Genomic DNA, 272,199 nt, shown 5'->3' with positions numbered 1-272,199 from the left:
TAACCGAAGCTGACCGTCCATCCCGTCTCCACTCTGCAACATTGCTGCAGGGGATAAGTGACTAGAAAGAAGTTTAGCTTCCCCCCGCCCCCACCTGCGCCCCACACTCATACATACATCAAAGGTGACAAGTTCCCATCATAGCCACAGCCCAGAGGGTGACCAGATTTTGAAAATTAAACAGGGCCTGTTTTCTTAATCCAGTGCGGTCTGCAGGCTAGAGCAAGTGATGGACACTTATCACTGTGATTGGGAGGAGAGGGTAGCTACATTTCTATCTGCCCTGCAAGCACCCTGGCAAAACTGCCCCTTACTTAACTTCAAGGAAGCCATGGGGGTGGAGGGGCTAGGAAGAGAGCAGTGGAGATCAGCAATTTTATTGTACCCTGGCAAGACAAAGAATCTGAATTTGCAACTGGATGGTTTGGGGCGATGAGATCAAAGGTTCCAGGGGGGCCTGTAACAATTCCAAGTGGGCAGTGGCTGGATGTCCGAGAAGCTGCACACAGGCGCACCCTTTATGGAGTTCAGTCAGTGCTGCTCGATGCACCATTCTTGAGAAGGCTCCATCTCCTCCTCCTGCTGCTGCAGAACCTAGGGCCAGGCCCTATGCATCCCCTACCAGAGAAAGTACCCAATGTCGAGCACCGCACTGGCTCCCAGTATTCTGCCCTGGTGCTACCACGCCAGCCTCCCACCTCCTTGCCAATGCTGCTGCGACCATAGGGTTTGAACTGGAGTGCTGTCATACTACACACACAAACAGACCAGAAGGAGCGCTGGTAGGGACACGTGGAACTGGGCCTGGTAGTGGTGGCAGTTTGGAGTAGGATGGGGTGGGGTGTTTGAACTGGGACAGTTGGAACTAGGCAGGTGTGAACAGCTAGTCAGGAAGTAGCAGTTTAAACGGACCTGTGGATCTGCATTAGTTTGGAGTGACAGGTCACGGGAGAGTGAGGGCTTGTCTACGCTTGGAAGGCTACAGCTGTGCTGCTGTGGTCTACCTACACCAATGAGAGGGGTTCTCCCATCGGCATAGGTAATCCACCACCCCAAAAGGCGGTAGCTAGGTCTACAGAAGAATTCTTCCATCAGCCTAGCATGTCCACAGCAGGGGTTAGGTGGGTATAGATACATTGCTCAGGGCTGTGGATTTTTCACCCTCCTGAGTGACACAGCTGGGCCGACTTAACTTTTTCGTGCAGACCAGGCCTAAGAGTTTGAATTTGCCGTGTGGAGTGACCTGGAGAGAGGGAGCTGAGCCATGGGGAGTTGGGGCACCTGGGAGGGAGAATGAGAAATGGCTGGTAAGAAAGGATCTTTTGGAAGGGAATTTGAAAAGAGGACGATGGCTGGGAGCAACAGATGGGATTTTAGGGCTGATTTAGGGCAGCTGGGACCGTGACAGTTGGGGTTTGGTTGTGGGGAGCGATGGTCTGACTGGCAGTTGTTGCAGAGGACATTTGAATGGGAAGGTGACAGTTGGGATTGGGGATGTTTGAATGTGGGCAGTTGGGAAGGGCAGTTTGAATTGGGGACTGGGAGAGCTGGGACGGGGCGCAGCGTGTGTCTGTGCCATAGTTAACAGACTGCAGGGCAGAGTGGGTGTGAAGAAGGACAGAATCAGAGAGGCCTTGTCGTCATCCTCAGGGGACCGTGGGCAGGGGCCAGGGTAGCATTGCTGCCACTTGGGTTTGTGTCCTGCTGACCCCAGCAACGTAAATTCCTCTCTGGGAGACAGTAGGCTCTGGGCAGATTAAGGGGTCTGGGCAGCCCTCCTGGAGGAGGGAGGGGTGTCTGTGTGGCTGGTGGAGGCAAGGTCTGGGCTGGCCCCTGTAGGAGAGGGTGTCTGTGTCACGGGGGGACACTGGGTCAGGGCTGTTCCCTGCAGGGAGGGAGCATCTGTGTGGCAGGTGGGCATCAGATCACGGCAGTCCCCCTGGAGGAGGGGGGCGTCTGTATCATGGGTGGACACTGGGTCCGGGCTGCCCATCTAGAGGAGGGGGGCAATTGTGTTGTGGATGGACACTGGCTCAGGGTCATTCCCTGCGGGAAGGGGTGTCTGTGTCATGGGTGGGGGACATCAGTGTGGCGGATGGACAGAGGGTCTGGGCCGTTCCCCAGGTGGAGGGGGGCATTTGTGCCATGGGTGGACGCTGGGTGTAGGCTGCCCATTGGAGGAGGGGGTGTCTGGGTGGCAGGCGGATGGCGGGTGCAGGTTGCCCTGAGGGAGGGGGTGTCTGTGCCATGGCGGTGGACGCCGGGCATGGGCTGTGCCTCTGGAGGAGGGGGGTCTGGGTGGCAGGTGGACGGCGGGTTGCCCCTGAAGAAGGGGGTGTCTGTGCCATGGCGGTGGATGCCGGGCATGGGCTGTGCCCCTGGAGGAGGGGGTGTCTGGGTGGCAGGTGGATGGCGGGTGCAGGTTGCCCTGAGGGAGGGGGTGTCTGTGCCATGGCGGTGGATGCCGGGCGTGGGCTGTGCCCCTGGAGGAGGGGGAGTCTGGGTGACAGGTGGATGGTGGGTTGCCCCTGAAGAAGGGGGTGTCTGTGCCATGGGGGTGGACGCCGGGCATGAGCTGTGCCCCTGGAGGAGGGGGTGTCTGGGTGGTAGGTGGACGGCGGGTTGCCCCTGAAGAAGGGGGTGTCTGTGCCATGGGGGTGGACGCCGGGTGTGGGCTGTGCCCCTGGAGGAGGGGTTGTCTGGGTGGCAGGTGGATGGCGGGTGCAGGTTGCCCTGAGGGAGGGGGTGTCTGTGCCATGGGGGTGGACGCCGGGCGTGGGCTGTGCCCCTGGAGGAGGGGGGGGTCTGGGTGGCAGGTGGGTTGCCCCTGAGGGAGGGGGTGTCTGTGCCATGGGGGTGGACGCTGGGCGTGGGCTGTGCCCCTGGAGGAGGGGGGGTCTGGGTGGCAGGTGGACGGCGGGTTGCCCCTGAAGAAGGGGGTGTCTGTGCCATGGGTTGTCGCCGGGCGTGGGCCGCTCCCAGTAGCCCAGCAGCAGACTCCAACCCTCCCAGCCATGCCTGGGGTTGGTGGTGCCCCCTGCAGCTGGGGCCTTGGGGAGCCAAGCATCGGCCTAGCTCCTCCCGCGGGGCTCCAGCAGGGGGCGTAGCCGCGCTACGATCCCCCGGCTCCCGGCACGGTCCCTTCCCGGGCGCCCCCTGGCGGCCGCGCCCCGCCGATCGCTCGCGCCCTCCGGCGCCCCCTGGCGGCCGCGGCCGGGATGTCCGTCCCCGGCGCCCCCTGGCGGCCGCCGTCCCGCCCCTTCTCCGTGCTGCCGGCCGGGTCCGGCGCTCCCGCGGGCCGGTGCCGAGGGGGGCCTGCGCGGCTCTCCTCCCCCCGGTGCCCTCGGCCGCGGGGCCGCCCGCCCATGGATTTCACATAGCGGCCGCCGCCGCCGCCTCCGCCTGCGCCGCTCCATGGCGGCTCCGGCTCCGCCCGGCCTGTGCTGCTGCCGCAAGGGGCCCCCGCCCGGGCCCGAGGCGCCGCCGGCCCCGCCGCCGCCGCCCCCGCCCGAGCCCCCGCCGGACGTGGCCTCGGCCTCGAGCTCGCAGCTCTTCCGCCTCCGCCACCTGCACCTGGGGCTGGAGCTGCGGCCCGCGGCCCGCGCGCTGGCGGGCTGCCTGGTGCTGGAGCTCTGCGGCCTGCGGGCCCGGCCCCGGGCCCTGGTGCTGGACACGCACCCGGCCCTGCGCGTCCTCTCGGCCGGCTACCGCCGCGCCCCGGCCGGGGAGGGGCCCTGCGCCTTCGCCTTCCCCGCGGGCCCCCCGCCGCCCGACCCGCTCCCGCCCTGCGGCCCCGCCTGTGCCCTCACCCCGCTCCTGCCCGACCCCTCCACGGGCTCCTCGCCCTCCCTGTCCGCCCCTTCCACCGCCTCCACCCCCCTCTCCGCGCCTGCCACCCCCGGGCCGGCCGCTGGCCCCGGGGCCCGGGCCCAGCCCGCTGACCTCCCGCCCAGCCCCCTGCCGTGCCCCTCGCCTGACTTGCCCCCTGCCGCCGACCCGCCGCCCCCGCCCTTCCCCAGCTTCCCCGACCCCTCCGCCGCCCCCTGCCCTCTGGTCTTCAGGGTAGACCCCTTCACCGACTACGGCTCCTCCCTCACCATCTCCCTGCCCGCTGCCCTGCAGCCTCACCAGCCCTTCCAGATCATCATCCGCTACACCACCGCCGACGGCCCGGCCGTAAGTAGCCTTTCAGAGCTCTGCCCGCTTCGCTCGGCTGTTTGTTCCCCCGTCGAGGGGGTGTCTGGGTACCCGGACAGGCAGCAAAAATACCAGCGGCCGGGTGGGAGCCTGGCGGGAGGCCGAGTCTGTGCCCTCGGCTATCTTCCCAGACGTACAGAGACCTAGGCCGCGATTTCTCTCTCCTTTTGCCAGGGTAGAGCAGAAGGTGTGGCTTGAAATAGTCTTTACTGCCAGGCTGTGCTTTGGGGGTTTGTGGGCTTTCTCCTGGGCTTTTGTCTGGGCCCAGCCAAAAGGACCGTGCCCGTCATTTCAAAGCATTTGTTTCTGTGGATGGTAGCGGTAGGTGGTTTGATTACATGGGAGTGGCAGTGGATGTGGTTTCCCATATTGGCAATTCACCGTCTTGTTATCCATATAGCGTCCTCCGAGTGGGTAGCTCTTCAGACACCTACGAAGACACAGTGCCCGTCTGAGGCACTTACAGTCTAGGTTAGATGAGCCACAGCTTGACCCAGGGAGAGATGACAGCAGACAAAGTGGAGTTCTAGGAACGAGGGGGCAACTACTGTATGTAATATCATGAGGTTACTTATTTTCATATGATTTTTTCATTTTTGACCTATAATTCACTATCTGTTAAGTTGGTGTGTGCGTGTGGGCTGGCATTAGAGAAAATCAGAATTTCACTGCTACGTTATCCTGCCATTTTTTCTGATTACCAGATGGTCTGTGTGTAAACAGCAGCTTTCCCCTTCCTACTCAGCTTGCTCCTTCTGATTCAGTGTTTGACATCTCTCTTTGCTCAACAAGGGCATACCTCAGGATGTGACACTGAATAAACAAGAGCCTTCTTCTGAAGCACCAACCTGTGATGGGTGCCAAGGCTTTTTACAACACGTGCACTAACTGAGCCACTTGCTCTTTCTATGGCTCTCAAAAGTTGATACCCCTGTTCATTGCCACTATGGGCATAAGCAGCTGAGTTACGCCCTTAAATTGAACATAATTGTTGGCAAGTGGTGTACGCTCAGACAGGTCTACACTAGAAGTGCTTTGCCCGTACAGCTGTATTGGTATCTGTACTGCCAAAGCACTCCTTGCTTGTTGTGGGTATATCTTATTTTAAGCCCCAGCTGCAGTTTTGCAAGTATAACTGCATCTACACTAAGGGCTTTTGCTGGCACATGTGTTTGGTCACAAATCACACCTCATAGCACCCTTGTCTATGCCAGCTATGTCTGTAATGTGGACCCGGCCTCGGTTCCTTTCCTTTTCTGCCTCATTGAGAATGCTTCTGAGCAGGTCGAGTATCTGCTAGTAAGCCAGAATACAGTGGACTTTTGCCAAATGTTTGCAAAAATTAGGCTTTATATAGCCAGTTACATTTTGGTAAACGATCACAGGGAGCTGGAATTGTTATGCTTGCATTTAATACACAATTCAGGCATGAATAACAGTGTACCAGTATTTTGGGAAGACATTCTATTGGATGTGTATGGCTGTGGCAGTGTTTAATTGGATTATAACACAGTATGCTCAACAGGCCCGCCTAGTGGTGGCCCCTGGCTGGCTAATCTGCGTGGGACTTTTTCCTGCAGTAAAGAGAGATCTTTACAAATTTTGCTGCTCATTTTGATTCCCATAATTCTCTGTAACCACTTGGACCCTGAGCTTTCAGTCAATACCCAACTGATCTTGAAATTCCAAGGGATGATGGAAACAAACATATCTAAGCAACCACTGGACTTTATTAAATTAAGTTAAATTCTGCTCTCTGTAGCTGAAAAGTACAATATCCATTTTCTTTGTATTTGGCTGTAATACAAAGGTACTATGCTCACTTGGCCTGCCTGTGTTCCTTTGCAAAATGTAATAAGGTCTCAAGAGGCTTTTGGGAGACTTGCAAAACTTTTATAGTCTAATGCGATGGACACGCTCATTTTATCTGATGTGACTTACCCTTACCTATCTCAGCTTGTTTGTTTAGTATCATGTGCTGCATCTAGTGTAATTGTTTTAATTGCTGAACATGATTCAAACAGAAAACCTAAGGGGGAAAAAAATCAGAAAAAATCAGTTTGTGGCAAAATAATCTAGTAGACAACAAAGAGTAGGTGTCACACGCTTGTGAAAAGAACAGATTTCCAGGTAGAAGTGATTTACCAGATTTCTCTCTCTCTCTCTCTCTCTATTTTAGGTACTTCTCGGGTCCCCATTCATTACTATAGTACTTGTGCACCTCACAACCTGCACTGAGGTAGAGCAGTGCTATTATCCCTGTTGGACAGAAGGGGAATGGAGGCACAGAGAGACTAGGTGACTTGCTCAAGTTCACGCAGGAAGCCTATGTCAGAGCTGGGTATTGAACCTGGGTCTCAGATTAGCACCCTGACCACTGGACCTTCCTCTCTGTATTCCTCTTTCTATAGTGCTTCACATGCAGTCTCTGTAATCTTGACTTTAGAGTCTTTAGCTGGGATGCTCTACAAACTTTTCTCATTAAGTCCCCAGCTACCGGGTCAGGAATGATGATCATCCTGGAAATGTCCCATGAAGAGCCATCTCTCTGCCTGATTTAGAGCATGCCAGAAAATAAACAGCCATGTTGCCACTTGAGAAAGTGGTTAAAATTCAGAACACAAAGAAATTATTTTCTAGTGGCTGTGATCCCAGATTGTCTGGTAGGCTTGTATCAGATTGCCACTGCTCACCATGTAATGAAATTGGCAGTCCCTAAGATAAGGGTTCCCATGAGATTTGCCATGTTGATACGATCAGATCAGATCAGTTTCATTGTCCTGCCACTGATGTTGCTTGATGCCTGATGGTATGGAAGAAAAACCTCCAGAATGCACTTGGCCAATTGCACATTTGCTGCATGTGGTAGCAGGGGGTGAGAATGGGGGTTCTCTCATGACAATGACAGGCAATAGGGCATAAAATTACCCAATCGCAAAGCATTTCTAAAGCACTGTGAACACTGGTATCTAGGTCTTATTATAGATTATAAAACTGCAAAACCCCTCAGTGGTCTAAAATTATCCAGCCACTTAAAAATTTGACTCCGCCGTGGCAGTGAATTGCATATGCTATTTGCTACTTAAAGTGATGATTCCTTTTGGTCTAAATGTGCTGATAGTTCAGGTGCAGTTCTGTCCTGAGAAGTGGCAGTAAAAATTGGCCCCACAACTCCAGATCAAATTTGCTCAGCTTACAAGTAAGACAAGAGTATCTCTGGCTGTCACCCCATGAACTCTACAACAATGTATATATATTCTGTCTTGGTTGTTCTTGTAGAGCTCCTCACGGTAGCTTTGAAGTACTGAAAAGGTAAATTAGATCTACGTGCTGGTTCTGGGAGCTGATTCCACAGTCTAGTCATCTGGACTGAGAGTGTTTTATCTTGCTGCTGGATTTTGCCAGCTGCCTTATGCCACAGGCAGAATTGTCTTGGGTCATGGATGGAGAAGTGGTCTCAGACGTAGTTGCATCCTGAGCCAAGACTGTTGGCATTAGAAGTGCACTGAGACCTTGGGTGATGTTCTCTTATTGTCTCATCCTGCTTATGTGGTCTGCCTTGTTCTGCGTGAGCTTCTGCTTTTACACTTGGATACAATGTATTGCAATAATCTAGTCTGGACATGACAAATGCATAGATGCTGTGTCCAGACCCTCATCTGGATTCTCCAGTCCCATCATCACTGGTTTGGCCTTTCATGGACTGAGTCCTATTGAGATCCAGGAAGTACTGCTAAAGGACCTTCTCCCAGCCTAAGGGGAGGATCCACAGGTCCGGGATTCCAAATAATTGCGGGGGACAACTACGGAAATAACAGGAACGGGAGAGAAGTTAAAGGGTTAAACGAAGGGAACCTGACAGGCACACCGAGCAGAGAACCCCAGGGAGCGCTCACTGCTCCTCAAAGGTGTCAAGGGAGCCAGAGGATGCCGCCCAGAGGAACTCTGCCCGGATGTGTGAACGGGCTGAGGAACGGAAATAGGTCCCACAGTCGCAAGAAACCCCGTCGGCCAACCTCCTCTCCCTGGTTTTGTAGATGGCCATTTTGGCCAGGGCTAGGAGGAGGTTGACAAGGAGGTCCCATGACTTTGTGGGGCCAAGGATAAGGAGTGCGTAGATGAACAGGTGGGGGGAAAAGTGCAACCAAAACCGTAATAATATATCCAAGAGGAGCTGGAATAGGGACTGCAACCTGGTGCACTCCAGATATACATGCGCCAGGGTCTCCCTCGCGCCGCAAAAGGGGCAGGTGTCTGGGAGGGGAGTGAACTGTGCCAAGTACACGCCCGTGCTCACGGCTCCATGAAGGAGCTGCCAGCTGATGCCCCCAGCGGGCCTCGGGATCAGGGTGGAATATAGGCTGGCTCACGGGGGTTCCTCACCCTCCAGAGGTGGCAGGATGGGACGTGAGGGTGAGGACGTGAAGGGTGTGGAGCACGAGCATGTACAGATGTTTCCTTGGCGTGGTCTGGAACCGAACTGGCTGCAACTCGTGTAGCTGGCTCACGGTAAAGGGGCGGGGGCCCGATGAAAAGGTCCGGAGGGCCTGGGGTGGGTGGGGGGTGCCCTCTCACAGGACCTGGTCGAGGAAAACCCAAGCAGTGGGCAGCAAAGCGGCCCTCACCTCCTGAAGTATGCGCTGGGGAGAATGAGGCCTGGAGAGCCCCATGCACCGAGCGAGTGTCAGGGGATCCAGCCAGTCTCCCTGCTCATAGTCCAGGAGGTCTCTGACTCTGGTGTGTGAGGCAGCTAATCTTTCTCCTGGGGCTTTTCTCTTGCAGCCTTTTTGCTATCTTTCTGATTGCATTGACTGATTCTGTTGAAATAGAGTTACAAAGCCTGTTGTCCTAAGGATATTGTTGGCAGCAGGGAGTGGTCTCGCTTTTGCTTCACAATCTCAAAGCCACATTGTGTTTTCTGACTTGCACATCGTCATAAATACTCTGCAAGCCAAATTATGCCTTCAGTTAACATCTGCTCCTCAGCCCCATCATGTCTGAGCATATGCTGTCACTTATACTTTTTCAGTCTTATTGGCACCAGAGCGATTGAGTGGTGGGAATGTGGTGCCATTGTTTATTATGGTTTTTAGTGTAGCACTACACTATAAGTACAGGTGATGCTGTGTTCAGAGTGATTTGTTTTCACTCTTTATAATTGTCAATACATTAGTAAATTCCTCACAAACTGTCTTCTCTTTGCAGGCTAAATAACTGTAGATTTTGAGACTTCTCTCTCATAGAAGTCCTACCTAGACTTAAAACCATCTTCATTGCCCTTCCCTGGATCTTTTCAGTCTTTGCAAGATCTTTTTAAGATGATTTTTTGGGGGGCAGGGACTGTTTCATCTGAGGCCCCTAGTACATTTGTGGGTGGGGTTATTAAATAATAAATTAATGTTTCAATCCAGCATAGAGGTATCAGCAGTAAGGTAGCATGAGAGGCTAGAAATATCTGATTGAAACATGGAATTGTGTTGCATTTATTTATTTGGCTTTAGCTATCTGTGTTCAGCTGTCCATTATTCCTCATCCAGATCTGGCAGGAGCCAATATAGTTTTATGGTGGATGGCTCTTAGGGGACAGCTGGGAGATTAAATCTGCCTTTCACAGAGCATTCCAGTTCCTTTCTGGGGCTGTGTTCTGTTAGGGAACTATGATCTGTATACCACCTTCACGCTCCAGGAGCAAGCGTGTGTTAAGTTCAGCACCACTCTAGTGGTGTGTGGACTGCATACAGTAGTGAAGTGTGTTGAAGTGAGGGGAATTCAGCCCCAACCTTTCAGGACTAGAGATGTTCTGCAAAAAAAATGTTCTTTGTGCCTTTCCAGGGAAAGCAAATTCTACTTCAGATCTCCAGCTGTGACATGTCTCTGACTTGTCATTTACTATGTTGTCATCCGCTGTTGTTTTCTTTCCATGACGATGGGACAAGCCAGGGTTTGCATTTCAGGTTATAAAACTTGTTAGTATTTCCTCCTCCCTGTGATACAGCACACAAGTCAACCTGTGTTCAGACAGCTGACCTCTGTACCATTTCAGTTGGAGATGTCCTAGTTCTTCCTACCTCCCTGAGTGACACTTCGCTCCCTGGTCCCCAGGTGTGGCTCTCTTTTATCCAAGTCCTCTGTATTTCAGATGGGCAGTTCAGTTGCTTCCTATAGATCTGAGATTCGTGTTTCAGATGGAGCAGCCCGTTCCTCACCACAGGTCTGAATGCCGACCCTGCCGAGAAACTGGCACACTGGTGGTTTTTCGGTGGCTTGACCACTAATAAATACAGTATCAGCTGTAGGTTTCAAAGCTGCAGGAAGCTCAGCTATCTGCCTTTGGGGCGCACGGCCAATAAATATAAACCCTTATCTGGTTCAGTAAACTATGAAGCTTTGTGCTGCTTGCTTGAGATGCAGTGTCCGTGCCCCACTTCTCTTCCATCCATGTGGAGAGAGAGAGCCAGACTGTGGGAAACCCCCTTTCTTTCAGTGGAGGGTACGGTGACCAGGCCGCAAGTGTGAAAAATCGGGCTGGGGGTGAAGGGTAATAGGAGCCTATATAAGAAAAAGACCCCAAAATTGGGACTGTCCCTATAAAATTGGGACATCTGGTCACCCCAGTGAAGGGAATTGGGCAAAGCAGCCATCCCCCTGTTTCTCTAAGGTAGGGGAGGCTGGGTATGTCACACACCTGGAAATGTCTCTCGGGGAAGCCACGACTGGGTGGTAAGGGAAGGAGCATGTGTGAAGTGGCTATGGGGAAGAGTGAGGTTTTTTCCAATCTCAGGGGCAGGCGGCAACACAAGCCGGGACCTGGCTGTTTGTGGGGTTAGTTGAGCCACCCCTCAGTAACACCGTGCAGCATAGGGGGATGTGATGGTGGGGTAGATGGGATATTTTTCTGAACAGGATTGGAGTGGTTTGTTGTTGTAGGATGTGTGTTGATTGTAAGATGATGATGGTTTATGTAACCGTATGAGATATTGCAAGTTTATACTTTTTATTGTTAACTATGTTGCAGCTAATATGTTGTGCTGAGTAATGTTGTAGTGTGTTCATGTTACAGACTGTTGGAGATGGATCCTTGAAAAGGAGATAGGATTTTATAATTTATTTATTGGTTGGTTTTACCTTTGCATATATTTGTGGAAATCTAAAGTTGAGAGAGGGCTACAAGTTGGAAGGGGGTATTTAATGAATGATGAAGGGTTATGTGGCAGTGAAGAATGGACTAGATCCTTTCACAATTTTTATTTTTTTAAAGAAAATGTAATATGAATTCTTGGGCATTAAGTGGAGGCCACTGAAACACGCATCCAGCTGTAGTTCTTTTTTAAATGTATTTTTTATTTGGGACTTTCCTTGGTGGTGGTGTTTTTGTGTTTTTTTTTTGTTTTTTTTTACTGAGCTGTTAGTATAAATCATGTTGGTGTGTACGGCCTATAGGAGGGGAGCTCCGCTTCAACAGAGCTTATGAGGTGCACCAAAGTGGGGCATCTTTTTTGCAGACCTTAGAAGTCCGTCAGAGGCATGTGTGTTTCCCCTGGTTCGGGGATGTGGATAATGGAGACGGGGAGGATTTCATCTGCATTGTAAGTTCTTTCTTTTAGAACATTTAGAAAATGCTAAGAATTCAAACCAATTTAAAAAAATATATAAAAGGTCCTGCTTGCTCCCCCTAATTCCCTGTACTCCCCTCTATACCTTCCCCAGTCTGTGCCTCCCAGGCTACGTTAGCTCAGGTTCTATCCAGCACCTGTAACAGCATAGCCTGGACTTAGTAACTGGTCTGTTTACAGTATAAGTGGCCCAAAGAGACAGGACTGTCCCTTTATATTCTGGTTGGAACTAATTGAGTTCCCCGATGTGACTCAGTAGTAATAATCCTGAGGCTACTGTGGAGCAACAGAAGAGCTTCTCTCTTTCCATACGGTTCTTAGCCTGCCTGCATGCAATGGGGGTATTCCAGGCGAGACAGAAGAAACAGGTGCTGATTGCTTTGCTGTATACTAAAGATCCCATTGCCCATTCTGTTTAAAACAAAAAAAAGGGCATTGCGTCAGTGTCATTGGCCAAAATGTTCTACTCTTTGAATGTGATGTGTATGCTGTGTACCCCTCTGTTTGGCTGCTGCCCATGTTTCCCCGGAGATGGCTGCATTTCAACGGTGCTGGTTTTGCGGACCAGTGATCATAGAATCATAGAAATGTAGGATTGGAAGGGACCTTGAAAGAGTGTCTAGTCCATCCCTCTGTGCAGGACCAAGTATACCTAGACCATCGCTGACAAGTGTTTGTTCAAGCTGCTCTTAAAAACCTGTATTGACAGGGATTCCACAACCTCCCTTGGTAGCCTATTTCAGTGCTTAACTATCCTTCTAGTTAGAAAGTTTTTTCTAATATCTAGTCTAAATTTCTCTTGCTGCAGATTAAGCCCATTACTACTTGTCCTACATTCAGGGGATGTGAAGAAGAATTGACCACCTTTCTCTTTATGACAGCTCTTAACAGATTTGAAAACTATTAACGGGTCCTTTTCCATTGTCTTTTCTCAAGATTTAACCTTTCCTCTTAGGTCAGATTTTCTAAATCTTTTAAAATGTTGGTTGCTCTCCTCTGGTCTCTCTCCCATTTGTCCATATTTTTCTTTAAGTGCAGTGCCCAAAACTGGACACAGTATTCCAACTGAGGCTCACCAGTGCCGAGTAGAGTGGAGCAGTTGCTTCCCATGTCATATATGTGATATTCCTGTTAATACATCCCAGAATATTAGTTTTTTTGCAACTGCATCACATTGTTGACTTGTATTCAGTTTGTGATCCACTGTGAAGCCTTGTCTACACTAAAGGGAAAAGTTGATCAAAGCTACGCAATTTGAGTTACGTGAATAGCGTAACTCAAATCGACATAGCTTAGATCTACTTACTGTGGGGTCCACACCACGCAATGTCGATGGGAGACGCTTACCTGTCAACTCCCCTTACTCATCTCGATCAGGTGGAGTACAGGAGTCAATGGGAGAGTGATCGGCGGTCGATTTAGCAGGTCTAGACCTGCTAAATCGACTGCCGATGCATCAGTCACCGCAGCATTGATCCTCCGGTAAGTGTAGACAAACCCTAACCATCAGATCCTTTTCTGCAGTACTACTGCCTAGCCAGTTATTCTCCGTTTGTAGTTATGCATTTGCTTTTTCCTACCTAAGTGTAGTACTGCACTTGTCTTTGTTGAATTTCATCATGTTGATTTCAGATTTTCAATTCTTCAGTTTATGAAGGTCATTTTGAATTCTAATCCTGTCCTCCAAAGCACTTGCAATCCTTCCCAACTTGGTGTCATCCACAAATTTTATAAGCGTATCCGCCACACCATTATCCTAATCATTGATGAAAATATTCAGTAGTACCAGACTTAGGACAGACCCCTGCTGCATCACACTAGATATATCCCCCAATTTGACAGCAAACTATTGATAACTATTCTTTGAGTATGGTTTTTCAACCAGTTATGCGCAATTTGTTCTTGACAAATCCATATTGGCTATTCTTATCACCCTGTAATTATATTTACACTGTTTTAACCTGCTTTTGGAAGCTTGCACTACTGACCCCATATGTTCTTATTTTTTAACATCGGTACTACATTTTACTCAAGGAGAGAGTTTTTTGCAGGTTTGGCAGGTGATTACTCCACAAGAAAATCCATATTTCCGGTTATTGCAGGGCTTGAGCTGAGTGGGGTTATGGTTTGCTGTGCACTGCGCTACGTAGCCAGATAGTGAAAGAAAATTACTCTGTTTGGATAGCCATGGCAAATGTATGGCGGCTGAAATTATTGGAAGTGGAAATATGCATTACTCCAGGAGTATGAATGAAGAATCACTAGCATCCGATGAAGTGAGCTGTAGCTCACGAAAGCTCATGCTCAAATAAATTGGTTAGTCTCTAAGGTGCCACAAGTCCTCCTTTTCTTTTTGCGAATGCAGACTAACACGGCTGTTACTCTGAAATCTAACTCCCTTTGATTCTTTCAGCATACCTGTTAATTTCAGCTCCTCTGCCCTGTGTATCAATTTTGTTCCTTTTTCTCACCTCTGCTCCATCTGACATTCCAACAGATCTGGTGGCTGGACCCAGAGCTAACGTGTGGCAAAGCCAAGCCGTTTGTCTTCACCCAGGGTCATTCAGTGTGTAATCGGTCCTTCTTTCCCTGCTTTGACACACCAGCAGTGAAATGCACCTATTCAGCTACAGTCAAGGTAGGTAACTCCAGTGGCTATCTTGGGTAGGAACAACACAGTGCTCCAGTGACAGCTAATGAGAGAGAAGAAATGGTGATCTGGTAGCAGACATGAGACTTTGGGTCCTCCCTGAATGGAACCAGCATAGCCATTTTGAAGCAACTTCCAGGCCTTGCGTTCCAATAGCCAGGGTCTCTGGGACCATTTGTTCTGCAGTGCATATTATGAAAGAGGAATTAGATTGGGTGGTAACTTCCAGCATTGGTTTTTGAGGGGTAACCCTCCCCAGTGATGACTAGGCAGTGCACAGTTCTGAAAAAGCTGTACCAGGTAATGTGATCTCTTGTGTGGATGGAGCCCCTTGGTATGTGAGCGTTCCTGGAACACCAATAGCCACATGCACATTTTGTAATAGGGTTAGTCGTGGTCACTTCACAGACAGCTTATCCAGATTAAAAACAAAAACAAAGATCTGACCTTATTGTGTCTCTTTCTCTCTATATAAAATGTTTTCCCATCCATTAAATTACATCCTTCCAGGAAAAGTAAGACCTGCGAGTCTGGCCCCTTGGCCCCAATCATCTCAGCCTGTTGAGCCAGCTTAAGTAGATGTGTGTTGATGTTTCAGGCCCCTGCGGGTATCCAGGTGTTGATGAGTGCCACCCAAAGTACCTACTTGGAGCAGGAGGGCATATACCAGTTTTATATGGAATATCCAGTTCCTGCCTACCTCGTGGCTCTGGTGGCAGGGGACCTTGTATCTGCAGACATTGGCCGCAGGTGAGATTGGCAGCCAGCTGCTTCTACTTTATTCCTTGTGTCCATATAAAGCTGTGTTAGGGGGTAGGGCAATAGTGTGGGTAAGGGTTAATGCTGCATATCGTGCTACCGTCTGGGAGTGAGAGCTGTGACCCTTCAGAGAACAGGAGGTCTACTTGGGTATAAAAAACTCCACAGAATTGGACTGTGTGAGCTCTTCGGACGGTCTTTTTGTCCTGGGTTTGTACAGTGCCTACACACTGGGGTCCCGTCCAAGACTGGGGCTCCTAGGCACTGTGATCATATAATAACACATTATTGCTGTTATTTATTTGTATTAGGGCTGTCGATTAATCGCCGTTAACTCACGCGATTAACTCAAAACAATTAAATCCGAATTAAAAAAATTAATCACGATTAATCACAGTTTTAATCTCACTGTTAAGCAATAGAATACCAATTGAAATGTATTAAATATTTTGGATTTTTTATACATTTTCAAATGTATTGATTTCAGTTACAACACAGAATATACAAAGTGTACAGTGCTCACTTTATATTATTTTTATTACAAATATTTGCACTCTAAAAATGATAAAAGGAATAGCATTTTACAGTTCACCTCCTACAAGTACTGAAGTGCAATCTCTTTATTGTGAAAGTGCAAGTTACAAATGTAGATTTTTTTGTTACATTGTTTTTGAGTGCAATTATGTAACATTTTAGAGCCTTCAGGTCCACTCAGTCCTAGTTCTTGTTCAGCCAATTGCGAAGACAAAAAAGTTTGTTCACATTTATGGAACATAATGCTGCCCGCTTCTTATTTACGATGTCACCTGAAAGTGAGAACAGGCGTGCGCATGGCAATTTTTGTAGCTGGCATTGCAAGATATTTACATGCCAGATATGCTAAACATTCGTATGCACCTTCATGCTTTGGCTACCATTCCAGAGGACATGCTTCCATGCTGATGATGCTCATTTAAAAAAATAATGTGTTAATTAAATTTATGACTGAATTCCTTGGGGGAGAATTGTACGTCTCCTGCTCTGTTTTACCTGCATTCTGCCATATATTTCCTGTTACAGCAGTCTCGGGTGATGACCCAGCACATGTTGTTTGTTTTAAGAACACTTTCACTGCAGATTTGACAAAACGCAAAGAAAGTACCAATATGAGATTTCTAAAGATAGTTACAGCACTCGACCCAAGGTTTAAGAATCTGAAGTGCTTTCCAAAATCTGAGAGGGATGAGGTGTGGAGCTTGCATTCAGAAGTCTTAAAAGAGCAACACTCTGCTGTGGAAACTACAGAACCCAAACCACCAAAAAAGAAAATCAACCTTCTGCTGGTGGCATCTGACTCAGATGAAGAAAATGAGCATGCGTCGGTCCGCACTACTTTGGATCGTTATTGAGCAGAACCCATCATCAGCATGGATCCATGTCCTCTGGAATGGTGGTTGAAGCATGAAGGGACATATGAATCTTCAGGGCATTTGGCACGTAAATATCTTGTGATGCTGGCTACAACAGTGCCATGTGAACACCTGTTCTCACTTTCATGTGACATTGTAAACAAGAAGCGGGCAGCATTATCTCCAGCAAATGTGAACAAACTTGTTTGTCTTCGCGATTGGCTGAACTGGGGACTGAGTGGACTTGTAGGCTCTAAAGTTTTACATTGTTTTGTTTTTGAATGCGGGTTGTTTTTTTTAACATACTTCTACATTTGTAAATTCAACTTTCATGATAAAGAGATAGCACTCCAGTACTTGTAATGCGGGAACTGAAAAATACATTTTCTTTTGTTTTTTACAGTACAAATATTTGTAATCAAAAATAAATATAAAGTGAGCACTGTACACTTTGTATTCTGTGTTTGTAATTGAAATCAATATATTTGAAAATGTAGAAAACATCCAAAAATATTTAAATACATGGTATTCTATTACTGTTTAACAGCGTGATTAATTTTTTTAATTGTGTGACAGCCCTAATTTATATGTGTTTATTACTTGCCATCATCTAAGCTTCCCTGTTCCTTGTGATGGGTACATCTACTTGAGTCTTAATAAATTGTAAGATCTTTGGGGCAGCGACCATCTTTCCCTGTGTGTCCATGCAGTGCTTAGCACAGAAGGGCCCTGATCCTGACCTGAGACCTCTCTATTCACTACTGGAATACAGATATGAAATAAAAGTGTGATGGAAAGATAAGGTTTTATTCTTTTGGAGAGGGAATTAATTCTGTTTGAATTATTGGCTCCAATTTTCTGCTTTGTTGCAGGAGTAGGGTGTGGGCAGAACCTTGTCTGCTGCCAACAGCCATCAGCAAGCTGTCTGGCATGGTGGAGAGTTGGCTGAGTGCTGCAGAGAGCCTCTATGGCCCCTACATATGGGGAAGGTGAGTTCAATAGAATTCTTCTGGATACTCATGACAGGAATATAGTAAAGCAATGTAGAAAATGGACGTACATGATGGAGTTCTATCTGGCAGGCCTGATAAGCATCTCAGGAGTGTATGGTGTGGAGTTAATAATTGACTGCAGAGTCTCGGTTCAGCGGTGGACCTGCTTTTGACGGAGGTCAATGCAGAGGATCAAACACACAAACTTGTTTTTCAGTTTAGTTTTCCAAAAGAAAATTACAAGAAAATCTATAAACACAGCATACATATAAAATAAAGTCTTTAATAACACACGTTATCTATTCAGTACACTTATAGAGCACGTATTGAGCAGTATATAAGTTCTGCACAATAAAATACTACAAGACATTAAAATAAAAAGTGAAGCTCAGCTGGCTAGAATTGACCTTCAGCAAAAGCTTAAAGGATGTGGCACAAGAGCAAAGTTCAGTACCTTCCAGGAAGCTGCAGACAATCTGAGCGAACTGGGCTTAACCAGTTCTAGATGATATGCTGACCTCTCAGTGGTTTATTTTTTTTCTTTTGTGAGCAATCAATATAATTCTTTATACCATATTTCCCAGGAGACTTTGGAATTTTCAGCCGAGTTGAGAAATTATTTTTCTAATGTTTGCTAAGTCCCACTTGACTTCATGTGTGATCCTGCAGTATTTAAACCGTTTGTGTATTTTGCTACATTATCTTCCTCTGGATTTGTGTAGCCTGTGTAACAACGTGAAGGCAGATGATAAAAGTTCCTTCTGTATTTGCCGACATTCATTTTTGTTAAAGTGGAAAATGTCTGTACTTCAACTTTCACCGCATTCCACTTGTGAGGGGGAGTGGTTCATGCTATGGTTAGATCATCAATCTCTGAAATTCAGAATGTTGCAAAAAGGAAGAATATGGAGGAAGGAAACTTCATTTATTCAAAACAAGAACAGCAATCCCCCAATCTCCCTCTTTTATTTTTGCTTTGGAGAATCCATTTGTCTCTCATCGTTTGGTATTTGTACTCGTGATCATCGGGGTGGGCAGTGTTGAGGACCGGAGCTTTCTGGACACTGGGTCTTTCCTGTGGAGTGGTGAAGTCCTTCAGAGGTGCCATGGCACTTCGTGATGCAGCCTTCCTTCCTCTAGGGACTAAGCCAGAACTCTCTCCCTGTTTCCTTCATTTCAACCCTTTCTTTTTACTTTTGTTTTACGTCCTTGGGACAAGGTGGGCTTGAACCTCACCTAGCCAAGTGTAAGAGTCAATACTGTGCTTGGAGCCCAATCTTGCAAGGTGTGAAGAGCCTTCTGTGAGATACTAAATGCGCTCATCTCCTACTGAAGTGGGAGTTGATGGTGCTCAGCACTTTGCAGGGGTGGGCCCTATACCCCCTATAACTGATTGTTGGAGTTCAGTCTGACTTTGATTCGAAGCCTTGGTACTATCAGTCTGTCAGTTTTCAGGGAATTGCTTTTGTTCTTGGAGTAAGCTATGTGCACAGGGCTTTTGTATTTCTTTGTTAAGAATAGGCAGGAGGAAAGCTTTCCTACCCACCAAAGCTGATTGCAGTGCTCTCTGATCATGGGCCAGTGCTGATCACTTGGTGGGGGAGATTGGCGGGTTGCTGCAGTCTGACCTGGAGTGCATTGACTAGAGGGCTCAAGTAATGAGTTAGGAGGTGAAATGGGGAAAACCCATTAGTCCTCAAGTAAGCTTTCCTTCAACGAAACTTCCGTGTAAGCTTGGATAAATTAAAGTAATTTGGCTCCTCTGGCTTCTCTCTTTCTGTCTCCCTCCGTTCCAGGTATGATATTGTTTTTCTTCCTCCATCCTTCCCCATTGTTGCTATGGAGAACCCATGCCTGACCTTCATAATCTCTTCCATTCTGGAGAGTGATGATTTCCTCATCATCGACGTCATTCATGAGATTGCCCACAGCTGGTTTGGCAATGCAGTCACCAACGCCACGTGGGAGGAGATGTGGCTGAGCGAGGGGCTGGCCACATATGCACAGCGCCGGATCACCACCGAGACCTATGGTATAGATGTTGCGATTTTTTTTGTTTGACATGTGTGACTAATGCTGTACTTCTCCCAGCTCATGGGAAGAGGGTTAAGGAATATTTGAGCTTTAAGTAAAATAAGAGGAAGGAGGCATGCAAAGATTTGACTTTTAACCACTTGGAGCTGAGAACTGGGATTTTGAAGTCCTAATATAAAATATTAGTGTTGGGAGCTCCATAGTGTCATAAAACAACTAGAACATTGCTGTTAATGCTTCTGGTTCTTTTTCTTACTGTTTGTGAGCATACCCCACAGTGGATTTGATGAGCGCAGCACCCTGAATTCTGAATCTCCTTTGGTTTGATTTGCTTTGGGCCAGGGTGGATTTGATTTAAATCACTAGTCTGGAAGACTCAATTTAATCATGGTTTTCTACATAAAAGTGCATTCTTGTTGGTTGTTATAACCTTAATATATATTCTTCACAACTCCGAGATAGATGTGGGTATCATTTTTAGAAGGTACACACTATACACTTTTAAACAGTGATTTATTTTGAAAACTTTTCAGATTAGTTTTACAGATATATCAGAAAATGAATGATTGTTTGGTTATTTCATTTACAAAAGGTAATTGAAGCAGATAGTTCACCTCCCAATGACTTCATAACTATCTCCAGTTCAACAGGTTAATCATTAATATTTGGAGGATTTTCTTGTCATGCTGTATTAGGAGGAGAACATCACCAGACAGACATTTAAATTGTTTTATTTAACTAAAACAACAACGTTAAGTATTCTGGATTTTTTTCCTTCAACAGCAAACATATAACATTTTAACAAAACAAGCCTATGTCCCTCGCTTCTCACATTTATCTCCAGACTTCTTCTCCTTGTCCAGATCTATTCTGCCCCCAACAATCTTCTATTCATTGAACTTTTTGAAACTTTGCACTTTTAGAGAGAGGTAAGGGATTGACTTTGTGTACACAAATTTGCAGAGGGACAATAGAGTTGAGGTCTGTTATTTCTCACCTCTATATATTTATTTATTTATTTTTAAACATTTTTGCTGTTAACAAGCATGTTACCTCTGGAGACACAAATCCACAGTTTGAGAACTGCAAAACTAAGCATCTCTGATGGTATCTTCTAGACTGAGCACTGGGTCCCATTGGGTAGATAGAAAGATTAACCTAAATAATCTATACAGAAGCCTGTGGAACCCCCATAAGATTGGGTCCCTAATCCATGAACTATTGGAAGTCATTTACAAAACGTTTCTTAAACATTACGCCAATATATTGTCTCATACTATAGAACTGGAATTTATAATCTCCATTCCATGGTGAGATATCTTTGAGCTATAATGTATCTTAATTAAGACTATCTTGAGATTGGATTTTTGAGGGGGAAAAACCTATTTAAATAAAAAAAATCCAATTTTTTTTTTTTTAAATCATTGATTTTTTTTATCCACCCTGCTTTGGGCTGATGTCACACTGGATACCGTAAAACTGGTGTTCCTATTTGTGCTTCAGCCAAAGATCTCAAAGAGATTTACATGCAGTAGAAGGAATTGTTGTATCGGATCAGGCTAGCGGTCTCTCTGTTCAGTAAACTCTGCCTGACCGTGGCTAGTGACAGGTGCTTCAGAGGAAAGTTAAAAAAAACTTGTAATTACTTGTGGGATAACCTGCCCATGGTGAAGTTTCTTCCTAATTGTCCTCAGTCAGTGGCTGGCTAATGCCCTGAAGTATGAGGGTTTATATCCCGTAAGTTAGCCTATCAAATCTAACTCAGGTTGGTCTCACTGTCCAAAAAAAATCAAAATTTTTTTTTTATCCTGCTAAGCCCTTGGCCTCAGTGCTACCTTGTGACAGTGAATTTCACAGGTCAATTATGTGTTGTGTGTTTAAAAACAGTGTTTCATTTAATCATTTCTTAATTTGTCGTCTTTCAATAAGGGATGTAAACTGTTAACTGGTTAACCGGTAAGCATTAGTCTTACTGGTTAATCTGCCTTAACCGTTAACCCCAGCGCTGGCCGGCCCACCGGCCCTGTGCCACCCCAGCTGCACTGGCCGGCAGGATTGGCCCTAGCCACTTAATCAGTTAACCATTTAAATGAAATATTTTTAATTGTTTAAATGGTTGACTTTTAAAACGGTATTTACATCTCTATCTTCAATTTGACCGGCTTTCCCTTGCCCACCCTTTAGGAGAGAGGGTAAGCAGGAGTGCTCAATTTACCTTCTCTTCCGTTCATTATTCTGTGTACGAGTATCCTATCCCCTCGTATGTCTCCTCTCTAAACTAAACAGTCCCTTTTTATTCAGTCTTTCCTAGCAGCCTTGCCATGCCTATAATCAATTTTGATGTCCCTTCCTGGTCTCCTATATCTTGATTTTTTTTTTTTTTTTTTTTTTTTTTTTTTTTGAGGTAGGTCTACCAGAATAGAGCTCTAGGAGAAGGGATGCCAGCAGTTTACAAAAAGGCATTCATTATAATATTTGTCAGCGTCCTTTGGATTCCATTGTAACCTTTTGTTCCCTTGTTGGACTGCCATTGTGCATTGAACAGACCACAGTAATGCTCAGGTTCTTTCCTGAGTGGTCACAGTTACATTGGTGAAAGACAATCTGTCTGAATAGTTCAAATTATTCGTTTCCAATACCCATCTCTATCTCTGAGGGGTAGAGGAAGACCCTTGCTGGTTTCAGTCTCTTCTCCTCTCCTTCCTTTAGAACTTGCTGTTGCAAAAAGCAGTTGTTTAGGGCTTTCAGAGACTGCTCTCCTATATGTTGTCCTGATGTGACAATTGATCAGTTTATATGTGATTAATATATAAAGTCACCTGTTATTGCTGTTTCATTAGACTTAGTTGCCTCTTTGAACTCCCTCCTCACTGTTTCCCGAACATCCTTTTCCTGACCAGGAGGCCAGTAGGTATAAACCTATTTGTAGTCTTGTGGTTTAGGATTTGTATCTATAGTCTAGTGCAATGTTTTTCAAACTTTTTTTCTGGTGACCCAGTTGAAGAAAATTGTTGATGCCCGCGACCCAACGGAGCTGGAATGAGGGGCTTGGGGTGTGGGAGGGGCTCAGGGCTGGGGTAGAGGGTTGGGGTGCAGGAGTGAGGGCTGTGGGGTGCAGCCGGGAATGAGGGGTTCAGGGTGTGAGAGGTGGCTCAGGGCTGGGGCAAGGGGTTGGGGTGCTGGAGGGGGTCAGGGCTTTCGGCTGGGGGTGCAGGCTCTGGGGTGGGGCCAGGGATAAGGAGTTTGGGGTGCAGGAGGGGGTTCCAGGTTTGGGGGGGGCTCAGGGCTGGGGCGGGGGATTGGGGTGTGGGGTTGGGCACAGGCTTACCTCCGGCGGCTCCCGGACCATGCTGCACTCCGGAAGCGGCCAGTAGCAGGTCTGGCTCCTAGGTAGAGGCGCACAAGTGGCTCCATGTGGCTCTCGCCCACAGGCACATCCCCCCACAGCGGTGCTGACCAGAGCCACCGCGACGCAGTGCCTTACATTCTGTGACCCAGTACTGGGTCACGACCCGCAGTTTGAAAACCACTGCTCTAGTGTATGGTCCTCTCCACTCAAAAACTGAACCTCATTAGATTATGTGGAATCTTTTAGGTGTATAGTACAATGTCACCTGACTTCTGTGATCTAATCCATCTTTTCTGTATGGTTTATAGTCAGGTATTACATTATTCCCTGACTTTGTCATTTCACCATGGTCTCATGTCCAGATCTCTTCCACCACAGGCATTCTAGTTCATTTAACTTGATCTTCTAGCTTCTCCCATTGCTAGACTCTTACAGATCTTATTTTATTGCTGTATGGCTCTTTATTAAACTCCTCTGTCTGACACCCTATTTCTTTTCCAGACAGTACCTCTCATCTTAGCCCTCTTCCAGTTCAAATTATTCTTTCCAATACATGTTACCCTTCCCATCTCTATCTCTGTGGGGTAGAGGAAGATCCTTGCTGGTTTGTCTCGTTCCTCTCTCCTTTAGAACTAGCAGTTGCAGTTATTTATGTACTGTCTTTTTACTAGGTAGATACCTTTGTATTACTGACATCCCTAGGTCTTTGCCCAATTGGAGTGCTCCTCTACACCAATTGGGTCTTCCCCGGCTCCAAGTTGAAAAAATGGGCCCCAAATCTTATAAATTTTCTGTGCTAGCAGTTGGTTCCACTTTGATTAATGTGGAGCCCCCCCCATCCCTCCTGTACTGGTTCTTCCTCCCCTCCCGCCCCCCCAAGTTCCCCAGGACTGGATACATTTAATTCCTGTCCTCCTTCTTTACATAGCCCTTTCCAGACACTGAAAAACTGTGACATTGCCCCTGTGTAGCTGACTCTGCAAGTGAAATTGGAAACCTTTCAGAGAAAGCTCTGTAGAGGGCCTGGACTTAAGTCATTTTCTTAATCAAAAGTTAGCTTTTAGGTCCTCTCTCCAACACCTCCCTATGTCTGTGAAGGTATAGGTGAGATCACTTCACTCACCAAAAAATTTCAGCCAGCTGTAGGGTGAAAGCAGCAGTGCCTTAACAGCACACAGCAATTCTGCACAGAAATTAGGGACTGGAAATGTAGAATAATTTACCTAATTTCAGCTACGGGGGTGACAGAAGGAGATATAACTTGAATCAGAATTTGGCTAGGAGACTGTAGGTAAAGCCCTTACTGCTTCAAAAAGAGCCTAGCCACACTTTGTCAGAACGTCTCTCTAGATTTCCTCCGTGAGATGGCATATCCTTCAGCAGTGTCCCAAACAGGCTGAGGTACTGATGAAGTACTGAACCATAAGAAAAGAGCCCACTACTCTACTCCCAATATCACTTCCTGTATCACCTGGGTGTTCCTTGAAAGTTTCCCATTCAAAGATTGCCCAGGTACCACTCTGCTTAGCTTGTAAAATCTGTTCAGATAAGAGCCTGCAGTGGGAAATCTAGTGTAGTTTTCGTGTTGTTTAATTCCATAAGTTCCTTTTGTTTCAGACTGATATGTAGCCAGAATTCAGAAATACAAAGTTTCAAGTTCAGACTTCCATTGCAAATATTTTTCACTAATTGCAAGGGTTTTCTATGGTTGCTTTCCCTGTAAAGTACTTTCATGTGATTTTTCTTCTGTTGTGACATTTGTCTTTCACTTTCCAGTAGTCTGTATCTTTTACATGTATCAGTGAGGCAGTTATCTGCCTGCAACTGGATAGTGTGTATAATCTCTCTCTCTCTCTCGGGGCAGGTGCTGCCTTCACATGCCTGGAGACTGCATTCCGTCTTGATGCCCTCCACAGACAGATGAAGCTCCTTGGGGAGGACAACCCTGTTAGCAAGCTTCAGGTTAAGTTGGAGCCAGGTACGGCTGGTCCTGGAACTGCTGGGAGTTGGTGTTGTGAGAAACAGCCCAAATATTTAAATGCCTAAATACGTACTTAGGAGTCTAAGTGTAGACACCCAGTTTTTTAAAATCTTGGCCTATATTTTCAGTCTGTTTAATTTTGAAGAACAATTTAAATATAAATGAAGGAACTTGTCTTTGGTGAGCAGCCAGTGCCCTGACATTTTTCATTCCAGCCCTGTCCTAAAAATAACCCTTTCTAAAAAAATACTTTTAAAAAAATTATTTATTTTAACCTTTTCTAAACTCAGATGTTTGAATGGATTTTTTTTTCCAGTTTCCAAAATAAGTATCATTGGGCAAAGACCAAATGTAGAAAATTTCTGCCCTGAAAGCTGAATACTTTTGAAAATTTGAACATGTCAAAATAAGTGGTTAAAATGCAAACGATTTGTTTTGCAACCTCTGTGAAAGTCTGCTCTATTAGATGCCCTGGTGTGCACATGTATAATAATTTTATATTTGTATATAGTAATGTGCACACACAGGGATATATGCACACATTAAAATGCATGGTTTGCTTTCCTGTTGATGCAGCTCTGCAGTATTAGAGGCTGATCTGTTGTTACTCCCTCAGCTAAATTTATTTCTACACCCTGATATGTGCGGTTTTTTCTGGTGCTGGTTTTCTGTCTTTGTACTTCATTTGTTTATTTTTTGGCTGTGTAAAGGGGACACAGAGCACCAGACCGTGAAGTAGTCTTACAGTCTAGGTGCTACATAGAACAAAATAAAATGCACATAAGAATTTAGTGCAGGTTGAAAAATACTGAAGGTGCCAAGTGTTGGCATCTCAAGAGTAACTGACAAGGAAATTAGCAACACTGTGTGCATGCTGGGAGGTTCCGAAGGTTTGCATTGAAGAATATGGAACTGAGAAAAAGATCGGTCGCCAAAAAGAGGCCTTAGAGACTGGTCTGGAATTTGAAATGGCTGAAATCATAGGGATTTTATGCTTAGTTTTCGATGATGTCCCAGGCTATATAGTACCCTACAATGCTGTTGTTTATCTTTTCCTTTCAGGTGTGAATCCGAGTAATCTGATGAACCTGTTCACCTACGAGAAAGGCTACTGCTTTGTTTACTACCTGTCCCAGCTTTGCGGAGACTCCAAACACTTTGACTCCTTCCTCAGAGTTAGTGTGAATACATACCTCGTCCTGCGCACATTTCTACCTGTGTTTCTAACTGCTGTTGTGTCAGGTTTTGTCACTGCAGCTAAGGCCATGTCTGTACTAGCGAGCTGACAGTGGCAGAGCTGTACCGATGCAGCTGCGCCGCGGTACAATCGCTCGTGTAGCCGCTCTGTGCTGACGGGAGAGAGCTCTCCTGTCGACCTAATAAAACTACCTTCTCACCACCACTTGTGTGCTCTGCACGTTAATGTCACTCAGGGAGATGTGTTTTTCATATCCCTGGGCAACGTACCTTTTGCCAACATGAGTGGTAGTGTAGACATGGCCTACGTGAGGAGAGGCTAGGAGGCATTTAGGTCTGAGACAGCAGAAGAACAATAGTGCCATCACTCTAATTCTGACAAGACACCACAAGAGAGAAGTGTCTCCTGGGTTATCTCCTAACTGAACGTGGACAGGCTCCTGTCCCTCTCCAGCTGCAGGCTGAAAGGGTGTCCTGTGATTGCCAATGACTTAATTAATAGTGCTCTGACAATCAGTATATCTTTGTAACTTGTTGTTTAGGGCTTCAAATCAATGGAAAACACTGCATGGAATCGTTTAGGTATCACTGGGATTACCTTCAGTTTGCTGCTGAGAATCCCTAGTTTGTTGTGGTTTTCGCATGTGTGACTAGCAAACCCAATGATCAGGACTTCCTGGACAGAGCACTTTTTATTATAGATGGGGAAGCCTTGGTATCCTGTGGCACTGTGGCATATGCTGTATAAATTGAGGTCGTCTTCTGCATTGTGTTTAAAAACTGACAACAAAGCTCATTTGCTCTTTTCTTGACTTTTCTCTCCTTTACTTTCACATTGGTGTCACCTCACTATGCTCTCTTTCTCTCAGTATCTTCTGACTCATCTTCTCTCTCTCCTTAATACATCAAGCATGTACAGAGACATCTGTACGTCTCCTGTAATCCGTACCCGGTTGGTGAATACCTTGATGGTCAGTTGTGTTCTAATTTTCACAAGTGTGAATGTGTTGAAACCTTCCCCTCCTTCCACTGATACTTCAGTGTGGCAGGGCTCTTGCTTAGGGCAGTTTGTACTGACCTTGGAACCTTTCTGTGACTGCACCATTTTTCTGCATACAATGGTGCTTCCCTTACCTAGCTTCTCGTACAGATCTCCCCTCCTCTTTGCTTTCCTTTCATACCAGAACCCCTTTCCAATAGCTGTTCTCACTCTCCCATCTCTGTATTTTCACATGAGGCTCCATGATTCTTCCACCAACTCTCACTGTCTTCCTAACCATAATTCACTCTTTCACTCTGTTTCAGGCGTACATTGAGAAATACAAGTTCACCAGCGTTGTAGCCCAAGATCTTTTGGATTCCTTCCTGAATTTTTTTCCAGAACTGAAAGAGCAAAGTGTTGACAACAAAGCAGGTGGGAAAGAGAGAGTTTTTGTTTAAGCAAAGACTTTTGAAAGGAACAGCCTAGGCTGGGATTAGAGGGTGTATAGGGAAATGCTGGATCTGAAGAAAATGAAACTTCCTTACTGATTCATCTTTGGCATTCAAACCATTAGAAACATGATTCATGCCATTGTCACTCTGCTTGTAATGTCAGTCATCAAAGCTAGAGAAAGAGGATAGAAAAGAAATGTTTTCTATAATTAAAATAAAAGTGGAATTTAGATACACATTTCTCTCACTATGAAGCTGCAGCCTGTATACTTCCCTGAAGTTCATGTATAAATGCCTTTCTGTATCCTGCCATTGATTCTACAAATGGGTTTGCAGGGCTCTGTGCATTATAGGAGGTTATTTTCGTCTTTCCTTTGATAGTGGGAATAAATCTGAAATCACTTTCATTCCCACTAGTGGGGCAGTCACCTGTCCCCCTTTCTACAGAGCTGAAGCTCTCCCCCAGTTCTTACCTGCGTTTTAGTCTCTACTTGAGTCTTTGTCAGAACTGAGGTCTTAAAATTGCCGAGAAAGTGACGTGCATGAAGGGGAGTCTGAGAGAAAGTTGGATTCAGGTTGCCTCATCTTTCTTTCTGTCTATCTCAACATTATCATCTTGGGTATTTTGAGTTACCATCACCATAGTGACTAAGCACTAGATAGCATCAGGGTTAGTATTAGACAGAGATGTGTTACGGTTGGAAGGGAGCCAACAACAGCCTAACCCGATAAATGCTATATAGTGCAGAGAAAATAGCTAAGACTGGTAGGGTCACTATTAGGATCTTGCTCCCTGCTGTATTGCTACCATTAGAAGTTGATCCAATTGCTATTGTTAGAACTTTTTTTAAGTATGCTAGAAGCAGTCCTGGGCCTTGAGACAGTCAAGTCAGCTGCAGAGGCTCCTGCTTGACCCTTTCGGTGCTCCTCATTCCAGGACTGGAGTTTGAACGTTGGCTCAATGCTACAGGACCTCCATTAGCTGAGCCAGACTTATCTCAGGGATCCAGTCTGATCAGACCAGTGGAGACACTCTTCAAACTCTGGACCACTGAGCCTCTTGATGCCGTTGCTGCTGCTAGCAGTGTTGACATCACTAACTGGAGACCGTTCCAAACTGTGCTTTTTTTGGACAGATTGCTGGATGGGTCACCGTTGCCTCCTGGTGAGTACTGCAGCAAAGCAGTGGGCAAGTGTTTCTGGTACAAACCAGGGAAGGAAATAATGTTATCGCTTACTTTGCTCGCTTAACACATAGCCCCTCACCCCCGGTTAATGTTTTTCATCCGCTTTTTTCTAATTTCTTTCAAACTTGGAAAAATATCTCCTAGTAACAAACTCTCTCTTTATGTATATGTTCTCTTTAGAGGTGATAAAAAAGCTTTCAGAATGTTACTCCTCTCAGCTGGACGCCATGAATGCAGAGATCCGTATCCGCTGGTTGCAGATCGTAGTCCGAAATGACTATTACCCAGATTTTTACAAAGTCCGACTCTTCTTGGAATACCAGGTACTAACTGCTGGATTAAACAGCACTGCACCTCTCAGTGCATGAGACATGTGCATGAGACATGCGACGTGAAAGAGACCTTGGAACTTCTGCTTCCTGGCCAAGTATAGATCAGGTGTGTTGCGAAGGGGCTGAGCTTGGTTCACCTGCTAGTGGGTGGGGATGGCTGCAAGTGAGGGAACACAACATTGCCCTGGCCATAGTTCTGTTCAACGCCTTCCTTCTGTGATGAAGGATTGGCTAGGACATAATCTGACTTGCCTAAGCATAGTCTGTGTCTTCTAGTCTGGCTCCCCACCCCTAGCCTAGCTCTGCCCACCTCAGTCTTGTCCTTCTTTTCCAGGCCTGGGCTCTCTAGAGCAGAGACTGCAACCCATACCAATCTGTGTGATAGTTTTGTTGTCCAGTGGATAAATGTCCATAGACTAAGTTGAGGCCTGTCAGACTCCATTCATTCGTTACTTGATTGAGCAGAAGTGTAAAGCTGATGCGTTTCATCACTGTGTCTTTTCCCCTTGGCCTGCTGTTTGAGCTATTTGTTGTGCACGAGTAGTGGAATTAACGATTCTTAGACAGACATTCAAAGAAAAGCCTGTTGTCTTACTGATACCGATCTGGCTTCAGGTTGACCTGATTTAAAGTAATTTGCTAAAAGTCTTACCAAAGAGAGAGTTTGAAGAAATATAGTAACTGCCTCTGATCTTAGGTCATGGAGAACTGTCTGGTGTATTCTTTGCATAGTTGAGTCTCTTAACCTTTATATGTATTATGTGTTATCCAGTTTTATTTTTATTGTAGATGTCTCGAATGTACACAATTCCACTTTATGAGGACCTCTGTACTGGCACCTTGAAGTCCTTTGCCTTAGAAGTTTTCTACCAGACCCAGAACCAGCTGCACCCTAACTTGCGGAAAACCATTCAGCAGATTTTGACACAGGGCTTGAATCCTCTTCCCACCACAGACACTACAGCAGTTGCCACAGACACACCAGCTCTGGTGCTTGAGGACAAACCCTCAGAGGCCGCTAACAGTGCCATTTCACTCAGGGATGTTAACGTGTCTGCTTAGATCACCATCTCATGCCAGGCTCAATGCTTCAAGAGCGGGGACAGGAACAGAAGAAAAATAAAATGCATTGCCTCCTTTTCCTCAGCCCTGCAGCTGCCGTCTTCTGTAACTGGATGTTTTTAAAATCCCCAGACACAAAGCAAATGTGCCTTCAAGTGCCCAACACAGTGATGCTGCAAGTTTCAGGGATCTCTTTCCGATGCAAGCAGGAACTACTGTGGGATGGATATTTTGATTCATTGCATCATGGACAGGGACTTCATGGAGTTGTTTCCCCTCTGCAAGTGGATAGTTCTCTTTTTGGGGGCTCTTATGGATGGGTTTGTTGAGTAATCTGAGGTGACACACAGTACTTGCTGTGTGTGTCGGGGTGTGTGTGTGTCGCCAGGAGGATCAAGAAGCAGGATGATTGGGATTTGGGTCAGAGCTCTGTAAAGAATAGACTTTTTAGAATTTGAAGTGGTGGCGAATATGGTTTCTGCTTGTGCTTCTTCCTGAGACACAAACGTGGGATTTGGAAGGTGGAGAACTAATGCTTATATAATTGAGAATCTAGTTTAAAACAGCACCTGGGTTTCTTCCAGATGGATACATATGGAGAGCATAGAAATCTCATGGAGGATTTAAAATCCTCCCCATTAACTCAACCCTGCCTTCTGTGTTCCCTTTGCACTGATTAGAAATGACGAGCAAACAGATTGGGATTTTCAAAGGGGCCTAATGGAGTTCAGTGCACAAATGCCATTGAATTTCAATGGAAGTTGGAAACCTAAATCCCTTAAACTCCTTTGACAAGCCCAGCGTCAACCCTCGCTAATTTCCTGGCATGTAGAGCATCTGCATCCTTCAAATGGCATGTATTCTTCCTACTTACTTGCCTTTGGGAATAATAAATGGGACCTTTTATTTAATTTAAAAAAATCACCTGCGTGCACTGGACCTGCAAGACAACCATGGAGATGGTGACCATGCTAAAATTCTATTTTATATTTTCCCCCCCACTTGGTCTGAATAACAGTCTGTTAGAGGGATGAGGGAAGCAACCTTTCTCTGGATGCAAAACGCTGGAGCCTAAACCCCACTTTACTCAAGTCTGTTCCTTGACTCCTAATGGCCGTGCAATGCCAAGGCATATACCCAGAGTGCTTCCCCAGGATCACTGGCCAGGCACACTTGACTGTTACTAGCAAAAAAAAAAAAAAAGAGAGAGAGAATCTCCACTGTCCATTCCCTGTGGGCAAAGTGGTGGTGTTGTTGCTCATCAGAAATAAACACATGGGGCATCCTTTGGGAATCGCTAGTGCAGCCCTAATAAATGACACAACACAGGCAATACAGTGGGGATTCTAAAGAACTTTTTCTGTTCTAAAATGTGGGCAGTCTCTCAGTGCCTCTCTGTGGGTGCCCTGCGGCTCTCTTGGAACTGATGTAGCATTGTAGCAAGTAAACTAGCTTGAGTAAACAGTGAAAGCTTTGGAGTAGTCTCAGCTAAAGGAGAACTGAGCTGGAAGCTGCCTTTTTCGGACGAGAGGGTGTTTTTAAAATACGTCTGCCTATGTTTTCTAAGAGGGGCTGTTACTAAGTGCCTGTTAGACATGTCCGCCCTAGTGACTTCCCCAGTGTTTTCCATGTAACATCGTTTGTTCTGACAGACGTTTTAGCACTGCTGTGAAGATGTACATAGCACTGGCAAGAAAGGAAACTTGGGGGATATTACTCCAAATGAAATCAGTTTACACCCATGTACTGATGGGGATTTAGGTGCTGTTATTGACCTATTTTTCTGGCCTTAAATGAAGTTGGATTTCACATTCACCTTAGCCTGGGCCAAACTGGGATAAAGCAATAATGAACTCAGGCCTGCATAGTACTACAGTCCTTTCCAAAATGTACCATCAGCATCTGGGAGCTTGACATCTCCAGGCTGTGTTCTTTGCTCTTTTAATGGGATTAACCTTTTTTTGTTCAGTGGGGTTTTCCATACAATTCTCTTTCCTTTCGTTCATTGTTACCGTGTTACGCTGATTTATGCAAATTGACCTTTCCGCTTCCTTTATTGCCATTGTTGGCGCTGAGTATCCTGGACACCACTGCCGGCAGTGACAGCCTGGCTAAAACCAGTGACCACTAGCCTCATTTGCAGCACCAGGCCTCGGTTTTGCAGCATTTTTATTTTGCGGGAGAATGTATATGACCCTGGTGGAAATTTTTTAATTTACATTGATGCCTTATGATTAAATATCAAATTAAACTAAGCTTTGTGACGTGTCTTAACTTTTCTGCCTGTCTGCCTTACTGTGTTCCTGCCAGATATCGGCGAGCTTTGTACTGTTAACTTGAGAGGAAGCAAGACAAAGGATCATGGCTGGAAAGAGGAGTGGGGAATAGGGTGTGTGAGAGAAAGATGCACAATTGTGTGGGAAGTGCAGAAGTAATCTGTGGGAAATAGACTAAACAAGAATTTTTCGAATCTTAATGTAGGGTGACTATTTTTATCCTTTGCGCCCATCCGAATGCTGTGCATTTTTTAATGAAAATTGGTGGAATGTTATAAACAGATGGAAGAACAAGCAGGGTGTATTGTCTTTGTTTTGTTATTTGCTGAAAAGATGTACCACATGCCTGGATTTTAGAAGCTATGGCAGAGCAGTCTGGCAAAAACCTGGCATGAGCTTCAGAGAGAGGGAAACGTCCACAGTCTAAGGTAAATGTTATCTATTATATTACAGTACATTGAAATTGTTGCCTAATCTATTTATTGTATATTAATAATTTAATAATCCCCAATTGACAAATTAATACTCTGAGGTTTGACAGGTTTGAATTCCTAGGCCAGGCCCAGAATTAATTAGAATTACAGTTAAATTGGAAACCCCGAAATGCATGGTTGCAACAGTCACGCTTAAGCAAAAATGTTCTAAGCTTTCATTTGTTTTATTAACAGGGTTAGTAAACACACACAAGATCTGATCCAAACAAGAGTGTAACAGTAATGCAATATTAATTTTATGTCCAGCGTCATGTCCTAGGCATGCTCACACAATCCTTGTGTAGACCTAGGAGTAGGGAGACTAGTGGTGGTCTGTGAGGGTCCTGTCCTCTCTCTGGCATGCCAAACTATTCCAATGGTTAAGGTCTCGATGGTCTAGGCCATGGTTAGCCCTATTATAGGTTCTGGTGGCTGCCTTGAATATTCATAAAAATGTTTGGCCTCCTTTGCCCATAACTAACTTTCTCACACTAATAATCTTGCAGTGTCCTTGTTCTATAGGTTAGTATATTTATTAGCTCAAACTTATTAGCATATACGTCAGTTAGTTACTATTAGCAACATCTGCTGATGTTCCTATCCTGAAATACCCAAACTTGCATCATCTGACTTCTTGTGGTTACCTGTGAGCGTTTTATTTGGAATTTCAGCAGAATTGCGTATTGCAAAATTATATCCTATGTCATCTTGTGACTTTGGGTCACTGTTGGTCAACTTACTTATGCTAAAACCTAAATGCTTAAGTTAATGTCTTAGAGGTGTGGACCTTGCATAACTGCTTTATACCTATATCCTACGTAAAAGCTAACTTTAAACCTGTAGTTTAACCCATTGGCTACAAAATCCAGTCGATATAAATGCATAGATGGGAAGGAAACACTCCTCAAAACCAATAGATGTTTTTCCTGAAAAAAGAATGCAAGATTTGGGTTGGTGTTTCCACCCTGATCTCTGTGAAATCTTATGAAGAGATTATTTTCATGAGAATTGTCCTCTGTCTCAATTGTTCAAAAGCTCACGGTGAAATTTTTGGTAAAAATATTGTATATTCCATTATCCAGGGGCTCAGGATCCCTCTATGAACTAGGGGTGCATTTCTGTTTATTGCAAAGGGATAAAAAAAAATGAAAATACGTTTGTGGCAGGTCAACTTTCCTTTTGCTGATACAAAGTAAGAAAATCCTTCAGGCCGCCTCCTGCTCTGACATTTTAAATCCTTTATAAATCTAGTGATACTTGTTTTACATGTCTCTCTCCATGTATTTTAAGGCCAGAAGAAACCATTATGATCATCTAGTCTGACTTCCTGCATAACACAGGTCATAGAAGAAATCATGGGGTGAGGTTCATTAAGCCCATAACTTCTGTTTGAACTATAGTGCATCTTTTAAACGATGGAGTGAATGTCTTTCTAAAGTCTTTAAATCAGGAGAATCCATTATGTTCCTAGATAAGTTGTTCCAACTGTTAATTACCCTCATTGCTAAAAAAAGAAATTTTGCCTGATTTCTAGACTGAACTTGTCTAGCTTTAGCTTCCAGCCCCTTGATTCACACACTGCCTTTTTCTGCCAAATGAAAGAGCCATCTACTACCAGAAATCTCTTCCCCATGCAGGTATTTGTAGATTGTGATCAAGTCACCTCTTAACCTTCTCATGAATAAACTAAATAGATTGAGCATCTTAAGTTGCTCACTGTATGGCATGTTTTCCAGATCGCAAAACGTTCTTTTAGTTCTTTTGTGGACCCTTCCCCAGTTTTTCAACATCCTTTTAGAAGTGTGGGCACCAGAACTAGATGCAGTATTCCAGTAACAGTCTCAAGAGTGCTAGTTGATTGTATATTCTGAACCATCTCCAAAAGCTGTTTTATTAGTTCTTACTCAGATTAAATACATCCTGTTGTTTGAGTTGTCAGCACGGTAACTGGGCACCTGAATACCCTTTCCAACTTGCTAGAGTAAAGGCTGATACACCTGATAGGGTGCCTGTAGTTACTGCTTCATTCTTCCAATCTCGAGTCTCCTGCAGGACACTGCCGGCTCCCAGCAGGTCTCTCTCTTCCTAACCAAGCTTCTTGTTGGGCTTGGATCTGAGGCCCTGGTGATCTGATGGCTATCACCTATCCCTGGCCACAGACCCATCACGTGGGAGGGAGCGAATTAGTCAGAGGTGGGAGTTAAGATTGAACTCCCTTAAAGGGCTATCCCACCTGCCGGCTCCCAGCAGGTCTCTCTCTTCCTAACCAAGCTTCTTGTTGGGCTTGGATCTGAGGCCCTGGTGATCTGATGGCTATCACCTATCCCTGGCCACAGACCCATCACGTGGGAGGGAGCGAATTAGTCAGAGGTGGGAGTTAAGATTGAACTCCCTTAAAGGGCTATCCCACCTCACAGGCTCCACTCACGTTTCCGAGATGGTGTTGAACATACTTTGGTCCTGTCCACATTTGCAGTTAAATTGTTCCCAACACTGGTTCACGACACCTGTTACCTGCAATGGTAAGTTTCCTAGTGTAGATGTAGAACTATGGAAGAACGGGGCTATCTTGGCATAGTCGGTATTTCTGTAGAGTGATATTCCTACCCAGAAGCATCTTTCAGTTGTTAAATTGAGTGTTTTGTAAGGGGACAGTTAAAATGAGAGGTGTAGTTCTGAACTAGTCTTCTGGGAGAAGACCAGCAACACCACTCTGAGAAGTATGAGAATGGGTGAGGGCAGGAAACTGACCCCGGGAAAAACTAAGCGAGGGGTGTGGGTAGATGGCTGGCCTCCTCAGTGTGACAGTGGGGAAACTGTTGTAGAGTTAGAGATGCCCAGTGCAAAGGTGCTTTAGAGGAATTCAGGGGTTGATCGAATTCAGTACCAAAGAACCCTGTGTACACAAGGAGAAATGACTCTGGCTGTTTAACTGTTATTGCAATAAAATTCTTTTCAGCTTCTCCAGTGTCTCTTGCATTTGGGATCTTCTCCCACTCCCCCACCTACGCCTCCTAATGTTCCGATATCCCATCGTCCCCGTGTCGCCACTGCAAGAGAGGCCAGTGGAAACAAGATGGAGAAGGAAAATAAATGAGATGAGACATGCATTAACTGATAAAGTTACTGTAACATACCACTAGCATCATTTCCATTGGGTTCATGGATTTTAAGGCAGAAGGGACCTTTAGATCATTAGTCTGACCTCCAACTCAAAAAGAAAGTCAGTCACTTGGCTAAGTTAATGTCTGTAAAGCATTTTAAAGTAAAACAATATATGAGTGCTGGTTTTTAGTATCAATAAAGTAAAGAGCACACTAGAGGCGCCCAGAATGAGCCTCTTTACGCCATCCAGGGTGTTTTGTTTCTGGTGAGTTTATTAAATTGAGTTTATTGACTGGCTCCATATTTATCAAACTGGGAGAGATAGCTCAGTGGTTTGAGCATTGACCTGCTAAACCCAGGGTTGTGAGTTCAATCCTTGAGGGGGCCATTTGGGATCTGGGGCAAAAATTGGGGATTGGTCCTCCTTTGAGTAGGGGGTTGGACTAGATGACCTCCTGAGGTCCCTTCCAACCCTGATATTCTATGATCAGGTTAAACCTCTATGAATCAAACATTGGTATCCAAAATAATTTAACAGGTCTGCTGTGTTTTTGCCGGCGAATGTAGACTACTAATACTTTGAAAAAATCCACCTTTCGTTACTTTTCAATCTTTTTGGAGACAGCAAGTCCATGTGGGACAACTGGAGTAACTGCTTTCACCCTAAAGGTGTAAACCTGAACAAACAGGATTGTACTTAAAACACAAAGAAGGGGAGAGTGAGAAGGGAGAAGTCTTGCTGAGTCACTCGGCGTGTAAGATAGGAAAAGATACAGTGGGGTCTGTTTTCTAGACTAAATCCATTAACACAACAGAGTCCAATTTTGAAATTTATACAGAAAGCTGGTAGAACACTAATGACTGCATCTAACCACACATCATCTGCTACTCCTGGGGGAATTCTATGCCAAAAAATTAAAAATTCTGCAAAATTCTGCATATTTTATTTGTCAAAATAATGCAATATAATCACACCAGTTTCACTTATTTTGGTAATTTATTTAAACTACCATACAGAAAAAAAAAATCACAGTAACTGATCAGTATTTCCTAAACACATGAAAGTTAAGTTACAAATACTTGGTAACCTTGCATTTCAGTTATAATCCTGGATTTTCATTTAAATTACATTACAGAACACCAAAATAAAAGTAAAGTAGAATGTTGCTTTAAATTGCTCAGACTTTCACACATGAAAGTCATACAGTTTTGCTAATCATTGTCCTGCATTTTTTTTTTAAATGGGTAAGTAAAATAGATCCTGAATTATAATCTAACCCCAATGTGCCTCTCTGGCACAGGAAAAAAAACATGAAAGTGGCACATAGCTCAGCACTTTTTGAAACCTGTGCTCCTTTAAAGTGTCTCAGGTTGGGCCACCCAAAGACTGAAGCACCCAAAATTACTACTCTGTCCCTGTCCCTGAAATCTAATAATTGTGGCATGCCAAGTGAAGGTAGCAAAAAGCAGGGAGGGAAAAGGGCAAGGAAGGATGAAATTAGAACAAGAAGATCACCTAGATATTCAGTTTAGGACTGCGTATGTCTGGATGGTATGATTGAGCTGTGTGTTTTTGTTCTTTTTGTAATTATTAATACTGACTATTGCCTCACTGCTTGCCAGTAATGCATAAGAGGTGAGCCTAAAAAAGGATTTGAATGAAGAGAGAATATTCATTTAAGAGCCTGTAAGTCATGTCATCATAAAGAATGCAAGAGGATTAATAGGAGGGAACATGAAGGAGTGGAAGGGGGAAATAAATAAGAGAGACCTAGATAGGACCAAGGAGCCTTTGGGAAGAATGAGGATGCAGAAGAGTTCATGACACAGATATTTCAGTCTCCACAAGTGCAGTAGATTTTCAGAGAGACCCGAATAAAGAGAAGGACAAAAAGGCAAGGAGATGATGTGGATAAGTTTCATAGCTCTGGCTGCGTGTTTCCTGCTTGTGCCGTATCTGAAGCTGCGTTGGGCAGCTTAGACTGCTTCCCCCTGGTCCGACCCCCAGTCCTCATTGTAGGGAACACGTGGCAGCTGGGCTTCAGATTTCAGCATGAGACTCTTATTGAGGTATTTATTTGTATATAATCATTTAACAGAGCTCTTTTTCCAGTCAATTAATAGGATTTAATGACCAGCCTCACCTAGTCTCCTGACTTGCTTAGTTGTTGGGTCCTAGAGAAACCCACTTCTTGTATTTCCAAAAACCTGTAAGGGGCTTATCAAAAGAGTCTACTAAGTAACAGAATTAGAGTAGTAACCGTGTTAGTCTGTATCCGCAAAAAGAAAAGGAGTACGTAGCTCACAAAAGCTTATACTCAGATAAGTTTGTTAGTCTCGAAGGTGCCACAAGTCCTCCTTTTCTTTTTAAGTAACAGAAGTTTTGGTCCGGGGAGGAGAAGCACAGCACGAGGGTGGGAGACACTCTGGGCTGCGGTCAGTCCGTGGCTTCTCCAGCCGAGTGGCATGCACTGGGCTGTGGCCAGCTCGGGGCTCTTCCAGCCAAGGGCGGGGAGCGCTCAGGCTTTCAGCCAGCCCGGGGCTCCTGTGGTGGGGAGAGGGGGAACTTGTGGCTCTGGTTGTGGGGGCAGGGTGTCTTGGGGCTCTGGCCATGGGGAGGGTGTGGCAGAAGGGGTGGAGCCAGGGGCTAACCTCCCCAAAGGGGGGATCCTCCTGCTGCCCATGTAGGCTAAGATAGGTTTTCTGTTTTATACAGATGTGAACACCTAATTCTCTTGCCAATTTTCTCTCTCCAGCTGGCAAAGATTTATGGAAACATCTACACTTTGTGGCTGGGACAGACCCCCATGGTGATACTGAATGGATTCCAAGCTGTTAAAGATGGTCTTATCTCCCATTCAGAAGAGTTTTCTGGTCAGCCTGGGACCCCCAACTTAAAAAGTCTTACTGGTGAAAAGGGTTATTTCTTTCTTTGCACCAAAATGATATAAGAATGTTAAAGTGACACTTGAAGGTTCTTTCCCAGTATTTCTTCCCCATGTTGTGTCGTAGGCTTATATGTGGCAGGGCTCAGGGGCTTCCTGGAGAATTGGTTTATTTGTTTGTTTGTTCAATGTTTTTTTCCCACCACCTATTCCCACACCTGCTAGAGCCTTCTCCTCCCTCAAGCGCTTACAGAAATAACTGTTAGATTTTGCCAAGGAACTTTCTTGTCCCTCTCTAACCAGTCATCACAGTATCCTCCCATGTTTGGGAAAGATTATAGAGAAGGATGTGGGGAGATGTCGCGAGCGGTACTTTTGTCCTGAGGTCTTTAACCCCAGTTAGTTTGGTTTCAGACCGGTGTATAGTGTGCTGGGAATGTTGTTTGAGGGAGGATAATAGGCTATCCAATGTTAATTCTTTTAGAGCTAGCAGCTGCTTTTGATACCAGTGACTGTGAGGTGTTGAAATGCCTTGGGGGACACCTGTCTAATGCAGAATGCACTTCTACCCATGGCTGTACTGTTATATTCTATGACTATCAATGCACTTTTATCTATAGGTGCTGACATAATTTGTCATTTATTGTAATTATTTCCTTCCACCTGTAGACATCACCACCGTTTTTCAAGATGGGATTCTTGTACCAAGGCCACTAACCAATATTCAGACACCTACATAAATGGTCTGATTTTCAAAGGTGTTGAGTGCCTGTATGAAGTCACCGAAGCTACTGACGCTCTGTTGCTTCAACAATCAGGTGTCTCATTTATGTGCCTACTGTGGATTTATGGGCTGGGGTAAAATTTTCAAAATCACGTAAAGTCCCCTTTTCTAAAGCGACTTAGTGTCTGTCGATACTGAACCCCCCCCCCCCCCCAACAACCCAAACCCAAACAAAAACCAACCTGGCAGCAGCAAGTCAGAGCCTGGGTCAATTGATGCAGGCTCATGTTTCAGGACTAAAACGAGCAGTACCGATGTTTCTACTTATAATGGTGTTAAATATATTTAAAAGTGTTTTTAATTTATGGGGGGGGGGGGTGTCGCACTCAGAGTAGCTGGTCCCTGCAGTGGTTGGTGTTCTGGGCTCGCAAGCTGGCTCCCCTTTGAGCAATGGGGCCATCGCCTTCTTCGAGCGTTTGCAGTGCCGGCCGAGCCGCTCGACAGCAGCTTCATCAGCCGAACGAAGGGCCCGAAGGTAGGGTGACCCGATGTCCTGGTTTTATAGGGACAGTCCCGCTAGGTGGGGATTTTTCTCATAGTGGCACTGATTGCCCCCCACCCTACGCTGGTTTTTCACAGTTGCCGGCTGGCCACCCTCCCCGCAGGCCACCGTGAAGTCTGGGTAGCTGGCACTCCCCGGCAGCGCCCGCCCTGGACCCACGGAGGCTGCACTGACAAGCAGGTCGTCGGGCGGCCCCCGCACGTGGAGGTCGGCTGCCTGTATTGCTTGGCCAATCTGGAATCTGTCCCGCAGGGTCCAAAGGTGACCCCAACCTCCCCCAACCTCCCCAAGGCCCAGGCTGTAGGACCCTGCCCCCCGCCCCCCCGCATAAGGGCTCCCTGCAGGAGGAGCTGGACACGTTTCACACGAGGCAGCTGCAGAGGGCCTGGACCTCAGCCCCACCCCCCGTACCCCACGTGACGGAAGGGGGTGGAGCGAGCGAGCCCGCTGGCAATGCATGCTGGGGGCTGTAGTCTTTCTGCCCCGCAGCGTATGCTGGGATCGGTAGTCAGCCGGCCCCCTCTTGGGGTGCTAGGATCAGGAGTCGCCCGCCTGGAGGGTTATAATTGGTCGTACGCTGTCACGTGCTCCGATCCTGGCTCCTGGTTGGCTGGTGGTCCAGTCGGCTGTCTCCGGCCCGGGGAGAGCGGGCGGAATGTAGCCCAGGTAACGGGTCGGCAGCGGGTGGGTCCCGGGATGGCAGCTGAGAGCCCGGGGCGGGAACCCTGAAGGGAGGGGATGTGAATGGTTTGCGGGGGGAGGGGTCGCGGGGGCAGGTGTCCGGGAGCGGCTCGGGGGGGAGGGGTCGCGGGGGCCGGTGTCCGGGAGCGGCTGTGGGGTGGGGTGGGGTGGGGTGGGGGGGGGGGAGGGGTCGCGGGGGCCGGTGTCCGGGAGCGGCTGTGGGGGGGCCGGTGTCCGGGAGTGGCTGGGGGAGGGGTCGCGGGCCGGTGTCCGGGAGCGGCTGGGGGGGGTGGAGGGGTCGCGGGGGCCGGTGTCCGGGAGCGGCTGGGGGGGGTGGAGGGGTCGCGGGGGCCGGTGTCCGGGAGCGGCTGGGGGGGGTGGAGGGGTCGCGGGGGCCGGTGTCCGGGAGCGGCTGGGGGGGGGGAGGGGTCGCGGGGGCCGGTGTCCGGGAGCGGCTGTGGGGTCGCGGGGGCAGGTGTCCGGGAGTGGCTGTGTGCAAGAGGGAGGGATTTGGGGAGGGGTCTAGGCAAGTACTGGGGGGGTGAAGAATCTGGGTGGGAGGGACAGAGGGAGGGTTCTGAGAGGGGTGGGGGGGGGAGGATCTGAGAGGGCAGGGGTCTGGGAGGGCAGTTGTGAGGGAAGCTGGGTAAGAAAAAACTAGGCCGGCAGGTCTCTGGAGAATGTGTGTGGATGGACTGGTCTGAGGGGGGATTGTGAAGGTTGGGGCTGGGTTGGCATGTTTGTTGGGGAAGGGTCTTGGAAGTTTTAGGAGAAAAACTCTGGGGAGGCGTCTGGCCAGGGATGTGCAGAGAGGAGGATTAACAGGGCATGACTGAGAGGGGAGTGGGTATTGCTCCAAATACTTTGTGAGATAATATCCTGAGCAGTAGCAGGTGTCTACTCACATTGAGGTTTACCTCGATGTCATACTTCTCTCTGTCTGGCCTGTCATTTAATGGTGAGATTACTTATAAGAAACAAAGGTGTCAGGCTGCACTGGGATAACTTACTCCTGGGGGAATTTTACGCCGCTGTGCGTGCGCAGAATTCATGTCGTCTCCCCCCCAGATTTCTTTGCTTCCCTGCAGAAAAATGACTTTCTGATAGGGAAGCAAAGGGAAGCTCCAAGAGCACACCACTCCCCAGCTGCACAGGTACATGGTTTCAGGCACCCGGAGCAGCCAGTGGAGAGGTAAATCACCGCAGGGCTGGGGACACCCCAACCAGTGGCTCCTACCCTGAGTTGGGATCAGCTGCTAGTCCCAGCTGTGCTGGAGGAAGGAGAGGGTGGAATTTCCTCTTCCCCTGCAAGGAGTGGCTGGGGCTGTGTCAGACCCACCCCCAGAAAGCTCAGCATCCTCCCCTGCTTCCTGCCTCCATCGTTCCTCAGCTGCTGGAGGAGAGGTCACTGTATGGGGAGCTGCTCCCCCATCCTCCCAACCCCAGACACCCATACCCGGGACCTCCCATACTCAGACACCCCTGCCAAGCCTCACCCCGTACACCCAGAACCTCCATACCTGAACCACATCCCACTGAACCTCAACCCCTGCACTTGGATCCCCCTGCACTCAGATCCGCTGCCTCCGGCCCCCCACCACTCCACCCAGACCAACCCCACTGAGCTCCCTGCACTCAAACCCCCACCTTGATGAGCCCCCAGGCCACTGACTCCCAACTAGCTGCACCCAGACCAAGCCCCACTCCCCCAGCACTCAGATCCCCCTGCTGAGACCCCCATATCCAGACCCCTCCACTAAGGCCCAACCACTTTCACCTGGAAGCCCCTGCAGAGTCCCATTGCCCCTACACCCCAGCCTCTGTGCATCCAGATCCCCCCACACCTAGACTACCCACTGAGCCTCTCCACACTTGGATCGTGCCTGGTTGAGCCTGCCTGCCCCACACCTGGGCACCTGGCACAGAGGGGCAGGGCCCCAGGGTGTTTCTGGGGTAGGCCCAGGCCTTGTGCTCTGTCAGGGTCAGGTGCAGCCTCACCACTGAGTCCATGTCCTGAGGGTGGGGAGGCTGTAGGGTGATCTCCCACCTTTATACAGCCACTGGCCTGTGCTCCTCACTGCCATGCTGGAGCTTCTGCATTTATTTATTGACAAATACATTTTGCAGAATTTTAAAATACTGTGCACAGAATTTTTAATTTTTTGGCGCAGAATGTCCTCAGGAGTAATAACTACTCAGACAGTTTGATGTGTTCTTTTTTTGCAGTATTGGATTCTTCAGGGCCAACAACTGATTTTGAATAAAATTTCAGCTAATATGGTTCAAGCGATTAAGTGGAAACGGTTAGTGACTTTTCACTTATGAGTTTATCAGCCTCACTCACCCACTCCCAAAGTTATGATTCCTGGTTCATTTTAATTTATATTATAGATTTCAGTTAGAGACGTAAAGTCTTGGAGTGGCCGACAGAGCTTCAGTTGTGTTGAAAATGCTGGGAGACAGAGTGCAGTCAGCTACAAAAGAAAATCTTTACAAAGACCCCACATTTCCAGCAAGCGACAGCTCCCTCTTTTTTAACTGTTCCACCCCACTCTCACAATTCAGAGGGGAGATTTCCTGGCTGAGACCTCAGGTGAGTTTTGAGATGGGATAGCTTAATGGTTTAGCAAAATTTGACTTTCCATTAACAAGCGGATGACTTAGTGTTCAGTTACTGTTTCTGGTTCTGAAATACAAAAATGACAAAAGTAGTGTGCTATGGTTGCTGGGCTAACTGTATCTTTGGCCACTTTGATTGAGAGCCTTTAGTACTCTGTGTATCAAATGTGTTTACCCAGCAAGTCTGACTAAGTTTGACATCTGTGATTCTTCCCTTTAGGAATCTGTCACTAGTGGTGAATGTGATAATTTGATGGCCTTCTTAAAAAACAAAGTTTTGTTTAATTTCCCCTTTTTTCTTCCTCTACACTTTATCCCTAGATAATCTGATTTGCAAACACAAATTGAACTCCATCTCTATGCTAAAGACTCACAGGTATATCTCTCTACTCCAGATCAGTGCCCTTCTGTCCAGACTAAGATCTTGGCCTATCTCTCTGAAGTCTCCTTGTGGATGTCTAGCCATCAGTTCAAACTCAACATGGCTAAAACAGAGCTCTTAGTCTTCCCCCCCATCCCATCCTTTCTCAGTCAGTGTGGACATCACCACCATCCTGCCTGTCACTCGGGACCATAACTTGGGTATCATCTTCAGGTTAGGCCTCTCTGTAGGTCTTCACGTCAAGGCTATGTCTAAATCTTGCCCAATCTTTCTGTACAACATCTCAAACATACGGTCTTTCCTGTCCATCCACACAGCTGAACTCTCATGCAGGCATTCATCAGCTCACATCTTGATTACAGCAACATCCTTTTCTATGGCCTTGACAAATGCTATCTTGCCCTGCCCGTATCCATTCAGAACACTGCTGCAAAGATTATTCTTCTTGTTTGTCACTTTGACGATGTCATCCTTCTCTTTGAATCCCTCCACTAGCTTCCCCTTCTCTGTCTCATCAAACATAAGTTACTTGTCTTCAGTTTCGAAGGCCTTCATGCCCTATCACCACCCTATCCCCCCACAATAATCTCTCATTCAGTATTGAAAACTTGATGCCAATCTCCATAGCCCATTTGTTAAATTTTCAAACTAGCACCTTTATGCTTTCTCCTGTGCTTGCCTCCATGCTTGGAAGGAGCACACCATAAATACTGCAAAGCTATCTAATTACTTTTCTTTGCTGACAAAAACCTGACAAGCTGCTGGTGTGCTGAGATCACTACCTGTTGTGTCTCATGTCTTCTATATTCATCTGTTGTTTCTTGTATATTTAGAGTGTAAGCTCTTTGCAGCAGGGACTACCTTTTTGATCTTTGCTTGTACAGCATCTAGCACAATGGGATCCTGATCCATGACGGGGGCTCCTAGACCATATGGTAAAACAAATAACTAAAAAGCATATTTCCCGGAGTAAAGTGTGGGGCTCAGCTAGCCAAGGAGAAAAGTAGCAAAGCAGCAGCTCAGGGCTAATTCATTCAGTTTTCTGCCCGCTGTAAAGTTTACAAGAAAAAGTGTTTTGCGGTTTAGATCAATAGCTTGCTTAGCAATGGCAAACTGAGTTTTGCTTGGCCAGACAAGGGTGGGGTTTTTTTGTTCTGGGATGTTGAATTCTCTCATAGCTTGTATCTCATGCTGCCCTGCTAATGTACCTCAACCTTGCTTGTGAGTTGTGACCTGCACAACTACTAGGGAGTGGGTTATTTCTCTCTCTGTTCATTCACTTCTTGTCTCTTTGCTGAGATTATCAATAGTAATGTATTATTGATGATGGAATCTATCTACCAAGATCTGGACTGAGATCCACCAGTCTTATTTCACATAGGTCACCTACTGAATAGTCATACTGTAACAACTCTCAATTAGTGGTAACCTGTGCTGTATTCAAACAAGAAAGAAAGGTCCCTTATTGTGTTAATTGTCTTGTGAGCCATCCGATCCCACAAAACATAGCTTGTTTGGCTTAGACTGTCATACAGGATTTAACCTTAACGTTTGCTTTGTTTTAGGAAATTTGTTCTGCTCCTCAGTTGTTTTCAGACAATCCACAGGAGGTGCAAGTGAAGCAAGGGATTTTGGGAGATTGTTGGTTCCTGTGTGCCTGTGTTGCTTTGCAGAAGAGTAAATACCTGCTAAGTAAGGTATAGAACAGCTTCTTGTAATGTTTCATGTCCTAGCAGATTCTCCTGTATGCTCCATTAATATTTTTTTCCCCTAGTCTTTTCCAACTCAGTGAAACTTCTAAGATGTACTCTGATGCTCTGTCTTTACTCTTTGATGTTATGACATATTATTTCTATCTATGCTGTGATGTAGAATAGCTGGAATTGACCATGTTTTAAGTGGTGGTTTCTTCAAAAGAAAGTCCCTGTTTGTCTTGATTTTGCTAATATTGTCTTGTCTTCTTCCAGGTAATCCCTCCAGGTCAGCCCAGCTGGACAGATGAGACGTACACAGGCTGTTTCACTTGTCAAGTCTGGCAGTTTGGACATTGGGTGGAGGTAACCATTGATGATCGCCTGCCTTGCCTTGGGGGTAAACTCTGCTTCTCCCAGTGTCAGACAGAAGATGTGTTTTGGCTTCCCTTACTGGAAAAGGTCTATGCCAAGTAAGTGAACTTCATTGGAGGAGGAGATTTAAATTGCAGTAATGACTAGCACATATTCTACATAGTGCTTTGTTTGATTGAATTTCATGCCATGTGGGCTTCCAGAGCCCTCTCTAGGACTTGAGCTCTTTATATCTGAAACCTGTATATAGACTGATAGTTTCCAGAGTTTTTCCTATATTGGATTCTGTAGAGGTCCAGTGTTTATCCTGGATCACCCAGATACATTTCCGCCTTCATACAAGGTGAGATTTTCTTACTGAAAGGAATTGTGAAAAAAATAAGAGTTTTATAATGACACAGCAGCTGCTAGACTGCAGTGATGCTCAGCTAGCTACTAGCTGCAGATCACCTAGCTTAGTAAGACTGAAATAAAGTTTTCCCTGGTGCATTATTTGAGAAGATTTTAAGATAGACATCAATGGTCAGATCTTCAGCTATTGAAAATCTATGTTGCTCCACTGAAATAATGAAGCTACACCAATTTATGTTAGTTGAGGCTCAGGCCCTGAATATTTCTTTCCTGCATACTTCTGCCTAACCATCACTTGCCACTCATTTGCTGGGTTTTATCGGGAGTTATGGACCCTGGAATATTTTTGTTGTTGTTGTTTTGTTTTATATCTGGCAGTGGGGCCATTGTTTTATAAAACAAGCACCAAAATACGATCTCGGCCCAGTATACAGTGTAGACCACCAAAGCAGTTCAGAGACCAAATGCTCTGGATAAGAAGGACACCAAACAGTTACAAGATCTTAGAGAAGGGTTTGTTTAGCCCCCAGCAGAGGACAAACACCTTTTAAGGTGAAGTTACTCAGCTAGTAGTAGATATGCTGAAGTTAAGGTACATGTTTCTGTCAAGGCACCTTTTGGCACATTAACCTTTTCTTCTTACTGTGGGTTTGCCAGGCAAATGTTGTTTTGACCATTTCTTACAGAAATTTTATGAATCTGGCTTAGTATTCTTTCAGTGTGTTCATTCACTCTGCTTTGTAGTTACCGCAAATAATAACACAACGTCCCTGACCCCACAAAATGAAACAGCTGGGAGAAAAAACTAGTTTGACTGTGTTTAGCAAACAAAGAATATATTAAGGGGAGGTATGTTAGAAACGTTATTTTTTAAACATTACTAGCTATATTGTGCTTCATGAAGGGTGATGAAAATTCAAAGATGAGATGCAAATGACAAGCAGTGAGCAGTTTCTGTACAGGAAAGGATTGTATCAAGCTTTCCATAAGGCAGTGTGATATCTTATTTTTCGTTCCCTTTTCCCATCTAGTTGGAGTCAGGTAGCCTATCAGTGTTTCCAGGTTTGCTGGTCCAACGCTCACTCCATATCTACTTCATCCTCCTGTACACCGTCTATTGGCTGTTTTCTTGGCCATCCTCTTGTTCTCAGCCTGTGAACTCTAGTCCCAAATGTCTCCTGTTAGGGAGCTTATTCCTTCACCCACTTACTTCCCTGGGCCTTCTCACATGAACAGAGAGCAACAATACCTGTAGTCCAAAGTTGCAAACAATTTGATGTTTATTGGGGTGAACTTCCAGCAAGCATGATTCCAGTTTCCTTCCTTAGTGTCCCCCTTCCCAGCTCTGACACCACAGAGCCTTACACCTGTGTCCCTGTTCCCATTCCTGCCCTTAGCCAAACATGATTCCAATTTCCCTACCCCTGTTCCCATTTCCACCCCAAACACCCACTCACTTCCTGATTGACTGCAGACTATATAGTAAAACTTGAGTTCTGCTTAGCTATACCTTAACCGATCATTTTCCTGAAATTTAACTAACCAATCCTAACATATTGTAACATGATTATGTAACCAATTATATCCCACCACCTTAATTAGTTTACACCCAGCAAAATTAATTATACAGCAGACAGAAACAATCACAGAACCAGACAAACAATAGAAAAGTGGGAAATATAATGACAAAACAATACAGACGTGAGGATTTCACATCCCATCTATTGATAAGTGAGTTCTTGCCAGACAGGATGCTATCAAACTAAGTTTCCTTTTACATTTTCTAGGCACTTCCCTTTCTCTGGAGGTGATAGGCACTATCAGGAAAGGATTGTATTCCGAACAGCCCAATAGCATCTTATTTCAATGTGACTAGTTTGGACTCCCTTATCCATCCTTTAAACATGCCCATACCGTCTCAGCTTCCTCTCCTGCAGCTTCTGTCTGATACCACAGACCTTAGTCTCACTCCTGATGTCATCATTCCACGTGTGTTCCAGCAATGTCAGCTCTTTCACTGCCCTCAAACATCTCATTTCAATGGCTTCAGGTCTTCTCAAATGCTTCTCTTCGGTCACCCATTTCTCTGATCTGTAGAGAAGAGCTGATCTTACCAAAGTTTTGTATAGTTGTCTCTTAAGTAGTCATAAATCACACCACCTATCTTTGCCAGTTTTGTCTCGCGCGCAGTTCACTGTTGACTACTTTGTTTGCTGCTAACCAGCCACCAAAGTACTTGAATGCAGAAACCTGATTTAGTTGCTGGCCCTCAATGTTAATATTTATCTATTTTGGTCCCGGGTGAATTACCCACATGACTTCAGTCTTTTCTTTAGTCATTTTGGGGCCATAATTTGTTAGTTTCCTGTTCCAGGCATCAATTGCCTGGACCAAATCTTCTGCACTATCAGCCATGAGTGCAATATGGTCTCCATACATAAACTTTGGACCACCACCTATTTGGATTTTCTTACTTATGAAGTCCATCACAGTTATGAATACTAATAGTTTAAGCACTGATCCCTGGTGGAGCCCAACCTTCACCTCAAAACACTCTGTTACACCGAAGTGTGTCCACTTGTCATGAAACTGTCATACAAACCTGTCACCATCTGGACAAGGTCCTCTGGTACGTCACAGAATCATAGCAGAGGCACCAGCAGTCACCTAGATACTTTGCTGAATACATGAGGTGTCTGATGGCCTAAATATTCTATAGCTGCAGTGGCACCTTTTGTCATACTAACATCGGGCTCCCAATGGGGACATATGTGTGATTAAAGTAAAGCCAAAATGATGTTCATTTAAGTTTGAAATATGTGCCACTGTTTCTTTTTTGTTTTTATAGGGTGCATGGGTCTTATGAGCAGTTGTGGGCAGGGCAGGTGGCAGATGCTTTAGTTGACTTGACTGGAGGTCTAGCTGAGAGATGGATCCTAAAAGACCCTGGAAGAAGCATGGAAAGAGAGAGGACTGGTAAAGTTTTGGAGAAGATGGTATTTAGGAGACTGATGAACCTGAAGGAACAATGTGTGATAAGTTGCTCAGTCCTCAGCTCCAGGCAAGGTAATATGAGTATTCCAGAGATTCTTAAATATGGCAAGTGTGTCTTTCTCTTCCCATAAAAGGGAAAAAGTAAGGGAAAGTAGTGCTTCAGCACCACTGGTCTATGGATACTCAAAGCTAACTAGCATGTTTCTAGGGATTCTGGTGATCAGCATTTCTCTTCACTCTTCTAATCATAGATGTATAAACCAGGCAGTTATCTATCTCTGTGTACAGGGTGGGTTGCATGTTCATCCGTTGTGTTCACAGGCAGAGCAGTTGACTTGTAGCAACTTTCTTCAGTATAAAGTGAATCTTCTTCACAGGGGATAGAGAGTTTACTTCCTCTGGCCTTGAAAAAGAATGTTGGGTAGTTTTCTACCTCCTAACGATGGTTATCTTTCCTGTACAGGTGCCAGTGAACTGGGAGAATTTCATGCCTTTATTGTCTCAGATGTGCTTCATCTCTCCAGAGTCTCGGGCAACGAAATCATCTTGCTACGGATACGAAACCCTTGGGGGAGGCGGTGTTGGAAAGGACGCTGGAGAGAAGGGTAAGTGGCTTGTTTTCATTTAGAATTCTCTCTTTTTAAGGTACTACCATAAAGATGAAGATATTTATTGTGTGTGAGCACAAAATGTGTGTGTATATTACAGAGTAGTATTACTAATAGGCTACAACAGAGGAGAGTTGCACAGTACGGTAGCCTTATTTCTTAGAACCTTTTTATGAGTTCAGCATACAACATTATGGTTCTTGTGGTCTTGATTTTTTGGGGTTTTGGGTCTGGCAATCCAGATTTCCAAATACATGATACATTGATAGGAAATGTGTTTTTTGGGGGTGGGGATTTAATTGGGTTACAGATTGTTGTAATAAGCCATAAATGCAGTGTCAATTCAGTCTGTGATTTTTGGTATCTAGAAAATGTATGAATTTAAGCTCCAGGCTCATCTTTTGAAGGGATTGTGCAGGTTTCCTTTGAGGATGAGGACAGAGAGGTCAGATATAGAGTGATCGCTTTGTGAAAAGTGTTCACCCACAGGTGATATGGGGCTTGTCGTCTTTTATCATATTTCTGTATGAGTTCTTCTGAGAGCATAGTAGTGGTCTTATCTCACCTACGTCAGTGGTTTTCAATGTTTTTAAATTTGCGGAGCCCTACACGTATTTTGAGTGGAGTTGTGAACTCCTTTGGAAAGTCAACCTGTGGTCTGTGGACCCCTCCCATAGACCTCTTAGAAGACTGAAAACTGACTGAACAGAATTCAACCATACATGTTGCACATGCTCAGCACGGCATTTGACACAGCATGAGAAAGGGTGCTAGACAGTGGACTTATATGGTAATGACAACACTTCCAGGTTTTGATCTGTAGGTGGGGATATTTACATACTTTTGATTGATCAGAAAAACAAAATGCCTTTTCTGGATCTGAAATTTTATTTTCATAAAAAGAAAAGGAGTACTTGTGGCACCTTAGAGACTAACAAATTTATTTGAGCATAGCTCACGAAAGCTTATGCTCAAATAAATTTGTTAGTCTCTAAGGTGCCACAAGTCCTCCTTTTCTTTTTGCGAATACAGACTAACACGGCTGCTACTCTGAAACCTTTATTTTCGTAGTCACCTTTTGTAGACCCCTTAGACATAGTCCGCGGACCATAGGTTGAAAACCACTGACCTAAATAGTTGTTGCCTGTAATCCACTTAACTCCCTGCCCCCAGATTCTTTTTCTTCTTTTTGTGACAGGAAAGGTATGTTATCGGGCCACTGGTCCCTTGAAATATGTATTAACTATTTATGCTAAACAATCTGTTCCATCTTGTTCTACCTTGTATTTAAAGGTGGTAGTCTGAGTACATTTCCCAGACCTGAAGAAGAGCTCTATGTAAGCTCAAAAGTTTCTCTCCCACCAACAGAAGTTGGTCCAGTAGAAGATATTTCCTCACCCACCTTGTCTCTAATATCCTGGGACCAACACAGCTACAACACCACTGCACAGAGAAAAAGACAGGCTGATTTAAAAATTAGTGTTGTGCTGGACACCGCATAAAACATAAAGGAAGACACACTCTCCTGGCCTCAAAGAACTTAAAGCTGTAGTACCCTGTTCTGTGAAGTGCAGAATGTTTTTCAGTCTCAGTAAAATTAATGGGAGTTGAAGGTGCCCAGCAATTAGTAGGACCCTAAATAATTAGTTGTGGCTCACATCTTCAGCTTGTAGTAACTTTGAAGCCAACATGCTAAAAAGGTCTTGCCCTACTGCTCTATGGAAATGGTGTGTCGCTGATGTAAGGGGCTCAGTAAGTGGCACCAGAAAAACCTTCCAAAACAGCCATATTTAATTTTATTTGTTTAACCACTTTCTTGTGTTTTGGAGTTGTGTTTTTCACTTCCTCTTTCCATCATGCACAAATTCTAACACCTGCTTTTTTTTTTTTTAAACGATAAACAAAGGTACAAATACTTTGCACATTGTTCAGTATTCATTGCAAATAAACTATTTGTTTTACCTGGGAGTATGTTCCATAATCCCTTACTCTCTGGTGTAGCTGGTTTCTAGGTCTTCCTGCAAGGAGATTGCCTATCTATAATTTCTGTTTCCAGTCCCAATTGATTAATAACTAGAGGAAATGTTGTATGGATGAACACAACAGCAAAACGAAAAAATCTTTTTTTCCCTCACGAAACAATTTTTATAGAAGATTTTTGTAGAACTCTATTGGGAGTGTGAGCAAAGAGCCTAGACATTGACTTTTGTGCATTTATTTGCAGTGGTCAAGGGTGGAGCCAATTTGATCCAATAGTTGCTTCAGAATTGCTTTCCCAGATCCAGGAAGGAGAATTCTGGGTTGAGGAGGAGGAGTTTTTCAAGGAGTTTGATGAGATTACCATTGGGTTTCCAGTCACTGAAGAGGGACAGCTTCAGAGCCTCTATACAGGTACAATGTGGACGAAGGGACTATTGGTAACAAATCAGATTAGTTTAATGGGGAAGTCTGATTTGAATTAAAAAGGGCCAAAATTAGACTTGTTTAGCACTATATCAGGGGTGGGCAAACTTTTTGGCCCTAGGGCCACATCGGGTACAGAACTTGTATGGATAACAGGGTAGGGAAGGCTGGGGGAGGCTATGCCTCCCCAAACAGTGAGGCGTGGCCTGGCCTCTGCCCCCATTCAGGCCCCCGAGAACTCCCACCCTCATCCAACCCCCCCTGCTCCCAACCCCTGACTGCCCCCTGGGACTCCTGCCTCCTATCCAAACACCCCTGCTCTCTGCCCCCTGACCACCCTCCCCCCCCCAGATGCCCGTACCCTATCCAATCCCCCCTGCTCCCCACCGCCTGACCACCCCCAGGACCCCCGCCCCTATCCAACCCTCCCTGCTCTCCCTGCCCCACGTTACCTGTGGAGTGGGGGAAGGGGGGCTCGGTCCTTTTCCCTGTGTGTTTCCCCTGCTTGTTTGGCTGCTCTCCCTGGCAGTCGGGCAGGGCTCGCTCCCTGTCTGGGCTTGGCTGCTGGGGACAGGGGCCAAGCATGCTGGAGGTGGAGGGGGCCCCTGGCTAGCTCTGCCCCTGTCCCCAGCAGTGGGCCGAGGCCCCTTGATCCCTGCAACCCTCCCTGCTCCTTGCCTCCCCCCCTGAACTCCCCCTGACCGTGCTGCCCTGGAGCACCAGGTCTGGCGGTGCTATAGTCGGGCTGCCCGACTGGAGCTGCAGCCACGCTGCCCAGGTAACTGTGACTGCAAGGGAGGGAGGCAGGGGAGCAGAAGGAGAGGGGCCAAGGGCTAGCCTCCACCCCGCTCACCACGCCGCGGGGTAGTTAGGCTTGCAGAGGAGCCAGCCCGTCCTGACCCCACTCCCTGGCAGGAGCTCGGGGGCCACAGGGAAGGGTCCTGCGGGCCGGATGTGGCCCGCAGGCCGTAGTTTGCCCCCCTCTACACTAGACCTTTGTGGTTTCCAAAACGTTTTCCAAATTTTATTGAGTATGCCCTGAATGCATACTCTGGGAGAGGTTGGAGAACAGAACTGGTGTCTACTGGGTAATTAAATTAAACTTATTATTAACTTTTCTCTTTCTCTACATTTCTCTGATTTACTGGAAAAATCCTCTTCCTTATTTGCCAATAATTTTAAGAGTTGTAAGTGAAAATGCTTATGCAAAGCTCAGGGACTCACGTACTTTGAGGCTGTGGAGATTGCTGCAGAGCTGACCTGCCTGTTGTAGAATTATGCTCTGAAATCTCATCCATTTAAAAAAATGTTTCTAGCCCTTATGGTTACAGTGTATACTCCATGCACTATTCCATGCAGCCCAGACATCAGGAGGTTTGGGAGTGCTAGCTGGAGTCCAGCTTGCAGGCAGCGAAGGGGTAAAACAGAAGTGTAAGCTGTCAAGCTAGGTTGTCTGGAGAACAGTGCAGTAGCTGAGGCCTGGGGAGATAAGTTGCTCATGCCATCTACAAACTCTCACCTTCCCTGGCACACATGGGGAGAATCTGGTTCTGAATTGGGTCATCTGAACAGCACCAGAGGAACAGAAACCTGGGGAATGGAGCCAGATATCCTTAATCCTGCCTCAGTGTAGGAAGCTGGACTTGATGACTCCTCAAGGTCTCTTCTGCCCTTCATTTCTATGATTCTGTGCTTATTCCAGAGAAAGACCAGTAGGAGGCATTTTGGCCTTGATTTGGCAAAACACATAAACATATTTGTAAGTAAATTCCTATTCACCAAAGTATTAAATCGTGTTTAAATGTGAAGTAGGTGCTTTGTGGAATACAGATTGTTTGCTACATGAAGTAGTGTAGCAAGTTCTCCTCCTCCTGCTCCTCCACACCCCCAGAGGTGTAGGTGTCGCAGTTACTCCTTCATCCCATCTCAAGATGATCTATGGAGAATTGGAATTCTGACCTACGCTTGCTGTAAAGTTCTTATCAGCCCATGTTTGCAGATGAGATGATCTCTGTGTAGGTTATTTTATGGTCCTCGTTTGCTGCAGTATTAGACACAAAATATTTAAAACAGAAATACCAGTATTTTACTCTCTTCCTTCCCAACCTGTAGGCCCAGGATCGGCAACCTTTGGCACGCGGCCCATCAGGGAAAGCCGCTGGTGGGCCAGGACGGTTTGTTCACCTGCAGCGTTCACAGGTTCGGCCTGTCGCAGCTCCCACTGGCTGCGGTTCACCGTTCTAGGCCAAATGGGGGCTGTTGGAAGCGGTGTGGGCCAAGGGATGTGCTGGCCGCCACTTCCCGCAGCCCCCATTGGCCTAGAATGGCGAACCGCAGCCAGTGGGAGTTGCGATTGGCCAAACCTGCGGATGCTGCAAGTGAACAAACTGTCCCAGCCCACCAGTGGCTTTCCCTGATGGTCCACATGCCAGAGGTTGCCAATCCCTGCTGTAGGTCTTTCCTGTGTCTGTTGCTGCTGGGAGGAAAGAAGGAGATTTCACAGGAGTTTTTATGCCCCCCCCTTTTTTTTTCAGACTAAAGAATTGTTTGCTATGTTTGCCCCCTTGGTGTGGGAGTTAGTCGTTTCCTGAAGAAAGTTTTATTGGGGAGCCCTGTAATGTTCTCTTCCAACTGGGAGACAAATTTGAGGTTTCAGAGTTGTAGAAATAGTCTGCATATGATCTTTAAGGATAAAGTTCTTCAGCGTCCCACTCTGACTTGGATTTTATACCTCTTGGGATATCTTGGCCGTGAACATTAGCTCACAGAAAGTGGCACTGCCACAGGGCTGCTTTCAGTCTGGAGACTCTTGAGCCACAAAAATGAATTGTTTCCAATTGCTGATGTGTGGTACCTGTTTTTTTTCTTAGAGAAAGTGCTGAGTCATACTCAGAATCTCTGTGGATCCTGGGTGAAAGGCCAGTCTGCAGGTGGTTGCCGTAACAACAACAGCTTCCCTATGAACCCCAAGTTCTGGCTGAGGATATGTGAGCAGAGTGAGGTGTGCATTGCTCTTCTGCAGAAACCCAGGAAGTACTGTGCTGATTGGGCTGGAAGAACTCAGAATCTGACCCACTTAACAGAGAAAGGTCCATCTCTGACTGAAGGCATTCAAGGGCAGAATTACCAGGCTGTGGGACTGCATGTCTGGAAGGTAATTGGGGGTAACTTTTCAAACTTCTAGTTGGGCCAAGAAGAAAAGTTTCCAGAAAAACAGGAGCATCTGACATAGTCATTCATTTGTTACTGCAATGCCATGTGTCCATTGTTCATGGAAGTCAGGGGTATAAAAGACCTTTTAGATGAGCCTTCCCATCTCACAGGGTCATTGAAGGATCGTTGCCTATAGTACATATACCAGGGCTTTATTCAGTTTATTTTTAAACATTCTAAGCAATGAAGCTTCCACTACTTCTCTTTGGAGACTGTTCACACAGTCAGTTACATTGCAGTATTAGAAAGATTTGCCTGATAATTTTTCCCTTTCTTAATGTTAACTCCTTTCTTTTAGTTCAACCCCCTTGTACTATCCTAAGAAGTTCCTCTCTCGCTTTGGTGTCTACACCCTTCACATGTTTGTATACTGTTATGTCCCTCCCTTAATTATCACCTCTTATATATGTATTAATCTTTTAAAATCTCTGTTAAACTTTTCTCATAAGTCAGTCCTTTCACCACCCTACTTGTTTTTGTTGCTTTTCTCTGGGTTCTTTCTAGTTTGTTAAACTCTGTCTAATAATGTGTGTACCCAGAATACAACACAATGTGCATAGGAAAAAAACTAATTTCAGAAATGCCTAGTGCAACTGAAAATAATTCTACTCATTTGTAGATACAATTTTGTGCAACTCTATTTTTGCGTACTCAAGCTATCATCGAGGTGTTCAAAAACTTCAGAAATGTGTGTTTATGCTGGCAGTTGCACAGTGATCAGTGCCCCTGGGTTCATTAATATAATTTCACCTCCAAGTTTAATTTGCACTATGAAAATATCTTCTAACAACTTTTTTCTTCTTAATTACTTTTGTAAACAAGAACATAATTAGTAGTGGATGAAGGCTTATTTTACTGATGCTCAGGCCAAACGCTTTAACTCAAAATATGAACAGTATTTTTCTCCTAATCTCCTTTCATTCCCCACAGATCTCTGTTACACTTGTTGTACCTAAAATACTGTGAAAGAATTAACATGTTTGCCCTTCGCTGAAAACGTTTAATTTCAGCTGAAATGTGGCAGACAGGTTTTCAGTCTGGGCCTGGTTTGCTCCAGCCTGTTCCTTTTTTTTGTTTTGAAGAGAGCAAATTAAAACAAATTGTTTTCACTTTTTTTGATAACAGTTGCTCGCTTTTACAAAATGTGCTCAGAGTCTGGTAGGTGCTGAGCTTTAACCTGCCCTGAGACTACATGAGATTTCCAAAAAAGAATTTGTTTGAAAAAGTAGCTATTGTACATGAGCAAGGTTCAGCACCACTGAACTTTGTATGAAAAATGAGAGCTTCCCATGGTTTATGGTCTGACCATGTTGGCTTCTGGGTAAATCTAATCTGAATGAAAACACAACAGTGTATCAGAATTTTGTGTTTCCTTTGGGCAAAATTCTGCCCTGAGGCATGCTGGTTCGGTTCTGCATGGGGCTGGTTTGTAACTGATGCCCCCAAGAGCAATTCTAGCTGGGACAGAATTCTTCCTGGGAACACCCAGGATAAATATGCCAGAGGAATGTTCTGTGACCTTTTGAGATGGTATAATGTGCTATATGTGTGGTCTGCTCCATTGGCTGATGCATAGATGGTGGACCATTTCCCTATACTCATCTCACCCTTTCTTGCCCACTTACTGGCATTAACTCGCACAGGGAGGCTATGTGGGAGAAGGGACTACAGTCCCCAGTGAAATTCTGTCCAGCACTGCTCCAGGGCACAAGAAGGGGGAAGCAGCTTTCATTTTCCCACCCCGAATTGCTCACCCTCATGAGTGCGATCCTGAATCTGACCCTTCGAGACAGGTTTGGAAATAATACCTGCATGGTCTGCCAGATGGCAAAGCACACACTTGTGGTACTATGGATTTGGGGTTTGTTGACTGAATATTTGACCCCATTTAACTTTGCTATAATCTTATCAACTTTCCTACAATGCTATGCTACATTATGTGTCTATTTTAGGTGGAGAAGAGGCGCTTTAACCTACCAAAGACCCTCTCTGCTCCTCCGGTTGTAGGTACCATTTGTCATTCTTATGACAGAGAAGTACATCTGCGCTGTGACCTTGCCCCTGGTTATTACCTTATTGTCCCTAGCACCTTTCTGAAGAATGCAGAGAGCGACTTCCTGCTTCGTGTATTCTCAACAGGAAGAATCTGCCTCAGGTATGTTCAAAAAGGAAGAGAAGTAGCAAATCCCACAAAAACCCTGTTGACAGTTTATGTAAAGCCTTATGCCCTTTACGAGGGCTTGCTGTGACCTGAACTATGGTTAGGAGAGGTACATGTAAAGAAGGCGCTAAATCTTTTGAGTTCAGGTAATTAGTGTGGCTGTATAATGGGCACCTCTTCTGGCTCTTTGAATGGGGTCTCGGAGATGCTTGAAGTCCTTCCTATAGTACAGGGGTGGGTAACTTTCAGCCCACTGCTTCATTTCGTCTGGCCTGCGGCAAGTCTCCGTGCCATGGGCCGAAAGCCCTGAGCCTTGGCGCCCCCCGCCCCCACTGGGCTGAAGCCATGAGCGCCGGATCGCCGGCATGTCCTTGTGGCCCCTAGGTGGAGGGGCGATCAGGGCAGCTCTGCATGCTGCCCCTGCCCCCAATGCTGGCTCCGCAGCTCCCATTGGCCAGGAACTGTGGCCAATGGGCGCTGGTCGCGTGCACTGCACTGAGCCGCCTGGCCCCTCTGCCTAGGGGCTGGTCATGCCAGCTGCTTCCGGGAGCAGTGCAGAGCCCGGGTAGGCAGGGAGCCAGCTTTGGCCCTGCTGCGCCACCAACCAGGAGCCTCCTGAGGTAAGCGCTCCCCCAACTGGAGCCCACACCCCAAACCCGCTCCTACATGCCAACCTTCTGCCCCAGGTCAGGCCCTGCTCCCGCACCCTAACTCCCTCCCGGAGCCCACGCCCTAAATCCCTGCCGCAGCCCTGAGCCCGCTCCTGCACTTCAAACCCCTTTGCCCCTCCCGGAGCCCCCTCCTGCACCCCAAACCCTTCAGCCCTCCAGCCAGAGCCCTCACCCCCTCCCGCAACCCAACCCCCTCATTTCTGGCCCCATCCCAAAGCCTAGGGGAAGCCACGAGCCTCGTGCCACCCCCCACCCTGCACGGGGCTAGAGCCGCGACCACTTGCTTGAGCCTCTGCTCCCACCCCAGAGCTGTGTGTGGCCCCTGACTGATTTTTTCTGTGGGTCAGTGGTCCCTGATAGAAAAAAGATTCCCCACCCCTGCTATAGTACCTCAAGGGACCTGGGGGGTGGCCATCTAAATCCTTTTTTGATCCAAGAGAGCCCCAGTGTCTGGAAGAAGTGCACACTGTTCAGAGGTGAACTGGTGTAGTTCTTTGCGGTGTGTACATTGTGGAGAATATACTTCATACAAGGTATGGTGTGTTTTATACAAGAATGTTACTGCTGCACAATTACTGCAGGCATCAGTACATTTTGGATGTTGCACAGGTCTGTGATGTGCTCACTTCATCCAGGGTAGATGTTTCCTGGAGCTCTGTGGGCGGTGGGGAAGGCCTCAGAGAGCTACATTGTTTTCATATTCCTTTCTTTTCCTCCTTGCACTATTTGTGGGGGCGGGGGACCCTAGGGAATGCAAAATGCAAAAATGTAAATTCATGGAACAGTAAGGTTAAGAAACCAAATGCATCAATGTTAGGAAATTCAAAAGATAAATTTAATCAATAAACTAATGCAGCATATTGTATTTTCTATTGCTATGTCTTAAATACATATTTTAATGTGTTTATACTTTAAATTTACATTGTGCAATGTGGCCAGATTCAAGGTGCTGTAGAGATCTTAATTTTTACTTTATTTATTTTCTCTGTTCCACAAATGTTCAGGTTTTGCATTTAATTATACTTATATGTGGCAATGATTGGCATTGAATTAACAGTTAATGGGAATGCTTGACTGGTAAGAGTTTGCATTTCTTGACGCTTATTTCATTACTAGTATTTGTCCATATTTTGACAGCTGAGCACTAAGGATGGTGAATTGCAGTCATGGAAACCTTTCACCTTTTGTACACTACTTTCCCTTTCTTTCTTACATTTGATAGTGAGATAAAACCACCACCCACTGATGCTGCCCTCTGTGAAGAGCTCCCACCAGGTGAATGGGAGACAGTGCAGCTACAGGGATGCTGGAAAAACGGCCAAAGTGCTGGAGGTAGCAGGAACTTCCACTCCTTCCATACCAATCCCTGCTTTCCCCTCTCCGTCCCTGCAGGAACAGAAGAGCGCAGCATGAAAGTCACCCTCCGCCAGCACTGTCAAGATAGCAAGTGTCGTCCAATAGGGTTTCATATCTTCCAGGTATGATTTACCCCAGTCAGTCAGATTAGTTGATTTTTGTAAATGAAACAAATCCATCACTTATTCAGGTGCCTCTTACCTTGGAGAATGGAAATGCACCCTATAAATGATTATATTTGGGCCAATACAAGTAGACATTTGAGCTGTATTAGTTCACAGGTACAGTAGGTATAACAATGCATGAGTGGATAGCACAGCAACCAAATTTCTGGTTCCACTGAACCCTTGTCATATTCCGGTTTAGAAGTCATGCAGCAGCCAGTACTTATAGATTTTTCTGAATGTTTGAAGGGTTTTATTTAACACTAAGACTATAGCCAGGTAACTCTTTATTAAATGATACGCTTTTTTTTAAAATGAGTGGATTTTTTTTTTCATTTTAATACAGATGCAAATGGTTGGGCATGCTTGGTGACTAAGACCCAAGCTTGGTAATTGGGCTTGACTCTCTCCTGCCTTTCTCCCCTAACAATTTTTTTCCCCCCCTGATAACTGATAAGTGACCCTGAGCGAACCGTGATCACTCTATGAAATAGGGCGTGTATTTGGAGGGGTGGGTTATTTGTGGACCGCACTGATTTGTTTTAAAGGTGTGAGATCTGAAATTATTTTAATCTCTTCAGGTGCCTAACAGTTGGAAACCACAGAGTTGTTCTTTTCTGCACTTGGAGCCGCTGGTTAGCTGTGTACCTCATTGCTACTCACAGGAAGTGAGCCAACTGTGCAGACTCTCTGCAGGGAATTATGTAATTGTACCTTCAACGTACTTGCCTAATACTGAAGGCAATTTCACAGTGGTCATAACAACCAAAATAGACAGGTAAAAATATACAGGGATCTGTTTGGGTTTACACTGTTTCTAAATTCACATGTAACAGAGCATAGGACAACACTACACAATAATTTAGAATAGTAATGTTTCCATATTTATTATAACGTCTTTGTACCACTACCACAGGGTAACTGGGATGACTGGCCCTTTAAGGGAAGTAGGGCTGGCGCCATCTGTGCCATAATTACCAGCCCGCAATCTGGGGGGGTGATATTAATGGGATCAGATGTTAACCTGATGAACAATTGGGCCTCAGAAAGAGGAACTACAGGAAGTAGGTTAGGCCTGTGGGAGGCTCTGATCGAAGGTCTGCAGGAAGTAGGGAGGTTAGGTTTTGAGAGAGACAGGTAGAGTTCCCTGGGAGATGAGACAGTAGGAAACTATTTATGCTTTGCACTGAAGTAATTTTTTCTTTCCTTTTCAAATAGGAAACGCATTCAGAGCCAGGAGACCCTTGGACAAATATTGCAAGAAGTAGGTGGCATTTGAATTTCAGTGGCACTGAGATTGAGGTACACTGGAAGTCAGAGAGGCAAACACATAAGCATTAGCTAATGATTTGTACCAGGGACTGGGAGACAAGAATTTGAAAGTTCTAATTCCACTCCGTTGCTAACTGTTTGTTCTTGGGCACATCAGTGAACCTCTCTTCTCGTTTTTCCAGTCTGCAAAGTAGCAATTATACTATAACTCTTTGTCTTCTCTCATGCTGCCTCATATACAGGGAATCCCCTCTCTGAAATGATCTATAAAGCCATACTGACTCCTTCAAATCCATCCTCAATACCCACCTCTGCTGTAAAGCCTGTGAGAAGCTGGTGGACTAATAGCTGTGATGGGCTTATGGCAATAATTAACACTTATATTTGCATTTTAAACTATATTAATATTCATAGAATCATAGAATATCAGGGTTGGAAGGGACCTCAGGAGGTCATCTAGTCCAGCCCCCTGCTCAAAGCAGGACCAGTCCCCAACTAAATCATCCCAGCCAGGGCTTTGTCAAGCCTGACCTTAAAAATATCTAAGGAAGGAGATTCCACGACCTCCCTAGGTAACGCATTCCAGTGTTTCACCACCCTCCTAGTGAAAAAGTTTTTCCTAATATCCAACCTAAACCTCCCCCACTGCAACTTGAGACCATTACTCCTTGTGCTGTCATCTGGTGCCACTGAGAACAGTCTAGATCCATCCCCTTTGGAACCCCCTTTCAGGTAGTTGAAAGCAGCTATCAAATCCCCCCTCATTCTTCTCTTCTGCAGACTAATTTAATCTCAGTCCCCTCAGCCTCTCCTCATAAATCGTGTGCTCCAGACCCCTAATCATTTTTGGTGGCCTTCTCTGGACTCTTTCCAGTTTTTCCACATCCTTCTTGTAGTGTGGGGCACAAAACTGGACACTCCAGATGAGGTCTCACCAATGCTGAATAGAGGGGAACGATCACGTCCCTCAGTCTGCTGGCAATGCCCCTACGTATACATCCCAAAATGCCATTGGCCTTGGCAACAAGGGCACACTGTTGACTCCTATCCAGCTTCTCGTCCACTGTAACCCCTAGGTCCTTTTCTGCAGAACTGCTGACGAGCCATTCGGTCCCTAGTCTGTAGCGGTGCATGGGGTTCTTCCGTCCTAAATGCAGGACTCTGCACTTGTCCTTGTTGAACCTCATCAGATTTCTTTTAGCCCAATCCTCTAATTTGTCTAGGTCCCTCTGTATCCTATCCCTACCCTCCAGCATATCTACCTCTCCTCCCAGTTTAGTGTCATCTGCAAACTTGCTGAGGGTGCAATCCACATCATCCTCCAGATCATTTCTGAAGATATTGAACAAAACCGGCCCGAGGACCGACCCTTGGGGCACTCCACTTGATACCGGCTGCCAACTAGGCACGGAGCCGTTGATCACTACCCGTTGAGCCCAACAATCTAGCCAACTTTATGTCCACCTTATAGTCCATTCATCCAGCCCATACTTCTTTAACTTGCTGGCAAGAATACTGTGGGAGACCGTGTCAAAAGCTTTGCTAAAGTCAAGGAACAACACGTTCACCGCTTTCCCCTCATCCACAGAGCCAGTTATCTCATCATAGAAGGCAATTAAATTAGTCAAGCATGACTTGCCCTTGGTGAATCCATGCTGACTGTTCCTGATCAGTTTCCTCTCCTCTAAGTGCTTCAGAATTGATTCCTTGAGGACCTGCTCCATGATTTTTCCAGGGACTGAGGTGAGGCTGACTGGCCTGTAGTTCCCAGGATCCTCCTCCTTCCCTTTTTTAAAGATGGGCACTACATTAGCCTTTTTCCAGTCGTCCGGGACTTCCCCGGATCGCCATGAGTTTTCAAAGATAATGGCCAATGGCTCTGCAATCACATCCGCCAACTCCTTTAGCACTCTCGGATGCAACGCATCCGGCCCCATGGACTTGTGCTCGTCCAGCTTTTCTAAATAGTCCCGAACCACTTCTTTCTCCACAGAGGGCTGGTCACCTCCTCCCCATGCTGTGCTGCCCAGTGCAGCAGTCTGGGAGCAGACCTTGTTCGTGAAGACAGAGGCAAAAAAAGCATTGAGTACATTAGCTTTTTCCACATCCTCTGTCATTAGGTTGCCTCCCTCATTCAGTAAGGGGCCCACACTTTCCTTGACTTTCTTCTTGTTGCTAACATACCTGAAGAAACCCTTCTTGCTACTGTTAACATCTCTTGCTAGCTGCACCTGCAGGTGTGATCTGGCCTTCCTGATTTCACTCCTGCATCCACGAGCAATATTTTTATACTCTTCCCTGGTCATTTGGCCAATCTTCCACTTCTTGTAAGCTTCTTTTTTGTGTTCAAGATCAGCAAGGATTTCACTGTTAAGCCAAGCTGGTCGCCTGCCATATTTACTATTCTTTCTACACATCGGGATGGTTTGTCCCTGTAACGTCAATAAAGATTCTTTAAAATACAGCCAGCTCTCCTGGACTCCTTTCCCCCTCATGTTATTCTCCCAGGGGATCCTGCCCATCAGTTCCCTGAGGGAGTCAAAGTCTGCTTTTCTGAAGTCCAGGGTCCGTATTCTGCTGCTCTCCTTTCTTCCCTGTGTCAGGATCCTGAACTCAACCATCTCATGGTCACTGCCTCCCAGGTTCCCATCCACTTTAGCTTCCCCTACTAATTCTTCCCGGTTTGTGAGCAGCAGGTCAAGAAGAGCTCTGCCCCTAGTTGGTTCCTCCAGCACTTGCACCAGGAAATTGTCCCCTACCCTTTCCATTGTCTATTGGATTGTCTGTGCACCCCTGTATTGCTCTCTTTCCATTTTCCATTGGATTGTCTGTGCACCCCTGTATTGCTCTCCCAGCAGATATCAGGGTGATTGAAGTCTCCCATGAGAACCAGGGCAATGCAATCTAGTAACTTCTGTGAGTCGCCGGAAGAAAGCCTCATCCACTTCATCCCCCTGGTCCGGTGGTCTATAGTAGACTCCCACCACGACATCACCCTTGTTGCTCACACTTCTAAACTTAATCCAGAGACGCTCAGGTTTTTCTGCAGTTTCATACTTGAGCTCTGAGCAGTCATACTGCTCCCTTACATACAGTGCAACTCCCCCACCTTTTCTGCCCTGCCTGTCCTTCCTGAACAGTTTATATCCATCCATGACAGTACTCCAGTCATGTGAGTTATCCCACCAAGTCTCTGTTGTTCCAATCACATCATAATTCCTTGACTGTGCCAGGACTTCCAGTTCTCCCTGCTTGTTTCCCAGGCTTCTTGCATTTGTGTATAGGCACTTGAGATAACTTGCTGATCATCCCTCTTTCTCAGTATGAGGCAGGAGCACTGCCCTCTCACGCGCTCCTGCTTCCTCCCGGTATCCCACTTCCCCACTTACCTGAGGGCTTTGGTCTCCTTCCCCTGGTGAACCTAGTTTAAAGCCCTCCTCACTAGGGTAGCCAGCCTGCTTGCGAAGATGCTCTTCCCTCTCTTCGTTAGGTGGAGCCCGTCTCTGCCTAGCACTCCTCCTTTTTGGAACACCATCCCATGGTCAAAGAATCCAAAGCCTTCTCTCCGACACCACCTGCGTAGCCATTCGTTGACTTCCACGATTCGACGGTCTCTACCCAGGCCTTTTCCTTCCACGGGGAGGATGGACGAGAAGACCACTTGCGCCTCAAACTCCTTTATCCTTCTTCCCAGAGCCACGTAGTCCGCAGTGATCCGCTCAAGGTCATTCTTGGCAGTATCATTGGTGCCCACGTGGAGAAGCAGGAAGGGGTAGCGATCCGAGGGCTTGATGAGTCTCGGCAGTCTCTCCGTCACATCGTGAATCCTAGCTATATTAATAGTGTGTGTGTGTGTGTGTGTGTGTGTGTATTTTTTTAACTGTATTCTCCTTTTGTGTCTCCATCACTCTAATCATTTTATTTATATATTCAGTCCTTTTCCTCACGCAATGGGCTCTGATCTGTATTGGGGTCTTTAGGCACTACTGAAATATTTAGAAATTAATACTAATCATATGGGAAAAAAAGAGTGGGGAAAACCTGGAGATGATTGCCCTGTATGCCTTAGTAGGTCTACATTTGTGTTTGCTTGTACACACAATATGCTATAATGATAATTCACATTGGGCTGTGAGCTGTTTTGGTCAAGTTAATGCAACATGTTTAACGTTTCACTGATTATTTTTTTTCTCCACTACACATGCGCACAATGTTGTTGCAGGGTTGGGCATGAGTTCTGAGTTCCTGACACTTAAGATATTTTTATTTTAGGGGGGAAAAGATCCAAAAATATTATTTTTGCGACTGTGTTAAAATAAAATCTTACTTGCATTTTAAATCAGAGGGTGTTCTTCATAACACTGTTTACTTATTAGGCAAGACAAATACCAACCTGATAAAATCTCCCAGAGGGAAAGAGGCCTATTACACACAGAATAAACAAGCAAATAAAAAAACAACCACATCACCACGCCAGGTATCAGTTGGCTTACTAATTTTCCTGCTCTAGGTTATGTTGACCAGTGATTATACTTTGTCCTCAAAACCGCACAACAAACTAAGTCTGGACTTTTATTTCACAGAAATTGGAGATGGAAACATATACGTACATTTCTAATGGTGTCCTTGCTTGAGAATCTAGGAGCTGTAACACCTAATTAATAATAGCATTATTTCCATTCCTTGTTCATTATTCATTTCTTTCTTAGATGTGGTTCTTGCCTGTCTCTAGGGCAAACGTTGATAGGCCCCTCCTTCAGTAACAACAGCCTATCTAGTGAGATTATTTTTACACTATTCCCTAAGGGTAGTAAGACTTGGGCCTACCCTGCTGTCCAGTGGTAGGGTAAAGTGCCAGTGGCACTCCCCTGAGAATACCCTGCTTCAAACCTCCTGAGAATTTCAGTTTGGAGATGACAGCCACAATCTCCTCATTGATTGCAGCTAAGATACAGAAAGAGAGAATCTCTGAGTTTTTAAGAAATCCTAGCTGGGTGAAGGTTATAGAGACTGTAACCTAGAAGCAGTTCAGGTTTTTGAAGGGGAACCGGTGGAGAGCATGGACCACTTTGGTGATGTGGTTTTGTTAGTCTGCCTTACATAGAAGTGGGCTGCTGTGTATTAAAACAACTAAAGCTTCTGTGTGCCCGTCCTGGTCTATGCCAGGTGCAGTACACTGCAGTAGTTTAGCCTGAAGGAGATGGAAACATGGCTGACTGCGCTGGGTCTATATCTCAAAGAAAAAGGTGCAGTCTCCCTGTTAATCAAATATTGAAGCACTTTTGGTTACAGCTGCTGTTTGGTTGAGTAGGAGTGGTGACGAGTCCACTTAGAACCATGAGACTATGCAGTGCTTTCCCCTTTCCTACCAGCCCCGCTACTTGCTTTTCATTCAGGTAGTTGTGTGTCTCGGGCACTGGGACAAGTGGATAATGGCACTGAGAGAGAGATGTAGAGCGGGTGCGAGTGGTATACTGTATTGTATATTCCTAGGGTTCTGTCCAGTCTAGTTCCAGATTACTGAAGTTATGGGATTTGCATCACTTCCTTGAGACTATTTAAGTGTATCAATTAACAGGAAGAGAATGTGTAATAATACATGGCCTTAATTCCTGAATTTTCCTTTTCTCTGTCTAACTAAGGCATATCTGCCAATCTTTTTCACCCTGAGACTGTTAACATGTTACAAAACTACAGGTTTTAACCTATGAAATAGCTTCAATTCAGCCTCTTTTTTGCAGGTCTCCTTTACAGCTGTGATGAAAAGGTAATTTGGAATTCTCGCGTCAACATCGTAACAGTAGAGAGACTGGAAAAGCCTGACCTCTGGCTATTTTCAATTTGAAGTGAATTAACCAGAAAATACCCTGGTCCCAGTGGTTTTCCATTCAGACTGACTTCCAGCCTGGTGACGTCCTCTCTGAAAAGATACCTCCTTTATCATATGCATCCTGATGAGCATTCTTCCCCTCCATATGTTTTACTACCAGCAACATACAAATGAACTTCATGCTATACCTCAGTTCTTCAAAAATATGGACAAAGGATATGTGCACATGTTTTAACTCAAGCTGTAGTTTTAAAATTAAAACAGGAAAAAAAATGTGACCTATGTGTACATAATGAAAGAACGTTTGGTGAAGAGTACCCAAGTTTACAGAACAACCTCAGGAGACCGGGGAGAAAAGGAGGAGTGTAGGGGAAAGAAACTGGAGTCCCTTTTTCAGGAAGGAAAGACTAGGATCCAACAAAGTACACTGGGACAGGTATAGACCAGATCTATATCTACCACTGCCAGTCTTATTACTGAGCACTTTATCATGGGCCCTGCTACTATGAATATTTGTCATGAAACTGTAACTTTGGAAAAGATAAGTTTAGGGGAGTTTGTCTTGCACCATGTGAACACCTGGAAGGGAAGGAAAAATAACTTATGCAAAGCTGTTGGTTTGAAACTCCATATAAGACAGTATTTTTGTTACTAGTAACCAGAATGTTGTTTTCTTAATTCCTGTTAAAATATTTCTTACTCAAGTGTGGGTTTTTTAGATATTGTATTTTCTTTAATAAATGTAAGGTGATGTTAAAGAGTTTAAAAGGTCTTCTGTTAATATCATTGATAGTTTCAATCTCTTTGTGTTTCTTTAAGCTTTATTTGTTGTGTTGTGGCAAGCTTTGCAATTTTTTGCAGTCTCCAGGTTTCCGTTAAGTGGGAGTTGAAAAGCAGACCTAGAGGGCCCAGTTCTCCTCTGATGTTGACTTTACAGCAGCTTCACATGCGCAATGATACTTTCAGCGTCAAAATTCACTCCAGAATCTTTTACGCTTTTCCCTATTGAACTTCAGAAACTGAAGAAAACTAGGCTGCACGCAGCTGATTTGGAAACGGAACCTTTTCAGAAGTGGAATCAACAGAGCGCGATACGTTTGGTTGAGATTAGTGGGATGGTGATGCAATAAATGGTAGTACCAAGTGCACCAAGCCCTTAATTTTCATAGAATAGTGTTATATCTAGGGGTGATCCTAAGAAATGGTGGTAATTTGATCTAATTTCTTCAGTTCTCAACTGCTCAGTGCCCTCACTTTAAGTAACCAGTAGTAGAATGTTGTTCACTAACTTCTCAAAAGAGGATGGAGTTGTAAGGGGAAACGAGGGATTCTTAAGAAAAAAAAGAGTTGGTTCCTGGAGATGCCATGATTGATATAACAAAACAGATGCATAAGCAACTTGTCAAGAGACAGTAACATTTAATGAGGAAACCAGGAGAAGAAGGTGAACAAAAAGAATCTGTAACACTACAGTGACATATCACATTGCCAAATCCAAAGGGACGTTCAAAAGAATGGTGGTTGTGAGAGGAAATGAGGCTCTAAAACTGCAGACGTGCATGCTTAACTTTACTACTGTGAATAGTCCTCCCAGAGAGAGTAAAGGAAGGGGGACCCAAAGTACATTAATAGCCTTTGGATAAAAACATGTGAAATGAACTTTGAAGGAGAGAAGAGAGGTTTTGTGAACACAGAAGAGTGAATGGTACACACTGAAGTTCAGTTAAAATAATGCATCTTTATTATATCTGGACAATTGTGCAGCCGTGGTGGGACTACAGCTAGTTCATCAGTATCTCTACTGTGTAGAAATAGGTTAGATAATTCTTTCCAATAGGTGTTACCTTGCACTTTTGTACGCTGAAGATCGCTTGATCTTTGGCAAATGCATTTATTTTTTAAAAGTTAAAATTTAATAAGTCTGTGTTCCTAAAAAACACTATCTCCATCCACTGTCACAATACTGAATTATCAAATAAGACTAATAAGATAAAGTACAAGATGGATATTAAAATCCCTGACAGAATCACCTCCATTTATGGTTCATTTCAGACTAGCGTGGAACCACACGGAGCTTATATGGATGTGGCTGCAATATAGCCCCTAAAATATAGTTCAGATTGACTTCCTTCACTCCCTCTGGAAGCTGGAATGTGAACACCCGCAGCAGGTTGACAAAGAAGATGAAGAGCTCAGTTCTTGCCATCTGTTCCCCCAAACACACCCGATGCCCTACGGAAGGAACAAGAGAAGGGCATTACTCCTACAAATGATTGCACAGAGTGAGTCAGAGAAAAGTGAATTTCCAAACAAAATTCTGCTGAGTCTCTTGGACTCTAAGGTGAGAAGTTGCCTCAGGGGGACATAATCTGTATACTTTTCTTTACCTGAGAGATGCTAGATATATATCTGGCTTTGGGTATGTCTATGCTTCGAGCCGGGGATGTAATTCACAGGCAGGTCATGGAGACATGCCTATGCTAGATCACTAGAAATAAAGCATGGCTGCCACGGTGGGACCAGCGGGAAGGACTAGCTGCCCCATGTATGTAGCTAGCATCTCACATGCTTACGAACTTGGAGCAAGCAGATTTAGATGCCAATGAAATACCTGCTGAGAAAGGTATGAATGCTTCATTGTTTACAAAGTTGCCATCTGAATCGAGAAAGTGACTCGGGTTGAACTTCCATGGGGTCTCCCAGTGTTCAGAATCGTATACAGCAGAGTGTAAGTTTGGCAATACAATTGTGCCCTGAAAAAGAAGCAAAACTTAATTGTCTTCTATTTGTGAATTAGTCTTTGTTAGCTGAGCATTAAAAACAGGAGCAGGTTCTCAGCTTGTGTAAATCAGTGTGGCTTCATTGACATCAACAAGTCTATGCCCTTTTACAGCAGCTGTGTGGCTCAGACTGTCTAGCCTCATTTCTCTGCTTATCAGTGTGGTTCACCAGGGTCACATCTGACAGTACTGTACTCAAATGTTCTGTTACAAATTGCCCTCTTTTTCCTTTTATCACATTCTCTCCTTCTCCTCTGTTACTGACACAGAGGTTTCTCATCTGCCCTCCTTTAATCCATCTGTCCCAGCAACCCGATCCTACCCTACCTCCCTTCACCCCATTCACCCTCTTCCTTGCTCTCTCTTAACCACTCACTCCTCTCAATAAATGCATGCTTTTCTCTTCCCTATCATGAAAAAAATCTAACCTTGACCCCACTTACTTCCCTGTCCCTTTCCCCTCACCTCCACACATAGAATATGTCTTCTGTAACTACTGCTTTGAGTTCCTCTCCATCCAGTTCTACATCTGAGATAGCTTTTCTAACATTTCTTCATGGATGTCCAGCTGGAACCTTCAATTCAACATGGTCAAAACTGAGTTTTGGCCTTCTTCTTTCTCCATTTACTCCATCACTGTGGATAACACCACCACCCTCCCAGTTGTTGCAAGACCATAATTTGGATGTTCTCATCAACTTGGCCTTCTCTCCAAACTCACAAATCTAGACTGCAGCCAAATCTTGATGCTGCCACCAATATAATATTTCAAAGATTTGGCCTTGTCTGTGTCCAGACTGTCATCTAATCTCATCATTTTATGCCATGAGCCTTAAATTCTCTTCTTCTCTGGCCTTGATGCCAGCTACATTGTCCCTCTCAAGTGTATTCAAAATTCTGCTACTAGGATTGCATTCATGGCTTGTCACTCTAACCACATCAACCGTCTCTTTCCATTTCTTTGCTGGGTCCGTCTATCACACCACATCAGACACTAGCTCCTTGTCTTTGCATTTCTGGCCCTTCACCAGTGAGCCCCATGCTATCGGTAAGATCTACTGGCACATTGAACAGTTGGCTCCTGCCTTCGCTTGGTATTGACGGCAGCCCTAATCATCATCTCCCTCAAACGCCTCCAGGCTTTCTCCCGTGATCCTCTCATATGTGTGGGGAAAATGCCCAATCAAATTCATAAAGCACACCACCATCTCTCTTCCCCCACCCTTAAAACCTTCTTGATGCCATGATGCCTACAGGCCTAGACTACTTCTGCAAAGCTATGGTCATTTTTCAACTCCCAACCTACTTCCACCCTATTTGCCTGTTCTGTCCATCTGTTCTGTCCTGTCTCATGGATAGACGGAAAGTGTTTGGGGGCAGGGACTGTCGTCTTGGCTATTTTTTCTGAAGTTCTTACCACAGTGGGGCCCTGATCCTTGATTAGGATAGCGAGGCATGAGTGTAACATGAATACTTAGGCCTGGTCTATGCTACACAGTTAGGTGGATGGAAGGCACTTTACATTGACCTAATTATGTCAGTGTACACACCACAGCTTTGTCCCACTGATGTAAGTGCCTTGCTACACCGACATAATAACTCCACCTCCACGAGAGGCATAGGACTTACCTTGGTGTAGTTATGACAACACAGTGTCTGTGTAGCCACAGCAGCTGTTGCCTGTCTTGTCAATTTTACAGCTCCATGCTGGAGCAGTGAAATTGACAAGAAAGCTGGGTAGCTGGAGCCCGGCTGGGCTGTTGCATGGCGGCTTCCCGCTCAGGGAGCCGAGAAGCCCGGGCAGCTGCCCCCTGCACCCAGCTGTGAGCGGGGAGGCACAAACCCTGGGTGGCTCGCAGGTGGGAGTGGGGAACCAAGAGCCTGGGGGCGGCGGGGAGCAGCTGGGCTCCCAGTGGGGAGCTGCAGGGAGCTGAGAGCCCTGGCTCTTAGCCTCCCTACACTGCCCCTCTTCAGTCAATGGAAGTGTTTCTAGTGAGGACGCATGCCACCAGCAGAAGGAGGGTAGTGTGGACATCAGCCACCGCAGTAATTACAACTGTAAATCTGTAGTGTAGACTGTAGGCCAGGGGTGAGCAAACTTTTTGGCCCTAGGGCCACATCGGGTACAAAAATTGTATGGAGGGCCAGGTAGGGAAGGCTGCGGGAGGCTATGCATGGCCTGGCCCCTGCCCCCATTCCAGCCCCCTGGAACTCCCAACTCCCCCTGCTCCCAACCCCTGACTGCCACCTGGGACTCCTGCATCTTATCCAAACACCCCTGCTCTCTGCCCCCTGATCATCCCCCCCGGGACGCCCGTCCCCTGTCCAATCCTCCCTGCTCCCCACCCCCTGACCACCCCCGGGACCTCCGCCCCATCCAATCTCCCCTGCTCCCCACCCCGTGACTGACCCCCTGAAGCCCCCCTGCCCCCTATCCAACCCTCCCTGCTCTCCCTGCCCCACCTTATCTGTGGGGTGGGGGAAAGGGGGCTCAGTCCTTTCCCTGTGTGTTTCCCCTGCTTGTTTGGCTGCTCTCTCTGGCAGTCGGGCAGGGCTCGCTCCCTGTCTGGGCTTGGCTGCTGGGGACAGGGGCCAAGCATGCTGGAGGTGGAGGGGGGCCCTGGCTTGCTCTGCCCCTGTCCCTGGCAGCAGGGCCCAGGCCCCTTGACCACCCTCCTGCAACTCCTCCTGCTCCTCGCCCCCTCCCCCCCCGTAACTCCCCCTGGCCACGCTATAGCCATGCCGCCCGGCTGGAGCTGCAGCCACGCTGCCCAGGCACTGGGGGAACTGTAACTGTGAGGGAGGGAAGAGGGGAGGGACCAGGGGCTAGCCTCTCGCCCGCTCACCACGCTGCAGGGGAATTGGGCTGGCTCCTCTGCAAGCCTGTCCTGACCCCGTTCCCTGGCAGGAGCTCAGGGGCCAGAAGGAAGGGTCCTGAGGGCCGGATATGGCCTGCGGACCGTAGTTTGCCCCCCTCTGCTGTAGGCTGTAACAGTGTCTGTAAGTCGACCTAACATAGGTTGATGTATGTCTCTAGTGTAGACGTACCTTTAGTAATAATGATGCAAAAGAAGCAGGGGTTATTAACATGGGGAATACTGTTGTACCTTTTCAACGGGAAACCCCAGCACCGTTGTATCCTTCACGCACTGCCGAGGGGTCCCGACAGCAGTAATGTTGCTGCAGCGCAAGATCTCATGAATCACAGCGTTTGTGTATGGCAGTTTCTTCCGGTCCTCATAGTGGATTAGTTGGGAAGGTTCCAGAACCATGTCTAGTTCCTTCTGGACTCTCTCTGCAAAGAAATACTTGGTTTTACTTATAACCGGTGAATATTTTTCGTCCCTTTTTCTGGTTTTCTTTTTAATACGCCCATCTCTTTACAAAGCTGTGTTAACTTGCTGTGTGTCCCTTGACTGGACCTACACAATCCAGGGTTTTGTAAAATAAGAATACGTTGCCGTGAGATGCTTTGGAGTGTGGTTTGATCCCTGCATTGGTTTGAAGTTGATCTTTAGAGAGGGGGAGCGTTTCCCCAGAGCTCACGGTAATTTCTCAAATGGTACTTCTCTTTCAAATTAATCTTTATAGAAGTGCCTGCGGATTCCCGTCTAGATGAAATGAGGGACATTGACATATTCCCATTATATTCACCATATCTTTTGACAGGAAAGTTATAAATACGTGTCAGATTAGGTAAATTTTTAAGTGCTGTTCCCTGTTTCTACTTTGGCAATGAGAAAGTATTAGTGAGAGAAAATATGCTTGTTTTACTTGTGAAATTGCCCCTTTAGCCTGCTGTCTCCCCTCACTATTGTCTTAGTATGAAGGGGGAGACCAATAGCCTGCTGGTGTTGCATTTCAGGCAGCTGGTGGGGTGACGGCATATTTCTATTTCCTTTCATGATATTTCATAGATTAAATTCTCCTTTCTGAGCTGTTAGATATTAACAGCTAAGCACTGATGTTCATTGCTGGCAGGTCACTTTATCTTACAGCACCCTGTTAATCTGAGCTAATATTTGTTTAGTAATTATTGGCAAACTTTAATGTGTGTCCCTTTGATGCGCATTCACTCACCTTGGATATCTGGGTATTGCAGCATATAGAGGAGTGCCCAGCACAGGGTGATAGTTGTGGTTTCTGTCCCTCCCAGCAAAAGATCAGCCACAGTCTGAACCATGTTATCTTCATTAAAGGTGGAGGTGGGGTCATCTTTGGTCTGAAGGTGACATTCACAAGATTGGAAAGCAGAAGGTTCTACAGGAGTACGGTTGACTGTGTAGTAATTAACACATTTTTCATAGGTCGGCTGGCCCTTCTAAAGGGACCTATCTCTCAGCCCATCTGTGACACAGCTAATTATCCTCCCCTGGTGGAGAGAAGGAAGCAAGTCATGTGACAGGCAGGTGTGTGACTAAATTGAACCTCTGGGGAGGTAGAAAAACAGAGGCTGGTGGATGGCCAAATGGATGGGGGCGACAGAGTGAAGCTGCAGGGAGTGTGTTTGCCTCCTGTAGTGATTCCTGGGAAGGGATTTGGGGGCTGGGTAGAAAGACCCATCTGGACGATTTTGTTTTCCTTTTGGGGAGAGACCAAGAAGGGGACCAGGCCTGGCGTCTGCTCCAGTGGCTTAGAGAACAGAGGAAGAGACAGTACCTCAGCGAAAAGGGGCTCTGCCCAGCTTACGGCTGAGTGGGAAAGCTTTTGCGTTTGTTCTGGAACTTCATTAAAATCAGCCCAAAGAGGTGCTGCTGCTGCTGGACTTGGGAAAGCCTCTTTTGAGTGTGAGGAACCAAGAGCGGAAACTGAGGCTGGGTACTGCAGCACCACCCCTAGCCACAAGGGGGCGCAGGGGAGGCAGCTGACACGGTTACAGTGTTGCTTGATGAAAACGTCTCGTGAAATGCCCAACAAATGGCGGGGGGGGGGAAACAAAAACGCTTCTGAAGTCCCAAATTACAGGAAGATTTGAAATATTAATCTATAAAATTATTTAGCAATCCTTCAACTAAGTCTCTCTGCAGTGTACAGTGAGGCTAAGGAGAAGCTAGTGTTATACAGAGTACAGGCACTTACTTTTGCTATCTGAGCCAGGTAGAAGTCAATGAGATCCTGTGGATCATCTTCTTTCCATCTCTCCTTATGACTTTGGACTTCGTTCTTAACTAAATTATGCATAAAATCGGCGTACACAAACACTTCCTGGTGAGGTCCTGGGAGATGATGCATAAACCATGGGAAAGCATCATACATCTATGGGTAAAACATAGGGGAGATGATGTGAGTTCTTTGATATAAGCAAGTGAACCTGAGGAAGTTTAAAGTGTCATGGAAACTTAAATAAAATTATGAAGGGACTGGAGGGTTTACATTTCTAGTAGGAATATGAAACCTTTTAACCTCTGCTTTAAGTCAGTTCTGATCTGGACTAAACTGATCTTCTGTTCTACATACATTTTTGTACTGTGCTTATTCATGGTAGTATCTGAGTGCTCTCCAGTGTTCATTAAACAACGTGTCTGCACACCTATCATGGAGTTTGTTCGCTCATTCTCTCCCCAGATCATGTGCATTGGAGAGTCTTGTTTCAGAAGGGTATTTTTAATATAAATGTTGCTCTGTGTTTAGGTAAGAGAAGGCAAGGTTAAAGAAATGCACCTTGCATTAGGTGTGGAAAGTAGTTAGGTCTGTCATGGTCCTTAGTGCCTGGGGGAATTCAATCCACAGTCTTGGATCACCCCCAGATGTTGAGTGTTCCTTTGTGCCAGAGGGGCACAATTGCTGACCACGGTCTTTTTCCTGGAGCTTTGGACTGTTTTTAAGTTATGTCTACACTGCAATAAAACACCCTTGGCTCATCGCTATCAGCTAATTCGGGCTTGCGGGGCTCAGGCTGCCGGGCTGTAAAATTGCAGTGCAGCTATTGGGGCTCGAGCTGGAGCCTGGGCTCTGGGTCTCTCCCCCATTGCAGGGTCTGAGAGCCTGGGCTCCAGCCCAAACATCTAGACTGCAATATTATAGCCCCACAAGCCTGACTCGGCTGACGGGCTAGCTTCGGCTGTTTTATTGCAGTGTAGACAGACCCACAGACACCATGAGCCCAGGCCATGGAGCATGCTGACCAGAAGCTGCAGAGAGGTGACATCTGCTCAGTGACATGTGTGTAATGAGCTGGTGGTAGTACCCCAAGTCTAGTTACTAGGGAGCAGGTGCAGTGCCTATGCTATTGTCACCCTGTTTAACTTCCTCGCTAAAGAGACTGAAGGCTGAGTGGGTATCGAGGCTGAATTACTAGATGTGTTCCCTCCAAAACAGAGATGAGATGCACCGTTAAGAAGTCATTTGTGGGAAGCTTTCTTTTGCATTGCTTATGCTGTGCCTCTTCTGTGGATAGAGGATTTTGGTCTCTAGGGCTGTAAGCAGAGCAACTTCTGCAGAGTTCACTTACATTTATGTTTTAATTTCTGAAGCACCCCTACTTGAAGGCCTCAGGGTACCCAAAAATACTATCAGTGAATACTAGAATGCCAGAAAGGCAACATAGCCCAATAAACAGATAAACTTCAGATATGTTTAAAATAGGGCTGTCAAGTGATTAAAAAAATTAATCGTGATTAATTGTGTGATTAATCACAGTGTTAAACCATAATAGAATACCATTTATTTTAATATTTTGGATGTTTTCTACATTTTCAAAGATATTGATTTCAGTTACAACACAGAATACAAAGTGTACCGTGCTCACTTTATATTTATTTTTGATTACAAGTATTTGCACTGTAAAAAAAAAAAAATAGTATGTTTCAATTCACCTAATACAAGTACTGTAGGGAAATCTCTTTATCATGAAAGTTGAACTTGCAAATGTAGAATTATGTACAAAAAACTTGCATTCAAAACCAAAACAATGTAAAATTTTAGAGCCTGCAAATCCACTCAGTCCTACTTCTCATTCAGCCAATCGCTCAGACAAACAAGTTTGTTCACATTTGCTGGAGATAATGCTGCCCGCTTCTTGTTTATAATGTCACCAGAAAGTGAGAACAGGCATTCGCATGGCACTGTTGTAGCCAGCATCACAAGATATTTACGTGCCAGATGCACTAAAGATTCATATATCCCTTCATGCTTCAGCCACCATTCCAGGGGACATGTGTTCATGCTGATGACGGGTTCTGCTCTATACCAATCCAAGGCAGTGTGGACCAACACATGTTCATTTTCATTATCTGAGTTAGATGCCACTAGCAGAAGGTTGATTTTCTTTTTTGGTGGTTCAGGTTCTGTAGTTTCCACATCGGAGTGTTGCTGTTTTAAGACTTCTGAAAGCCTGCTCCAAACCTTTTGCCTCTCGGATTTTGGAAGGCACTTCAGATTCTTAAACCTTGAGTCGAGTGCTGTAGCGATCTTTAGAAATCTCACATTGGTACCTTCTTTGCGTTTTCTGAAATCTGCAGTGAAAGTGTTCTTAAAATGAGCAACATGTGCTGGGTCATCATCCGAGACTGCTATATCACGAAATATATGGCAGAATGCGGGTAAAACAGAGTAGAGGCCATACAATTCTCCCCCAAGGAGTTCAGTCACAAATTTAATTAACACGTTATTTTTTTAACGAGCGTCATCGGCATGGAAGCATGTCCTCTGGAATGGTGGTTGAAACATGAAGGGGAATATGAATGTTTAGCATATCTGGCATGTTAATACCTTGCAATGCCAGCTACAAAAGTGCCATGTGAACACCTGTTCTCACTTTCTAGTGACATTGTAAATAAGAAGCGGGCAGCATTATCTCCTGTAAGTGTAACAAACTTGTTTGTCTTTTGGCGATTGGCTGAACAAGAAATAGGACTGAGTGGACTTGTACGCTCTGAAGTTTTACGTTGTTTTGTTTTTGAGTGAAGTTATGTAACAAAAAAAAATCTACATTTGTAAGCTGCACTTTCATGATAAAGAGATTGCACTCCAGTACTTGTATTTTTCAATTCACTTCATACTATTTCTTTTGTTTATCATTTTTAGAGTGCAAATATTTGTAATAAAAAATAATATACACCTTGATTTCAATTACAACCCAGATACAATATATATGAAAATGTAAAAAAACATCCAAAATATTTAATAAATTTCAATTGGTATTCTATTGTTTAACAATGTGATTTAAAACTGGGATTAATTGCGATTAATTTTTTTAATCGCGATTAATTTTTTTGAGTTAATCGCGTGAGTTAACTGCGATTAATCGACAGCCCTAGTTTAAAAATATGCTTTAGTCATGATGAAATTCTGTGCCCTCTGTATCATACAAGAGGTCAGACAAGATGATTTGATGGCCCCTTCTGGCCTTAAAAGGAGAAGAAAAAGCACCGTCCATACAGAATATATGTGCAGATTAATTTAAACATAAATTCTGAGAGAGAATGCAGTATAGAACATACATTTAGGATTTGTAGATCAGATCTTGAGCGAGACTGATCAGAAATCTGCTCAAAATGACAGGGCTTCAAAGTTTTGGATTTTATTAACTGTACTTTTATGTCTCAGTTTCCAAGTACAAAATCAGCATTCCAAGAGTGTTAGGTTTAGTGCTAGCATTTAGAAATCTGGTTCAAGACACACACGTTTATGTAAACGTTTCTTGGTTTTGAAACACATTAAATGATTTGGAAATCTGCTGCCAAAAGAAGTAATGATTTGTACTAATAACTCAAGTCTTGGGCCACATGATTTACTGATGGTGTCCTGTAAATAAGACATGAGATCTATGAAGTGTGTATTTATTGCTTCATAAGCAAAAATCCTGCATAATACTTTTTGGAAATTACATCCTGTGGTAGATGTCCATCTCTCTGTACTATGTATATACAGTAACCATTCAGTAACCATTAACCCCTTTGGTTTTCCTGGTGAAGCATAGATAAACTTTACAGTGATAAGAACCGGAATAACTGTGTGCTCACCCTGCCCCAGACAGTGGCCTGGAAGAAGATCACAAAATAGATGGCTTTGATGAGCCGGTTGAAGGAATCATCCTCACTGGAGAAGCGATGGCCAAAAACCACAGTGCAAATCACATTTGCGACAGCATGGACGATGTGGGTATGGGGGTCGAAGGATGTCCCTGAAAATACGGCAGGTGTTACTTAGAACCACCGAATGGACTGCGGTGAGGGGTGTTAAGGAGGACCATGAAGGAATCTGCACAATCGTACTAGTAGTTGTACTATGTAAAGGAGATTGAATTACTTTTAGATAAGTGAGACATTTTACAAAGGAGTGAATTCTATTTAATGTAAACTAAACAGAGGAACTAGAACCTGGAGAGGACTTCCTTTTTCTAAAAGAACTGAAGATATTTGTGAAGAGATTCTTGGAATTTATTTGTTAGTCCTTGTCCTTTACAATGGAACGATGCTACTGAATATAATACGTTTGGAGGAAACAACCCTTGCATCTATGTTTCCCTGTTTGGTCTGTGGCCTGTTTTGTGTGGCATTACTGCATTTTTTTCTCCCCTCTGTGCTGTGCACTGAAATAAGAGCATAGGTCCTCAAGCTTCTAGGCAGGAGTTTTAATTTCTCCTTTCTACTGACAAAGTTTTAGTTTCTTCCAAACTTTGAAATGACATCAAGTTTGGAATGTCTTTTCTCCCGTGAAAAGTTCCAGGACTGTTTACAGGCACTAACTGTGCAACATCAGCATTACAAGGCCTTTTAACATAAAGTGTGTTTTCATGTATCACTCTTAACATGTTCAAGGGGTTTTTCAAAAGATTAGGCACCTTGTACATTTTTACAGTTCTTGATAACATATTAGTTAAAAAAATAACCATTAGCAATAACAACAAATCTATTGCAAGTGTCCATTTACAATTATTCTTGTCATGCCACACCTTTGGCTTAATACCATTGGGGTTTGGGCCTTTTAGGGTTACCCTGTGGCTTCCCTTTGCAAAATCAAGTTTTCTTTTTTCTTCCTGTCCTGAAGGATCAAACCCTGATTTTTCTTGCTTAACAGAATTCACTGGCTGGTTGGGTGTGATCTCTTTGCTAACAGCTATTAGCAAGTCTTTCTTCTCCCTGTCAGCAGGTAATTTGCATCAACACAGGCAGGAACCTGTTTACCAGTTTTCAGATCCTTGACTCTACCAATTTCAAGGCTGGACTCTGTCTTACAGAGGCCTGGTCTACACTACGAGTTGAGGTCGAATTTAGCAGCGTTATCTCGATTTCACCCTGCACCCGTCCACACGACGAAGCCATTTTTTTTTTTTTTTTTTACTTAAAGGACTCTTAAAATCTATTTCTTTACTCCACCCCCAACAAGGGGATTAGCGCTGAAATCATCCTTGCTGGGTCAAATTTGGGGTACTGTGGACGCAATTTGACAGTATTGGCCTCTAGGAGTTATCCCAGAGTGCTCAGTTGTGACCGCTCTGGACAGTGCTCTCAACTCAGATGCACTGGCCAGGTAGACAGGAAAAGGCCTGTGAACTTTTGAATCTCATTTCCTGTTTGGCCAGCGTGGCGAGCTCACCTGCACAGGTCACCATGCAGAGCTCATCATCACAGGAGACCATGCAGTCCCAGAATCACCAAAGAGCTCCAACATGGACCGAACGGAAGGTACGGGATCTGATCGCTGTATGGTGAGATGAATCCATGCTGGCAGAACTCCATTCGAAAAGACAAAATGCCAAAATATTTGAAAAAATCTCCAATGGCATGAAGGACAGAGGCTATCCCCTATAATGTCACGGCAAACCTGGTGGCTGAACTTTGTGACTTTGTCCTCACCCATAACTATTTCACATTTGGGGACAATGTTTACCTTCAAATCAGCGGCACTGCTATGGGTACCCGCATGGCCCCACAGTATGCCAACATTTTTATGGCTGACTTAGAACAACGCTTCCTCAGCTCTCGTCCCCTAATGCCCCTACTCTACTTGCGCTATATTGATGACATCTTCATCATCTGGACCCATGGAAAAGAAGCCCTTGAGGAATTCCACCATGTTTTCAACAATTTCCATCCCAACATCAACCGCAGCCTGGACCAATCCACACAAGAGATCCACTTCCTGGACACTACAGTGCTAATAAGCAATGGTCACATAAACACCACCCTATACCGGAAACCTACTGACCGCTATTCCTACCTACATGCCTCCAGCTTTCACCCAGACCACACCACACGATCCATTGTATACAGCCAAGCTCTACGATACAACCGCATCTGCTCCAACCCCTCAGACAGAGACAAACACCTACAAGATCTCTATCAAGCATTCTCACAACGACAGTACCCACCTGCTGAAGTGAAGAAACAGATTGACAGAGCCAGAAGAGTTCCCAGAAGTCACCTACTACAGGACAGGCCCAACAAAGATAATAACAGAACACCACTAGCCATCACCTTCAGCCCCCAACTAAAACCCCTCCAACGCATCATCAAGGATCTACAACCTATCCTGAAGGACGACCCATCGCTCTCACAAATCTTGGGAGACAGGCCAGTCCTTGCCTACAGACAGCCCCCCAACCTGAAGCAAATACTCACCAGCAACCACACACCACACAACAGAACCACTAACCCAGGAACCTATCCTTGCAACAAAGCCCGTTGCCAACTGTGTCCACATATCTATTCAGGGGACACCATCACAGGGCCTAATCACATCAGCCACACTATCAGAGGCTCGTTCACCTGCACATCTACCAATGTGATATATGCCATCATGTGCCAGCAATGCCCCTCTGCCATGTACATTGGTCAAACTGGACAGTCTCTACGTAAAAGAATAAATGGACACAAATCAGACGTCAAGAATTATAACATTCATAAACCAGTAGGAGAACACTTCAATCTCTCTGGTCACTCGATTTCAGACCTAAAGGTCGCAATATTAGAACAAAAAGACTTCAAAAACAGACTCCAATGAGAGACTGCTGAATTGGAATTAATTTGCAAACTGGATACAATTAACTTAGGCTTGAATAGAGACTGGGACTTTGTCATTACACAAAGTAAAACTATTTCCCTGTGTTTATTTCCCCCACCCCCCCACTGCTCCTCGGACGTTCCTGTTAACTGCTGGAAATGGCCCACCTTGATTATCACTACAAAAGGTTTTCTCCCCCCTGCTCTCCTGCTGGTAATAGCTCATCTTAAGTGATCACTCTCCTTACAGTGTGTATGATAACACCCATTTTTTCATGTTCTGTGTGTATATAAATCTCCTCACTGTATTTTCCACTGAATGCATCCGATGAAGTGAGCTGTAGCTCACGAAAGCTTATGCTCAAATAAAGTGGTTAGTCTCTAAGGTGCCACTAGTACTCCTTTTCTTTTTGCAAATACAGATTAACACGGCTGCTACTCTGAAACCTTTACAGACAAAGAAGAGGTGGAGAAACCTTCCGCTTTAACAGAGACACAGCTTGGGATCTCATTCCCCTTGTCCCAGCACACACAGCTGTTCACAGACAACTGCTTGGAGGCTGGGGTAGCTCCCTCCATAGGCAAGCCATTTCCCCTGACAGACACAGGCACATTTCCTTCACTGTCACAATTCTCCACACAGGTAAGGTACAGGGACACTCATCTTCCACTATCCTTGCCTTTCCAAACTGCTGACTGGATAAAGCTATCAGCTCACAAGTCTGTCTAGGCTCATCCAAACTTTTTTTGTCCTCCTCTCCCATCAAAAATCTACCCTTTTCTTCCTCAGCTAGGGCTTTAACCTGACTATCCACTTTAATCTGCTCCTGAGAAACATTTTCTTGACCAATGAGTTTTTTCTGTGCTTGATCTAATTCCAGATTCACTTCTGAGACCTTAGACAGACATTCAGAAACTGCATTCATGGACAAACAGCTTTTTTCCACGGACAAACAGCTATTTCCCACCAGGCTAGAATCCCCCTCTCCCTGGCCATAGCAAAACTGGTTAAACACAGAAAACTGCTCAGAGTAATATATAGTATACCAATATTGTTATAAACTGGACTTCCAAGAGGATACAATTTTAGCTGTTCTTCCATTGCTTTTTTGACTTGGAGCTGAGGTCTGGCCGTCTCCTGTTGCATCTGGCGAACCCTCTCGTTAGCAGCCAGCAGCTCAATACGCTCCCTACGAGCCCTTTCCTCTCTTATAGTAGCTTCTCTTTCCAATTCAGCATTCTTTTGCTTTTCCAGCCGTCGAATGTCTGCTAGTTTCTGTTCATGCTCAAGGTGCAGTTTACTTGCTGCCTTTTGCATTCTAATGGCTTCTGCAGCTTCTGTAGTATCAGGTAAGGGCTGTGCTCCTGCCTTCTGGTCACTGGCCATTAACAGCTCTCTCAGTTCTTGATTTGTAGCTCTCTTTTTAAAGCTTATCCCCTTTTCTGAACACAAAACTTCCAGGCTTTTTTGTCAAGGCCCTCATATGCTCTTTGCCCACCCATTGCAACTGCTCCTTAACCAACCAGACTCTCAGTACCGAAATTCAAATTTGGATAGCATGGGGTTTTGATCCAAAGCTTAATTGCCTTGGTTCACAACTATGCTACTGTAACGATGCTGCCTTTGGTGGGACACTTCTGAGAGTATCAATTCAGGCCAAACTGCTTAGAGCAGAGCAGGGCAGTTACAGCCCAAGGCTGGGGTTCCTTTGCACACCAAACCAGCCAAACAGAGAAGACTTCGGTTTTACCCCACTGGCTAACCATAAGTCACACAAGCAATTCCCTTAGACACTCCAGTTTCCCAGTATCGCCACCGGTGCCATTCATTATGGGGACGAATGATTATGAAAACGAATGCCCCAGTAAAAGAAAAAATGGTTCTCCCAATCCCAAAGGACCCAAGCCCCAGACCCAGATCAATATACAAATCAGATCTTATCCACAAATCACGCTGTTGCCAATCCTTCAGAATCTAAAATCTAAAGGTTTATTCATAAAAAGAAAGAAATATAGATGAGAGCTAGAATTGGTTAAATGGAATCAATGACATACAGTAATGGCAAAGTTCTTGGTTCAGGCCTGTAGCAGTGATAGAATAAACTGCAGGTTTAAATCAAATCTCTGGAGAACATCCACAGCTGGGATGGGTCATTCAGTCCTTTGTTCAGAGCTTCAGTTTGCAGGAAGGTTCCTCCAGAAGTAAGAAGCAGGATTGAAGACAAGATGCAGCAGCCTTTTATAGTCTCTTGCCATGTGGTCTCTGCTTTCTTTGTCCCAAAGACAAGCTATCCAGCACATGGCATAGAAAAACCTTAGAGTTCTGTCCATAGGCAGGTCCCTGCATACCTTGCTGAGTCACAAGGCGTGTCTGCCTTCTCTCAGTGGGTCAGCTGTAGAGCTGATGGTCCTTAATGGGCCATCAAGCAGGCTAGGCAGTGCTGATACCAACTTGTCTGGGGTGTCCCGCAGAAGCATAGCACAAGTTTGCAATACAGACAGTATAGAGCCAATACTTATAACTTTAAATACAAAATGATACCTGCATACAGACAGCATAATCATAACCAGCAAATCATAACCTTGTCTTAGACACCTTATCTGACCCCCTTTATACAAGATTTGGTGCCACTACAGTACCTTGGTTGTAACAATGATCTATATGGTCCCCGTTCATATTAATAATGTCACACAAGTATTCACATTTCCTAAGCTATCATTAAAAGGTAAAGTATATTATTCATTTCAAATATATCTGGCTTCAATCTAAATTGATATCACATACTACAAAACTGCATTACAATAATGTTGTTTAGGTGGCAAAGAAAAGTGCTCAAAAGTTAGCAAATGCTAGATTAAAAATTGTCTGGGCAATGTTAATTTTGCTGTCTTGTGCATCCAGAGTGAATAAAAGTCCTCGGGGCCTGTGTGTATGAATGAATGAACAGGTAATAAAAGGTTATAATGAATTTTCACAAGAGGGAAAAATTCAGGTTCCAGCGGCAATCTTCATTCTGGTATTTCGTCTCTTTCAAGTGCTTGACTTTGCAACCTAAATGACTATGATTCTAACGTGGTTTTCTATGTGTAATTCCCGGGGGGGGGGGCGGTTCCAAAGGGAAAAGGCAAGCTATATTTTGTGCACCAATAACAGCTCCACCCGCTCCTCCCATACATCATCAGGGTTTGTACCCTGAACCTGCAGCATTGCAACGGAGACTGCTGCCTCTGGAGCGACAGGACTGTTTAAAAAACAACAAGGAGTCTGGTGGCACCTTAAAGACTAATGGATTTATTTGGGCATAAGCTTTCATGGGTAAAACACCACTTCTTCAGATCAAGAAGTGGTGTTTTACCCACGAAAGCTTATGCCCAAATAAAGCTGTTAGTCTTTAAGGTGCCACCGGACTCCTTGTTGTTTTTGTGGATACAGACTAACACGGCTACCCCCTGATACTTAGGACTATTTAGGCATTCCCCATACAGCATGGGGTGCTACTGCTTTGGTGGTGTAGACCTAATTTTTTTGAATATTTATGTTCAGTTATTATTCTCTTGGCATTCTGTCACAATGTTACTGAACAACACAAGCGAGGGAAGATGGTGATTTTCAGTGGCTTATATTTCATCCAGGCCTGCATGAAATTTCATGGGAAAAGGGAAAGACATGTTTCTAGCCTGAGGGCCCATTCCCAGCTGAATTTCAAAGGTCTCCTGTAAGCAATGGAGTTGTAAAGCCTCACACAAAAAGGTCACAAGAATTTTGTGTAATGGAAAGTGTTAAGTGACTCTAAAGATAGGGATTGTTCCAGCTCCCTGTGTTTTCAATAGGACAGTGATATGAATGAGAAATAAAAATTGGTTTCGGTGTATTTATTTTTAAAACCCGTTAAATGTCTATCTGTACACTCAAACCTGAGCACTCCTCCTAAAGTGCTTCGTTCACTTAGGCAATTAAGAACAGGTGGACTTGTGGCACCTTCGAGACTAACAAATTTATTTGAGCATAAGCTTTCGTGAGCTACAGCTCAATTAAGAAACCCATAACAGTCCCCACCAGCATGAGCATCTCTGTGTCATTCAAGAACAGAAATGCTGTTAGACTTGTTATCACTCCCACAGCCTGTCTTATATATAGGGAACAGCTCTAAATTACTATCTTTCAAAGAATTTACCTTTCTGACTCGCAAAGACCTCCACCAGGTGTCTGGTCTCCTCTTGTATTCGGTGCTCCAGGCTTTTCTTACCCAGTCCCAGGCGCCTTAGAAACATCATACCAAAGCGTCTCTGCTGCTTCCAGGTGTGACCGCTTGTCAGGAAAATACCTGAGGACAATAGAAACACCATTATGCTCTTGCTAGGAAGGAAACCCTTTTATATCGGAAGGCAAGTTTAAATTAAGATGCATTTTTCTAGTAAGAGGAAACAATGACGTGCTTTACAGACTTTGAGCTGTGATCTGTTACTTGGGTTTCTATCACCATTAGTATAACTATATATCTTGTTATAGTCACATCCCTGGAAACTCCATGGGGGTAGCTTTTGGAGAGGATAGAATAACTCATCTATTGGTGTGTCAGATGTGCTTATAGGCAAACCTTTGAATACATGTCTGTTGTGGGGGTTTTGTATATGGAGACATTGTCTCTTTAAAATTAAGCCATATTAAGGCCAACTTGGTGGGCAAATTTTTCTCCAAATCCTAAGAAGAATTAAAGAAGAGAAGCATAGCCAGTGGTGTGTTATGTAAGTAGTACAGGATTTGCCTTTTTTGGTCTGTTTTTCTTTTTTAATATTGCAGTTCTGCGTGGAGCCCTGCTATCCAACTGCATAAGTACCACGGGGCAAGACAGTATCTGGGAAGAATTCTCTGCCTTAGAATGCCACCTTTATACTTCAATATTATTCCTTGCAAAAGAGTAATATCTTTTACCTTTTTCTCCCATCAGATCCCTATAGAAGGGGGTGAGAGGCCGTCCAGAAATCTCTTCTGAATGGGAGATAAGGCCATCTTTTAGTGCTTTGTAGCCATTCAATACAATCACAGGTGTCTGCCCCATCCACACTGTGTAAATGTTGCCATAGATGTTGGTTAACTGGAGAGTTGATAACCATAAGTCAGAAAAATTGAAAGCAACCGGCAGATCTATTAAAAGGCTTCTTTCGGATGTTTTCTATAACTCTGACTAAACCCATTTGCCTCTGACTGAATTGGATTAGAGTTTACAACAGAATTTAGCTTCCTAACATAACACACTTTGGGTATGGAATGCCAGTCCTACTCCATTTTATGCAACATGGACGCTGAGCGTTAGAACATCACTCAACAGGAGGGAAAAGGCGACAAAAGGAGAACCAGAGAACTTTGACTAAAATATTACATCAGCTCAAAGTTAAAGTGAATAAACAGACACTTGTTGTTTTTTCTTTTTTTTTCTTTGTTTTTTCCTTTTTGTTTTAGTTTATTGCGAATTATTGTATGTGTTTGCTTCTCTCAATGTCAAGAAGATTAACTATTTTTGCACTCTACGTTTCTTTTCTTACTGCTTCCCTGTGATTTTTCTTATCTTCCTTCTCATTGCCTTTTCTCAGGTCAGACTTATATTTTCTCCTGAAACAGAGTCTGAAGTGAATTTCTTACTATTGTAATTATTTAAACTGTTTCTCAAGAGAATGGCACTTCAGCAAAACAGGAGTACAGTTTTTCCTACTCCATCTTAAAACCAATTGTCTGGGTTATTGCAAAATTTTGTTTTAGGGTGTACAGTTGGCCATGCTATGAAGATCAAAGTTCTCACAGTCTGGAGACATTTCACTGATATCAGTGTTGTGATAGACTCAGGCCAGTTGGGTACAGCAGAGTAGCAGAAGGCAGATATTAACAGTTTTCTGTTCCCTAAGTGACCAGAGCAGGGGCTAGGCTCCTGGCTAATGAGAACACCTGACTCTAATTAACCTGCAAAGAGTCAGGTGAGGCCATTAAGCTAATGTGACCACCTGACTCTAATTAAGGCCCCTCTGATACTACAAAAGGGCTCACTCCAGTCAGGCAGAGGAAAGCCGGAGAGAGGAAGTGTGGCTGAAGGGCTGGTTCATGAAGACATGCTCAAGTCATTGGTAAGGGAGCCCTAAGGTAAGGGTGAAGAAGGGAGAAGCAGGAGAGCTGTGGGGAAGTGGCCCAGGGAAATCTAGCAACTCTGGCAGTGAAAGGCTGGCTGCCAACAGCTGCTACCATTGGGGTCCCTGGGCCAGAACCTGGAGTAAAGGGCGGGCCTGGGTTCCCCCCAACCCATCACAACAGAAACACCTCCTGGGAGGGGAAGACAGGCCCCTGTCAGGACAGGAGGCTGAACTGTTTTGGCATGAGGCCATAGGAGCAACAGAGACTGTGGGAGTTCTCTCACGAACCTCCTTGCTGGCTTATGATGAAAAAGGCTCAGTGACTGCATCCCTGGCCCTCGAGAGAGAAGGGCTACGTGGAGGGTTGCAGTGAGCCTCCGAAGCTAGCATAAACCGCCTGGAAGTGCGGGACCCATGGGGACAAGGTCGGAGCTCTGCCACAACTGGTGTGAGAAGTGGGATACTGATTGTTCACAGTGTGTGGCGGAACAAAAGAGGGTTTGTTTGTTTTTTAAAAAGTGCACTAGGGTTTATGGTTTGGGGTTTTTGTTTGTACCACAATGGAGGAGGTGGTGAGAGCGCTGGTGCAAGCCACGGCGGCCCAGCAGGAGGCCACCCGGGCTCAGGCGATGGCGCAACAGGAGTCCATGAGGCTACAGTAGGAAACCAACCAATTATTAATGAGCCAGGTGACCCAAGGTTGAGCCCTCCTGTGCGAGGTAATGGACCAGCTGACTATCCTCACCACCCAGGCCCGGCAATCCGATGGGACCCGAACCCTGAGGGCCACCGGTGTCTGCCAAAGATGACAGCAGAGGATGACGTAGAGGCATATCTCCTCTCATTTGAAAGGTCTGCTCAGTGTGAGGCGTGGCCCCAGGAGCAGTGGGCCAGCATTCTCGCCCCTTTTTTGTGTGGAGAGGCCCAGAAGGCCTACTTTGATCTGCCCACCAAGGACGCTGCTGACTACTCCCGGCTGAGGGCAGAGAACCTAGGACGATCAGGGGTGACGGCAGTGGTACGGGCCCAGAGGTTCCAGGAGTGGAAATACAGGGAGAATAAACCTCCGAGGTCCCAACTATTCGATCTCATACACCTCGTTTGGAAGTGGCTACGGCCCAAGGCATGCAGCCCGGAGGAGATTTTGGAGACTTTGATAATGGACCATTACGTGTGGGGACTGCCGCCAGATCTCCGCAAATGGGTATGCCAGAATGATCCTTCCACCTACGATGAAATGATCACTTTGGTGGAAAGACGGATGACAGCCAGGGAATTGACCCAACTCCCCAAGGAAGGCCCCTCCTGAAGCAAACACTTGACCCTGACCCTGGAGGGTTGGGTGGCCAAATCCCCAGGGAGTCCTAGGTGGAAGAAGAGGGGGACCGAAAACCAGCCAGGAACCCAGAAGGAAGGAAAAGGCCTGAGTGGGGGGAACCCTGGGACTAAAGCCCCTAACCCATGTGACGGGGGAGTGACTAGAAGTAATTATAAGTGTTACGGGTGCAGGGAGTTGGGGCACATAGCGGTCCAACGCCCCAATGTCGTAGAGCCCATGCAGTGGAACCTGGGGACGGGACAGACCCGTACAGCCTACTCAATATTGTAGGGGTTGCAGTCACCCCACCTAAATATACAAGGCCGGTAAAATTGAATGGGGTAGAAACCATGGCACTCGTAGACTCAGGGAGTGCTATCACCCTAATTTCAGGTAAGTTAGTGAAGCGCAGCCAGTTAATGCAGGCTAAGCGTATGGGGGTAACCTGTGTCCATGGGACTGTTAGTTACTACCCCATCATACCAGTGAAAATTGAAATTCAGGGAAAAGTTACGGCATGAAAGCAGGAGTAGTCCCAAACCTCCTATAATCCATGCTCATAGGTAGAGATTTCCCCGGGTTTGGAAACTTGCTCCTACCAGAGGGCCTGGAGGGAGGGGAGCTCCCCGAACTTCAGGAGGCAAATGTCACCTCCCATTTTTCGCGGAAATGTCCCAGGAGCTGTCCCGGGGAAAGGCAGGAAGACCAAGAGAGAAAGGAGGGTGGCCAAGCCCGTGGGTACCTGAATCCGGATACAAGGACCGAGGGCTGCCTGTGTAGGCAGATGTACACGGACAACCCCCCAAGACAGAGGAGGGGTCAGAGACCGCTTCCAGCCCCAACCTCACGGAGCCAACCAAGAGGTCTAGAGACAGATCCCTCAGAGTTTGGGCTGATAAGCCCCGGGAGAGAGACTTTTGGACGGGACCAGGTGGAAGACCCAAGGTACGAGAACGCCAGGAAGGAGGTGGCTGAGATAGATGGGGTACCTATAGAGGGGAAAGACCTGGGGGCCAGGGCCTTCTTTTGTGATCAAGAGGAATCTCCTATACCGGGTCGTGCAAATGCAGGAGCAAGAAGTACACCAGCTCCTAGTACCCCGGAAACACCAGAAGGCAATATTAAGCCTCACTCACAGTCACCTTTTTGGAGGGCACCTGGGAGTGGAGAAAACCCAGGTGCGATTCTTACGCAGGTTCTTCTGGGCGGGGGTACATAAAGACGTCCGACGGTACTGTGCCTCTTGCCCCGAATGTCAACTGCACAGCCCTCGTCCACATCTAAGAGCTCCTCTGGTACCCCTGCCGATCATCGAAGTTCTGTTCGAGCGGATCGCCATGGGGCTGCTAGAGAAAATGACCTGAGGCCACCAGTATGGCTTATCATCCTAGACTATGCAACCAGATACCCAGAAGCTTACAAAACACAGCTTCCAAGAGCATTACCAAAGAATTAGTGGCAATCTTTGCCCGAGTAGGGCTACCAAAAGAAATCCTCACAGGCCTGGGAACACCATTCATGTCTAAGTTGATGAAGGACCTGTGTTCCCTGCTCCATGTCCAGACCCTGCAGACCTCAGTTTACCATCCACAAACCGATGGTCTGGTGGAAAGATTTAACCAGACCCTCAAGGCCATGATAAGAAAGGTGGTAAGCAAGGATAGGAAAGATTGGGACAACCTACTACTGTACCTCATGATCACCATCCGTGAGGTCCCCCAAGCTTCCACCGGATTCTCTCCCTTTGAGCTGTTGTATGGACGCAACCCCTGAGACATCCTGGACCTAGCCAAGGAAATTTGGGAGGAGGAACCCAGTGAGGGAAAGAACGTAATAGATCATGTGCTATGGATGAGGGACCGGATAGCCTGGGTCACGCCCATAGTGAGGGAGCACCTAGAGAAGGCCCAAGAGGCCCAGAGATCCTACTACAACCGTCAAGCCAAGGTTCATCAGTTTCAACCCGGTGACCCGTGTAATAGTACTGGTACCCACGGCAGAAAGTAAGCTGTTGGCCCAGTGGCAAGGGCCCTACAAAATAGTCGAACCCATAGGGGAAGTAAATTACAAGGTGCGACAACCAGGACATCAAAAACTAGAGCAGATATACCAGGTCAACCTTCTGAAACCCTGGCATGCGCGAGAGGCATGCACAGTGGTTCGGGAAGAGTTGTACCCAGGGAACAAAAATCCCGAGCAGGTGAGGGTGTCTCCTGATCTAATGACAGCCCAGAAAAAAGAGGTAACTGAGACGATCGCCCAATATCAAGACGTATTCTCGACAAAGCCGGGTCACACAACCGGGACATATCACCATGTCATCACGAACCCTGGGGCCAGAGTAACTATGAGGCCCTACCGGGTGCCAGCAGCCAAAAGGGAGGAAATAAAAGCAGAAGTCAGGAAAACGCTGGAGGTGGGGATCATCAAAGAATCCCACAGTCAGTGATCCAGACCAATAGCGTTGGTGCCCAAACCTGATGGCACCACGAGGTTCTGTAACAACTTCCGTCGACTAAACAAGATATCCCAGTTTGATGCCTACCCTATACTCTGCATCGACAAACTAGTGGACCGTCTGGGGAATGCCCAGTACCTGACAACCCTGGACTTGACAAAGGGTTACTGGCAGATTCCCCTAGTCGAAGATGCAAAGGAAAAGACGGCGTTTTCTACACCAGAGGGTCTCTTCCAATATACAGGCCTCCCTTTTTGGACTATATGGGGCCCCAGCTACCTTTCAGCGCCTCATGGACAAGTTATTACGCCCCCATGCCGGTTATGCTGCGGCCTACTTGGATGACATGGTGATTCATACCCCAGATTGGGAAACCCGCTTGAAGGTGGGGGCGGTCCTTGATACCTTCAGGCAAGCTGGCCTTACGGCGAACCCTGTTAAGTGCGCTGTAGGGTTCATGGAGGCCAAATATCTTGGCTATGTGGTAGGGAAAAAGTCTGGTAAAACCCCAACTGAGTAAGTTAGAGGCCATCCAAAATTGGCCACGGCCAAGTCGTAAGAAGCAGGTCCGAGCATTCCTAGGGGTGGTGGGGTATTACCGGCTTTTCATCCCCCATTTTGCCACAAGGGCAAGTCCCCTAACGGACTTAGTGAAGGCCCATGGTCCTGATCCAGTCAGATGGTCCGGTGCAGCAGAGAGGGCATTTGCGGACCTACAGACTGCCCTCTGCAGTAACCCCATATTGATAGCCCTGGATTTCACCAACGAATTCATCCTACAGAAAGATGCATCTGAGGTGGGGCTAGGGGCCGTCCTGTCGCAGATGGTTGGGGAAGAGGACCACCCAATTCTGTACCTCATAGGAAACTCCTTCCGAGGGAACAAAAATACTCAGTGAGAGAGAGAGAGTGCCTCGCCATAAAATGGGCCATGGAAATGTTGCATTATTACCTGTTGGGGCACAGATTTATCCTTGTGACCGACCATGCCCCTCTTCAATGGGTGCAACGGAACAAGGAAAAGAACACGAGGGTAACCAGGTGGTTCTTATCCCTCCAACCTTTCCAGTTCCACAGACAGCGCAGAGTAGGGAGTCGCCATGGCAACGCCGATGGCTTATCACGCACACGCTGTCTGGCGTCCCAAGCTGCCCAACCCCTTGGTGTTGAGCAGTGGGGAGGGATATGTGATAGACCCAGGCCAGTTGGGTACAGCAGAGTAGCAGAAGGCAGATATACTGGCCACTGGATTAACAGTTTTCTGTTCCCTGACTGACCAGAGCAGGGGCTAGGCTCCTGGCTAATGAGAACACCTGACTCTAATTAACCTGCGAAGAGTCAGGTGAGGCCATTAAGCTAATGTGACCACCTGACTCTAATTAAGGCCCCTCTGATACTACAAAAGGGCTCACTCCAGTCAGGCAGAGGAAAGCCGGGGAGAGGAAGTGCGGCTGAAGGGCTGGTTCATGAAGACATGCTCAAGTCATTGATAAGGGAGCCCTAAGGTAAGGGTGAAGAAGGCAGAAGCAGGAGAGCTGTGGGGAAGTGGCCCAGGGAAATCTAGCAACTCTGGCAGTGAAAGGTTGGCTGCCAAGAGCTGCTACCATTAGGGTCCCTGGGCCGGGACCCAGAGTAGAGGGCAGGCCCAGATTCCCCCCAACCCACCACAACAGAAACACCTCCTGGGAGGGGAAGACAGGCCCCTGTCAGGACAGGAGGCTGAACTGTTTTGGTATAAGGCTGTAGGAGCAACAGAGACTGTGGGAGTTCTCTCACCGACCTCCTTGCTGGCTTATGATGAAAAAGGCTCAGTAGACTGCATCCCTGGCCCTAGAGAGAGAAGGGCGACATCGAGGCTCACTGCAACCCTCCGAAGCTAGCATAAACCGCCTGGAAGCGTGGGACCCACGGGGACAAGGTCGGAGCTCTGCCACAGTGTCAATATATCATAGTGCCTCCTGCAAGAAAAGTCCCGCCATGGATGCCTTATAGAATGAGATACCCACAATATATAGAGAGCAGAGAGTGAGTCCAAACCGTCAGTAGAACATAATGAGTTGCTTTTTAGAAGAAGGCTGAGTCTTCTGTATCTATTACCTAGTGCCACTCGCAGTCTGGAAGAAATACCAGAGAAGCGACGATCTGTTCAGCCTCTGGCAAAACAGGATATCTAAATGGTCTCGGAACTGCTTTGGAAACAATAGGGCCTGATCCAAAATCCAGTGAAGGCAATGGAAAGACTCCCATTGATATCAGTGGGTTTTGGTTCAGGGTCTCAGTACTATTCACACACTGGACTTGTGATAATAAAGTCTGTACATTATAAATATGCCTATTTGGACATTCTTAGAGAACAGCAAAAGCAAAGAAGAAAAATAGCAATTGAAAGTGATTATTCTTTTTTCCCAGTAGTGCAGTTCCCCACGTCGCGTGTATTTGGGTAATAATTAAGTCCGGTTGGGGAATACCCTATAATTGATTAGGTAACTCCTGTGCAATGCCAATTTTAAATCCACCTGAATCATTCCAAGCTTCTCTATTTCAGTCAAGTACAGAATTCTGCTAAAATAAATACCTTAACAAGATTTTCTCTGTGAAGTTTAAAGTCCAGCAGCCATAAGTTGCCAATAATGGGTAGGGGAGTTGGTCCAGGAGGAAACCGTCTACGTGTCCATTGCAACTTCAGAAACTGTGCAATCAGGAGACACACAATCAGAGCCACTGAAACCTCAGTTATCCCCAACATCTCACCGTGCTGCGTTATCAATTTGCTTTCTGCCGGGGGTACTGTCTCTCTGAAAATTGTCCTGGAGCTGCATACACTGAGCTCAGTTTCTGTTAGGTTCTAGTTCTTTGCTAAGCACACTTGCCCTTTCTAGTCATCTCTCACTCTCTCTAGTGTTTCCTCTCTTTGGTACACTCTACACTTGCCAAACTAACGCGTTTTTAGTAAACTTTGAAATAGGTGATCCATTTCAGTTAGCCAAACCACTCCCACCCTGTTCTGTGATCTCCCAGTGTGACCTATCTCTCTTTTCAGTGAGAAACTCTCCTATTAGGATGGATACTGGGGTTACATGCTATTGGCTCTGAAATTGTGATCCATCGGCATCTGGACTATCATATAATGGTGACAGGTTTCAGAGTAGCAGCCGTGTTAGTCTGTATTCACAAAAAGAAAAGGAGGACTAGTGGCACCTTAGAGACTAACCAATTAATCTAATTAATTAGTTAATCTAATTAGTTAATTAGTTAATCTAATTAATCTAATTGGTTAGTCTCTAAGGTGCCACTAGTACTCCATTTCTTTTTATATAATGGTGATGTTTCTCTTTGTTTCTAGCAGCTAAAATGCATTAAAAACAGCTAAGAATGTTATCTTTATCGTATTATTTTTCTATGAAGTGATTGCTATAATTGCAAATGGGAGGGAAGGCATCCACAAGATACTGTATAAGGTTAATTAATACCTTGTTTAGCAAAGCAGTCACACCAAAACAAGATAATATGACTGAATATATAAGGAAAATAGTTTGAAGACAGAAAATAGTTTGAAGATAAAATATATGATATTAAGCTGAAACCACTATGAAGGGGGCCTCTGAATAGTAAGGGTATAAAATGATTCTCTTCACTGGAGCGTTTTGTTACTGGGCATGCCAGAACAGTGCAAATGGGCAAGACTGCAAGAAAGAATCTGCTCACTGTACAGAAAGCCTGGAGTTGGAGAAATGCACAGTTCAAATATTTAAAAAACAAAAATAACCAAAACACCTCTTTAGGGCCTTGCATTCTTGGGGCAAAATCCTGGGCCCATTGAAGTCAATGGCAGAACTTCCATTGACTTCCCTGGATTTCAACCTTAGCATCCTTCCAGACCCATTCTTGGTGGAGAAGCAAGATTGGTATTCTCTTGGCTGAAGGCAAACCACTTGTAAACCTGATGGATCAATCTCTGAGCGCTATAGGACCTAGAGTGCTTGCTAGCTTAGAAGGGCAGAAGCAAATGAATGCACCTGGGCCGTGAGCTGGTGTGAAGAAGGAACTACGTTGGTTTGAAAATTGTTTGGTAAGAGATGTGGTCATAGGATAAAATGTTAAGTGAAATCGTATGATGGGATATGTAGCAGGATGAAGACCAAAAAGAACATGCTGCTGAATGCACATAGACACAGAGGCTTGGACTCCTGGATGGATGTTCCACCCAGTCTGCCTGTTTGAGATCTGGAGGGTTTGAATTTGAAGGATTGTTGGCTGCTGTGGGGAGAGGGAGCAGGATCCTAGAGGGGGTCGGAGAGCTAGACTGAGGTCATGAGGGGAAGCAGGGCTGGGGCTGTATAAGAACAGGCTGTCCCTATTGGAGTAAGAAGTTGGAAGATTTCTGAACACTTGTTAGGTTTACGTTATGTTTAGTCTGACTGACGAAACACTAGGCGTTTATTTAAACCGAGCAGAAGTTGGCGGTATAGTCTGTCGGTAGGTTTTTAAGAGCTCTGCAGGGCCCTCGAAATAAAATTAGGAGAAGTAGCCAGGATCACTCGATTCACAGGCAAGCACCCTGAGATGATTGGGATAAAAAGGCTGCACTGGCAACCCAAAATAAGATGTGTGTCCAGGAAGAGTCAGGTCATGGCAGCTGGCTAGGATGATCAAATTTGCTAACAGACTTGGTATGGACCACTTTGGGCCACTCCCAGGCATGCAGCGCTTCCTAGAATTATTTATTTGTTTGGGATGTGTACACTTCTTTAGAACTGGACCTCAAGTACAGTCTTTTCACTCAATTTTTGTTACCTTTGCTATAAAATGGCTGCCTTTCTTTCCCTATTGATCCCCTGCGGAAGATCAAACCTTCCAACTTGTATAGCTTCTGGGTGAGCTCTTTTTTATGTATTGTTTTTGACACCTTTGAAAGTGTTGTTTATAATAATAATTGTTTCTTCAGTATCTGAGGAATGAATCTGACTCTGTAGAATTCAGCCCAACTAAGCTCTTGTAAACTGCCTGTTAATAAGCAAATGTCGTTATATCTCATTTCAGCAGTTGTTTCAGTGTGCCAGCTGCAGTTTCCAGACTCGTATCTCTTCGGCAGAATCAAGGTTACTGAATCACTCTGAGCACATTGTGTACCTGCTATTGGATCCAACGTTTTAGTGCCAATAATTCATTAAGTACAGTATGAACTCCAGGGAATTCATTTAAATGCCCAACAAGAGCCTGAGTTACAGGTGTGATTATGACTTTCAGCTGTGGGTTTTTGTTTTGTTGTGTTCAGTTTCCACGTGGATTAAGAGAAATTAGAGTGCCAAATATGTAGCATGTTGCATCCTTCAGTCTTGCATTAAGTCCCATTATCTCTATCTGGGGAAAATCTGATTTACTTCATTTCAAGCCAGTGGCGAAATTTTTTTCACCCCTCTGACATGAATAACGCTACTGCAGTTCTGAACCTGACTAATTAATTATTACCCAAACACATGCGATGTGGGGAACTGCACTACTGGGGAAAAAAGAATAATCACTTTCAATTGTTATTTTTCTTCTTTGCTTTTGCTGTTCTCTCTAAGAATTTATAATGTACAGACTTTATTATCACAAGTCCAGTGTGTGAACAGCACTGAACCAAAACCCACTGATATCAATGGGAGTCTTTCCATTGCCTTCGCTGGATTTTGGATCAGGCCCTATTGTTTCCAAAACAGTTCCGAGACCATTTAGATATCCTGTTTTGCCAGAGGCTGAACAGCTCGTCGCTTCTCTGGTATTTCTTCCAGACTGCGAGTGGCACTAGGTAATAGATACAGAAGACTCAACCTTCTTCTAAAAAGCACTCATTATGTTCTACTGACCCTTTGGACTCACCCGCAATATATAGAGAGCAGAGAGTATCTCCTTCTATAAGGCATCCGTGGCAGGACTTTTCTTGCAGGAGGCACTATGATATATTGACACTGATATCAGTGAAATGTCTCCAGGCTGTGAGAACTTTGATCTCCATAGCATGGCCAACTGTACACCCTAAAACAAAGTTTTGCAATAACCCAGACAATTGGTTTTAAGATGGAGTAGGAAAAACTGTACTCCTGTTTTGCTGAAGTGCCATTCTCTTGAGAAACAGTTTAAATAATTACAATAGTAAGAAATTCACTTCAGACTCTGTTTCAGGAGAAAATATAAGTCTGACCTGAGAAAAGGCAATGAGAAGGAAGATAAGAAAAATCACAGGGAAGCAGTAAGAAAAGAAACGTAGAGTGCAAAAATAGTTATCTTCCTACATTGACATTGAGAGAAGCAAACACATACAATAATTCGCAATAAACTAAAACAAAAAGGAAAAAACAAATACAAAAAAAAAGAAAAAATAACAAGTGTCTGTTTATTCACTTTAACTTTGAGCTGATGTAATATTTTAGTCAAAGTTCTCTGGTTCTCCTTTTGTCGCCTTTTCCCTCCTGTTGAGTGATGTTCTAACGCTCAGTGTCCATGTTGCATAAAATGGAGTAGGACTGGCATTCCATACCCAAAGTGTGTTATGTTAGGAAGCTAAATTCTGTTGTAAACTCTAATCCAATTCAGTCAGAGGCAAATGGGTTTAGTCAGAGTTATAGAAAACATCCGAAAGAAGCCTTTTCACAGATCTGCCGGTTGCTTTCAATTTTTCTGACTTATGGTTATCAACTCTCCAGTTAACCAACATCTATGGCAACATTTACACAGTGTGGATGGGACAGACATGTACATGGCAAAGGGGCATTGCTGGCACATGATGGCGTATATCACATTGGTAGATGTGCAGGTGAACGAGCCCCTGATAGTGTGGCTGATGTGATTATGTTCTTTGATGGTGTCACTTATTGATACACTGTGTGATCTAAAAAAAAACAAGGAGTGCTTGTGGCACCTTAGAGACTAACATATTTATTTGGACATAAGCTTTCGTGGGCTAAAACCCACTTCATCAGATGCATGGAGTGGAAAATACTGGAAGGAGGCATAAATACACAGCATATGAAAAGATGGGAGTTGCCTTACTCTTGTCAACCTTTGAGAATAGCCCACTTCCACCTTAATTGAATTGGCTCATTAGCACTGACCCCCAACTTGGTAAGGCAACTCCCATCTTTTCATATGCTGTGTATTTATACCTGCTATTGTATTTTCCACTCTATGCATCTGATGAAGTGGGTTTTAGCCCACGAAAGCTTATGCCCAAATAAATTTGTTAGTCTCTAAGGTGTCACAAGGGCTCCTCATTGTTTTTGCTGATACAGATTAACACGGCTACCCCTCTGAAACCTGTGTGATCTTAAGTCACTTAACTTCTCTGAGCAGCAGACAAGTCACCCCTCTGGATGGATGATGTGAGTAATAACCCATATCTGTGGTGGAGAGAGGAAAATCTACCAGCTAGCTCTGTTCTCTGGGTTTGACATGTGAGCCTTGTATCCATTTAGATTGTAAGCTTCACAGGGCACAGGGATGATGCCTACTTGTGCCTTCATGTACAACAGCTGAGAATGCTGTTGGGGCTTAATGATGTCTTACTCACTGTTATGAATCACTTGAGGATGTATGGAGGGAAAATATTAAGTGCCAAGAATTATTAATTGAATCAGTTACGTAATGTTGTGAACAGGGTTTTACAGGCTTTGCTCAAAAACAATATTAAACGATTCTGGACCCGGCCGTTAACAATCCATGTTCTATGTCCGTTGTATGTTTTACTGCCTAATACAGAAGCCGCCTCCTTTGCAGATAAATACCACACTCAGAGGTTAACGTCATGAAGCCTTGGTGGCCATGTCTCACAGTGTAACTTCCTTCACAGCTCTTCCCTGAAGTAGCTTCTGTTTCCTAAGCTACATTTTCACCAGTGACAGCACATCAGCTGTGTCTGCAGATGGATCTGCTCCTGCTTCTGAGAGCGTGTTTGTGATGAGACCCCACGTGGTCTGAATGATGTTCTGATGTTCTCTACATTCCTTTGGTCTTCAGGAGTTTTCATAGCACTGCTTTTACTGCTGTGTTATCTCATATTTGTATTTTTACAGCAAACTTGTACTAGTGAACATTTTTAATGACAAAATAGCGTCTTGCTAGTTTAAAGTGAATGGTCAGATGGCCCTTCTGAATCAATGCATACCTACTGCCTGTGTGTATCAGACCCATATCAGATTATTTTTTGTTTCTGTTAGCCACGCAGAGCCAAATGAAAGAGAGCAAGAGAGAGATGGATTCTATGTCTGTTGGTGCATCATAAACAGAATTCTTTGCCAAGTTCCCAGGTGTTACACCTATGCAAATGCACTAAAGACCATGGGAGTTGCAGAGGTGTCAATGAAGACATAATCTGTAGATTTTAAGGTTGCACAAGTGAAACTGAGGGATCCTGTTGGCCTGGAAAATCTTTTGTTGATGATGATGATGATAAAAGATGGGAAGGAAAAAACAGTGTGACTTTCAGATCTCAGGCTGAGTTCTCAGAGCTGTAAATTTGAAGACAGCTGCTTATTTGAAGCCAACATTTCAAACCCTCCCCTTCCCCCCTTACCCAAGAACCAGGTGTCCCTGAAGTTTCACATGCCCATTGTTGTCAACGCTTCTGGTGATGCTGCAAGTTTTGCAGTTTCAGGCTAGTTATGGAAGGAGCTCTCGCGATCTCTCTCGAGAGCACGGTCAGCTCAGGAATGTCACCTGAACTGCCTGTGTTTCCCCCTTCTGTTGATAGAGGCAGCTGTGCTGCAGGCTCCCTGGTGTGCTTTGAGTGGGGCAGAGCCCCCCTGAGCAGCTGTCGTGGAGCCACATCCCCTCCCTCCCAGCTCAGCATCAGAGGCCTTATCTCCACCTGAAGTGGAGCACCCAAAAGGATGCTACTCGAAGAAGGCCGCAATGTTACTCACCCTGTGCAGTAACTGTAGTTCTTTGAGTTGTGTCCCCCAATGGGTGCTCCACTACCCGCCCTCCTTACCCTCTGCTTCGGTTGTTCCCTAGGGATGACCGAGTAGAGAAGGAACTGAGGGCAGTTTGCCCACACACCCCTCTGTAGCCTCGGTGTCTGCCATGAGAAGGCATAGGGTGCATGTGTGGGCTGAATGGGCACTGCTAGCCAGAAGTCTCTGCTCAAGGGCTTGAGAGGCGCATGTGCGCCTGGAGTGAAGCACCCCTAGGGATGCACATAATGCAGAACATTGCCTTTTGGAACTCTTGGTACTGGCAGTACCGTTGCTGAGAGTTGAGAATAAGGGATGAGAGAAATATAGAGGGGCAGGAGTCCAGGTGGGGACATGGTGATGGGGGAAGTGGACTGTGGGTTAGGGACTGGGTGTCATGGAGCTGTGCTACCTGGTCTTGAAATAGAGGCTCTAGGGCAGGAAGGGGCAAAGGGAACCGGAGTCATGGCAGGTGAGGTGCTGTGCGAGGATGGAAAGTCAGGTAACAGCTATTATCTCCGTGATAAACTGTAAATACTGAACATTTTCTAGCTGATAACCTTGTCAGATGTGCTCAGGACCCACAATTGGAACCAGATGTTCAGAAGAGCATGGCTTCCATTTAGGCACCTAAACAACTGGCTGGCGGTTCCGAAGAGCTCGGCATGGTGGGTGCTCTTTTAAAAATCTGGCTCTGATTCCAGCTGTCAGGCAGTTGAAAAATCTTGCCCCTGGGTCTTTTCAAAAGTTGGCTCTGCGTGCTCAATATGGACAAAACTTCCCCTGCCCAGCTCTATTCCTGGGCATCATCCACCACCCCACAAACTTCTGAAACTGCAAGAAGAATGTCCCATTTTGATGGGCTTCATAAAGTCTGATGGAGCAGGGCTCCCTCTTCTGCAGACCTTATCTACCACCCCAATTTAATGTATGGAACAGCCAACAGATGAATGCATTTGGTTTTTTACCTTTGATTATTATTGTAAGGCTGAGGACCAGGACCCCATTTTGGTAGGTCCTGTACAAACACCCAACAAAAAATGGGCCCGTACCCCAAAGCTTTTACACTTAGAACAGGGTGAAACTTTTTGGATGAATAGTTTATTCGCCGAAAAATGTCATTTCAGATCAACCAGAACTATTTGCAAATTTGTGTTGAATTTGCTGAACAGTTTGAGCTGAACCAAAAAAGTTGATGGCAGCAACGTCATGTTAGTTGAACGATTGTTTCTCTTTTTTACGTGTTTAGTTTGGTGAGCATCCTCAAAAGGGAAGGGATAGGGGACACTGAAGGGAAAGGGAGTGATGCTGAGGTGAAGAGACTGAGGAAGGGGGAGGGTTGGAACAAACCACCAATCAGCACAGGACCAAGTCAAGGCAAAACTGAAAAAAGTTCTCCAGAGGACCATTGATGGTCCCTGCTTTGGCTGTTTCTGACCCTCTCAGATGGAGTCTCCAGCTGGCTCCTCTTTGCAGCTTTCTAACAAGCCCAGGTAGGGGGTGAGGCGGGGAGAGAATACAACACCTGGGTCTTGATGCCCCCAAATGAGGGGTGTCTCCTCTGCACAGTTCTGGGTCCAAGGGGTGCTGGGGAAGGGATGGCTCCAGCTGGGCCTCATTTCCCCCCCAGTACCTGTCGTTGGTTATTACAGTAGCACTTAGTTGCATGAATCATGATTCAGGGCTCCTTTGTATTAGGCTCTGCGTACCTGTATTGAAAAAGTTGGCCCTGCCCCAAAGAGATTACAGTGTAAACTCTAGAGAAAACCGGTAGAGACAAACAAAGAGATGAGGAGTAGAGGAGAATGTAAAAGTCAAACAATCATATTAGACACAGGAAGCAGCAGTCACTGCTTCTCGCTGGCTTTCTGGTTGATTTCTGCCTCTACCCCATGCAGACACACAGCTCCAACCAATGAATTCCCCAATCCAGCATTTGCAGTCAGTCCCCAGGTAAACCTTTCGGCTCACACGGGTAAGCCTCTGCCCCGGCCTCACATGTGGCCAGTGCTTTTGGCAGAAGTCTCCACTGCTTCAGCCATGACCATGAAGGGGGTATATAATTGCGCCTGTCTTTAGCCTGAATGAAAGGCACTCGGCACACCTATCAACTTCAACCGGGTCTGTGGTTGATGGCAGCCACTAACCCCTTTCAGTATAATTCTGTCATGAACCAGATCAGAATCCCCTTTCCCACTATATGTATTAGATACAGAGCTGTACTGACGGCGATCGTGGTGATCAGCTTCCATCCTCCTTACTAGTGCTTCTTCCTCTTCTGGTGGGCTGGTGCCAGGAAAGACTCAAGTTCCATGGCAAATTCTACAGGCCCTCAAAGGCATGTCTATCTGGTGCGTTAGCCTGCAGCAAGCTGGGGTGTAAGTCTACCGTGGCCTAGCCTGCCACACACTGACTGACCATGCAGACCCTGCTACTGAGCACTAAAAGTTCTCTAAAAGTGTCTGACATGCGCCTGTGTTTTGGGTGGAGGCTCCTGTTGTTTCAGCGATAAAGGAGATTAACTGTTTCACGCTTTTATCCCAATGAGGGGAAGCTGTTACGCCCACCAGTTTCCATGAGGTTTAACACAACATCATAACAACGAAACACACTCTAGAAGGTGAATGTCCTATGGTCTAAGAACAGGGAGGGAAGGAGATTTGAGAGATACACAGAGCTTCCTATAATTAAGTGGACTAATTAATGCATTAAATCCTTAATAAAGCAAGATAAAGAGGGTTCAGCCTGTATATCTGCAACAGACTTTTCAGAGAGTAGCTCTATAAAGCAGCAGTAAAATGCTGACAATATGCAAGACTCTCATAGGGCTGGTTGTGTTTCTTCTGATTGTGCAGTTTCTGAAGTTGCAATGGGCACGTAGACGCCTTCCTCCAGGACCAACCCCATTCCCCATTCTTTAAAGCTGATCATGACATCCTCAAGAAGGTATGTATTTCCAGATAACTAACTAACTAGACTAATAAGATGACAGAGAAAATTAGTGACATTCATTGGTAGTATAAAGTGGTTTTTTTTTCATGCTAAAGAGAGTTTATTTCTTAAGTATTGGAGATATGAAAGTCAACTTGGATCATTCTGTCATTTTTTAAACAGAGATTGTGTCAAATGTACATGAAACCTTGATGTGCATAAGAATTAAACAACACTGAGGACAGTATTTCTGCCTCATGAAGAGGAAGAAGGAATAAATTTTCATATTGTAGAAATTTTCAGATACATTGGATTTGACCCTTAAAGAACTGGCTTTTTTATTTTTTAGACATCCCACTAAATAAATGTTTAGAAGGTTGTATGATGTGTACTGAAAAACCAAATCTAGTCATCTCCCACCTGTTGTTCCATAATTTAAACGGGGATGGTGTATAAACTGCACAGAAGAGGGAGTCCTGCTCCATCAGGTTTTATGAAGCCTATCAAAGTGGAACCTGTCCTGCAGACTTCAGAAAGTCTGTGGGGAGGAAGTTACACCTAGGTAAGATGTTAGGTGGCGGATGATGCAGGGGAATAGAGCTGGGAGGGGGAAAGGTTTTGTCCACACTGAGCGTATGGGGCCAGATTTTCATGATATCACAGGGAAAGATTTTATAAAATGCTCAACACACACAACTGGGATCAGATTTTCAAGAGAGCAGCCAATGTGCTGAGCTCTTTAGAAATCCAGCCACTAAATCTGGCTCCGACTGTGGGTGTGAGACTTTGTCATCTCCCCACAACCCCTTTGTGTGTCCTTTTCCTTCCTCACCTTATTTCTTCTTCTCTTTCCTATCCCACTCCCTTTTTGCCTGCTATCTAATAGGAATCTGGCCCAGCTGGCCAAGACTGTATGTTTGGCAATACGACTGTGAGCCTCTGCTCAAAGGAGCAGTTAGAAGCAATGCCCTAAACAGCCTGATGCTAGTACAGATTTGCCAGGTCTTGGAGTGGCTGATCACTCTGTGTGCCATGCCTGTGTTTTTTCAGCAATGAGGTTGCAAGGAAGAGTCAACACCAGAGAAAGAAGCTGCATTTTCGATCTTTGCTGTTCTTTTCTCTCCCCTCGTGTATGCATTTGTCTAGTTTTGTCTGCTAGGAAATGGGATTGGACTTTAACAACAGCTCCAGCTCATCTCAACTAACTTCTCTTTTCCCCAGAAAGATAATGATCGCCATCTTTAATACTGACTAAGAGGTTGTTAAATAGAGGGGTGGTCTCCTTCTAAAAACTTTCTTCAGCTTTAGGGATAGGGAACAAGGGACACTCTTAAAATGAAAGCCTTACTTAATGCTGTCAAGGTTCCTTCCCCACTCTGAACTCTGGGGTACAGATGTGGGGACCCGCATGAAAGACCTCCTCAGCTTATTTCTACCAGCTTAGGTTAAAAACTTTCCCAAGGCACAAACTTAGCATACTGTTCAAGGACAAAGCAGCCACCATCAAGTGATTTAGACAAAGAACAGGGAAAGGACCACTTGGAGTTCCTATTTCCACAAAATACCCTCCAAGCCGTTACAACCCCTTTCCTGGGGAGGCTTGAGAATAAACAAGATGAGCACAAACCCTTGGATTTTTAAGACCCAAAAAACCCAGTCAGATTCTTAAAAATCAGAACTTTATTAGAAGAACAAAAAAAGATAAGAGAACAACTCTGTAAGATCAAAATGGAAGATAATCTTACAGGCAGTCAGATTCAAAACATAGAGAATCCCTCTAGGCAAAACCTTAAGTTACAAAAAGACACAAAAACAGGAATACACATTTCCTCCAGCACAGCGAATTTACAAGCGAAAACAAAGAAAACCTAATGCATTTTCTAGCTAGATTACTTACTAACTTTACAGGAGTTGAAGGGCTTGCATCCTTGATCTGTTCCCGGCAAAGGTAACACACAGACAGACAAAAGCCTTTTCCCCCCCGCTCCAGATTTGAAAGTATCTTGTCCACTCATTGGTCATTTTGGGTCAGGTGCCAGCGAGGTTACCTTAGCTTCTTAACCCTTTACAGGTGAAAGGATTTTGCCTCTGGCCAGGAGGGATTTTATAGCACTGTGTACAGAAAGGTGGTTACCTTCCCCTTTATATTTATGATAAATGCTTTGCCTTTCAAATGCTTTAACTGTTTTTCCTTCTTTTTCTCTATCTTTAATAGGATTGTTAATGGTGTTTGCCATTGTACTAAGCAGGCTGAGGTTTCTGTATGCCTAACCCCAAACCTTGCTTAAAACTCTTTAATGTTGGACAGTGACAGGGTCATGTTCACACATTTGACTCTTGGGGCCTATTTATATAATCTAAATGAATACAACTGTGCTGTGCAAGCAGAAAAAAAAGACGGTCCCTGCCTCAGTACTGAACCCCGGAATAACCCTTCTCAGAAAACAGAGCAGGCTCATCATGACTAGGGCCCTACCAAATTCACAGTCCATTTTGGTCAATTTCACGGTCATAGGATTTTAAAAATTGTAAATGTCCTTATTTCAGATATTTAAATCTGAAATTTCACAGTGTTTGTGATAGTAGGGGTCCCAAACCTAAAAGAAATTGTAGGGGGGGGTCGCAAAATGATTGGGGGGGGGTTAGTGGTACTGCTAGCCTTACTTCTGCACGGCTGCTGGTGGCGGGGCTGTCTTCAGAGCTGGGCAGCTGGAGAGCAGCGGCTGCTGGCCGGGAGCCCAGCTCTGAAGGCAGAGCTGCCACCTCCAGCAGCGCAGAAGTAAGGGTGGCCTGGTATGGTATTGCCACCCTTTCTTCTGATCTGCTGCCTGCAGAGCTGGGAGCTCAGTCAGCAGCCGCCATTCTCCAGCCACCCGGCTCTGAAGGCAGTGAAGAAGTAAGGGTGGCAATACCGCTACCCCCCTACAATAACCTTGCAACCCCCTTTTGAGTCAGGACCCCAATTTGAGAAACCTTGGTCTCCCCCATGAAATCTGTATAGTATGGGGTAAAAGCATAGAAAAGACCCAGATTTCACGGTCCATGACGTGTTTTTCAAGGCCATGAATTTGGTAGGGCCTAATCATGACTGTTTGGCATGATGTTTTTTCACCTGTGCTGTTCTGGCACTGGTCCAACCTACAGATGGCAGAAGTTCACGGCAACATCTTCACTTTGTGGCTGGGACACACCCCTGCGATTGTGCTGCATGGGTTCCAAGCAGTGAAGGCTAGTCTGACCACCCACTCTGAAGAGTTTTCTGGACGGCTGGAGACCCCTGTCTTCAAACAACTGGCAAATAGAAAGGGTAAATCTTTCCCCTCCTCTGTCTTCTCTTGCACCCTACACTGTGTTCCTCCTTCTCCTCCTCATTCTTCCTCTTCCCTTTCCACTCCTCCGCATACATTCAGTCTCCCTCCTGCTCCTTCACGTTCACCTCCCTCTGTCTCTTTCCAGCACGTACGCATTTCCCTGAACTCCCTCCAGTCTCTTCCAAGTCCCAATCCTACCTCACACAGTCCCTCGGCTCCTCACCATTTCCTGTTCAGTTCCTTAGCTGCCCTGCTTTTGCTTTATGCTTGTGTTCCCTTATGGCAGCACTGGAAATAAAGGGGGATAGCTATCATTTTTACTAGGGGCAAACAGAGGCTATAGGGAAATTGTTGCCATCAGGAATTCATTCCTAAGTGACATAATGGGAAAAGGCTGCCGTTGTGAATAAGGGCAAAATTCATAAGATGGACGCTAGTAATCCTGAAATCAAGAGAAACTTTTCTGAAAACACCAAAGATCACAAGACTGTCCCAAAATAAAAACATGTAAACTGCTAATTCCAACTCCCTCTCTTTCCCCTCACTGGTTACTGGTTCTTGAGAAACAGAAGGGGCTCCACTCTTTTTCTCTGAGGAGCTAATCAGAAATAGCCATTCAGAGGCCTGATGTCACCACACTGACCTTGCTCTGTCTGGTGCCTCCAGCCCATGTGCTACAGAGACTCCAGGTGAGGATGAAGTAGCTCATGGCCCCACCAGGAGTCCCTTGGGTGCACTGGAGAAGTCCCAGCCCCACGTGATATCCACAGTAGGGGGTGCTGCACACTGCATTACACAAGTCATCCTGTAGGTACAACATAGGGTCTGTTTCACAGTTGTGTGGCATCTTGTGTCACCATTTACACCTGTGCAAAGTGGGTGCAAAATGCTGTCAAATCAGAGTGATGATGTTTTACACTCTGCATTGGTCTAAGTGACTGCACAAGGTGCAGGGCAATAGTGAATGGGGATTGTTGTGGCTAATGACTGGAACATCAAAGGTGGAACTTAGTCCCACCACCCCTAACTGCCAGCTGCTGGGATGTAATTGCACCCCTTAAACTCAGTAAGATTTCCTTACACACAAGCTGCAGTTAGGGAACTTTTGGTTGAAGTATTAACTAATGGGGTTAGTGGAAAGTACTGGCAGAGGTATAGTCTGAAATGACACTCGGATACAATGTTGAACAGAAATTTGGGATGAGGTCTTGGCCCACCCACCTGATAACATATTCCACAAAGACCCGGGGGTTCCATCAGGGACTGCAGTGCCAAAATTATCTCCACTGAGGTTCTGGTCATTAAGAAGAAAAACTTCAGCAAAAGATTGTACAGAGTGCAAGACTCAATGGGCTCAAAGGACCTCCCATAAGTTTGGTTAACAGTATCTGCAACTCCAAGACCTCACTGGTGGACTGCTGAGGACTTTCTGGTGGCCAGCAGAAACCTGGCTGGTCACGTGGTGCCAGTTCTCCTCCTTGTTTCCAAAGTGCATTATAAAAAGCTAAAAGCACTCTGCTAAGGTTGTTTGTCCAGGTAAGCAGCTGTTCTAATTCCCACAGGGGTGGATTTGTGATTGTGTCTCCCAACATTTACAATCTCTTTATTAGGATGTGGTCCATCTTATGGAAATGGTGAGAAAGCCTGTCTTAGAATGAGACCTGAGGAAGAGCGTGTACTGTCCACCAGCAGAAGTCGGTCCAGTAAAAGATATTCCCTCACCTACCTTGTCTGTCCTCTAATTAAGCTGTTGAGAAGGTCCAAGAGAATATTTGTGGCCTCTGGAGAAAAGTCTCTCAAAGTCAAGTGACCTTGGCTTAAAGGCTGTCTATGTGGATAAGGATTTACACCCCTTCATGCCCTGAACTAGGGGATGTGCCTGTGTCTGAATGTCTCAGGGCCCAGTCAACTCAGGAGGGGACAGTCACAACAGATCGTAGCTGCACTGAGGCTTTATATGAAATCTATAGGGCTGCTGGGTGGAGCTTGCTTCACACTCTTACTAACCACTATTCTCTTGACACTGCATCAGGAGCAGAGGCTGGTTTTGGGAGGACAGCTATTCGACTCTCGGGGCTCCTCAACCCTCCTTCCCAAGGAGGTCACGGCTGGATAAATGCCTGCTGGGAAGCTCTGCGAAGACAGTGTCATGAAGGAGAAAACAGGGTTACCTGCCTGTAGTAACTTACATTCTCTGGATGTGTGTCCTTCACACAGACCCTCCCTCCTTCCCTCTGCTTCAGAGCCAAGCTGCAAATAGGGCATTTGGGGGTAGTGAAGAACTGAGAGGCTGGAAGAGAGTGGGCTCTGTATACGCTTGATATGTAGAGCTCAAGGGAATGGTGTGCACCCTTTAACTGCCAACTAGTGCCCCAAAAGAGTCAGTGACTTTGTAACCATTCCTAAGTTGGGTTTCTATGGAGGCAACTCAGTCAGAGAACAAGAATTACTGCTGGTGAATAACATCTATTTATCCTCAGCTTTTAAATCTCCCGTTTACAATAAAAAACAATCCCTTTTTTAAAAGGAGACTTTTCTCGGGTGGTTCCAATCCGTGTTGTTTCTATGTCACAGCAAGATCTCAGATAAAAGAACTAAGTCCTATGGTTCTGGATTTATTCCTCTTGATAGAAAGTATATTGTAGGGATGTGTACATAGTTTTGCTTTTCATAAATATTAGCGTGACAGGTAACGGATTCTCAATGGCCTCAGGTATTATGTTCTCAAGTGGTCACACCTGGAAGCAGCAGAGACGCTTCGGGTTGATGACCCTGTGGAACCTGGGACTGGGCAAGAAAGGCCGGGAGCACCGAATCCAGGAGGAGGCCTGTCACCTGGTGGGGTACTTTGAGACGTCACTGCTAAAGTGGTTTTTAACTACAGTTGTGTTGCCAGCATGTGAACTAGTCTGTGAGACCAAGCAGGCTCCCTCTGCTCCAGAATGGAGTATCTGTAGTTCTTGGGGCCGTTTCATTGAATCACTGGAGTGGAATACAAGACTACAGTCAGAGCTGAGTCTCACTAGCATGTATTTTATTACTAACATGAAGATTTCGTTCTCAAAAGAGCTACATAGAAAAGCTCAGGGTTGGGAGATAGGACTGAGGCGTTAGGGTCCGCGTTCTTCTGTATCAGCATTAATTAATTATTTATCGGCAGCTCTGACGCTTATCACCAATGTATCAGAGTACCTAGATAACAGTAATGAATTAAGTCTCACAGTATCCCTTACCTCTCTAAAGCTAAGGAAACTTTGAAACAGGGAAGTTAAGTGACTTGTCTAAGGCCCCACAACCACATAGCTTGAGAAAGAGCTTAAGCCCAGAGCAACTCAGTTCTAATGTAAAACAAACGCCAGTGGTTGTACTGACCAGAGGAAAGAGCTTGGCTACAAGGTGGGGGAATAGGAGAAGAAAATCAATATAGGTTTTATTTACAATTTCTCTTTTTATATAGGTTTCAGAGTAGCAGCCGTGTTAGTCTGTATTCGCAAAAAGAAAAGGAGGACTTGTGGCACCTTAGAGACTAACCAGTTTATTTGAGCGTAAGCTTTCGTGAGCTACAGCTCACTTCACCGGATGCATAAAAGTGGAAAATGCAGTGAGGATATTTTTATACACGCAGACCATGAAAAAATGGGTGTTTATCACTTCAAAAGGTTTTCTCTCCCCCCACCCCACTCTCCTGCTGGTAATAGCTTATCTAAAGTGATCACTCTCCTTACAATGTGTATCTATCACTTTAGATAAGCTATTACCAGCAGGAGAGTGGGGTGGGGGGAGAGAAAACCTTTTGAAGTGATAAACACCCATTTTTTCATGGTCTGCGTGTATAAAAATATCCTCACTGCATTTTCCACTTTTATGCATCCGGTGAAGTGAGCTGTAGCTCACGAAAGCTTACGCTCAAATAAATTGGTTAGTCTCTAAGGTGCCACGAGTACTCCTGTTCTTTTTATATACTTACAAGACAGTGAGTTAGATACCGAGTGTGTAGGAACTGTACAGCAAATGGAGCAGCAATTACACACTCAGCAAAAGGTCTCTCTCAACATGGGACACTAGAACCTATTTCAGTGAGAGGGGAATGTTGATCCAATCGTGCCATTGGCTCATGGATTGTACTTGTAAATAGTCTTATTTATCGTTATTCTATTGCTCTGGAGTAAGCTGGGGGAGGGTCAAAGGAAAAGGGGGTGGATCTTTAGATAGTATCAGGGGGTGGCCGTGTTAGTCTGTATCCACAAAAACAACAAGGAGTCCGGTGGCACCTTAAAGACTAACAGATTTATTTGGGCATAAGCTTTCATGGGTAAAACACCCACTTCTTCAGATCCATGGAGTGAAAATTACAGATGCAGGCATATTATACTGACACATGAAGAGAAGGGAGTTGCCTCACAAGTGGAGAACCAGTGTTGACAGGGCCAATTTGATCAGGGTGGATGTAGTCCACTCTAGTGCTGGGTTTACAGTGGCTCCAGTGGCTCCATGCTCAGAAGGGGCCCTGGCCTGCTCCCCTTGCACTGTGCCCAGAGACCCCGCTGGCTCCCCCCGCCCACCTCTTTCTCCTCTCGGCCTGCTCACCAGCTAGCCGAGGGCTCCTCTCAGCCCCCTGGCCAGACCCCAGTGTGCCTCTGGCTCCGGGCAGTCTCTGCTTCCCACCACCTGTGGGGCCCCACCTGTCTCCCTGGAGCTGAGCCACCTGGGACTGGTGCAGAAGCCTGCTGGTCTTGGCCATGTGTGGGGGGAGAAACAGTGTGAGGGGCTTGGCGGGGCCCCTCCAGGCAAGTGTGTCTTGAGGGAGCCCAGCCGGGCAGGCCCTGGCCTGGCTGATCTCACCACTCCTGAGGGGCCGGAGCGATTCCCGGCCCTGGGACCGGCCCTGGCTGCACTGCCAGCTCAGTCCAGCAGACACAGTCGCCTCCCAGCAGGGCTGGTGAGTGGGGGTGGGAGAGTGGGTGTGTGGGGAGTCTGGGCTGTGAAGGGGCGGGGAGGATCTGTGTATGTTAGGGCACTAGGGAGTGGGGGTTCTGTGGGGGGTGCTGGGCAGTTGTGGTGGGGCTGTGGGCGGGCTGGTGTTGTGTAGGGCACTGTGCATTTGTGGGTGGGTCTGGAGGGGCGCTGGGCATAGTGGGTCCCAGGGGGCTCTGGCCAGAGGGAGTCAGGGGGTGTTGGGTGGGGGGGCTGTGTGGCTTGGCATGGGCCTGCCCCCGAGGGGAAGGGGCATGCTGGCAGCACAGGGCCGGGCAGGCCACTGTGTGTCTGGCAACTGCTGATTTGTAAATAGTGCCCTCGCATTGGGCGGAGCGGGGCTTCCCCTGCCATGCCATGCCCATTGCCTCTGGCTGGCCCCTCGCTCCGGGGACTGACCTCCCCCCGCCGTGCTCCATTGGCTCCATGGGGGCCCAAAAATATGTTTGGTGCCGGGCCCACAAAAGGTTAATCTGGCCCTGGTCCACTCCCAATAATAGATGAGGAGGTGTCAATTCCAGGAGAGGCAAAGCTGCTTTTGTAGTGAGCCAGCCATTCCCAGTCCCTAGTCAAGCCCAGATTAATAGCGTTAAATTTGCAAATAAATTTTAGTTCTGCAGTTTCTCTTTGAAGTCTGGTTTCAGTGGTAGCCGTGTTAGTCTGTATCATCAAAAAAACCGAGGAGTCCTTGTGGCACCTTAGAGACTAACAAATTTTTTGGGGCATAAGCTTTCATGGGCTAGAACCTACTTCATCAGATGTATGAAGTAAAAGATACAGGAGCAGGTATAAATACATGAAAGGATGGGGGTTGCTTTACCAAGTGTTAGGTCAGTCTAACGAGATAAATCAATTAACAGCAGGATACCAAGGGAGGAGAAATCTCTTTTGAAGTGATAAGAGAGTGGCCCATTACAGACAGTTGACAAGAGGGTGTGAGTAACAGTAGGGAGAAATTAGTATTGGGGAAATTAAGTTTAGGTTTGTAATGACCCAACCACTCCCAGTCTTTATTCAGGCCTAATCTGATGGTATCTAGTTTGCAAATTAATTGCAGTTCTGCAGCTTCACTTTGGAGTCTGTTTTTGAAGTTTTTTTGTTTTGAAGAATTGCCACTCTGAGGTCTGTTATTGAGTGACCAGAGAGATTGAAGTGTTTTCCTACTGGTTTTTGTATGTTACCGTTCCTGATGTCAGATCTGTGTCTATTTATTCTTTTGCGTAGAGACTGTCTGGTTTGGCCAATGTACATGGCAGAGGGGCATTGCAGGCACATGATGGCATGTATAACATTAGTAGATGTTATATATGTTATATATGCCACAATGTGCCAGCAATGCCCCTCTGCCATGTACATTGGCCAAACTGGACAGTCCTTACATAAAAGAATAAATAGACAAAACTTGGACATCAGGAATGGTAACGTATAAAACCCAATAGGAGAACACTTCAATCTTCCTGGACATTCTATAACAGATTTAAAAGTAGCCATCCTGCAACAAAAAAACTTCAGAAACAGACTTCAAAGATCTACAACCTATCCTGAAGGACGACCCCTCACTCTCACAGACCTTGGGAGACAGGCCAGTCCTCGCTTACAGACAGCCCCCAACCTGAAGCAAATACTCACCAGCAACTACACACCACATAACAAAAACACCAACCCAGGGACCAAACCCTGCTACAAACCTCGTTGCTAACTGTGTCCACATATCTATTCAAGGGACACCATCATAGGACCTAACCACATCAGCCACCCCATCCAGGGCTCGTTCACCTGCACGTCTATCAATGTGATATATGCCATCATGTGCCAGCAATGCCCCTCTGCCATGTACGTTGGCCAAACCAGACAGTCTCTACGTAAAAGAATAAATGGAAACAAATTGGACATCAGGAATGGTAACATACAAAAACCAGTAGGAGAACACTTCAATCTCCCTGGACATTCTATAACGGATTTAAAAGTAGCCATCCTGTAACAAAAAAACTTCAGAAACAGACTTCAAAGAGTAACTGCAGAACTAAAATTCATTTTCAAATTTAACACCATTAATCTGGGCTTGACTAGGGACTGGGAATGGCTGGCTCACTACAAAAGCAGCTTTGCCTCTCCTGGAATTGACACCTCCTCATCAATTATTGGGAATGGGCCACATGTACCCTGATCGAATTGGCCCTGTCAACACTGGTTCTCCACTTGTAAGGTAACTCCCTTCTCTTCATGTCAGTATAAATATGCCTGCATCTGTAATTTTCACTCCATGGATCTGAAGAAGTGGGTTTTTTACCCACGAAAGCTTATGCCCAAATAAATCTGTTAGTCTTTAAGGTGCCACCGGACTCTTGTTGGTCTTTAGATAGGTTATTCCTGGCTGCTTGAATGGTTCACTTACATGGGTTTATTTTTCCTTACCCCTGTGTTTTGTATGACATATTGTGATGCCTTTTTAAAAATATAAGTTCCTTTAGAATTTGTATATTGGAATCTTTCTGTGAGCACAAGGGCTGGGGAGAGTCAGTTTAACAATTTGCCCTTTTCTCAGCAAGCTGCTTTCTGGCTGACTGGCTGTTTTATTTCTTTATATTTACTTTTCTTGTTGAATTTTGGTCTGTCTTCCAACAGTGTAATTGACATAGGTGGTCTCTGGGATCATGTGCAATTTTTACCTACCCCACTAGATAGAGAAGGAGTAACAGGATGTATGAGTACTCATCATTCTTTCTGCTGATACAGACTAACACGGCTACCACTCTGAAAGGAAGTATTAATAATACCCATCACTCTGTTTGCAGGGAAATCTCTGGATCCTTCTGTCCCCATTTTCCATGCTGTCTCAAATGTGATTTGTGCTGTAGTTTCTGGACATCGCTTCTCCTTAGAGGATGAAACCTTCCACCAACTGACTGAAGCCTTCGACTGTGTAATGGCTTTTGGGAACAGTTTCCATTTTTTTTGTGAGCAAATAATCTCTCTTTTCTTTTGAAATGAGAAATGCAGATGAAAGGTTTGACTGTGAACATGATCATTTAAAGAACTCACCAGTGCCTGGAATTACTAGAGTTTGTAATAGAGCACCCTGAGTCTGGGGTGGTTCAAGGATGCGTCTGATGCTGTTTGTTAAAATTTCACAGTATAGGTCAGATACTTACGATGCTGAACTGTCGTGTGCTGGGAACATTGCTATTATTAAGATGTAATGCAGTAAAGTCTGTGTTTAATAATGTGATTTGATATTTTGTGTTTAGGTATTATGTGTTAATAATGTTTTCCTTTACAGTCAGAAGCATGGGTTTGTGATGGCATGGTGGTATGAAAGTACAGCATGTCTTAGGATGACAAATAATAGGTTGAGTGGGCAGATCCTGTAATGATCCGTCTGCTGGTTTCTCCTCCTGGTGGATTGTATTAGGATTAAGAGTTATGCAATGGAAACCGGACTCCCATGCCACAAGACTTTGACAAAGCCCTGGCTGGGATGATTTAGTTGGGGGTTGGTCCTGCTTTGAGCAGGGGGTTGGACTAGATGACCTCCTGAGGTCCCTTCCAACCCTGATATTCTATGATTCTAAGACAATCCATGTCAGGATTCTGAGAATGTTTGTGGGAGGATGCGTGTTTACAGTGTGGCTTCCACATGAGCAAGTGAGCCAATGAGTTTTGACTTAGCTGCACGACTGAAGCTGGTAGAATGATTCTCTTAACTAGAGGATACTATATAATCCATGCGGGGAGAGAGAAGGGGAATAAAAAGGAATGGATGGCACTGTGTCTAAAGTGTTTGATCAGTCAGTGAGATATAACTTGGTAGTGGAGAATGTGAAATAGTTTGGGCAAACTTACAAAGAATGGACAGACAATGAGGAATCCATGTGGCTGTATTGTCTATTTCTAGATGATAAAGTGGCCCTGTACTTTGTGTAGACGGTAGACATTACATGTTTGGCTTTATTTGCTACACAACAGGAGTCTAAGTAAAGTCCGGTGTGAATACAGTATTCTGTGATTTTAAGTACTGGTTGAACCTCTCTAGTCCGGCACCTCGGGATCTGACCTGTGCTGAACCAGAGAATTTGCTGAACCATGGGAGGTCAATATTGTAGCGAGCGGGTCTCTTTTTATTTTTATCTTGTCAAGGCGAGTAAATGGAACAACGCTTGCAACGCTGCCTAGCCAAGGTTTACCAGCTCTCTTCATAACAAAGTGTTAGTGTTACACGATGTTACTGTGTTGGCACAAGGAAATAAGTAGATAAAGCATAAAAAACATAAAATAAAATCATGCCAGACCATGGATGTTGCCAGACCAGAGAGTGCTGAACTAGAGAGGTTCAACCTGTATTGTTAAAATTGGTTCAGGAATTTTTCATTTTCACTCTAGCAGATATGCTAGGGAGATGCCAACCTGCATCTACTTACTTATAAGGGAGCAATTGATTGAAAACCTGAGAATACGGAAGTTTGGTACCTGGGATCTTGAGCGACTTGAATTCAGGTTGCTAAGGAACAGGGCAACAGATGAACCCTGCATACATTTCACAAGCTGTCACCTCCCATTCTATTCTCTGTGCGTCAAGTTTGAAGTATCTATGATATAACATAAATATTTTACATCTGGTTCTGAAAGTTTTGTATAAATATGTAGGGACACAAAAGATCCTTAATCATATCAAGTGTATTCTGAATCTTATTGGCCAGATTTTGCTGTGCCTTTCACCCTGTGCAACCCCATTGAAGTCAGGGCAGAATTTGGCCCTACATATCACTTTTTTTAATAAGCTGCTGAGACGGATTAAAAAAAAGTCCATAATTCTGCTATAGAAGGCTGGGTCTTGCTCTCCCAGTGTCTTAATGTGATTGTTTTAGCATTGTCATGGCAATTATAATCTAGGTAGCGTTTGAGCTGGAATTAAGCTATAATTCTGAGGTATCATTTTGTAAACACAGGGATAGAAATCATGCAGCATGTGGACTCTCAGTCCCAAAATATAAACATCATGTTCCCAATGTTATTTTTCTATATGATGCTGAAATGGCCTCATGGGAGTAATAAATTCACTGATTCCACTACCAAAATGTCTACTCTGAGCTCTACTGAGACCTTTCTAATGTCAAGTAACTCTCAGCTCCTTCCGTTTATCTCTTCCACAGCTGTTTGAAATTTTCCCCTGGCTCATGCATCATCTCCCAGGACCTCAACAGAAGGTGAGGTCTTGCTGTGAGTTTGTGCGTCCTTTCATAAGGAAGGAGATCCGAAGCCACAAGGAGAGGCATACCAGATGAACCACAGGATTTCATTGACTTCTATCTGGCTCAGATAGCCAAAGTGAGTATGTTACTACAACTCCTCTGAAGCACCATTAAACCTCCTACAGATACCTGTGCGAACAGAATTCTGTAAAGAGATGCTGTGGCTTTAAACAGAAAATATTCCTTGGGGTTTTTTTGGATTTAAAGGTGAACTTTAAGGATTATTTGAAAAACTGCTAATCAAGCTAACTAAAGCTGTACAGTGCTACAGGCTGGAACTCTTGCATGAGAAACCACTGAGGTCAAAAGTTAAGCAGGATTCACAAAGGGATTAGAGGAGAACATCCACAGTTACATTAGACTAGATAAAATAAATGGTGTTTTTAAGGACTATAAAACTTCATTCTTCAGGACATAAGACAAGCAGTGAGTGACAGGGGGTCAAGTAGAAACTTCCTCTATGGGCAATTTGTCAAGGCTTTTCCACTAGAGTTTCTTATACTGTCCCTTGACAAATCTGGTGGTGGCCACTTTTGGAGACAGGATGTTGGATTGGATGGATTTGAGTCTAAGCCAGTAATTCATTCCTGTGTTCTCTGGTCATGACGCCCAAGAGTAAAACTGCTACTTTATTTCTTTTTTCTTTTATAAACAGTTACAGTCTGTCATATTTACAAGCTCCAACCCAGTAAGACTTCCTTAGGCAGCTTTACAGATTTAACTCTCTATAGTTCACTACAGCGCTGAATGAGTTTTTAATGAGTTTACGTATTTTGTTTGCATAAATTATAGTAGATATACGCTTCAAGGGGTGAGGTGAGACTGCTGATTTGTTATACATATTTCCTAAAGAGATGTATTTTTGATTTATTACAAAGACAAAAATATTTTACATTAGTTATAAAGAAAAGTCCTCGGGGGTTTAAATAAGTGCATTTTAATATGTATTTGAATCTAAAATATTTTCCAATGGTATAAAATTATATTGAATGTAAAATTAACATCTAAAAGCATGAGTCCACATGAAAAACATTTTAATATTAAAAGATCATGCCCCATGACTCTTTCTTTTTTAACTACATTTATGACTCGTGTTTTCTTCCATGACAAACAGGCAGCTTAAAAATAACAACACTTAGCACTTACATCGTGAGGTATATCTTCAAAGCAGCCTGCAAAGACTCGCTAATACATCTCCAAGCATTCCTGCAAGTCAGCTAAATATTAGCTTTTTTATTTTATAGACAGGGAAACCGAGGCTGGGAGCTAAACTGAATTGATCAGAGTTGGTCAGTCAGCTTGTTTAATCTTTGTTGCTTCTGGGGCACTGATCACTGTAGCATCTAAGAATTAAATGCATTAATTATCAGTCACATAGCATTGTGCTCAACAGAGTTCCCGAATCATTCTACTGCTCATCTCCTCCATCAGCTTTCCTTCCTGTTTAGTGCATGTGAGCATTAGAAACTCCTTGTCTTTGTTTATTGTGAGAAGATTTTTTAAATGATTTTTAATGTAAAACAGGTGTGTTTTGGCATCATGTTCTGAAGGTATTTGGGTTTGGGCTCAGTCTTATTTCCCCCTTATTAGTAAGAGTCCCTGAGTAAACTTATTTTATCTCTTTCTGTCATAACCTTAGTCCTGGGCACTGTTAGCAGCAGCATCGTTGGGAGTGTAGCTGTTTGTGTAGGTCATAAATAGAGAGATGGGAGACCCTTGGCAGGTTAATATAGTTTATGAGCCTCCAAAGAGTGGAGATGTGAACTGACAGTACTCAAAGGAGAAAGAGGAGTTCTACTTACCTGTAATTTTCAAGTAGATTATTGGTAAAGATCCACACAGACAACAGCCTGCTTCCTTTACACAGCCCCGATTCATCCTCAAAGCACCATCTATCATGTGCACTGAATGAGGCAATGGTTGTATGGAAAAAATTGTATGTGATCCTGTAATCAATAATGTATCATAATGCATTTGCACAAAGGGGCTGAATTCAGATTGCATAGACAATCTTAATTCTGAAATTTTCCAACTTTTCGGTTAGAACTTTGCAATTTGACTTTGCAACCTTAAAAATGTTCTTGTAATGTACCTGTGTGTGTGTGTGTGTGTGAGAGAGAGAGAGATTAAGAACAATAAAGACAGTCCCTGCCTTAAAGATCTTATAATCTTGGCTAATGACAATATGCAACATATAGATGAAACAAACAAGTGGGCAGGGGTTCAACAGAAGGAAGGCGAGAGAAAAACATGAGGGGTGTGTTTTGGCTGGACTAGCTCTGTGCATAATGTTAAAAGTGAGGCAGGTGGTGAGCTACAATAGGTGGTGAGTTTAACAGACAGAATAGTAAGTGGATTTACAAATTTGACAGTTTTGGAAGAACAAGTAACACGACAATGTGAATAATACTGGAACAAATTCTCCATATTTATTCAATAAAATATTTGCAAATCTCTTTTTGTATTATTCTATCAGCTTGATTGTCTAATTCTTTTAGAGGTGTGTTGTTGTGTAATATTATACAGTGCACATTCCAGTGATGTAGTCAGGTTAATTGTTACGTAGTCGTACCTTGTGTGCTCTAACATCATCTTTCTGATTGACATCTGCAGGCTAAAGATGACCCCACCTCTACATATGATGAAGACAACATGGAACAGTGTATTTTTGACCTCTTTCTGGCAGGTACAGAGACCACAATCAGCACTCTGCGCTGGGCACTGCTCTATATGGTGGCTTATCCCAACATCCAAGGTGAGTCAGGGACACACACAAACCATGCAGGAGATTGATGCAGAAAACCCACCATTTCTGCACATTTTAAGAAGAATAGTGCAAGTACTAAAGCTGCTTGTTTGGAGCTGTGGAATTAGATACGTTGCAGCCAGAGATGCAGATATGATTTCAGGATAGTCATTCTTTGGAAACATATTTCATTTTTTATTGATTGTTGTCTGAGTGCTCAGTCCTGTACAGACACTAAGGAAGACACAGTCTTTGCTTCAGCGCTCTCTCAGTCTAAATCCAATACAGACCTAACGTTGGGAGCCAGTAGCTGACGGTGCTCCAAATAGAATGGGAGTTGGCCTCTGCAATGAAGTTAGAGTAAATCGTCCTGTACAGTGGTCACTCAGAAAAGTATAACTGGCATGACCGTGTTCTCCTTTGCTGGGTAGCAGAAATAGTCCTAAGTATCAGGGGGTGGCCGTGTTAGTCTGTATCCACAAAAACAACAAGGAGTCTGGTGGCACCTTAAAGACTAACAGATTTATTTGACCGTTAGCTTTCGTGGGTAAAAAACCCACTTCTTCAGATGCATGGAGTGAAAATTACAGATGCAGACATATTTATACTGACACATGAAGAGAAGGGAGTTACCTCACAAGTGGAGAACCAGTGCTGACAGGGCCAATTCAATCAGGGTGGATGTGGGTCCACTCCCAACAATAGATGAGGAGGTGTCAATTCCAGGAGGGGCAAAGCTGCTTTTGTAGTGAGCCAGCCATTCCCAGTCCCTAGTCAAGCCCAGATTAATGGTGTTAAATTTGAAAATGAATTTTAGTTCTGCAGTTTCTCTTTGAAGTCTGTTTCTGAAGTTTTTTTGTTACAGGATGGCTACTTTTAAATCTGTTACTGAATGTTCAGGGAGATTGATGTGTTCTCCTACTGGCTTTTGTATGTTACCATTCCTGATGTCCGATTTGTGTCCATTTATTCTTTTACATAGGGACTGTCCGGTTTGGCCAGTGTACATGGCAGAGGGGCATTGCTGGCACATGATGGCATATATCACATTTGTAGATGTGCAGGTGAATGAGCCTCTGATGGTGTGGCTGATGTGGTTGGGTCCTCTGATGGTGTTGCTATCATAGATATGGGGACAGAGTAGGCAACGGGGTTTGTTACAGGGATTGGTTCCTGGGTTCGTGTTTCTGTGGTGTGGTGTGTAGTTGCTGGTGAGTATTTGCTTCAGGCTTGGGGGTTGTCTGTAAGCGAGGACTGGCCTGTCTCCCAAGGTCTGTGAGAGTGAGGGGTCATCCTTCAGGATAGGTTGTAGATCTTTGATGATGAGCTGGAGAGGTTTTAGTTCGGGGCTGAAGGTGACGGCTAGTGGCGTTCTGTTATTTTCCTTGTTGGGCCTGTCTTGTAGTAGGTGACTTCTGGGTACCCGTCTTGCTCTGTCAATCTGTTTCCTCACTTCCCCAGGTGGGTACTGTAGTTTTAAGAATGCTTGAAAAAGATCTTGTAGGTATTTTTCTCTGTCTGAGGGAGTGGAGCAAATTTAGTTTTATCTCAGGGCTTGGCTGTAGACAATGGATTGTGTGATGTGTCCTGGATGGAAGCTGGAGGCATGTAGGTAAGTATAGCGGTCAGTAGGTTTCCGGTATAGGGTGGTGTTTATGTGACCATCACTTATTTGTACTGTAGTGTCCAGGAAGTGGATCTCTTGAGTAGACTGGTCCAGGCTGAGGTTGATGGTGGGGTGGAAATTGTTGAAATCCAGGTGGAATTCTTCAAGGGCCTCCTTCCTGTGGGTCCACATAATGAAGATGTCATCAATGTAGCACAAGTAGAGGAGGGGCACTAGGGGACGAGACTTGAGGAAGCGTTGTTCTAAGTCAGCTGTAAAAATGTTGGCATACTGTGGGGCCATACAGGTACGCACAGCGGTATTCTCTTTCATAATAATATTAATAGCAACATGTGAGATGATTGTACAAGAGAAGTGGGAATCATAGAATCATAGAAGATTAGGGTTGGATGAGACCTCAGGAAGTCACCTAGTCCAACCTCCTGCTCAAAGCAGGACCAACCCCCAACTAAATCATTCCAGACAGGGCTTTGTCAAGCCAGGCCTTAAAAACCTCTAAGGATGGAGATTCCACCACCTCCCTAGGTAACCCATGCCAGTGATTCACCACCCTCCTAGTGAAATAGTTTTTCCTGATAGCCAACCTAGACCTCCCCCTCTGCAACTTGAGACCATTGCTCCTTGTTCTGTCATCTGCTACCACTGAGAACAGCCGAGCTCCATCCTCTTTGGAACCCCCCTTCAGGTAGTTGAAGGCTGCTATCAAATCCCCCCTCGCTCTTCTTTTCTGCAGACTAAATAAGCCCAGTTCCCTCAGCCTCTCCTCATAAGTCATGTGCCCCAGCCCCCTAATCATTTTCATTGCCCTCCACTGGACAAAGAAGGTAAAAGGAAGACTGGAAGACCAAGGAGGTGGGGTATAGTTGCATAGTATAGAATTGTGATTGGTTAGATATGGGGTTAACAGGCCACGTGTTGGCATTATAGCGCAGGCAGGTAGTACCTATTACAATTAAGATTGCAAAAGAGGTTATACACTGGAGTAACTTTTGCTTTCTGAATGCAGTGCTTCCCCAGATTCACATTGACCTTCCCTCTTCCCCTCAGCATCCGAGATCTAAAGCGTGTGCCAGGCTTCAGAGAGGAATTGAGTTGAGTGAGAGGAAGGTTTTTGTACTCTTGGTTCTGGAATGCTGGAGCAGAGGGGCATGCATGCACTTCCAGTTTTAATTGAACTTCAGAAATTAATCTTAGATTAATTATTACTTAACTGCTTTTCTAAACTTTAACATTTGTAAGCTGAATAAAATCTTGTGGGGTATGTGACAACCAGCGAAGGGTTCATTAGCGCTCAGTAGTTGCTAGGTAATGTTATCTTGCTCTTGGAGTATATTCCTGCCTTCAGAGTTTTGTGATGATGCAGTGCTTTTCTTGTGGTCTAAATGTGTTGTCACTCTGTCTCCTATGAGAGCAAAATAGATTCCTTGATTGTGTCACTGAATTAATTTCTTAATAAGCAGTTAATGTTTTATTTATGGTTAACTCTCAGAGCCTAACTATAAATACAACAACTTGCAAGACTAATTTTATAAAAGATCCCCAAATCAGCTGTCTCATTGGGAATGGGCAGATGGTAAGATTTCACTGTCTTCTAGTGTTTGTTTAAACGAATTATCTGAAGATGCAACCCAGAAGTATGTGAAAAGTCCAATTATAATTTAGTCATTTGTCCTGGAATTTGAAAATATTCTTATTCTTTATTTACTTTTATGTTTTCAAATAATTAAAATTCTTTTAATTATTTACTTTATTGTATTCTTATCACTATAATAGCCAAAAGGGAAATGAAAGTGCCCATAATAAATACACAGTGTGCAGAATATATGCTCTTTCCCCCTCTCTAAAGCCAAATGCTTTTCCTCAGAGAAAGTCCAGAAGGAGATGGACACTTTACTGGGTCCCTCTCAATTAATCTGCTATGAGGATCGAAAGAAACTGCCCTACACCAACGCCGTGATTCATGAGATCCAACGTTATTGTAGCATTGTTTTAATTGCAATCCCCAGAGAAAGTGGGAAGGATACAACACTGCAGGGGTTTCTCATTCCAAAGGTACAGAGACATTGTTCACTTTGATACGCTCGTCTTCTGTGTAATATCTGTGAAAGAGGTGCAGATTTATAACCCCCTTCTCCCACTGAAGGGGTGTAGTGCATTAGAAGCCATGTCAACTCATGATTCCAAATATATTGCTGTCTCTCTCATGTTCTTTTTTAAAGTTTCTTCCTGAGGCCTGATTCAGGTAAGCATCCATATTAAGGACACATGCTTAAGCTCTGTTTAAGTCAGTGGGACTTTAAGACTCTGTTTTAGTGAAGCACATAGTTAAATGATCTCCGGAAGAAGGATGGACGTAAGAGCTTTTCTGAATTGGCCCTCTAGCAAATTTGCTTCTCTAGCAAATGCTGAAACAACCCAATTGTTGTCAGTGTCTTTAAAGCGTGAATATTAGAAGTAAAAGGTGGGCTCCATGTCACTGGTGTCATCAATATTATTGCTTTTTGGCAACAGGGCCGTTGCCGGTAGAAAGCTTGAAATAAACAGTTTAATGTCCAGTATCCTCTGAATTACTCCTGGTAGACAGGCTTGTCACTGTGTGACTAGAACTGATCAAAACATGGAAAAACCATTTCACGACAATATTTGAAATTTCAACTTTGTTCCCATTTTGCGGGGTTCCAAACGGAACCCTTGTTTTTGTTTTTCTTTTTTTGAAAAAAAAATTCAAAATACTTTTCTAACAATTTTGAATGTTCAACTTTGCCAAAGTTATAGACTGTCAAAAGGAAAAATGAAACTCTACAATTCTGGTCCCGGATAACTTTTTAAAATGTGGAGAAACTTTGAAAAGTTACAGGGTGGCAAGGGGAAAAATTGACGAAAACAAGACATTATCGCTTCTATTGCATTCAGTGGCAGAAAGGAGAAAACGGGGGAAGAGAGAGAAAGGATAAGAAAACAAACACCTGAAATTTCAAAATTTTTGGTTTTGATGAAATACTGAAACATTTTGAGAAACTGAAAGCTCCAAATGAAACTTTTTGGTTTTGAAAAAAGGCCATTTAAATCCAAAACATGTGTCAAACACATTCTACATGTGACCTTCTGCACATTGCAATAAATTTGAACTGAAATTTCTCCATGTCCCCCTCCTTATTGACTTATCTGATGGAGAGAGACTCAGGGCTTGTCTACATGGTGTGTTAGCCCACACCAGTGGAGAATAAATTCTACTCGATGTGAGAGTGTGGTGCAATAAGTGGCTCATGTGGACCCTGCTGGCATGCACTAGAAGTTCCCTCATGCACATTAACATCTTCCAGTTTCAAACAGTACTATGCTCATGTAAACGAGGGAACTTTTAGTGTGTGCCAGCGGGTCTACACAGACCAGTTAGCACATGACAGGTTGGTGCAGACAAGAAATTACAGCCCACAAACTCACCACGTAGACCAGACCTCAGAGAACTGAACCAACTGCTTCTTCCTTGCAGGGTACCATCATTCTGCCAAATTTAGACTCTGTCCTCTTTGATCCTGAGAAATGGGAGTCTCCTCGACAGTTCAACCCAAGTCGTTTCTTGGATAAGGAAGGAAATTTTGTGAGCAGAGAAGGTTTTTTACCATTCTCAACAGGTAAATGCACTGACGGATAAACACTTCTTCTTTGAGTAATATCCCTATGGGTGCTCCACTCTAGGTGCGCTGTGCCCCATGCACCATTGATTGGCGATATTTCATAGCAGTGGCCGTTTGGCGCATGCATATGTATTACTCAGGCTTGTGCTCCATGCCATTGTTATGCAGCATTGCACGGGCGAACCACCCTCCATTCCTTCTCAAGAGATGGAGCCTTTGCAATTGTCTGTGTTGAGTTTTACCTCAAGTGTGTCCCCTTAGCTCTTTTAGTAGTTTATTATAGTGTTTATTAGCAGTACTTAGTAGTGAGTAAGTAGTAGTAGTTTAAAAAAACTTTACACACACACACACACACACACACACACACACACACCATTTTGCATTATTAAGTCAATTAGTCCCAAGAGAAAATTACAAGTTCAGCAAAAATACCTTTGCTTTCAGGTGAGAATGAACAATGTTGCATCTGAAAAGTGCATGTAAGTTAGAAGGTAGCCTGTGGAGAAATAAATCATGACCATGTGTACAGAGGGAGTATTTCTTCTGAAAGTGCCTGGAAATATATAGCAGAATAAGACGAGAATGCTAATCTTCATAATTGAGGGGCAGCACCCTTTGTGTGTGTGTGTGTGTGTGTGTGTATATAATATATAACAGTAGCCTGTGCTGTTGACCTTTCCAGCTTCGTACTGGATATCAACATCCCCTTGAGTAGAGTAATCTCTTCCAATTCAAGCAGCAGAGCCCCCGACTTGTTCCCCATAATGATCAGCACTGCACAGATAAATCTGTCGAGATCAGTAGACAGCCACCTTTTCACAGTGTCTTTGCTTGTGATTATAGCCACATAAACACCTATGATAGGTGCCAAGTTCTTGCTGGTGAGTGGGGGCCAGTTGCAGTGATATCCGGGAGTCAGTTTGCTTTCGGATGAGAATGAACAATCTTGCTTCTGAAAAGTACCTGCAAGTTGGAAGATGGCATGTGGAGACAGAAATCCTTGGGTACTTAACTGTCCCTCCCCTTCTCTTCTTCAGGGCCCTGGGTGTGTTTTGGGGAGCAGCTGGCAAGGAGTAAGCTCTTCATCATCTTCACCAACCTGCTGAGGGCATTCAAGTTCACCCTCCCAAAGGGAGTGAAGGAAATAAGCACAAAGCTTGTTTTGGGGAGCACAGTGCAGCCCCAGCCATATAAGCTCCGTGCTGTTCCTCGTTAGGCTGCAGTGCATCACAGATCAGGAGAAGAATCATTCATCAAGATTGCTTGACCCCATAACTCTCCTCCTTGCATCTCTTATTCTTTTTCTGGTGTCAGCATCACACATTATCGCAAGCTGTTAGATCCTGGGCAATGCAGCTGAACAGTGCAGCTGAGTCATCATTGTCTTGTGCTCAAAAAGTCTTTGTAAATTTCTTCCAGATGTGCTACAAATTAAAAAATTACAGCAAAGAAATTTAGTGTCTGACTTGACTTCTCACTGACCTGAAAACTGACTAGTGGGAGGAAGAATTTTAAGAGGTAGATGCCGTCATTTATTATAATATTGAGGTGACAGGGTTTTAATCTAATAAATCCTGTAATTCATGTATGTGAACTGTGAATTGAGGTGTTGAGTCTGTAAAGATCTGTGTACTTGTAACCCTTCTGCCCGTCAGAGTTGGCAGCAACAAGGGCCGGGTTCAGTATCTAGAGGTTCCGTTTCAATAACACAATGCAAAACCGGCTCGAGCCCCCACCCAGTGACCTGGGACAATTACATACCACCCTCCTGGGCGCCTCTAAGAGGCAATACTTCCCCTCTCGCAAGCACAGAGTCTGAGTGTAGCAAAAGCCTTTTAATAAAGGAGGGAAACGATGCGGCATTATGTTGGGGAAACACCACAAACAAGATTCATAACACCAACCATGAGCAAAAGACTCGCCCCCAGGTAAGTTTGGCAGTGTCCTTTTCCCCTCAGGGTCTTAAGTCCAGCAATCCAATAATCACCCCCCCGGGTTCTGTCGTTGGTCAGTGCAGCCCCCGCACAGAGTTCAGAAGTTCATCTGCAGAGTTTACGTCCCAGCCTGGGTGGAAGTGGAGGGAGGTACGGGGGGCATCTTACATGCTCCGCTGCTCGGGTCGACAGCCAAATGCCAGGCCTCTCCACGGGTTCTGCTGCAGTCTTCCCCACCAGCCGCACCTCTCTGTCAGCTGCCCCGCTATCCGCTCCACTCCGCGCTCTGCGCCTCTCCACCAGCCACCCAGCTGTCCGCTCCGCTCTCTGCTCGCTGTCCTGCTGTCTGCTCCTCTCCGCCAGCCGTCCAGCTATCTGCTCTGCTCTCCGCGCTAGCCGTCCGCTCACCAACTTGTCTTCAGCCCCCCCCCCGACTTAACACAGCTCTTCTTCAAGGGGCCTGGGCCCTGCTGCCGGGGACAGGGGCAGAGCAAGCCAGGGCCCGCCTCCACCTCCAGCATGCTTGGCCCCTGTCCCCAGCAGCCAAGCCCAGACAGGGAGCGAGCCCTGCCCGACTGCCAGGGAGACCAGCCAAACGAGCAGGGGAAACACACAGGGAAAGGACTGAGCCCCCCCCTTTTCCCCACTCCACAGGTAACATGGGGTGGGGAGAACAGGGAGGGTTGGATAGGGGGTGGAGGAGCCCAAGGGGGTCGGTCAGGGGGTGGGGAGCAGGGGAGATTGGATAGGGGTGGGGTCCCGGGGGTGGTCAGAGGGTGGGGAGCAGGGGGGATTGGATACGGGACAGGCGTCCCAGGGGCACGGTCAGGGGGCAGAAAGCAGGGGTGTTTGGATAGAATGCAGGAGTCCCAGGGGGCAGTCAGGGGTGGGGAACGGGGGGTGGGGGTTGGATGGGGGTGGGAGTTCCGGGGGGATGGAATGGGGGTGGGGGCCAGGCCGTGCCTTGCCGTTTTGGGAGGCATAGCTTCCCCCAGCCTTCCCTACCTGGCCCTCCATATAATTTCTGTACCTGATGTGGACCTAGGGCCAAAAAGTTTGCCCACCCCTAGTTTAGGTACAGACAAGGTGGTTTAAAAAGCAGTGACATGCTGACAATAAGTCAGGTTCTCATCGCCTTGATTGTCTCTCTTTTGATTGTGAAGTTTCTGAAGTTGCGACAGGCACAGGAAGACGACTTCCTCCTGGACCAATTCCCCGCCCAGTTGTTGGAAACTGCGCACAGATGAATTTTCAGTTTCATCGCGATCTTCTCATGAAGGTATTCATTCTCAGACACTGGTTGGTTGATGGTCTAATGGGCTAATGAAGTGACATGTATTGGTAGCAGGAAGTAGGTTTACATGCTCTGGAAAGTTGTGGTCAAAGTATTGCAAATGTGAAAATCAACCTGATCGCTAAACTCTGTCGCCTTTTGATGTGGGATGTGTCAAATTCATGTGAACCCTGATGTTTATAAAAATTAAACAACTGGGGCCAGTATTTCTGACTAGTGAAGAAGGAAAAGGAATACATTTTTAAAGAGGGACTTTCAACAATATGAAACTTTCAGACACATTGGTTTTTAACTCTTTAGAGCACGGGCATTTTTCTAGCCTGCTCACCAAAGGATTAGCACTATGTGTTGTACGTCTGTCTGTATTACTGAAAAGGTTAGAAATTAACAAATCTCTTCAGTTCTCACTCATTTTTTTCAGGGCTTGCTGTTTCTCAGTCCATCATTGCCCCTTTCTGCTCAATCCTGCAGTGAATCCATAGTGCTCAGTAGGTGATCTCAGCAACTGGGGCAATGTACGGATTCCTATCATCTCACTGCAGGATCAGGCAGAAGGAGGAGGTACATTGTGAGGGATAATGATCTTATTGAAGTACCGGTATCCAAGATTATTGTAAAGCGAGAAATAGAAAATGCCTGGCTGAGTCAGCTGCATCTAGTTAATGTGGGGATGGGTGCCTTAGAAATGTTATTCCCAACTGATAGCTTCTTGCATAATATTTTCTTCTCCAAAAGTGAATGTGGGTCCATGCTCCATTTGCAAGACTGGTTGGAATCCCTCTGGTAAGTCTTTGATCCGGACTCATGAACCAGGAGCAGAGCAGTGAATATCTGCCCCTGTATGGGACACTGCTAGCTTCTAGTGCCTCCAACCATCGGTTCTTTTCTAACCTTTGATGATGTCAGGAATCAGCGAATACCATTGACATGCTACTGGGGTGCAGGTGGGTCCCGGCAGGTGGATTCCATCATCGTCAAAGATTAGAAAAGAGAGAACGGTGACTTACCTGTATAGTGATTGTGCCCATATACATTCCACTGCAGGTGTCTGTGTGCACAGTGCTCTTGAGTTGGAAACTTTTGCGAGGGGAGTGCATAAAAGGGGTGCCCACCACCTCTCTCTCAGTTCCTTCTCACTGCCCATGGCGAGAGTTGTAGGTCCCTGTAGCGTTTGCATCAGTTAGCCAGTATTTTATAGTTTTAGTGGGTATAGTTAGTAGTATTTAGTACTTAGTTATAGTTTAACAGTTTCCTGGAGGATTTTGGTATGAAAAATTCCCCAGGTTTTGAGCAGTGTGCCACAGGCAGGGCTGTTAACCCTGTCACAGGTAGGCAGAAGAGCTCCTTGATTTGTGTTGGTGAGGGCCAGGTGAGGGATAAATGCCCTATTTGTACCTCACTCCCCACCAGGACTGAAAAACAGTCTAAAAGGTCACCTCATGAAAGAATTGATGCATCCTGCACTGGTGCCAAGCCCCGGTCATGAGGAAGGGAACTCAAAATCAACCAGGAGTCCCCTCCAGTTGTTTCACAAGTCTGGTGACAAGCATCACACTTTTAACCTTCACTGCCAGCCTCGCCGAAGCACTCTGGGCTTTCTGACGTTTAAAAGAGCACAGAGTCTCTGGCTTCTCTGTGATGATGATGGAATCCCGCTGCCTTGAGTCAGCTGCACCCCGTGGCAGCGCAAAGATGTTCACGGAATCCTGCAAGCCCTGATGGCTCAAGCACAGTCTGGCTCAATTCTATGAGAAAGGGATGGTTTATTTAAGGCACTAGGGATTATCAGAGTTCCAGTGTGCCAGCCTATTACTTGCTGGTGAACATAATTTTCACTAGGTAACACGGTCCTTAGTATGTGGCTCTGTTAGGAGAATAAGAGTTACAGATTGTATTCTAATTCGTTCCAAGGGTGAAAGAAGTTATTACGGGTTATTGGAAGTAGGCTCCTTGGATAAGAAATGGGATTTTATACTCTCCTAGTCATTTATTACTTTGATCCTCGCGTATAGTTTTTGCAACTGTTTAGGGCCAAAGTGAAGTTTGGGTGGGTGGTGGAAGGTCAGGTGGGCTCGGAACGAACGATGAAAGATTGTGTCACTATGGGAAACAAGCTGAATTGCTTCACTGCTCATTGCCAGACAGTCTAACATTTTGGGGGGAGGAGGGAGGGTAAAAGGTGTAAAGATGTTGTCAAGGAAGTGATATTTGGCCAGGATTTTGGCCCTGCTCCACTCCCGTTGCACTCCTTTAGCGGAGCAAACAGGATGGAAAATGGGCTTAAGCAATCACTGGGGATTCTCCTTGCATAGAAAATTCCCTGGGCATCATGAATGTGACAGAACAGAGAGAGCAGTCTTGTGGGAGGAGAAAGGGTGGCCAGAGTACATTGGGGTCCAGTGATCCTGGGCGAGCAGAATGGCCCCTAATGATAAAATTCGCTGGCTGGAATAAATTAGATCATCTCTGATGCTGTGGAGAGTGAGAAGGATCACCACAAAATCATTCCTAACAGTGAATATAATGAGTAGACACATCCCTGTTCTTGGGGACAACTCAGGAAACAACAACAAATCTGATAGTGAGGTGAAATGTTCCTGCTGGTATCCTGATCCCATAGATGAGAGGGGAATATCACCCCCCATTACAGACCCCCTGAGAGATCGTCATCAGTGAGAAAAGGAAACTCATCACCTATTGGGTTGGTGGGTTTTTTCCTCACCTCCCCACCTGTGCTTTTCTGGCATTGATCCAGTCTACAGCTGGCAAAAATTCATGGGAACATCTTCACCTTGTGGTTTGGAGGGATCCCTGTGATCACACTGAATGGATTCCAAGCAGTGAAAGACGGCTTGACCAGCCACCCTGAAGATGTTTCTGGGAGGGCAATGACTCCTTTCTTCAAAGCTCTGTCAAATGGAGAGGCTGAGATTTGTTTTCCATAGAAATTAAATGGAAATGTTGAACATCTGCTTGAGGTGGCCATTCCTCTATTTTGTAGCCGTTGTCTCTGGTACAGTAATGGCAGATCTTAACTGTTCAGTGCTACCGTAAGTGAGCAGCCAGATTGATAGGGGAAAAAGGGGGAAAACAGCCATTTAAAGAGAACAAAAGAATAAAAATGCCAGAGAAATAAAACTGACTGATAAGAAACTTGTTTGAAGCATTCGCTGGGCCAGATTCAGAGGTGACACATAGGCAGCAGTGCCTGATGCCTCTGATAAGTGGTGGGACCGCAGGTGCTGGAACCTGTCTGCATCCCAGACGCACTCCCTCCTGCTCCAGCCTGAATAGACTTTCAAGGTGAAAACCTGCCCAATGGTGAGGAGAGGGCGGGGGCTCAGAGGCAAAGCTTTGAGAGAGGATGAAAGAGTTTGGGGGGGGGGGGAGCGGGGAAATGAGAAGACAAAATTGTTCCCTCTGCCTCTGCCCTCCCCCTATCATGAAACCCTGGGACACATTATAGTAAAGGGCTTGGTAAGAGAAAACAGTATCTCTGTGACTCCTTTCCCCTCCAGTCCCTGGCCTCTTTTGTCTCTCTCTCCCAACCAGTCTGGCTGTGACCTTTTTATCTGCCCTTAGTATTGTCCCTCCGGTCACCATTCCCTCTACTTACGCACATTTTCACCCCACACAGCTATCATCTATCTCCCTCTCCAACCTGGTCCCTGCCAGCCTAGGAAGCCACCCCACGCCCCAGCATCTTAACTCCCTCCAATCCAAACCAGCCCCATTCAGAATCTCTCTTCCACTCAACACCCGTAGGCTTTGCGCTCCCACGTCTCCCCGTCCCCCACTGGGAAACACCCCCTTAGCTCTTGAAAGCTCTACCCCTCTCTTCTTTTGTAACCCTAAGCTCAGAGCGCCTCCCTCCCTCTCTTCTCTGTAGGCTTTGAATCCATCCTTCCCTTCCGCTGAAGACTCTGAACGCCCCATACACACTGGAACTTCCCAGACTCAGCATTCGTCTCCTGGCCCCCTGCCCCCTTGGGGGTACCACACAGGGGAGTAGCTCCCCTAGCACTCCGTGGCTGGATTTGTGGGGGGGGAGAGAGCTGGACTGGGATGGGCTGTCCCCTGGCCAACCCCAGAGCTCAGCACTTGGACCCAGTGGTTCAACCCCCGATTTGGGATAACAGTCTTCTGCTACTGCAAGCTTAATGTAGTTAGTCCTGTAATTCAAGTGGTAAACACGTGTGCAGCAATGCTGAAGGTTCAGGGTTCAAACCCTGCATGCCTGGAGGGTTATTACAGATGAACATAGTAAAATTTTGTTTTTTACACTTTTCCCTTTGAAAAAAAATCACTTAGGAGGAAAGTACATGCAAAAACTTACATTAAAAGAATGTTGTTTAGGTTGCAAAGTCAAGCACGCAAAAGTTAGGATTTATTGTTCTCTGTGCTATCTAATTTGCCTCCTTGTGCATATGCAGTGGGATAGCCTTTAATAACATGATGACACATTATTTTTTCCACAGGACCCTTCCTTATTCAGGGCAACTGTCAATCCGGCCTTTCCTAACTTGCTCGCTTCACTCTGCCACTGAAATAATTCCTAGACTGACAGACTCATAGATTTTAAGGACAAAAGGGACCATTTGATCATGCAGTATGACCTCCTCTATATCACAGGCCATCAAATTTCACCCAGTTACTCCTGCATTGAGCCCAATAACTTGTGTTTGACTGAAGCATCTCTTCCAGAAAGGCCTCCAGTCTTGATTTGAAGACTTTACAGAATGGAGAATCCACCTCTTCCCTTGGTAGTTTGTAACAATAGTTGATTATCCACACTATGAAAAATGTGTGCCTTATTTCTAATTTGAGTTTGGCTGTAACCTCCAGCCATTGGTGGTGGTTCTGCTTTACTCTGATGGATTAGAGAGCCATGTAGTACCGAGTATTTGCTCCCCACGTACTTACAAATTATATTCCAAGATTTATTAAATATGTTCTTTTAATATGGTTTTTTATGTAATAAATATTAGTGTGACAGGTAACTCATTCTCAATGGCCTCAGTTATTACGTTAGCAACTAATTGCAACTGGAAGCAGCAGAAACGTTTTGGGATAATGACGTTCATAGAATCATAGAATATCAGGGTTGGAAGGGACCTCAGGAGATCATCTAGTCCAAGCCCCAGCTCAAAGCAGGACCAATCCCCAAATAAATCATCCCAGACAGGGCTTTGTCAAGCCTGACCTTAAAAATATCTAAGGAAGGAGATTCCACTACCTCCCTAGGTAACGCATTCCAGTGCTTCACCACCTCCTAGTGAAAAAGTTTTTCCTAATATCCAACCGAAACCTCCCTCGCTGCAACTTGAGACCATTACTCCTTGTTCTGTCATCTGCTACCACTGAGAACAGTCTAGATCCATCCCCTTTGGAACCCCCTTTCAGGTAGTTGAAAGCAGCTATCAAATCCCCCCTCATTCTTCTCTTCTGCAGACTAATTAATCTCAGTCCCCTCAGCCTCTCCTCATAAATCGTGTGCTCCAGACCCCTAATCATTTTTGGTGGCCTTCTCTGGACTCTTTCCAATTTTTCCACATCCTTCTTGTAGTGTGGGGCCCAGAATTGGACATAGTACTCCAGATGGGGCCTCACCAATGCAGAATAGAGGGGAATGATCATGTCCCTCTATCTGCTGGCAATGCTCCTACTTATACAGCCCCAAATGCCGTTAGCCTTCTTGGCAACAAGGGCACACTGTTGACTCATATCCAGCTTCTCGTCCACTGTAACCCCTAGATCCTTTTCTGCAGAACTGCTGCCTAGCCGCTCGGTCCCTAGTCTGTAGCGGTGCATGGGATTCTTCCGTCCTAAGTGCACGTTGCACAACATGAGACTGGGGAAAAAAGACCTGGAGCACAGAGTGCCAGAGGAAACCTGTCACCTGGTGGCATTTTTTGCAAGTCAGAAAGGTATGTCACTGCTAAGAAATTAGGTGCTTTTCAGCCGTGGATTCATGTTTTTAGTACGTGAGCTACTCTGTCCTACTTCCTACTCTCAAATCAGAGGTGGCTTCTTCTGCTCCAGACTGGAGTATCTGAGCCATATAATTGACCATGTGGAACGGAATAAAAATGTACAGAATGCCGAGTCCCAGATTTCAGCACCAAATTTCCTCCTCCTCGTCCTGCTGCCGCTGCTTCAGAGTGTTCTCCTGCTGGCTGCTGCTGACAAAGCTGCCGCTGTAGAATATTGTCCTGTTCCCACCTCATTGGCTCACTGGTGCCACGGGCGAAGTCCAGTGCTGAATTCCTCCAGCTTTGACTGCTGTAAGCCAGCCCCAGCTGCCTCTGAGTATTTGTGTTTGTTGCCATAGTGGAGTGGGGCACTGATGGCCGTCAGCAGTTTGAAAACGGGGCAAGCACAAACTGATCCCAGATGTAAGCCCCTGGTGGACTTCTGCGGAATGGTATGCAAAGGCAGATGGCTTTGTGCCCCAGTGGTGAGTATGCCGCCTGTTCAGCTACATCTCTCAGACGTCTCCAAGTGGTCTCTTCCCTGGTTCGTTGTTCAATCGCTTGCTGGTGGCAACGTACCAGGTTTTAACGTAAGCTGGTAGAAATAAGCTTAGGGGGTCTTTCAGGCGGGTCTCCACATCTGTACCCTAGAGTTCAGAGTGGGGAAGGAACCCTGACAGCATCAGTCATCCCAAAGGCCCTGGATTGGCCCAGGCATTGCTGGTTCATGGAAATCCGAAATCTCTCACTGACACCTCCAATATCTCTACCTCTTCTACCAGATTTAATTGCACAGAACAATGGGACAACATTTCATCTCGATTTGTTCTCGCTACACCTTACGGCAAGGAAGCTGTGTGTCTAACAGACATGGAGGAGAATTGTTCTGCTGATGTGCAGAGCATACTGATTCAGTGCAGAAAGCAGTCCAATGAGAGCAATTTATTCTGCAGAATGGAAGAGTTTTTCATCCTTGTCTTGCAAACTCAATCTTCCCCTGCGAGAGACATCAATCCTTCATTTACTTGAGTAGCTCTTATCCTTAACAACCTCTGGCTTGTCTGTAAGCTCATTTACATACTTATTTGGCTACTATCTGAGTGCATCATTCAGCGATTTAAAACCATACCATTTTCCCCCTCATCCTTCAGTTAGTTTGTGAAAGATCTGAGAGTTTTTGCTCCAATGAAATAACCCTCTTCATTATGGAGTCTTAATCTGGTGCTTCCCAGGCTTGATGGGACCTCCATTTGCACAGTTAGCCTCATGCTTGTTACTCCATTTGCCTGTGAAGATTGTTATCCCTTGTGGCAATTATATCAGCATGCAGAGTTTGTGCATTGCAAGCCTTTATGGCAGGACCTACCCCATATATGATTTTTCAAAGGGATAAAGTCACACTCCTCCATTTCAATTAGTCCATTCACTTACCTGTTTCTTCCCCCTCCCCCCCACCCCCAAAGCCTCATTCATTCAAGCATGGGGCTGCATTACATACTCTAGATGTCCTCTGAGCTCTGTCATTTTATCTGATTAGAACAAAACCATTCAGGCAGTCCCTTAGGCTATATATTTCTATTGCTCAGAGATGCCGGGGTCAGACCATCTCAGCACTGAGACTATCGAACTGGGGGTCTCACTGCGTAAAGTTAAATTATGAGGTGACCGATTTAGAACTCCCAGGTCAAGTAAGGTCACATGGTACCAGAGACTGGTCACTTCTGCAGCCTCTTTTAGGGGGATGCCCATAGCTGACCTATGTAGGTGTACTTGGAGTAACATACATACTCTCACCAGCCATTACTCTTTAGCTCAGGCCCCTTGTTCAAATGCTCAATTTGGCATGACAGTGTTTCAGTCTTTGCTGAATTAAACTTGCGGTACCCTCCTTGGTCTATTACATACTGCTTAGGAGTCACCGGAAGTGGACCACATGTCCAGAAGCACTTGAAGAAGAAAAGAAGGCCACTTACCGTTAGTAACTGGAGTTCCTTGAGATGTGTTGTTTACATGTGTTCCATGACCCACCCTGCTTTTTATGGCTACTGTCGAAGCCAATAGCCTGGATTTGATAGTGGCACAGAAGCTGAGGGTTCGTTGGTCACTCTGCACCTTTATACCCTTGAGCTGGAGGGGCTCGAGGTCATCAAAGAAGCACACTTCTGGGTAAAGTGTTTGGCTCTCGAGCACATGGGGCAAGTGCACACCAGAAGTGGAACGCATATAGGGTATGTCTACACAGAGGTATAAAAACCCATGCCTGATCTGGATCAGCTGACGGGCACACAGGGCTTAGGCTCTGGAGCTGAAAAATTGCTGTGTAGATGTTTCTCAAGAGTAAAGGGTCCCAGAGCTTGGGTTCCAGCCCGAATGCATATGTCTACACAACGATTTTTAGCCCTGGACCCTGAGTGCTGTGAGCCTGAGTCAGCTGACCTGGGCCAGCCGCAGATGTGCTGTGGATCTTTTATCCCCGGGTGGATATACCCATAAATGATACCTCTCGAAGAACTCCACTTACTAAAGGTAAGTAGTTTTCCTTTTAGTCAGTTCAAGTGAGTTCAGTGCAGTTCCCAATCGAACACATTAATAGTGAAGAGGAAATTCACAGGGTGTTACACAACTCAACTACATAATCAGCTGTGGTGATCTCCCTTTATACAGTACACATGCAGGAAGCAATTCAATGACATTCAAATGAATACAGCGGAGTTTGTATCCAGTTGCGGTAATGAAATGTTGGATAAATACTATGCAAAACATTGTTGTCAAGGTTTAATTTTGGAATGTAAACGCCTCTGTATTGACTTGAACTTCACTGAGCTGGAGTTCAATTAAGTTTATAAAAGTTTGACCAAGTTCACACTGTAACACGCAGGGTTTACCAGATTCATTAACAAGAAGCTCTCAGCTGTGTTCTTCCTTACCCTATCCTCAGCTCAGTGGCTTCCCCTGCAGAAGTCTTAGTTTGAAATTCCAAAAAGCAGCTCCATAGCAACCCTCCAGAGGATACAGAATACAAATGTGAAGATACAGGAAAAGCTAGAGAAGCAAAGTCCCTGGGTTGATAAATCCAGCTCAGAGGTCCTGGTAAGCTACGGAACTAGAATTTTAAAATGATAAAACATTTTCCTCATTTTTGAGGTGTTGGTCTATGGCTCAGCTTCACCAGGATACACCAGCTGCTTTGGACCACTTTTGTGATGCAAAGAAGCCATAGCTCCATTTGAATGGTCTGGTTAACGTGGGTTTACAGCTCCTGGCATCCCTGGAGCAGCTGGAGCATACTAGTGAATTTTCTTTACCCAAATTGAAGCTGTTCTATGCAAACGATAAAAACTCTGATTTTAATTTAATTCTTTCCCAGCTCCTAGGGCCTCCAGGGGAATACAATAAAAATCATACAAACACGCAGTGGCCAAGAACTTGTGTTTTGCAGAGCCTAAAGGAATTCCATTTTTTTTAAACTAAATTGAGAACCAACGATTCTGCTTCGAGTCATAGATTCATAGATATTTAGGTCAGAAGGGACCATTATGATCATCTAGTCAGACCTCCTGCACAACGCAGGCCACAGAATTTCACCCACCACTCCTGCAAAAAACCTCACACCTATATCTGTGCTACTGAAGTCCTCAAATCGTAGTTTAAAGACTTCAAGGAGCAGAGAATCCTCCAGCAAGTGACCCGTGTCCCATGCTACAAAGGAAGGCGAAAAACCTCCAGGGCCTCTTCCAATCTGCCCTGGAGGAAAATTCCTTCCCGACCCCAAATATGGCGATCAGCTAAACCCTGAGCATCTGGGCAAGATTCATCAGCCAGATACTACAGAGTCGTGTCCCTGTGGCTGCTCCAGAACAGGCTGGATCAGAGATTCTTGTCAGCAGTTTACGCAGAGCCACACCTGCATCCCAGACACCTTGTGCCATGGGGTGAGGGCATGTAGGGAAGGGGAGACCCGTCACTGCTCCAATTGCTGCTTGAGATGGAGCATCGAGATGTCTGTAAGCTGAGCCATGCAGTTTGCCACACCTCGCTTTCTTTATACCTTTTTAGTTTGAGTTATTTCTTTCTTTTTTTTTTTTTTTTTAATTACCACAAGTTTGTGCTTTGAGGGGTTCCCTACTGTTTGGCCCTTTGTTGTTTTTTTCCCCCTCTGAGCCTCTTGCATGGCCTCGAGTGCAGGTTATGCCCAAGACTTGGGCCTTCAAACTCTGTCAGACCTGCCACAGGTCCTTTCCCCACAGTGACGGACATTCCAGCTGCCTTCATGGCTTGGGAGAAACCCACATTCCCTCTCAATTTAAAATTTGCTTTGGATTTAAAAAAAAGGGTTTTTAAGATCTGAGGGAGGACGGACTTAAACTCTTCTGTATAGAGCACCTCCTCAGACTCACCGAACATTTATTTAGTAGAGGATCACTAGGCAACACTTTAATACCAAACTTTATTCAAAAAGAAAAATGACTAGTTAAGCAAAGAGGCATGCAATTACCACTTCCACCACGCTCCAATTATGCAATACTTACACTCAAACAGGAATTCATGTATCAATGGCTGATCAGTCCACTGACCGCAGAGTGCAGTACGACCTTATAATCCTGGAACATAACGGTCCCCTTTTGATATTAATTGGAGCTCTCCCCAATTCAACAAAACGGCTCCTTTGATAATCCATTATAACACTAATTAACAATAAACTGCCCCTTGCCATAATTTTATTCTGCCATCTCCTCATTGGCTCTTTCCATTACACATTATTTAAATTAACATCTCCACCATTGTCCTTCCTATGCTGTCAATACAGATAGCATTTAATGAAACATTGAAATCACTCACTGAAAACCTTGCTTAAACAATTACAACCAAAACATAACAGCAGCATAACCCTGGGTCATGTTCTTGCTAACTTCTATTTTCTGTCGTACCAAAGCCTAATTTCTACTTAATATATTTGATAGGCTACAAGTGGTGGCAGGTCCGCCCCCCCATATACTCTTGTATTGGGGCACGAGGGTGTCTGGGGCGCAGGAACGGACTCATGGACAGAGCTGACAAAATCTCAGATCAAGAGGGTATGGGCATGCAGATATCCTGACGTGGAGAACCCATAGGGGGACACATCTTGAAGAACTCAGGTTACTGTGCAAGGTAAGTAACCTTTCCTTTGTGAGAGAGCTCTCAATTTGTGTGAAAACTTTCCCAAGGGCTTTCTCCCAGCCCTTCATCAAATTATATAATTAATGTTGAAACTGGTTTTTACCTTTACACACAACATTTATACAGCAGAGGGCAGGCCACTCTCACTGGGAGCTTAGAGTTTATGGTCTGGTGGGTAAGGTTTGGCTAGCAGAAAGATTGGCTTACAGTACAAAGGTCTTATTAAATACACATGAAACTTGCAATTCACCACTCTGATGATAGGTATAAAAGCAGGGAATCACAGGGAGAAGGAGAGAGGTAGATAGAAGGGAATTAAAGCCTATTTAGGGAGAGCTGGAACCTCAAAAAAGACAGGGAGAGTTCAGACCTGACCACAAAGTGGACAGACAGATAGAGCAGCAGGGTGATGTTGGGGATAAGTGAGTTTTTAGTAACTCTGGTCATCTCTCTCTTTGTTGTGCAATTTCTGAAACTGAAGTGGGCATGTAGCAGGCTTCCTCCTGGACCAACTCCCCTCCCGCTCATCGGCACCATGTGGCAGATGGATTTCAAACGCCAGCATGAGACTCTCATTAAGGTATTGTGAGTGTGTGTCCAAATATAACCAAGTAAATGATAAAATTAGCAAAAGGCGGCACATAAGGCACTTCTGCGTGCTAAATAACATTTCATCTGGCTTGTGCGTGGGATAGTAAACGATGGCCATAAATTCCATTACCTGTTAGTGATGAAAGTGTGAATTTAATGACATCTGCTGAGCAGAAGATTGAATGAGAACGAAGTATTCCTGACTCAGCAAAAAGAATTGACTTGCTTAAACGGGGGGGTCCCCAAACCCTGGTAGGTCATGAGTAGGCTCCTAAATGTATATGTAACTACCTAGATAAAGTGAGATGATATTTCAAGGTGCTGAGCTCCCCCAAGTCCCGCTGACGTCAATGGGAGCTGCAGGTGTTAAATACGGATTTATTGAGGCACCCCCCTTAGACAATTTCAGCCTCAATCTATTCAACTGTCGCCTGCTTTCCTTCAGTATTTCTTGCTACATTGCTCATATCCAAAGTATTTATGTTTCTGGGATGGCTATGCTCCTTCCCAGCTCAATTCTTCGCTGAAGCCTTAATGCTCAGTAGGTGGCATTGCATTCACTTCTATGGTAAGAACCTGGAACACACCCAATTTCATCAGGCAGAAGGAACAGCCGCATTGCGAGACAGAAAGATCTTTTTCAAACACCAACGACAGAAATTATTGCAAAGAGAGAGGCAGCAAATGACCAGCTGCCTTAGGCAGAAATTTGCCCTTTATACAAATTCTGGAGTGAATGTCCCTTTATAACATGCCAAGAGATCTGGTTGCTTTAAAGGATTCGGAAAACAGGGGCAGGTGAGAGGAATGACTAGATGACCTCCTGAGGTCTCTTCCAACCCTAATCTTCTAGGATTCTGATGGGGAAATAAATTAATGGGGATGTTTCTGGGCACTGGGCTGTTTGTAATTTGCCGGTAGCTCTAAAGGAGAAAATGATATGCTTTAGTGAGTTCAGAGGTAGGTCACTGCACGGGGCACTTAAGAAGACTGAGATGCATGAGATTGCCCAGCATTATCACATACAACTAACCCTGATAAACTGTGACTCCAAGGGACAATAATAAATCTCCCAAGCATGTCAGTTACCACCTTTATTCGGTGTGTTTTATATACAATGTTTACACACAAGGTATTAGAAGAGACACCACAGAATTGTCCCCTTAATTGGAAGGCACAAGCCGTTCTACTCCTGGGGACGTCTGTCCATCATGAGGTGAAACTCACCTGTAGGTAACTCTAATCCCATTCTGTACAAGACATTTAAATAGCATCCCCATGACACAGCTGCTGAGACATCCTGTTGGATGAGAGAGCATGGTCTTATCTCAGTCAGCTATGAGGCTTTTCTGACTTTAGCTCGTCTTTCGCCATGGTTCGGGGTTTCGCTACAAATGTTTCTACAGCACCCCCTCGCACCCCCAAGAAAGCGTCCTGGAGTAAGCTGGGCGGTTGATTCATTGTGTACAGTTTTTCTGACTTGTGGTTTTCTGGCACTGATGATGTCTCTAGTTGGCACAGATTTACGGGAACATCTTCACCTTGTGGATGGGACATATTCCTATCATCATACTGAATGGATTCCCAACTGTGAAGGATGGCCTGACTGTCCACTCTGAAGAGGTCTCTGGCCGGCCAACAACCCCTTTCTTTCGGAAAACGGCCGGAGGAAAGGGTAACATTTTCTTTCCTTATTAACTATACAGAAAAAGTAAGTTCACATGATCCTTTAAGTGCGGCTGCTCCCTGCTTCCATAGTCATCTCCCCATGGGAATGCTGCTGCAAACAGTTAAAATCACTAGAAAAGTGACTTTTCTGATACTAATCAATGAGGCAAACAGCCACTGAATAGAACGGAGGAGCAAAATCCTGACTAATAAGTTTGTTTGAAGCATCAGCCAGGAATGTGAACATCAGCTGGCATTATTCCCATTGTACATATGCTTTACACAGTACTAGTTTTGTCATAGTCATCTAATGTGATGGCTTTTTAACCTGGGCAGGATCTTCTCACCTGTTAGGCTTCAGGTCAGATCCCTGCACTGTCATTCAAACACAACCATTCTTGCCCTTTTATTCATGCCTTGCACCGCAGCAAATCTCACCCCACGGAATTCCCCTCCTCTCTAGAATTCCTGGTGTGGGTTCCCAGCTGTAGAATTACATGGTTTTGTATTACAAATGATTTAGGAAAACTGCATCCTGAGTTTTTGAAGCCCCACTTTCTATTTCTCTTATAAGAGCAACAAAACCCTCAACATCAAGTACTTTTCTGAAGTTGTCACGAGCCTTATCACATCTGTGGCCAGATAAAGGAGTTCAGTTAGGAGTCACATTCTTCTGCATTTACCTCTTCTGTTAGAAAATTTATTTTAGATTTAACTGTTACTATGTGAAGGATTTTGCTTTATATAAACAACAATTCTCAATGGTCTCAGGTATTATTTTCACAAGTGGTCACACCTGGAAGCAGCAGAGACGCTTTGGGCTGATGACCCTGCGGAACCTGGGGCTGGGCAAGAAAGGCCTGGAGCACCGAATCCAAGAGGAGGCCCGTCACCTGGTGGAGTACTTTATGAATGCGAGAGGTACATCACTGCCAGCATAGCTGGGCCTTTTCACTTCCAGAAGCGTGTCTCTGTCATGCCAGCAAGAGGAGAGAATTCCAGGCCACAGATGGCTAGATATGGGCGGAGTTAACACCAGTGCTTTATGTTAAGATAAATCTGAACACACATAAGTGAGGCTCTAAAGTAGCCAGGAACTAGAGCCCTGCAGCGGGACTGGGATCCCGCCAGACCTGCAGGACCTGCTGCCACAATAGCGGGAGAGGGTGGGAGTGAGTATTGCAGGGCAGGAGCAGAATTAAACATCGTCCTGCCCAGGGCTCTACCAGGAACCAATCCATGAATAACTTCACAGGTCATAACCGACACTTTGAATTTTAGATGAAACTAAGCTGGAGTCCAGTACTAGCTATGGAGCCTATGTGGGATGTGCTCCTTGTAAGACCCACTGCTAAGGAAGTGGTTCAACACCAGCTGATATTTCTGGAGCCTTCAATTATAGCCCTATTCATAGGTTCATATATTCCAGTGCCAGAAGGGACCATTATGATCTTCTAGTCGGACCTTCTGTATAAAATAAGACCCTGAACTTTCCCAAAATAATTTTATGTGAACTAGAGCAGAGCTTTTAAGCTTTTAAAAAAATCCAATCTTAATTTAAAAATTGCCATGGTGGAGAATCAACCCTGAACCTTGGTAAATTGTTCCAGTGGTTAATTACCCTCGCTGTTAAAAAAAAAAAAAAAAAAAAAAAAGCTCTTATTTCCCGTCTGAATTTGTCTAGCTTCAACTTCCAACTGTTGGATCTTGTTATACCTTTGTCTGCTAGTTTGAAGAGCCCATTATTACATCTTTTTTCCTCGTCTAGGTACTTACAGCTTGTAACCAAGTCACCCCTTAACCTTCTTTGTTAAGATAAACAGATTGAGCTCTTTGAGTCTATCACTACAAGACAGGTTTTCTAATCCTTGAGTCATTTTTGTGGCTCTTCTCTCAACTCTCTCCAATTTATCAACATCTTTCTTGAATTGTGGCCACGAGAACTGGCCATGGGATTCCAGCAACAGTAGCCCTAGTGCCAAATACAGAGGTAAAACAACCTCTCTGCTCCTACTCAAGGTTCCCCTGTTTATGCATCCCAGGATCACATTAGTCCTTTTGGCCACAGCATTGCACTGGGAGCTCATGTTCAGCTGATTATCCACCACAACCCCCCAATCTTTTTCACAGTCACTGCTTCCCAGGATAGAGCCCCCCATCCTGTAAGTATGGCCTGCATCCTTTGTTCCCAGATGTATACGTTTACATTTCACTATGTTAAAACGCATATGGTTTGCTTGCACTTCCCTTCCCAAATGATCATGACCTGTCTTCATTATTCACCACTCCCCCAATCTTTGTCATCTACAAACTACATGAGGAATCGTTTGTTTTTTTTCTAGTCATGTTAAATAACGTAGGGCCAAGAACCAATGCCAGTTGTACCCCACTAGAAAAACACACGCTCAGTGACGATTCCCCATTTACAGTTACATTTTGAGACCTATCAGTTAGCCATTTTTATAGCCGTTTAATGTGTGCTGTGTTAATTTTGTATCGTTCCTATTTTTTAACCAAAAAAATATCATGCAATACCAAGTCAAATGGCTTCCAGAATTCTAAGTTTATTACATCAACACTAATACCTTTAGCAAACTACACTTGTAATCTCATCAGAAAAAGATATCAAGTTAATTTGACAGGATCTATTTTCCCTAAACCTGTGTTGATTGACATTAATTATATTATTCTCCTTTAATTCTTTATTAATCAAGTCCTGTATTAGCTGCTCCCCTTTCTTGCCTGACATCTATGGGTTCAATGTCAGAGTGACAGACACATAATTGCCTGCCCTTTTAAAATATTGGTACAACATTAGCATTCTCCCACTCTTTTGAAACTTCCCCAGTGTTCCAAGTGCTATTGCAAATCAACATTAATGGTCCAGCGAGCTCCTCAGCCAGCTCTCTTAGAAGTCTTGGATGCAGATTATCAAGACCTCTGACTTAAAAATGTCTGACTTTCATAGCTGCTACTTAACATCCTCCTGAGTTACTGTTGGAATGGAAAATGTTTCATCATCATATATGACTACATCTTCTCATTCCCCCCGCCCCCAATACAGAACAAAAATATTGGCTGAATACTTCTGCCTTTTCTGCATTATTATTGACAACCCTACCATTTCCATCGAGCAGTGGATCAATACCATGAAGAGTGCAGTTCAGTAATCCAGCCGAGAAGTGATCACGCCCTGGATGAATGCAGGGAGGGCAGACTATGACAGGGCACAGTCACAGGCTCCTTACTAGCTTTACAACAGCTGACAACATAAACAAGCAGCCTTGACTATTGCTGGACCTGCGCATTCAAACACAGCAGGTGATCCAGCAGGACCTCAAGCCTGAGGATTTTTCCAGCAAAAAGTTGGCCAAACCTTTCCTATCGGGGTTCATTACCACCAACTGGTCTGGGTTTAGCGGCAGACAGCTGGGGGCTGCCGCAGCACCTTTGAAAATCAGGCCACAGTTAGTTTGGTGTCTAAATATGGAGTTAGGAACCTACTTATATCAAACCCATTTTGGGCAACGAGTCCATCGAGAGTGCTTGACCCCCCAGTTCCACAGAATCAAACCCATTCAAACTGAGAGAGCCCTGCTGCCTCTCCCCCTCCCTCTTCAGTGGCCTGCGCAGGATTCATCTCTCAGTAGGGGGAGGGAGGAGCAGTGTTGGAAACGTTAATGTGAATTCTGATCACTATTTTTGCAGGAGATCCCCTGGATCCTTCTTTCCCCATCATCCATTCGGTCTCAAACGTGATTGCGGCTGTGATGTTTGGCCATCGCTTTTCCACTGAGGACAAAAATTTCCACCAGCTGATTGAAAGCAATGATTATCTGGTCAACTTTGGAGGCAGCATCAGCGAGATGGTGAGTACGTACAAGCGCTTCTCGTTATTTTATCAGTATCCAAAGCAAAGCGAGGTTTCTCACCCAACAAAGAAGGAAGTGAGATCTCTACATTGAGGAATTTACTACATATTATATGGTTAGTGAGGGCTGGTGTACAACATGCCGGATTAAAGAAGGTTTCAGGTTTTTGGAGTAAATGGAATCTTAGGCTTTGTCTACGCTGCATTTTTGTCGGTAAAACTTTTGTCGTTCAGGGGCATGAAACCCCCTCGCCCCCGAACGACAAAAGTTTTATTGATGAAAAGCGCTGGTGTGGACAGTGCTTTCTTCCACTGACAAAGCGACCGCTTCTCGTTGGGGGAGGGTTTATTGTGTCGGCGGGAGAGCTCTCTCCTGCCGCCAAAGAGCGGCTACGCTGGGCACCTTTTAGTGGCCCGGCTGCAACAGCACAGCTGTGTCGCTAAAAGGTGCATAGTGTAGACACAGCCTTAGCTGGCTAACTCCAGGTAGCCATCTTTTTATCAAACCGTCAGAGCCCAGCCTCCCCTCCTGGATACCTTGGTACGGGGTCTCTTTAGCACTCATCGTATGCTGCAGTCTGAAGACCTGAAGCACACCCAGGTGTTACACCGCGCATGCCTATGACAGTCTCACTGATTTGCCTTAGGCTGAGACAAGGCCTGAAGCTTCAACATGTAGAAAACTCATTCAGACTTGGGCATTGGGCCAGCTTGTAGGGCGTGGGTGCCATTACAGCAGGCTGGATGAAGGGCTTCTGACCTCTAACAGGCAGGCCAAGTCAGTGCTCTCGCATGGAGCCAACAGCAGCTGGCCTTGGATTGCCTCCTTCTTGGGAACCTTCTCTCTTCTCCCAGCCTGTCTTCCGTCCCAGATGCAAGTTCCCAGCTGGTCATCCAGATAGGAATTGGCAGAGAATCATGGTAGCCATTGGCATGGTGGTTCAGGGACAAATTGGTGCAAAGCCGAGAGCAGCTCTGTCTGGAGATGCTGACTGGCAGTGAGGTGCTGTTGGCTCACGGGCAAAGGTGGGCTCCTCCTTGTGTTTATCAAGAAAGCAAAAACCAAAACTCAACTTCCTCTTTGAGGCGGCCTCTGCATATTCCCATTGGTGTAGGAGTTCCCAAACTGTGGGGTGTGCCCCCGTAGGAGGGAATGGAGGAATATTAGGGGGCAGCGCTGGGGCCCAGGCCAGCCCCCACGGGGGGTAGGGTAGGAGCACCACCCTGCTCCACTCCTGGCCCCAACCCCGGCTGTTGGCTTCACTCCCAGCCCTGCGCCCAGCTGTGGCCCAAGCCTCGGCCCCCTTACCCCTGTCTGCATCCCCCCTCCTGGAGCCGCATCCCTGCTCCTGGCCCCGGCTCTGGGTAGGTGGGGCGCAGTCAGGGGTAAGGGGGGACGTGAGGTATCGCTGCATTAGTGGGATGAAGCTGCCTGTGGCTTCCAGTCTCTTTTAGGGTACATCCGTAATGCCTGCTTCTTTCGGCATCATGTAGGGTGTGTGACTGGTTGGGTCACAGAAACCCCCTTGGGAACTGCCACCTGATATGCTGAGACTACCCCTGAGCCCATTTTCCCTGGCAGCTTGGATCTTCAGAACCCTGCCTTGTTGAGCCAGACATGCCAGCCTGCTGCAAACACAGACCCAGGTCTGAACCACATCCCCCAAAGCTGCAGGCTTTAACTGAAAACCACTTAGCAGGTACTCCTGTCTCCAGCACGCAGATACCCAGTTCCCAATGGGGTTCAAACCCCAAATAAATCCGTTTTACTCTGTATAAAGCTTATGCAAGGTAAACTCATAAATTGTCCGCCCTCTATAATACTGATAGAGAGATATGCACAGCTGTTTGCTCCCCAGGTGTGAATTACTTACTCTGGGTCAATTAATAAGCAAAAGTGATTTTCTTAAGTATAAAAAGTAGGATTTAAGTGGTTACAAGTAATAACAGACAGAACAAAGTAAGTTGCCAAGCAAAATAAAATAAAACACGCAAGTCTAAGCCTAATACAGTAGGAAACTGAATACAGATGAAATCTCACCTACAGAAGTGTTCCAATAAGCTTCTTTCGCAGACTGGACTCCTTCTTAGTCTGGGTCCAGCAATCACTCACACCCCCGTAGTTACTGTCCTTTGTTCCAGTTTAGGTGGTAGCTAGGGGATTTCTCATGACTGCCGCCTCCTTTGTTCTGTTCTACCCACTTTTATAGCTTCGGCCCAAGGTGGGAATCCTTTTTCTCTCTCTTTTCTAAACGGAAAAGCACCATATTTAAGATGGATTTCAGTATTAGGTGACATGGTCACATGTCCCTGTAAGACCTCATTCTTCATTACCCACAGGCGGGCCCCCACGTCCACAAGAAGGCTTGCAGATAAATAAACCGTCTACAGCCAATTGTCCTAGTCAATGGGTGCCATCAAGATTCTAAACCAGCATTAATGGCCCACCCTTTGCATCATTACAATAGGACCTCAGAGTTATATTTCATATTTCTAGTTTCAGATATAAGAATGATACATTCATACAAATAGGACGAACACACTCAGTAGATTATAAGCTTTGTAATGATACCTTACAAGAGACCTTTTGCATGAAGCATATTCCAGTTACATTATATTCACACTCATTAGCATATTTTTATAAAATCATATGGAGTGCAACGTCACAGGGTGCATCCGAGCATAGCCCCCCTTGCATGGGTAAGAATAGCAGTGTCTCTGGTGAAGGCCCAGTTTAGGGCAGCAGAGTAAAGACACACCTGAAAAGCGTGGGCCTGTACGCAGAGCCCAAGCCTTGCCTTCCCATGTACACTGCTGTTTTTAGCAGTGTGGTGTCCCACTGCCTCCCTGCAGCTGGAGCCTTTCCCCGCTGCAGGGAAAGACTGGCTATGGGGAAGGACTTGGGCTGCTCCCTGCAGGGAAAGACACTGGCAGCAAGGTAAGGCTCTTGCGGGGTGAGCTGCTGAAGTTAGGGAGGCCACTCATTTGGTTTGGAACTGGACAGTCCTCTTTTGGGGTGATCTGTCCCCCATCTGGTACTATGACCAAAGTGGACATGGTTTGTCCAGTATCGGATGGGGGATGCCATTTTTAAGAGTGTGCCACTCTGCCCCCTCTGGCATGACCTTGCGTGCATGGTGTGTTTGAGGTCACACCAGTGGGGGCTGGGTGCACTTGCAGACGGCACTGCCTCCCATACAGGGTGACTCCCAGATGCACGGTGCGTGTGAGGTCATGCCAGCTGGGGTGGGGTCACACCAACGGAGCTGGGCCCACACCATTCCCAGAAGTACCGGAACGTCCAGTATTCCGGGGTTGTGTGAGTGATGACACTGAAGCCTTCCCCCACTGCTTCCCTGCTGCCAGAGCCTTTCACCCACACGTCTAGCTACAGCATTGGGTTTCCAAGGTATAAAGGGCAGTGATTCCATCCACCCATCCGTCCGTTAGTTCGTTCGGAACAGGCAGTGATCCCAGATTGCACTCAGTGGCCTTGGCACGTACCTCGTCAGTTTTTCTTGGCCCCTTTGGGGACTTATTTTTGTTTTTTCTTTCTTAGATTGTCAGCTAGTCGATCGCCTTTTCTGGGTTTTTTTTAAAAAAGGGAGTGCAAAGAAAGCCCTGAGGGTTCCCATATGCTGTGGGCATTGCCTAGATCCACCTCAGGTCCAGTAGGCTCAGTCTGACACTGTGATGCTCCAATACAGATTTAGGAGATCTGCTTGTCAAAGTAGTTCTGTGCCAGTCTTTATCAGTCCTGAAACCTCTTCTTGCTCCTGAAGGAAAAGCAAAAGCAGTTCTTCAACAGAGCAAGATGCACAGTTCCTGGAGAAACTCCTCCCCCTCTGTCTGCAGCCTGGCTGTTGATCCACCCTCAGCAGCCATCTCCCTAAGATGACTAGATTGCCAGTGTGAAAAATTGGGACACCTTTTTTTTTGTGGAGGGGGGGGTGGAAGAATATAGTTGCCTATAAAAGACAAAGCCCCCAATATTGAGACTGTCCTGATATTATCAGGACATCCAGTCGCCCTACATCTTCCTGCTCCTTATAATTGCTCCAGGCTGGAGACCCATCACTTTTGACTTCCACCACGCTTCTGACCATCATAAGTGTAGCAGTCTCCATCACAATTCACTTTTGCCCCTACTTAATGTTACTGGGCTAATTTCCTGTAGGTATCAGATTAGAAGTGGGCCTTCAGAATATGATAGCCCTATGGACTACCTCGGGGAAGGTATCCTGTGTGTAAGAGGTGGCATGAAAGAAAGCATGAGGGCTGCTTTGGGAGAAGCAGATAAACCGGTGGTTGAGGCTGGCATTGCTAGCAGAGGCAGATAACATGATAATAGACAGGAGTGGATCAGTAGGGAGGAGTAAAGTTGAAAAGGGCTTTGAATCCTCCCGTCACTTGTGTGACCACAAGAGGGGGCAGAACCTGATCCCTGGACTTCAGGAACACGTTCAGTGCCTCTGGAAAGCTTGCTAGAAAAATCAATTCCAAATGGACTGACAAGTAAGTGAAGGACAACAAGCAAAAATGAACGGCGATGCATTGAGGTGCAGAGAAATATCTAATGGGGTGCTGCAAAGAGCAGCGTTCCATCTTGTTCCATGTACTCTTTGTTAAAGATCTAAACAAAAGATTTTAAGTACACATTACCTTTGTAGATTATACAAAGGGGAGTGTTGAGAAAGCAAGAAGATAATACGGGGGGCTGGGGGTGGCAAGATTAGCGATATGGGCAAGACTGATAAACTGACATTAAATACAAGGTTTCAGAGTAGCTTATGCTCAAATCAATTTTAGTCTCTAAGGTGCCACCAGTCCTCCTTTTCTTTTTATTAAATACAAGCAAATTTGTCAAGGAAAAAATACAATATCTAGTATTTAATCAGAGTCAGAAAGCTGAAAAGCAGAAATGACTGAAAGAACTCGAGGTGCTAACAAACAGCAGGAATTAGTTACCAGCTGGCAGTAGGATATCATGGCAGAAATGACTCTCTGGCCCCGTAGGGCTTTTTCGGTCAGAGCAGAGGAAGCAGACAGCTAACGCAGAGCCTCTCTTTCTGAATCTGTCTCTGTTTACACTCAAAGGGTTCTCCTTTCTAGACTCTAGGGTTACGTTTTCCAAACATTATACAATGGAGTTTTAGCCATATGTCCGAGTAGTACCAACTGGAGTCCTGAGGCTGAAATCCCCACACATGATGCCGAAAATGTACCCTGCTGAGTAATTAACTCACTGATCTCACTGGCAAAATTTCACCTGGATATTTTAACATTTTGAGAGACCCACCATGAATTTGTTAAAAGCAACGAATGAAAGCATCTCACTTTTGCCTCTCTCACAGCTGTATGATATTTTCCCCTGGTTCATGAATCATCTCCCAGGCGCTCACCAGAAGGCATTCTATTGCCAAGAGTTTCTCCGGTCTTTTGCAAGGAAGGAGCTCAGAAGCCACCAAGAGAGTGGGTCACCAGACGAACCCCAGGATTTCATTGATTTCTACCTGGCTCAGATAGACAAAGTAAGTGTCTGTGCTGTATATGACGACTGTGCTTTTGGGGCTTCACTGCTGTCCTCTGGTATAAACACAAACTTCCCCAGGATAAGATGGGAAAGAACCCTCTGAAATGTTTCATATGGTTTTACGGTTCTAATCTCCTCCCACTGAAGTCATTACTTTTTTGGAAGTAGGATCAAGTTCTTTGATTTTATAGACAATGTGTGAAGAGTTTATTTTAAAAAAATTCCAAGACCCTAATATTGTATGAATGTAGACTTAGAAATGATGACCCAAACAAATTGCCATGGAGACCAGGATGATATCAAAGTAATGGGAAAAAAGCAAACAGAGGTGGTAAGGAGATTTTAAACGATGGAAGAGAGCAACTACAGTAAGTGTAATTTAAACCCTTAATAATATCATGACATTAACAGTAAGGAGAAAGATATGCTGCAGACAGTGCTCAGAGACATCAGTACTGGGAGTAGTAAATAGAATGGGGATTTAAAATATACATCATACTAGACAAATGTCATTGTTCTTTTTGAATGAATCACAAAACTATTGGATTCAAGGAACACATTGGATCAAATATTTGATACGATTGAGAAAGGGCCTCATGAACTTTCACTTGAAAATGAAAATGTCGTTGGCTACAACAACACTGCACATGGAAAACAATGCCTAGCAGGGTTGGAAATAGGCCCTATCACATGGAGAAAAACCTGATGGAAAGATCCTAAACAAGTTCACTTTTGCACTGCCTTACAGAAGTGAGCGAATAATTGATATTGTTTGGTTTGGGGGCCAAACCGAAAACTCTGGGGGGGAAAAAATCCATTCCGGCTGAAAAAGAAATGAAAACCTGAAAACAAAAATTATTTTTGGGTTAAATGAAACATTTTATTCGACACAAAATGGTTTATTTTTCAGTTTTTCATTTCGTTTTGGGATGTTTTGCACCCTTTAAAATTAATATAACTAGTTTTCAAAACAAAAAGTCAAAATATCTAGACCATCCTTCATTTTCTTGTCTTTTTTTTCCCCCCCGTTTCTTTCTTTGGCTGAAACTATTCACCAAATTTGACCTGAATTCACAAATAGTTTTGGTGCCCAAAAAGATCCATTTGTCAGCAAAATTACTATCTGGAAAAAAAATATTTTTTTGGCCAGATCTACTTTTTTATTATTACCACAGCACCGAGGAGGCCTTACTATCTACCTCAACTAGGGACCATTTTCTAATCAGTCAGTGTGTCAGGCCTCGAATAGAATGTCTCCCTCTGTGAGGCACTGCCAATCATGTCCAACCATGCCCCCAGTTTCTCTTCCCTGCCTTTTACAACCCAGGAAAGTCAGAGATATAATTCGCTGGTCATAGCACAAATAACCCCCCTAGCACTTCACGAAATTCATGAGCTTCCTCTGGATTCAAGTCAAATGGAGGAGACTCTGCATTTAACAAGTTCTGAATTTGAACAATGTTAACTGCAAAATAATTAGACAAATCCTGGCACTGTGAGATTCTGCCAGCAGATGCAAACAACCCAACTAAACCGCCCAGGACTATCTATCACACAGAACAGTTCAGATGAGCAGGATTTTGCAACTCGTATGCTGGAAGCAAAGAAACTTTTCTTCACCTCTTGCTTGAGTGACAGGGCATGGCGTGTGGAAACGATGAAGGAGCATGGAGGGATGAAATCCTCATTCCTGTTTCTCAGTGTTCTTTTAAAAATACAGGGTTTTTTTGTTTTGTAAAGTTATAGACATTGCACACTGCTGGGCATCAAAACAGTACAGAGTGACCCTCATTATTACCCAGATTGTCCTACCTTCTGCACCCTAACCTCAAACCTCTGACTATTACCTGCAGAGCAAAGCTGAGCCTGATTCTACCTTTGATGAAGACAACCTGGTCCAGACTATTTTCGACCTTTTCTTGGCAGGCACAGAAACCACCACCACCACCATGCACTGGGCAGTGCTTTATATGGTGGTTTACCCAGACATCCAAGGTGAGGGGGTGGGGGAAGGTACGTGCAGCATACATAAGATCGTGCATTTATGTAGAAAGTACCCACTTCTGCCCAATTTTATTAGGTGATTGTAAGTCTAAAACTGGCAGTTGGTGGCTGCAGCTCCAAGATGGGTCCCTGATATAAAAGCAGATGCCTGGACTGAGCTTTGAGTCAGGCCTCTTGATTTCTGACCTCCCACTGCCCCTTGCTTCTTAGAGATGTAGGGTTTCCCACAGTTTGTGTCTGGTTCTCAAGCCAAGCTCTATCACCTTTCCACAAGATACTGGTGCTTCATTCAGATAAACTCAGACGTCCAAATAAACCACAACGTCCCAACGCAAACAAACTTCACTCACTTGGGGCTGCTTCTTCCCAATGGTTCCCTGAGCCACAAGTATCTAAACATTTTTTCCCTCCTTGGGATTCCTTCTCCAGCCATCTGACTTTATACACGGGTTCTCTCAAGGTCCTTTGAAGAGACTGTCAGTAATCATGTCACCCTCTCTCTCTGTTATGAAGGAAGGGAGCTACTTATATACGCTGCCTCCTTCCCAGCATGCCTTGCAACACAGTCTAACTCTCAGGTGTCCCTCTGGGCCACAAGTCCTAGTGTGTGTTGGTGCTGCCAGGAACAGGGTAATGCTGGTGTGGAGGCCTCCTTTAGAGGAACATGCTATTGTAGTTATGGTCCTCAATGAGGAACATGCCCCTGGCCGGGGACATGCTTTCAGAGTTGTTAGCTGGTAAAGTTGTCTTTGTGATTGCGCAAATGCAGGACTTTTAATTCACTAAATGCTAGTGTCCCCTACAGCACAAGCAGATGGTGCTTCCCAAGTATCTCTCTCAGTTATTGCTGCTCAGTCCCTTCCATCTTCACTTCCAGGCAGAGGTGACATGTGGCCTGGGGGTATAGGGGGGTCACATGACCCCCACCCTCAGATTTGCTGTTTGGCTTGTACTGAGCATGCTCAATAACAGCTAAAGCTGGCTGCCCTCACTCCTTCTCCCCCACCCACTATTGGTAGGCACAGGTCATCTCTGCCTCCAGGATGGAACACCAACTTGCATTTCATACGCACTGTTATGCCGGAGGGTGTTGGTAGCTGCCAGCAAGAGTGGCTTTGATCTATAGGCAATCACAGACCTTGCTGAGGCTGCTGGGTGTGCCAGCTGTCTTTCCTTTTGGCCAACTGAAAGAAGCACATTAAGCTCCTTTATGGAGTCAGATAGCTGAAACAAGAGAAGTCACTGCCCAAAGCACTGGCCACATGGAACAGCGGAGCAAGAATTAATTCTGGGTGAATAAGAGGGGATTCCTGGGAACTGATTGAACATGTGGAGGTTGGTGCATTGATTGGCTTGTGTCTGTGGGCTTTTGTCAGAAGCAGAAAGCAGTGAGAAAAGCCAGGAGAAATCAGAGAGCAGTGGTAAAAGCATGGCCTGGAGTGGCTGCAAGGAAAGAGCTTCTTTTGGTCAGAGTGCTGGAGTGGTCAGAGTGCTGGCAGGGAAGGCAAGCGTGGAAATTATGAGCAAGGGAAACTGCCTCTGGTTTGATCCTACGTGTTCAGGGAAACAGGACTTGGTGTACATTCCTTGCAAATCTACAGGATTGCACCAAAGAAATACCGTATTTGTATAATCAACTACTCCTAATGGAAACGACCAGTGAGGCCCTGAACACTGGCTATCTGCTCAAGCCAAGGGGCAATGCTATGAAGCCCTCTCATCCTTCATTTATAAACAGGAACATCATACAGATGCATTGGCCAAAAGGGGGGCCTTTGGCTGCCATTCTATATCCCAGCTATTGCTTTCATCTTGCAAGGATGTTTCTTTACTTTACATCTGTGAATGTCATTGCACTTTGCTAGCACTAGAGGTCTCCTGTTTCCAGCTAAGATAATGTCTTGATTGCTCTACATTTTGAATTCCTGCTCTGCTAAGCTATACTCCCAGCTGATCCCACTTCACATAAAACTCTGTTGTTCTCTCAGTACCTGAAATAAACTGTATGGGACAGATGCTGGGCACGGCATAGAAACAGGAGTCTAATCTGTGAAACAAAGCTAGAGAAAGTTTTCCCTGTGCAGGAGCCTTGTTCCTGGCTGCCTCAGAAGCAAACATCATAGAATCGTGGGACTGGAAGGGACCTCAAGAGGTCATCTAGTCCAGACTCCTACACAGTGCACTCATGGCCATGAGTAGTTACTGAGGGTGCTGCCCCCACCATCAGTCTTTCTCTCAGAGAAAAGAAAGGGAAAAGCTCTTTACCAGGGCCAAATTTGGCCCTGACACTTGAGTTTCAGTCATGTATTGTCTGGGTCTCTGTGGAATGTGCTGATAATCTCTCCCAGTTAGTTGCTACATCTGTCCTGCTGGCAGGGCTTTCCCCTCGCACTAATGTTAACACAGCAATAAAGGAGAGATTCAAATAAGATTCCAGCCAGGGAAAAGAAAAGGCTCCATGATTAGGGTGACCAGATGTCCTGATATTATCGGGACCGTCCCAATATTAGGGGCTTTGTCTTCTATAGGCAACTATACCTATCCCCGACCCCGAAAAGAAAAGTGTCCCAATTTTTCATGCTTGCTGTCTGGTCACCCTATCCGGGATATAGACAGACAGACACACACACACACACACTCCAAAATATGTATCCTTAATGTTTCTCTTTAGAGAAAGTCCAGAAGGAGCTGGACGCTGTGCTGGGTCCCTCCCACTTAATCAGTTACGAGGATCGGAAGGAACTGCCGTTCACCTACGCCGTGGTCCATGAGATCCAGCGCTACAGCAGCATCGTTGCAGTGGGAGTTCCTAGAGAATGTGTCAAAGACACAGTGCTGCAGGGCTTTCCCATTGAAAAGGTACAGAGCCATTCTCTATCTTTATAGCCCCTCCTTCCGTCAGAGGGCCAATGTACCAAGAGTCCAACTAATCGGTGTGTCCACATATACAGTGAACCTGATTCTCTTTTGCTTTACAGCTCCTTCGCTTTCTTCCAACACCTAAATAATAAAGCTGATGGATGAGGCCACTGGGAAATATCTCTGACTTTAGGGAGTTCCTCAAACATTACAGAATCAGCAAAGAGCTCGGGGTGACCCCACTTGAAGTCTGCTGTGATTTGGCTATTCTCAGGTGCCAGTATGTCCCTTAGGGGCCTTGGCAACATTACACTTTGGGCAGAGCCAAGAATAGGGGAAGCTCAAAGGTGACTTTAAGCCACCTTTAATTCCCCCTCCTACATCCTACCTGATGTGTTTCTTGGCCAGAAAGAAGGGTTGGACTGTGTATCTCTTCTCCATTTATAAATCTCACACTGAATGTCCTTGTTTTTAAAAGTCTGTATCAGCCCATCGAACTCTTGTCAGTGTCTTGCTGTTTTAACATTAGAAAAATATAACTTTGTCAATTTAAAGCAATGGCTTAAAAATGTTAAACATTACTCTTTTTGTTTCCATTGAGGAGTCAATATTAAAGCAGGGAGGATTCTGGGTATAAGACTTTTGCACTGGGCTCTCTGTTGCTGGTGTTTCCAGCAACATGACTGCTGTCATCAGATTCAAAAGGACAAATAGAAATGTATTGTCCAGCACACTCCCAATTTGTTCCTGAGGACACAGGGTTTTCTCTAGGTGACCTTCCACGCAAGGTAATAAATGAAAATTAAAAACTGTCTGTCCTTACCTATCTGTCTGATGGACAGACACCGAACTGAGTCAAATTTTCCCTTGCAGGGCACCATTATTCTCCCAAATTTAACCTCCGCCTTATTTGACCCTGAGCAATGGGAGACACCTCGACAGTTCAACCCAAATCACTTCCTGGATCAGGATGGAAATTTTGTGAACAAAGAAGCTTTCTTACCGTTCTCAGCAGGTAAGAGCATTGACAGGTAAAAGCAGGGCCGTCCTTAGGCATACACAGCATATGCAGCTGCATAGGGCCAGAAATTTGGGGCACCACCGGGACAGGGTGTGCTGCAGCCTCCATAGGCAGGGGCCGTATTCACAGAGCCGAATGCACCGGCCCGGCGCATTCTGCATGAGGGATAGGATACGGGGGTCTCTGCAGGGAACTGTGACTCTCCATCACTGTGAGGTGGGCCGGGCGGCTCGGTATCCTTTGCTGCCTCGTCTCTCCCCCTCCCCAGGCTACCGCAGCTGCTCCGTATGAAGCTCAGTGTGTGTCAGCAAGGGGGAGGGGATTTTTTCCCAGGGTCTGCGGGCCCCAGTTTAATAATACTGCTTAGGGCCCCATAAATCCTAAGGACAGTCCTGGGTAAAAGCTTCTTAGTGCAGGGGTGGACAAACTTTTTGGCCCTAGGGCCACATTGGGTACTGAAATTGTATGGAGGGCCGGGTAGGGAAGGCTGGGGGAGGCTATGCCTCCCCAAACAGCAAGGCGTGGCCTGGCCCCTGCACCCATTCCAGCCCCCGAGAACTCCCACCCCTATACAACCCCCCCTGCTCCCCACCCCGACCACCCCACGAGACCCCCGTCCAGTGATGAGCTGCCAAAATCTTAACAATGTGTTCCTTCCTCACCCCACGAGGGGGTCGTTGCCCACCCCCGCCCCCTGGGACTCCTGCCCCATCCAACCCCCCCGCGTTCCTTGATGCCCCCCCCTCCAGGACCCCTGACCCATCCACCCCCTTCCCCTGTCCCCTGACTGCCCCCAGAACCGGGCAGGAGGGTCTTGTGGGCCACCGTAATGGGTGCCCACCCCACCCCTAAGAGCCAGAGGCACCTGCCGGGGGGCGAGGTGGGGAGTCCCGGCGGTGCTTACCTGGGGCAGCTCCCAGGAAGCATCCAGCAGGTCCCTTTGGCTCCTAGGGGTGGGCGAGCGTAACTGGGGGGAGCAGGGGGAGCAGCCGCTCCCCCCACTGATCACATCAAAAGTGGTGCCTTAGATGCCGACTCCCTGGGTGCTCCGGGGCTGGAGCACCCACGGGGAGAATTTGGTGGGTGCAGAGCACCCACCGGCAGCTCCCCGCCCTGCACCCAGCCCCAGCTCACCTCCGCTCCGCCTCCGCCCCTGAACGCGCCGCCCCGCTCTGCTTCTCCGCGCCCCCCCCCCCGCCCCCGCTTCCCGTGAATCAGCTGTTCGGCGGGAAGCCGGGGAGGGCTGAGAAGCAAGCCATGGCTTCACACTCAAGCCGAGGGTGGCGGAGGTGAGCTGGGGCGGGGAGCCCCCTGCGTTCCCCCCCCACCCCCCATGGGTTACCTGCTGCGACGTGGGCGGCCCTCCTCGTGCCCCCCCGCCCCAGCTCCCCTCCGCCTCCCTGGGCCTGAGCGGGAAGCTGCGGCCTGCTTCTCCGCCCGCCCCAGCTTCCCGTGCAAACAGCTGATTCGCGGGAAGCCTGGGGGGGCGGAGAAGCAGGGCGGGGCGGCGCCTTCAGGGGAGGAGGCGGAGCGGAGGTGAGCTCGGGGCGGGGAGCTGCCGGTGGGTGCTCTGCACCCACCAAATTTTCCCCTTGGGTGCCCCAGGGCTGGAGCACCCGTGGAGTCGGCGCCTAAGGCGCCACTTTTGGCCGGTTAAATTTAGAAGCCCTTTTAGAACCGGTTCTCCCTCTCGGAACAACCGGTTCTAAAAGGGCTTCTAAATTTAACAACCGGTTCTAGGGAGCCGGCTCCAGCTCACCACTGCCCCCGTCCCTATCCAATCTCCCCTGCTCCCCACCCCCTATCCAACCCTCCCTGCTCTCCCCGCCCCACGTTACCTGTGGGGTGGGGGAAAGGGGGGCTCAGTCCTTTCCCTGTGTGTTTCCCCTGCTCGTTTGGCTGCTCTCTCTGGCAGTCGGGCAGGGCTCGCTCCCTGTCTGGGCCTGGGGACGGGAGCCAAGCATGCTGGAGGTGGAGGGGGGCCCTGGCTTGCTCTGCCCCTGTCCCCGGTAATAGGGCCCAGGCCCCTTGACTGCCCCCCCGCAAGCCCCCCTGGTCCTTGCATCTTCCCCCACCCAGAACTCCCCCTGGCCGCGCCACCCTGGAGCCCCAGGGGCTAGCCTCTGTCCCGCTCACCGCGCTGTGGGGGAGTTGGGCTGGCTCCTCTGCAAGCCTGTTCTGACCCCGCTCCCTGGCAGGAGCTCGGGGGCCAGAGGGAAGGGTCCTGCGGGCCGGATGTGGCCCGCCGGCCGTAGTTTGCCCCCCTCTGTCTTAGTGGGTTTGATTGTGAGGAGTGAATTAATGGATTAGCAGTGGAACCCTGCTAACCTTCAGACCTTGTAATTTACACAAAAACCAGCCGTCTCACCCCATTTCTCAGCAAAGATTTAATTACAGAATGCTAGCTGGGCCATTGATCTGGCCTAGTATGGCCGTTTTTATCTTCTTACTAATACTAAAATGAGAATTGTCAAAACAAAGGAAGGTATATTTTGTGATGGATTTGAATTGTTCAGTTGGTAATCTGCAAAAATAATTATTCTGCATTGGATTTCCCAATCATTAACACAAAAGTAGTATAATTCTATTGCATTTAGAAATCAGAAGGCAATAAATATGATCCTCAACCGTACAGTACCAGTTATGTGGAAAATGACCTTATCTCCTGTTCCTACATGGTTACTCGACAGCTGTTTGCTTCAGAGGCAGAATATATGGTGCTGCAAGTGCACAGACCTACCCTCAGATCTTGAGAACTTCTGATGTACTAAATTTCTTCACTTTAAACAAATGGTGTTTTTCTTCCACCAATGAGAGGTAGGATTTTGCCAGCTTTGAGCTCTGACCAGATCGGATACACAAAGATTAGAATACATTCAATCCAATTGTAATTCATATTTTCAAATGAAAAAAAAAACATTCCCCCCCCCATCACTGTCCCTTTGTTCTTGCAGGGCACCGGGTGTGTTTGGGGGAGCAGCTGGCAAAGACTGAGCTCTTCATCTTCTTCACCAACTTGCTGCGGGTGTTCTCATTCAGGCTACCAGAGGGAGTGAAGGAAATCAACACCGAGTTCATTCTGGGGGCTACATTGCAGCCTCATCCCTATAAGATCTGTGCTGTTCCTCGCTAGGCTGCAGCACCCCCCAAAGCACGGGAGGAGCCATTAGGCAGGCGCGCATGCCGCTGTGAATTTTCACCTTGTACCTCTTGTCCTCTTTCTACTTCCAGCTTTGATGGCAGTATCGGTTCAGGCCAGTGGAGTCAGTTTCTCAATCTGTTAGACCAGTGGTGTCCAATCCGTTCGCCGCTAGCCACATGTGACTAATAGGCTATGGAATTGTGGCGAATGCATGTGGCTTTTTTATAATGTGGCTCATAAGAAAAATTCAGAACCACAAGTGTGGCTAGCACCGACCTTCTATTGGGCCCCGCTGTGTTAGACCTTGGGAAATTAATCTGCAAACCACTGCCACTTCATTATTGGTCTGTGCCCAGGCTTTCTGCTTAATAGATTGCAGAGAGAGAAAATGTAAAACAAGGAATTCCAGAGTCAGGCTTTAGTTGGGTGGACCAGGAATGTGTTAGATGCGTCGCACTGAAGTTGGAGTTGTGGTGGCAGGAGAGAGAGGAGGGGAAAGGCGGGACATAGTACGGTCGGTTACCAGGTTTAGCTTTATTCAGCAAGTTCTTAGCCACAGCTCTAATCTCTGCCACAGGCTGAGCCATCTGATCTGCTGCCCTGATTGTGTCTTACACAGTGAACACGCAACCCTGAGAGTCATCTCCAAACTGAAGCGAGCTGTAGTCCACGAAAGCTTCTGCTCAAATAAATTTGTTAGTCTCTAAGGTGCCACAAGTCATCCTGTTCTTTTTGCGGATACAGACTAACCCGGCTGCGACTCTGAAACATCTCCAAACTGGTAACGCTGCCACCGAAAACCTTTCCCTCTCTCCACTGTTCGTTTTGTACATGGATTCTAATGAAAGGCAGATTGTTGCTTACCAGTACTGCAAGCAATTTCCCATGAATACTCCTTTGAATTTTTCATGAATCTGCTTTAGCTGGCTTTGCACCTTTTGGTGGTTGCTTTTCACAGATGTTGTAGTGAATAAGTAGACTGGCAAGAATGACAAAGCCGTTAGTTTTAGGTAAGTGTTGCAGAGTATCCACTGAGCGTGAATTTCACATTCGTAATCACAGGTATTAGCATCGGAAACCTGATCCTGAAAGTGAACTCTTGCTGAGTCAGTGATCAGAGACATCCCATGTAACCTATTGTCATGGAGTCACAGTCTCCTGAAGTCAGACAGGTCTCTAGTGCTGTGTGTGTCCCCCTCACCCACTCAACAGGGCAAGAATACTCCTGGGATTCAGCGCTTCCTGGGTCTGGCCTCAGAGCATTCAGCCCCCTTGTTCACACCGTAACTTCCTGCAGTGAGCCCACCTGGAACGCACATCTGAGGAGGCCTTACATGCCCCCCAAAGGGATCACGCAACCCAACTTGGCGGTCAGCAGTGACTCCCAGCTAGCTTTGTAAAACAAGTGTTTATTAGTCAACGGGAACACAGCGTAGAACAGATCTTGTTAGCCCGGAAAGCAGGAAGTTACAGCAAAGTCTATCTGCGGGGAGGAAGGGGAATCCAGAGCTCTGGGCTCCCCCCACTGAGTCCCAAACCAGGAGCCAGCCTCAGTCAGGACCAGCTGCCCTGCCTCCTTCCTTTATCTCTTCCCCGGGTAAACAGGTCGCCTGGCCTCTCACTTTGTTCTCCAACACCCGGGTCTGATTCTTGCAGAGGAGGGCCCTCCTGCCCCGGCCATCAGTTGCCAGGATACAAAGTGTCTCTTTGCCCAGACAGCCAGTCAGCAGTCACCACATCGGCCCTTTCTGCAAGGATCACGCACCCTTGTCCCACCAACCAGATACTTGAGTAACACATAGAAGAAACTGAGGCACACACACAATATTCAGACAAAACATTAAGAACATTCCCATGTCGTCACACCTATATGGCCACTCAGAGTGAGCTTTTTTTATATCAATTATACATAACAAACGGCTTGTGTATAATTGATATAAAAGGAGATTCACAAGGTCAGTTCTTAGACATCTCACAAACAGAAGAGTGTTGATAAATTGTACAGTCAATTGCTTGACCACACTTTGGTTCATTATTTTGTTATGAAATATACTCGAGACCAAATAACCAATGTCGGTCATCTTAATATGGGACAGGGAAAAGATTCTATACCAGGGATGGGCAAACTTTTTGGCCCTAGGGCCACATCAGGTACAGAAACTGTATGGAGGGCCGGGTAGGGGAGGCTGGGGGAGGCTATGCCTCCCAAAACAGCGAGGCGTGGCCTAGCCCCTGGCCCCATTCCAGCCCCTGAGAACTCCCAACCCCATCCAACCCACCCTGCTTCCCACCCCTAACTGCCCTCTGGGACTCCTGCATCCTATCCAAACACCCCTGCTCTCTGCCCCCTGACCATTGTACCCCCGGACGCCAGCCCCTATCCAATCCCCGCTGCTCCCCACCCCCTGACCCCTGCCCCATCCAATCTCCCCTGCTCCCCACCCCCTGACTGCTCCCCTGGGTCCCCCCCATCCAACCCTCCCTGCTCTCCCTGCCCCACGTTACCTGTGGGGTGGGGAAAAGGGGGGCTCAGTCCTTTCCCTGTGTGTTTCCCCTGCTCGTTTGGCTGCTCTCCCTGGCAGTTGGGCGGGGCTCGCTCCCTGTCTGGGCTTGGCTGCTGGGGACAGGGGCCAAGCATGCTGGAGGTGGAGGGGGGCCCTGGCTTGCTCTGCCCCTGTCTCCAGCAGCAGGGCCCAGGCCTCTTGACCGCCCCCTGCAACTCCCCCACCCCACTCCCCAACTCCCCCTGTCAGCGCTGCCCTGGAGCACCAGGTCTGGCGGTGCTATAGCCGTGCCACCCGGCCGGAGCTGCAGGCACGTTGCCCAGGTGCTGGGGGAACTGTGACTGCAAGGGAGGGAGGCAGGGAGGGGACAGGGGCTAGCCTCCACCCCGCTCACCACACTGCTGGGGAGTTGGGCTAGCTCCTCTGCAAGCCCTGTCCTAACCCCGCTCCCTGGCAGGTGCTCGGGGGCCAGAGGGAAGGGTCCTGCGGGCTGGATGTGGCTCGCGGGCCCTAGTTTTCCCCCCTCTGGTCTACGTCTTCTGAACCACATGGCCTCATGCACATCCAGCATGCCAGTCTTCACCTGGGGCCCATGCAAGTCTGGCTTGGCTTGGTTTACAAGCCAAGCAAACACCCTCTGGACCTGCTGATTTGCGTACAGTACCTGCACGAGTGGCCTCTTCCCTGGACTGGTGGATGAGTCCAGACAACGTCTGTAGGGGGGATTCCAAGTACTGCCCACCGTGAGATCAAAAGTCCTGAGGTTTTTTTAAAGACTCTAGTGTGTTTCTTCAGTCTGTTTGAACTCCCTCAGCCCACCCCCAGTGCGTGTGTGTGTGCAAATTAGGGCTTGTCAACATGGGGAAGAAGCCCGGAATAGCTAATGTGGAATAGCTATTGCTGAATAGATTCCTCGCTAGCTACCCATGTGGACGCTCTGATTCCACACTAAAGGTGCCTTTGTGCAGATTAGGTTAATCCATTTCCAAAGCAGATTAACCTAACCTGCACAAAGGCATTCACCGCAGAATAAGAGTGACCGTATGGTTCGGAAAAGCTACTGTGCTTTAAATTCACACTCTAGCCACTTTGCACCAACTTCTCCATGAGCCATAGAAGGGAGCTGGAGCCGGGGAGAAGAGGGAGCTCAGGGAGCATGGAGGACAGTTGGAGCGAGGCTGAGGCCAAGCAGCTGTGAAGGAGAGGAGCGGAGGGGATTGGAGCAAACAGTTCATGAGCTCAGGGGACCCAGCCCTGTCACCAGCTCTCAAGATTTGATCCCAAGTCTCACGTTATGTGGTGGTTTTCCTAAAGCCTCGGCTGGCAGTCACAGGGTGACAGGGGAACCTTTCTCTGAAAGGAGAACCTCAGGTTTCATTTCAAATAAGAAGGAAGTTCTCGCCTTCGTGGCTGTGGAAAAAGCTTGAAACTCGGGCCCAAGTGCACCCCAGAACCAGAGGGCAAACCAACAGAGACCCACCTTTAATGTTCTTTATAAATGTGATTTTTGAGCCACTCATGATATTGGGACCCTAGCGTGTGAGTTTTGAACACTCCATGTGGGCAAAAAGAGAGGCGTCTGGCATTCAGTGGGCAAAGAAATGTGATGGCATAATCCGGACCCGAGAGGCCCTGCTGCAGAACCAGCTTCTGTTCCTGTTCCTGCTGGCTGGAGCCTCTCTGGACCCCAGGGCTGGCTCCTCCCTCTTATTGCTTGTTCCCCCAAACCCACAGAGCTTGTTGTGGGAGGTGTGGTGAGCCCTAGTGCCTAGTGGAGTGAACCTGAGTGTCAAGCCTAGGGTGTGACTGGAGAGCCTGGAGCAGCGATGATGCCAACAGCTCCTGCACGTCACTCACGCGATTCTGGAGCCGGTGGCTGCATGCACCTCCCCCCTACTCCCAGCAGCCACTTGCTCGCTCACCCCTCCCTGGCCTCTGCAGGGACCTGCTGCTCTGGGCCCTTCCCTCCAGCTCACCCTGCTCTGCTCACGGGTCGCTGAAGCTCCTGCTCCCCTGATGCTTTCCCTCTTCTCCCTTCGGTCTCACTGCCCCAGTGGCCCCTTAGTTCCATCCCCTCCCTTCCTTTTCTCTGAGTGCCCTTTGCTTACTGCCCCCAGCCCCGGCAGATACCCGTTCCCCTCCCCACCCTCCACCTCAAGCCCTTCCTATTCCAGAGTTTTTGCTCTCCCCCATCTCAGCCATCTCTGCTCCTCAGCCCTGGTGATACCTATCTTCTGCCTGGCTCCTTCCTTCCCCACTCTGGGTTCCCCAGCGGGTACCTGCTGCCCTGAGCGTCACCCCACTCCCAGCTCCCCAGCCCCCACAGCCACTTACTCCTCCAAAGCTTTGTCCCCCCAGCCCCACTGTGATGCTGGCAGACCAGGTAACAGCTCATGCCCAGGCCTCATAGCTGGAAACCAGTCTGGCTCATCTGTGTGTGAACGCTATCAAAATAGATATTCAGTGTTAAGTGGCTAAGAATGTTTTTAGCTTTATGAAATGCTTGCAGGATGCGGCATGTACTGATCTCACTTATAAGCACTGTAGCCCATGGTATCAAGTTATAGTGAGTGTTTGCATCATAAACCTCTGTAACTGTGTAACTCACCAAACGGGAAAAGAAGGATTCACTCAGGTAGAGCGCTCGTCCTGCTTACTCGCTGGCCCATTGAAGGCAAATGAGGCATTGATACGGGGCATTGTGTGGCACCAAAGGACAGAGGCTGTGTTGACTGCATTCCTAATTCCCACCAGGAAGGCGAGACCTGAACTCATCCCATCAGTTTGGACTCTGGTGTTGGGGAGATAACAATCCCCGACAAGGAGAAACTGGACTTTTTCCTGCTGTCTGGACTCTGAGGGGCAAAGATTCCTAAACATAAGCAAGAACTCCCCATGCTGCTTGGCCTGGGGGAGCCCCAGAAGACATTCAGTGCGGAAAGATTGCTGACACTCTGTCACCTTTGGAAACTACAGACTGTAACTCGGCTGCGTACATACGCTTTCTGCTTTAACCTGGAAATAACTCTCATTTCTTTCTCCAGGTGAATACATCCTTAATTAGTTCACTACAGGATTGGCTACTAGCCTTGTCTTTGGGGTGAGAGCTGAGGTACACATTGACCAGGCATAAGTGGCTGGTCTCTTAGGGCTGGAAGTAACCTGGATCTTTTGTGGTCATTGGCGTATGGCAACCAACTGCTGCCTGATTGTGTACTTCCAGTTCCAAATGAGGTGTGTGGTCGACTGGCAGTTAGTAATTCTGGGGTTCATAACGCTGAGGTTCTACTGTATTTCATCGCAAACCAAAGTGTGGTCAAGCAATTGACTATACAATTTACCAACACCAGGAAGATGCCGGCAGGGACTGGTGGGCATGGCTCCTTCTTCAGGTCCGTCCTCAGCTCATCACACAAGTGCCTGGTGGCCTCAGGGGTTAGCCTATGGCACTGTGAGGCTCAGTGAGTCAGAAACAGTACGGCAAGGCTCATAGGCCCTGTCAGGAAGGGTTGTGACACTTTCATCCTGGCCAGCTCTGAACTTGCAGCAGCCTTCAGTCCTGTGGAAAGATGGGAGCAAAAGGACGAGAGCACCAGCATAACCAGCCAGGTGAAAGGACACTGGTTTTACTCTCTGACAGCTTTGTTTCAAACGCTTTTTGTAAGGATTCCAAGCACAGCTTGAAAAGCTTAGTTTGTTGTATTCCGTGTGAAGGTTGCACACTAGGCAGCTGGGTGCTATTTCCCTCTTCACGGCGACCGGTTGGCATTAATGAGACCTGGATTCAGGTTTGAATGCAGTGGCCCTGGGTTTGATGCTGCATAATGCCTTGTGAGAGTACAGAATTCTGCCCTGTGCTCCATCACAGAGTTCAGCTGAGCTGGAGGAAGGTGAGTGTAAGAGAATTGCACCTAACGTGCCCCGGTATCCCCGGTATGTGCGCCAATCACAGCTGTGTTTTCAGGCAGTGGAAGGACTGAGACTGGCACTGGTAAAAAAGAACCTGAGAAAGAGAAGCCCTGGCCAGGGAAAACTGTTTTGCCCTTTGCTTAGTTTGCCCTGCAAGGAGCCGCAGTGAGATCCTGGGGGCTCTGCTTAGGGGTAGGGATTATCTGGCAGGTTCGGGACCTATAGTTAGCGGATGTTTAATTAGGGAGGGGAGACCCAGAATGTGGGGTGTTGGATACGGTGAAACTTTTCTAACAATGCTCCAGGAAGCATTTTGGAAAATAGTTTCCCCTCGTTTCAAACTGTCTTTTTCTCACTAAATTGAAGCCTGTACTATTCAGACCCTAAAACCTCTGGTCTGAATGTAATTCATGGCTGCTTCTAGTGCAGCCGGGGAATACAATTCTAAACAAAGCATGCAGCAGCCCAGAACGCGTGTTTTGCCGTAGCCCGAGAGAACGCCCAACTCAGATGCTTTGAGGGGGGTTTAAAATCAGAACCCAATGATTTCGGGGGGAGTTCCGCATTTGGCCAATAAAATCTCATGCCTGGATTTAACTATTATGTAATCAAGGTTTGAAATAGCTTTACAAAGAGAGATCTCTCCAATCCACTCTGCTTTTCAATGACGAGGAGGCTGCTGTGGTTTGGAGCTCAAAGGTTAAGGTCTGGTGGGAGTGGTTTGGCTGGCGAGGACAAGGTATGTGGTATAAAAGTCTGCTCAGATAAACTGGAGCCTGGCATATCTCCAGACTCCAGTGTGATGGTGGGTCTGAAGGAAGAGAAACAAAACAGGAAATGGGGCTCATAGGAGGGTTGAAAGCTCCCTGGGAACTGTTAAGACTCCAGCAAAGTGAGAGCTCAGCCTGCGAGCTCCAGCAGGTTTGCCCAGCGCCCGACGATAAAGGCAGCGGCAAGAGGATGTTGGGGATCAGTGAGTTTTTTGTGGCTCTGGTTGCGTTTCTCTTGATTGTGCAGTTTCTGAAGCTGCAATGGGTAGGCAGGCGGCTTCCCCCTGGACCAACTCCCCTCCCCTTCATCGGGAACTTGTGGCTGTTGGGATTTAAACTTCATCCTGAGACTCTCGAGAAGGTAATTATTTATTTTCGTATACTTGATTAACTTACTTCTCAGACTCTCCCCAGGCAGCAGCTGAGATCAGCAGAGGCAGGGGAGGCTAGCAGGCTGCTGTCTGATGGGCCCCAACCTTTGGGATGTGCTCCTTTCTTGGTCTGAAATCTGCCCAAGTTTGTTGATCTTCTGGGGACACAGCAAAGCCCATCTGTTCGACTGGACTGGGCTTTCAGACTGTGTGAGCTCCGCTAACTGAGGATTGCTGCTGGTGAAGGTGCGGGAGAGGAAACATCCATTGATTTTTGGTTTTGTAATACTCCTTTTATATATTGTGTTTTTCATTTATGTGACAGGCACCTGGAGCCCCCTGATGGGAGATGTTTGGTGTGGAGTTTTAAACCTCAGCTGGATAAATACATTTCAGTCATTTCCTCGGTTATTAATGTAAGCAGAGTCAGGATGAGCTCTGCCCTGACATCTGGTGGTGAATTGTGGCGAGTTGTAGCAAAGAACTTCAGGGGCTGATCTTGTTTGCATAGGCACACCCACCCGCCTAGCATGAGCCCACAGCAGCCCAAATGCTGCTATCAGTGGAATAAGATATTTTTCATGCTCAGGAAATTTTATCCAGCGTCTAGGCTTGTGCAAATAAGTCAGGGTCAAACATTTCATTTCCGGTTTGCAGGGAAGGTGTGACAGTGACATGAATCCTGCTGAGCACAAGATTTAATGGCAACTGAGTATATCGGACTTGACAAAAAAAGTCATCTCACGTGAAGAGAGCGACTTTCAGAGAGCAGGAAATGATCACACAAGATGTAAAACCTAAGGCCAAACGTTTCAGTCCTGGGAGCCTAACGTGGAGCTCCTAAATCTGCATTTAAACGCCTAAATGAAAGGCCTACTGGGGGGGGGGTCTGAGCACCCACAAACCTCACTGTCGTCAGTGGGACATGCAGGTATGAGGACCTTGGGAACATAAGGCTCCTTTTAGTTAGGTGTCTGAATGTGTATTTAGAGTCTCACTTTAGGCTCCCAGAATCTGAGGTTCCCCTCGACCAGCTACATTGAGGGAAAACTACCCTTGCCTAGTCCACACCAGTATTTTATGCCTTAGCTTTCTTGCAAAAAACACAGCTTTTTCTAGCGTAGACATGGCCAGAATGGCTGCATCGTGTAAGTCTTTTCTGATCCTTCCCCTGACCTCAGGCGCTGTCCACCCTATCTTTGGAATGGTCATAAAGCCAATGTGCTTCAGGGAATAAGCCAACTTCTAGCTGAGGAGGGTTAGGGAAAAACCTTCCCCTATTGGCAGGCACAGTTGTCCACTTTGGGACTTCTTGCATCTTTCTCTGAAGCTTCTGGTGCTGGTCTTTGTCAGAGACAAGATGCTTGACTAGATGAACCCTGGGTCTGACCCAGTTCCTATGTTCTGTCTTCATCATTTCTTGCACCATGGCATTGTGAAAGATTCTACAGAGCCAGGCACATCTCTATCACAGAGTCCCTGAGGTGGCATCCCTGAAGAGAGCTGGGACACGGGTTTGTATGGTGTTCCCAAAGAGGACCCAGGGTTGTGAGAAACCTCACCACTACCCACCCTTAGCATGAATGAGTCTTGACTGTGCTTGCAATGGCTCAGTTCCCCGAAACCAACAGCTTCTAGCAACACAAGCACTGCCTTCCAAGTCTCTGCAGACCTCACTCGCTCTGTACAGGTAGTGACAGGCACAAATCCCAATACTGGGAGCGTTCCAGGTAGTATCTAGCCCCTTATCTGCTGAATACTCACAGAATTACCGTGTCTGCTATGCCCAAATGAACAGAACACGCCATCTTGTGAGATTCAACTCTGGACCAGCACTTTGCTTAACACCACAGCACTGAGATATATTTATAGTGAAAACAATAAGTTTATCATCAGAGATTCAAGTAATAGTAAGTAAGAATACTGGAAACCAGACAAAATCGTTTCTAGAGACTAAACTTAACTAATAGGTCCTGTCTAAAGCAGTTGCCTAATGTTCTCTTCAGCATTTTCAAACAAGACTGGCTGAGACCTCTATTTCATTAAGTAAAAAGCACTGTCTTCCTCAGTGAAGGCTGAGGTGTCTTCTTTGCCTTGTAGAAGTACCCCCAAAGTTCACTGTCGTTACTCATAGACAGGACAATTCCCCCATGGCTAGTTTTTTCTTGTGTTGATTTCACATTTCTTTGCTAACCTTTGGCTTTGTATGGAAATGGATAGCCACTGTGTGTAATTTAGATCCTGACACCAAGTTAGGTGAATAAACAACTCTGACAGAAAAGCCTGTTTTTCACCTCTGCTGGTGACTAATACTTTCGTACAGACTTAAGAACATATTTCCAGTTTGTATATCCATAGTTCGTTACGTAATATCTGTACACACATTTCACACTGATAGTAATAAAACCAGTGTGACGCCAGATTTCATGTAAGACCTCACAAGACATTCTTGGGTGAACCACAATGTATAGAGCAGCATAGGTCCCAACTCCACGGGTGCTCTGGGACTGGAGCTCCTGCGGGAAAAAATAGCGGGTGCTCCCCAGCCACCCATAGATCAGCTATGCGGTGGCCTTCCGCCAATCAGCTGTTTGGTGGCGGCCAGGAGGCACTGGGGAGAGGGGGCGGAGCAGGGGTGGGAAGAGGCGGAGCGGGGGCGGGAAAAGGTGGCATGAGGGTAGGGCCTTGGGCGCAGGGGCGGGTTGGGGCAGGGCCTCGGGGTGGAGCACCCACCCAGAAAAATGAAAGTCAGTGCCTGTGCATACCAGAATCAAGGCATTCCTGTAACACCCTTACCAGCTGGCATTAAGAGGTTCTTGGGTCACAATTTGTTGTACACAATTTTTCAGCCGTGCTTTGCTGACACTGATCATGTCTCTAGTTGGCACAGATTCATGGGAAGATCTTCACCTTGTGGTTGGGACAGAGCCCTGTGATTGTATTGCATGGATTCCAAGCCGTGAAAGACGGTCTAACCACCAACCCTGAAGATGTTTCTGGCCGGCCAGCGATGCCTTTCTTCAACGAAAAGGCCACTGAAAAGGGTAACGTTCTCTTTCCACGGACACCGTACAAAAACCTGGGGTGCCCACTGTAAGAGTGGCTGTTCCGTTATTCCATAGCCATCTTCCCTATGGAGCCGCATCTCCAGACTGCAAAAATAGCTACATGGATAGCTGGTCTGGTGATGAGTAATGGGGCAAGCAGCCACTGAATGGGACTGAAGGGTAAAGTCCTGAGTGTTAAGGAGCTTGTTTGAACCATTCATTGTCTCTTGGGCCCAGATCCTCAAAATCAGTGGGAGTTAGGCATCCAAATAACTTTGAGGATCATTAGTTCTTTGCTGTCCTGTGAACATCACTATCATCAACAGGCTTTCAGCACGGAGCATGAGCATCACTCAGTGTCCCACTGGACATGACGTTGACACAACGCTAGTTTTTGGTCATTCACACAGTGTGAAGGCTTTTGAAACCTGGCCAAGATCTTCCTACCTGCTGGGTTTCAACTCATAGTCCTGCACTGTCATTCAAAAAAAATGCTCTTTTATCCATGCCCTGCATTGAAATTGACCTCACCCCACATCTCTGTGTGCATCCCCAGCTGTGAAATTATCCTCATATTTTCAGGTGATGTGTGAATTATGAAACCTGTATCCTGCGTGTTTGAAGCCCTGCTTTCTGTTTCACCTAAAAAACGCAACAAAACCCTCCATAACGGGGAGTTTTCCGGAGTTGTCACAATCCATTCAGGCCTGAGGCCCCAGATAAAGCAACGAACAATGCGCTCACTCTTCTGGATTTCTCTCTCATGTTAGAAAATATATTTTAAGTTGAACTCTTACTTGGTGAATGATTTTGCTTTATATAAATAACGGATTCTCAATGGCCTCAGGTATTGTTATGACAAGTGGTCATACCTGGAAGCAGCAGAGACGCTTTGGGCTGATGACCCTGAGGAACCTGGGGCTGGGCAAGAAAGGCCTGGAGCACCGAATCCAGGAGGAGGCCCGTCACCTGGTGGAGTACTTTATGAATGAGAGAGGTACATCATTGCCAGCATAGCTGGGCCTTTTCACTTACCATAACCTTATTTTCATAGAATCATAAAATCATAGAACTGGAAGGGACCTCGAGAGGTCGTTTAGTCTAGTCACCTGCATTGAGACAGGACTAAGTATTATCTAGACCAGGGGTCGGCAACCTATGGCATGCGTGCCAAAGACGGCACGTGAGCCGATTTTTAATGGCACGCTGCTGCCTGCCGGGTCCCAGCTGCCAGCCCCGCTCAGCCCGCTGCCGAAGCCAGGCCCGGGACCCCAGCAGGCAGCAGCAAGCTGTTAGCCGATGGCCAGGGATGTTTGGTGAGGTGCCAGCTATGCCCGTTTATACCATCCGTGACTTTAACCGCTAGGACGCACTGTCCCTTCGCGGCGGGCAGCCCGGGCTAGGCTGACGGATGCCCCAAGGTCCTAACCACCCGTGACTTTAACTGCTAGAGCTCAGAGCTCCTTCGCAGCGGGCAGTCAACACTGACTGACAGGTGCCCCAATGGCAGCACTAAGAGCCTCTCCACACCCGTGACTTTAACTGCTAGAGCTCAGAGCTCCTTCGCAGCGGGCAGTCAGGATTGACTGACAGGTGCCCCAAGAGTTTGCCCCGTGGAGGCGGCACAACTCAACGCTAGGCTCTTAGTACTCTCGCCTAATGGCCAGGCTTTATAGCCAAAACGGCTGAGGTTCTTTAATTGTGTTGGCTGCTTCACAGTAAACCAGAGAAACAAGTCAGGCTTATGCATAAATGGTTACCAAAATTTATTAAACTAGATTCTAATCATGTGGTTACAAAATTGCTAGTGCCTACTTATTTAAGTGTAGAGATGTTACACACACAAACAAGTTTCAAAACTGAAGCTACAATCCCAAAGAAAGAAAACAAAGTATAGAGCTCTATTTCAAAATATGTGTACACTAAAGATAGGAGATCAGGTGTGGGTGCTTCTTACCCTCCTTGCATCTCTCGATTCCAGCGGTGCCAAGCCAGGATCGGTCACTCAATTCCGCGGAAAGACGAATAAGGGACAAGGCTTAGGGACCCTCTTAGCTGCAGAAGCCTCGGGAGGCTGTCACTTATCTGACCAGCAGATAGATAGTGAAAAGCACTCCAAAATCATGGTGCTGTAGGTCCCCTACTTATACCTCTGTACTCCTTTATTCTCTTTCTCCTTTCTATGCTAAATTGGGGCTGGTCTGTCGGGGTGACGCCAGCTCTCGCAAGAGTAGTTCACACTTGCAAGGGAGAAACAATAAGTTTCGACTACCGGACACTTCTTTTATCAGGGTAAATATTTTCCCACCTAGGATGTTGGTGTGTGTGCATCATGCTGTTTTAGTAGGGGCTAAGAGCCATGTCTGTCACAGCACCTCTGCCTGCTGTGAGCCCAATTGTTGTATACGTTCCCAGAGGCACATTGTCGCAGCACACCTGTGCTTCTCACAGCTTCAAAGGCTGTGCTGGAGTGCCCTGGTGTTTTGGCTCCCGTGTGTTTCCAGCAATGCTGGTCTGAGGGGGGGGGCTGGCTGTCTGGCTACACAAGCCATTAAAAATCTCCCCCCCGGCCTGCTCTTCTCCGCTCCCCCCTCCCCGGGGGTAGTGTGAAGAAGCTTGGTCCTGCCGGCTGCTGCTGCAGGGAAGGCAAGTTCCCCCTCCCCGGCCTCTTCCCGCAGTGTGCTGGGTTCCTGCCCCTCCTCTGCTCCCTTCCTGCCACCCATCAGCTGACTGCCCTTGCGAGGGAGGGGAAGAAGCGGAGCCGCAGCGCACTCGCTGCTCCAGGGAGGAGGCGAAGAGGTGGGGACGGGGCCGTGGGGATGGGGGGTGGAATCAGGGCATATCCCCTCCAGCCCCCTGCCGTGAGCTGCTCTGGGCAGGGGGCTGGGACCACCCCCATGACCCTAGCCCACACTCCCAGTCCTCTGCCCTCACCCCTACACCCCCACACACCTCAGCCCCCTGCCCTGACCCCTGCACCCCCCCCACACTCCCAGCCCTCTGCCCTGACCCCTGCACCCCCCCTCACACACTCTCAGCCCTCTGCCCTGATCCTGGCACCCCTCACACACACCCAACCCTCTACTCTGACCCCTGCACCCCCACACAGCCCCAGCCTTGACTCCAGCACCCCCTACACATACCCAGCCCCTCCACACCCCATGCCCTGGCTCCTGCACCCCACCACCACCCAAGCCTTGACTCCAGCACCTCCGACACCCCATGCCCTGACTCCTGCACCCCCCTCAGATGCCCCCAGCCCTCTGCCCCGACCCCGGCACCCCCCACACATACCCAGCCCCCCAACACCCCATTCCCTGACTCTTGCACCCCCCACATTCTCACCCCTACCCTGAGCACCAAACAGGAGCTCCTGCACCCCCCCCCCCACATTCCTACCTGCACCCCTCGCACCAAATGGGAGCTGCCAGGTAAGCACTCCACACCCAAACCTCCTGCCCCAACCCTGAGCCCCCTCCCTTATTCTAGCTCCTGGCCAGACCCTACACCCCAACCCCCAGCCTGCTCCTTCACCCCCAGCCCTGTGCTCAGTGCATTCCCACCCTCAGCTCAGTGCAGAGAGAGAGGAAGAGAATGGGCTAGAACCAGGGAGAAGGTAGGTACCCACTCTATGTAGGCAGGGCTGGGATCCCAGACTGGCAGCGGGCTGAGAGGGGCTGGCAGCTGGGACCCGGGCTGGCAGGAACCGGCAGACAGAACCCCAGACTGGCAGTGGGCTGAGCCACTCAGCCCACTGCCGGTCTGGGGTCCCGGCCGCCAGCCCCACTCAGCCCATTGCCGGTCTTGGGTTCTGGCTGCCAGACCCTTGCCAGCCGGGGTTCCGGCCACAGGCCCCGCTCAGCCCACTGCCGGTCTGGGGTCCCGGCTGCCAGCCCCGCTCAGCCCACTGCCGGTCTGGGGTTCTGGCTGCCAGCCCCTTGCCAGCCAGGGTCCCAGCCGCAGGCCCCGCTCAGCCCGCTGCCGGTCTGGGGTCCCGGCCGCCAGCCCCGCTCAGCCCGCTGCCGGTCTGGGGTCCCGGCCGCCAGCCCCGCTCAGCCCGCTGCCGGTCTGGGGTTCTGGCTGCCGGCTCCTTGCCAGCCGAGGTTCCGGCCACAGGCCCCGCTCAGCCCGCTGCCGGTCTGGGGTTCTGGCTGCCAGCCCCTTGCCAGCCAGGGTCCCAGCCGCAGGCCCCGCTCAGCCCGCTGCCAGTCTGGGGTTCTGGCTGCCGGCCCCTTGCCAGCCGAGGTTCCGGCCACAGGCCTCATTCAGCTTGCTGCCTGCCTAGGTGAACGGAACCCCAGGCCAGCAGCGGCTGAGTGGGCCGGCGGCGTAAGATCAGCATTTTAATTTAATTTTAAATGAAGCTTCTTAAACATTTTGAAAACCTTGTTTACTTTACATACAACAGTAATTTAGTTATATAATATATAGACTTATAGAGAGAGACCTTCTAAAAAACGTTAACATGTATTACTGGCACGCGAAACCTTAAATTAAAGTGAATAAATGAAGACTCAGCACATCACTTCTGAAAGGTTGCCGACCCCTGATCTAGACCATCCCTGACATGGGTTTGTCTAACCTGCTCTTAAACATCTCCAATGATGGAGATTCCACAACCTCCCTAGGCAATTTATTCCAGGGCTTAAACACCCTGATAGTTAGGAAGTGTTTCCTAATGTCCAACCTAAACCGCCCTTGCTGTAATTTAAGCCCATTGCTTCTTGTCCTATCCTCAGAGGTTAAGAACAATAATTTTTCTCCCTCCTCCTTGTAACAACCTTTTACGTACTTGAAAACTATTATCATGTCCCTTCTCAGTCTTCTCTTCTCCAGACTAAACAAACCCAATTTTTTCAAACTTCCCTCATAGGGCATGTTTTCTAGACCTTTAATCCTTTTTCTTGCCTTTTTCCAATTTGTCCACATCTTTCCTGAAATGTGGCACCCAGAATTGGACACAACACTCCAGTTGAGGCCTAATCAGCATGGAGTAGAGCAGAAGATTTACTTCTCATGTCTTGCTTACAATACTCCTGCTAATGCATCCCAGAATGATGTTAGCTTTTTTTGCAAGTGTTACACTGTTGACTCATTTCAGAGTAACAGCCGTGTTAGTCTGTATTCGCAAAAAGAAAAGGAGGACTTGTGGCACCTTAGAGACTAACCAATTTATTTGAGCATAAGCTTTCGTGAGCTACAGCTCACTTCATCGGATGCATACTGTGGAAACTGCAGAAGACATTATATACACAGAGACCATGAAACAATACCTCCTCCCACCCCACTCTCCTGCTGGTAATGTGTATGATAATCAAGTTGGGCCATTTCCAGCACAAATCCAGGTTTTCTCACCCTCTGCGCCCCCCCACACAAACTCACTCTCCTGCTGCTCTTAGAGTGGTCACTTTGGATGGGCTATTACCAGCAGGAGAGTGAGTTTGTGTGTGGGGGAGCGGAGGGTGAGAAAACCTGGATTTGTGCTGGAAATGGCCCAACTTGATTATGGTCAATTTGGATGGGCTATTACCAGCAGGAGAGTGAGTTTGTGTGGGGGGGGGCAGAGGGTGAGAAAACCTGGATTTGTGCTGGAAATGGCCCAACTTGATTATCATACACATTGTAAGGAGAGTGATCACTTTAGATAAGCTATTACCAGCAGGAGAGTGGGGTGGGAGGAGGTATTGTTTCATGGTCTCTGTGTGTATATAATGTCTTCTGCAGTTTCCACAGTATGCATCCGATGAAGTGAGCTGTAGCTCACGAAAGCTTATGCTCAAATAAATTGGTTAGTCTCTAAGGTGCCACAAGTACTCCTTTTCTTTTTACTGTTGACTCATATTTACCTTGTGATCCACTCTGACCCCCAGATCCCTTTCCGCAGTACTCCTTCCTAGGCAGTCATTTCCCATTTTGTATATGTGCAGCTGATTTTTCCTTCCTAAGTGGAGTACTTTGCATTTGTCCTTATTGAATTTCACCCTATTTACTTCAGATCATTTCCTCAGTTTGTCCAGATCGTTTTGAATTTTAATCCTATCTTTCAAAGCACGTGCAACCTCTCCCAGCTTCGTATCATCAGCAAACTTCATAAGTATACTCTCTATGCCAATATATAAATCATTGATGAAGATATTAATATTTTCCGGCATGTGATCTGTTAGACCCGCGGGAAGAGTGAATTCCAGAGGGGAGGCCTCTTCCTGGAGGTCATTTGGCTCCAAGCCCCAGAGGATTTAATATTAGACAAGGCACTTGGGTTAATATTCCCCATCTCAATTGTCAGAAGCAGGTCGCTAAGGTAGCCAGCAGCCAAACCACAAGGGCTTTATATGTCAAAACCAACACCTTGAATTGCATCCAGAAATGAACTGGAACTGGTTTTGGCTGTGGAGCAGGGGTGTGTTTCCTGTAGGCACCACCACCAAGTAAGCACTCAGCTGTGTTCTGCGCGAGCTGACATTTCTGCACTGTCTTCAGATGCAGCCCCCCACCCCCATGGAGTGCATTTCAGTGAGCCATTCCTGAGGCAGCAAAGGCTTGGTGTGATGGGGCATCTGCCCCACACAAGCCCTGGAAGGGGTTAAGGTAGCCAGGTAGGTCAATTAACTGCCCAGGCTGCACCTGCAGGAGGAGCCAAGGAGCAGGGAACTGATTAGACAAGGCTCAGCTGGGCAGAAACAGGAGGGGCCTGAATAGAGCCCAGGAGCTGAGAGCGGAAAAGGGGCTGGAGGGGAAGTGTGTTGGGATTACAGAGGGTAGTTCACAGATACTCCCTGGGAGTTCTGGCAAACCCAGAATGGGGGGAAGCCAGGAAGGTAGGAGAAGGCTTGGGGGAAAAGCAGCAAGGAACAGGAGTGCAGAGCTTGGTTGCTGAGTAGAGGGCCCCTGAATGGGAACCCAGAGTAGAGGGCGTCCCCAGGTTCCCCGGCCAGTCACTGGAGGAGTGGCACAGTCAGAGCAGTAAAGGGAAGGCTGCTATGGTGGGACTTTGATACCCGTCCAGATGGAGACAGCTGCAGAGATGGGCAGGGTCCCTTTAACACACGTAGTGACCTGGCTGGAAGGGTGAGTCACAAGGAGGAGGCTGTGGTTCCTGGAGCAAGAGGGGTCCACAGGGCGAGAGAACAATGGGAGAGACATCTCCAGACTTGAATACCTGGTGTCTCTTGCTCATAGTTCTTGACACTAGTGTTTGGTGATCTGCACTGGGCGGGGGGGTCTGCTGGCCTCTGGGTAGAATTTAAGGTGTTGGCTTTGACCTACAAAGCCTGGGATCTGCGAACTTCATAGACTACCTCCCTCCCTGTTCCATGTTGCCACTGTTACGGTCAGCAGTGTCCATGTGAGTTGGAGTGCCCTCGATTTACGGGAAGGGGTGCAGTTACATCGTTTTCCAGGAGAGGCCCTCAGCTCTGGAATTGGTTTCCACCCTGGAAATAGCTTTGTATTGTTGACCAACCTTCATCCTTTTTGCCTGAGTGTTTGGGGAGGGAGGAGCCTGATGGGGGTTATTGGCTGTAGGGGATGGAGTTTGGCACAGTACGTCCCTTTTGACTTTGTCAGGCTGGGGCCTGAGTGTTTCATGGGCATTGCTACTGGTTTTAGTTGCATAGTTTCTTCTGACATTATGTCAAAGGCACCCGGAATAATAGATTAACCAAAAACAGGTGGCTGCTTTTAGTGTGAATAAAAATTTAATAACTGTGTCATGATCCAAATATGGGAGGAAAATCACAAGCTCCTTTCCAGACATAGGTAAAAATACACTCTTGGCTATTGCTTTTATAGCATCCAAAAACAGCAGGGAATCCAACAGAACTCAAGCCTGAGCCCCCTCCTAGCACTCTTCTATCAAAGGGGCAGATATCAACTCCACTATCCCCTCGAGCTGTTTTCCCCAATCAACCAGCTTGTCTACACAGCTAATTCATTGCATTTCTAATGCACCCTATCACCATTGTAGATAATCATCATTCCTAGGATCTTGTCTGGGGTAAGAGTCAGCCAGCTAGCCTTCATCCAGGCCTCAGTTTTGCAAAGCCCCTGCTCTCTCCAGGATCAAGCCCATAGGCCCAAATTCCACCCTGCCATCACACCCTGTGCAACATGAGTGAAGTCACTCAGGTTCTGTGGACTATACGTTAGGACAGAAGTAGCCCCAAAGTCTTAGCCCACTGCTAAGTGAGATCATCAACAAATAAGACCCAGTGCTGTGTTGGTACCATTACCGGCTCTGTAACTAGAGTGAAAGGGGTCCTAGAAGTGAATGTAAAATAGATGCCAGTGACTGTAATGACTGGGGAGAGAGCATAGCAACTTGGTGACACATACAATGGATCGATGTATAGCCAAGCTATCCCATAGCTCATTACAAAACAATGGGGTATATTCACAGCCTTGCTCTGCTTCCATTGCCCTGCTGGAATAGTTTAGAGAAAGAGCCAAGCAGAGAATCCAGGAGCTGTAACCAGCTTCCTGAAGCCCCTCCCCACTCCTATCTGCTGCACCAAGCAGACCTCAGCCACCGGAGAGAATCCAGCCCAGTGAGTTTACTGGGAATTCTGGGGCTGTGAGGAAAAAGCAGCCGTCAGTGACGTGCCCAGCAATCTCTCTCTCAGCCTGGGACAGGAGAACCTGCTGGCATGTGAGGGGTGTTACTGGGCAGGAGCTCTGCTCACGTCACCAAGTTTCCAGTGATGATCTGCTACCGCCTGGACTGCTGCAGAGATGGGCAGGATCCCTTTAACACACTGAACCTTCCGCAGAGAGTTGGTTTGTAACCAGCTTGAGTTTTCTTTGATTGCTTCTTTTAAATGTTTATTAGTGAATGATGCTGGATACTAGAATCACAGGCTCAGAAATGTTCAACAACTGAAAAGACCTGCTAGATCCCAGGCTCCTTCTCGTGCCAGGAGCGGGAGACACAGTAGCAGGCAACATAAATGTTAATAACTGTGTTTGCAGGACAGCCCTTGGACCCGAGCGTCTTCTTCAGCCAAGCTCTGTCAAATGTCATCTGTGCTGTGGTTTTGGGACATCGCTTCTCCGCTGACGATGAGACCTTCCAGCAGCTGCTTAAAGCCAATGCCTGTTTGCTCATATCTGCGGGCACCCTCAGGGAGAGAGTACGTTCCCAATTTGTCGCTGTTATTTCTTTTGCCCCCCTCCCCAAATGCAGGCTGGGCCCCTCCCTAAATAGAAGATGTCGGACAGGAACTCCTCACTTAACGTTGTAGTTCTGTTCCGGAAAAATGCGACTTTAAGTGAAACGATGTTAAGCAAATCCAATTTCCCCATAAGAATGAATGTAAATGGGGGGGTTAGGTTCCAGGGACGTTTTTTTTTGCCATACAGTCCAGTCCAGTCCTATAGTTGGGAGGTGCCCCTGCCTCACCCCACACAGGCACAGCCCACTGGCACTGGAGGCAAGGAGGCAGCCAAGGAGGCTGAAGGAGCTGTAGGCTAGGAGAAGCAGGTTGCACAGCAGCAGCGGCAGTTTCCCCTACTCTGCAAGCACCAGGGACGGGGGGCTCCACCCTCGGCCCGCCCACTCCACCCCTTCCCCCTTCCTTCCTCTCCTTGGGTTTGTTGCTCTGCCACCCCCACCTTGAAGTCCTTCCATTGGCCACCCCTCTTCCACCACAACAAACACAAGCTACTTGTCCTTCCCTTCAGAGACTTCCACAAGTTAGCCCTTTCCTACCTAGCCAGCCTATTCCCCTCACAAGCTTTCTCCTCGACTGGCCCCTATGAGTAGGAAAGGTTACCATTCAGCATCTGTATCCACCACTGTACCCTCTTTCAAACCACTCCTATGTTAAAAGCATGTTAAGTTTGCACTGTCAAGCACTCCAAAGTTACGATATGTCAGAATTAAGGTTGTCCATGCAATCTTAATTTGGTCCCCCTTGTGCATATACATTATGATACTGTCTTTAATTACACGATCACTTCCAGTTTTTTCATGAGACCCCTGTCTCCTTTAGCACACAGGATGAACAATGCTCATGGAACGAGCCACTATTCAAGGTTTCTTTTTATCATCCTCATGCAGTGTGTGGGTCCGTGCACACCACTCAAACCCTGCTCTAATACAGAATTATTCATTTCCTCCTGGGCTTGTCTGTGGTGCTTTCGTGGTAGAATCTTAGCGCTTTATGAACATTAATGAGTTTATCTTCACAGTGGAGAAAAAAAGCCAAAATTGCCACCATGATCAACTAAATTTGGGGGCCCAATCTGAGACGCCCAGGGACTAATGTTTCAGAGTATTTAGCATTGTAGAGCACTTCAGATGTTCAGAGCAGAACTCCATTGACTTCAGTTGCAGCTGTGAGTGCTCAGGTCTTCTGCAAATCAGACCCCTGGTATCTTAATTTGGATACCTAGAAAATGAGAATCCAGTGGCCACCTGTTAACATGTTGGGCTACGTGACTTGCCTGGCGTCACCTAGGAACTCAGTGGCAGAGGTAGACCACAGGTTGAAAATCTCTGATACAAAAAAACAACGAGGAGTCCAGTGGCACCTTAAAGACTAACAAATTTATTTGGGCATAAGCTTTCGTGAGTAAAAAACCCACTTCTTCAGATGCATCTGAAGATGTGGGTTTTTTATCCACGAAGGGTTATGCTCAAATAAAGCTGTTAGTCTTTAAGGTGCCACCGGACTCCTCGTTGTTTTTGTGGATATAGACTAACACAGCTACCCTCTGATATCTGTGACACAGTGTCAAAACACCAGTGTCTTTGAACTCTTTAGCTCAGTAGACCTTTACTTTCCGTCTGTTCCATGATTCTAAGCCCAGAAGAAGCAGACATCACAAGGGGAACTTGGAGCATCTCTCTGTCTCTCCGTGTTTGTCTATATCCAAATATCTTTCTGGACACTAGGGCTAGGTTCTAAAGAGTTTTAACCATCAGTGTCTAGGCTGAAGCCCCATACATGATGCTGAAAATGTGTCCTTCAAAGCAATTGATCCAATAGCAAAATTCCCCCCACTGGGCATTTTCGTCTTTGGAGAGCTCCACCAGGAATGTGTTAATTGCAAAGAATGAAAGCAGCTTCTTTGTGTCTCTCCTACAGCTGCACAATACTTTCCCCTGGCTCATGAACCACCTCCCAGGACCTCACAAGAAGGTGCTGTCCTCCCATGGGTTTCTGTATTGTTTTGCAAAGGAAGAGATCAGACGCCACGAGGAGAGTGGGGTACCAGATGAGCCACAGGATTTCATTGACTTCTACCTGGCACAGATGGTCAAAGTACGTTTCTGCGCCGTATGTGGCTATAACACCTCTACAACTGCATTCCACCCTTCTAGCACAAACCTCTGCAGACTAAAGCGGAAAAGCTTCTTGTGGTGGGATCAGGTGCGTGGCTGGGTGGGAGAGTGGCAGAGTCAGAAATCTATAGGGCTCCAGCCTGGGCAGGCAGACGGTAAATGACAGCTCAGTGTCAGCTGCAGCTCGGCAGCTTCCTAGAAACCCAGCGATAAGGAAGAGGGATCCCTTGTCCAACGGGCACAGGCCAAGTGGTGTCTCAGAAGGGTGTTGCAAAGCAGCACAGCACAGAATTGGGATTGAAGGCAGTGACGGGAAGTAACAAAATCAAGAACCTGGAGGGCATCAGAAAAAACATTTCTGTTTTGTGATTTTCTGAAATGAGAAATACTAAAAAGACCTTGCAAATGGCAGGGAGTCAAAGGAATGAGCAAGTTCTGCTCTTTATCACGTCGACTGTCCTGCCTTCCGTGTCCTAATTTATCCCTCTGTCCCCTGCAGTGCAAAGATGACCCCACCTCTACATTCGATGAAGGTAACCTGATTCAGACTATCCTGGACCTCTTTATAGCTGGTACAGAGAGCACAGCCACGACTCTGCGCTGGGCACTGATCAGCCTGGTGCTTCATCCCCACATCCAAGGTGAGGGAGAGGGAGACGGGAACACACACCATGGATGTGAGTCTGCATGTATGTGGAAAATTACCCGGTTCTGCCCGTTTTTATTCGACAAATGTTCGTTCTAACCCTGACCATTGGCGGCTGCTGAATCGGCTGAGCTGCAGCCAGCAAAGCAGTAAGATTTCTGGTCCTACGATCATCGAATGACAGACATTAGAAGTGACAAAGCCTCATAGAGATGCCTAGGCCCCCCACTTCCCCAGTCCAGCCCTACTGCGGGATTGTTAGTCCACCTGCTTTAAATGTCTCGGGCAATGGGACTTCCACCACTTCCTTTGGGAGACTGGCCACAGGCTAACAGATCTCACCAGTGGGAAGTTTTCTTTCCACGCAGAACCTTCCTGATTCACCCTTTGCTAAGCCACAAACCTCATGATTCACACTCTAAATGCACTGGGACGGGATTTCCACCCCACTCAAGCAGAGCTCAGGTTCAGTGGGGAGGAGGGACTGCAGCCTGCAGGGACCTGATAGGTGCTTCCGGGTCATCAGCCACCCAGCCCACCTGGGTGCAAGTTAGAGCTTCACAGGAGCAGCTCCGGGACCTTACATCAGCAGAAAACCAGGCCTAGTGGAGCTCTGCTCGTCCATGCTTCTTCCTCTCCCTGCCCTGCCTTCACCCCGCCCCTGATCTGCCCCCTTCCCTCTCCAGATGCCGAGACGGGGGTGGCATGGGCGGTGGCTCTGCTGCCTCGGTCAGCTATCTGCCCAGTGATAAGTTGCCCTACACTGGTGGACTTTTCCACTGGCCACCTCCAGTCACTGTGGGTCTGTCTACACTGCACATTAAGCCTGGGTTCTGATGCAGGTTTGACCCAAACCCCACTTCTGCCCATATACAGATCAGTCTGACTCAGGTCAGCAAGCACTCAGAGCCCGGGTCCCAGGACCTGGCCGGGGGGATGTCAGAGCCTGAGTCCTGTTGTAACTCAGGTCCAAGCCCTGTCGTTTGGTGGGGTGGAGGCAGCTCAAGCCACAGACCCAAGTCAGAAGGTCTGCGCAGTGCAGTCTGGACACGTTAGCATGGCCATGAGCCTAGGTCCAGCAATCGTAAACCCGGGTTTACAGTGCAGTGCGGACGATCAAGCGTTTAGAAACACCAAGTCCACAAGTCCAGGCCCCGCATACCTGAGCTTAGGGTTCAGTAAGACCACTTTGTGCTGTGTGAGCCCAGCAGCCCCTCCTCACGTCTCAGCAACGCTCTGGAAGCAGAGATGGTACGGTAGGCAGGTCTCATTACCGGGACGTCATGCACGTTATTACAGAACACTTACCCATGTGGGTTGCAGTGTTACCATCCACACCTAAAACTCAGTTGCTCTTGCCCAGTTAATGAACAAAGGGCTTTTTGTGTTTCTCCTCCATGAGGCATTGAGGGGAGCTCTCTTCAGCGCCCGCCCCCCCCAACCCCACCCCCGTGTCGTATCAAATATAAACAGCACCATGTCCCAGATTTCTCAGGGCCCTCGCTGAAATCAGCATCTGGCTGGAGAACAGCTGGCTGGAGCTGAACCCAGGCCAGACTGAGGTGATGCTGGTGGGAAGTGCTATGAAGAACTTACCTTCTCGACATCCATCCCCCAGTACTAGAGGCATGTGCCTTCTGGCTGAACGGGTCTGCAGCCTTGGGTCTGCAATGGCAGGTAGAGATGCTCTGGAGCCCGCCCTCGTGGCCATGGTTCCCTACATCATAGTGTGACAGTTCTCAGGGTACCCAGGACTGTGAGTTTCCTGGTTACCCTCCTGCCTCCAGAAAGGGACGGGCTTGCTTGCACTTAGCTGATTGTCAGCTACCTGACCCCACCAGCCTGTTAGCCATCCCAACAACCTCCTCGGGAGCAGGCCAGCCCTTCCTTTGCCTTGCAGGCTAATAAGAGGTGCACCCCGCTCCCGGAGTCCCTCTGAAGGGTTCCCCTGTAGCATCCAGCCCCTTATCCACTGAACACTCGGAAATACCAGGGCTGCTGTCCCCAAAGACACAACATACGCACCAGCCTGTTTGATTCACTCAGGATCTGCTCCTTGTATCACACCACAGCACTGAGCTGCATTCTAGTAAAAACAACGATCAGTGTATTATCAAAGATTCGCGGTTCAAGAGATCGTGAGTACAGGTAATGGACACAAAGGTTGCATACAAAACAACATCAAGAACACACTTTCTAGAGACTAAACTTAGTTTACCAGGCCAAGCCTCTGGCTGAAGAAGTTTATCTCACCCCAAAGGTCTTTTGCAGCATTTCAGCCAAGGTTGGTTGTGATCCTGTTTTCAGAAATGTAACCACACTGACCAATGACTTCCTAGGTGGAGGGTAAAGGTGTGTCTTCCTTGTCTTCTCTTTATATCCCCCACTCATTGTCTGTTCTTAGGGTCACAACAACCCACCCTAGCTTATTCTCCAGTGTGCTGCCTTCCTGTTGATTTCACATCCCCCTGTTGACTTTGTATGTAAATGCGGCTTCCATTGTGTCGACTTACAATGCTTAGAGCAGAGGTTTCCAAACTGTGGGGTGCGCACTGCGAGGGGGTGAGGAATGTTTGGGGAGGAGTGGAGGCCCCAGGTCACCCCGCACAGGGGTTGGGGAGGGAGCACCACCCAGCACCGCTCCACTCCCAGCTCTGCTTCGCCTCCGGCCCCAGCTCCCAGCCCCGCGCCCGGCCGCAGTGCCATTCCCAGCCCCGGCCCTTCTCCCTACCCCAGACCTGCCCCCAGCCTCTGCCCCCTTACTCCTTTCCACATCCTCCCCTGCCCCGGGAGCTGCGGCCCCAGCCTCTGTCCCCTTACTCCAGCCCCGAGTGCCATGGTCCCAGCCCTGGCACCAGGGGCTGGGGGGGGCCACAGACAGGGGTAGGGGGATGTGACCCTCAAAAGTTTGGGGACCACTGGCTTAGAGATACAGGTGAATACACACCTTTTGTAGGGCACCAAACCTATTTGTCAGCTCTGCCTTGATTCAGACTTCAGGACCATATTTTCAGTTCACACACACACACACTTAGGCTTGGTCTCGGCATGAGGCAGCTTACGTCGACCTAATTATGTCAGTGCCTACACTACAGCCTGGCTCCCACCAGTGTAAGTGCCCACCTACACCGACATCATAACTCCACCTCCAGGAGAGGCGCAGGGCTTATGTCCGTGGAGCTAGGGTGACGCAGTGTCCGTGTAGACACAGCGTTCCTTGCATTGGCTGTTGGCTGTCAATTTCAATGACTGCGGTGGTTATAAATTGACCTAACATAGGTTGACTTATGTTTCCAGTGTAAACATGCCCTCAGTATGTGCACAGACATTTCACAGCAATAGTGTGACCAGCGTGACCCTGGCTTTTGTTTCAGACCTCCTGTGACCAATGTTCCCTCTAATTTTTCCCACGCATGTGCGGAATGAATTTTGTTATGTGCACCAATATGGAGGTGATGCATGGCGGGGCTGGGGGGTTCGGAGTGTGGGAGGGGGCTCAGGGCTGCGGCAAAGGGTTGGAGTGCGGTGGGGGTGCGGGCTCTAGGGTGAGGGGTTCAGGGTGCGGGAGGGGGCTCAGAGCTGGGACAGAGGGTTGGGGCGCAGGGGGTGAGGGCTCCAGCTGGGGTGGGGGCTCTGTTCTCTGGGGAACCAGAATGTACAGTCCAGGATCAGGATAGTCTTGCAACCCCCTTTACCCGTTGGCACTGAGGAGTTCTTAGGGTTGCACCCAGTTGCCCTCACAAAACAGGGATGGCTATTTAAGCCTGGAAAACAGGGCAGCTGCTCCCAGGCTCCTATATAAAGATACAAGCCTGCTGCCCTAGGGAGAACCAGTTTGCTGCTCACTGATAGTGTTTTTTCCTTGCGTTAACATTTTCTAGGCTTATTCCAATCCCTGCAGGTGGTTCCCTTTTGCCTTGGAAGGTTTGTGCTCAAGCTATTTGGCCACTTTCAGGTTAAGGAACTGTGAAGAATATACTAGGCCTGCTGTAAAACTACGAATCTGACATTGTTCTGTGCCTGGCTAACTCCTGAACAGTCTATTGGAGCCCAATCCCCCCCCTCCCCCCCGTGGGTACCAGTTCCATTTCCCTGAGCCCGTGGAGCTTCCAGTGCTGGGGGCAGGATTTTCATCAGGCTGCTAGTGCGCCCCTGGGTGCATCAGACAAATAGGAGTTTGGTCTGGGGAATGAAGTGAGAAGAAACTTTCCCTGCACTTTGGGATGCTCCTGCTGCACCTTGCCTCCAGCACCCTCTCACTGCAAAGAAAGGGAATGCTGTGCTCCAGGGCTGAATTTGGCCCTGATGCTGAGTTTCAACTGGCATCTGTGAGTCTGCTGGGAAAGTGCAGGTCTCCCTTAGAGATAAAGATGTAGGAATCACCAGCGTAGCTATTCCCTTGGCATGGCTTCCCATCACCCACTGCAGTTAACCAGCATTAAAGGAGTAATTCCTCCTTCAAGCTAAAGGGAATCCTGCAGGGAAGTGACAGAGCCCCAGAATACGCACACATCTCTGGGCATGCACTCACTGCCCGAATACGTGTCCTTCCATTTGCATCAAGCTAAATGTGTCTCCTCAGAGGAGGTCCAGAAGGAGCTGGATGCTGTGTTGGGTCCTTCCCAATTAATCTGCTATGAGGATCGGAAGAACCTGCCCTATACCAACGCCGTGATTCATGAGATCCAGCGCTACAGTTGCATTGCCCCAGTCGGAGTCCCCAGACAATGTGTGAAGGACACAACACTCTTGGGGTTACCTGTCCCAAAGGTACAGAGACATTCTCCATGCTTATACCCTCCTCTCCCACCAAAGGTACTAGGAATGCAACTCATTCGTGTTTCCAGATATATAACGTCTGCTTCTCCTTGCACCCTCTGAAGTCATCAGCACTAGGGCAAAGGAGACAGCAGAGTACAGCCGCTTTGTACATGTCCCGGTAACATGGTACAAAGTGAAAGGAAGTGGATAATCAGGCGCAGTGTCTCTTTATCGATATGTCACACTGCTCTGAATTTGCAAATGCTCCATCAGCCCCTTTAAACCTCTCACTGGCTTTGCTGCTTCGACATAAAAATATTACTTTGTGAATCTGACACATTTAAAATATGAAGCATTAACGTTCTTCTTCCATTAAGGAATCTGTATTAAAGCAGGGAGAATCCTGGGAAACTGCCTCTTCTTTTGGGCTCCATCCTGCCAGCAGATGGCTCAGAAATGATGAACAGAAATAAAAATATACCATCCAGTAGTCTCCCAGTTTACTCCAATGAGACAGATCTCTCCCCGGGGGACATGCCATGCACTACAGTACATGAGAACTGAAAACTCTCTCTTTAAGCACCGCTCTGAGGGAGTGATGGTGAGAACTAAGTCAGATCCTTCTTCCTTGCAGGGCACTGTCATCTTGCCAAATATATGTTCCGTCTTGTCTGATCCTGAGCAGTGGGAGACACCTCACCAGTTCAACCCGACTCATTTTCTGGATAAGGATGGAAACTTCATGAGCAGAGAAGCGTTCTTACCATTCTCAGCGGGTAAATGCACTGACAGCTAAACCATTTTTCATGGGGTAGATTGTGAATGCAGAATTCAGAGAGATTTACAGTTAAACCTTGCTAATGTGCACGTTTTATCATTTGCACTTAGAATGGCAAACTCCCCTCGCTTCTCAGCAAAGATTTATTTGCAGAATGCCATGGGTGGGTTCTTCTACTACACAATTTCATTATTTGTACAAAAATCACAGCACGCTGGCCATCATTGAAATGACAACGTTTACAGCTAGTTGCCACAGTATGACATCTGAGATACCACAGGGTTTTCCCCTATACTTCAAAATTCAAATGTTGACTTTTAATGGGAAGCGCTGTATAGACTCATAGACTTGAAGGCCAGAAGGGACCATCTTGATCATCTAGTCTGACCTCCTGTACATTGCAGGCCACAGAACCTCACCCACCCACTGCTGTAATAGACCCCTAACCTCTGGCTGAGTTACTGAAGTCCTCAAATCATGGTTTAAAGACTTCAAATTATAGAAAATTCACATTTGCACTAGTTTAAACCTGGAAGTGAACCGTGCTCCATTCTGCAGAGGAGGGTGAAAAACCACCAGTGTCTCTGACAATCTGACCTAGTGAGAAATTCCTTCCAGACCCCAAATATGGCGATCAGTTAGACCTTAAGCATGTGGGCAAGACCCATCAGCCAGACACCTGGGAAAGAGTTCTCTGTAGTAACTCAGAGCCCTCCCCATCTAGTGTCTTGTCTCCAGCCATTGGGGATTTTTGCTACAGGCAGTCGCTGATGGGTCACAGGCTATTGTAGGCAGTCCTGTCACACCATGCTCTCCATAAACTTATCAAGCTCAGTCTTGAAGTCAGATAGGTTTTTTGCATTTTGTATAGACATGAAAATGGAATGGAAGTTGTCTAAATCAATTTTGTGATAGATTTTAAGTGTTTGCTTGCTTATTAATTTGTAAAATTCCTTAATAAGCAATGGATTTCTCGGTCTTTAGTGCAAATTAGCCAAGTTCTACTGTACTAAGAAATCTGTGGACCGTGCAAATGACCCCCTCCGTCCTTTTGGGAATAGTCATGTGAAGAATGATTCCTAATGCTAATTACCTAAGAAATGCAAATTCTCAGATGCACATATGCAGGCCTAGCCTCAGACCTTTGACTTCAGAGGTAAAACATGATTTTGCTTTTAAGCAGATCTTATTTTTCCTTCCTCACTGAGGACTAGAATCCTGCCAAGTCTGAAATTTCTCATGCTGTTGAGTTACACAAGCAATAGAAGGGAAATGTTGGGTTTTTTTCTTAACTCACTAACTGCCCATCCCCTCTCCCCCGTTAGGGCACCGTGTGTGTTTGGGGGAGCGCCTGGCAAGGACTGAGCTCTTCATCTTCTTCACCAGCCTGCTGAGGGCGTTCACGTTCAGGCTGCCGGAGGGAGTGACTGAAATTAACACTGAGCGTATTTTGGGGGGCCTATTACAACCGCACCACTATAAGATCTGTGCTGTTCCTCGCTAGGCCGCAGCAAGTCACAGACGACCAGGAAACCCAATAGGCGGGTGTTTCTCATAGTGAATTTCCATAAGTAAACAAACTATAAAACAAAGAATTGTGGCACCTGGCGTTATGTATGGCTGACCAGGAATCTGACTGCTGGGAGGGAGAATTGAGAGAGGGTTAGTCTATTGTAATGCAAGGCTGGTAGGGTTTTTAAAAATCTCCTAATTATGAGATTAGCGTAGTGGGTGTGTGTGGTGCGTGAAACCCCATCATGGGCTAAAGAAGGTTAAAAGGTAGCAAGTCACATTGATTACACCTACACCCTGATTAATTAGCTGCTTCTCAGCGAGAGGTGCCGGGAGGGAGAGGCAACAGGTGATAACTTAGTGGATACCTGGCCCCCATAAAAGGGGCAAGAGCTTGGTCTGATGGGAAGAATAACAGAGAGATGTCTGTGAAGGGGCCCCGAGCCCCAGTCTGCAGGAGGATAGATGTCTGGGGAAGGCTCAGTACTGGAGCTGGGGAGCCAGCCCAGAGAGGGGCACGGAAACAGAGCTTGGAGGGTGACATGGGGGCACGTGGACGAGAACCCCGGCAAGGAGAAGCTCTAAGGACAGGGGGCATTACAACAGTGAGTTCGATCCCTCGCAGCTGCGAGATGAGAGCTGACCAGAAGTTGGAGAGAAGGGCAGCAGTCAAGAGGACAGGAGGCAAGAACCAGAAGGGAAAAGAGGAACATATGGCCCCTGTTATCCAGGCTGAGTTTTAGCTGGCTAATTGTTATCTAGGCCCTAATTGCCACACAAGGGGTTGGCTGGAGCCTGTCCCTGGAGAATTCCCCCTGCTGAGAAGGACTCTCCATAGGCATGATACTGGCAGGGACAGTCTTAGTCAGCTGCCCTTCCCCTACCAGTGTAATGGGGTGAGGAGAACGGGGAGGGGGCATGTGCCCAAGCCTCGACTGGTGCAATCTCAGTTATCAAGCAGTAAAAGTTAGCGTAGGTCGCAGCTACTCTAACTTCCATGAGAGCAGGGAGGCAGAGGATCAGGGAGCCGGGACCAGCTCCCTCTGGCTGCTGCTGTCCTACGGCACTGCACAGCGTCGGTGTACTGGAGAACTGGAGCCTAGCGTGTGTGGTTGGAACACGGTTTCAATCTGCCACGCGCTAATCCATTGTCCTGGTGCTGCCAAAGCCCAGAGGCTCAAGAGCTGCCAATTCTATTGATTTTCAGCTGCCTGCTAGAGCTGGGCAAAATGTGGGGGACGAATCGCTTATCTGGGGACATATGCCATTTCAGTCAACTTGGAATGATTTGTGAATTTGATACAAATTCAGTGTAGTTTTGGCCAACACCATTTGGGAGTTGGGGGAGAGGACTTAGGAGCTGTACAGAAAAGGGGGAAGAAGTGATGTGCCAGTGACCCCTTTATAATCTTTAGCCCCGGGGTCAGAGCTCTCAGCTGGGATGTGTGAAACCTGGGTTCAATTCCCCCTTCCACCCAATGTGGCACAAGGATTTGAACTTGCCACATCCCTGCCCATCTCAGGAGCGTGCCCTGGGCTATGGAGCATCCTGGGATGGGGGGGAGGGTCTTTCAAGCTCTCCCGTCAATGCTGTTCTACTTGGTGTAAATAAACAGTTGTTGGAGCAGGGACTTGGGGACCCCGCCCCCATGTCTTAGGGGTGTGGCCTAACCATCAGCTGAGTCCTTGTCACTTGCGGGTCCAACGACGAGTCTTTTATCTGAAGTGGAACAGCTTCCAAAGGAGAGATTGTGAGACCATCTGTGTCTAGCAGTTTGATTGCTCACCTGTGAAGGCTGGAAGACCTGGGTCCAAGACCCTGCTCCAGAGCAGGGATTTGAAGCTGGGGGTCTCACACAAGCCAGGTAAGTGCTCTAACCACTGGGCCACAGTCGTCTCACTCGTTGTCCCACTGACTATTTAAATTCATACTCAGTGGAACGGCTTCAACATGAACCACTGAGAGAAACCTGCCACCGAATACCTCATAGCCCAGCTGCCAGGGCATTTTCCTGGGACTGGAAGACAGCAGGGCTCTAGGGAAGTCCTGCCTCTTTCCCCACGCATGCTCAGAGAAGCAGTCCTGCCTCTGCCAGTGCCAAGCTGCAGAAGCACGTCCAGCATCAAGAGACCACTGGCAGATTGTTAAGAGAGCATGTTGCAAAAGCCAGGACATGTGCTAAGACCACACATTTGAAGCCCTTATCACTTTGACAGGTGTGACCTGCTTTCCCCAGCTCACTGGAAGTCCCTCAGTCACAGATGTGCCTCTCTCCCTGGCAGATGTCAGGCTTCCATCATACAGCGTCCATGTGCTGGAGCTGTTACAAATATTTTTCTTTGCAATTTTTTAAATGGTAAAAACATATGTGGAGGTTTTTCCCACTCTTCAGCCTTGAAAATCACTGACCCTGGTGGTCCCTTGTAACCCTATGATTCTACGACCCAGCCTTCCCAGAAATTCTTCTCACACATGTCCTAGTAGATGTGGTCACTCCCTGAACTCTTATCCCCTGAAACTAGCTGACTCTACTCTGTCTTCTTTTCCCACCAGCAATATTGTTTATTGTGCCTCTCTCAGGACTCCAAGGCCAAAGAGTTCAAAAGCGGCCATGGATTTGGGCCGTCTCAGATTTTGGGAGCCCAGCTTGACACACCTAGGACCGAGTTTTTTCAGAGGCACTGAGAACCCAAAATCAGCAGAAGTCATGGGAGCTGTAGACACTCAGGGCTGCTCCAAGATATGCGACCCAAGACAGCTCAAGGAGAGCTGGGCCAAATTTTTTCATGCAAAAACTTTTTCCATTGCAAAATGCAGATTTGGGTTTCAGTCAGCTAATAGTTTTGGTAAGAAGAAAAAAAATCAGGAATGTCAAAATAGCTTGTTTGGCATTTCAAAAAGGAAATCTTTTGACTTTTCATTCTGGAAAGGTGTTTTGCTTTGGCAATTCCCGCAATTCTACTTCTGATAAAATGTAAAATCTCTCCCAAAATTGAAACAAACAGTTTCTTTGGTCACCATGAAACAAAACCTTTTTTTCTTTTTTTTTGGACATTTCAGCTTGTCTAAAAGTTCGCAACATTTTCATTTCAGGTTGCCCTGAAACAAAATTTCATTCCTGATTATTTTGCCCCCCCCAGTTCTGCCACCAAACCAAAAAAAATAGTTTTTCACACAGTTCGAACCACAAAGAAGGCACCCCAAGCCCATGGCTGCTCTTGAAAGGTTTGGCCCGACTGCCTCTCAGAGAGACAAGGTGGGTGAGATAATATATTTTATTGGACTGACTTCTGCTGGCGAACGAGGCAAGCGTTCGAGCTGCACATTACTCCACATACAGCAAGGAGTCTGCACATTACTCCACATACAGCAAGCAGTCACAACCGCAAGCCAATATCACCATCTAATGACCAAAGTTGTTAGTTAAAAATAAGGTTTCTTTTTACTTATATTGACTTGCAAGATTACACACTTACAAGAAGTAACATGGAGTTGAGAGAGGAAAAAAAGATAATTTCGATTATCTAGCAGTGTCTGTTTGTCCCTTGGATAATCTAAGATTTATCTTAAATGCGTTTCTGGCCTGAGGTGTTAGCATGAGTTATGCTAGCATATTTTGTAACCATATATATACTGTTATTCCCGGGGTGGGAGGGCACAGAAGTGAGGATGAAAGGTTCAGAAGGACAGCCAAAGGGGAGCCTGGGCAGAGACCCGGTCAGCACCCACTGCTGCAGCATGCTCCTCAGTAGCAAAGAACCTCCCTACTGCGCTTCCTGCTCCTGCATTGATGAACGGCCACCGTAGCCAGCCCCAAGAGGAGGCTGACAAGGAGATCTCACGGCTCTGCAGGGTGTGCGTGGATGAAGAGATGCAGGGGAAAGTGCAGCCACAGCCTCAGCAGGAGGAGCCCGAAGAGGGGCTACAACTCGGCGCACGCCAGGCGTATGTGCACCAGGGGCTCCTTGGCGCTGCAGAATGGGCAGGGGTTGGGGCAATGGAGAACCAGGCCTGTGCTCCTGGCTCCATGAAGGAGGCGCCAAATGATGTCCCAAGCACCCCTGGAGCTAATGTGACACGGACTGGCCCCGCCAGGGCCCCTCGGCCTCTGCAGGTGCAGAAAAGTCCTGGTGCTTTGTATCAGGGCCGGACACAGGGGTGAGGAAGTGGGTGGAGGCTCCAGCATTTCCACTGGCTAAAGTGGGACGGATCCTGCCACAGGGCAGTGTGTGGGGGGGTCCAGTGCTGGCCACGGGTGTGTGTGTGGAAGGCCCAGGGGGCAGGTGCTGGCCATGGGGGATGAGAGGCCCAAGGTGGGGGCGAGGTGGGGTAGGTGCTGGCCATGGGGGGTGAGAGGCCCAAGGTGGGGGCGGGGTGGGGTAGGTGCTGGCCGTGGGGGGTGAGAGGCCCAAGGGGGGGGCGGGGCGGGGTAGGTGCTGGCCGTGGGGGGCGAGGTGGGGTAGGTGCTGGCCGTGGGGGGTGAGAGGCCCAAGGTGGGGGCGGGGCAGGTGCTGGCCGTGGGGGGTGAGAGGCCCAAGGTGGGGGCGGGGTGGGGTAGGTGCTGGCCGTGGGGGGTGAGAGGCCCAAGGGGGGGGGCGGGGTGGGGTAGGTGCTGGCCGTGGGGGGTGAGAGGCCCAAGGTGGGGGCGGGGTGGGGTAGGTGCTGGCCGTGGGGGGTGAGAGGCCCAAGGGGGGGGCGAGGTGGGGTAGGTGCTGGCCATGGGGGGTGAGAGGCCCAAGGTGGGGGCGGGGTGGGGTAGGTGCTGGCCGTGGGGGGTGAGAGGCCCAAGGTGGGGGCGGGGCAGGTGCTGGCCGTGGGGGGTGAGAGGCCCAAAGGGGGGGCGGGGTGGGGCAGGTGCTGGCCGTGGGGGGTGAGAGGCCCAAGGTGGGGGCGGGGCGGGGGGTAGGCCACGGCCCCAGGAGGTCGCGAGGCAGGTACCGCCGCGGGGGGCGGATCAGCGCTGTGACCCCCTGCGTCTGGGGCTCGGTCCCAACGCCCGCGGCCAGCAGCCAACCCCGGGGAACCCCGCCGGGCGGAATCCCTTCAACCGGAAAAGACGCGCAAAACCCAGGGACGGGCGCGGCCGCGCCTCCTGACTTCCGCCACACTCAAGATGGTGGACGGGCTGCCCCCGCCCTGGTCTCGCGAGGACGGCGCGCGCGTTCATTGCGCCGTGCGGAAACTAGCGTCGGTGCTGTGGAGTTCCGCCGCTCCCGGAAGTGGCGGAAGGGTGACTGGCGCGGGGCGGAAGTCACCGGAGAGACGGGCGGCGGCGGCGAGCGAGGATGAACAACAAATTTGACGCGTGAGTCTGAGGTGCCCCCCCCCCCCCGGGCCCGGCTCCGGCTCCGGCTCCGGCTCCGGCTCCCTCCCCCTCCCCTTTGCTTTGCGGGAGCGGGTGGCGGGCAGGCGGCTCTGAGTGACACCCGCCCCCCGCTCGGCCCCGGCCCCGGCTCGCCGCCCCCGCCCTCCGCAGGGCGAGCCCCCAGCCGGGCCCGCGCCCGCACACGGAGTCGGCCCACGTGAGCCTCTTTCCGCCCGCCTCAAGCCGTCAGTGGCTGGTTGTGTAACCGCCGCCGGGGGCAGGGGCCTCTCGGCCAGGGCCAGCCGCCAACGCCAGACGGGGCCCCGGTCAGAGGCTGGCTCCTGTTCCCCTAGCCTTGCCGCTGGCCTGTCCCGGTGAACGGAGAGCAGCGGGCTCCGGCACCGACTGCCACTTCCCCGGTGGGGAGCTCGACCCCCGGCCCTGCCCCGGCGCCACGCTTTCCGCCAAGGCCCCGCACCCAGCCCGCTCTGCCCCCGCCCCTGAGCGCACCCCGCCGCGGCCCTGCCTGCTCCGCCCCAGCGCCTCCTGCATGACGCCGAACAGGGGGCGGGAGGCGCTGGCGGGGAGGAGCTGATCGACGGGGCCGCGGGGGAGCGCTGAGCACCCATGATTTTTTCCCTGTGGGTGCTCCAGCCCCGGAGCATCCACAGAGTCCGCTCCTGTGGCCCTGGGAGACCTGTTTGGTGCAAGATGCTCCCTGGGGTTCAAATGACTAACTCCCCTTAGGCCTGGTCTATATCTAAAGCGTAGGACAACCTGGCTATGATGCTGAGAGGGTGAAAAATTCACCTCCTTGAGAGATGTAGTTGAGCCAGCCTGACCTCTAGTGTAGACACTGCTCGGTTGACAGAAGAATTCTTCTGTTGACCTTGCTACTGCCCCTTGAGGAGTGGATTTACTACAGCAATTGGAAAAGCATCTTCCCTTGCTGAAGTAAGTATCTGTGCTACAGCAGCATAGCTGCGGCTGTGCCATGTATCACTTGTGGTGTAGACGTACCTTTAGAGACTCAGCCTCTTTTCCATTCCCCAGTTGACAGTTGTCAGTATTAGTTGGTGCATAGGTCCCTAAGTGATGGGTGTGCTATAATTATCTTCAGTGGTACTTCCCTATTTAATGATCTTTCAAACAGATCTCAATGTAGGAAGAAAACCTGTAGTTGTCCTAAAAGTTAATCTGGTTTTTAAGAGTCGATGTGCTTGAGCTTGGGGTTCTTGTTGGCCAAGTGGTCTGTGACGGGGGTAGGGCACATAAGCTTTCTCATGTGGTTCTCCCTGTAAGAATCTGTTGTCAGTAGACTTGCAGCATAGGCTCCGTTGTGCCAGCGGTTTGTGCCTCGGGGAGAAGTCAAATAATATAAGTCTCGCTTTTGTAGGATGGCACCTCAGCCATGAAACATGTAAAGCTCATTCTTTTGCCCTTGCCAGTTTGAAAGATGATGACAGTGGGGACCATGACCAGAACGAAGAGAACAGCACACAGAAAGATGGTGAGAAGGAAAAAAATGATCGTGACAAACCCCAGAGTAGCACCAAGAGGAAGGTGAGTTCTTGATGCCCCACTGCCATCATCAAGGGATAGTACTGGCATCTGCATGAGGTCAATCTGTCCCAGTGTAAGGAGTATGTCTAGGAATGCTGTCCTGGCTTAGTGCTGTGTTAGCACCATGATGGGGAGCCATATAAGCTGTTGGGTAAATAGACTTTGGGTTATGGTACATGAGCCAAGCTTCAGTATCCTCTCTACTAGTGCAGCCAGAGCTCTTTGCCTAGGAACTTGGGCTCCATATGGAGACGGAAAGCAAAGGTGGACTCTTTCCCCAATCAGATTTTCAGAAAGCCTTGGTTGGGGGGAGCTTCCTATCGCTTTACCAGATCAGCTTTGTGCTTTTTAAACAGTCTGCATTTCTTTGCTGCCAAGGACAAAAGGGAATTTACGCAGAGATTGATGCTGCTCCTAAATTGGCAGGAGGGGTTCCTATTGAGACACATTCCTCCTGGGACTGAGCTGCAGCCTTTTTAGCACACCCAGTCCTACCAGTTTGGGGAACAAATGTGCTATGGATTTCTAATCTCCTATTTGAATTATAGTCAATTGCTGCCAAACTAATGGTCTGTGTCAAGCTATTAAAGTGAGATGAGATTTTTCTGCGAAAATGAGTCTAAACTGTTCATCTTAGATTGTGATGGCAGCAACGTGTGGGCAGCTAATGCTCTGAATGTAGCTTGTTCAATCTCCTCTTGAGAGAAATATGGGAGAATAAATGAGCTTATCTGTTCCCCAGGCTGTTGTCCCAGGGCCGGCCGAGCACCCCCTGCAGTATAATTATACTTTCTGGTACTCCAGACGAACACCCGGGAGACCCACCAGCTCTCAGAGCTATGAACAGAACATCAAACAGATCGGCACCTTCGCCTCAGTGAGTACATTCCGATTGTTCTACCTTTTTGACTAAACACGATGCAGCTTCTCAGTGTAGCTTTTCTCTGTGGCTATGTGTTTGCATGCGTGTACCATGTTTATATACCTACCACCAGACGTAAAGGAGAGCGGTTCATCTGCCTTCATCTGAGTCTCACATTCTGACTTACCTACAACAGAGGACAGCCCTAAAAGAGACCAGGAAGCAGCACTGCCTTTCCTGTTCTAGAGATTCGTGTCTTTGCTAATAGTAGCAGTGTAAACAGAACTCCCTGAGCTTGTAAGTAATGGCAAGTAAGAAGCATTTCCGTTCTCCTTTATGTCTCGCAGTAGATACACAGCAAGTCAGGCTCAGGACTTGGCAGGTGGGTAAGAGAGGAAGTGATTTTTCCTATATTTAGAAATATCGAATGGCTGTAACTGATGTGCGAAACATAAACCAAAAGCTTTTCTTTCCACTGCTTCTGGCAATAATGTTGTAGATTCCCATCTACATGCATCCCCTTCATGAATAATATACTTGGAGCAGACATTTGTCTGTTTTACACATGTAAATAGCTGATGGGCTTGTATCTGTTGACGGCATGGTTCCTTGTCTCTCCATGGAGTTGAGGACTGAAAAGCAAAGCTGGATGGCACTGGCCCTCTGAAATACTGTTATAAAGCCAGGAGACATAGGAAACACATATAGAAATCACTGCCAAATCTTGCAGAAACAGAAATACAATGTCACCATCCAGGCAAGTAACCCTAAATTCAGACCTAGCCACTGTCTTCACTTGTGAATAGTTTCAGAAACACTCTCCAGGATGATCAGGACCGCAGAGGGTACAAGATAAGTAAACTTGTTGCTCCATTAATTTTCCAAGGGTCCCTTTCAGTGTGTTTATCCTGTCCACTTCTGAACTCTCTACTGGACCATTTGAAATGTGAAAATATCCTATTCCAGTCACACAGCTTTGGAGGCAGGTTGTTGAAATAAGTCTATTTGTCTATACATGTTCAGTGCACTGAGGTGTCACATGGGCCTGTCCAGACATCTGGATCATATCATTCCACACACAGGGGGGCAGGAATGGGGAGAAGGCTGGTCATGGGCTGACCCCTGGGACTCATCAGTTTCTCTTACTTCAACAAGTAAAGTTTGCTTATCTGCTCTCCCAGCTGTGGAGAAAGGAAACAGGTCTAAATAGTGAGGAACCAGCATGACTGTTCTGCATGTGGTGAGATAGGCAGTAGCTGTCAAACCACTTTAGTTTAAAAAAACAAAACACTTTCTCCCCCCTGCACTGCTTTTTTTTTTTAAAGGAACTAAGAACCTGTGAATCTTTTGCTTTCGCTACAATAAAGAACAAGGAGAAACTTATTGATTCTCCATTGTAGACTGGAAATGACGCACTTTCATGTGGGACAGGAGACGTTAGCTTAAGAAAGAAACTTGTTGACAGGCAGGTAACAGTTTTCTGGTGCTAGGTTTCAAGGAGGAGGGAGAATAGGTTTAGGGAAAAGCATCGTTTTGAGCGCAAGCCTACTGTGTGTAGTTTTGGCTAAAAATCACTAGGCATTTGCAAATACAAAATTAGCCACTAGAGGGCATATCATACAGTTTGGGGAATCTAATGTCTACACCGTATTTTAATGACAGACTGTATTCAACAAGATTTTTTTCCCCTCATTTCTTGGATCCATAATGAGTTCAGCTCTTGAAAGGGATTTTTTCCCCCCTGAAAGATAAGTACAGACATTTTAAGTATAATTCCTGGGCTTAAATTGGTGGCCATACTATTGGGTTTTCTCCTAGTCTTTGTGGCATTGCTCTTGTTCAACTCTTTTGACAGCCCTACCAGAACTTTTAATTAGCTCATTATTGGACAGAATCCTTTAAAATGCAAATGATGGCTTTTTGTATGAAAACAAATCCATCCTTATTTTCTAGCTGGGCCTTATCCTGTGCCATTGAACCAAGTTTGGGAGCTTTACTATTGAATTCAGTGCTTGCAGGATCTGGTCCTAAGTGCTTTATTTAAGGAGAAAACCCTCTGTCATCCAAAACAGCTCAAAGGGCCAGAATAAGGCATTCAGGAAAGTTTTAAGTGTCAAGAAAAACTTTACGCATTTAAAAAAAATCCCACAAAAATCCCCTAATTCACTGCTGCCTGGGACACTGAAAGTCAATTCAAAGAGTGCTGCAGCAGAAACCAGTGCTCAAAGGGGTTAAAATGTACAGTGATGGTTAATCTTAGCAGTGACTAGGCAGCCGTATGAATATGCACTTTAAAAGGTGGTTTAAGATCCTAAACTAGCACCAGAATATGTGTATTGTCCTTCAGTCACCTATGGTAAAACCCAAACTGTTCCTTGGTTGAGGGCTCCTGTGAGGAATAATTCCAGGAGTTCCCACTGTTGTAGAGAGGAAGGGTATGAAGTGCTAATGAGACTCTGTGTAGCGTGGAGAGAACTATCAATAGCTTACCCCTGTGTTGAGAAGCTTTTCACCACTGGCTGCAAATTGAGGGTGCTTGGGTGGGACTTGTGTATCTCTTCTCGCTGTCCTCCAAAGCAGCCTTCATCCCCCTCGGGTTTTCTTTACACAGATAGACTTTCCTGAATTATTTGGTGTGTCTGTTGCGCTCGCAACAGGCCAGACGCTAATAATTGGGCTGTGTGCCGGTCACACAGCTGTAACCACTCCCAGAAACACCTGCACAAGCCCTATCAATGCCACTGCTCTGTTTCTGAATGTCCTGAAGGCTACTGTCCTTATGCAGTCTGACAGGGAAGCAGCACAGAGCTGCCTCGCTGGAGGGGGAGAGACTGACATTGTGAAGCCCCCCTTCTAAAGTGTTGGAAGCCATATTGGATGACTTGTCTTTGACTGCCTGGTGCATATGGCGTTACAGGTGGAGCAGTTCTGGAGGTTTTACAGTCACATGGTACGTCCCGGGGACCTGACAGGCCATAGCGACTTCCATCTCTTCAAAGAGGGAATCAAACCCATGTGGGAGGTGAGTTGGCGCTCAGGTGTCTGCCTTGTGTTGTTATCGGGAATTTTCTGGCAGAGCAGTGACTGGTCTCCGAGCATTAAATGTCAAGCCAGGCTGTCATTCCGGCTGCAGTTACATTTGTCCTCCTGCAGAGCCCCGTCTCCTCTCACATAGCAGCTACTGACACAAGTAATGAGCCACTTGCCCTGCACGCAGAGGAGGGGCGTTCAGGAGCAATGCAAGCTGGCGCTCTCCCTGAGACTAAGAAAAATTGCCTCTGGTGATCAGCTGTCTCCAATCTAAGATGGCAGATTCCAGAGAGACTCCCGAAGCTGTGGCCCAAGGGAACTTGGCTACGTTACTGTGTGCTGTTTTTGTGACACATGCACCTTGTTCTGGCTGATTCAGTCAACTGCAGCCTGAATGTAGGAGACCAACTTCTCTCCTTGTGTGGAAGGAAGAAGCCAGTGGGTGAAAGCTCAGGCGCTGAGAATAAACAGAATCATGATAAAGAATCTGGGGGTGGGTTGGGAGGCTTGGATCTGATTTCCTGTCTTCTTTTTCTTGGAGTTCAGCTTGTTTCTTTGTAATAGTCAGACAGTAGGTCTGCATGGAAATTGCCACACCCGACCAATTTTCCCTCTAGCTTGCTCACCTGTCCCTAACAATGACCAGTACCAGTTGCAGTCTGAGAATTTTATGCCTTGCCATGAGGCACCTAACTGTGCTACTCTGCCTTGAAGAAATTATTTCTGACCCCAGTTGGCAATTAGTATATGACCTGAAGCATGGGGATTTATAGCCCGCGTTGCTACAAATACTATTCTAATATAAATGTCTTTCCTTTTTGGACTCTCCGTAACCTAGATGCTTTCATAAGATGCTGCAGCAGAAGATTCCACCTGTCAGTATTTAAACTTTTAAAAAGCATCTTAAAATGGTTCTTTTAATTTCGGGTACCCACTTTGTTCGTGTATTGAGAGGGGAGTAACTTGGAGCTCACTACTGCCCTTCGCTTTTCCACTAGTTTCCTTGTGCTTTTTCTCCTTTCTAAATTAATCCTAGTCCACTGTCCTTGTATGGTCATATATAAAATACCACTCCCCGCCTCCGTGTGATGCTAATCCATTACCTGACCCTACCCTACCATCTAGCAGGATATCAGAAGCCTCAGTCGTAATGTTCGTGGTTATTTACTGTGCTGGGAGATCGAGCTGCTCATCTGACAAAGGGAAATTAAGCAGCTCACTGAACTGAGGTGCACTCAACCTGAAAGAAAACTGACTCTAACCCACAAGTACAAGGCCCAATCCTTCACTCCAACCACTGTTCGTTCTGGCCCTGAAAACCTCCTAAGTTCTTCTGATTATTTTCACCAGTCACATTGGCTCCTTTTTGCTTCCTTGTCCACCTTAGTCAATGTGGAAAGGTCTTCACAGGGTTAAACTAAACTCCCTGCTAAGGACTGACTCCTGGATAGCTCATTTCTTAAGGGGAATGGTCTGTTCTCCCAATCCTGAACATTTGCTCCAAAGGCAATTTGCCTCCCTCGGTAATTTTCCACATAACTGGAGTTTGTGCTGACTTTGTTTGTCCTCCTTGCGTGTAGCTGTTTTTGCCACCTTCTGCACTGAAATCTTCAGCCTGCATCTGTGATAGCACCAACAGTCATCAGGACTAGGACTGTAACGTCTCCAGTCTTACTGTGACTCACACCAGTACTGGATAGTCTGAGTGAGGGAGCCTGTATTTTTAACAGTTCTCTCTGGTAACTTGCAGAAATAACCTGTTCTCTGCAGTTCTTCCTCTGCCTTTAAGGAGCACTTTACAAACATTCGTTCCCTTAACATCCCTGTGATGTAATTAGGTATTCTCCTCCTTTTACACCTGGGAAAGCTGAATCACAGATTGCGAGGTGACTTGCCTAAGTCTAGAGGGGTAATCAGTGTTCGAGATGGAAGTAGAAGTCAGGAGTTCCTATCCCCTAGTTGCATGTGCAGACCCCCAGATCATGGTGATACGTTGTATCAATTTAACCTCGTTTAGAGTCAGTACACTGTGAATAGAGAAAAGATCTGTGGAATCTCTGGGGAGAGTCATTGTCTCAAATGTTGCCTGGCATTCAGAATACCTTTGTCATGCCTCCTTCATCACTAAACATGACAATGCTTTAGCATGAACATTCCTTCATTCTGTCCCTCTTGGTCCCATGTGATTGATATTTGCTCATTTGTGAGCTTGTTTTAGCAGCAAAATAGCTGGGAGAAAACGAATCACTTTCTCACCCCTCTTCCCAGGACGATGCCAACAAAAATGGTGGCAAGTGGATTATCCGTCTGCGCAAGGGCTTAGCATCCCGCTGCTGGGAGAATCTCATTCTGGCGATGTTAGGAGAACAGTTTATGGTGGGGGAAGAAATCTGTGGGGCAGTTGTCTCTGTCCGATTCCAGGTAAGCCTCCATTGGGACTACGTTGGGCATGTGTGCTGACTTGGGGGATGGCATCTGTGGGGCAGTCATCTCTGTCCAGTTTGATGTAAACGGCCCTGCGCACTATCAAGCATATGTTCTGGCTGGAGCGCACAAACACCCATCGGTTTACCCCCCATCATCATTGTTTTGTAGGAGGATATTATCTCCATATGGAACAAGACTGCTAGCGACCAGGCTACAACAGCTCGGATACGCGACACGTTACGCCGAGTGCTTAACCTACCTCCGAACACCATCATGGAATACAAAACGCACACCGACAGCATCAAGTACGTGCGGGGGCAGGGGGAGGGAGCGCTGTCAGTTGAATGTGTGTTGGTTGGAGCAGTTTTCTGTAGGATCCAGGTGCAGAGAAAAGTGGTCACGCACACTGATGCTTTGGGGCTGTTATCTGCTAACGATACTGTAAACAGCATGGCCTCGAAAAGCCTCTCGCTGCCATACTGTTGTTGGGAATATATGAATTTACTAGTAAATCCCTCGGTTTGCCTGTAGCCTGCACTCCTAATCTCTTTCTTAGTGACCCGCCCTGGTCTTCATCTGGGAATGAGCTACCCATCATGGGAAGGGGCTTTTTCGATTAAGAAACAAGATTGCAGTGGGGAACAGTTCCTTTGAATGAGAAGGAATTATGGAGAATAAAATACCAAAGCTAACTGGGATTTATAGAATCATTAAGTTAATAAATGTTCTTGGGAAAGCACTGTGTAAATTTACAGTGCTGTACAACTGATTTCTAATCATAATAAATCTTTATAGTAAATCGTCCCAACCCTTGATAAGAGGCTTTTTAACAAGACTAGAGGATCATGGTACGTAGAGAGGACAGTTGTATTTTAACAAAGCTCATTATAATTTGCCATGTTAGGCCATTTGGCGGACTTTTATTTCTCAAAGTGTCAAAGAGTTGCTGCATATATGGGTACTAGTCATAAGTAAATAACAATAAACCATTTTCACTGAGGTTTATTATAAACCAGACATAAATTAGGTCACATGGGTTAGACTAAGAACGTTTCAAAGTTTACATACGCACAAAGAAATTAATAAAGAGAGAAATTCAGTGGAGTAGAGGGCTTTCTAATCCAGCTTGTAACCAAGGGCACAAGTACTTGTTGTTTTTTTTTCCTTAGGCTAACCCTGTTTCCATGTCTAAAACTTCCCAGATCTTGGCAAGCCATCCATCCAATTTAAACACCACAGAGCAGTGGTCACAATGACTGGTGAGATCAGCCTAGTTCTTAGTGGGACAAGCGTCTACATCAGGGGTGGGCAAACTTTTTGACCCTAGGGCCACATCAGGTACAGAAATTGTATGGAGGGGCAGGTAGGGGAGGCTGGGGGAGGCTATGCCTCCCAAAACAGCGAGGTGTGGCCTGGCGCCTGCCCCCATTCCAGCCCCCCGGAACTCCCACCCCTGACTGCCCCCGGGACTCCTGCATCCTGTCCAAACACCTCTGCTCTCTGCCCCCTGACAATCCCCCTGGGACGCCTGTCCCCTATCCAATCCCACCTGCTCCCCACCCCCGGGACCCCCACCCTGTATCCAACCCTCCCTGCTCTCCCCGCCCCACGTTACCCGTGGGGTGGGGGAAAGGGGGGCTCAGTCCTTTCCCTGTGTGTTTCCCCTGCTCGTTTGGCGGCTCTCCCTGGCAGTCGGGCAGGGCTTTCTCCCTGTCTGGGCTTGGCTGCTGGGGACAGGGGCCAAGCATGCTGGAGTTGGAGGGGGGGCCCTGACTTGCTGTGCCCCTGTCCCCGGCAGCAGGGCCCAGGCCCCTTGACTGCCCCCTGCAACCCTCCCTGCTCCTCGCCTCCCCCCCGCCGAACTCCCCCTGGCCACGGCACCCTGGAGCCCCAGGTCTGGCCGTGCTATAGCCGGGCCGCCTGGCCGGAGCCGCAGCCACGCTGCCCAGGCGCGGGGGGAACTGTGACAGGGAGGTAGGGGAGCAGAAGGGGCGGGGCCAGGGGCTAGCCTCCGGCCTGCTCACCACACTGCCAGGGAGTCGGGCTGGCTCCTCTGCAAGCCTGTCCTGACCCCGCTTCCTGGCAGGAGCTCAGGGGCCAGAGGAAAGGGTCCCGCAGGCCGGATGTGGCCTGCGGGCCATAGTTTGCCCCCCTCTGATTTATATCTTGGAAGCCACAGTTGCTGCATGTTTAGATTGTCGGTCAGCTAGTCAAATTACATATTTTTTGTATTAATGCCAAAGAACCTTTCTTTGCCAGAGAACCTCTCCTTGGATGACTACTGGTGTATGGGGATGGAGGGGGAAAGAGATTTTTCTTATTAACCTAAATCTGTTCCTGACTATTCTGTTTCTAAAAGATCTGACTTATTTTATTGACTGAATCTCTCATTGGGCTCTGTGAGTCATCTTGCTGTGTAGCAAGCACTCCTCCTCCTGCACATGGTTATGTTAAATGCTTGTGGAGAGCAACATTTCTGTCATGCGAGATCTCAGAGGGCTCCTACAGACCTGCATTTGGCTGTGTTGTGTCTGACCTTTGTTTAGAGACGGCATAGTCTTCAAGCTAAGGTTGCGGGACTCTCTGTGGGTGAGGGGACTGTAGAAACTCCTCAGTCACTTTCCCTTCTCTTCCCCCTATCTTCCTCCATGGCTCTGTACAGAAAGGCCCTGCTCTGAGCCAGCATTCCGGCTATCGTGGCTGGAGGCAGCTTGGCTGTCTTGGTGAGGGAGAGAGGGTTTACCAAGCGGTGCTTCCTTTGCTGACCTAGGAAATGGGAATGCATTGCATTGCCCCAGGCTGCTGGATTCTGCCCCTTTGCTCATGGCCCCTTCTCTCTGAATATTGTCCCTTGCATTTGTTCTGCTGACATACAATCCAGGATGCCAGCGTCTGGGAATAACAGGTGTTTGAGGAACAGATTCACTTAAACAGGGCATGGTGTTGACTAGCTCACATTACAGCTGGGAATGATTCTTAAAAGGGACTAAATTGGCTTGTCTCCTGCTCATTCTGGTGCAGTTAAGAATGCAGGAAGTGAGCTTGCAGCTTCTTTGAAACAGGGCTAGGCTATTCATTGACTTATCCAAGGGAGAACAAGAACTGATTGCTGTTAGCTAGTTCAAGTCTGCTGCTGTGTGTTTCCAACATGGTCCCAGATCTCCCTTTAATAGTATTGTTTTCACTGCACAGATTCTGATCTCACTTCCACCGTGTAAATCCAGAATCTGGCCTGTTGTCTTGCTTTCGTGCTGTTTGCATTAGTGTGTAATTGCTGCTAACAACCAGTTTAACTGCTGCAGTTGTAACCTCTCTGGGTTGGGCGCAGTCTTTGACAGATTAACAACTCTGTTAGTGTATTGCAGTCAGACTGCAGCCAGTGCTGTATCTGGCTGAGCTGGTTTGCATTAGCAGAGTCCTTTTGCTAATAAAGAATCTCTTGCAAACCTGCTGTTATCTTCCAGAAAATCTCACCCTCGTTACCTTCCCTGTCTGTCAAGTCCTGTTGAAATACAAGACTACACTCCACTTATGTTGCACATGTACCATCTGATTTATGACTCTAGGGGGGCTTTCTAGCCATTACTCTATTCTCTCACGCTGTGGCTGTGTTTTATGAAAGGCCCTAATGGACCTGCCCTGCTGGAGATTGTGTCAGGGCCTCCTTTCCAAGTGGTTTCTGGTGGTTTTGTTTGTATGGACTGCATCTCTCCACCGGAGCTCGGCTCACGTGCACAGTTTGATTGGCATCTCCGCTCTGGGGAGGGAGTGGGTTTCGGGAGAACATGGGCTTTTCTCACAAAAGTAAGTGTGTGTGTGTGTGTGTGTGTGTGTGTGTGTGTGTGTGTGTGTGTGTGTGTGTGTGTGTGTGTGTGTGTGTGTGTGTGTGTGTGTGTGTGTGTGTGTGTGTGTGTGTGTGTGTGTGTGTGTGGCAGGCATTGCCCTTTATTAGCTTTTGACACATTGCAAATGAACATCTCTAGAAATCTCCAGCATGTCCCTCACTGCAGTTTCTGGGCCCTGTGGTGCAGGATTTATATATTACTTGTGTGACATTAAATGTACATATTAAACTTATTTTATACACCCCAATTCTTCCAGTCACTCAGAGGTGACAAGGCCCTCTGCTGCTGAAGGCGCTGATGCTGCCACGTTGGGTTAGAAAAGTATCGGTTACCTGTCGTTCAGAGGGGTTGTTCTGCACGCCATTCTTCCTGGGCTCTGGCCGTGTTTTTAGCTAGATAAGTGGATCTTTCAGAGCCTTTTTCCTGTGTCCCTTCATTCTCATGCTTATGATTTTGAGAAACGTCCTAAATCCCAGCAAGTAGCAGGGTCCATTTGTTTCCATATCATTAGAAGAGCTAGACCAGTCTCTTGCAGCACTGCGTAAGTCCTCGGACCTGCAGTACCATAGACATCAGTGCTGGTCTCCTTTGAAATGCATGTGGCATTGCAGTAGCCGTCTTGTTGTAGTGGTTGGGGAGAACGTCTCTTACTGTTCCCAAAGAGCTCTTCCTTTTAGCTGTTGTTCTTCAAAACCTGTAATGCTTGGAGAGTTGAGGGAAATTCTGTTGTACCTCTGCAGCCATAACTGCTCCTGTCACCCCTAGGTGTTTTAAACGACCGAGTGAGACGTGGTCCCCAGCCCATTAACCCTGCACCTGGCACAGCCTGGGAATAAAAGTGGATTCTTGACAGTTGCACCCTTCACTTGGCACTTCCTGGCTTTTGAACGTTGCCCCCTTCCCATTACCTTGTTACAACGGAGGCTGTGCCATTTTCCAAGGGAGCGAGGGATTGGCCACCAGCACAATAGCGTCTGGCGTAAACTACGGCAAATATTGACCCTGGTAGTGGGTGAACCTGGAGCTTGTTGGGGTCAGTGGTGCATTTAGGGAGAACTGGCTGCTGTAGTTGTGGGACATTTGTGTGTTGGTTTAGCAGGGTTCCTTCACTGACCCGTGTTTTCCCCCATGTCTACCCCCAATCCTTCTTTCCAACTCATGCTGTGTGTTTGGGTGGCTGCTCCCACCAGCACCACGCAGTCAGCAACCCAGGGTAATGTAGGAGTGATACCCCCCGAGAGAGGGGAACGTATTCCTTATGTGGCCGCACAGCAGACTTCTGCAGAGCCAGCGGGGCTGGAAATAGTTTTAAGTCACTCTGGAGTATCCTGTCAGAGCTTTGAGCAGGGCGGCTTTTCTGAAAACAAAGCCCCTGTTTGTAGGTGGCTGCTGCTGCAGTGGGAGCTGAGCAGGGTAAAAAACTCTGCCTTCCCTTCGGAGTCAGCACTGAGAAATACTGGAACTACTCGAGTCAATTGGAAGAATGGCTGATCTTCTTAGTGCTGGCATCAGGTCTTTGTCACTACAGACACTTGGAGAAAATAAAAGGTCTGAGGTTAGCCAGACGATGAGCAGATACAGAAGGGAACAGAGGGAGGGTTCTGCGGTGTAGGGAAATGAATTACGCGGTTATGTAGAGCCCCACAGGACACGCACGGGGAACTAGGTCTCGGATCCACTGGAGACTGCTGGAAAGTGAAATCCCCACAGAGTTTAGCGCTGTTTGGCCAGGAAGTCCTAGCAGTAACTGATTCTATGGGAAAGTGCAACGGCAAGTCAGTGGGCTTCGTGTTTGTGGGGGGCATCTCCTTTGCCGCCACATCAGAGCATAGCTAATTCTACAGCTCATTTGACCCACTAGGAGGCCCATTTCCATCTGCTCACAATTTCTCGAGAGCACGCTGGGAAATGAAATAGCTGAACGCTGCAGCCACTTCTACGATTGTCTCTTTACACTGCACTGAATGGGACCTGCCCCCAGGGCCTCTAATTTCTAGCCCTGTTCTTACCATTATGCAGCTGCTTTTGTGGAGGGTCTGTGGAAGGGAACCCGTAGAAATCCGCACTGGACTGACACATGCCTTAGTCTGGTCACGTGTCCAGATGTATGCATTGCTCTGTACTACTTCCCATCGGGCCTAGGAATAGAACCGTGGAGAGCAGCGACAGTCCAGGGCTAAAGATTGCTTCCTTTTGTCTTGAGCGTCTGCAGCAATGGCTCAGTTCAGTTATCCCTCCATCCTCCAATCCCAGCCAGTAGATTCTGCAAGTTTAAAGAACCCTTTCTTAACACTGCTTTTTGAAATGGCGGTTCTGCCGCTAGGGTCCGTTCTGTAGCATCACAGCGCATGTCAGGGGTGTGGGCAATTCTGAAAGGTTCCTTTCTTTTGGTGGGTTGTCTTTGTCATCAGAAAAGTGACTAAAATGGAGCTATTCCGCATTTCTTCTCAGTGAGCCCAGCTCAAACACGTTCATTTCAAAACATTGCTTTGTCCCTGGTTGCCAGGGTGGCAAATGTCACCTGAGATCTGAAAAATCAAATTCTGGTCTAACTAGTTTACAAGAGCAAGAATCCTTCTTAGAAGATGTGGGATCTGTCCCCAGCTCTGCTACAAACTTCCGGGGTGACCTTGAGCATGTCACTTAATTTCAAGTGCTTCCATTTCGCCACCTGTAAAATGGTGGTAATCCCAACTGTTAAGGATAAATTCATTTAATGTTTGTGTGCTGCTCGGATACCATGGTGAGGGGCATAAAAATGCCTATAAATAAAAATATCCTTACACTGTGGCACTGTCTGCCTCTGGCCCTGCCGTAGGCCATAAAGATTCTGCAAGCAGAATTCAACGGGCAACCTTGACGATGCAGAACGCAAACTAGATGGCCGCTCACTCTACCCCGGCTGCAGAGATGTGTCAGGGCGAACAAAACTAGAGAGGTGGTTTTATCAGTAAAGTCAGCAGATCTCTTTAATGTTCATAGCACTATAACAGGTGTGGCGTTTTATCACTTCACATCCTTTGCCTGAAGAGTTTCACTCTAAAGCTGTGAGCAGGACTCGGGAGGTAGCAGTACAGCATGGATGCTGTTGTCAAGGTGTCTTAGAATTTGCTGATTTGAAGGGGATGGCGGGTGCTAGGTTCGTCGGGGTAAGGAACTTGTTCCCAAGCACGTTGGAGTGGTGGCACGAGAAGGGGGCAGTTGGGAGAGAGGCTTGTGGGTTGGAAATATCCGGGCTGGGAGGTGCGAAGGAAGGCTGATGGGCAGACGGGGATGTGGGCAGCTTCCAGATGGAGGAGTGGATAGGGGGAGCCGGGGAGCACCCACGAAGCCGGGGTGCTGTGTAAGAAGGGCCCATTTTTGTCACCTTTTTGATAACTACGCTCTGAATTCAGATGAACATTTGTGGGTTCCGCAGATCCTGGTGTCACACTCAGCCCAGGCAGCGCTCTCAGTAGTCCTGTCTCTGAAAGATCCCCAGGTTGCATAGTCCTGAAGGAAGGTGCTCCCTGGGTGTACGTAAGGAGGGAAGATCTCAGGGGCTGAGGAGATTCTTGGGTGGGGCCCATCCACGGCATGCAGCCCCCTCAGGGGCGGGAGTAGGCTTTTTTCCTCTGGTGTAACTTACACATCTCTTTCCATGCTGTTGCCTTCCCTGTGATGAGCCCTTAGCACAGGGGCCTCCTGAGCAGCAGCTGCCATGGCTGTCTAAATGGAACTGTGAGTCTGTGTGTAAACATCCACGAGAGGCCACAGGCAGGCCCTGTTCCACAATCACTCGCGTTTGGTTTTGGACTGCAAGTAGCACCTGCACACCCACACCCCCCCGCGGCCAGGTGTCCGCAGAAACGTTTAATGTGCTGCCCCATCAGGACGGCGCTGGCTGCTGTGATACGTTCAGCAGCGCTGACCCTCGCATTCCCTTTGTTTGGGAGGCTTCGGATCAGAGGTCAGACTCCAGTTGTGCTCATTTAACATCAGGCAGTGGTGTCTTTCTCTCTCATGCTGTCATCCCAGGGAACCACGTCAGTCACTCACCCATCCTAACAAAGGGAGTTCTGGGAGACGATGAGATTGTGAGCTCCCAGGCAGGGGAGAAGAGAACGGATAGAAAACAAGTCAGCTCTACACAACAGCCTCCTTAATTAACTCCTGTCACAACTAGAACTAAGGGCATGTCTACACTGCAATGGAAGATCCGTGGCTGGCCCAGGTCAGCTGATCCAGACTTGCAGGGCTCAGGCTGAGGGGCTATACAATTGCAGAATAGATGCTTGGGCTGGAGCCCGGGCTTTGAGACCCCTTGAGGGGGAGGGTCCCAGTACCCAGGCTCCAGTCCGAGCCCAATCGCACTAGCTGACCTGGTTCTGAGACGTGGTGCTGAGGGTTTGGTACCGCAGTGTAAACATACCCGAAAGGGCACCCTCAGCAGTCTCCAAAGAGGCCACCAGCTGAATGGGCCATGGAGGCTGAGTTCCCCTTTTTCCCCAGAAGCGTGGTCACTGCGTGTCAGGCCTGAGGTTCATTGATGGGATGATCTTGCTACTCCTGCCATATGAGGTCCAAGCCAGGACCTTAGCCTCAAGGACTGTTCACCTTTCACCACTGCTGTGGTTGTTGTCAGAGGGATCTATCCATGTAATGTTCAGAGAGGGGGAATGCTTTTTTTAGGAGCGATCAATGTCACAAACTCCAAGAGGTAAGGTGTGTTGGGAAACCCTGCTTGTATTCGTAAAAAGAAAAAGAAAAGGAGTACTTGTGGCACCTTAGAGACTAACCAGTTTATTTGAGCATGAGCTTTCGTGAGCTACAGCTCACTTCATGCTATGCATCCGATGAAGTGAGCTGTAGCTCACGAAAGCTCATGCTCAAATAAACTGGTTAGTCTCTAAGGTGCCACAAGTACTCCTTTTCTTTTTTCTTTTTACGAATACAGACTAACACGGCTGTTACTCTGAAACCTGCTTGTATTGGGCCAGCAGGGGGGGGGGGAAATCTCATGGCAGGGTATGCAGCCATCAAACACAGCCAGAAAAATATCTGGGATGAACCCTTGCTGGTAAGCCCTGGCCAGGCCTTTGGGCAGTGCTTTTACCAGGCAAGAGCAGTTGAAAATGTAGCCTAAAGATTTTATTGCTGAAGAGTTAATGCCCTCAGGAGCTTACAGCCTGGCTTTTAGGCACAGATCATGTAAATGCATTGGGAGACTCCCAGAGTCCGGTGATAACACGGAGTGTTCTGTGTTATCTGGACTCTTGTGGGGGAGGAGGCATTGAATTGTCACAAACTCACTACAGAATAAGTGAACTCTTAGGTTGCTGGTAAATGTTTGGCTTTCGGTCTGAAAATTAGTACTGGAGGCAGAATCATGGAACGGAATCAGACTTTACAACTGAAATGGGTTGCCTCTAATCGACCATGCCCCCATGGATTGAGTGAAATGGCATGTACTATAGCAATAAGCTCAGTATTCGGGGGCACTGAGATACAGAGCTCCTTGATGTGTCTGATCTCAGATAATAGTTATGCTCATGTTCACCTCAGCATCTTTTCCCTGGGAGACCCTTCAATATGCTGTCTCTGTAAAACAGACAGTCATTTTTCAGTCTGCTAACTTTGTCCATAACAGATTCTTCGCCAGGGAATGGAACAATAGGCCTATCCCTGTAACTTATTTGAAAACATTTTCATTGCAAATAGCTGTCGTTTTTTAGCGTTGGTGTCATTAACTGAGCAGGCTTATGATAGGAAATGAGGCTCCCTCTCTAATAACAATTGGAATCTGCAGCCTGGTCAAAGAATGGTCTGATAACTAAGCCGTACGGCATGGAAAGGAGTGTATTTCTGGGGGATTACAGCGAACCCTGGTATGTGCTGGAAAATGAGGCCACAGACTGGGTGAATTTAACCAGTCAAGGAACATGATGATCCTCCAGAAATACACAACCCTGGATTATTTTATTAGGAATAGGAAATGGCAATTCTAGTCTAAAAACAGCTCAAGGGTCCCAGCTTGTATCTGGTGGGTCTTAACCTGCTATGATGTCACCGGCAGCCAATCAGAAAGCTTCATGTCTATGCAGAACTTTAAAGCTGCCTCATGCTGTCAGATGTCTGGCTGTGTTTTAAGGATGCTTCTGTCCACTAGGCCCCGATGAGAACATTGCCTTGCTCTCAGAATGGCCTTTCAAACGCCACTGAATGTCTCTGCGCTCGTTAAAAGTTAAGAACCCTTTGATCTGAAGTGCTGTTTTTTTTTTTTCCCCCTCTGGCTTACCAGGGCCTGGGAGGAGTTTCATGGCCTGGTGAACAGCAGTGGTCGCTGATCGAACGCTCCCCCTCTCTCTGTCACACCCAGGGTAGGGCCTCATCTTTCTTCTTACATGACTTTATGGCATACCTCTCAGCTTGCCCGCCTTCATGTGGGGACAGCGCTCCACAGCAGACCTGAATACCTTCTGGCCTGGCGTCAGTCCCATCACTATTGGCTGATTTGCTAAAGTCCAAACTCACCTTTGAATCAAAAGGCACTCATAATCTCACCCTGAGAAAAACTGCTCACTTGGCGTTTGTAGCCAGGATGCTGTCAGCCAGTTAGCCAATGCGTCCCCTGTTGGCAAGGCAGCTGTGTCCCGGTGCCTCGTCGGCTGAGAGGTATGGCTTCAGCTTGTTTGTATTGTCTAGAGTTGGCTGCTCAGAAGTGGAGTTGTAATCCGAAACGAAGAGCGTACCTGTAACACACCTTGGTAACGGCGTCTCCAGCTTGGCAGGCCTTGCTCTTGACCGATGGCTGAGGCGGAAGAGCTAGACTGTGTCAATAAAGGCTTGTCCATGAGGGATGCGCAGTAGGTACTATATTTAAAAATAGTACTTGCTGTGGCTAACAAGATGAGAGTGCCTACAGCCCCTCTGTTAATGGCAACCCTGTGCAGAGAAAATAGCTAGGTACAGTTGTCCATCTTATGGCCAACATCATTTTCACACTCTGGTCCACGTACAGGATTGTGGGTGCCTTACTGTTAAGGGGGCAGAGTGCTACCAGAGGGCTACTTAGTGACTAGAGGTGTCTTCCGTTGTCAAGATGCTGTAGACAAGCTGGATCGCTGTCAAGCAATCCCTCCTCTTGCAGTGTATCCCAGTGAGGTACACAGTAATGTTCCCAAAGGGGATGTGTTGCAAGCTCCTAAATCCCACAAAGCCGCATATGTGACAGCTGCAACTCAGACCGGCTTCCGGAGTTCGTTGGTAATCCCGGTTCTGCCACCGTCTCGCTCTGTGGCCTTAGACAAACATTGTTTGGATAAACCCTGTGGTCTTGGGCAAAACGGAAGAGCGTTCTTTTTTACCTACCTCACAGGATTGACTGTTGGGGAGGGTTAATGAGATGATGCTTGTGAAGTGCTACATAAGCACTTAGTAACATTTTATTATTAGAAGACATTCAAACGACCTTCCAAAGTAAAAAGCTGCCAGCACAGGTTGTGAAATGCCAGCCTTAGAAGACAGTAAATGTGCCAAGTGCATTTGACTATGTGGGGAATGTTGATTTAACTTTCTTAATTGCATTGAGTTGCCTACCCTGGCCAGAGGAGAGTAGAGGCAAGAACAAATATAGCGTAGTCCACAAAGAAACACGTTAGGGACCATATAATGCTGGGGGATGGTGAAAGTAAGTGGAACGGCAGTACTCCACCAAAACCCCCACCGAGCAAGAACTAACCCAGCGATAGGAGTCCCACCGAAACCTGCTTTCGAGGTAGATGCTTTGCTGGCTGTGTGTTTGGCATGGGCTAGGGCGCAGCAGTAATTGAACTCTGGATTCGAGAAGAGTTTAGACCCGTGTTCCCAAATGGCCACGCAGCCCAATTCTGCCATTAGTGCACTCAGGAGTAGAATGGTTACCACTCTTTTTCTGACAGTGACCTCCAAGCATGTGTCTAAGTAACAGCAGGGAAAGTACTTGCTGCCCCAAATCGCAGAAGGACATTCAGCCTGCAATCACCTTTAAATTCACTACTTTCAGGTTGCCCATAGACACACCAGCCTGCCCCACTGGGATATCCCAGCATGCACCATGCTGTGATGTCACAGCCACCACATGGCTCCTTAGCAGCGCAGCGGTTGAAGAAACATTTCACAGACCTACAGTATACTGCCACGCCTTTGGGCTGCCTGCATTCCCCAGCAAGGGGAGCTCTGCTGGCCTGCTGTGATGCATGCTTGGGTGTCGCTCGTTTCAGGTGCCCCAAAGGTCTGTTCTGAATGCCCCTGTGCCCTGCTACTGTTGTGGGAACTCTGCCCATTGCCGTGCAGTTACAGAACCTGCCTTCTCAACAGGTGTCCCTCCTTCCCATCCAACTTCCCTCCTGTCCGAAAGGTCCCTCTAGAAACCTGACGTTATGACGTGTCCATCGCTGTCAGCCCCGCTCTAGCAGTCGCCTGGGTTGCTGCTGCTGGAGGGCTGTCAGAAAGCACCACCGCAGAGGCTCACCATCGGTTTAGGTTATCCGTGACCAGGTCATGTGCCCCGAGCGAAGACAGACAAGGGGCTGATCCTGCAGCAGCAGTGTTACTAGTCACACAAGGAAGGGCTGCAGGATTGGCCCCTCTGTGTTTGAACTCTGAGAACTTTTCTTCCAGGGTACGGGATTTTTAAGGTAGGGCGCATTTGGTGCCTAACCTTCTTGCCAGTCCCTTTACAAAGAGACCCCTGGGTTAGGGGCTAAAGGCAGGAGAGCTAAGAGCACAGATGTTAAACAAAATGACTTGTCACTCGTTTGAGAGCAGAATAGATGTATGGGAAAGAGACCCTGCAATGAGCCAACTTAGTCCAGTCCTGAAATCTACCAAGCTGGTTGTGCAGGTCTAACACACCCGTTACTAGCAGTAATATCCTGTCTGTTTCCGAATGGATGAGGATGAAACCAGGATCTTCTCATTTTCCCTCTAAGTACACTAGCGATTGGTAGCAGCTTGGAATAAACAGAGATGCTGTTTGGGTGTAGTGTGGATGTTTAGCGGTTAACTAGGGGTGATTTGGGAGGTGAACGTGAATCAGGTGGGTTGTTGCTTGTTGCCCTCAGTGTGGTGGGACCGGTCAGGCTCTGTGTCTGTATCTGGGGCTATGTACTTACCTACGTATTAAACTTCTCATTCTCTCCCCCTCTCTTCCAGGGATAATTCGAGCTTTCGAAACACCAAAATCACATTGTGAGAACAAGGCTGGTGGTAAATTCCTCTCTTGGTGTGAACCCGCTGAGAGGTCTCCATCTGTGCCCTGCCATTTCTGGAGGGCCACGCAGGCTGGATTGACCACGCCACCCTTTTGCACTCAACCCCAGAGGAAGGATTTCATTCAAAGCCCTTCTGCATCGGTGACTAATAAGCGGCTGACCTAGTCACACAAAACTCTTTGCAATGGCAGGGCGGGAGGCCGACTTTTCAGTTATCAGGGTGCCCTCCCAGTGCCTCCTTCAGCACTTTCTCTCCTTTTTCCATACCCTGTGCAGAGGATATTGTGATCCCATGCGCTCGTGCTGAGGGGTACCAGTATTAATGAATCTCTGCGGCCAGGAGAGATGACCCATTGGTTTGCAAATGCCCCCTTTCAGCTCTGCCAATAAATTATTGGGTCTCTGTTTCTTTCAATCTCTCTGGCTTGGTTTGTTTAAGAATAGCTGGGGTGGCGATTTTCTAGCTTGGCATCTCCTCCTCTGCCCTTTCACCCCAGAGAGGGGGCCAGCCTGCCTCCTTCCCCTTCCCCATCAACCACACAGGAACTGTCCCAACAAAGGGCTGGCTTTGCAATCTTCCCCTCTAGAGGAGGAGTGGAGGGCAGCCCTGCCATAACCCCACAGTATTCATTGCAGTCACAGCAGGGATGACTTCAGCCTGAGGTGTTTACCTATAAAAGCACAGGCTCCGTACCAAAGATTGGTGAATTATAACAATGCCTGGGATGGGTCTAGGTTCCTGCCACCTAGTCAGGTTCTTACAGCTGCTCCTGCCCGTGCCACCATCATACATGTCAATTAGCTGTCCCTTAAATGAGGAGAAGGAGGGGCTTCCGAGGCCTTAACTGCCTTGACTCTGGCTGTCTGGTGACCCTGCAGGACGTCGTAGGTGGAAAGATCAAATGTGGTGTGGGATTAGGGAAGAGCCCCCTCTCCTTGCAGCCAGGGCGGGTGGGCTGGAGGAGCAGCAGCTGAGTTCCTGCTCTGTCCCTGGGGGCAACCCAGCCTGGAGCTGCCTTCCAGCATTAGCCCGTGGCTGTGTCTGAGAGCAGGCCAGCAGGATGGGTGGAAAAGGCTGTTAGGGGACCTGGGGATGGGAATGACACTGCTGCCCTGACATAGCTTTAGGCCAGTGGTGATCTTGCTCACCTGGGAACGCACCCTCAGATTCCACAGCAACTAAGGGAGTGGATTATTTCCTCTGGTTAGTGCTGTATCCAAACTCAGTTCTGCTCAGGAACAGCTCCTGCCTTTTCCCCTCCTCTTCCTCCTGGAGCCCACAGACTTGAATTTTGGCAAAAACTGCTGTTCCCCGGTCAGCTGGAATTTGAGCCTCAGTCAAACTGGAGGAAAGGACTTTGTTAGCCAGTCTCTTTTGCACAGTGCGCAGTGACCCAAAGACCTGGAATTCAGGAGTCAAGGCAGATAGATGCTGGATTTTCCTTGCTGACTGCAGAGGTCTTCAGCCTGTTAACCTTCAGTTAGCCTCAGAACAGCACAGTCTAGGGTGAGGGATCTTAGAAAATCTTGCTCTTCCTTCCAGAGTCACTTTCCATCATCCCACGCTCTGGGAGAGTCACGCCTGGAATTCCTCAAAGCATTCGGGGGGCCGGGGGGGGGGGATGGATAAAAAACAGCTACTGTTGCTCTGACCAGGCCGCGTGGCCCTGCACAGGGTGGCTGGATCAGGGTGGAAGACATGAAAATCCCCAGCTGCTGGCTTTCCGTAGGCGGGACAGTGGGACGGATAGCCCTTCTCTCTGTAGCTGTGCTTTTCAGGGCACCTAGTCCCCTCTCATCTCTTGCTGCTTGTTTACCCACCACCAGTTGCTAGGGCATCTCTTAAACAATGGATCCAGTCCAGATGCAGCTTGTTTTGCCTGATACTACCGGGTAGCATACCATAGCTGCAGCACTTAAAATGCTCCTTTTGAAATAATACTCTGTCCTGGTGCCTTCAAGGTTTGTAAGGGGGGATTTATTCTCAGTCATAATAAGATACTCTTTCAAGCCACATTGTGTTAAGCTTTCTGCAGATGACAGCACTTAAGGTTTTAGTCTCGTTTCCACTCCCCGCGATGTGCAGAGCCCAGTGTTGCTATTTTATGTGTTTTCAGACTTTTCCCCTCGGACGCATGCCGTGGAAGGCTGTACCCAGGAGTGGGCTTGCTATTACCTCTGCCAGGGCAGCAGTCGTGCCGTTTTAAAGTGAGCCACCCTGTGGAACTGCCATTCTGTTGGATGTCTGCTTCTCTCCTTCCACGGCCCCTCTGCCTCCTGTTTCCGTTCAAAACATCAGTCCCTCTGGCTCTGATTGTTCGATGAAGATTACTTTGCCCTGTGGTTTGGTCTATGGAGCTCAGAACGAACGCAGTCCCTGGGGCTAAAGGGACAGTGCGGGGGGCAGGGGTCACAGCTGTCTGAGTCATGGTGGCTGGTACAAAGGGACAGGGTGAGAAGCGGGTTTCGACAGGGCTGTTCTTTTGTAGCCTGTTTTGCTGCACTAATAAAATCCTGCGAGAACAAGAGTGTGGACTGTTTTAATGGAGAGCGAGGGAAGGGCTTGTCTCTACTTCCAGCTTTCAAAGCCGCTCCCAGCAAAAGACAGTCGAAGCCTCCTCCACCTCGGATGGTCTGTTTAGCCCCACTTCTCACTGAGAGCAGGGGACCATGTGGCCGTGTAGGGAGCTGCCTGGCCCCTTGTGTCTCCGCTGTTTTACCAGCCATCAGTGAGCACTGAAAATAGCATCCTCACGGGGAGGAGAAGCACCTTAGGCCTCTTGCAAGTGAGCCTGTGCTCCCTGTGACGAAGTGGGACTGTTCTTCATGTTTCCTCTGAATACTGTAGGGGTGCCTCAGTTTCCCCTGTGCATTTCTTAAGTCTCTAGGTGGCGGGATAAGGGGGTGTAATTGTTGTGGAGCAAAGGGCCAAGGTACATAAATGGCTGACACTCTGTCTCCTGGCAACTGATGGCCTGGGCCCTTCCCCCCTGCAAGGTGAGAGCTAAAGGGTTGGGGAAACAAAGGAATCAGGTGACCTCCTGGCCCGGGAAAGGGACAAAGCCCAGAGGAGGAGGGGCTGGAGGATGAGTCAGTTTGGTTTTGGCTGGGGACATGGAGTGAAGTGCAGACGTGGTTGTCTGGCTCCCTGCCCCCCAAAATGGACCCAGCTGAGGGGTCTTGTTCTCTGCACCTACAAGCTCTGTGTTAGACCATGTTCCTGTTGTCTAATAAACCTCTGTTTTACTGGCTGGCTGAGAGTCACGTCTGACTGCGGAGTTGGGGTGCAGGACCCTCTGGCTTCCCCAGGACCCCGCCTGGGCGGACTGGCTGTGGGAAGCGCACAGAGGGGCAGAGGAGGCTGAATGCTCCGAGGTCAGACCCAGGAAGGTGGAAGCCGTGTGAGCTTCTTGCCCTGCAGACAGGCTGCTCCCAGAGAGGAGACTTCCCCAGAGTCCTGCCTGGCTGTGTAGGGAGCAGTTCCAGAGCAGCGCCCGGGGACTCCGGGACACCCCCCGCCCGCCCGCAAGTGCTTCATTCAGACATTTGTCAATTCCACCTGGTTCTGCCATCAGCCCTGCTGGGGCAGGCCAGGCCCAGGCAGGACTTGCTCCCTGCAGTCTCAGAACAGACCCAGCTCCATTTGGCTGGGAATGCATTGTGCCAATGCACCGTTCTCGGCCCTGGCTCCCCAATGAACACACGGGCCAGCCCAAGGTCCCTAGCTCTGGATGCGAGCCCTCCGTTGGCATAGCCCTGGCTCCATGAAAGACCACCTGTTCCTTCTGCCCCCGTGACGTCCCACAGCACCTATCGACCCATCAAGTCAATTCTCCCATAGACTCAAGAGGGAGAGTTATTTCTCAACACTTGGGAGCCATTCGTATTGATCCCATGAGGGCGACAGGGCATCTCTACAACAAGGACCAACCAGCAAGTGGCCAGAAGTGCTGGCAGAGTGTTACGTTGGGTTGGGTTTTCAGAACGATGTTCCACCTCCCGGAGAGTAGCCAGCATGACGGCCCACAGACGAACCAGGCTTTCCAGCCAGCTAACGCAGGGAGCCTTGCCATGACGAAACCTGTTCCATGCTGCGTTTGATCAATCCCTGATCGCTGACCAGAGCCTGGGGGAGAGAATGCTGCTCAAGCGTTGCAGGAGAAATGCTGGGTCTCCTACCAGTAGAGAGGGGGCATCAATCCGAACTGCCCCAAGGGGGTTGTCTGTTCCTGCCGGGATGGGAATAGGCCAAAAATAAGCCATCAAAAAAAAAAAAAAGTCACCCATACAAAGGAAGGGTCTCTGGATTTCAGGTAACGATACTGAACGCTGGCCACTAGGCCTCGCCCCCCCGCTCATGTGCAATAGCTGAATAAGGGGGATCTCCATGGTACAGACTTGGGGTGCAGTGATTCTCCAAAGCTCATGGGAGTGGGAGAATGAGAGCCCACCCAGAACTTGTTTCCCAGGTCCACCAGGGCACCTGATGATTTACAGAGACTGGTTCTCCTAGAAAAACCCAGGTTCCTTCATTTATTAAAAGGGAACTTAATTTGCCTCTACTGAAAGGCCGGCCCTGGCCACCAGAAACCCAGACAAGCTCTGTCACAGAGCTACATGAGCTGCCTTTCTTATAAGCCTGGTAACTTACCCATAATTCCCTTTCTTAAAGGGGAAATTCGTCATTTCCTCTCAGCTGACCGGGGGAAAAAGCCTGCCTTTGCTGCATCTGTGACATATGGGGCAGGGGACGGAGCAGGCAGGTGGCTTCCACACAGCAAGCGGTAAGGGCCTCGGGCCACAACATCACCGGGGTTAGGGGAATCGTGGTAAAGCGGCCAGGGTGGGCTCCTTTGAAAGCACGTAGCCTTTAAACCTGCTGCTGGGTTTGCACTCTGCTTTGGGAGCTAACGGGCTTGACCTAGAGAAGGTTGCTTCAGGCCAGCCCTGCATTTTCCTGTGGAGTCGGTTGCCCCTCTCAGAGGGAATTAGGAGCCAGGACTCCTGGCTTAGCACTGACTAGCTCTGGGACCGTGAGCAAGTGTTTACTCCTCTGTAAAATAGGGCTGATGCTGGTTCCGGCTTGGTTAGGTGTCTGAGGTCCCTCTGAGCAACACGTGTCCTGGTTTTAAAAGCCCTGGGCTAATTTCTCCCCTGCACGTGTGGGGTTCGGTGTGAGCTGCACCCCCCTCCCCCTGCAGACTTTTGCACCCAAGGGCTGCAGCAGGGTCCGTGTTAGAAGCTACGCACCTGGTAAGGAAAGGAAACGATGTGTGGGGCGGGGCTGGCTGGGCAAGGTGTGGTTAGTTGGGAAATCTGCCTCGAGGGGTAACCCCTTAGAGGTCTGTGGCACTCGACAACACCCCCCCGCCCTGTTGCTTGCCCCATGCCTCTGAGAACCTGCCATCAGCTAGTGGGTAGACAGGCAGCCAAGCAGGGCTCAGCAGTGGTCAGTGAGCTGGTTCATGTATTCGTTTGCACTCGAGAGCTAGGTCATTAACGGACCTGCACCATCAAAGTGCGTGCAGGACTCCTCTGTGTTACCGCGCGGTCCTAGCCCCGTTCCTGCGGCCTCGTTACTCCAGTCGCTCGCTCATGCCGCTGCTCCCATTTGTTGCATCTGGTCCTGCGTTCAGTCGTCTGCCCTTCAAGGTGGGGACCGAGGTTTCGTATGTGTCTGTACAGTGCCCCGCTGACCCCTGGAACCTCTGTGTTTCTGAAAACAATTCCCAAAGAGCCCCTGGGGTGGTTTTGCACCAAACCCTCCTGCTTCCAGACGCACCTGCCCAGCTGCCAGCAGCCCAAAGGGAAACTCCCATTCCTCGATTTAACGGGGAAACCCCACATACACCAGGTCCACCAAGAGCTGATCTGATGGTTTAATTGACTTCCTGTGTCAGTTACTCAGAGCAATCTGGGAGGGCCGTGGACAGACTGGGTTATGGTGCCCAGTAGGTTGAGGACCTGAGCCTGGCATATGCTTTCGCCGTGTCTGAATGCTTTGCCTTGTTCTGCTCCCCTGGCTTGTGGTGGGTTTGAACCGTTCATTGGCTCCTTCCTCTTCCTGCCCTTGTGATGCTGGGGCTGTCGAGGATTCCCAGCGCCAGGTACCACAGAGTTCAGGGTGTGAAAAGCATGTGTGTGCCTTCTCAATGTGGGTTCAGCAAGGGGCCCAGCCAGTGCTGGATTTTACAGTGACCTGGGAGCGGAAGGGTGGCCTAGTGGTTGGGGCTCTAGCTTAGCACTTGGGAGACCTGGCGTCAATTCCCTGCTCTGCCACCGACTTCCTGTGTGACCTTGGGCATCTCCCTTAGCTTCCCCTGTGTACAATGGGGATACCTGCCCTGCCTCTCAGGGATGTTGCATTGAGGATTGGGAGGGGCTCAGACACACTGGTGGTGGGGCCACGTGCACACCTAAGACAGACAGAAAGTACATCAGACTCCAGGTTCTCCAGTTGCCTCGTGAAAGCAGCACACGCAAAGCCAGGCGTTGAGTGCCATCCCACCCGCCCAGGCGATCCGGCGTTCACGAGGCAGTGGCGGCCTGTGCCTCGCTGTTGGGATTTCCGTGACTCCGGGGGGGAGCTGCTGGACGAGTCCCAGGGTCTCTGGCATGGCAGGGCTCCCAGCAGGTCTCTTCTAGACCTCCTCAGCTCATCTCGAAGAACATGAAGTTCTGGGAGACATGAGAAGAGGTTACAAACAGGCGGGCGCGTCCCTGTGCTCCACACAAAGGTGGAGGGGGCGTCCTATGCCCCTGACTTTACCACTCCTCTGAGCGGGAGATGGGCGTCCCCTTGGGTTACAGCTAACGACAAAACACACAGGTGCTGCTGCCTGGAGCGCCGTGGGTGTGCAGCACCCTGCACAGGCTGGGCCGGAGACGGTACGCTCCGTGGAGCAGGGGCCAGTCGAAGCGAGGTGGCTCAGGACATCCCAAGACATGACAGCTGATGGGGGAGGGGAATTTGGCGAGGAAAAGGCAAAGCGAATCCTGCCCAGCGCCTGTGCCCAGTCGTCCCCAGCTCAGTGCCTGCACAGGGGTGTTGTGCTGCCGGGAGGATGGTGCGGAGGAGGGCTGGTGGGGGGGAGGTGTAGCTGTGTTTGTCTTGGGTCTAGTGTAACCAGGCGCCGGAGGGGAACCGAGGCAGCGAGCTGGCGGGTGCGGGGCAGTGCGTTTAGGTAAAACAACGCCATGTCAGGCAGCAGCCAAGAGAACTCGCTAAGGCCCCCTCAACAGAGCTGTTTGCTCAGGGGCAAGCTGAACCTGGGCGCCCTGCTGCCAGGGGTGGCTGGTGAGGCCCCTTCGCTCCTGTCCCCTCCGGTTGTTCGCCGGGTTAGGGCTGGTAGGTTCAGTGTCCCTGCCCCAGGGCTCTGGCCCACACGAGCCACTGGCAGGGTGGCCAGCCCATGAGTGCGAGCAGGGGGCAGAGGGCACGCAGTGGAGGGCTGGCGCGTGAGCGGGCGGGGAGGGTTCGGCTGCTGGCACTTACCAGGAGGAAGGCTGCTGCCAGCAGGAGAGCGGTGTCCTCGGCCCCCAGCTTTGCTGAAACTGACAGAGAGACGGTGGAAAGGCGCATTGCCCACAGCTCAGCTATGGGTACAGGGGGCGATGCCAGCACCCTCCCGGCCCCAGAACAGCCCCACTGCTTGGTTTGGGGGCCTCTCTCCCGCATGGGACATTCTGCGGCCTCAGGGGGCGAGCATCCCATCTGCATCCTCTCCTGCCAGGTGCTGATAGCTCCCCTCCCTGGCAAGAGCATCCGAGAGGGGAGCCTCTGCTCTCTGGGTGGCCGAGACACAGCAGGGCTCTTCGCCACCACCCCGGGGCTCTCCCTGCAGCTCACTCTGTGGGTGAGGCCAGTTCCCTCGTCCTTGCTGGAGCTCAGGTGCTTTGGGGGCAGATGCTAGAGAAGGAGCTGCCTCTATTAGGGACGGGAGGAAATTAAACCTTTGCCCATCTCCATGGTGACTGAGCCCGAGCAAGGCCTGTTTGGAGGGTGAAATGCACCAGGAACCTTCTCTAGCGACAACAGCGGAGTTTGTCCTGCTAGGGGGCGCTGTGGAGAGCGTGGCCAGCTCTGAACCCCACCGGCGTGTGGTCACCTCGGCGTGCCCCCAGAGCCCGCCAGCCTGCCCATCCCAGAGGCGGCACTGCTGGGGGGCTCTCCCTGGCAGCCTGGCCGCTCTGCGCTCCCCACTTACTGTCCACCCCGAAGAACTCATGGTCCATGTTCCGGTCCTCGTTGAAACCCGGCCACCTCTTCCAGATCACTGCCAGGGGGCTGCCAGCGCGGGAGGTGACCTGGGCGGGTGGACAAAGATGAGCAGCTCAGTGCCAAGGCCGTGCTAGCAATGGGCTGGGGCTGCGGACATCCCGAAGGGGGGTTCTAGCAAGGCCCCAGCTTAGCATCGTCGCTAGACTACATAAGAACATAAGTGCTGCCCCACTGGGTCAGACCATGGCCCATCTTGCCCAGTGTCCTGTCTGCATCCATGGCCAGTACCAGAGCTTCGTGGGGGGTGGGGGGTGTTCTGAACAGGGCAATTATGGAGTGATCCACTCCTGTCTTCCACTCCTGGCTTCTGGCAGTCAGAGGTTTAGGGTCACCTTGAGCATGGGGTTGTGTCCTAACCATCTTGGCTACTAGCCATCGACGGACCTATCCTCCATGAACTCCTCCTAGTTATGCTTTTGACCTTCACAACATCCCCTGGCACGGAGTTCCACAGGTTAATTGTGCATTGTGTGAAATACTTCCTTTAGTTTGTTTGAAACCTGCTGCCTGTTAGTTCCCTAATTCTTGTGTTATGGTGTGAGGATGTGACACAGCAGGGAGGGAGGAATGTTGACCTGGGAATGTGCCCTGGGGATGGGAGACCTGAGAGCCTGTCACCTGAGCCAGGAGGGGGAGGGGGAGGTAACACCTCTGCCCAGGAATGTGAACAGAGGCTGCAGAAGGGAACCTGCTGGGGGGGTTTAGTTTTCAGTTTGGGGCTGGGTGGAGGAACGCAGGGAACCCCAGGGCTGGGGTCTAAGCGCCCTGCTCCCCCAGAAGGACTTGACTGAGGGTTCCTGGTTGTACCCACAAGCTCTGTTTTGGACTGTGTTCCTGTTGTCCAATAAACCTTCTGTTTTATTGGCTGGCTGAGAGTCTCAGTGAATCCCAGGAAGAGGGGTGCAGGGCCTGGACTCCCCCACACTCCGTGACATATGGGTAGGAATAAATAACTCTTCCTTATTCCTTTTCCCACGCCAGGCATGATTTTATAGACCTCTGTCATACCTCCCATTCATCGTCTCCTGTCTAAGCTGAATGGGCCCTATCTTTTTAATCTCTCTTCGCATGGAGGCCGTTTCATACCCTTGACCATCTCTGTTGCCCTTCTGTGAACCTTTCCCAGTCCCGCTGCATCCTTGCTGAGATGGGGTGACCAGAGCTGGACACAGTATTCACAGTGTGCGTGCTGGTGGACTTTACACCAATTACTTCTGTTGCGTTCCTTCCTGCCCACGTTCACCCACACTGTATAGCCCGCATGGCAAAGGAGTACAGCTGCCAGCTTCAGGGTGGATGATATATAAGAAGCCCGTGTTGCTGTCTAGAGAGTGTAGATAATCCAACGGAAACCAGTGAAAGCCCCCCATCATCCACCACAAAACGTCTAAGGTCTGTGTTTGGCGGGAGCCCCAGGGAAACGCACTGCCCTATTCCACCCACCCCCCTTACCTGGAACTCCTGGTTGGAGGAGCAGCGGCTGGCCGCGCAGGAGCCTCGGATCCTCATGGTGGCTACACCGTGGGGGTCACGCAGGTCCCAGAGATGGGCAAGGATGCCCCACCTAGACACAGAGCATGCCGTGTGGTACAGCCAGGCCGTGGGCAGGGCAGCGGGCCCCACGCCAGCCAGAGGGGCGGCGGGAGCCCCTGGGCTGCACTGCTGGGCATGGCGCAGGGTCTGATCACTGGTCCATCCGCCCCGTGCAGCTTGCCGCCCACCAGTGGCCAAACCCTGGTGCCTCAGAGGGGGGCGCTGCCCCCCGGTTCACCCATGCTGCCTCCACCAGCCCCTCGTCCGCGTGGGGCCCGGCTCCTCTCCATGCTGAGGAGCAATCCCTCCCTGAGCCCTGGTGCCCGAGCCCACGGTGCCCTCACCGCTGCCGCACGCTGCCCACGAGCTGGTCACCGGCGGTGAACACCCGCATCTCCGTCTGGCAGCAGCCCAGGCAGCTGGCGCCCCCCCCGAAGGGCCGCCGGAGCCACAGGACTTCTTGGCCTTGCGGGTCCTGGAGGTGGACGCAGCAGGAGCGGGCAGGGCCACACAGATGCAGGCACAAGCGGCTGGTTTCTGAGGTGGGCACAGAGAACGGTGCAGACCCGGCGGCCGTCACGCATGGGGGAGACTGCGCCCCGATGCTGGGGCGAGGGGGCTGCGCTAGGGGCCTGCGCCCCGATGCTGGGACGAGGCGGCTGTGCTAGGGGCCTGCGCACCAAAGCTGGGGCGAGGGGGCTGCGCTAGGGGCCTGCAGGGGGAGGGGGTCTGCGCTAGGGGCCCTGCTCCCCTGCACTGGGGAGGGCTGTGCTGCGCCCCGCCCTGAGCCAAGGCAGCGCCGCGGGGGATGGGAATGGAGGGGCCGTGGCAGGATCTGGGGCTGCTGCGGGAGGGGGCTGCCGGGGGGGACGGGGTGTGGGGGTGGGAGGCACATCCTGCTGGGGGATGGGCTCAGCCCTTTCCATGGCTTCCTATCCAGACCCTTTCCCCCCATTTGGGAGGGTTTAGTGCCCCTCCCCCCATGGCTGGTGACAATGAGGGGGGTGGGGGCGACCAGTTACCTTCGCTAGCTACCAGCAGCCCCTTTGCCTGCGCGGTGCCCACCACGTACGTTCTCCCTGGGTCCCCGGCGAACCCTGCAACAGTCGCAGCGACAGTGTCTGAGCTGTGCCCTCTCCCCCCCCCGCCCCCCCGCCCCGCACCTCCCCGCCCTGCTAGTGCCAGGCCTGGGTGGGCAGGAAATGTCACTGCCCGGCGTGGTGCCTTTAGATTCCTCAAGCAGGGCCGGCGTGGAGCGCCCGTCTGGGACCGGGCCGGGGGTGTTCATGGCCCCATGGCTTGGGGCTGGTGGGCCCATCGCATGTTGGCCAGCTTGGGTTAAACAGTATAGGTATCAGAGATCCCACAAAGCACCCAGCCCGGGGGCAGGTCTGACATTCAGCCTGCGGGGAGCAGGTGACGGGACTATGACGGGACACAGCTCCCTGGCGCGTCCTCCACCAAACCAACGCCCCCCTGTCGTCCGCCCCTCGCCCGCTCTGCTCCCCTCCTTCTGCTCCTCTGCGCTGCAGGTTCGGGCGGGGTTGTCACTGCACTGGGCCAGGCTGATTTGGGGCCATCTGAACCCCAGAGACAAGTGGGTCGGAGCCGAGATTGGGGGGCGCTCCTCCCCTCGGAGACAGCCCCCGCGCACGTGGGAGCTGGTTGCTATTGGCTCCCAGGCCTGGCTGGTGCTGGCTTTTGTGATCTGGGTGACCTGGGTCAGCCTGAACCCCCCAGACACTGCCAGGGGGCACCAGCTTTTGCTCCCTACTGATGGGCGGAGCTGAAGAGAGGAGCTGGGCTGAAAGGCTCTGACCCCCACTGCCAATCCCTGGGTCCTGGGCGCTGGGATCACGGCAGGGGTCTCGTAAGGAGGAGGTGGGGGCTGTGTGCTGCGAGGGCCACAGGCCGGCGGGGAGCCGAGGCCAGCGGATTGGGCCTCGCACAGGCCTTACCGCGTGGATCAGCTCGGGCGGTGATGCGCAGCTGGGAGACGCCGGCCAGCACCTGCAGCCCGAGCGGGGGAAATTCGTCGTCCTCCTGAACCCGCTGCAAGCTCTGCTCCAGGCTCCGTCGGCGGGTTCTCCTGCCCCGCCAGCCCAGCCGCGGCAGAGGTGACTCACTGGCTTCCTCCCCGGCAGTCCCACCGTGCTCGCTTCCCCGCCGTCTCCGGCCCTTGAGCTGGTGGCCAGGGTCCTCGGCACTCGAAGGGGCATCGGCTCCAACCCGCCGATCTGGCTCCAGGCTCCCCTGGCTGCTCCCAAAGGCCGGCTCGTCAGCCTGGTTAGCCCAGCTTGTGCCTTCCCAGCTGGGGGATGTCCCCCGGGCCCGGAGGCCCGGAGACCCATTCTTCTTCCTCAAGGATCTCGCCAGCGCTTGGATGTGCCTCTCCCGCGTCAGGTGCCCGAAGGGAGATGGCTGGGAGCTGAGCGCGGCCATCCCAAGGGGGCCGAGAGCTGAGGGCAGGCCCCGGGCGGCAGAGGGCTGGAGCCGAGCGGAGCTCAGGGTTTGGAGGGCACCTGCTCTGCAAACTCCCCTGCCCCTGTGCAGCTGTGCCGCCAGCCCCCTCCAACAGCTCAGCCCCCGCCACAGCCCCCCCCGCCCCTCCTGCCCGCCGGCGTTGCCATCCCAACCAGCCGGATCTCCCCCATTGTGCGGGGACAATGGCACAGCTCTGGCCCCGAGGGGTCAGCGAAGGGCAGGAGGGAGCAGCAGCTTTCCCAGGAGGAGGGGCCCGTCGAGCGGAGGGGGGGAGTTAATCAGGGCAGCGGGGGAGACCTGGCAGAGTGACATTAGAGCCAGAGGCCAGTCCAGAGCCCAGTTGGTGGCATGCGAGCCAGGCCAGGTCAGGGTGCTGCCAGGCCTACGGGGGCAGGAGAAAACAGGGTCGCTTGCAAATCTGCGTCTGCACCAAAGTGACTCGAGGCCCCTGTGACGCAGCAGGGAGGGGGGTGTTGACCTGGGAATGTGGCAGGGGAGTTTCAATGGGAGACCTGAGAGCCTGTAACCTGAGCCAGGAGGGGGAGGGGGAGGTAACACCTCTGGCCAGGAATGTGAACAGAGACTGGAGGAGGGAGCCTGCTGAGGGGAGGTTTAGTTTCAGGTTTGGTGGTGGGTGGCGGAACGCAGGGAACCCCAGGGCTGGGGTCTGAGCTCCCTGCTCCCCCAGAAGGACTTGACTGAGGGGTCCTGGTTGTGCCCACAACCTCTGTTTGAGACTGTGTTCCTGTTGTCCAATAAACCTTCTGTTTTACTGGCTGGCTGAGAGTCTCAGTGAATCCCAGGAAGAGGGGTGCAGGGCCTGGACTCCCCCACACTCCGTGACAACTGGTGGCAGCGGTGTGATTTACTGCACCCCGTGAACGGCGCTTCCTGCTGTAAGTGACTGGGGAACAGTAAAACGAAGGGGGATTGACGGGGACCAGGCGTGCTGAAGATTCAGAGAGAGACAGTTTCAGGGGGTGGTTAACCCCTGGGAGTGTGTGACCAGAGAGAAGGACTTTTGCAGTAACAGGGTCCCCCGGGGGATTGCAGCGAGCGGTCCCAGGGGCGGAGGAGTCTGCAGCTCGACCCTGGCAAAGAGGTGGTGACCTCAAGAAGGACTGGCACACTAGGGGTTTTTCCTGGAAACTGTAGAAAGCTGCCCGGCCTGCGAGTGGCCAGCAGGGAGATGTACGCTAAACGCCTTAAGAGTGACCTGGTGGAGCTGTGCAGGCAGAGGGGGCTGCGCATTGGGAGGTCCACCAAGGAACAGCTGATTGCCCAGTTGGAGGAGAGGGATCGCTTGGATGACCCGATCCCTGTCCCTGAGGGAAGCCGCCCGGTGGACGCAGCGTGGGCCCTGGGGCCTGACCGGGCTGGGAGGGGTCAGACTGCTGCCGAGGACATCCCGAGACCCTTCCTACCTATGCCTGGGGGCGGGGTTGGGGGAAGACCAGTGAAGACCGAGGGCAGCCTGACCCCGGCAGCCAGCAGGGGATCCTCCCGGCGGAGCTCCCCATCCCTGGAGCGGAGGCGGCTGGAATGGGAGAGGGAGATGAAAATGAGGGAGCTGGAGGACCGTGAAAAGCAGCGTCAGCATGAGGAGAAACAACGTTGGCATGAGCAGGAGGAGAAGGAGAGAGAACGTCAGGAGAAGGAGAGGGAACGTAGGCATGAGCAGGAGGAGAAGGAGAAACAAAGACAGCATGAACTGGAGCTGGCCAGGCTGAGGAGCAGTGGGGCCCCGGCTGCGGTGAGTGCGGGGGGACCCAAGACTGCAAGGAGCTTTGATAAGTGCTTCCTGGCCCAGCTGAAGGATGGGGAGGACATAGATAGCTTCCTGACGGCCTTTGAGAATGCCTGCGAGCTGCACAGGGTTGACCCTGCAGACAGACTCCAGTTCCTCACCCCCTTACTGGACCCCAAAGCCGTGGAGGTGTACAGCCGAATGAAAGGGCCGGAGGCAGGGGACTATGAACTGTTCAAACAGGCCCTGCTCCGTGAGTTTGGGCTGACCCCCGAGATGTACCGGAAAAGGTTCCGGAGTCAGCGTAAAATGCCTGAGGTCACATATCTACAACTGGTCAACCGGATGCAGGGATATGCCCGCAAGTGGACAGCGGGGGCCCAAGCTAAAGAGGACCTGCTTGACCTGTTTGTACTGGAGCACCTGTATGAACAGTGCCCTTCCGACCTGAGGCTGTGGTTGATGGACAAAAAGCCGGAGAACCCCCAGCACGCAGGGCAGCTGGCCGACGAGTTTGTGAACAGTCGGTCAGGGGGTAGCAGGGAGGAGTCCCAAAATAACAGGCCCCCCACGATGCAGAGAGAGAGTCACCATGGGACCTCCCAGCGGGGAAATAGGGAGAACCCCCTCCCAAGGGGAATGCCTGGTGTCAGGACCATCCGACCCACTCGAGGGGACCAACGTGACCTGAGCTGCTATCACTGTGGCCAGAGAGGCCACGTACGGACCCAGTGCCCCAGGCTCAGGGACAGACTGAGCAGACCCAACCTACCCTGGGTTAACTGGGGAGGGACCCAGCTGGACGAGGGGCAGATGGCCCAGGCAAGGGGGGCTGCCAGCTTACTACCTGCTCGGGAGGGAAGAGTACCCCAGGCCAGCTCCGCCAGAGGGCTGGAGGCTCTGGACTCAGGGTTCTCGGTTTACAGGGTGGGCACGGGGCTGTCCCTCCGGAGCGAGTGCCTTGTTCCCCTGGAGGTGGATGGGAGGAAGGTCAATGGATACTGGGATACAGGCGCGGAGGTGACACTGGCCCGGCCCGAGGTGGTGGCCCCAGATCGGGTGGTGCCCAACACCTACCTGACCCTGACGGGGGTGGGTGGGACCCCATTCAAGGTGCCCGTGGCAAGGGTACACCTGAAATGGGGGGCCAAGGAGGGCCCCAAGGACGTGGGGGTGCACCACCATTTGCCCACTGAGGTTTTGATGGGGGGGGACCTAGAGGACTGGCCAAGCAACCCCCAGACGTCCTGGTTGTGACCCGTAGCCAGAGCCAGCGAGGGGCACTGCGCCCCGACCTTGGGGAGGGTACCACACCGGAGGCGCAGGACCCTACCCTGGTGGGGAGGGAGTGCCGAGGGGCATGGCTCAGAGAGGCTGTGGCCTCAGACCCGGCCAGTGAGAGGGAACCGGTCCCCATCCCTTCCCGAGCTGCTGAGTTCCAGGCCGAGTTGCAGAAAGATCCCTCCTTGTGGAAGCTCAGGGACCTGGCCGACCTCAGTGTGGTACGGAGAGGTTGCCAGGAGAGGTTCCTGTGGGAGAAGGGGTTCCTGTACCGAGAATGGGCTCCCCCAAGGGAAGTGGAGTCATGTGGGATCAGGAGGCAGCTGGTGGTCCCCCAGAAGTATCGCCGCAAGCTCCTGTACCTGGCCCATGACATCCCCCTCTCAGGGCACCAGGGAATCCGGGGCACCCGGCAGAGGTTGCTACAGAACTTTTACTGGCCCGGGGTCTTTACCACGGTCCGGCAGTATTGCCGATCCTGTGACCCCTGTCAGAGGGTGGGGAAGGCCCGGGACAAGGGGAAAGCAGCTTTGAGACCTTTGCCCATCATAGAGGAACCTTTCCAGAAGGTGTCCATGGACATAATGGGACCTCTGAGCAAGACGACCAGGTCGGGGAAGAAATACATTCTGGTGGTGGTAGATTTTGCCACCCGCTACCCCGAGGCAGTGCCCTTAGCTTCCATTGAAGCAGACACCGTGGCGGATGCGCTCCTGACCATTTTCAGCCGAGTGGGGTTCCCCAAGGAAGTCTTGACAGACCAAGGGTCCAACTTCATGTCGGCCCTGCTCCGGTGCTTGTGGGAGAAATGTGGGGTCCGGCACAACTGGGCCTCAGCTTATCACCCCCAGTCCAATGGGCTGGTGGAGAGGTTCAACGGGACGCTACAGATGATGCTGAAAACCTTTATGAACCAGCACCCGCAGGACTGGGACAAGTACTTACCTCACCTGCTGTTCGCGTACAGGGAGGTACCCCAGGAGTCTACCGGATTTTCACCTTTCGAACTGTTATATGGAAGGAGGGTGAGAGGCCCCCTGGACCTGATGAGAGATGAATGGGAGGGGAAGGCCACTCCCAATGGAGAGTCAGTGGTGGAGTATGTCCTGATCTTCCGAGAGAGACTGGCTGAACTCATGGGCCTGGCCAGGGAGAATCTGGCCAGAGCCCAGAGGAAGCAGAAGGTCTGGTATGACCGCACGGCGCGGGCCCGTGCCTACGCCACCGGGGATCAGGTGATGGTTCTCATCCCCGTGAGAAAGAACAAACTACAGGCCGCCTGGGAGGCCCTTTCAAGGTTGTCAAGCAGCTAAATGAGGTAAACTATGTGGTGGAGCTGTCTAACCGGGCACACCACCACCGGGTGTACCATGTGAATATGATGAAGCCATATTATGCCAGGGGGAATGTGGTGTTGGCCGTGTGTGGACATTGGGAGGAGCAGGGAGATGACCCTTTAGTAGATCTATTCCCTGGGACCAGAGCTGGTTCCCCCCTGGAAACAGTTCCCCTCTCGGATCAGCTAACCCCTGCCCAGCAAGCTGAGGTCGGGGGGTGCTGCATCCCTACCGACAGCTGTTTTCCAACCAGCCTGGACGCACTAATCTGACTGTCCACCGGGTGCAGACAGGGTCGCACCTGCCGATAAGATGCTCCCCCTTCCGAGTCACAGGGAAAACTGCTCAGGGCCTGGAAAGAGAGGTCCGGGACATGCTGGCTTTGGGGGTGATCCAGCCATCTGCCAGCCCTTGGGCCTCGCCGGTGGTGCTGGTCCCCAAAAAGGACGGGTTGGTCCGGTTCTGTGTGGACTATCGGAAGCTCAATGCCATCATTGTATCTGATGCCTACCCCATGCCCAGGCCTGACGAGCTCCTAGACAAGCTCGGAGGAGCTCGATACCTTACCACCATGGACCTTACAAAGGGCTACTGGCAAGTGCCGCTGGATGCAGATGCCCGGCTGAAATCGGCCTTTATCACCCCTCTGGGGCGCTATGAGTTCCTGACCCTGCCTTTCGGCCTCAAGGGAGCGCCGGCCACCTTCCAGCGCCGGGTGGACCAGCTACTGAGGGGGATGGAGAGTTTTGCCGTGGCGTATATTGATGACATCTGTGTCTTTAGCCAGACCTGGGAGGACCATGTGTCCCAGGTTAGACAAGTGCTGGACCGACTCCAGGGGGCTGGGCTGACCATAAAAGCTGAGAAGTGCAAGGTGGGGATGGCGGAAGTATCTTACCTGGGCCATCGGGTGGGGAGCAGCTGCCTAAAGCCGGAACCAGCTAAGGTGGAGGTGATCAGAGACTGGCCTGCTCCCCACACCAAAAAGCAGGTCTAAGCCTTTACTGAGTTGGCAGGAAACTATCAAAGGTTTGTGCCCCGCTTTAGCGCCATAGCCACCCCCATCACTGAGCTATGCAAGAAGGGGAAGCCAGAGAAGGTGGTCTGGACCGAGCAGTGCCAGGAGACTTTCCGGGCACTGAAGGAGGCTCTGGTCAGTGGCCCAGTTCTGGCAAACCCAGACTTTGACAAGCTCTTTGTGGTGTTCACCGACGCCTCAGACACGGGACTGGGGGTGGTGTTAATGCAGGAGGATGAAAAGGGGGAGAGACACCCCATCGTGTACCTGAGCAAGAAGTTGCTACCCCGGGAACAACACTATGCGGCCATCGAGAAGGAGTGCCTGGCCATGGTGTGGGCCCTCAAGAAACTAGAGCCCTATCTCTTTGAGCGACACTTCACAGTGTACACTGACCACTCTCCCCTGACCTGGCTGCACCAGGTGAAAGGAGCCAACGCCAAGCTCCTGAGGTGGAGCCTGCTTCTGCAGGATTACGACATGGACGTGGTCCACGTGAAGGGAAGTGCCAACATGATAGTGGACGCGTTGTCCCGGAGAGGGGGCCCTGAACTTCCCCAGGTCACTGGTCAGAGTGACCCCGCTCAGTTCAGTCTCGAAGGAGGGAGAGATGTGATGCAGCAGGGAGGGGGGAGTGTTGACCTGGGAATGTGGCAGGGGAGTTTCAATGGGAGACCTGAGAGCCTGTAACCTGAGCCAGGAGGGGGAGGGGGAGGTAACACCTCTGCCCAGGAATGTGAACAGAGGCTGCAGGAGAGAGCCTGCTTGTGGGGGGGTTAGTTTCAGGTTTGGTGCTGGGTGGAGGAAAGCAGGGAACCCCAGGGCTGGGGTCTGAGCTCCCTGCTTCCCCAGAAGGACTTGACTGAGGGGTCCTGGTTGTACCCACAACCTCTGTTTGAGACTGTGTTCCTGTTGTCCAATAAACCTTCTGTTTTACTGGCTGGCTGAGAGTCTCAGTGAATCCCAAGAAGAGGGGTGCAGGGCCTGGACTCCCCCACACTCCATGACAGCCCCCAGTATCCAATGGGGCATTTTGAATCCTCAGCCCGGATCCTGGCAGTGCTGGGCTCCTCCTGCCCCATGGGACTCCCTGCTACCCTCTGAGATGCGGCCCAGGAAAGGGGCAACGTCCTCTGGCACGGGCTGGCCAGCCACATTGTTAGCCCCCATCCCCACCCCGACCCAGGCCAGCCCCAGCTGAGCTCCAGGGGAGTGCTGCCTTAGTAAACAGGACAAGGCACTGGGAGGTTTCCTCCCACCCTGGTGCAAGCAGCCAGCTGACCCTGCCCTGTCTCTGTAGGGCCAGCTCAGCTCAGGCACCCCATAGCCCCCGCCATGGTAGCAGCTTCCAGCTGCTAGTGCCTGGGGCAATCCAAAGCAGTCGGCTCTGGAGCCCACCTCTGGAACCCCCTCCCCAGTGGCTGTGGCTCCTGCACATGGCAGCGCCCTCTGTGGCAAAGCAACCCGTGCCTTTCCCCCCCACGAACCCCGTGTCCGACTCTGGCTCGTTCACAGCCGGGACGGGAGGTTGAGCAAACAGCTGTTCCGCTTGCATGGCGCTTTCCTCTCCTCCGCCGCTTTGGGGCCATCTCCCGCTGGGGCTCTTTGGGTGGCTGCTCCTGGCCCCGTGGGGGGAGGACGGAGGAGGGCAGCAGGGATTAGGGCTTTGCTCCAGGATCGAAGCCGGAGGAGGAAGCGGATCAGGGCGGTGAAAAGGCTTCACCAGAATCTCTGCTCTGAAAATCAGGTCTGCCAGATTTGAGGCCCCTTTCTGCCCCAGCCCCTTGTGCCTGGGTGTGGCATGACAGAAGGCCCTATGGGGATCTTATGGACCTTCTGGGGCCTCCCACCCATTGCCCTTACACTGCCTGCCCCCCAGCCAGCTGGGGATTGCGGCTAAGGTCTGAGGAACGAGCCAGAGCCCCTCTCGGTTCCTGAGATCTGCAAGGGGCCCGATCTGAACCCATCGCCTCTCCTGCGGCAGCGTTCCCCTGCCTGGCCATGCTGCTCAGCCGGGTGGCCCCCGCCAGAGACCAAATGCAGAGTGTGAGAGGCGCGGTCAGAGCTGCAGAGGCCAAGGCGTCTTGGCCAGCGCGCGCTGAGTGTCCCGGAGCCGGCTGGGAACTGCCTGGAGCAGCGACTGGTGAGGGGGGAGTTTGGAAACGGTCGTGGGAGACCCATCTGGCTGAATCCAAAGGGGAGCCAGTGCTCCCCGCGCAGCCGTTACTGGGCACGAATGGCCACGGTGGCCTCCTTCCCTGGCCAGTTGGCCGAGCGGGCGCGTGTGCCCACAGATCTGCAGCGTGCTCCGGGACTGACTCCAGGGCTCTCCCCAGGCAGCTCAAAGCACAACCCCTCCCCACCCCCACCCCGCGTCTGGGCCAGGCAAAGAGCGGGTTAGTGGCCAATCAAGAGGGAAGGGGCTGGCCAGAGCTGCCCTGCAAAGTAGGAATTAATCCAGCTGAGCATGTGCCAAACCACTCATGCCCCCTGGAATGCCGGAGCTCCACCAGCCAGGCTGGCGCCGCAGGGATCGCAGTGTGGCCGGCGAGCAGGTGCTCTGGGGCTGAGCTGCTCACCCTAAAGAACAGGAACCCCACAGCCTGGGCGAGTGTACCCAGAGCCGTGGCTGGCGTCACTGGCACTCAGCAGCCTGGGAGCAGCAGCGGGCAGCCTCCCCCACCCCATCTCCCTCTGCCCGGCTGCTTCTGGGAAGCCGGGGCCAGCTGGGCCAACGGAGAAGGACCCATCTCCCCTCCCCACCTGCTGCCCGCCCCCAGCGCCCGCCTGGCCTTTCCCTGCTGCCAGCAAAGAAGTCCAGCAGCCATTTGGAAACGCGGTAGTGTTTACTCCCATGCCTGGCTTACATGAAACACACGCGGCCGCCCGAGATCTCCCGCCAAACTCACGCGAACCTGCCCCGCTCCCCTCGCTGGGCCATCGCCACGTAGCTACCCACGGGGGCAGACAGGCTCCTTGTCCCCTGGGGTGCCAGAGCTGCCAGCTGCAGTGTTTGGGGGGGCCCAGATTCAGCCAGCGCCCTTCAGCTCACTTGCCCTTTCCATGTAAACGAGGCAAGCAAGAGGGCTGCAGCTGGGTGCAGCGCGGGCGTGGCGGGCTCTGGACTCTCCAGTTCGGCTGCCATCTCTCCCAGCGGTCCGCGTCGTCTCCATCTGCGGCTCCCACGAGCAGCCCCAGCTGAAAGGTCCAGTGGGCGGGTGCAGCCGCAGGCTCCACTCTGCAGCAGCTCTGTGAGCCCCGCCTGGGACCCCATGCCTTGGTGCCTGGAGCCCAGGGGCCCCCCGCCGCCGTGCAGGGAGGGCTCAGCCTCCCGTGGCAGAGCCATGGGGTGAGGCCCTCGTGCAGACGTCCTGGGCTCGCCCACCCCAAGCGGGGCGCTACGGCAGGTAGCGCTTGGGGTCCCCGGGAAAGGGCACTGCTGGCGGCTGGTTGAAATGGGCCATCAGGAAGATGCTGACCGTCCCCAGGACGAAGAGCGAGGCCATGACCAAGAAGCAGACGCGGTCGATGACTCTCCCCACCAGGATCCACTCCTCGTTCTCCTGCGGGGAGGAGAGACAGATGCTCACGGCCAAACCTGCTGCAGGCTCCCGCTGTCGCTGGGCCCGTGTGCCCTGGGACCTTTGGGCTTCGGACCACGGGCAGCCACCGCTGAACTCAATCAAAACTTCGCTCGCTTCCCCTGCGGCTAAACACGGCCCCTTCTCTCCTTCCTGCCCCATTTCCCTTTCCAGCTTGGTCGCTGATCTGCTTCTCCATACGCGAGTCCTTGCAAATTGGGCCCCTCTGTCCCCACTGCTCTGGGTCCCCCTCTGACCTGAGCCCCCCTTCCCCGCCCCGGTTAAGGCTCTGCAGGGGCAGCACTCACGTTGTCGAAGTCATTCTGCTCCTGCAGCGTCTTGGCAATGTGGTTGCAGGCGTCCACACAGGCCCGGATCTCGGGACCAGCCTGCACCAAGCTGTGACAGAGATCCTGGGAGCACCCGTTTTCCAGGCCTTTCCCTAGAGACAAGGAGGGGAGGGGATAGCACGAGACAGCTGGCTGCCTTGAAGGCCAGCGCGGCCCCGGAAAGCCTCCACCAACCATCTCTGTTACCCTCGGGCATCTCAAAGGCACCTGGCCCTTTGCAAAGCACCGGCCGGCCAGGCCCCAGCCCAGCGGAGCAGGCCGAACGGCACACAGCGAATTCACAGCTAGCTTCGTGCACCGAAGCCTGGTGCTTTCGTGGCTGCTCCGAAGCGTTTCACGCAGTTTAGCACCGGGGACGCCGCGTTTGGCTCTCCCTGCTGGAAAGGCCACGGCCAGCTGGCGCTGCTGGTGGTTCTCCCGTTTTCCAACACGGCTGGGCATCCAGTCAGGGACCCGGAGCAGCACCACGTGAGTCGGGTGCCCAGTCGCACCCCTCGCGGGAGGGAAGAGTTGAAGCCTGAATTTTGTTGGCGTCGCTGATTCTCCCAGACGAGATGGCCCACGCAGGGGGTGAGCTGGTGCCGCTTGCCTCGCCCTGCTTGCTGCCCGCTGGCGGGCACAGGGATGGGTTTGCATCGGGACCCGATGCCGGAGCAATGGGAGCTATTCACTCTCCTCTCCTCCGCAGTCTGGCTCCTGGCACTTGGCATCCATGGTGACACCCTCACCTCAGTACCATTTCCCTGTCAGCACCCCCACCACCACCTCATTCCAGCCCTGGGGGGCTGCTCTTACAGGGTGGATTTGCTGCCGGCAAAAGGCCCAGGGGGTCACTGTCTGGGGGGTGGGGGCCTCAGGCTGCTCCGCCATGAGGTTCTCCCCAGCTCCGCGGAGCCGTCACTCACCGATCTTTTCCAGGACGGCCTTCATCAGCCCGGCCCTCTCCTTCTGCTTCTCAAAGATCAGCTCGGTCCGGGCCTTCCACAGCATGTACTCGTCAGCCTTCACCATCAGCCCCAGGGAGCTGCGGCGCCGGGCCATCAGCGGGCGGGGGGCCATGTCGCTGGGGCGCATGTGCATCCGCAGGAAGTGGGGCAGCTGCCGCAGGCAGATCTGGGGACAGAGCAAGGAGCCGGTGCTGTCACGCTCGGGGCAGGCCGGGGGAGTCTGCGCCGTCACGCTTGGGGGGGATCTGGCACCATCACGCTCGGGGGGGAGGGGGCCAGGGGAGCCAGCACCGTCATGCTCAGGGGGAGGGGGCCAGAGGAGCCACTGATGTCATGCTGGGGGCGGGGGGGGGGACCGGAAGAGCTAGCTCCATCACGCTTGGCACAGGGGAGGCCCTGTCTGTTGGGGGGCTCATGGAGCCTGAGTCTGGCCCCGGGGCCGTTCCATCGGGCGCAGTGCACTTTCCCCTGACTGACGCCGGTGGGAGCGGAAGCAGCGTGGGCTCCATCTCCCTCACCTCTGCCGAGTGGGAGCTGCCAGGGGGGCGCCAATGCCCAGCGGTTCCTTGGCAGCTGGGGACCCGATTCCATCCCCGCGGCCCTGCCCCCTGTGTCCTCATTTGGGCCTGGGCACAGCGGTGTGGAGATGCAGTCAGATCCGGGCGGTGAGCCCGCGGCTGTGGCTAGGCCAGGGTAACGAGACACCGGGGCCAGGCCCTGCGCCCCCGTGGAGGAGAGTGCCCCACGCGCCATGGGTCGGACGATCGTTCCAAGTCTTTGGGGCTCTCGATCCCGGGAAATGGTTTGGCGGCTCAGTGCACTTGCCTTTGCTCTCTGACCTTCCCCCTCAACCCCCGTTTTCCTGAGGCACCGACCCCAGCCCCGCAGCACAGGCTGTGTCTGCTCCCCGGAGCTGGCGGCTCTGGGAGGAGCCGGAGGCCGATCACGCGGGCGTTAAGCGGGTCTCTGCCCAGCCCGGGTGGGAGTGCGCGCCGGCCCCGCCCAGCCTACCTGCCGCACTTTCTGCGACATGGAGTGCGTATTGGGGGTCCTCAGCGAGATGTTCAGCACAATGACGGCATTCGCCACGATCACCACTGTCACCACCAGGAGAAAGGTCAGGTACCTGGAGGAGAGAAGGGGCTGCCGTCGCTGGTCGCCAGGCCGCCCCCCCCCCACTTCACTAGCCACGGGGCATCTGCCGGCTCTTGGTGAGGCCCTAGCAGCAGGCACAGGGCAAAGCCGAAGGCCGGCTGGGATCCGGGAACGGGAAGCGCCTGGATCTCTCGCTCCACAGCCCGTATGTTCATAGAAGACAAAGGGAGCCCAGACCAGAACTTCCCAATGTCCATCTAATCCGCCTAGCAGCAGACATCTCCTCCGACAATGCCCCTGGCTGTGCAAGACTGCTGCATGGGAGGATCTCCCTCCGAACTCCCAGCTGTGGGCTCACTTTCTGTTCAAAATGTGAAGGAGGATGGTGCTTCTAGCTCCATCCTAGCCCCCGGAGCACACTCTTGAGTTGGGCCATGCTGTTTGCCTCGGCACCCTCCTGCAGCGGTGAGTTCTGCAGATGAACCCTGGGCTGTGCAGCAAGGCATGTCCTGTGGGCCACTAGGAAGTTCTGTTAATTCATGCCCTGGTTCTTGCATTGCGGGGCAGGGGAACAAGGAGCGGCATGGCCACACATCCAAGGCCTCTGCTGATGCTCGCTTTGAGTTATCAGTCCCCCATCCCCACCTACGACGGCTCTCATTCTCTGGCCCTGCCCATGTCCATTGTGTCCCTTGGAGCAGGGCCTTGAAGGACCCCACTTGTTCTGCCCTCCCAGGCTGAGGTGAATAGTCTCAGCTGGGATTGGGGGGTGAGGAGCCCAGCGGCTTTGGGAGCTTGCCTGGGGCCCTGCCAGATACGGGCTGGCAGGCCCCGGAGAGCATCACTTACTTGCCAATGAGAGGCATAGCATCGGAGGTCTCGGGCACCTTCTGTGCGATCAGGAAGAGGAAGACGGTCTGGGCCAGGAGGACGTTTATGGAGACCGTGCACTTCTGGCCGCCCGCTGCCGGGATGCAGAAAGCAAGAGATTAGCCTGCATCTGCACCGAGCTCCCCAAGCACCGGCACCCTCTGGGAAGGGCTTTGCTCTTCTCCTGCACACCGGAGCCCGCAAAGAGCCTGCCTTCCTAGTGGTTAGAGCAGAGGGCTGGGAACCAGGTGTGGGAAAGAATTCTCTGCCGTTCCATCCTGATGTGTGCGAGCGAGCCATGGGCTCCCAGAGACACGGGGGAGCCGAGGGGCCAGAAGTGGGACATAACTGGGCAGGGGCAGGGGACAGTTTTGCCCATTTCAGTTCAGATAACCAGGGCGTGAGGGTGAGCCCCCGGTGGCCCGTCTCACCCGCGTGGGCATCGGACTGGGTCTGTCCCCATCAACTGCTGCTGCCCCCTTCCCACTCCGGGAGGCATGCATTGTCCACGGGCCAATGCCAGTGGCTCGAGCCATGTCGGTGGCTGGTGGCAGTGAACTCGGGTGGGCCAGGGCTCTACCTTTGGCAGGCAGGAAATACACCAGCACAGCCACGGAGGAGATGAGCACGCAGGGCACGATGATGTTGATGACGTAGAAGAGCGGTTTCCTCTGGATGATGAGGTAGAAGACGACCTGCTGGTAACCCAAGTCGTCCGGGGTGAAGCGCTCGGCGTTCACGATCTTCTTGGCCGGCCGGTGCTTGATTGCCCACTCCCCATTCTCTGCAGGGAAGATAATACCGCGTACCTATGGAAACCACGCAGGCCCAGCCTCCTGGGGGTCCAACTTTGGGCCCCGACTCCCCTTTGGGAGCAGCATGTGCCACCCCTGGGGGAACAGGAGTTCATCCAGTGATGCCCGGAACTGCCTCTTGCCCACATTACAGCAGTGTGGGGGGGCACTGCTCTTATCTGGGGTCTTCGGGGGCAGGAGGATAGATCGGAAGAGGAATCCTGCTTGCTGGCATGGTCTGAGCCTGGGCACTGAGCTGCCAGTTCTCCCCAGATGTTTGCAGGCGTCTTTGGAAACAGCAAGGTCGGGCGGGCCGAGGTCTGTGCTGCGAGCCAGTTCCTGTCTCTGCATGCTGCCCAGGCCCGACAGCGTGAATGACAGGACCAGCTGAGCAACTATTGACATTTCTGTCTGTGCCCGGGGAGCCCATTCACCCTGCCCCTGCTGCCGCCATGTCTCTAGGGGGACAGAGGGGGCCTGAGACAATGCCCCCTGGATACGGGGGAAGAGAAATCCTTTGCTGGGGGCTTCCCATGGGGGCAGCTAAAGATCCAGGGAAAGGGGCTGGGAGAAGATTTACAGCGGTGCCTGGGAGCCCTGCAATGTTCTCTGTCACGGCAGGACATACGCAGCCACCAGCTTAACGCACCCCATTTTGCAGGGGCTGGCTCCCAGGGGCCCGATCCCGCTTGGGGGCTAAGCATCGCCAGCTCCCATGGTGCAGGGGGTTTGAATGGAGGCTCCGTCGCTCTCCCACGTGACTCCCAGCTGCCAGAGGAAGCCGCGCGTGACACCTTACTAAGCCTTGTTGTTTTCCTGTCTCCTACGACAGATTTTATTTTTTTACCAATCTAGATATCTGGCTCGGCCCGGTAATGAAAGAATAAATCTCGCTGCCCAAAAAAGCATTTTGCTCCTTCAGGATGCAATTAAAAGGTGATGGGAAACATCCCTGTCTGCCCGCGAAAGCTCCATTCCCCACATCAATCCGCTCCCGGTACCGGTTTGCGATTTGCAGGCAGAGGGACCGAGAACAGGGGTTAGAAAAACTCTCTCCGAGTGTGATTATTGACTTAAATACCTGTGTGATGGTGGCAGCTGCTAATAACCCTCTGTGCGGGGGATACCTGTGGCACGATGCTGAGCGTGCACGGGCCAGCAACTCCTGTTCCAAATCCTGGCTACAAAACCTGACCCGGACACCTGCTCCAGCCAAGAGGGAAGGACCCAGGACAGTGCAACCAGCCCTGGGAATTCCCAGTGCTCAGGGCTCTGCTCTCCGTGACGTGGTGGTGGTGCCCACAACCTGAACAACTTTCCTGAGTGCGTCCTTCCCCCTCTCGGGGCTAGCCACCGTGACGGGAGACGGGCCTTTATCCCGACTGCACACAGGCTGCATTACCCGACCAGGAGTCAAGGGGCAAAGTCCTGCGCTCGGAAGTTAAGAAAAGAGAGCCTGGGAGCCACCTGTGCACCCTCCCGGCCTCGTTCATGACACACGTGCCAACCTCTGTACCGAGTGAGGCCGGAGGCCAGCAGACAACGGCCTCCCCACCTCTGGTTCGGCTCCAGAGCAGGCCCATCCCGGGCACGGAATGAGGCCGGGCCCCTGTGGGAAACAGGACGTGCCCAGGGAATTAACAGCCATCTTCAGGCAGACCCGCGAGAAGGCTGAATTCAGGTTGCCCAGGAGCCCTTCGTTCTGGCCTTTCCTAAGCTTTGAGTGCGGATAGGGATCAGGGCAGTCTGGGAGCAGGGGGTGGTTGGATGGGGTGGAGGTTTGGAGGTGGCGGTCAGGGTACGGGGAACGAGGGAGTTGGATAGGGCGTGGGGTCCCGGGGGGCCTGTCAGGGGATGGGAGTGCGGATAGGAGTCAGGGCAGTCTGGGAGCAGGGGGTGGTTGGATGGGGTGGAGGTTCGGAGGTGGCGGTCAGGGTACGGGGAACAGGGGGGTTGGATAGGACATGGGGTCCCAGGGGGCCTGTCAGGGGGTGGGAGTGCGGATAGGAGTCAGGGCAGTCCAGGGACAGGGAGTGGGGGGAGGGGTTGGATAGGGCGTGGGGTCCCGGGGGGCCTGTCAGGGGGTGGGAGTGTGGATAGGAGTCAGGGGACAGGGAGCGGGGGGGGGTGTTGGATAGGGGGTGGGGTCCCGGGGGGGTGGTTAGGGGCAAGGGGTTCTGGGAGGAGGCGGTTAGGGGACAAGGAGCAGGGGGGGTTGGATGGGTCAGAGGTTCTGAGGGGGGCGGGAAGTGGGAGGGGGCGGACAGCGGGCCGGGGCCAGGCCATTTGGGGGGCACAGCCTTCCCTCCCTGGCCCTCCATACAGTTTTGCAACCCCAGTGCGGCCCTCGGGCCAAAAAGTCTGCCCACCGCCATGCTCGTCTCTACTGAGCTGGGGGCAGCCGTAATTTTTCAGGGGCTCGTACCGTCGCCAGGTTTGGGAGCATTTTCACCAGGGTGGCAAAAGGTGCATCCCTGCCCCAACACCTCCCCCGCCCCGCGCCGTGTTTCCACGCTTTGGAGCAGGGATTCGGGGCACTACAGCTGTTCAAGGGAAAGGTCCCTGGAATTTGGGCAAAACGAGTTCTTTTTCCCCGGCCTCGTTCTTGGACCCGGCTGAACCGCTTCAGCTGATACTTTCCCAACCAGCTGAGCCCGAGGCGGACGCCTGGCGTGGAGAATTTCAGCCGAACGGTTAAAGTTTGGCAAAGACTTTAAGCAACTGAAAACGAGATCTCCTATACGGGAAGGGTCAGGAAACCTTCACAACAGGCCGTGCTACCAGTCCCGCCTAACCGTCAGTTAAACGCCAGTTATTTACAAATGTCTCCATCCCACACTGGGTGGGCTGGAGGGACCGGTTGGGTGGCTGTGTGCTTTGCTACATTTCTGGGCCGGGCTGAGCCACCTGCCAGCCGCTGGGCTCCTCCTGACTAGTAATGGCACCACCCTTTCTGGCACTGGCATTTCCTCCTGTTGCCAACAGTTGGAAGATTTCCGCAGCCACAACTGGTAGGCTGGCCCCATGGGGCCAGGGAAACCCCCCCCGGGAAACAGATAGAGGAAGCAGGTCGTTACCTGTGAAAGCTTCGGGGTCGATGACGATCCACTCAATGGTCTGCCCATCTTCCACCGTCAGCAGCAGGTTAATTTCATTGGCGCTGTAGGTCTGGGACCTATGTGGCAGGGATCGGGGGGGAGGACAGTGTGGCTGAGACTGGCTGTCTAAAGGACATGCTCATACAAACAGAAATGCCGAGATCCAACCCGCCAGCGGGTGCTTCAGCCGCTCCTGGGATCGGCGCCACACCCAGACTTGTGTTGGGCCGCGGAATTGGCTTTCCCTTCCTTTTGAAGCGAGGCAGCGTCTGGGCTGCCTGGCCTATGGCTCCGGCACCTCCCCAGCTTGGGGTCAAGCCCAGCTCTGACTCAGACCCATCCCACGTAGCAGCACTGCAGCCACCAGCCTTGCCTGGATCTGGCCAGCTGGTAGGCGTGTGGGCACAGACAGGGGAAGAGTTTTCATGTAGGCCCCAATCCTGCAATCGAACCCGGCCGGCTGCTCGCTTGCCCTGATGCGGCACCTCCCCGAGTCTGACTTCAGAGTCGGGACGTGGGGTGCTCACTTTCCAGGCTGGGGACTCCGTCTGTCTCTGCATTACGGGGCGTTAGGCACATCACTGGGGCCAGGTCCCGTCTTGATAACCAGGAGCTGACTTTTATCGTCCAAGGCCTTTCAGCGACGCTCGGGGTGAGCTCCCGTCCTGCTATCGATCGGCACTGGCCGATGCTGGGGGAAGGGACCCCTGCGTCACTAACTTGGATGCACTCAGAATTTAGTAACCGCTTCAAAAATCAGATCCGGTCACACGTAGCCACGGACTGATCGGAGAGGAACAACAGTCAGACGAGCCGCCGGGGCCCTGGTCCTGCACGCTGTTCCATGCAGGTGACCCCCAGCAAGAACAACACCCACCTGGGTCCATCGGATCGAGGCCCATACAATGGGAGAATTTGTGGGAAGGGGGAGGAAGTGTTGATCACACACATTTCACTCTCCCAGGGCTAGCTCGGTCTGTCTTGGGAGGGGACGGAAATGTCTGATAAAGCAGGGCACCACGCTGCTACACGCAGGGCCGTCTTGGGCTCAGGGCAATGGGCTAGAACAGGGGTCCCTGGGTTTCTTTGGTTTGCATGCCTTCGTTGGCTAGCTCGGCAACCTACAGGGCTCATGCCATGGTAACCGACCTGGCGGCTGCCGCGGAGCTGAGCACAACCTGCCTCTGGCTAAGGCGGAGGGAGGTGCAGAGGGTCACAGCTGTGCATGATCTCATGGGCCCTTAGCTGGTGATCTGGGCAAGCTGCCACCTGAGAGAGGGCGTGAGAACCGCCTGCCCGGCAGGAGAGCTGCGTGCGCGCCCCAGGCTCTGCCCCCTGCCCTCCCATCTGGGGGGCAGCCCAGCCCCTTCCCGGGCAGCCGCACTCACTGAAACACCATGGAGCAGTTCTGCCAGTCGAAGGGGAAGTAGGTGACGAAGATGGCACAGGAGGTGCGGTAGATGGCGGGCGGCATCCACAGGAGGCAGCCTTTGGAATCCAGCAGCGTGTTGCAGTACAGGGTGATCTCAAACACCCCGTCGATGCTGGGGGAAGGAGAGGGGCAGGTCAGGCCAGCCAGGCGCTCCCTCCCTCCCTGCCAGAGCTCATGCTGTGGGCTGGAACTGTCCCAGGGCCACAGAGCAAGGCAGCCCCAGCAAGGCAGAGGCGATCCCAAAATGCCCCCGGACACCCAGCCAGTGCCCGACTATGGGCTCCAGACCCCCAAGAGCGCCCTACCAGGAGCGGGACAGGATGGGGGCAAGGGCGTGCCACCACTGCCCTCTGCTGGATGGAATCGGAACTGCTGATGGCTGGGATCATGCTGCTGCCTATTGGCTGCTGCTCACAGGAGATAAAAGCCTACTACTGCTGCCTCTAGTAGAGATCTTCCCTTTAGCCCACCTGGTAGGACCCTGTGCTGGTGGAGCAGAGCATGTGGGGTTCTGTCTGTTCTGTCTGCTGGATGCGTGAGAGTTAGCTGCTGACCATGACGTCTCTGGGTGGGTAGCCACAGACACGGCCCCTGCAGGGAATGGAGCCTCACAAGGAGTGCCCGGGCAGAGGGACAGCTGGACAAGGTCAGTTTCTATTGCTGGGGTCCTCACCCGGCTTCCCACTGCCCCCCTGCCCTGGGCCCTGCAGCTGCTCACTTGTTCTCCAGGACGATGTCCGGCAGCCACACCTCGGTGGAGGGCACCCTCAGTATCTGGATGTTGTCGTATTCGTCAGGATCCCACTGCAGCCGATAATCGCACCACTTCTGGAATGGAGGGGAAGGGGCCGAGCAAAGCAGGGTCAGTCACTTGTCATAGAATGAGCATCTCTGGCCACCCCGTGACCCCCCAATACCACACTGCCCGGGGGCGTGGTCTGCAGGGAAATGGCATGCTCTGGCCACAGGCTGGGACCTGCTAGGGTTTCTCTACAGGGCCAGCTCCACCGTTTTTGCCACCCCAAGCAGGACGTCTGAAGACAGAAGCTGCCGCTGAATTGCCACCGCGGCAGCCTGCAGAGTAAAGCTGCCGCCCATTTGCCGGTGCCACAGAAAGACGAGACGCCGCCCTGACGGCACACAGACGGCTGCCCCTTTCCCAGTGCCGCCCCAAGCTCCTGCTTGGAACGCTGGTGCCTGGAGCCGGCCCTGTTTCTCCGTGACTTGTTCTGGGAGCCGTGGCGTGGAGTGACCCCTCTGGCCTGTGCTCTGTGGCAGGGGTCTCTGCCCAAGCCGCTGATCTCAGCGCCAAAGTGGGGTCTGGCTATGGAACGAGCCCTGAACAATCCTCTCCCTCCCGGCTGCCATTTGTGAGGCTTTGGCCCCAGCCACATCTGCCTTCAGGCCAGGAGGGGGCTGCGACCTGCCCTAGCCCTTGGGCTGCAGGTGCATCGGGGCACTGGGGCGTTGGAGGGCTGCTGGAGCTTATCATGGGGAGCGGGAGGCATTAGCTGATCTCTGCCTGCTGCATGCTGCCCGGCCCGAGTGGCTGGCGGCACCCCTGGTCATCTTACCATCTCAATCCAGATGTTGGTGGTGAGGGTCTCTTCCCGCTCGTTCTGGAACCCAGAAAGGAGAGAGGGATTTTGGGATTGCCGCCCCACCGCCCTGCCCTCTCCTGCCACTGCAACAGATTCCCGCTGGCGGCTGGGCGGCCCTGCTGCACGGTGCATGCCAGCTACTGGGCACTCAGGCAACGCCCGCCTCATGGGGCTCCGGTGCTAGGAGCCCTGAGGAATTACCTCCCAGGGTGCAGCAGGGTGTGGGGCATCCCAGGGGTGTCCTGAGCAGGGCAGCGTCCCATGATCCCAGGGGAAGCCAGCAGCAGCCACAGAGCCACTGAGGTACAGCCAGGCCATGCCCTCACTGCAACTCTGTTGCTGCCAGGAACCCTGCCTCTAATGCATTCACTGCCCCGGGCCCCTATCCAGCACCGCCCCAGCTCAATCACCACCCCATGCCCACCTCCCCAATCTCCCTCTTCCTTCCCCTACTCCCCCCAGCACAGTGATTCTCCTCAGGGACCGTTACCAAGGGCGGCTCGGACAGAGTGTCCTGCAGCCAGTTCCATGGGCATCTGCCCTGGCATGGACTCCCCGTTCTGACGGCAGGGGTAGTGTGAGGGACGCCCAGGCAGGACTGGCTGTCCCTGGTCAGCGCTGGGGGCTGGGTGCCTTTGGGAGGAGAGGTGGCAGGGACCCACCGAGCAGGTGGGACAGGCTGGCGCCCGGCTTGGCATGTTCCTGGCATCGGTGCCCCTGCCTCTGTCATTCCCTGTCCTGGACAATGCACTCAGGTCTCTGTCCCCCATGCTAGCCTAACGGGGGAGCAGCCATCCCTGCCCCCGCCCCCACCCCTGGGGCAAGCAGCCCCCTCCGAGCTTGGGAGCAGGAGCTGGGAGCAATCTGAGCTGCTCAGGGCCCAGCTCTGCAGGTGGGGGCTGGCAAGGAACAGGGCCGGGGGCGCTCTGCTTACCAGGGAGATGAGGTTGGTGAGGGTCAGCTTCAGCGTGACGTTAATGATGTCGCCCTCCCGCTGGGCCGGGCGCAGGTTGCGGTTGTAGTTAGTCATCAGGTCATTGAGCAGCTTCTCCTCCTGGTTCCGGCACAGCACGGCTGAAAGCAGGGCACAGCCAGGCCCTGAGGGAAGCAGGCACCACGCCACCCCCACCCAGTGGCCGTGCCAGCCCCACAGAGGGGAGGCCGAGCGGTTCCCTCGAGCACTGGTCACGAGCGGCCCATCCAGATGGCGCCAAGTGCCTGCCCTGGCAACCTGAGGGCACAGGGCGGGCCCAGCATGGGCAGCAGCAAGGTAAGCTCCCCCTACACCGCTCCGCCAGTCTACCCCAGCCTTGCCCCTTTGAGAGGGCGCTCGGCGTCTGTGGCCGCTCCGGTGAGACCCAAAGTGGGCAGCTGTATTGTCAGTGCCCACGGAGCGCGCAGGGCTGCCTGGCTTTGTGCTGTGCGCCGGGACCCGTCAAACGGGATTCACACGGGGGCACCACATGGGAGCTGCTTGCAGCCTCCGCTCACCCGCACGGGGTTTGAACTGACGACAGGCAACAGTGCAACAAGCTTCTGGAGTGGGGGATGGGACTAGCCACACAGGATAAAAGCCTACTCTTGCTGCGTAGTAATGGAGTGACTTCTTGAACACAAGAGGCCGAGCTCTGTGCTTCAGAGCCAAAGGGCCCGGGTTCAGACCCTGCCAATGACCTCCAGGGGGCTGCCCACGGCTCGGGGGCTGGACGCCCTGAGGGGGTAGTGAGTAATAACAATAACCCATTTCTCTCTGGAGTGAGGGCCGCAGGCGTCCCGCTCTCCAACCTTCGTGAGCCGGCCCCGACTCTGGGACCCCAGAAGGAGTAAATGTGGCTTGAACTCTACAGACAACGTGTGTTGAACCCAGCTTAACTGTGGCCTAACAATGGGGTCCTGCAGCCTGTCAGCACTGGCCCCGGGATCAATCCCCATCCGCTGCCCGGATCGTTAGCTCATGAGCTGGGGCTTTACAAATGCCCGGCATTATTAAATTATTAATGGCCAGACCGGCCAAGCGCCTCCGAATGAAATGCCTCTGGAGAGAAGCGTAACGGGCTAACGAATTACCTTCGTTAGCAAACCTGCTGCTGCTGCTTCCTGGAAAGCGTTGGGGCCAGAGGACAGAGGGGGACTCAGAGAGCAGGTTGGGGTTTAGCGCTGGCAACTGGCCAGCCCCACTGTGTGTGTATGTGTGTGTCCCACACTCGTGGGGAGGGGGTCTGCGCCTGCCCTGCCCACGTGTGTGCACGTGTCTCTGGCTTCTCTGGGCTCAAAGCCCTGCTAACAGGCCTAAGCAGCAGCTGGCTCCACTGTTGCAATGGTGCCTGCCAAGAATTGTTTTGTGGCCTCTGTCGGTCACGCTCCCAAAGCGGAAGAAGCCCAGTTCAGTCCCCCCTTCGTCCCCAGCATGAAACGGACGAGGGTGGGTGCCCCAGGACCGGCAGCGTGAAACGGACGAGGGTGGGTGCCCCACGACCGGCAGCGTGAAACGGACGAGGGGGGGTGCCCCACGACCGGCAGCATGAAACGGACGAGGGGGGGTGCCCCAAGCGGGTGGAGCGGTAGGAAACAGTCGCAGCGTAACATCCCAGCGCGCTGAGCAGGGTTCTGGTGGGCGTGTCATGCTCCAGGACCCCCCGCAGCTGTTCAGGGCTGGGAGTGGGTACAGGGAGCTGGGGCTGCAGGGGCTGGGGTAAGGGGTGCTGATGCTCAGAGCTGAACCCCCTGGCAGGCAGGGCATGGAAGGGGCTGCTCACCGGGCAGAGATACTGATATTGGGAGCCCCAGTCAGAAGCAGGACCCTGCTGCGCTAGGTGCTGTATGCACACATAGTAGCTAGGCCAGCCTGCCGGGGGCTGTGCAGAATGGCATGCTGCCCTGCGCCAGCCAGCAGGACAAGGGGGCTGCTGCTGTGCCCCAAGCCCTGAAGAGAGAGGTGGAGTGTGATCATAGCAAGAGAGGAGGCTGCTCCCCGGCCCCCACCCCCAGCCGCAGGATGGAGTGGGGTGGGGGTGGTCTTCTGAGCTTCCCTGATTGCCTGCTGCTGAACCCAAAACAGAGCCCTCTGAGCTCACAGCCTAGGTTTAGCCATCACCTCCCCAGCACCGTACCTGGCTGCCCCTCGCCCCGTCCCCTGTCCGCAGGCCGGGCATGGCTTACCGGTGAGGGAGCCGAGGGTCGCGAGCAGAGCCAGGCAGCGCATGGTGGTGGCAACCTCCCTTCCAGCACGGTGGCGGCTGTGTGCTCGGCAAGCTCTGGAGGTTTATTTTGGGCCGTGGTCAGCCCCCCTGCGCCCCTCCTCTTCCCGAGCGCACCGTGCCTGAAGTCCAGCTGTCCGGCCAGCATAGTCAGCTGTTCCCCAGCGGATCGCCAAGTGCCTCTGAAACGACAATGGGGGAGGGAGCGACTCACCCTGACAGCCACCTACCGGGGACATGCAGACCCCCCCTCTCCGTGCTGAGTTGGCAATATTTGTATGAGCCAAATGTGCCTCAGTTTCCCTGTGTGCTCTGTACTGCTGTGCCCTGATGCAGTGTTTGACTCCCGTAGCTGCCTGGTTGGAGGCCAGACCCCTTAGACTGGCTGAACAGACCGGAGGAGGCAGAAGAGACAAAGGGAGCCCCATGGCCCGGGACATTACGGCCAGCGTAGCCTGGGCGCGTGAACACTGCACGGCTGGAGCCAGAGCCAGGGCAGCCAGGTGTGAACAGACTGTTCTCAGTGTCTTAGCTGGGAAGAGAGGGCCAGAGAGAAGCAGAGAATCAGGGCCCGCCGGAGCCCACTGGGATCCTCTGTCTCCCACTTGCCTTTCCCGTGCTGAGCTGCCGACTGCCGGAGCCCGGATGCCAGCTGACTCAGAAGGGCTGCCCAGTGTCGCTGCAAATACTCCCTGACATGCTGCTCCCTGTAGGGGTACAGAGCCTTGAAACCGGCCTGCACCTCAGTCGGACCCGCTGGTCAGAGCTCACAGCAGGGAACAGATGCTGCTGGAGCCTGAAGGCCCAAGTCCAGAGGTGTGGAGGCCGTGTGGAAAAAAGCAGCCCCTTGGGCACTAAAGGGGATCTCCCGGGAGCCTGCATGTGCCTGGGGCTTAGCACAGACCCTGTGAATCCATGACACTCCCCCAGCCTGCAGCTGGGCCCCACACAGGATCAGGACCCAGGCCAGGGCTTGGGGATGGCCATGGTTCCACAGGGCCGGGATACGTCTGAGGAGGGACCGGAGAGTCCATCAGGACCAGAGAGTCCAGGCAGTCCCCTGGGAGCCTGCCAGCCCAGAGCTTCTGGTTTGGTGGCTAGAGCTGGGGACTGGGACGCCGGAGACCTGGGTTTTCTTTCCAGCTCTGCCATGGAGCTGTCGTGGGAGCTTGGGTGAATCCCTTCCCCTCCCTGGGCCTCAGTTTCTCCAGCTCTGAACTGAGGATGATCTTTTCCTCCTCCTCACCTTTAATGCCTGTTAAGTGCTTTGAGAGCCCCTAAGTGAAGGCACCAGAGGAAGGCAGTGTTGTCTCAATGGGGATACATGACCCGCTTAGCCCACAACTCGGGCTTACCCAGTCTCTGCATAGCTTTGTCCCTGACTGGTGTCCCCTCCCTGGCTGGGTGTGACACACGGACACCGGCCCCCACCTTTCACTGGGGAGAGGGGTCTCACACGCGCATGGTGTCATGGATCGATAGGGACTCGGCTATGCCCTGGCCTCTACGTGCCAGCTCCCCCCCGGCCCCCGGGGCCACACGGCTCCACCTGGCCTCCATGACTCCAACTTCTGACCCTTTGGGCTCCAGCGATCCCTGTTCCTCACCGAGGTCAGACTCCCGAATGAGGAGCAATGCAGGGACACAGGGCAGCCCTTCCAACATGAGGGGCCCCGTGACGTTCTGCCAGCCCTCGTTCCCGTTCACGCTCAGTGTGTGACAGTACCAAGCGCATAGGGAAACTGAGGCACGCATCTGGTTCATAAAGATATTACCGGAATGCCCACCTTTATCACCCCCCGCATCTGGGGTATGGAACAGGAAAATCACACCAGGGCCTCCCACCCCCCCGCTGGGGGCATGCTAGCCACACAAAGGTTTCTGATTCCAATGCCCAGGACCCGAGGCCCCATGTCCAGCATGCTGGAGACACACTGGCAGAGTGTAATGGGGGCAGAGTGTGGGCCTGGGTAATGCCCATGGCACTCCCCCTGCCTGGGCAGTGGGCAGTGGGGGACACTGGTTTCATGAGTGTCTCTAAGGGCAGCTGACGCTGCTGAGTGGCCCCCCCGGGTGGGTCTGCCCAGCTTCCAAGCTGCCTGTGTTACGGTGGGCTCCCATCCCCCACAGGCCAAACACTGCCCTCGCTCTCCTGCTGCCCACGGAGAAGGTTGGCGCAGCCCAGGCCAGGGAAGGATTCGGCCCTGCAGATGGCTCTGCATTGACAGCTCAGTCGCTGCTGATGCACCAGCCCAGTCCGGGGAAATGGATCGGGCCCTGCAGGTGACGTGAGGTCCGATCCCAGTTTCCCACCGCTCAGGGCACTCGACACCGCCTGGAGCTTTCGCTGTGTGTTTGATCCAGGAGCTCCGGGGTTAACTAGCTCTGGTCTGCACAAAGGCTGGGATGCAGCCCAGCCCAGCTGCTTGGAGAGGCTTGCACCAGGTGAGAGATTGCAACTGATGTTCTAGCCGGCACCTGTGTATCGGGCTGGGGAGAGGCTTCCTCACGCCCCTAGCAGTACAGGACCATGTCAGCCTGGAACAGGGCTAGGGAGAGACTTCTCTTCAGGGCTGGGAGTGCTGGGGGCTGGGCTGGCGTCTGAGGGATGAGCACCAGCCCCAGCTGTCCTGGGGGAGGGGAGGGGTGACCAGCCTGTCTGGGGGTCACATACCAGGCTTGCCTGAGCCCTCAGTGTGGGCGACGCGAGCAGCATCAGCTGTCCTGAGAAATGGGATTCCTGGCATATCCCATCTGACGCCCCCCTCCCCCGGCCTGCCTCCCCTGCACTGCCCCCCCTTCACCTGCTGCTGCCTCACCCCCCCCCAGCCTCGCTCCCGCACACTGCCCCCCCCCCACCTGCTTCCACCTGACCCACTGGCCTTGTTCCCCTTCCCGCCAGGGAGCCTGAGTTAATAACACCCATAGGCAGGCCCCAGCCTGGCTCAGGGGGCTCCCTGGCATTCCCCATTGCAGGCCCTAGTGCCCCGTATCTGCCCCACGCCAGTGGGCAAGTGAGGTCAGGGCTGGGCCTGACGCCAGGCTCTAGGGGGCTGAGGGGCTTCCGCCAGCCAGGCCCAGGCTTGGTAGCAGGGCCTTGGAGAGAGGGCACCGATCCTGCCGGTTTAGTGCTGGGGCCCCCCAGGGGGGTCTCTGCTCAGGGGTCCCATCCAGCCCTGGCTCCTTGGGAGGATGGTGCAGGGGTGATGGGAGGCTGGGCTTAGCAGGGCGCTGCCTGGCTCGGGAAGGAGGGGCATCCATCATTCTCCCTACCCCAAGACGGCTGGGTGGCCGCAGCGTGGAATGAGTTTGTGGGTCTCAGCCCCGTGACTGCTGGGCGAGTGGCAATCAACGCTAACTGCCCCCCACCTGGGCAGTGTCAGCGGGGAGACCATGGACTGAATGGGCCCCAGAGGGCGGGGCAGGTTGGCAGGGGCTGCTGTGGGAAGCTGGCCCTGCTCCCTGGAGAGATCTCAGGCTCCATCATTGTCTGCATGGCACCTTCCACCCGCACCATCTCCTCACAGGACAGCTCAGGGCAGCCATGCCCAGCACACTCCTGCCCCGTGGGGGTCACTGCTGTGATAACAAGACACCCCCTCCCCCCCGTGGACTCCCCTTGTCCCTGGGTTGCTAAGTGCAGCGAAGGGAGGCCGGGTGAGCACCAAGGTCTGGTGTGCCCTGGGGAAAGGCGCCAATGGTGGTGGTGGGGGGGACCGTTCCCCCCTGGAGCAGGGTGGGGCTACTGGGAACACACGGCATCCGCCCCCGTGAGGCCAACCCCCTGGCTGGAACAGCAACTCCCCATGCGGAACCGAGGGCCTTGCTGCCAAAGGTGCTGGGTTTGATCCCTGCCTAGGATCCAATGTCTATGTAGGTGCCATGGTGCCCCACATGGGTACCTGCAGACCCAGCTCTGGGTCAACCCTGGGTGGGCTGCTGCATTCAGCTCTGGGTGCTCCCCAGCAGCCAGAGGCCAGAGACAAACGAGACAAACGAGCAGGGGCTGATCTGCAAAGAAGGGCTCAAGTGCCCAGAGTCAAGGTCAGCTGGGACAGGCTGAGTGCCCAGGTGGAGGGCATGGGAACACTGCATGGAACGGAAGGGTACAAAGCCTGAGAGGGGGCTGTGACGTTATTGACATGAACTGGGACCGTATAGATCATTGTTGCAACCAAGGTCCTGTGGTGGCACCAAATCTTGTATAAAGGGAGTCAAATAAGGTATCTAAGACAAGGTTATGGTTTGCTGGTTATGATTATGCTGTCTGTATGCAGGTATCATTTTTGTATTTAAAGTTTTAAAGTATTGGCTCTATACTGTCTGTAGTTCAAACTTGTGCTATGCTTCTGGGGGACACCCCAGACAAGTTGGTGTCAGCTCTGCCTAGCCTGCTGGATGGCCATTAAGGACCATCAGCTACACAATTGACCCATTGCGAGAAGGCAGACACGCCTTGGGACTAAGCAAGGTGTGCAGGGACCTGCCTAGGGACAGAGCTCTGAGGTTTTTCCGGGCCATGTGCTGGATAGCTTGTCTTTGGGACAAAGAAAGCAGAGACCACATGGCAAGAGACTATAAAAACCTGCTGCAGCTCCTCCATCTTGTCTTCAATCCTGCTTCTGACCTCTGGAGGGACTTGGCTACATTGAAGCTCTGAACAAAGGACTGAATGACCCATCCCAGCTGGGGATGTTCTCCAGAGACTTGATTTGAGCCTGCAGCTTATTCCATCACTGCTACAAGCCTGAACCAAGAACTTGGCCATCACTGTATGTCATTGATTCCAGTTAACCCATTCTCGCTCTCATCTCTAGCTTTTTCCTTTTATGAATAAACCTTTAGATTTTAGATTCTGAAGGATTGGCAACAGCGTGGTTTGTGGGTAAGATCTGATTTGTATATTGACCTGGGTCTGGGGCTTGGTCCTTTGGGATCGAGGGAACCTTTTTTCTTTTACTGGGGTATCGGTTTTCATAACTATTCATCCCCATAACGAGTGGCACTGGTGGAGATACTGGGAAACTGGAGTGTCTAAGGGAATTGCTTGTGTGACTTGTGGTTAGCCAGTGGGGTGAGACTAAAGTCCTCTCTGTCTGGCTGGTTTGGTTTGCCTTAGAGGTGGAAAAACCCCAGCCGTGGGCTGTAACTGCCCTGCTTTAAGCAATTTGTCCTGAATTGGCACTCTCCGTTGTGTCCCACCAAAGCCAGCATCATTACAGAGGCAGAGTTGCCCTGACCGGGGGATGGATCCAACCAGCTGGGAATCGTCCCCAGGGCAGGGCTGGGAGCGTTGTCACACCCCGACTGGGAATTGTCCCCCGGAAGGGCCGGGGCTCCCTCACATCTGAGGGAAGGGCTGGTAGCCCTGGGGCTTGGAACTGCCAATAATCAAACATGTCCCAGAGACTGACCCTGCCCATGATGAGCTAACCCTGTGGCCTGTAGCACTTGCTGGCTGGTCACATGGCACCAGCTTCGCCTTCTTCCCATCTACTTCCCAGCTGCTCAGAATCCACTAATTTCCCTATGTGCCTTTCCCAGTGAGGTTACACAGGTGTTATCCACCGCCCAGTGGGAGGGGAAATGGGGATACAGGGCCTAGCGCGAGGTGCTGGCCAGTGGGAGTGGAGGAGAGGGGAGATGGGGCAACAGGACCTAGCATGGGGTGCTGGCCAGGGGGAGGGGAGGAGAGATGGGGAGACAGGGCCTAGCGTGGGGTGCTGGCTAGTGGGAGGGGAGGCTGGCCGGGGTGGGGGCCAGTGGGAGGGGAGACTGGTCTGGGCTTGGGATGGCGACTCCCCGCCATGCACTCCCTGCAGCCGCTGGCTGAGAACTGTGGAGTTTATTCAAGCACCAGGAATGAGACAAGAGCAGCCAAGGTCACCGACACGCCAAAGCCCCGGGGAGGGGCCTGGCACCCCGCGGGCAGAGGGCGGGGCGGCGGTGCAGCCCAGCAGGGGCAGGTAGCCGTGGCCCCTAGACGAAGTGTCTGTGCTCCATCCTGTAGTCGAAGGGGTCCCCAGCGAAGGGCAGCTCGGGGGGTTCATTGTAGATTCCCATCAGGAAGATCCCCAGGGTCCCAAGGATCACCACCGGGGTCACCAGGAAGAGGCAGAGGCGGTCAACCGTCCGGGCAACGCGGTTCCAGTTATCCTTCTCCTGGGGTGGGGGGACACCGGGGGCGGGGATGGGACACAGGGCGGGGCAGAAACAGACAGGGGTGGGGTACAGCACGTGAAGGGGGGGCAGAGCTTGTTAACTGGGGTGAGTCTGGGGCTGGTGAACGTGCCATGGCCAGGAGCCCCCTATCCACACAGCAGAGACAGCCTAGGCTCCCAGGGCACCCTGCTCCCCTTGGCACCCCGCTCCTTCAGCACCCTGCTCCCCCTGGCACCCCACTTCCCCAACACGACACTCCCTGTGGCACCCTGTACCCCCAGCACACCCCTTCCCATGGAACTCTGCTCCCCCTGGCACCCCGCTCCCCCTGGCACCCTGATCCCCCTAGCACCCCACTCCCCTGGCACCCTGATCCCCATGGCACCCCACTTCCCCAACACAACACTCCCTGTGGCACTCCTTCCCATGGAACTCTGCTCCCCCTGGCACCCCGCTCCCCCTGGCACCCTGATCCCCCGGCACCCACCAACAAAACTCACCATAGCCTGAAGGGAGGGGAGTTCAGGCTTTCTGCCCCACTTAGTCTCTTGTGCCCGGATGAGGTTGCCAGCAAGGGGCCAGTTAGAACCCACTGTGGCAATTGGGGGTGTTCTGGCCCCCAGCAGGCACCTCCATCTTGCTGCGTGGGTCTGACTGGGAGGGCGTTGCTGGGACTGGCCAGTGAGGCAGCCCTGGGGCCGTTCCCACTCAACACCCCGGGGTTGGGCTCTGCCCAAGCCCCTCCTGGTGGCTCTGGGCTGCTGCCTGCCCGGGCACACCCACCTCGTTGTAGTCATTCTTGTCCCGCGTGTGCTTGATGATGAAGTTGGCGCCGTCGATGGCCGGCTTCACCTCGCTGTACAGCTGCTCTTGAATGTCGGCCATGCCCAGGGGCCTGGGCCCTGCCAGCGGGCAGGGAGGAAAGGAGATGCTGTGAGGGATGGCACCAGTTTGCTGGCTTCATGTGTGGGGCCAGGGTCCTGACTTGGGACATGGGGCTCAGGGGGTGGGGCTCCAGGGTCCCATCCCACGGTGCAGGGCTCAGGGAGCAGGGCCAGGGTCCTGGCATGAGGCAGGGGTCCCATTCTGGGGCGTGGGCTCAGTGGCGCCGAGGTCCTGTCCCAGGGCCGGGGGAGGGAGGGCCAGGTTCCCGTCCTTGGGCATCGGGTTTGGGGTAGCTGGGGTCCCATCCATGACTCGGTTGAGGGGGTAGGACTGGATCCCAGGCCGGGGAGGGGCAGCCGGGTCCCATTCTGCGGTTCAGGGAGTGGGCAGGGTCTTGCCCTTGGGAGTGGGGCATGGGCTGAGCTCCCAGCCTGGGACGTGTGGAGCCCTCCCTTCTGTGCTCTGTGGGTGCCTGCCGCCCTGGGCTGTACAGCCCAGTTCTCTCAAGGCCTCAGCCTGCCATTTCCCCGCCTCAGCCGCCATTTCCCCGGGCACTAAAGGAGCCACCGGGCCCGCTGGGAGAGCCCCGTGGCACCCACCCCGTCCCCCGGCCGCGGGGCGCTCACGGGAGGGGGTGACGCGGCTGGCCAGCCCGTGCCGCTCCGACTGCTTCTCGAACATGAGCTCGCTGCGGGACTTGACGGCGAAGTACTCCTCCGCCTTGGCCATGTAGCCCACGGAGCTGCTCCGCCGGATGAGCAGGCTGGCGCGGGGCCCCGGCTTGCTCTCCGCCGGCCTGGACATGTGCAGCAGGCACGGCAGCGTCTCCAGGAAGAGCTGGGGACGGGGGAGAGGCCGGTGCTGGGTGCGTCTCGGGGCAGCGGGGGGCTCCAGAGCCAGCTCGACACTCCCCAGCCTCCTGCAGGTGCATGACTGCAGCCCGGCCTTTGGGGGGCACTCCCGGGCAGCCGCTCTCCCCTGGGCCGAGCCTGCAGGAGCTGCGCTGGCCTGTCTCCCCTAGCTGGGCTGAGGGCCAGGTGGGGTGCCTCTGCGCCAGGCCCTGGGCGGCCGGGGTGACGCCTAGAGAGAAGGGGCTGATGCTGGCCAGGCCTAGCTGGAGACAGCCACTGTACCGGAGGTGAACGGGAACTCTCATGCCACTGGGTGGCAGCATTACTCAGCAGCTGTGGGCATTGCCAGGGTTGAACGCAGGATGCCCGGGGACGTGACTTCCCGGGGGGCGTGGGCCTCTGCCCTGATGTGAATCTGCCCCGGTGCCCGCCGCTTGGTCTGCGCAGTGCCAGTGGGGCTGGCTGATTTGTGCGGTGCCCAGGCCTTTCCCATGCCCCTCGCTCCCAGGCCCGGGGATCGTGCTAGCGGATTCTGGAGCTGCAGCCAGAGATGGTGGTTGGGCTCCAGGGGCCCCGGCACGAGCCGAGGGAGCAGCCAGTCCCCGCAAGGCATAGGGGCACGGAGACGGGGTGATGGACTGATGGAGGTAGCTGGGCGTCCGCCCTGCCGGGCACTAAGCCCAGCCAGAGGCCCCTGTGCCCAGCTCCCCCGCTCACCTCTTTGATCCAGCTGGACATGACATGGGTGCTGGGCGTCCGGAAGTGGATGTTCAGCACGATCACGCAGGTCCCCACCACCGCGGTCACCAGCAGCATGATGAAGAGCAGGTACCTGCAGGGGCAGAGACCAGCTCCCAGTGGGGGCAGCCTGGCTTCCCTCCTGGAGACAGCAGGGCCTGGGCCCCCTGCCAGAGGGGGGCTCTGTAGGAGCCCCATGGACCAGCGACGACGCAAGGGGTCTCCTTCGCTGTGAGTGCGTCCGCTGCTGGGGGAAACGCTCCGAGACCTTCCCAGCAGGGACCAGCCACCTCCACCAGCCACGGGACACCCAGCATCCCCCTCCCAGCATCCCCAGCAAGCAGAGTGGGCCAGCGGGGTACGTGCGGCAACCCATGGAGACTCACTTGCCAATGAGGGGGATGGCGAGGGAGGTGGCTGGCAGGCGCTGGGAGATCAGCAGCAGGAAGACAGACTGGGCCAGCAGGACGGAGATAGCCAGAGTCATCTTCTCCCCACCTGGAGAACAGACAGAGCTCAGAGTAATACCCCCTCTGCTCCCCCTCAGCCCAGTGGGAAGACCCCTAGGGAAAGAGGGGATCCAAGGAGATGGAGCCCCCTGTGACGAAGTGGGACTGTTCTTAATGTTTCCTCTGAATAATGTGGGGGTGCCTCAGTTTCCCCTAGGCAGTTCTTAAGTATCTAGGTGGTGGGGTAAGGGGGTATGATCATTGCAGAGCCCTAGAGGGCAGGTGTGTGCAGGGGTCTGGACACAGAGAATGGCCGACACCCTGTTTCCTGGCCACTGATGGCCTGGGCCCTTCCCCCCCCCCCCCCAAGGTGAGAGCTAAAGGGTTGGAGAACAAAGGAGTCAGGTGACCTCCTGACCCGGGAAAGGGACAAAGCTCAGAGGAGCGGGGGGCTGGAGTGAGTTTCGGTTTTGGGGCTGGCTGGGACATGGAGTGAAGTGCAGATGTGGTTGTCTGGCTCACTGCCCCCCCGAAAATGGACCCAGCTGAGGGGTCCTGTTCTCTGCACCTGCAAACTCTGTTTTAGACCATGTTCCTGTCGTCTAATAAACCTCTGTTTTACTGGCCGGCTGAGAGTCACGTCTGACTGCGGAGTTGGGGGGCAGGACCCTCTGGCTTCCCCAGAACCCCGCCTGGGCAGACTTGCTGTGGGAAGGTGCAGAGGAGGCTGAATGCTCCGAGGTCAGACCCAGGAAGGTGGAAGCCGGGTGAGCTGTGTATCCTGAAGACAGTCTGCTCCCAGAGAGACTTCCCCAGAGTCCTGACTGGCTTCATGGGGAGCAGTTCCAGAGCATCGCCCGGGGACTCCGTGACGCCCCGCCCCCCCAGGAACCACCCCCGGCTCACGAGCCCCATGACACCCGGGATGCCAGCTCTGATCCCCACTTGACACAACGCAGGCCTGCGCGTTTCCAGCCACCTTCCTGGGGGAGCTCTGGCCAAGGGAACAGCAGCTCCACTGGGGAGGAACCTGAGCCCGAAGGCACGTACGGGGGCAGGTGGCCCAGCACGGGTGGGGCTTGGCCTCACCAAATCCTCGCTGTCAGTATCGGGATGTGGAGGGCTCTCCCTGCCCAGCTGGGTACTCATGGTTGGGGGAGACCCAGTACTCACTGTGGGGGGGTCAGGATCCTGCACTCAGTGGGGGTGTGTTGGGGGGTCTGTGTACTCACTGTAGGAGCAACCCTGTACTCCCTTGGGGTGGGGGCCCTGCACTCACTGGGGGTGGGATGGTGATCCCCATACTCACTCGGGGGGGGGCCTGTACTCACAGGAGGTGAGATGGGGGACCCTGTACTCCCTTGGGGTGGGGGTCTCACTGGGGGTCGGATGGGGGTCACTGTACTCCCTGGGGCGGGTGAGGACCCTGCATTCCCTGGAAGTGGGATGGGGGAGCTCTGTACTCCCTGGCGGGTGAGGACCCCATGCTCCCTGGGGTTGGGATGGGGGAGGCCTGCACTCCCTGGGGGTGGGATGGGGGACCCCGCACTCACTTTCGGCCGGCAGGTAGAAGACGAAGATGGCCATGAAGGCGATGAGGATGCAGGGCAGGACGATGTTGATGATGTAGAAGAGCGGCTTACGCTTGATGATGAGGTAGAAGGTGATGTCCTGGTACTTGCTGCTCTCGGGCGAGACGCTCCTGTCGATGTTCTTGCGGGCCGGTTTGTGGATGATCTCCCACTCACCATTCTCTGTGGGAGCAGGGTGGGCAGAGAGGAGGTGTACTGCTGGGGCCCCACTGGCCCTCACGCCCCCCAACATCCCCACACGGCACCCTGGGACATGGGACTGGCCCTGCTGTACCTTTCGATCCCGGTGTCTCAGTGCCCTGATGGCCCATGCTCTACCCTCTCTACCCTGGGGAGACCTCTCTGCCCCTGGAGCCCCCTTGTTTCCTCCCATGAGGAGACAGCCTCAGGATAAAGCCGCCTCCTCCAGGGCAGTGCTTTACCCGTGAAGGCCTCCAGGTCGATGGTGATCCATTCCACCAGGTAGCTTTTGTTGAGCGTTCTGTCAGGATCAGGTTCCTGCTTCAGGTTCATGGTGATCTCCTTGGCATTGTAGCGGAGCGAGCTGGGCCCGACAAGAGATGGGTGAGTGGCGGCTTGCCTCCCCCTTGCTCCACCCCACTCCCCCGTGCCTCACGCTGCCAGCGAGGATGGGGGCTCCCCACGAGTGGTGCGCCCCGGCCGAGGTCTGGCACTCAGTGGCTGCCCCAGTTGTCATGGGGAAGCTGATCCAAAGCCCCAGTGGGTGGTAGATCTCGCCCAGGATACAGTGCCAGGGCAACTTTGATGGGCATCTTTCCATTGACTTCAAAGGGCTCTGGCTCTTTGGGCCTGGCCTGGTGGTGGGCACTGGGGCTGGGCTGGGCCTCCAGCCGGTGGGGTGTGACGTTATTAATATGAACTATGACTGTATAGATCATTGTTGCAACCAAGGTCCTGTAGTGGCACCAAATCTTGGCCAAAGAAGGTCAGATAAGGTGTCTAGGAGAAGGTTATGGTTTGCTGGTTATGATTATGCTGTCTGTATGCAGGTATCATTTTTGTATTTAGAATTACAGGTATTGGCTCGATACTGACTGTAGTTCAAACCTGGGCTATGCTTCTGGGTGACACCCCAGACAATTTGGCATCAGCACTGCCTAGCCTGCTTGATGGCCCACTGAGGACAATCAGCTACACAACTGACCCACTGAGAGAAGGCAGACACGCCTTGTGACTCAGCAAGGCCTGCAGGGACCTGCCTATGGACAGAGCTCTGAGGCTTTCAAGCCATGGCTGGGCAGCTTGTGTTTGGGACAAAGGAAGCACAAGCCACGTGGCAAAAGGACTATAAAAGGCAGCTGCATCATCTCCATCTTGTCTTCAATCCTGCTTCTTACCTCTGGAGGGACTTGGCTACTTTGAAGCTCTGAACAAAGGACTGAATGACCCATCCCAGCTGGGGATGTTCTCCAGAGACTTGATTTGAACCCGCAGTTTATTCTATCACTGCTACAAGCCTGAACCAAGAACTTGGCCATCACTGAATGTCATTGATTCCAGTTAACCCATTCTCGCTCTCATCTCTAGCTTTTTCCTTTTATGAATAAACCTTTAGACTTTAGATTCTAAAGGATTGGCAAGAGCGTGATTTGTGGGTAAGATCTGATTTGTATATTGACCCGGGTCTGGGGCTTGGTCCTTTGGGATCGAGGGAACCTTTTCTCTTTTACTGGGGTGTTGGTTTTCATAACCATTCGTCCCCATAACGAGTGGCACTGGTGGGGATACTGGGAAACTGGAGTGTCTAAGGGAATTGCTTGTGTGTCTTATGGTTAGCCAGTGGGGTAAAACCGAAGTCCTCTCTGTCTGGCGGGTTTGGTGCCTTAATAGTAAAGGAACCCCAGCCTTGGGCTGTGACTGCCCCGCTTGAAGCGATTCGTCCTGAACTGACACTCGCAGTGAGTCCCGCCCGAGGCCGCACCGGTACACGGGGCTGCGCTGCAGCGAGCGGGGTGAGGCCCTCACCTGAACTTGAGGCTGCAGTTCTGCCAGTCGAAGGGGAAGAAGTTGACGTTGATGGGGCAGGGGCTGTGGAAGATGGCGGGCGGCAGCCAGTATACGAAGCCGGAGTCGTAGATCAGCACGTTGCAGTAGTAGGCGATCTGGAAGAAGCCGTCATTGCTGCGCAAACAGAGACACGAGCGGGGCTGACGGGGAGCTCAGCACGGCTGGGGGAGCCCTGACGGGCTCTAGGCTAGTGCAGAAAACCCTGCGTCCCTAGGAGTCATGAGCCGGGACCAGTGTGCGGGAAAGCCCAAGGGGACCTTTCACCCCTGCGCTGTGGGGTGGGATCTGTGATTGGAGTTCTGGGTGCCCCAGCACGGACACAGCTGTCCCCAGGGCGATGGCACCTGCTGTGGGCTGGGATCTCTGATTGGAGTTCCGGGTGCTGGGCACCCGCTGCCAGATTCCCTGACCCACTTGGAACCACCCCAGATCTGGGCTGGGCACGGCCCCCACGGCTCAGAGGCACCTCGTGGGCAGGCGCAAGGCGAGGGAGCCCCGCTCCGAGCCCTCGCTCTGCCAGCCGCGGGACTGTGACGATCTTGCCAAGGGCCCGAAGACAGTGCTGTGGGCTGGGTCCTCTGGGAAAAGCCAGGCCAGGACTCACTTGTTCTCCAAGACGATCTCGGGCAGCCACAGCATGTCCGGGGGCAGGCGAAGGATCTTCAGGCCACCGAACTCCGACTTGTTCCACTGCAGCCTGTAATCTGTCCAGCTCTGCGGGAAATCAAGCTTCCAGGATGGAGCCTCCACCCAGCGGCTGGGACCCCCTCCCACACTCCCGCCTGCTCCGAATCTCCCGTCCCCAGGCCGGCAGGCTCGGAGGAGAGGCCAAGGAACAGAGCCTGGCCCAGCTGCCCTCTGATGGCACCGTGATGGAATGAAGGGCAGGGAGCAGCACCAGACGTGGGCACTAGTGGTGGCATTGCAGTGGAGAAGGGGCCCTGAGCCCCAAGGTCCCGTTGCGTGTCCCTGGAGGCTGGCGCTCCCTGCGATGGGATGGGGGCGGGATGGAGGGTTTTGTTTTGTTTGTAGTTCGAGCTCTCTAGAGGTGGCCAGGGAGCAGCCCTGGGGCCTGCTCCCCTGAGAAAGAAGAGCGCTGTTTGGTGAAGTTCTGCTTTACTTGGAAGGACTTTGCTGCTGGCCCAGAGGAGATGGGCGAGGGATCTTTGAAGGGGACAGACCATTCACAGCTAGACTGGGATCCTCTGGAAGGGGAGGAACTCACTAATGTGGCATGGCTGGAGGGCTGTCACCTCCACAGCGGGAATTGACAGGAGTTCCTAAAAGGGAAACTGAGGCAGGGTGTTGCAACGCCAGGTCTTAGTGCCAGGGGGCACGGCAAGAGGAGGCATCACATGACACACACCGAGCACCGGTCGTCGGGTTGGCTTTCAGCACTGGGGGCCCACCCAGAGAAATCCCTCCCCAAGTGGCTGGGCCCCGGGGACTCAGAATCCAACAGGGGGCCGACTTACATGATCAAGCCACACGCTGGTGGTGAGGGTCTCGTCGGCCTCTTTCTGGAAGGACACCAAGCAGAAATGAGACACAGAGTGGGCCCCGGCCCTGCCGCTTGGCACCAGCGGGGTCAACAATCGCTTGGGAAAGGCATGTTTGTGTCACGTGAGGTGCCGACGCAAACCCAAGGAGCCTTGAGATCTGAACCCAGGCTAACTCCTGCTGAGCCGAGGGGCCTTGAGCCTGGACGGGGCTGGGCCAGGGGCTCAGTAACTGGCTCGGTTCTCTCTCCAAGGCAGGGTGAGGGCCGGGACGAGTCTCCGGCTTTAAAGAGAGGCCATGCTGAGCTCCTGGAGGGCCAGAAAGCCGTGGTGAACTTGAGCCCTTGTAGACAGCCGCTGTTTTCTCCCCCGGGCTAGCTCCAACGCAGCCATGCAGGTGCAATCAGCCCCTCCCGACCAATGAGCCTCAGGGCTGAGGACATACCCGAGCCGGAGGGGCCCAAAGGATCTCCACCGGCCAGGGCAGGCCCGGGATCCGGCGAGCCGAGTGGTGAAAGGCCCCCCGAGGTGCCTGCCAAGCTCACCAGAGAGACGAGGTTGGAGAGCGTCAGGCCCAGGTCCACGTTGACGCTCTCGTCCCTGGAGGTGACGGGCCGCAGCTCCTTGTTGTAGCCCTTCTCCACAAAGAGGTAGTTCATGAGCCGCTCCTCCTGGTTCACAGCCAGGCCGCCTGCGGGACACGGGCGCAAGCACAGGGCTGAGCCCACGACTCCAGGGGAGCGGGACTAGCCGAGTCTGAGCAGGCGGGAAGGAGCAGAGATGAGACCCCTCTGTGACGTGATTGACATAAACTGTGACCGTGTGGATCGGTGTTGCAACTGCTGTCATATATTTGCCGCAAATATTGTACAAAGGCTGTCGTGTGAGGTGTCTGTGGGAAGGTTACGATTTGCTGGTTGGGATTATGCCGTCTGTGTGTGCGTACCGTTTTTGTAATTGAAGTTGTGAATATTGGCTATGTACAGTACTTGTATCTCACTGTGTTTTGATTCTAAGTAGCCTCAGTGAAGCACTTGGTCAGCTTCTTAAGAAAGGACTATTCTCAGTAAGTGCCCAGTCAAGAAACACTTAGCTGACAATAAGAACAGGAGGACTTGTGGCACCTTAGAGACTAACAAATTTATTAGTCTCTAGGGTGCCACAAGTCCTCCTTTTCTTCCAACTGACAGTGAACTTTGGGAAATGCCAATCCACATCTGAGCTTTCCTGGGAACGTTCAAACTAACATGCAAACAACGGTGTTGGCCTGTAAAGAACTCAGTCATGCATGGACATGTGACTTGCCCATGTGACTCCAAACTCCATCTTGCTGCTGTGATTTTCCACAGTAAGAGCAAAAGGGGTCCTTCCACAGGCAGAGAATATAAAAGGCCCTGAAAACCCCTCCATTTTGTCTTCAGTCCTGCTTCTGACCTCTGGAGGAACCTTGCTACAAACTGAAGCTTTGAACAAAGGACTGATGACCCGTCCCAGCTGTGGATGTTCTCTAGAGACTTGATTTGAACCTGCAGCTTATTCCATCACTGCTACAAGCCTGAACCAAGAACTTGGCCATCACTGTATGTCATTGATTCCATTTAACCCATTCTCGCTCTCATCTCTAGCTTTTTCCTTTTATGAATAAACCTTTAGATTTTAGATTCTAAAGGATTGGCAACAGCGTGATTTGTGGTAAGATCTGATTTGTATATTGACCTGGGTCTGGGGCTTGGTCCTTTGGGATCGAGGGAAACTTTTTTCTTTTACTGGGGCATTGGTTTTCATAACTATTTCATGCCCATAACGACTGGCACTGGTGGGGATACTGGGAAACTGGAGTGTCTAAGGGAATTGATTGTATGACTTATGGTTAGCCAGTGGGATAAAACCAAAGTCCTTTCTGTCTGGCTGGTTTGGTGTGCCTTAGAAGTGGAGAAACCCCAGCCTTGGGCTGTAACTGCCCTGCTCTAAGCAATTTGTCCTGAACTGATACTCTCAGAAGGGTCCCACCAAAGCCAGCATCGTTACACCCTCCACCCACTGCATGCACTTCCCAGCCCCCCACCCTTCCACTTGGAGAGAAGCCCTACCCTGGATGGACCAGGCTGCAGCAGAGAGGCCTGGAGGGCAGAGGGAATGGCTTGGAGGGGTGAGATGGGCACTGCCCACATGTGAGGGTCTTGCTGGGAGCCTAGAACAGGGCACTGCATGGCTGTGGCCCACCTTCTGGGGCTTGCTGCTGAGGGAATAACCAGTCGCTCCACTACCAGAGCCCCATGCTTGCTGCGCTCCCCGGCTCAGCGCCCCCAGGGGATTTAGGAACTTGACTCCTGTTGACTGCCAGGTGCCAGCTCCTTAGGCCAGGCTGGGAAGCTGGATGGGATCTTCCTAGGAGAGGATTGACCCCCACACACGTGCACACACACATGCATGAATGCGTGAACACACACATGCCCCTCCACATCCATCTCCCGGCCCTGAGCCTGTTATGAGTGGGTGGGTTTGGTGAGCCCGTCGCTGGGGCTGGGCCAGGGGGGCATTCAGGAGCATTCTGCTCTGGAGCAGGGGTGAGTCATTCCTGTCCGGCTGCCCGTGGGCAGAGGGGCAGGTGGGCTCCAGGGGGCAGGGGCAGCGATACCCGGGGGCCTGCTGTGTGGGTGGGGAGGGGGCGCTGTCAGCGCAGCACGGACGGGCAGCAGGATCCCAGCCTGGTGCTCTCTCCCTGGCAGGGGCTGGAGACCTGGCCAAAGCAAAACAGCCGGGGGGGGGGGGGGGCGGGGCGCGCTCAATGGGGTGGAGTCACTCCAGAACCATCACCCCAGTGCCCCTCCTGGCTTGGCCTCGGTCAGGCCCCCTGCCCCGAGCTCCCACCCTGACCCCTGAGATTGGTGCCCATGTGGGAAACAGAATGGGGGGGAGCAGAGGGTGCGGGGGGGGGGGGGGTTGTTTCACTGGCAGCCCCGCGTCCTTACCCGACAGGGTGACGGCCCAGAGCAGAGCGAGCCGCAGGGCCGGCCTCTCCATGTTCCGTGGGTGCTGGTGCCCGGCCGTGCCTTGCTCCCCGCCAGCCCCTCGCTGGCTCCTGGGTCTGTGGCGAAGGCCGGAAGCCCGAGCTGGGAATGTGGATGGACAGCGACAGGTGGGGGTGGGAGGGGGACATGGGAAGAAAATAGCAACAGCTCAATCCCTTCCCACGCCCCTCAACCTCCACCCCCTATGCCAGGAGCAGGGACTTGGTTTGCTTGTGGTATGTGCTGGGCAGGAAGGGGTGGCTGGGGGGCAGAGCACACCTGTCCTGGCCCCAGCGCTGGGTACCCGGCAGCTCACGGAGTGGACCCTGGCCCCTCGTGTGACACTGCGGAGGGAGGGGAGGCCCCGCAGGACTGGTTCCAGGGAATGGGGCTGCTCTGCTCAGGCAACTGTCCGCAGCCCAGTCTGCCAGCTGGGACTGGCTGGGCTCTGTGGCAGCTGATCCACCCCATCTCGTGGGGGGCAGGCCACTGGGCCAACGGCAGCCCCCAGCCACGGTAGGGGGGCTGAGCCTGGGCAGGAGATGGGGGTGCCATGCATCCACATGGTCTGGTCTAAGCCCTGGCCTCTGACCAGTCCCTTGGGAGTGTCCCCTGCAGTGGGCTGGACCCCAAGGACTGGGCCCCCACGACTCCAGAGCTGGCCCTTCGGGGTCCAGTGCCTCATGGCTCCCTGCAGCAAACCCAGCCCAGCCAGGCCCTGCGGGGGCTCGGCCTGTGCCCGTCAGGGCTCCAAGCTCCAGGGAGTGTCCGCGGTGACACCGGCAGCCTTGTCAAACCGAGGTAGTCGTGTACCAGTCCCCGGGCACCCAGCCGCTGAGAGCCCTCAGGCTGGCACAGTGAGGCGGGGGTTAAGCCAGTGTTCAGCCAGGCTACAGCCAGGGCTCTGCACAATCTGCCATCTTTGCATCCTTCCTCCAGCCTTGAACCTTTGCTCTCCGTCCCAGGGCAGGCCTGGACCAGTGTGAGCTCCGCTCTTAATCCAGCAGCCGGCTACCTTTCCCCATCGTTCTCCAGCTCGCTCAGGGCCTTTTCTCTGCTTCCCCGCAGGGCGGTGGGGCCCGGCCCACCCCACCCCACCCTTGGTCCCAGGATGAGAGAGACCAGGTCGGGGAGGGAATAGATTTTATTGGGCCAGTGGCTGTGGGCGGGCGAGACAAGCTTTTGAGCTCGGCAGATCGGTCTCCAGGTGGGAAACGGCTCAGCCAATGCGCTTTCCATCGGCTGGGCTGCATCCTCCATTCGCAGGTGGGGTCTTTACCCAGTTTGTTAAGGGCTCTGGTCTCCATGTGTCTCAACCGCCCCGTCCCATGCCATTACACTCAGTGGACAGCAACACAGAGCCTGGGGGAAACTGAGGCACGCATGGGCCTCATATGAATATTATCACAATGTCCACGTTCCTCAGCAGGGGTGAGTGAGGCTGAGAGACGCAGGGTGGCACAGAGGACGAGGCTCCAGGGCTCATGGTGGGGGCTGGGGATGGTGAGGGAGAGAGGCAGTTGCCGGCACGTGGAGGATGTGGGAGAGGACAGAGCGACGAGGGACAGATTCCCCACACAGCCCCTAAAGCCGGCTCCTGCCCCTGGCACTGTGGGGCTGGGAGGGGCAGGGCGTGACATGGCCAGGCTCCTCCCCCTGTAAAGACATCTGTTCTCCAGGGCCAAGCTGTGTGCCCTCCTGTGGCTCTCCCGGCAACTCGAGCGGCCTGGCTGGGGCCCTGCCCTGCCCACCCCATTGCAGACATGCCCGGACCTAGGGGGCAGCCTGCCCAGAAAGGTGCTCGGCTTGGCCCTGTCTGCTGCTTTGACGCACAGAGGGAGCGGGAGGCTGGTTTTTGCACTGGGAGGTCAGATGGTGTTGGTAACTCAGATGCCTGCCACACAGCAGGGAGCAAAGCTCTCTTTGTTAATGATACCACAGCCCTGCCCTTCAGTGAAGGGCCAACTGAGCTCCCAGCCCACATCTCTTGGGGCCTCCAAGGAGACCTCCAGCAGCCCACACCCCTGCCCTGCCCCCCTCCCCGAGATCTGGGACTCCAGGCTCAATGCTGTGGGCAGGGGGCCCAGGCTGGGGTCAGAGGTGCAACACAGAGTGAATTGCCCCTGGGGATCAGCAGCTGGCACACCTCCCCCCCACACCCCATGTAGCTGCCGGGTGAGTCCCCAGGCTGGGGCAGGGGCCCTCAGTGGGGAGGGGACCCCCTGCGGGAGGCCGTAATTGAGGCTAAGATTTTGTCACCGTTATTTTTAGTAAACATCACAGGCAACAAACAAAAATTCACAGCCTGTGACCTGTGCTTGACATTCACTAAAAATATCCCTCACAAAACGGGGAGGTGGATTCAGCACCCACGGCTGCTGGGGATATGGGATCCCCCACCTCTGGGGAGGCCCCGCCACCCAGGGCAGGAGGGAGCTCCGGGGGGTTCTCCGCCACCTGTGACAAGTGCGAGCTCCGGGGTCCCTCACCACCCACAGGGGCTGAGCTGCTGCGGGTCCCCTCGCCCCCCGGCTAGGAGTTGCAGGGTACCCCTGTGACGAAGTGGGACTGTTCTTAATGGTTCCTCTGAATAGTGTGGGGGTGCCTCAGTTTCCCCTATGCAGTTCTTAAGTATCTAGGGGGTGGGGTACGGGTGTATGATCACTGCAGAGCCCTAGAGGGCAGGTGTGTGCAGGGGTCTGGACACAGACAATGGCCAACACCCTGTTTCCTGGCAACTGATGGCCTGGGCCCTTCCCCCCGCAAGGTGAGAGCTAAAGGGTTGGAGAACAAAGGAATCCGGTGACCTCCTGGCCCCGGAAAGGGACAAAGCCCAGAGGAGGAGGGGCTGGAGGGAGTTTCAGTTTGGGGCTGGCTGGAGACATGGAGTGAAGTACAGACGTTGTTGTCTGGCTCACTGCCCCCCAAAATGGACCCCGCTGAGGGGTCCTGTTCTCTGCACCCACAAGCTCTGTGTTAGACCATGTTCCTGTCGTCTAATAAACCTCTGTTTTACTGGCTGGCTGAGAGTCACGTCTGACTGCGGAGTTGGGGGGCAGGACCCTCTGGCTTCCCCAGGAGCCCGCCTGGGCGGACTCGCTGTGGGAAGTGCACAGAAGGGCAGAGGATGCTGAATGCTCCGAGGTCAGACCCAGGAAGGTGGAAGCCGTGTGAGCTGTGTGTCCTGCAGACAGGCTGCTCACAGAAAGGCGACTGCCCCAGAGTCCTGACTGGCTTCATGGGGAGCAGTTCCAGAGCATCGCCCGGGGACTCCGTGACACCCCCCACCGCAGCTGGGCAGGGGCTAGGAGCTGCAGGGGGCTGGCTGGGAGCTCCAGCCCCGGGGCGGAAAATGTCACTGAGGTCTCTGGAAGTCACGGATTCGGTGACTTTCTGGGACCACCCTGACTTCTGCAGCCGGCAGGTGCGACTGACCCCAAGGCCGACCAAGCAACACGGGGGGCCCCGGGGCCAGCCACACCACCCCCCACACAACAGCGGCAGTCCTGGGCCGCCCCCCGCCCCCGACCCCAGCACCAGTGAGTGGCCCGGAGCCCCCACTCCAGAGCAGCAGCTGCACCCCTGGAGTTTATGAATTTTTGTTTATTGTCCGTGACTTTTACAAAATATGCTCATGACTAAATCTTAGCCTTACACCTAATGCACTGGAGAGGCAGGGCTCCTTGGGCTGTTCCCTTAGTGCCAGCCTCTTCCAACCGCTACTAATCAGAGAAGCGCCAACAGCTCCGAGCCCAATGCAGAGAGCTCACCTGGGGGTGACCGTGGCCCCCAATGCCCAGGCCCCACAGAGAGACCCCGCCCAGGGCTGACGGCAGCCTCTCCGGCAACTGGGCTGGGAGGCCAAGCAGTGGGGCTCCAGACGGGCACCCCGGCCACGCCATGGCTGCCCTGCCTGCCCACTTCCTGGATCCCAATAAGGCCTGGCACTGGCTGGCGTTAGTTTTCTGTGCGGTTCAGCTCCATTTCCCGCTGTGAATTCGGGGGCTCTGCAGCAGCTGCATTTTGGGGGGCTGGCAGGGGAGGGGAGCATTGGCAGGGCTGGGATAGCACATGGCCCTGGAGGGGGGGATTTCTCGAGGGCCACAGGGGAAAGGCCTAGTGCGACCCCCCCCCCCCCCCCACAGGGCCTGAAGGGGTGAATCAGGCCAATTCACCTGCAGGCAACACCTGAGGAAAGCCAGGGCGTGCTAAGGCCTAAGTGGCTGATGAACTCCAGCTGCAGGAGGAGCTGGGCTGGGCTTATAAAGCCAGGAAGCTGGCAGCAGAAAGGGGCTGTGGGGAAGTAAACTGCAGCCTCTCCCTGGGAGAAGAGTGATGCATTGGAGGCAGGGGGCTCAATAACCTGCAGCCCTCCAGCAAGGAGGGTGTTGGAGCTGGCACACCTGGAGAGCAGGTTTGGAAGCTGTAGGAAGGAGCCCAGGG

At 49.8% G+C, this 272,199-nt stretch overlaps 9 protein-coding genes across 15 annotated transcripts; 5 read left to right on the top strand and 4 right to left on the bottom strand.

Moving 5' to 3' along the window:
* Positions 1-3,414: 3,414 nt before the first annotated feature.
* On the top strand, positions 3,415-30,686 carry RNPEPL1 (arginyl aminopeptidase like 1). The gene is made up of 11 exons (XM_074963426.1): positions 3,415-4,176; positions 14,308-14,448; positions 15,059-15,210; positions 17,480-17,596; positions 19,396-19,631; positions 24,847-24,960; positions 26,026-26,138; positions 27,466-27,574; positions 28,532-28,759; positions 28,962-29,104; positions 29,903-30,686. Exons 1-11 carry the CDS (start codon positions 3,415-3,417, stop codon positions 30,173-30,175), a joined length of 2,388 nt encoding a protein of 795 aa, XP_074819527.1. The 3' UTR covers positions 30,176-30,686.
* A 10,104-nt stretch (positions 30,687-40,790) lies between these two features.
* On the top strand, positions 40,791-67,730 carry CAPN10 (calpain 10). 5 transcript variants are annotated; one of them, XM_074963419.1, is made up of 15 exons: positions 40,791-40,866; positions 43,108-43,184; positions 43,273-43,474; positions 45,448-45,579; positions 45,850-46,046; positions 49,148-49,365; positions 49,757-49,898; positions 52,126-52,292; positions 55,175-55,458; positions 57,470-57,672; positions 59,572-59,624; positions 59,742-59,827; positions 60,451-60,647; positions 61,088-61,133; positions 66,883-67,730. In XM_074963419.1, the coding sequence occupies exons 3-15, from the start codon at positions 43,331-43,333 to the stop codon at positions 66,910-66,912; spliced, it is 1,899 nt and encodes a 632-aa protein (XP_074819520.1). In that variant the 5' UTR covers positions 40,791-40,866; positions 43,108-43,184; positions 43,273-43,330; the 3' UTR covers positions 66,913-67,730. The 5 variants fall into 5 exon arrangements, with proteins under 5 accessions (XP_074819520.1, XP_074819516.1, XP_074819518.1 ...); XM_074963415.1 differs by having other exon boundaries at positions 59,572-59,827; positions 66,883-67,729; XM_074963417.1 differs by having other exon boundaries at positions 59,572-59,827; positions 61,088-61,171; positions 66,883-67,729.
* Positions 67,731-69,024: 1,294 nt separating this feature from the next.
* LOC141993781 (cytochrome P450 2J5-like) lies at positions 69,025-94,411 on the bottom strand. The gene is given in 10 exon segments (XM_074963427.1): positions 69,025-69,203; positions 69,583-69,724; positions 72,859-73,046; positions 73,832-73,973; positions 74,831-75,007; positions 78,715-78,875; positions 85,872-86,021; positions 86,630-86,792; positions 94,168-94,374; positions 94,376-94,411. Coding segments are annotated over 10 exon segments (1,545 nt in total).
* Positions 94,412-139,588: 45,177 nt separating this feature from the next.
* Positions 139,589-160,713, top strand: LOC141993352 (cytochrome P450 2J6-like). Of its 2 annotated transcripts, XM_074962889.1 has the most exons (10): positions 139,589-139,622; positions 139,840-139,938; positions 141,462-141,624; positions 142,389-142,538; positions 145,326-145,486; positions 150,843-151,019; positions 152,875-153,016; positions 155,697-155,884; positions 156,758-156,899; positions 159,860-160,713. In XM_074962889.1, the coding sequence occupies exons 2-10, from the start codon at positions 139,894-139,896 to the stop codon at positions 160,036-160,038; spliced, it is 1,347 nt and encodes a 448-aa protein (XP_074818990.1). In that variant the 5' UTR covers positions 139,589-139,622; positions 139,840-139,893; the 3' UTR covers positions 160,039-160,713. The 2 variants fall into 2 exon arrangements, with proteins under 2 accessions (XP_074818990.1, XP_074818989.1); XM_074962888.1 differs by having other exon boundaries at positions 139,593-139,938.
* A 6,497-nt stretch (positions 160,714-167,210) lies between these two features.
* Positions 167,211-189,670, top strand: LOC141993776 (cytochrome P450 2J2-like). Its single transcript, XM_074963414.1, has 9 exons — positions 167,211-167,591; positions 170,483-170,645; positions 171,496-171,645; positions 179,616-179,776; positions 181,736-181,912; positions 182,432-182,573; positions 187,161-187,348; positions 187,974-188,115; positions 189,443-189,670. Exons 1-9 carry the CDS (start codon positions 167,298-167,300, stop codon positions 189,619-189,621), a joined length of 1,596 nt encoding a protein of 531 aa, XP_074819515.1. The 5' UTR covers positions 167,211-167,297; the 3' UTR covers positions 189,622-189,670.
* Positions 189,671-194,788: 5,118 nt separating this feature from the next.
* On the top strand, positions 194,789-217,478 carry EIF4E2 (eukaryotic translation initiation factor 4E family member 2). 2 transcript variants are annotated; one of them, XM_074963412.1, is made up of 8 exons: positions 194,789-194,935; positions 196,384-196,498; positions 197,241-197,375; positions 200,278-200,382; positions 202,659-202,811; positions 202,986-203,122; positions 212,943-213,021; positions 215,837-217,478. In XM_074963412.1, the coding sequence occupies exons 1-7, from the start codon at positions 194,916-194,918 to the stop codon at positions 212,986-212,988; spliced, it is 711 nt and encodes a 236-aa protein (XP_074819513.1). In that variant the 5' UTR covers positions 194,789-194,915; the 3' UTR covers positions 212,989-213,021; positions 215,837-217,478. The 2 variants fall into 2 exon arrangements, with proteins under 2 accessions (XP_074819513.1, XP_074819514.1); XM_074963413.1 differs by lacking the exon at positions 212,943-213,021 and having other exon boundaries at positions 215,837-217,476.
* A 4,291-nt stretch (positions 217,479-221,769) lies between these two features.
* Positions 221,770-228,276, bottom strand: LOC141993351 (phospholipid scramblase 3-like). The gene is made up of 7 exons (XM_074962887.1): positions 227,668-228,276; positions 226,732-226,806; positions 226,054-226,246; positions 225,629-225,740; positions 224,103-224,202; positions 223,391-223,449; positions 221,770-222,573 (listed from the first exon to the last, which is right to left on the bottom strand). Exons 1-7 carry the CDS (start codon positions 228,149-228,151, stop codon positions 222,547-222,549), a joined length of 1,050 nt encoding a protein of 349 aa, XP_074818988.1. The 5' UTR covers positions 228,152-228,276; the 3' UTR covers positions 221,770-222,546.
* Positions 228,277-236,431: 8,155 nt separating this feature from the next.
* On the bottom strand, positions 236,432-252,305 carry CHRNG (cholinergic receptor nicotinic gamma subunit). Its single transcript, XM_074962886.1, has 12 exons — positions 252,272-252,305; positions 248,279-248,424; positions 247,318-247,362; positions 246,462-246,571; positions 245,700-245,855; positions 244,291-244,388; positions 241,000-241,203; positions 240,399-240,513; positions 239,466-239,580; positions 238,413-238,620; positions 237,466-237,599; positions 236,432-237,139 (listed from the first exon to the last, which is right to left on the bottom strand). The coding sequence occupies exons 1-12, from the start codon at positions 252,303-252,305 to the stop codon at positions 236,975-236,977; spliced, it is 1,530 nt and encodes a 509-aa protein (XP_074818987.1). The 3' UTR covers positions 236,432-236,974.
* A 4,215-nt stretch (positions 252,306-256,520) lies between these two features.
* On the bottom strand, positions 256,521-267,849 carry CHRND (cholinergic receptor nicotinic delta subunit). The gene is made up of 12 exons (XM_074962885.1): positions 267,718-267,849; positions 265,291-265,436; positions 264,722-264,766; positions 263,851-263,960; positions 263,205-263,360; positions 261,641-261,762; positions 261,180-261,380; positions 259,564-259,675; positions 259,157-259,271; positions 258,215-258,425; positions 257,487-257,605; positions 256,521-256,703 (listed from the first exon to the last, which is right to left on the bottom strand). The coding sequence occupies exons 1-12, from the start codon at positions 267,767-267,769 to the stop codon at positions 256,521-256,523; spliced, it is 1,572 nt and encodes a 523-aa protein (XP_074818986.1). The 5' UTR covers positions 267,770-267,849.
* Between the last annotated feature and the right edge of the window lie 4,350 nt (positions 267,850-272,199).

This window comes from Natator depressus, chromosome 9 (assembly GCF_965152275.1).
Source record: "Natator depressus isolate rNatDep1 chromosome 9, rNatDep2.hap1, whole genome shotgun sequence".
Classification (NCBI taxonomy): Eukaryota; Metazoa; Chordata; order Testudines; family Cheloniidae; genus Natator; species Natator depressus.
This window is presented reverse-complemented; position numbering and strand designations above follow the sequence as displayed.

Coding starts and splice junctions, on each gene's coding strand:
- RNPEPL1 (XM_074963426.1), top strand. CDS start 3,415: ATGGCGGCTCCGGCTCCGCCCGGCCTGTGCTGCTGCCGCAAGGGGCCC. Junction 15,211..17,479: donor TCTGCAGACATTGGCCGCAG/GTGAGATTGGCA, acceptor GCTTTGTTGCAG/GAGTAGGGTGTGGGCAGAAC. Junction 26,139..27,465: donor ACTTTGACTCCTTCCTCAGA/GTTAGTGTGAAT, acceptor ACTCTGTTTCAG/GCGTACATTGAGAAATACAA.
- CAPN10 (XM_074963415.1), top strand. CDS start 43,331: ATGCTGGGAGACAGAGTGCAGTCAGCTACAAAAGAAAATCTTTACAAA. Junction 49,366..49,756: donor AGTCCTCAGCTCCAGGCAAG/GTAATATGAGTA, acceptor TTTCCTGTACAG/GTGCCAGTGAACTGGGAGAA. Junction 60,648..61,087: donor ATAACAACCAAAATAGACAG/GTAAAAATATAC, acceptor CTTTTCAAATAG/GAAACGCATTCAGAGCCAGG.
- LOC141993352 (XM_074962888.1), top strand. CDS start 139,768: ATGTTGGGGATAAGTGAGTTTTTAGTAACTCTGGTCATCTCTCTCTTT. Junction 139,939..141,461: donor AGCATGAGACTCTCATTAAG/GTATTGTGAGTG, acceptor TGATGTCTCTAG/TTGGCACAGATTTACGGGAA. Junction 142,539..145,325: donor GTACTTTATGAATGCGAGAG/GTACATCACTGC, acceptor CTATTTTTGCAG/GAGATCCCCTGGATCCTTCT.
- LOC141993776 (XM_074963414.1), top strand. CDS start 167,298: ATGGGGCTCATAGGAGGGTTGAAAGCTCCCTGGGAACTGTTAAGACTC. Junction 167,592..170,482: donor ATCCTGAGACTCTCGAGAAG/GTAATTATTTAT, acceptor TCATGTCTCTAG/TTGGCACAGATTCATGGGAA. Junction 182,574..187,160: donor GCTTCATCCCCACATCCAAG/GTGAGGGAGAGG, acceptor GTGTCTCCTCAG/AGGAGGTCCAGAAGGAGCTG.
- EIF4E2 (XM_074963412.1), top strand. CDS start 194,916: ATGAACAACAAATTTGACGC. Junction 194,936..196,383: donor ATGAACAACAAATTTGACGC/GTGAGTCTGAGG, acceptor TGCCCTTGCCAG/TTTGAAAGATGATGACAGTG. Junction 196,499..197,240: donor AGAGTAGCACCAAGAGGAAG/GTGAGTTCTTGA, acceptor TCTGTTCCCCAG/GCTGTTGTCCCAGGGCCGGC.
- LOC141993351 (XM_074962887.1), bottom strand. CDS start 228,151: ATGGCCGCGCTCAGCTCCCAGCCATCTCCCTTCGGGCACCTGACGCGG. Junction 223,450..224,102: donor TGAGTTCTTCGGGGTGGACA/GTAAGTGGGGAG, acceptor TCTCTCTGTCAG/TTTCAGCAAAGCTGGGGGCC. Junction 222,574..223,390: donor TGGCAGCAGCCTTCCTCCTG/GTAAGTGCCAGC, acceptor CATGTCTCCCAG/AACTTCATGTTCTTCGAGAT.
- CHRNG (XM_074962886.1), bottom strand. CDS start 252,305: ATGAACCAGATGCGTGCCTCAGTTTCCCTATGCG. Junction 248,425..252,271: donor TGCCTCAGTTTCCCTATGCG/CTTGGTACTGTC, acceptor GCTGTGCCCTGC/TTTCAGCCGTGCTGTGCCGG. Junction 238,621..239,465: donor TGTCGCAGAAAGTGCGGCAG/GTAGGCTGGGCG, acceptor CTCTGTCCCCAG/ATCTGCCTGCGGCAGCTGCC.
- CHRND (XM_074962885.1), bottom strand. CDS start 267,769: ATGGAGAGGCCGGCCCTGCGGCTCGCTCTGCTCTGGGCCGTCACCCTG. Junction 264,767..265,290: donor TCTCCAACCTCGTCTCTCTG/GTGAGCTTGGCA, acceptor GTGTCCTTCCAG/AAAGAGGCCGACGAGACCCT. Junction 257,606..258,214: donor CAGCCGCGTCACCCCCTCCC/GTGAGCGCCCCG, acceptor GCCCGCTGGCAG/GGCCCAGGCCCCTGGGCATG.